Source organism: Anomalospiza imberbis, chromosome 1 (assembly GCF_031753505.1).
Source record: "Anomalospiza imberbis isolate Cuckoo-Finch-1a 21T00152 chromosome 1, ASM3175350v1, whole genome shotgun sequence".
Lineage (NCBI taxonomy): Eukaryota > Metazoa > Chordata > Aves > Passeriformes > Viduidae > Anomalospiza > Anomalospiza imberbis.
The window spans coordinates 108,876,035-109,119,158 of NC_089681.1; the positions used below are offsets into that span (position 1 = coordinate 108,876,035).

Consider the following 243,124-nt stretch of genomic DNA (forward strand, 5'->3'; position numbering starts at 1 on the left):
TGTCCCAGAAGGTTTGTAATTATGTGTGCTGCTTATGGGAGGAGCCCGGATTCATCACTTGCCACCAACCTGGAGCAATTTTTCATCTGACTTCTGGGTTCTATTGGTTTTCCACACAATGGGCAAAATTCATTTTTATTTTAGCTCCAGGGTGTCTGTGAAGGTTTGGTTGGGGTTAATTAGGAACAATATATTAACTTCAGCATTCAGAATTGGAGTACTTTGCTAGGTGTCATGTGCCTGCCAAGGCTCATTCTTTTTCTGTCAGAACAGTGTTTTAGCAAATTGTTTTGTTAAAGGATGAGATTGGAAGGCAGTAGACTGGTTCGAGGTGCAAATGCTCAGTCCTCTAGAAGCCAATCAGCCAATCAGGTCACAAGCAGCTATTTGCTTTCTACAGACCATCACAGTTTAAACAGGGCTTGAACGAGCACTGTTACTCAGAAGGGCTTTTATGTCATGGGCAGATTCTGCTCTTTTCTTTTACTGAAGAAACTGAGAAGTCTTCAGCCTGTGGCAGCTATTTTTCTCACAGATGTTAGCATCCATCTTGTAGTGATATCCTTCTAGGATTTTATTTTATTTTACTAGAAGTTTTTACAATCCTATTGGTTGTTTTTGTTTTGTTTGGGGTTTTGTTTGTTTTATTTTGTTTTGTTTTTTAAATTGCAGAATAATTACATTTGTGTGTGCAAAGGGCAAAGCTGAACTTGACTGTCTATTGCATCTGCTCTTAAACAGCAAAGGCAGTGCTGCCATGAGCACCTTTGGCACAGCATTAGTTGCCAATCCCAAGACCATTGGGTAGAGACACCACACTCCTCCTCTACTTCTGTGTGCCCCTGCAAGTCCTTAATACATGTGTTTTCCTTCTTGGTTTATATTAAGATCTGTAACATGAATCACAACACGGTCCTGGTGCCTGTATTATACTCCTACTGCACACACCTACAGCTATCTCACCACAAACTAGCTCACAAATTACAGCCTCTCTCTGCTACTTTGTGATACTGATCCTGGCATTAGAATGCTGACTTATTAGCAGAATCCTCTTCTCTCTAATCCACTAACAGCAACCACACTAATAAGTGCATTGCCTGAGGTCTGACTGAGCACAGTCAGTTCTTCTACTGAATTCAGGGAGGGCAGGAGAAGGTTTAAGGTTGATAAGAAATTAATTTCCTTGTAAAAAAAAATCAACCATTTTTTGATGGTTGATTTTTTTCTTTTCGATGGTTGAAAGATTTTCTTTCTTTCAATTAAATAATGGGTCTTAGGCAGGGACTGTTAAATTATGCTGTTTGTCTTATGTATTGTCACTTCTCTTGATATTTCCCCAAAGACATGCTATTTGGGGAGAAAAACATGTTCAGTTCACCATCACTGTCTTCCTGTGTGGTAAGGGAAAACAGACATATTGTATCATCAAAAATAGCATTGCCTGACAGCCTTTAAAAATATACATCACACATCACTAGCTATTTTAAATATCTGGCTAAAGGAAGAAAGCCTCTCCAACACATCTCAGTTATGAAGAATTGCCACATTATCATTTTACGTGAAAAAAACAGAGCCTCATTAGCAGAAACTTAAAATGAAGTTACTAAGCATTTTTAGCCATTTTGAACAATAGAATAGGAAGATACATTAGACTACTTAGATACTTTGAGGAGGTAGATTTGGGAAATGCCCACAGAGAAATTATGTGAATCAATACACTAGGTACTCACTCCATCCCCTAGAGAATATTGCCCAGTTATTACATAAGCTCAAAGCTTCCATTAATGACTAGAGATCAGACTGCAGCATTAAGCAAAAAACAGTGCTGAAAGGAAACCATACAAATCATGGGTTACGGTTCTGAGCCCCAGCATCATTCTGAAGTGCTCTCCTCTAGTCCAGGATAGTTATTTAGCATTTGCACAGAAATTAATTGTAAAAATTGTGCCAGCTCTTGAGGGCAGATTTTGCTTTCTTCAAACTTGTCTGGATTACGGAGCTAGTAGAAGTGCAGATCTACAGATGTTTCAGCAGGCAGCATGGCAGTAGGGAACTGAACATTCCTTTTCCTTCCTCTATTCACTCTTCAGAGAAGCTGACCAGGTTGTGAAGTATGAAAATGTGCTGCACCTTTTCATCAACCACACTAATATAATTTCCATCTCAGGCAGTATAGGACTGTCTGCAGGTCACACTACTACTACTGGGGACAGCACCTCAATTACTATCTTTTGCTCAACAAGAAGACCCAAAGTGCACTTTATTCCTGGAAAGGGATCAATTTAAGCACTTCCATGCAAGTAAAAATGTTTCCTTTTGAAAAATCTTAAATTTACTGCATTCATTCTTTGCATATCCTTACTCCTAATTTTTGCTCTGATAGGGTGGTGATGAGGTCACCAGCAGTCTGATATTTGTTACAGGGCAGGGGCATATTCCCTGTGGGCTCTGAGTTTAATTTTACCATCAGTTACAGGGATGCTTAAAATGACTCTCAGCGAGGATCTGACATGAAGGATCCTCTGAGGGTGTCCATCTTACCTTCATTGCTCAGAAGACTGAAACATGTTAACAGAAATGTGCCATGGAGTAAGAAATTTAGAGCTTTCATTCTTCTGAACTTTTATTCTCCTTTAAGATTGGTATTTTATCTGTATATTGCCTACTTTTTCTTCAGTTAAAAAAATATATCTTGTTGACACTATGTTTACCAGCAGACACATAACATAGGCAGAGTGATTTCTGGTCATCTTGCAACTGCATAGTGTGGAATGGTAGAGGGCTTATAACAATGATAGGGCTTATAACAAGAAATTTCTTTTCTGTAGACACTGTAGACTCCAAAACCCAGATAAGCCCTACACTGTGAATTGGGAACTTCTGCTAGTATTCATGATGTTTTTGACTTGCTGTGAGACCTTGAATCCTCTATGTTGCCTAAGTTTACCTTCCCAGACACTTTTTGACTATGTCTCTGAAACCTTTGGAACACAAATTGTCCTTAAAAATAAGAAAATATTTATTAAAAAAGCAAATCTATGTATGTGACAGCTTTGCATTTGCAAGTAATGACATGATGTTGCATTTTTCCTCATCTTTGAAGTTAATCTGTGGAACTGAAATAAATTGAATTTACCCTGTATACATTACAGAATATAGGAAAGCCCTCTGAGTTGCATAGCTCCATCCTGGAATTACAATAAGCATTTGTGATGTTGTCATGCCAGTGAATATTGTCAGAGTTTAACAATCTGGTTGACATCAGATGATTTAAAATTAATGTTCTAAGTAACTTGACTAAACCTCAATAATTTACCAATGAAACAACCAATTTTTCTTTGGGAATGGCTAAGAAAAGGAACTTCCTGTTTCAAAAAATGAAACGCCAAAGTAATTGAAACTTTGCATCATTGTAGAATTAAGAAAAGCATTGTCAATTTGAGAGAAAACATATTCTCTGTGCTTATTCGTCCTCCTCTCTGTTTCTGGGAAGTGAAAATTTGCTGTTGTGTCCTGTTGATTTTTGGAGAGCATGCAGCAGAGGTTTACTGTCAGCATGAAAAGGTTTAATAGTGAATAGTAAAACAGCACAACCTAATCATGCTTTACTACTGCTTTGTGTTTCTAGATTTGTTTTCTGGACAGACTCAAAAAGTGCTTCTTTTGTGCCAGAGAGCTGATGTGAAAGGTTTTCCACTTGCTAACGGTATCTTACATTTCCTTTCTGTTTGCAGAACTGTGTGATGAATTTACAGGAGGGTTAAAACCTCCCCAGCAGAACTGGCATAAATTATTCCTTTATAGTAGTACTGGAACGCTGTTCTATGTGAACCCTCTGGATAAAGGTTGTAGTATCTCAAAACATCTATTTCCCCATAGAAGAAGAAAAATAATGGTTGTGAGAAAGGGGATGTGTACTATGGAGAGTTCTGCAAACAGAGGTCACCATCCTGAGGTAGCTGTGCCACTGCTGCTCACTTTCACCGGTTAAGCATGCCCTGGGACAATAATAATGTGCAATCAGGGCAGAGCTGTGGGTGTGACAATACCAGTGTGTAAGTCCAGCCAGGAAGAGCTAGCAGGTCATTATCTAATGTCATGTGAGCAGATGGGAGATGTTACTTCTTCACCAGAAATTTGTCTCTGACTTGAGTCCTTGTATAGCAACCTTTTCTAGGGTTAAAATGAAGACATGAGGGTTTTCTATTTAGATTTCTGTAGCTCTGAGAATTGAATTGCTTTGTACACTCTGGTCTGAGTGTTATGAATAAGTAAATACTTTGGTTAGTGGTGAAAAAGAAATGTAAAAGTAAGGGTGTTTCAGAGTTACCTTGGGGTCTATATTCCAGCTCCCATCTGCAGAGTGCATCTATGAGAGGGTGGCAGACACCTGTCCATTCTGACAGCTACAGACAGTCCATGGCACATGGTCTCAGCTTTGTTCTTTATACTCTGTTGTGTGTTTTCTTACATTAGTACTTGGCCACATCTTCGTTTCTCAGGGAGTGTTCTTCCAGATTCCATGTTAAAATGTAAGTATCCTTTTTGCTTGCAGATGATGTGCCTACCAATATGGAGAATGAAAAAGACAATAAATGCATTATCTGGGCAACTGGGAGACTGTGAAGACAAAAGTGTGATACATTTTGAGTTCCTGAAGGGTAACAGTGGTTTGGGTGATTTCTCAATGGCAAGTTGTTTTTGTTTTCTTTCCTGTTGTTACCTTTGTTTGAGAAATTGTGAGGCATAAAGTATTACTGCCTAAAGTTTTTTAGAAATGCAGAAAGTTGTCCAAGTGTTCCTTCTAAAAACTCAGACTGAAGGGAGTAAACTCTTCCCTTGCTATGCTGTAACTGGTAAATAAAATAAATACAGACCTGTCACCTTTCCTAGTGCTTGGGTTAAGGGTTAGTCATCCTCTGCCCCCAGATTTACACAGCAATTTCTTGTTGTCATGCTTCAGAAGTGAAGGAATTTCTGAAGCAGTATACCTCAACAGAAAAGAATACTTCAGCTGAAAAAAAAATGTGTTCGGATGGCAGTGCTTTTGGGTTATGAACTATTTGTGGATAATGAATTAGTCTTTCTCTAATAATCAATTTGTGCAACATCCAGGGAAAAAAAAAAAAAGACTGTGGGTAACTTCTAACTATTTTGCCATTTCCCAAGAAATGCTTCTGGCAAGATATCAACAGGAATTAATAAAAATTAATAAAACTTGAAAGCAACAGCTAAAAGTGTTTGATTCAGAGGTGGTAAGTGCTTGCCTGCTGCCACCCTAACTGGGTGCTCTCCAAGCACGGGCAGGCTGTACAGAGCAGAGAGCCCCCTTCGAAGGAAAGCTGTGAGGGACAGCTTTGGCAGGGGTATGGAAGGCTCACCTTTCACAATGTGCTGTGTAACACTGATATAAAATGGCTCCTGTTAGCAGGCCAGCAGGTGGGAAGGAAGATCAAAAAGCACGTCTGGCAATGTGACTGATGGCCAGTACACTGGAGATGAAAGACCCTGCAACTCCAGTCTCTTGGGAAGAGTCACTGAAAAGAAAGCAAAAGATGGATGGCCTGGGGAGGAGAGCTCCAGCAAAGGTAGGAATGTGCTGCCTTCTGATTTCACACAGCTGTGAGCAGAGCCTGGGATCTCCTGCGTAAACAGCTCATGTTAGTTGTTGGTCAAACTGGAATCCGGAGGGTTCTTGGAGCCAGGGTTGGACATGGTCATCCAAAGTGGGGACTGCATCACAGATGTGGCTGGTGTGGTGGATGTGCTCTTTCCCTCTCATGGACAGAGAGCATGTTCCAGCTGAGGGGTAAATCCTGGATGAATCAAGACAGACAGTGGTCTGGGCTGTGGAACAGGTGTAATAAACTGTGTTTGAATATTTGCAATTGTAAAAACACCAAATGGTGGATCGTCGGATTCTGTATGGCCTGTCACAGCTCTTACAGAGACCTCTGTCCTGTTGCCCTTGCAGTGAGGAAGAGTGGACTTTAGAGTGCTGGGAGGGAGGCCAAGGTGGAGTCAAGAATAAAAACTGGCCCAAACAGAAGCAGGAGAAGAGATGATGGCTGCAGTATCTTCATGCTGTTGTTATCCTGGCCCCCTTTTATGTCTTCCTGGTGACCCATATTTATTTCTGTCTGTAGCTTGGGCAAATACTTCACTTACTAACTCCTCCTTGAAGTCCTCTAGTTCTCAACATTCATAAATAGCAGGGTTTTTTTTATTTAGTCCCTCAGTATCAGTGCTATCAACTCTTCCAATGAGTATGACATATAAAGATTTTGTAGTGGTTACTGTCAGCATACAGAAATGCCAGATACTCCCTAAAGGACAAGGACCTAAGGTTACTTCCTTCCTAGGGTAGCAGGACAGGACCTCATGAGTAGGGGTCCATCCTACCATCCCAGAATTGAGGCAGCCCCAGCCCTCGGCATCAGGGATGGGTGTGGGATGGGATGTGGGCCAAGCTCAGTGGGGCTCTTGACCAGCCAGACCTGTGGAATGCCAGATACCAACTCTGCTGCTTCACTTCTGGGGCAAGGTCTGATAGTCCTGGACATGCTGGGCAGTGGTCACAGTGAGATAGAGACAGCCAAGGCTGGTGATGGCCTCAGGGCCTGGCTATTACAGTGGTGGCCTCCAAGAACCCAGAAAAACTTCAGCAGCTGATGTGAGTGTGTCTAGAGAATGGCATACAAGAAATAACAGGCTCATTCCTAGCAAATGATGACCCTTGAGGACAGTGTGTGGATAACAGATGATGCAGGATTCCCTCCAGTAATCAAGCACAAATCTTTGGACAGCAGCTGCTGAACCCACTTATTCATCACTGATGTATTTGCTATGGGAAATAAACACTGTGCCTAGGTAGGAGTCAGTAAATAGAATCAATACTGTTCAGTAGTAAGTTACATTTTAATGGGAACCTTCCTGGAGAACACTTTTTTTGGAGCTAAGCCAATTTTCTGCTCAGGCACAGAAAAGTAATTATTTTTCTAATTGGCTTCAGCAATACAGCAGATGCCTACAAAAGATAGTTAATAAAATGATAAAATATGTCATTAATAATTATTTTGATTATCCTGAATATTGTCTAGATAGGAAAATAAACCCAAGCCAAAGGCTAGTGAAACAGAGCTGGAAGAGTTTATAGCCGAGAGGGTGAGGAAAGAGACAAACAAAAGTGGAAGCCCAGATGACGTGCCAGAGGTAAGATTCATGAAGAGAGGCAGGACACACACAGAGAAGATAAAAAAGAATCCTAGAAAGGACAAACCCACGAATTACTGATTTTTTTCAGGCTTCCTGCATAGAGCATCAGAACTGTTCTGAGGCAGAGATGTGCACAAGCCCTTTCCCTTTGGTCATGAATTAGAACTTCAGCTAACATTTTTGCTTTAAGCAAGGTGTTATATAGAAATTAGAAATTATTTTTTAATGTCTTCCCAGGTAACAGTTCAGGTCAGTCAGGGTAAATTCTTGGAAATATTTTGTTAACTTGAAAAAAAAAATGTTGAGAAGGGACACAACAGGAGATAACTTGTTCTCATTAAAACTCAGGTATAAATCACAGTGCCCTTGAAGTTCTTCTCATTACCTTTAACCTCCATCTTCAGCAAATATGCAGAAAAAATATCAGCTCAGCAGTGTTAGTCACAGTACAAAAGAAAACCTTTCTGTAGGAAATCTAAGGATTCCTCAACCCTTTTATTTATGACGCAAAATGGCTGAAACATTGAAATATCACAGACCTCATTTTTGGAAACCCTGTTATAGGCTGAAAAAAACACATGCATGCACAGCAGCCTGAAGAAAAGAGGATGACTATCTTTTTATTTAATACACTTGTGTGTGAGCTAAAGTCAGTGATGATAAAAGTCAGCACTTTGGGGAAAACCTTAAACACCAGCATGTAAGAACTTTTCATGCTGAATCAGGCCAATGCTTCATCTTGTTCTGACATCTTATCTTTGTGAAGGCTACCAGTGCCTTGGTGGGCAGGTGATTAATGTAGAATAATCTGTGCAAAGGCAGAATTTCTTCCTAATCTTATCAGAGAAGGTTTGGGATTTGCTGAGTTCTATGAAAAGTTGTACTCTTAAACTATTTTAAAATAGTCATAAGTTCTAAAAAATGCAGTTACAAATATAGTGGGTGGGATTTTTTCAAGTCCTTGTCTTGTAATGTGATTTGTTGTGACTGATCCCTATGGAATTCCGTATTGAATTCATCCTTGTGATCTGACAAGGCAGGAATCTCCCTGTAAGGATCACCTTATTCTGGTTTCACTCAGCATATTTTATTTTCTGTTTGAAATTCTGTGGCTCACACTTGTTAAAACACTTATTCTGTGGCTGGGAAAGCAGAAACAAGAGAGAAAATGGTCAGCATCCTGCTTCACAGGTTAGTAGTTAAAATAACTGCAAATAACACATTTCAAGCATCCTTTTGTGTAAAATGGTTTTGGCGTATATTTTCATCACCCCTGAAGGCCTCTTCCACCATTGTCCCTGTGGTAATTATTTGTCTTGGCACTAGCCAGAGCAGCTGGCAGAATGGTTCAGGCCTCTCTGTTAACATCTGACACCTCCTAACCCTGCCCTTGCTACAGTTCTTACTAACCAATTGTGGAAAATACATTGTGTACATGCACATGTTTTTGGTAATTCTCTGCCTCTCTTCTGAAAATCTGGAGCTTATGTCAAGCCAGGTCGCTCATATTGCCTGAAATGTTCACTGTGCGCTTAAAAATGTAAAGTTTATCCTTTTCTTGAATAAGGAACGGCTGCTTACTAGTAAATACTTCCCTAGGCTCAAAACCTCTGGGTGAGTTGAGACCGCTTGGTTGTTCATGGAGTTTTTGTACACCAGGTGCTGATCAGGGAAGGTTATTATCAGAAGTTTTGCGTCTCCTGTTGGCTCTGACACTGCTTTGTTAACAAATTCTTTCACATTTTAATCTGTGCCACTGTTTTCCCTCTCACGTCCACCTTCTCTAGTCATCTTCTTAGACTCAGGCTGCTTATTTTATTCCTGTAAAGCCCCAACAAAGGGGGCTTCAGTTTCAGCTGGGTTCCCTGGCTTCAGCAATTTATGCTTTGCAGAAGTGGAGCTGGTGTCCAGGCCAGCTTCTGCAATAATAAAAAATGAACCTCAAGTTTAGCAGAATTAAATCTGATATTATAAGAGAGGGAAAACTCATTTTTCATTAGTCTTGAATTTCTCATATAATTCCTTCTAAAGCATTTATCTATAAGCTTCTGAAGCTGCCCACTCAGCAGCTTCTTCATTGGAAATCTGCCTTCTCTTACCTGTTACTGGACACCTGCAGTCCCTTTAAAAAGTGAGGAGCAAGGAGCTGAAGCATGTGTAATAATAACACTTCAGATGACCAGACTAATACCACTGCACAATACAGAAATGAAAACCAGACTGTGGCTGCTTCTGGGTCAGCTACTGAAAGAAGCATTGTGACTAGTCTGGGAATGCTCCCTGCCAGCCATCAGTGATTTTAGTTCTGATTTGCTAGTTGCAAGGGTTGAGGTTAAAATTATGTTCTTCTCTACATTTGTCCCCGGCTGCTTTGCAGGGAATCTCAAAGGCTTTCTAAATATGACAATGAAAAAGAGAAAATACTGCAGGATATTTGTCCTTCTCTTCCAGTTGTGAAGCCAAATATTTTCCTGTTCAGAGTCCCATCATTGTGGCCTGTCTTTGTTTGCCCTGGACATCACAACTGGCTTTCCATAGCAAGAAGATGGAAGCAATGGTTTCCATAATCATTACTGCTATAAAGATGGCATTGTTTAATTGCATGACTAGAGGAGAGTTGCGGTAGAGGTCATTTTGGTCTAGAAAAGCTGCTTTTGATGTTTAAAAAATTTAAAAAAAAAAAAAACCTAAGAGCATGTAGGAACAAGTTAGATAAGTTAACATTTTTTTTTCTGTGGTGAAATACTAAAGAATCTTGTAAATAAAACTGAAATTCGTCATTAAGGTGCATTAAGGTCTCCCCTTTTTCTAGTAAAAGCTGTACAGAACAATTAGGAGTCAGTTTTTGCATCAGAAGATACTGAAATTATGTTTTTCCTCTGTTTCTTGCTAAAAGGATACTAAGAGGATATATGAAGAGGAATTTTCCATTGTGATTGTGAAAAGTTGATTTTTACCTTCACAAAGTACTACCTTATTATAGAGAACAGGCTTAATGGTGTCTTTAAATGGTGAAGATAACAAGCTATTTAAGGGCTCTAAATGTACTTCTATTGGTAAATTCCCATTTGGTACAGTACCTCCTTATTCATATTATCATAAAAGCCAATAAAAATCACCATCTGTAGGATACAGGGAATAAGGGATATTAAATATCATCTATGGTATCAGGGCTTTAAGTGTTGCCAGGAAGCATGGTACCTAGCAAAAACCCACCTCTGACCTTGACAGTAGAGACTGTAAAATGGAGATTTTATTACAGAAACACAGATAGTCTCCTGCTGTGTGTGAAACTTCAGCACAAAAGGAGCTGGGTGTTTTTAAGCAAACCATTTGTAACAAAAGATGCTTTTTCTCTCTCAGACAATTGTTGAGAGAAAGCTACAGACTTTTACTGTTCAACAAGCTTTAGAGTTTTTTGTTCCAAGGCAAACAGCATGAGGCTGGCGTAATCAATTGCTATTTGACAGAGTCATAGAAATGCACATGCTACACAGTAACTAAAAGTCTGTCCAGAAACAGCCAGAATGGCAAATGGCCAAGCACATGTGGACAACAGCATGGCCAAAGTGTAATCCTTACCTTTTATTAACTAATGGACCAAAAAAAACCAGATTAAATTGAATCTTTGTTTCTAGGTGAAATTTCATGTTTCATTCAGAAAAAATATTATGATGGACCAATTATTCTCAGCTTGGCTTAGGTTGGAACCTTTTCTCATTCTCATCTCTGCTCTGGGGGCAGTGGAGGGGGCACAGAAAAAATATTGTAGACTGCCAAAAAACAGAAAAGGCTGGTAACAGGAAAATGATATTAACATATGTTTGCAAAATTATCACTAAATAATATTAGTTAAGTCCTACTATAATTTGTCCCATTTTCACCATTGCTATAAGGAAAACTTTATTCAATAATGCAATACCATTTTAAAGCATTATATCTCTAGATGCTGTGATCTGTTTTCATTTTCCCACAATATTTAGTCAGCTATGTTACCTTTTTAACTGTCTTTTAAATTCCCACACATTAAGTTCAGACCTGACCAACAAACAGCAAACAGCTTCCTTCTGCATATCGTGAACTCGTATCCTCCATCCCTTCCCACATTGTGGAAGTTTGGTTGTGGCACCCTGACCAATGCCAGTTTGCAGTGTTGCCAACATCATACTTATGGGATAGGTCTTGCACCACCACACCATTGGCCAGTGAAAGACTATTTTGGCTGCCTGTATTGAGCTTGAAGATCCATGTAGGGGTAAATGGAGCCAAAATCACAATCCCATAATGACAGGAAGGAACAGGGTCCCATAACTACTTGTCTGATGGCATGAAGACTCATGAAACATGGGAGGTGTGGCACTATGGGACTTGCAGTTAGGCAAGTCCTTAACGTTGTCTATCTGCAATATGCAGTAGCTGTTGCTGAATGTGTTTTGACTATCATTACAGAGCCTATAGAGAAGCTATAGGTCCCCTTCTGTAATGGACTCCTTTCTTTCAGGCAGTACTAAGTCTGAACATGGCCACGAATCCTACAAGTTGTGCAAAGTGAATGATTATCTGTTTACTCTGATTTCTGCTGAGCTTCAAAAATTAACCAGCAAGTAAAGCCAGAACCACACAGACAGGTACTGAAATCATAAAGCTCGACATTGCACTTCATTTACAATTGCATTGCATTGCTCCAGGATGTTCTCTGGCATCACTGGTGGCCACTGTCATCAGCCATGAGAAGTGCCCTGTCACTTTTCTGGAGAGCATGAGGGAGGATTCAATTTTCCTTTTTTAAATTTTGGGCAGTGACAAATGTTTTTATTTGGAGGCAGGATTATTTTTACTGTTTTCTCTGTTGATCAATTTGATGTCACTAAGCAGGACTGTGAGACTGCACAAAAGGGATGAATCCACCAGGGAAGGGAAATAGTACCACCCATGGCAAAATGGCATGAGGTTCCCCTAGCAAGCTGGGTAGGTAAAGGTGAGGTGATTCTGTGTGCTTCATAATCTTCAACCTTATCACTTTCTTTGATTATTTTCCTCTTTCAAAAATTTTCTTCAAGAAGGGAATCTTTTAGAGGAACAAAGATATCTTTGTCTTTTTCACATTCTTTCACTTGGTGTCAATTCCCAGAGATGTCAGATAGCTCAGTAGGTGGCACTGGAGATAATATGGACTTGAAAAGTCACTGAAATCAATTTCTGCATCGGTCATTGCTTATCATTGTCTTGCTTGGGGTATCTCTTGTTTCATAGAAGCTGCTGGGCACTACTCAAGCTCCCCATAGTCATGCCATGGCATAAGTGACTGTGACCCAGCAGTGGCAGGCAGCAAGAGATTGTACCACTTAGCTTTCTTTTGCTACAAAGCACAGCCCTGCCTTCAGGCTAATGTGTACTTTGTCTTGTCACACTGCTCAATACCACATCCTAGTGTCAGCAATGGTGCCAGCTTTATTGCTGTTCAGTGCTACAAAGCTGTGCTAAGGGACCACTGGGTGATCATGGATTGAAGCCAAAAGAGTCCAGTGTGAGGGTTCAGATAGTCCCACACAACACACAACTGCCTAAACTATTTCTAAAACCTTTGGGATACGAAGTTATAGCTGTAGCCCAAGCAGATGTTGTTGTTGTGGGTTTGGGTTTTTAATATATAATTCCTGTGTCTTTCTCATTTCATATGTTTAGCAGCTCTGAATCCTCTAAAGGCAACAATGTGCTGGCAGAGGCTCTTGGGAACTGTTGGTTGAAATTCTGCTGCCAACATGGATGAGCGTTTTAGGATAATTTCCTGGACTGGGAGATCAGCCCATCTCTGAATATGATCAAAGCTGCCAATGTGTATCTATTGTGCCTATCTATGACACACATGAGGACCACATACAAAACTAAGAATAGCATCACTGCTGACAAGAAATAAATCACTCATTCTCTGTGATGACTATTGTACACACAGACTCATAACTCTAAATCTCATGAGAACAAATCTTGCTTTTTTTTTCCAATACTAACTTTGTTAAGAATAAATTAATGGAAGGAAATGGTAAACTGGAATTGATTCTCTATCAGTACAAAACAGAGATGAATTTTAGGGCAACATATGGGATTTCTTTTCTTGGAAATACCCAGAAAGAACCCAGTTTTTCAGAAGGCAGATGATTTGAACTTCAGACTTCTTTCTCATACCTAAACTTAATAAACAAAAGGGTTCCACCTCCCTAGTTGTTGTAGAGATCAAGTATTCAGTCTCTAATGAAATTAATCCAGGCCTTCTGCAAACAACAGTGTCAATGAAGTTCCTAAGCAAAATCACATTTTCTGGCAAGAAAGTCCGATGTAAATGTCAGGTGAGCAGATCAATGCTTGCAGCAACAAACACCAACTTAGATCATCTAAAATGTTTTCAAAGCAGAGGAAGGAAAAAAAAAAGAGACAAAAAAGAAAGAAACATTTTTCCTGATGTGTTTTGGAAGGTCATGCTTTCCTTCTTTTACAACTGATGGTGGCTGCTGGGCACAAGTTGACTAAGGTTTGTTGTGATTATGGTCTCGGGCAGTGCAATTTAGTCATATGGGCAACTGAGCAGTACAAGGCATGATCAAATTCTGAAAAGATGTATTCTAAAATGAGCACAAGATACTCTGCATGTAAGGCAGTAATTTCCTCAGTAGTTAGACCCATAGCACTTGAATGCTTCCAAAATGTATATTGGCTTGGGAGTATACACTGACCTGTCTCAGTGTGATAAGGTCTTTCCTGATCCATATAGATACTAGAAACAAGCATGGCAATTGTAACACAACAGTTTAAAAACACTGAACAACCTTGCTCTGGTTGCATCTGTAGCCTTTGTAATCCTGGCTACACTTAACCCTTCTGCGTCCTGTTGGGCAGCTGTGGTGATTCATTTTTATTCATCAATTTGTAAATGACTCCTTGAGGCTTACATGAAAAAGTATGAAAGTACTTTTGGTGGTAATAAAGTTCCCATTTTGCTGAAGATGTAGAAGCTGTGAGTTTAAGCCCTACATGTGCATTTTCCTCTTGTGATAGCTGTAACCTGTACAGAGCTTGGCTGCGAGGTTTGATAAAGATTTCTTGGTCAGAATTAAAAGGGCTGATGGAGTGATGTTAATTCTTACTACTTTAAATCATCCTTTTAATTTAAAGATCTGCTGATTTATGTGAACTTCTTAGGAGCACTCGCACTGTAATCATTCTGGCAGTTGGCAAGCAGGAGTATCATCCCTGTCCTCGGCATGCCTTGGTCCACTAAAGACATTCTGATGCCACCCGCAGGAGGACTCAGGTACTTTCAGCAGTTCTGTCCTAATTTACAGCAGCTCTCTGCCCTTTTAAGGGTGATTTAGCAATACAAGCCGGTAATATTAGCAAGCAGAGGGGACGTCGAGGCATGTAGCTGTGTGGGCACATAACTACAGGGTGATATTCAAAGCCCTTACTTGATCTGTGCCTCAGAATGAGAAGTATTATTTTAGTGCTGGAGTGTAAGATAGAGAACAGAAATCTCCCTCTTCGTGTTCGTCTGGACTCAGACAAACACAGATGGAGGTTAGACCCTGCTCCTTCCTTCTCACAGCCCCCTACCGCAGGTTACCCCAGGGGCAAGCTCCAGCCTACAGCTAGACCACAAATATGTTCTGTGAAAGCCCTGCCAAAGCCACAGATGCATGAGGTCTCCCTTATTCCTGCAGGGCATCCTGTGTTTCTGGCTGTTTTCTAGAGAGCTGAGCACAACATCCAGCATCCTGCTGTGCAAGAGGCTGTGTCCCACTAGCAGGAAGCAGTGCCAGTGTACTGTCCCAGCTCCCAGCCGTGACACAGCACGCAGAGTCTGGGAACCAAGCAGCCTTACCCAGTAGTTATTCTGGGACAGCACAACCTGTCTTTGTATTAATTCACAGATTTTCCCTGGAGGCTTCACCTATGCATATCTGTTCAATATAGTCCTGCTGCTATTAAGCTAAAGACTTGGGAGATCCAAGTAAAATTAAGGGAAATCTTGGCTTCCTGAAGAACTTGAGTACCTTTATGGTTATGCTATTAAGTACTGGTACATAAGGAAAAAAAAAAAAACCACAGCTTTACAAAACAGTAACAGAGAAGAGATAAGCAGAAAAGACAAGGGAAATCATAATGCTTATTATATTTAGATGAGTATAGATGTATAGTTCCCACTGTACCATAAAAATAAGTTGATTTTTGTGAGTGCATAAATAGAATGACTTTTGATCTTAATGCTGTGAACAAATTACTGATCAGCAGGATTTTTTTGCATAATTACCTCAGTAAAATGCTGCTTTTTGTTGCACTTTATCAGCAATGTGAAAAAAAACATCAGGTTTACTGTGTATAGTTTTAACAGGTGCACCAGTATCATGTTGAAGTCTCTAATTAGAGAGTCATGGGGTTCTGACAGAGGACTTCAGCTATACCCCAAGAGGTGTCTCTTAAAATTTTTAATTTGGAAGACTTGTGATGAGTGTTGCTGGTTTGGGCTAGCAAATGTGTTTGCTTGCCTGTTCTGTGTTTCACACCTCACAGTGTCAGGAGCAGTAGTCCAGGGTTTGCCAGCTCAGCAAAACCAGGCATCAAATTCACAGCACACACTGCTTTCTGTCTCTCACTCCTTTCCTTTCCTGAAAAATTTGCATCCCTGGAGATACCTTCTTTTCAAAATATTTTGTGTTTTTATCTTTATGCCTGTTTGAAGGAAAATGGGATGAAACTGCACCATCTTTCTCTTAGTGGATATGCTTTGGGAGTGCTGTCATTTTGAAATCATTGTGCCTCAGATAGGTCTTCATTGGATTCTTGTGAGGTAGGGAGGGGGATTTGATAATAGAGATGGGAAGCTATGGCACAAAGATGCCACATTCTGCAAATATTTGGGCACTTGTTTAACTGACAAGTATGAATCCAATTCCCTGCATAATCTGAGGATTTCTGGGAAGCCAGCCAAACTTTTAACAAGAACTCGCTTCGGCATCACCACAGTTGCTCGGTAGATCAAGAATTGAGTGGCTGCCATGGGTGGGCAAAGTCAGACAGTGAATCCTGATATCCCAAGTCCTTGTGCTGCGTTTTAACTGGAAGAACTCTCTTTTTCCTTAGTTGAGGCCATTCTATCCCTTCTTCCCGTTAGGACATTCAGGGAGGCACTGCAGAGTCAGCAAGAGCCTCGATACCAGGAGAAGCAGTGGTCCCACAGCAGCCTTCCAAGCTTGTTTCACTCTCTCAGCTGGCACTCCTGCTTCTTTATATTGAAGGCCCCGATGCATTTTCAATTCTGCCCGCATGTGGATGTTATAGCCCGAATTTACCGCAATGTTTAACTCACTGGAAACACTGGTTGGACTTACTTACGGGCGGCCCCTCAGCAGTACAAGCAAACTGCATCTCCTGCCCGGATGTGCTGAAGGGGCTCTCGAGAAGAGCTCGGGGTTCCCCGCAGGGAGGGCAGGAGGTGCCCGGGAGCCCCGGAGCGTGCCCAGCGCCGTCGGTGCCCGCCGCTCCCCGCAGGGGGCGCTGCCGGGGCTCGGCGCCTCCGGCGCGACCGGGGCCGGGGCGGCTCCGCGCGGGGGCAGCGCCGGGCGCGTCCCGCCCTCCCGCCTCCTCCCGCGTCCCCTCCCCTCGGCTGCGCTGGTGGAGCCGCCGGGCTCCCTCGCTCCTCTTCACATGGGGCTTGCCCTGCTGGCGGGACAGCGCTCCTGCTCTCCCGCCGACCGCTGATAGGCACCCGGCGCGGGAGAAGGGGGCTCGTCGCTGCTGCCGCCGGCGGGCAGGTAGGGGCGGGCGGCGCACCTGAGGGGACTCGGGGAGCGGGCGGCGGCGGGACGGGCGCGCCGGGCTCTGTCGCTCCGGCCGGCGGTGCGGACGCGGAGGTAGCGCACGTGGAGCGAGCGCCTCGCATCCCGCCCGCCTCCCTCCGACCCTCGGTGCCGCCGCTCCGGCAGGGTCTCCCCTGCGCGGTTTCGGGATGCTCGCGGGACCCCCGCCGGTCACTTGCGGGCTCATCGCGGGGGGATTCTCTTCCCGGCTGCCGCGGGGAGCGGCGCAACTTCAGGGAGGAACCCGGGCGGGGACGCTGGTCTTCCCCGTTTGCCCAGAGGGGATGGTGTTTAATTAAAGAGCCGCGGATCTCCCTCTGTCTATTCCATCTTTCACCTGTCAGGAGAACAGGTCCGTTATTTGTGAAATTGTTCTATATCAGTTCAGGTGTTGTTACTTTTTTCCTGTGCACTACCAAATACAGCTGGTAGATTAAAACACAGGACGAATTCCTTATGCCGGTAAAGTGAGCGCTATGGGTTTGCCGAGTTCATATAATCTGATGTTCTCATAGCTCAAAATAAACCTTTTCATTAAAAAGGAGAAAACCGAAATCAGTTCTCAGAGCTTTTGATTGATTAGAGCTCCCTCGTGGAAATCAGCGGGGAGTTTTGCCTGATTAAGAGCTGTAAAATTGTCCTGAGGTTTGTTACACAACTGGCTGTAGTTGTGCAGTACGGGCTCAGTTAGGTAACTTTGCAACTGGATCTTGTTTTCACTGGTACAGCTGAAGTACTTTCAAGTCAAATTTGTTACATTTCTCTGCTTTAAGCCCTCTCTGCTCGACGTGTACAAGGTAAGGGGAGGACTCTCTTACCTCCCTTAAAGAAGAGTAAGCGTGTTGTGTAAACAGGGAAGCTGGTGACATCCTTTGGAGAGATAGCAATTGCAATTTAGAAATGCTCCATGTGTTTTGCTGGCAGTGCCAGGTTAACTGCTTTCATCCTGGACGTGTTTTATTTCGCTTGTGTTGCAGTTGAGCCTCAGATGCTCTATTTAATAACCAGGGACTCAGCTGTAACAGAAGGTGTACAGACATGTATGTAATCATAGCCTCTCCAGCAAAGAGCATGCTTTATGATGTGATTATGCAGAAATGTTACAGAAAACAGAGCATTGCTCCCAGAATAGCTTGGAGGTTTCAATTTCCTCACATGTGAGCTGACTATTCAGTTACTGCTGTTCTGTTTTTTCTATGCTGCCAAAATACCTGACAGTAAGCAGTCTACAGAATCCAGTCACTTGGTTGTGGAACTTTTCTTCTTGTTGCAAGTGCAAGAGTTTATGTGAATTTTTTTTTTTTTTTTTTTTTTTTTTTTTTTTTTTTTGGCAGGAAAGTAGGTAGAATAAAATGGAAACTTTCTTGCCCTTCAATAGCAGCAACATAGGACCAGACTTGGGGAGGGTGGAACAAACAAAACCCAACATTTTTCTTTGGGGTTTTAACTACTTTCAGATGAGGAAAACTACTTTGGGATGGCACTTCTCAAGTTTGTTCTTGGTTCCTTGAAATTTCAGGTGGTGTAGGTCTGATCGATCTAGCTATTCAAATGAGGAAAAGGTATTGTATTGTGGTCTGTGGAGTTCAAATGCACGTTACTGGAAAGCTTCAAATAGCCTTAAAACAGTCTTTAGTGGAGCAGGTGTATTTGCTATGTTTGGGACAATTGCATTTCCATTTAAAAGAACAGGGAGTGTTTCTGAAACAGGGCATAACTCTGTTAGCTTTGGTATTCAGTACTGGTGTTCCTAAAATGAGACCACAATCCAGTATGAATCCTTTGCATGTAAATTCAATGTCTGCAGATACATGTGTTGGTATTGCTAAGCTGAATTGGAGGTTGGATACCTAATATCTTTAAGGATAAGTTTATGGAAAAAACTCAGGCGTGTGATGAACAGCTTTCCAGAGCTAGGATGATGGAAAACAAATTGTGTATCACTGAAGTTGAAAGTATTCAAGAAAGCTGTTAATAACATTCAAAAGGAGATCCTTAATATGCATGTGAAGAGCATTATCAGTTTGTGTAGCTCAGTAGCCAGCATGCAGCTGAACTATTGTGCTTAACTGTCCATCTCATAATCTTTGGGCAGAGATTTTTCTAAACCAGGGTGTTTAAATATACCCCAGTTTGAAACACTGAAGTAAGGTGAATTATGGTGAACTAATTCTGCTCAAGAGATTGGATATTTGCAACTTGAACAGAAAAACTATCTTCTTAGCAATGTGTCAAAGCCTGGAGCTCTCCATACACAGAGACTCTAATGGGGTGCACATTGTGATGTTCCATGTTCAGTGCTGGTTTAAAGGAGACTTTTCTATGGCAGCTGTCACTTATGTATCACAATTGTTGATTTGCCTTCACAAGATGGGCTAAAAAGTGTTGTGGATATGAAGAGATTAAGTGCCTTGCTGAGTTTGAAAAAGCAAAACATTGAGGCCAGATTGAAAAAGGTCTAGACTGGCAGTTCGATCTGGCTTGTCTGCCTTGTTTGCTATAGATTGTTTGAACTGCTCTTTCTAGGTATTGCATTCAATGGTTGGCTGACAGCATTCTGAAGTGTTTTTCTATTACATTCCTTTCTATCTCTTTGCATGCACATGGTATTTGGTAGGCATTGGTAGTTTATCATGCTGTCATAGCTTCCCTTTTCCTGGGTTTATTTTTTTAATGTTTTAAAATCCTCTATTAGACTCCATGCAAAAATAACACTGTTAATGGATGGTTAGAGTGGTGAAATTTGAATGTGAGATAGCTAGTGGTGAGCATTATAGTTCCTGTTGTGCAACCATTAGTCAGCAACACTTCACATAAATATCCGATCTAAAATTTAATATCATCTGCTGTAGTGAATCTCATTGGAAAGGTGACATTAGGTAAGCGGGAAGTTCTGACTGGAAGATGAAGGATACATGTCTACAAAGAGCTATGCCAAGGCTGATGTGAAAATGGTAACTGGGGGTTTAAGCATTTGTGACTCAAAAGTGTAAGTCCATTTTTGCTCCTAAAAACTGCAGTGTAAAGCTTTAGGGTGGATAAGTATTTTCAGTCTTTTTGCAAGATGCCTGACAGCAAAACCTGCTAAGTAGCTGCTCTGAGGAGTTCTGCTTTTGTCTGCCCTTGGAACTGAAGTGTCCTTTGCTGGTGCAGTTGCCAACGATGCTAGTTGCTGGTAGAGAGAGGTTTTTATTCAGTTTATATTCACATTTGAGTCGCTAAAGACCCTCATTTTGTCTCCCATTAATCAATCAACTGTAGTTGTTGTCTTTAAGCAAATGAAGTTGTGTTAATTTGCTCCCGCTTGCCCTTTTATGCTGCAAATGCTACACAGCTGTGAAGTTGCCCTCTAGCTTTGACTCGGGACACATTCTTTTTCCAAGTGGTGTGCAGTCCTCAAACAACTTGGATTCTCAGAGAAAGGTAGGTCTGAAAGTGGAATTTGTGGCCCAGAAAAACGCTACACAGAGATAAGGGGAGCCACATGCATGCTTAAAAGCTAGCACATGCCCAAGTGTTTTGGTGAATAAGCTAGAATGCTTTGCTGAATCACAGCTGTGAGGGTGCAGAAATACTAAACCTCTAGCGTCTGCTGTGGCTGAGTGCAGTGCTTGGAGTGAATTTCAGGGCAGGTGCTTGGATACCATTCGGACAGCAAAAATTAACCAGGACTGGGACTGTACATTCTACAGACAGGAATGGAAATGTTACATTCTGAGTCGCTTTACTGGGAAATTTTACCACTACTTCTCCCTTTCTCTCTGATACTCAAATGCTGAGTGAAAACTGATGCAGTAAAAACCCAATTCACATTGATTTTTTTTTTAAGAAAATGATTATGTGAAGGGTGTGCCTAAGCAAACTGCCTGGGAAGCTCCACTCTCAGCCTGCGGAAACGGTGGGATTTGCCCAATAATGACGTTTTTGTGTCAGTCCCTGATAGCTCATTCCATACGCGGCACTAGCGCTAAGTATAGAAGTCCTGGTACCGACCCGGTCTTGGTCCCATTAACCCATCCGCGACCTCCGCGGGCGGGGAGCGGGGCCGGGGGTCCGGGAGCGGGTTCGTGCGCTCCCGGCGCTCCCGTCCCGGCGGGCGGGGCGGAGCCGCCGGGGGGCGCCCGAGGACCGGCGGAGCTCGCGGGGATCCCGGCGCATCCCGAGACTCCCGGGATGCCGGAGGGTGTGCGGGGCGGGACGAGCATCCCGAGGCACCCGGGCCGCTCCCCCGGTGAGGAGCATCCTCCCCGCAGGATGCCGGAGGGTGTGCGGGGCGGGACGAGCATCCCGAGGCACCCGGGCCGCTCCCCCGGTGAGGAGCATCCTCACCGCAGGATGCCGGAGGGTGTGTGGGGCGGGACGAGCATCCCGAGGCACCCGGGCCGCTCCCCCGGTGAGGAGCATCCTCCCCGCAGGATGCCGGAGGGTGTGTGGGGCGGGACGAGCATCCCGAGGCACCCGGGCCGCTCCCCCGGTGAGGAGCATCCTCCCCGCAGGATGCCGGAGGGTGTGTGGGGCGGGACGAGCATCCCGAGCCACTTGTTCCTCTCCCCTGCTGAGGCACATCCTGCGCTCCCTCCCGTTCGCAGCGGTCGCAGCTTTACCTGGGTCATACTGTGGTGTCTTGTGACATCAAAGCCCTTTCTTTCATTGTGAGCCTCGTTATGTATAGGAGCTGGTCTGAACAGAAGGAGATTCCTCTCCTAACTTAGCTTGCTCTCCCCACCCCCCCACCCCCCCGCCCTATTTTTTCCACTAACCTTTCCTACTTTGCCAGCCCAGGCTCTCCAAAGCTGGAAATGAAACGTCTGCCAGCTTCTCAGGTAGCCTGACTGAAGGCAGTGCAAGAAGCACCTCGGGATGGGGCACTAAGAGGATTCTTGGCTAGACCAACCTTTTATGGCTAAGCAGTGATCCTCGGCTGCCTGACTTTGATTTCTCATTTCTTTTCAATATTGTATGATTGACACAAGGGGGAATATCCACAGCGTTATTTGCTTGTGACTGCAAAGTGGTTCAGCAAAGTCTGGAAGTAAGTGGCTGTTAACAGAGAATTGGAGTAGTACTGAGTAAGATTCCCTTTAGCTGAACAGGGGACAAATGGAAAGCAGGTGAGCCCTAAGTAAGAAAAGTTTATATAAAAGACTGAGCTGGGGAACTGTTTGGGCAATTAATCCATGATTTTCTAATCTACTGCCTTTTGTAATTTCCCCCTGTGAATTGATCACTAAAAGTTGCTTGGATTGTCAGTCATCAGACAGCAAGGTGTGCATCTGGAGAGTGCAAGGCACCCGTCTCAGAAGGCAAAGGTGGAAAAAGCCAATAATTTGGCTGTCGGTTGCAGCTTGGACAGGGCCAGTCCCAGAATTAATTTCTGACTTTTTTTTGACTGTTTCCTTGAGAAAGTTTCTCCTTTTGCATTATGTTGTCTAGAGCCTTCTGGCAAGACTGTTGTCTTTAGTAGTGCTTGGCACTCTGGCTCAGCATAATGTGAAGGACTAGGATTGCTAATGTTAGTTGCTATCTAGAAGAACTCTGCCAAAATCAACTGAGTGCTGTGAAAAATGCAGAACTGGCTTGTTGAATTAAAAATATCTTGTACAATATCAGCAGTAAGGTAATAAGCATACCATTATGTGAGGGCTGTGACTGGCACTTTGAAGTCATTGCCAGTCAAATCCTCAGAAATGTGGACAAATGAATAACCTGCAGCTAACAGTGTGCTAAGTAATGTAGACAGCTGTTTCTTATTTGGTTTTACACTAATTGCGGCTGCTGTTACCATTGCATTTGTGAGTTGATAGAGTTTCACATCATTTGTATACTCCTGGTGCAAATGGTGCCCTGGTACATCATGTGTTGATAAAAGCAGATGCTTCTACTTGGCTTTTAATTTATGGTGCAAGTTTTATGGGATCATTAGAGTTCACTGAAAAAGATAGAAAATTACTTGGGGATCTTGCCAGACATTTGGCCAGGCAGGCTCATCTTTGTATAGTGATCAAAGAAAGGAGGAAGAAAAGAAAATCTGTAAAAATCCATGAAATTATTTATTTGGAGTGAGTGTGTAGATGAAGGAGGAGAGTGAGGGAAGGGAAAATAGAAAATTGGAGTAGCCTGCCTGTCAGAATGTTTTAAGTAGGGTCCAGTCCTCTGTGAGGGACTGTAGGCAGCTTGTAACTGCTTGGGGATGTTCTCTTTAAACTCACAGAAAGCTTTCAGTTTTAAGCTTGCATTAAAAATCTGGGCTGAGGCTCAGCTTCACTTGTGTGGAAAAGACTGAAAAAAATTGCTGCACTAAAGCTTAATTTAAATTTTTTTGTGTGTGTGTGTGATTTTGGAGATGTATAAAATACAATGTCAGCTCTTTATGTTGGTGATGACAGTATATGCTTGAGGTGGCCACAGTCAAGCAGAGAGAGATCAAGCAGAAACCTTTAATGCACCTGTAATTTTCTCTGAATTTCGGAAGGGTCTGTTTGGCCTTTCATCTAGGTTAAGTGGTGCCCGACTATCTGTAATTTTAATTTTGCTTCTCTTTGTGGCATAAGCAGTTATGCTAACTTTGCTAGTGATTTTATTAGAAATAAATATTTCTGTTAGTTTTGATTTTATATCTTAAAAGATCATGTGCAACTTATAGGAAAAATGACACTATCAATCCTTCTTTTTCCTATCCATCAAAATCTTATCTTCTGTAAGAAAAAATTGGGTTAAGACTGCAGAGTAGTCAGAAAGGAAGAAATTGATGAACTATGTTAGAAAGTCACTTTTTCTTTACACGAGCAGATACTTTGTATCTCTCTCTATCAAGGACAGGGACATGAGGCAGAATAAATGTTCATTATATGCAGGTTGTAACTGCAGTTTGAAATGTCAGAAGCCACTTATAATTAGAAACAGGAGACTAAAACTTCATCTCAGAACATAGATTTGTAATAATGGCTGATTTAAAATAAGATACACACAAAAAGGCATGAAAATATTTAAATATTTTGAGATTATACCTTAGTTTTGAATTAAACGTTGTCTCACTTCTGTAATTATTTTAAGTGCAAATAATGATATGAAAGTGACTGATTATACAAGAAAATATTTTTAGTGTGTTGAATTTGAATAGTCCTATTTATGAGTTATGTTCAATTGTGGACTCAAGGAGGAGATACCTGAAGAAGCTGATGCAGTGCTTACCCATCAACTCAAAACAGTATGTAATAAAAACTGCAACATTAAATAAAATAGATTGCAAGGATAAGTTAATTGGAAAAGTACTCTTCCGGTGATTAATTTGTAAGTGTTTTCCACGGACTAGTAAAGGAAATGATATTTCAGTTTTTGTACTCAAATCTGAAATGTCTGGTTCATGGGGACTTATTATGTATGAACTTTCTGACTTCATCAGTGCATTCATAATGGTAGAGTTTTTTAAACTATTTAGTGAATTTGGTTGGCAGTGTGGATTGTGTTAGCTGGAGCTCCTGTTAACCACCCCTGTGGGAAGAAGCTAAGGCATTTTGCTGTAATGTTCCCTTGGCCACATTGTTCACCCTTTACTGTGCACAAAGAGACTATAAAAACAAGATACACATAATTTTAAAACTGTTATTTAGCGACTGAGAAGTGTGGTAGGTGACTAGCAACCAGGCAAAGTACTGATATACCATTCTAAGACACCTGCTTCACAACCTCACAGGACAGCCAAGGTTGGAAGGCACCTCTGGAAGTCATTTGGTCCAATTCCCCTTTTCAAGCATGGCCACTTAGGGCCAGTCACCCAGAACTGTGTCTAGGTGGTTTCTAAATTTTTCCAGGGAAGGAAACTGCAACTTCCCTGGACAACTTGTGCCAGTGCTTGGTCACCCTCACAGTGTTTCCTGATCCTCAGAAAGAACCACCGTGTTTCATGTTGTGCCCATCACATCTGGTCTAGTCACTGGGCATGACTGGAAAGAGGCCAGCTGCAAGCTCTGTGTGCTCTCTCTTCAAGTATTTGTATATGTTAGTAATTTCCCCCCTGAGCCTTCTGTTCTCGAGGCTGAACAGTCCTAGTTCTCCTTCCTTGTATGTGAGGTGCTCCCATCCCTTCATTATCCTTGTGGCCCTTTGCTGGACTCTCTCTCCAGTATGTCCATATTGTTCTTTCACTGAGAAACCCAGATCTCCAGGTGTAGCCACACTCATCTTGGCACCATTGCTGGCCTGGCAGTCATCAGTATTGGGGAAAGTTCACTTCTATTGTGCCTTGGATGGACTGATTCTCAGTATTGCTGGGTTTTTTCCATAGCTTTTGTGTGTCTTTTTTTTTTTTTTTTTTTTGTTGGGGTTTTTTGAGTCCTTGAACTGTTAACAGCTTAGGATCTTTCAAGGATCTTATGTCTAGCTGCAGATTTACCATTCCTGTCTATCATGGCTCTAGTCTGAGTATTGTTGCACAGCTTTCTTGCAAGCTGGCAGTTTCCTTAGACATGTCATTCAAGGTTACACAGTTCTGCTATGTCAAAACTAGGCCTTGAATCACAGATAGCTGAACCCCTAGGAGGAGGATTCACACAAAACTGATGTGTGAAATCAGTATGAGCTATGCTGTGCCAATTCCCTTAGGAGGACACACATTGAATAGTAGCTGCAAGGTTATTTGAACTACTTTCAAAATTACTGGATGTTGTCAGGAGAAGCCTTGTAACTTAAGCCTTCTCTGTGCTGGATTTTTACCTGTCAGTGTGATTTTGCATGTGTTTTTGACACTAATGTAGTTTGTAATTGGCTCTTTGCCTGATCCTAGACAGAGACAAGTGGTGCTGATGTGGATTACCTATGGTCAGGAAAACTCTTTTTTTTTTTTTTTTTTTTTTTTTTTTGTGCCAGGAAAGGTTTATGTTAAATATTAGGAAAGATTTCTTCACTGAAAATGTTGTCAAACTCTGGAATAGGCTGCCCAGGGAACTGATGGCACTACCACTCCTGGAAGAATTTAAAAGATTCATAGGTGTGTCACTAAAGGGCATGGTTTAGTGGTGGACTTGGTAGTGTTAGACTAACTGTTGGACTCAATGATCTTGAAGGTCTTTTTCAATATAGGTTATTCTATAATTCTAAAAAAAATACCCCACGAAAACTATCAAAAAGAGGAAATAGAGGTGAAGCTCAAGATGTTGACAGGAGTTATAAAGGAGCGATGGACTGAGGGTGAGAATCAAGATATGTGCTTGCTATGTTATATGCAGGAAAGGGTGTTGCAGTAGGTAAAATTAGAAGTTAAAAATAAGAACAAGTTTTATGAAGAGACTAGATGATACTTTTAGTATTTCACAAGGGATAGAAGGATCAAACATTAGAAGTGTGTTTTAATGAAAAAAACAACTAGTAAAGTTCTCACTTTCTTAAAATGCAAAGCAAAACTTATATTACATTCACTGGTGGTAGAATTATTCCTGTCTTGAATGTCAGGAAAGGAAGAGAGTATCAGGAAAGGAACTAAATGTTTTCTTGTATTTGTAAGTTTACAGACTTGGAACTTATGTTATCTACAGTAGAAAATCAGGTCAAACACTGGAAAAAAACTTTCTCATTGGAACAGTAGTGCAACAGAAAAAAATTCTAAAATAATTGAGATTTCATTCAGTTGAAAGTTTGAAGAGCAGAAAGTGTCTACTGTGAAGTTTTCAGATACAATTAATTCAGTTTTGGGGACAACTGATATTTCAGCCACACCCTTTATGATTTTATGAAATCTTCCAGAAAGCAGGCTTTCAGATTTGTTTGATCCTTCCTACACTGGAGACGTAGCTTTCTTAAATTGTTGATATGTATGCAGTACATGAAGGAAGCCAACATGCTTCTGACAGAAAATCATATGAGTTAACAAACTGAAAATAATGGGGCTTGTTTTGTTGTTGTTTTTTTCCTTGAACTAAGAGCTCTGATACTATGCAGATGGTAATGGTCCTATTTTGTAAACTGGCTATTTATTAGTGCTTTTTTGAGCTATTTGCTGTTGCAATTTAGATATTTGATTACTTGAAGTGGCTTCTTGGCTTCTATGACTTGCTAATCAAATGCTGGTTTGACACCTTGGAAAAGTGTCACCTACCCCTCTTGCTGCTGGAGATGTGTAAAGTGTGATGTGAATGACTTCCCACTGCTCTTTGAGGAGGGACAGATGCTGTGGTAGCTTCCTTCAAGAGATGCCACTTAAAGCTTCAGATATGGTGGCATAAGCATTCATCAGGTGTTATCAAAGTGACTGGCACATCAGTCGTCCTCGACTTTCTGCTTTGTTAAGGATTATTTTATGCACTGGAGTGTGGTGGTGGTTGTGTGTGGTGTGGGGGGGATTTTGTGTGATTTGTTGTTTTATTTCGGTTGTGGGTTGGTTGCTTTTTTGTGAAGTGTTTCATTTGAGAGCAATTAAGTTGCAGAAGTTTTTACAGGATGATTTCTGCTAGTTTTGTTTTTCAAACCAATCAACTGATTTGACAAGACTGTAGGCACACTAAAATTATTTTTTTTATTAGGATGTAATTCTGAGGAATGACTTTTCCTCATCCATGATCTTTACTTCCTGCTGTAGCAAAACAAAAATTTGCAAGAATTCTTGTATCCAGTTGAAATTTCTTACAGCATTGTTATTTCCAGGTGTTTCCCTAATTAGGGGTTGAATTTGTCACCTAAGTAAATGGATTTGGTTGGTTTGTTTAAAAATAGTCAAGAATATCAGATACAATTTGTTTTGAAGTTCTCTAAAACCTCTTTTGAAGCAGCATCCTTTAAACTTTTTGGAGTTAACTGCTCAAAGAAGTGTACTTGAAGGCAAGCAGTGACTCGCAGACGGGTTGACTGGAGGAGATTTAAATATTAGCTATTCTAATCTGCAATGGATGTGGATTTACTTTGAACCAATATTTAACTGGTGCTCACAAAAACTAGTTTCACTGTGAAGCTATTTTTTCCTGCCTTAAACAAATCTTTAATTTCTGCACCTTGATACTTATGATGTTAATATATTGATTTGCTTTCCTGTCCTATTAAGCAACAGTGGTCCTTCTTTTACTGGAATAAATCTGTTCCTGACAGTTTTCATTCATAAACATGGCATTAAGAAGGTCCAAACCTGGTTTGTACTGTGTAAGTTTAAGATGCAGCATGACTTTTACAAGTGAAGCCAAATAAAGATATTCTGTAGGAATTTAGGATGATAATGTGCATAAAGCAGAGTTTTGCATTACTTGAATTTTACTACCTTCCTTCCTACAATTCCTTTCACTGTGGGAAGCTAGTCTGTAATAATTCTTTAAAGTGAGTGCCCAGAATTAATTTTCTTATGTGCACTTATGTCTTGGTGGTGTTTTATTATGGAAAAGTTATGCTTAACCACCCAATTAGCAGGTGAATAATTCTTTCATGCTGTTGCATCCATTTCACTGTGACCATACATTGTCTGATGCAATTTTTTTAAAAGAATGCTGTTTCTAAATGTGACTGGAGGCTAAGTTGGGGTTGAATGAAATAGCAAAGAGAGAATGTTGAGGATTTGATCAATTTGAAATGGTCCATTTCTCCTGCAATTCAAAACAATTAGGGAAGATGGATGCAGCAAGTGACTTGTAGTGTAACTGATCTCCTTAAATTCACTGACAAAATATGAGCAGAAATTTTCACAGATTACCAGTGTGTAGGTGTCCAGCAGAACGCAAGAGTTCTGTAGAAGTGGCAGTGACCAGTGACTACTGAAGGATATGGAAAAACAAAGGAGAGAGAAGCCCTAATATTTTTCATGCAGCTGTTGCCAAGAAACTTCAGTTGAACACAACCTGTTATTGATTGTGGTTTCCTTGGCTTAGTGATGATATATACATTAGACCACAAATTTGGTTTCTCTAAAGTTGCTCTCATGTGACCTATCCCTGGTTCTGTTAGTGAAGAATTTTTGCAGTCTGAATTTTGTGTTGAGTTTTTTTTTTTTTTTTTTTTTTTTTTTGGTTGGTTGTTGTTTATTTGTTTTAAATTGATTATGGAAGCTGTAAGCAGATGGCAAACACCCAGTGGACTTGCAGGTGGAAAATAAGGCAGAAGGTCATGTCACTTGTGTTGAAGTGAAGGAAAAATTAGTATGCAGCTAAAAGCTTATGAATGAGCCAGTGATGGGTGTTAAATGCTCTTATTAGCCATGTGTTAGGAGGAAAACACAGAAGATGACCTCTGTGGAAAAAGTAATGCATTAGCTGTCAGTGTAAAATGTCTTGTGAGCCTTGTAAAGAGTGCGACAGTCACATTTGGTTTGCTTTGTTTGTAACCCACCACGGAGAGTGGATTGCCAGGATTCCTCTGCAGAAGAAACAGTGAGTGAGCAGCAGAAACTTTGGAGCAGAGGAACTCAAAGTTGTTGATAACTTTTTTGGTTGATAAGGATGGAGATGGATGGAGCTGCTGAGCACTTTGCAGGAAGTCCTTCTGGAATTGTCTGTTAATCCCTACTTGCCTGTACAGTTGGGTTTATGTAGATAATGAACATCTGAAAGGGCCCCTTGTGACTGCAACCATGGTGAAATCACTTGTGTTACCAGGACATGATTCATGAGAGCTCATGTAATTCCTTTCCTGTTGAATGATCTCTGTTGCTGGGGGTTCTCTTTAAGGGGTGTGGGTCAATTCTTGGAGCTGTGTGAGGATGCTGGTGTGCGGTTCTGGCGAAAAGGAAGGCTGGCCATACCTGTTTTAAATAGTTTGCTAAGTCATACTTGATGCTTGCAAGCATCCATGTATGTTTTCAGAGATGCACTCAGACTTTAAACAGAGAAGATTAAATAAACTTGGAGCCTGATTTAGCAATATAGGTTTCTCCAGTTGTCACTTGGCCCTCTCTCTGTGCTGTGCTAGTTGCCATCCACATTTTAAGGGAGCACAAAGGAAGGCTGTGGGGTCTCAGACCACTGATTTGGTGACTTTTCAGAAAGGAGATGATTGGAACATTTCCCTATTGCAAGTAAGAAGCAAAGATGCTTAAAAATCAAATCAAACAATCTCAAGGAAACAGTTTGAAGCATTAGCCTCACTCCATGTTTTCATGACAGCTCATGAAGTAGAAACATTAGGCAAAAATACTTAGAGCATTTTCTTCATTAATTCTTTCTTGTAGGGTTTAAGGATTTCATGCATCTGGGATACTTTGAAAATGGAAAGTGGGATGGGAAACACTATTTTCTAGTATGTTTTTTCTCTAAGGGTTTGTTATTACAGAATTACAGCATTTGCAGAGCCCAGTTTTGTGACTTTACTGGGGTTTTTCCATTATAAAAAATGCTCGCAAAGCACCAAACAACACTCAGGTAGAAGATGAGAAAAGAAAGCAAACCAAACAAACTACAGTGACACAGTTTAATATTTTACATTGTTTCATTATCTTGTTTTCTTGCTAGTGGTGGAAATGAAAAAGCTGGTTGTGATCAGTGTCTCAAAATCAAATGTAAACATATGAAAATTTTCTTTTTTTTGTATTCTATTTAAACAAATTATGTGTAAAGATTTTTTTACTGAGTTATTTTCATGTTTTATTCAGAGATAAAGAGGATAGACTTTTAGTACTCATTAAGTATCTAGCTCTTGGTTCTACTCAGCTCTTATTGTTAGGCTTTTCTAAAACAGACTTTAAGAAGTTTATGGTTCTCTTTAACCTTATTGTTAAGATAAAAAACTTTTTAAAAAACCCTAACTTGCTTCTAATTACTTCATATTTGTGTAATAACTCTTATTTTTTCTAATTTTAAAATTATCATAGGATCATAAAATAATTTGGGTTGGAAGGGACCTTAGATATAACCTAGTTCCAACCTCTCCATGGGCAGGAACATCATCTGGTAGGTCAGTTTGCTGAGGTCCCCGTCCAGCCTGGCCTTGAACACTTCCAGGGATGGGGCATCCACATCTTCTCTGGATAACCTGTTCCAGTGCCTCACCACCCTCAAAGCAGAGAATTTCTTTCTAATATCTGAAAAAGCAGAGATTTAGGTTAAAAACCTGTCCCCGTGTCCTACCACTATCTGCCCATGTAAAAAAAAAATGCTCTTTTTTTATAAGCCCTCTTTAAGTACTGAAAGGCCACAATTAGGTCTCCACAGATCTTTCTTTTCCCCAGGCTTAACAACTTGGCTTGTTGAACTTCTTCATGAGGTTCTCATGGGCCCACTTCTCAGTCTTGTCCAGGTCTTTCTGGATGGCATCCCATCCTTTTTTTTCTCTGCATCAACTGCACCACTCTGCTTGGTGTCATCTCCAAACATGCTGAGGCTGCTCTCAGTCTTGCTGTTTCTGTCATTGATAAAGATGTGATAGGGCTGAGATCCCAAGACAGAGCCCTAAGGATCACCCCTTGCCACCAGCCTCCACTTGGCTGTAGAGCCTTTGACCACAACTCCAGCTGTATCAGTCCAGCCACTTCTTCATCCAAAAAAGTAGTCCATACTTTAAACCCATGTTTCTCCAGTTTGGAGATAAGGATGTCATTCAGGACTGTGTCAAAAGCTTTAGAGAAGTCCAGGTAGATTACAATGATTGGCCTTCCCTTGTGGACTGTTGCCATCACTTCATCATGGAAGGCCATAAGATTGGTCAGGCATGATTTGACCTCAGAAAAGGTGTGCTGGCTGTCTTGGATCACCTCTTTGTCTTGTATGTGCCCTAACATTTCTTCAAGGGGATCTGCTCCGTGGTCTTCCCAGGCACAGAGATAGGTTCACTGGTAGTTTTCTTTCTTCCCTTTTTAAAAGCAGGAGTAGTTTCCCTTTTTCCAGTCACCGGGAGCTTTACCTGACTGCCATGACTTTTCAAATATGATGGAGAAGGGCTTGACAACAACATCATCTAGTTCCCCCCAGGATTTTGGGATGCATCTCATCAGGCCCTGGGGACTTGTGTCTATTGCTTACAGTGGGAGGAACATCGCTACCCCAAGCCCAGCCTTAAGGTTCAGCGACTAGAGAGGTATGAGAAGCCTGAATTATACTTCTAAACCATTGACCTGGATTGAAGCAGATGTGCTTTCTGGCTTTTGTTTGTCAGGAAACATTTGTATTTTCTTGCAGGGTCAGGTGAATAAAGTATTTGATTTTTAATTGGTCACTGAACCAAGTAATCATAAATGCTTGCTTGCTTTGTTCTGACACAAATCTTCATCTAACTTGTTACTTATTTTGAAAGAACAGTGATTTTTTTTTTTTTAAATTTGGGAGGGTCAAATTAAATATTCCTTTCCTGAAAAAAAAACATTTATTTTCTGAAGTAGCTTTCATGGCAGCAGAACACATAGATGGCCTTAAAAGTCAACAGCAAGGATTGCTGGTCCCCAAGTGCATGGGCCAGTGGTTAGAGGACTTTCTGTGGGTAAATGGAAACTTTTCTTTTTCTGTAAAATGTTTGTACCTGGAGCTGGACCAGAGGACAAGAGAACTGCCTGGATTCCCTGTTCAGCTGGCTGTGGAAGAGAGAGGAGGTGCAGTGCCTCCGCTTCAGCCTGGTTTCATGTGGTGTTGGAGTACATCTCTGGCAGGGGCACACTGACTGAGGCAGCATCAGTTAACTGCATTAATAGCACTTGTGTTTGGAATAGAATTGTTATTCAATTTTTAGTGGAAGGGATTTAGCAAAGTGAGTGGAAATTATTAATAACTTGGTGTAACAGAGGAACTGAAACTCTGGGTTATTGGGTTGTTTATCTGAATAAACATTTTTGGTAGCTCTTACCCCATCCTATCCAACTTGTTTGGGAACCTCTTGCAGGGTATTGCCAGCTGTCAAGGGAAGTGGTGACTCTCAGCTTCTTTTGCTTTTGCTACTGTAGGGAATTCTGGCAAAGCAAGGCACAGGTATGAGGTATATCTGGGCAGCAATGCCAGGTGACAGATCTCCCTGTCATGGTCTTGCTTACCTGAGGTGTGCATTTGGGAGCTGATTTTAACTCCCTGGGAAGGAAGAGCTAATATGAAAGGTTGAAACAGAAAGAAAAGGAAGGGAAGATTAAAAAGAAAAACTGCCTTTGAAGTCACACTTTGAACCAGCCCCTGAATTCTTACAACCATTGCATAAGTGTGGCTCCTCTGTGCTGTGGTGAATGACTCACAAACATCGCTGCTGCGCCTTTTCAAATTTGTGTAAAGAAGGGAAGTAATGCTGCTCCAGCTCTGCTGACTGGGAACTGAGGGGCAGCAGGGTTATGGGATTTGTCTGTAAGCATATAGTAAGGCACTAGAAGAGGGATGTCTGGACTTCAGGTCCAGCACACACGCTGACACAAAATGCTAAAAAAGCATTTTTCAGTGTTTTGTGCATATTGGACAAAAAGAGCAGAAAGCTTGATCTCAAAGTTTTGATTAATTTCTAGTCAAACAAATTAAGTGACAGGCAGAAATAGCTGCTTGTGATATATCAGTAGTGCGGGTATTCTTTTAGCCCATGCAGAGGCCTTTGTGAAAAAGTTATTGTTTATGGAGAGATTTAGAGCTATTTCTCTTCCATGAGATACTTACTACTTCAACTGAACTAACATCTATTAAATATTCATTCTAAGTACAATATCCTCAAGAGTCAATTTAGGTAAACTGCAATACCTCTTTCTAGGCTAAAAATTGCTCTGTATAATGCATGTAGAAAAAAATCCATAAAATTATTTTTCCTGCTCCTCTCAGTCTTTATTATAGTTTGAGGTTTGTTTTTTTTTTTTTTTATGAGGTAGTAGGGAAGGAGGGAAGAAAGCTCCTTTGTCAGCTGCATAAAGGGACAGTCAAATCTTTTATGTGTAAGGGGGTTTTGGAATGATGTCTTCAATTTTCTTCTCTTTTGAGCTTTGGATGCTATTATGACTGCAAACTTTCACACTCCCATTGTCATGAACAATCGTCTTTGGAGCTTTGGCATCTTCCATCCTGGCAGCCAAATGGACGTGTAGAACAGTGCTGAAGACAGCGACTTAAATCATGTTGCAATACACAGCCTGTGTGGTATTTATTTCAAATACTGTATAATATTTTAAAAAGATTGTGCCTGCAGCAGTGGATGATATCTGAAAATTAGCACTGCATTTGATTACTCTTGGAGAAGACAAGCAGCTACCTTGGGTTGAAGGTAAGAAAAGATGCTGCTGAGCTGAAAGCTTGTTGGGGGTAGGAAGGAGGGTGATGCAGGTGAGACCTGCCTGGAGGTGTGGGCCTTGGTGGGAAACAGGAGGGATCTAGCTCATGTTCTGGGTTGGGTGTGGGTGGAGAGCATCTGGGGTCTCCTAACCTCACCCCAGTACCATTGTCCCTCTCTTTTAGAATTGAACTTTACTGTTCCTTTGGTGTTACCAGGTGTCAAGGGATAGGTCATTAAGTGGCACAGAGAACTGGTGCATATCAGACTTGTGGAGATATCAAGGAATGGGACAATAGCCCAGTGAAGTCAGGGAACATTTTTTCCTTAGTCTCTACTGTATTTTTTAAGAGATTATACAAAAATTTTAATGGATTGGGTATTCCCCTGTAGTGTCCTAGCATGTTTTTTTAATGAGGGTGTTTTAAAGAGACCAAACAAAAAATATAATTTTGGGACTTTGTGCAAGGATTCTTTGTTCTTTTTGCTGTAATAGTTGTCCATTAAATATTTACCTGTACTTTATTTACCTTTACCTGTACTTCAGTAAGTCCCCTCCCACCCTCCTCCTAATCAGCTCTTGCCAAGCACAGGAAGGGGATTCAAGTAACCAATACCAGGATCTAAACTTTGGGTTAAGGAGGGCTCACAACTTACTGTGAGTCAGGTGAGCCAAACTAAGTCTCCCTGCTTATGCTCTGAACTTCTAACTTGGCTGACTAAACTAATTCCAACAAAAATCATTGGCTGCAAAAACATTATTAGTTTTTTGCACAATTTGAAGTGGATGTCATCTGCAGGTAGCTACCAGCACCATGTTTCTGCACAGGTCTGCAAGCAGAACAGATGTGTTGGATTATCCTAGTCTGCTTCAGTCTATATCTGTTAGACTCATTTAACCTGGTCTGCATGGGGAAGTGGGTTTGAGTTAGCTCACTGACTTTGCGGGAGGAGATTAGGAAGTATTTTTTATCATCAGAGCCACAGGGAATGGACAATGACAGGAGCACAGCTACCTACAGAATATATCTTGCTAGAGCCTGTGATTTTTTGCCAGTTCATGTATCTTGCATCCATACAGGCTGAAGAGGTTAAAATGTGTAAAAGCTCAAGTTGGTCCAAACTCTGCTAGCAAGTCTGATTTGATTTTTGCCTGTTACAACCGCAAAGGAATTTTTAAATTTGGTGTCCCAGCAAAGTCTTTTCATTGTAGGCAAAGGCACAGTGTTGATTGTTCTACCTCATCTAGCTTCGATTATTTTAGAAAGATCTGCTTAATAAGAATCTCCCCTTATCAAGTAATGTAGCATTAGGTTGCTATTCTGGGTCCAGCTGAACAAGTTTAAAACTGCTTTCAAGCATGCAAATCTTTGTAAGATATTTATTTCTGTAAAAAACATCCTACAAGCCCAGCCAAGCCAGTTTGTATAGTATACTGTCTTTGCTGAATTCTGGCAGTCAAACTGCAGTTCACAGTTCAAAATGCAGATTTTATTTTATTTGCTACCTGTTGTTTCCTCACATGATGCTTTTGCCATCTTTATAAAATACTCAAATTGAACTCTAGGAGCCCTATTTTCCCAGCTTAAAGTAATTTTTTATCTCAATGGGAATCACTGGCACAGCATTTAATGCCACATAGGAGTATAGCTGTAAAAGGTTTTTCGTTCTTTTTTTTTGCTTCTTCATCCTCCCCCTTATAAAGTATAAATGAATACTTTACTACCTTGTAAAACAGCAGCTATTTGGAATGTTTATTTCAAATAATTTCTTAAAATTCCTAGTTGTTTCATAATTTCATTTTTCTATACATGAAATATATTCTAAAAAAGTTAAATTACAGCAAGAAGTGAGAATGATAGATTAATGGAACAGGGCTTGAGAAATTCAAATTTAATCTCCCCAACAAAGCTTCAGCTAATCACCCTATCATATTGGTGGTTTCTGTTTGAGACTTTTTTGTTATGTTTTTTTAATGACCCAGATGATTAAAACTAGTGATGAGGGATAAAACGGGTCCTTCAAGTGACATTTTGAAGAGATGGTTCTTAATTTTGGATCTTCCGTTTTGGAGACCACGTATGTTTACCACTTGACCTCTCAGTCAAGTGGTATTTCCCACCCAGTATTGTATGACAGCAATAACTTTAGTCACAGTGAGCAATTATCCAGTTAGATTTTAGTATGTGTCTATGAAAGGGTGTTAATACAAGTGGTGTCTCAGAGACCTTATAGTGTTTTGCAGTCTTTTGTGTGCATTATATTAATTGATTTTTTTTTTTATCCTAGTGTCCTGGGGTGACATCCATTCTATATCTAATCTAGGAGTTTCAGGATTTTTTTTTTCCATTCTTCACAGTACCAAATAAGATATTCCCCTTCCCCTCCAGAAGGGTGCACAGCCTCTGTATTGCAGAGACTATTGGGCTGAGAGTGCTGTATTATCTAGTACCACAAATAAACTTCCCAGCATGACTTTTGCACAGCACTCTACCCCATTCTACAGAGTAATGCAGAGCTGTAAAATCAGCCATATAAGTCAAATCCCTGAGAGGTGCATTACTTTAATACTTCAATTTGCCATGAAAAATTGCAAATGCATATTTCCAGACCTAGTAATTCCTTTAAAAATTGGTTTCTCATTATCTACTTAGCTAAATAGCAATTTTACCCTTTTCTGAATATACATCATTAAATTAGAATAGGTTTAACATTTACCTCTTCCTGCATCCAAATTCCTTGAGGCTCAGGAGACCAGACCATGCCTGATGGAACGGAGCAATTCAGTAACTTGATTAAAAGGACTGGGCTGCTCAACAAATAGGCCCTGCAAAGGTCCTGTGTTGAGGCTTTCATGCACCAGCCTATTAATTTCAAAATGACATTCACTAAGGGCAATAAATTAACTAATCAAAAGGACTTGCATGAGTGAGTTAGAGGTGCCTGAACTTGAACTGAGAAAGCAAGCACATAGATTGAATAGCAAGGATGATATTCTTGTTCTCCTTTAAAAGGACTATGTGTGCTGGGACGCCCATCATATCAGCACTTCAGAGGCACCTCTTGTGGAGGGAAACAGGGTCAAAACTAGGACTTTTAGGAACTTCCTTCTGCTCTACCATTTTCAAGTATTCACACCAGTATTTCCAGACCCCCATTTTCACATCCCCCCACTTCACATTTCCAGCTTCTTTCTATTCAAGATGCCCTAATAAAAAGGCTGCAAAGTAATCAGTGCATTGCCAGAGCCAAAAAAAAGATCAATTCAAGCATGACCACATTGCCAATCATGTTACTGTGGGAATTAGAAGCAATTCCCCCCATTGTTATTCTAGAGGCAGTGCAATTCCATAGTATTAGGAACTGTGCATTAGTAACAACATTTACTGGACTAGTCGCATAATATTCCATCATCATTATCTAGATATGCCTTAAATGAGAAGAGATGTGGTACCAGCACTTGAGGCATTCAGGAAGTGCCATTCAAATACTGCACAGAGCTCAGGAAGGGGTTTTGGACATGCAGTGGGCATTCATGTTCCATGCTGACAGAGTCATCAGGGGTCAACCATTGTTCTTGTGCACCCACCTCTTCTGCTGAACAAGGGAAATAGCAGACCTCCTGGACCATAGGCCAAACAAGAACCAGGGATAAAGGAGGCAGAAATAATTGTGAGGAAACATGGACATTTTTCAGACTTGGAGGAGTAATTTCTGCCTTTTAATTAGTTGGTTTGGGGTTTTTTTAAATAAATAGCAAACCCCTATACTTAATGAGTTACTGTGTTTTGCTGCAGGATTGCTGAATCGCAGTTGTTTACTGCCCTGCATTGCAGCACCTCCCTGTGTGCTGCTGGCTGTCCCACATAACCCCGGTGAAAAGCCCTGGAGGCAGCTGTGTGCCCAGCTCTGCCTGCTGACAGCCAACACACGTGCTCCCTGCTGCAGCCTCTTGCACAAATGCACAGGGAGCTCCTGGCACCAGCAAATTCCCTCCAGTGCACAACACTGATGAGCCTTCATGTAAGCATCAGTGACCTGAAGCAGAGCTCTGCCTCGACATTAAAAATTCATCTTGCATGTATTCTGTCTTTTAGAATTAGGCCTTTTAACAGCTTTCCCATCTCCATTTCTGATTCATGAACAGCATCTGACAGGTCTAGGATACTCACCAAAATTGGAAAACTATAATCTCGCGAATTAAAAACAGCCCTTCCTAAAATTGCTTTTTCTTTTTAAAACACCCACCAGTCATAACATTAATTCAGCTACTACACTTTGCATACTGTTTGTATTTTACTTACATCCATTAATGTAAAGGAGAATTAAATAATGTACAGGAGAGGCTGGGAAAAACATTCTTTGGACTCCATGCTCTTTTAAACAGCCTTTCCTTACAGATGACAGATTCAGGTCAGGAAAAGTCTAAAATGGGACACTATTGCCACAGATAACACAGTGAACAAGTAGTTAGTGCCCTTCCCTACCCTCACCACAACACACCCTCAAGAAGACCTGATTTAAACACATTTGTTTTCATGATGCTTTGGAAACCTTTGACAGAGATTTCTTTTGCACTTCTATCTTCCCCGTAGTGTGTGGCACAGACCCGTAAACAAAATGCTGACTCTCAGGTAGTTGCTCTTGACTTTCTGTAACCAGCAAAGCGAGAGGAGTTGCAGAAACCCTTCTGAAGTAAAGCACCTAGAAAACGGGGAGGAAATAGGTACATATATTTACATATATCCAAAAATCTCTTGCCACTTTACAAACTAGTAGTATATAGATGTGATCTGTTTTCCCATCATCCTATCCAATTTTCTCTAGACACACTAACTAGAGAGATACAGGCTCTTGGATCTGTTTCTATGGCTGCCAGAGATGAGAAAATTAATCATTGTAGAAGTCTTTCTCTGGTTTCTTATATATCATTGTTACTCTATCATCAGATCTTCCTTCGTCTAATACCTAAGCAGTGCCACATACTGAGCTTCTCATTCAGCTGCTTCATTTGCTCCCAAAAGCTGCAAAAGTCTGGTTTAGCCTGTGAAAAACCAGGAGGCACATTAATTGCACCAAAATCCAGATATTATTCAACTAGGGGAGTACAGTATAACAAATGTAACACTCAACATGCACAGACTACCCTCCCCCTGAAAAAGACAGCAACTTGAAGTGCTGATCCAGCACCCAGCCCTTGCCTTAAGGACAGAGTACGTCACTGTATACAAGAAGTTTGTTACTCTGCATCACAATCACTGAAGTTTAGAAGTGAGTCTATGATTTATCATTGACTCAAAGGACAAACTTTTTTAAAAGACAGAAATTATGATACAATTTAAAATGATGATGAAGTCATTGCATCTATAGGAAGTACCTCTATAGGTTACATGCTCTCCCTATTGAAGCAAACACAGTAAGGTTTGGGCTTTTTGGGTATTCTCAGCTGTTTATAATAATTTTATAACAGTTCAATATTTTCCTTTTTTTGATATACTATGAAGTTAAGATTGTTTTGCCAAGAGATCTACTTAAAAGCTTACAGATTTTTATAATGTATTGCATGGATAGAAAAATGAAATTATGAAAGAATTAGGAATTTTAAGAAATTATTTTAAATTAGCATTCCAAATTGCTGCTGATTGCAGTACTTCTTAAGGGGGAAGAAAAAGAACAGGAAAAAGAAAATGAAAAACCTTTTACAGCTACACTCCTATGTGGCCTTACATACTGTGCATGTATTCCCATTGAGATAAAATCTACTTTTAGCTGGGAAAAATAGGGCTCCTAGAGTTCAGTTTGAGTATTTTTATAAAGAAAGATAGATGACAAAAGTGTCATGTGAAAAAACAACAGGTAGAAACTAAAATAAAGTCTGCAGTTTGACTGCCAGAATCCAACAAGCACAGTATAGTGCACAGAGTAGAGAACCAACAACAAAAAAAAAATCCACCAGCAGTTAGTGAGAAGCTAGGCAACCAGTAGTTTGAGGCTGTCCCTAACTCTTTAGGTAGTCTTGTCCTTAATTAGAGAAATAAAAAAAAAAAAAAAATAGCAGTCACCTGAAGCTGATTGCATCAAACTTCCACCAGCATTGAGGTATTCATCAGTGTACCTTATGCTGTGACCCTAAGAGGAGGACAAAGGCAGGTACAGGAGCAAAGTACCTTAACTGTAATTTTGACATCCTCTAATAGAAGTTATTTCTTGTTTAACTTGGAGGATGAAAGTGAACAATTGCAAGCAACACAGTTTGTCTCCGTGGCTCCTTAGAATTGTCTCATCTTGAAGACTGCCATTCTTTTGGGGCACTGTACCTGTTCTGGAAGGCTTAAAATAGTCCTGAACTTCCAGACATTCCAGATCAGAAAGTGAAAATGAAATTAATTATACCAGGAGATTGTTTTGGGTTGCTGAATACAAAAATCCTTTTAGCAACTCCTTAACAAAAGAACTCATAAAACATGGAGGAGCTCTACTTAAACCTGCTGTGGAGTGTACAGTCATAGCTCTGTGGTCTTGATAGATCAATCAGTTAAAGTAATACCTTTTTAACAATAATTTAATGAATAAAATAGAAATAGAAATATAATATAGAAATATTAATATTTCTATTTAAGCCTGCCTAAGCCCTAGTTCTTGCTCATTCTCAACATGAGCACACAAGTCACGTCCCTCTCTAGGTACCTTAAACAGACCTGGCAGAAATCACCTTCCTGATGCCCATTGTGTGACAAAGGCTTATCGTGATATCTCAGTTTTCACTGTGAGGTCTGGCAGGAGAGAGCTGGCAGGACAGGAAGAGTATTGGGTCCTGAAAATTAATATCATCCTTCCTGAAAACACTTTTATGTGCAAAATTTTGGGGTTTGCTGGTTGTCCAGCAGTCCTTCTTGGATGCAAATACCCAGAGGAACATTATGGCCATCCTAGTTTAATTATTTAACCTAGGACAATAATTAGGCTTTTTGTCCTTTAAAAACTCTCATTTTATACAGATGTATGTGACTGAATAATTGATAAGGAAAGTAAGTAGGAGACCTCTGCAAATGGTTCCACACAGTGCAAAGACAGAAGTATCTCTGCTGTAGAGACTTTGTGTAGGGTCATTGTCATCTCATGACAACCAGTGCAAAGCTGGTAAAACAGGGAAGTACTTGGCTATACTCTATGTATCAACATGCACATTCTCTTTCCAGTGCTTTTTCATGAATGTGTCTAAGCTTGACTACAGTGAAAGCACTTTTCTCAGTAATGTTGTCTTGATGTGATTTTGTAGCAAAGGGCTGAATATTCCAGTTATTGTTATTTGTAGGTCAAATGCATTAAGTATTTTCCAGGACAGTATTAAATTAAATATTTGGTGGTCACAGCCTTTGCTTTACATATGCTTGTATAATTTCCTTATTACCAGAGGTCAGTTGTCAGCTCCTCTTTGGTGGGAGTAAGACACAGTCATAGGAAATTCAAACACCAGAAAAAGAATCAATAAGCTTGTCATATTGTAGTCTGAATTTTTAATAAAAAGCATTGGGTGTACTGTGCAGTGCTATGGAATATATTCTATAGAGCAGCTAGATAAGAAATATTCTTAATTTGAAAGGAACTATTGATTGTTTTGAAGCAGACCCATTTCTTGAATGCTGTTCCTCTGAAGACTCTGAATTTCTTCTTGAAAAACACTTTTGAGGATCATGATATTTGCTTGATTTTGTTTGCTTTGTTGGGGGTTTTGTTGTTTTTTCGAGTTTCTTTAAAATACCTTTCCTACTGTCAAATGCATGAGAGATTGAAATTTATTGTGGAACAAGTTAAGGCTGATAATTAATGAAATAAGGGGATATAAAGCTGATAATGAATTAAGGGGATGTAAGTCTGGGTAGACCCCCATAATCAAGAGATGGTGGGAAATGATGAATAAGGTTGCCAAAGGTTTCCTGAACAGGCCAGGATCAGTTTGAAAGGAGCAATTTTCTAAACATGTTTTTAAACACAAATATTAAAAAAAAAGCATGCAGTCAGTCCCAGACTGTTTCGCATTCAAAATTATTTTGAAATTTTAAAACTAGGCTTTTAAAATATTCCATCCTTTGGGTCTGACTAGATGACCTCTTGATATCCCTTGAAGTTTTAACTGGCTCTTCACCTTTTTTCCCACTGGCCAAAACTATTTGTTAAATTTAATTTCAAATAGTTTTGTTTTCCATGAGATTCTGTTCGTGGGGAACATACTGCTTATTTTGAGCAGGCAGTTGCTTTTTTCTCCCTTGTAATAATAACAACGAGTGTGAATGGAAAGGTACAAGTTGAAGGAGGACTGCTAAAAACAGTGTCAGTACTGTGGGTGTATAGTCAGAAGTTAAGATGAGATAACACTTGCATCAACTATGAACTGTTTTTTGGCACAGCTTTGCTTGAAATCAATGGCAACTACATCAGCATTGTTTTGTCTTTATGTTTTTTCATATTATTTCAATTTATATAACCGACAAATTCACTTAAGTCTAGCAGAAACCGTGTTTTTAGAAAGTACAACTATAGTGCAATCTCCCTAATTTTGTCATTTGTTTTTGTATTAAAAATGTAACCCCACTGTTGATGTGTTATCAAGGTTTCTTCACTCAAAGGTCAGCTCTTCCTGGAGTCTCCTTTTGTCTGGAAGATGGCATATATTAAAATTTTATAACAGTTCCCACTAGTTTCAATCCCACAATCTTGGGATCAATGTGGTTGTTCTTCTTCACAGCATATCAAGTGCAACAAATGCCTTAGGTGAGCAATAAGAAAATTGGAATTAGGCTCTTCTAAGCAAGACTTGTTTGCATAAATGTTTAAACCTGGTCACAGGAGCGCTGGTAAGGCTTCTTTCACTTCAGATGAAAGGAGCTGCCTACGCTTTCACATACAAAACAGCTGATCTTTTGAAATAAGATAGAGCAAGGATGGGTGCACCTGGGTGCAGGGCTATGCTTGTAACCATGATTTTTTTCACTGCTCTTTGCACATAAAGTAAAAAAATAACTAATCTTCTCATCGTGTAAAAGTCACAGGTGTTAGGAAGGGGATAGAGATCATCCAAGAAAATGCTTCCTTTGATTTGTGTGAGAAGACTAGCCTTGGTAGTCTAAGCAAGCTCTGTGGGTTAGCAGTTTGGTAGGAGTGGGCTTGAGAGCAGATGCCAGAATCCCACTTGTCCTTCAGCCACTGTAAAAAGGGTGCAAACAAACACTTGTGGCTGAAAAGCTGGATTACAGGTGTTTCCATCAGAAAACTTTTGATAAGGTCAAGGCAATTATTTTTTTTCTATAGACTTACTCCACTGTGACTAACACAATGGCCTGGTGCCTCTGGAGACTATTATGCCCCTGGACATTATTATGTGGATAATAAGATTAGCTTAAAAGCTTGAAGAGTCACTAAATACATATTTTCAGTGTGGGAAAAATTTTTCTCAAACAGCATGACTTTTCATAATTGATTGCATATTTTAAAATGTCAGGCAGCGTCCTGCTAAGTTTATTGATGAATGCAATGGCTGAAATGTAATATTAAGGGGAAAAAATAACACAGCATCTAACAAACAAATCACGGTTTTCTTTTAAATCTCCTCTTGTCACGGGCTCTTTGAAGGATGCTGCAATACATCTTTGAGAACGAATATTACAGCTCATTGAATATTTGTGAAGGATTAAGATGTCTATCCTCCTGGCCAGCTCTTTAACAAGGAGGATGTTGCCACAGCCAAACTTTCATGATGAAACTATTTGGATGAGCTGCTCCCTTTTACCTTTGTAAAGAAGCCAAACTGTCAAATACCTTACCACTAAAAAGATTTATTGAGATATGCTGTGATTGTGAAGGTTTCAGATAGCTTTTATCACCATAATTTGATCTGATGTGTGCCCCATTGGGATTGATTGATCATTTGCTGCTTATCAGTAAAGAGGAGTGTGAACTGGACTGAGTGGTACTGATTGAGCTGCCAGGTGCCATTACAGAAACTTGGACAATTCCAGCATTAGGTGATCCTGTGCCCTTATACAATGTGATTGCTTGACTGAGTAGGTCAAGTTATTTACCAAGGTATTTTTGGTTGGTTTTTTTTTTTTTTTGGTTTTGTTTGGTTTTTTTTGAATGTGTATGGTTTGACTTTTAGCTAAGGGATGGGAAAAATAGCATATTAACAGCTTTCTCACTTCATGCAAGTGTTAAGTTTTCCCAGCAAAATAAGCAAACATGGGCAAGTGACTTCTTTCCAGTCCTTTGCTTCTATGTTTATACATAACTCTAGACATGCAACCTTCTGTTTTTGTGGATAAATGAGTAATTAAGAAAACCCAGAGAAAGACATGGGCATTGAATTTAGAAGTTAATTTCGTCAGGATATGGAGAACCTTTACAAAGTCCTGTGCAAATTCATGAGTCACATTAAATTATTTCAGTCAGTAATGCCAGCAGAAGTTCATCTTGGTGGACGCTGAAAGCAAGTATAAATGTTATTTTAAAGAATGAAAGCACTGATAAGCTCCGAGAAGTTGGTTTTCTTCTAATGTATTGGGTGGGAGAGAAAAATGCCTTTCTTAATAAAGGCGTAATCTGATGTTAACTTAAAACTTAATTTGTTTTCTTCACAAAATATTTATGCTTTCCCTGCTGCAGGTTTCACAACACTGTCTTCAGTACCTAAGATATTAATGAAGCTGGGACACTGTTTTGCATCATTTTACACTAAAGGTACACTAAAGTTGTTATTAAGTTCTTCTGACACTTCACAGTACGTTGCTCCATTCAGAATTGCCTACTCACTCAAAAAAAATTTCTGTGCTGGAATTTGTATTCCTAACTGCAAAGGAAAGCCCAAACATTGCTGAAGTAAGGTTCCAAGAAAGCAACATTTTTATACTTTTAAAATAAAATACAGTGGTCTTGTCTTTGAACAAGTGTAGGCTCTCTGTGTTGTAGGTGAGGGAATTTCCTCAGCCTTTTTTCACAGGAGAGTTGTTCCATTCTTCTGAATGCCTCTGTCCATGTTGCACCCCCTGAGGGACACTATTTGTCACTCATTTCCATCTGGACATCAAGCTGTGGTCACTAAGGTCTGGATGTGACCATCCGGCCAATTCCTCATCTAAAGAACAATCCATCAATCAAATCTGTATCTCTCCAATTTATTGAGAAGGATGTTTGGGGATCCCTGACAAAAGCCTTGCAGTACTCCAGACAGTTGATGTCTGTAGATATTGTCCTTGTCCACTGCTGTAGTCACTCCATCACAGGAGGCCACTGTCAGGCAGGACTTGCCCTTGGTGAGGCCATGCTGCTGTCCTGAATTCCGGTTCTCCCTGTGCCTTAGCATAGCTCCTAGGACGATCTGTTCCAAGATCTTCCCAGGCAGAAAGGAGAGGCTGACAGGTTGATAGGTCTGAAGGTACTCCTCTCTACCCTTTTTAAAGATGAGTACAATGTTTCCCTTTTTTCAGTCACCTGGGTCTTCACTTGACTGCCATGACTTTTCAAATATGGAGAGTGTCTTGGCAGCTACATCAACCAATTCCCTCAGGACTCTGAGAGTTCAGCTTTCAGCTGAAATTTCAGCTGCCACAGGCATGTTCAGATTCTTCAGGTGGCCACAAACCTGATCTCCTCTAAGAGTGGGAGGGACTTTTCTCCCTCAATCCCTGCAGGCCATCCATGTTAGAGATACAGGAACAGACTGCCAATGAAGACTTGGACAAATAAAAGTTGAGTACCTCAGTTTTCTCCTTTTCTGTTGTTACCAATTAGTTCAAGTTTGTCTTTTTTGGCAAAAAAGAGTGAGAGCTGTGTTTGAGACGAGAAACTAACAGACTAACTTCTGGGAAAAGGGAAGCTGTACACTAGGCAAGGAAGTTGGAAGGGCTAGATAACATTTTGGTTGTATTTGGAAAGAGCTTGGATGTGTAGCTGAGAACAAAGGAGAGACTGGTAATGTGGTAAGGATGAGCTCTGAGCTCAAATTAATGAAATACAGTTCTAAAGGGTTAGATGGGATGATGATAGGGAGCCTCCTGATCAAGATGATTTTGGTGACAGGAGCAAAAGGCAAGGAAGGGTTTCTTTTTGAAACAAATCAACCAGTGTATTATTCTCCTTCCCCCCAAAACTCCACCCCAAAAAAGAAATCAAAATATCCTCAAACCAAAACAAAAGAACTATGGTGGGAGAGAGAGTAGACTGGAAGCTATTTGAAAAAGAAAATTTGGTACAAGATTGGTGATATTAGCTCAAATAAAGAGCAGAAATGGAAACTGATCTATGGGTACAAAGGAGACAGGGTAGGCAGCAAACAGGAAGGATGCATAAATGAGCGGAGTATCTGTGCTGCAGTCTGGAATAGGACCTGAGGTTTCTTCTTTTTTTTTCTTTTTTTTTTTTTTTCTTTGTATTGCTCTACATCTATAATTTATAGCAGAGTTGCCAATGAACAAACCCTTTGCTAATGAAATGCTTGCTTCCTATCACCTCTGCTGCTCTTGCTGTGCTTTCTGGCTGAAGAGCTGTTGCATTAATAGTACTTGCTGCACAGGTCTGAATACTGTATGCCCATGCCAGCAGCCATTGTCTGGGAGTAACTGCTCTCCTGACAGGAACTGAGAGTGGATGGGCAAAGCTCCTTTGTACAGACCCCACTGCCATGGAGTGTGTTTTGGCAGAGCCTTTACTTTGCTATGGCCTATAGCAGACAGGAAAGCCTATTGCTGCTGTGAGGTTCCACTTCACCATGAGCAGGAGGTGTCTGGGTGATAAAAACCACTCTGTCTTGTTGACGCCTATGTTTTGAACCAGGTGTTTGATGGATGGATTGTCTGCTTATGGATGGCTTTCTGAATAACTCTGGGATATTTCATGTGGTAGTTCCGTGCTTTGAAAAGCAAAGCCAAGCCCTCGAGGGTCAGGAAATGCCAGAACAAAATATACTGTATTAATTACTTAATTGAGCCTTCTAGTTTGTGTGTTATGACTCTGGTTTTTATGAAGTGTTCATACGCCTTTCTGTGACAGTACTGCAACAGGAGAGTCTTTGCCATCTTTGGTGGCAATTTTGCCACTCTTTTTGAGAGCGAATGGGTTTGTGGGTGACTCGCTCCTTAAATTGCCTGTAGGAAAGATCAAATGCTGCAAAAGCAAGAGAATACAGGGACTCCTCAGTCTGTGATGTGAATGATATCTTTACGTTGTCTTCAGTAGAGTTTAGAGTGGGCTTCAAATTCAGACAAAATTTGGACTTGAATTTTTTCCTTTTCCAATGACTTCATTGATAGGAAGACACATAAAAAAGGGATTTCAGCACAGCTCCCTTAGTTTCAGAAACTTTTTTTCTTGCATTTTTTTCTGGCACTTGGTAATATAAAGCAAAGTTTCATATTAAAATATATTATTTTAAAATCTCATGTTTTTTTTTTTTTTCTTTTATTAAACATTTGGATGCTTTGTTGTTATTTGATGCAATTATTAGACTTTTCCTTAGGTGAAAAAGGCCCATAAACAGTAAAGATTTATGTTCCAATCTAGTAATGCAATTTAAAATGATGTAAAGGATCTAAAATTAGGTTAAAAAAAATCAATTCCTTTTATAATCAAGGGAATTGCAAGGAACAAAGCATTTGGTTGGTAGTATAAGCTGTGTGTAATTGTGATGGAAGATTCACAATACTTAAGCCTTAGGATTTCACCTGAGAGAATGTTCAGGATCTTGGAAATCTTTGTAGTTTAATTAAAACATTATTGGAGTAAAAAGAAGCATAAAGTTATTCTGAGCTTTTCAAGAGAGTGTTTCCTCTGACTCGTGTTTACTCCTTCCATATGTGTGTTCCAAACTCACTGTAGAAGTCTGATCTGCTTTCTCGGTGTTCAGCAGCTGTCGTGGTTTAACCCCAGCAGGCAGCTAAGCACTACACAGCTGCTCACCCCAGTGGGATGGGAGAGAGAATCGGAAGAGTAGAAGTGACTGAAATTCATGGGTTGAGAAGAAGACAGTTTAATGGATAAAGTGAAAGCTGCACACACAAGCACAGCAAAATAAGGAATCCATTTGCCATGGGCAGGCAGGCGTTCAGCCATCCCCAGGAAAGCAGGGCTCCATCACATGCAATGGTTGCTTGGGAAAATGAACCCCATCACTCCAAATGCCTTCACCTTCCTTCTTCTTGCCCCTGCTTTATATGCTGAGCATGATGCTTATGGCATGGGATATCCCTTTGGTCAGGGGAGGTTAGCTGTCCTGGCTGTGTTCCCTCCCACCTCCATGTGAATCCCAGCCCACTCGCTGGTGGGATGGTGTGAGGAGCAGAAAAGGCCTTGACTCTGTGTTAAGCCCTGCTCAGACCAAAAAAAACCCCAAAAAAAACCCCAAAACAAACAAACAAACAAACAAACAAAAAACTTCCCTGTTATTATCAACACTGTTTTTGCAAAACAAAACATAGCCCCATGTGAGGAAAATTAGCTTAATCCCAGCCCAAAACACCACAGTACGTCTGCTGGGGGTAAGGCTCTCACATAAATCACTGGAACATCATGATATATGAGGAAAAACTCTGTTTTGGAGAGCCACTAGAATCCTGCAGAAACACTGAAGAAATACTCCTCCATAGCCATAAAATGATATTAACTGAGCAAATATTTTTGAATGGATACTTTATGTGATGTCTCTCCCTCTGTTTGCAGAATATCCATAAAGAAAGTGATAATGTGCTCAGTATATTTGCTGTTCAATGAAATTTAAGCAGGAAAAAACATTCTTCCATAAACATTGATTTCCATTTTTCTTGCATACTTGTGACCAGCCAGTGGGTGTTATTTCTTCTTTCTGGTTTGACCTTATATGGCCAAAATTTCATGGAAAGAGAGTTTTCTCTTAGATTGGCATAAAAATACTGTTTTAAAGTTCTGTTACTTGCTGCTGTTAAGGGAAAATATAGAGACATTTCTTCTCTTTTTTGAGTGAAGACAGATGGGCCTGGTATAATTATGGTCACCTGTAGTAATCATCACCCTTTTTGGAGCAGATGCAGACTCTGTCCAGGGAAATTTACAGAATACATTTGACTCAGCAGTCCAGATCTTTCTTATTTGTGTTGGAGAGAGAGAACATTAGGGCCACACTGTGTATGTGTTCTCTTTATTCCACCTCTCTTCTAGTAAATCATTCTAGACCAGCAGACTCCACTGTCCATAGCTGGCAGGAGGAGTGACATTGCAGTGCTGTCAAAAAAGGTTGGGAAGCAGGCCAAGGTGGAACTGGGACAGAAGGAATGTGATAAGTTTGGCAAAGAAAAATAAATAGAAAAGGAAAGTCAGAGACAGACACTTTCTAAAAGGGTTTAATGAGAAACCATTGCTTACTGTGTTTTTTTGAGGGGAACTGTGGTTTCTGGTTTCTCAAGAGCTTCAGTCCTGCATATTACATGTCTGAGCTCCCAGTAGAGAGGTGTTGGGGACAGTAAAACCTTGCTATATTCATAACTAATCTCTAATGGTCTGTGCCCTTTTCTTACCTCTCTCATGGCTTTTGTGGTCCTCTTTGACCATGCTCTTGCCACAGTGTCAATAATCCTACTAAATACTATAGAATAACTGGTCTAGGGGGATTAAAAGGTGCATTTTCTGGCACAATATACCTTTGGAAAAATACTGCCTGTATCAGACCTAAGCTTTTGGCTCTGGAGGTGACAAGGATTTTGACTGTGGATTTGCACAGCCACTCCAACCTTACTTTCACTCCAAAAGGGAAGCAGTTGGTCCCTTTTGATAATTGGCAAGATAAGCTGTTGTGCCAAATACCTCTTTTTTAACCAAAGAGCATGTGGGTATAGCTTCTGTGTTGGCAGTAGAGGATAAAATGAGTATTCCAAATCTTATCCTTGGGAAAGAACATTGACTACTGGAAAAATAATAGTTCCTCTTCAATTTCACAGGAGCTTTTTCAGTCACAGCAACTGTGTATTTAGACTTCATATCCTCTCTGAAGACAAGTGTTAGTGGGGTTTTTGTTTGGATCTTTTGTTTTGAGGTAAAAAGGGGAAACTGTCTTTAGTCTTACCTTTTGTGAGGTTTGTAAAGACTGTCCTGTTTTTGAATAGGCAGGGTCATTGTCTATCTTGTGATTACTTGGAGGTCATCTCTGAGTCCCTCCAGGCAACAGGTTGATAAGTGAGCTTCATTATTTTGTGCGGGGGAGGGGGGGGGGGGGGACTATGTTTTGAATTGGAATTAGTCAAGTAGGATCCAATGCAGTAATTTGTATCTAAAAATTTGCTCATCTAAGGTGGAAGAGTATAGGAAATCCTACAGATTGTTTGGGTAAGCACAAACTGTATGAAGGACAATGTGGAATTGGCCTTCCACCTGATGATATTTTCCCTTATTTTAAAATGTAGGTTGTAGGACAGATGACTGTCTTGACTCCCCTTGATCAGCAGGGAGACAGCTGGCCAGAGGTGCTGCTTGCTCTCTCTGGGTCACTGGTAAATACGGTATTTACAGGCATATTTGTGGTCTACCTGTAATTAGACTGAGGTATGTGAGCATTTGTGAGCTTATCTGAGCACTGGTAGCAATGAACTGGACAGGAACAAGTGAGTGCTAATAGTTTTGTAGTGCAACCTACCACCAGCTAATACGTCTCTCCTATTTTCCACACCCTTTCCACCATAAATTGCATTACCCAAATGTTTGTATTCTGGTAGTCATAATGCTATATGAAGCCGAAACTTAATTATCTGAGGAATTTGCCTGTCTGTGTGGTTTGACCTTGAGTGACAGCTCTGTGGGATATTTGAGATGAGTGGTTAAGGAAAATAAAGTGGAAAGCTTACAACTAGGAGGGCAGAGACTAGAACGATATAACAAAGTATAGCATCCATCAGTGGTTTCCTCAGCCTGGTCTTCCATCACACCAGGATAGAAGCAGGAACACTCCATCCTTATTAACAGATAGGAAAAGTGAGGAACAGTGTGGTCTTTAAGTTATTTGCTGCTTGGAAATGTCAGGTCCTTGGACACAGAGATTGGTGGTTGAGAAACTGAGGTGCAGTTTGGCATTCTGCATTGGGGTAGTTTCAATCAGCTTACTCTTTGGGTAGTCTCTTTCACCCTCTTAGAACAAAACACATTGTATTATTCAAATGCTAAGAAGTGTTCAGTTTCTCTTGATGTTAGGTCCTGATTTTGCTGACACAGCACTGACAAGTACTTGCAAGTTCAGTGCTGGGTAAGACCATGTCAGACAGCTGGCTAAGCCAGGCTAGATTGAAATAGTTTCTTCTTTCCTGTGAAGAGTTGGGTTTGCTCTCATGGAAGCTGGCTGACTGCTGGTTAACAATGCAGGTAAACAATGCAGTTTTACACAGTTGTTTGATATTTTTATGCTCTATTGTGTATTTTACTGTAAGAAGACATTAGAGTGACAGAATAGGGATGAGTTCCTCCCACTTGGGGTCTGTGCTGTGTCAGCTTAGGAGTTTTCAGCCTGTAGATGCTTGAGGGGCAATTTCAAGGGTTTCCTGACTTTAGCTCATTATAAATGAAGGGTGAGCGTTTCCTGAAACACACCACTGCAAATGGCATAGCTTAAATAAAATTATTTTATACGTGGCAAAAATTGAAATGCCTGAATAGTGGGTGAGAAATGGAGTGATATTTGAACAAAATATTTTGAGTTTTCATGCACCCACATTAAAAAGATGATTTTGTGGCCTTTAACCTTTGGTAGACTAAACATAGCATAATCAGAACTTAAAGCTGGTTTTGAGGTATAATTTTCTGGGTTTTTTTTCTTTGACAGAAATCTTTTGTGTGATCCTCTGTCTAATTCTAAGGATAGTATTCTCTGTTTGTAGATGGGGACAACAAAATTAGGTTTTGATGTTTTGGAGCTTTTATCTTAGTGTTAGGGGAGTTTGAGGCTATTGTTTTGAAAAGTGCAAAACATGAAGCAATTTTTAAAGATAAGAAACTGAAGATGAGACTATTGGAAATACGGCAATAGAAAATACAGCTTCTTCTGTGAGCTGTCTCTTTGGTTATCACTTTAAATACTGGGGAAAAGGCAAGGACAGCATCCAACAGAAAACACAAAATCCAGCAAAGTTAAAAACTGCTATATCTGTGGCAATTAAGAAACCCATTATATTGATAAGAGAGTAAGAGGCTTTACCAGAGTCTGTTTCAATAAGTTTATCACCAAGCTACTCTTAATTTTCCTAGACAATTTCATGTAATGGGCAGATATGAAATGTTTTCATTTTGGAGAGAAGGTTGAAGCTAAGACAGAATTTTTTCTAGCAGAGTGCTAAATTTCACATAATAAGAAACACTAATTGTACTGGACAGCAGATAGATAAGCCGAGGAAACAAAAAAGGTTAGTACCCTTAAAATTGCACAGCAATTTTAATTAAAACTTTAATTTGAAAATACGGCAAACAGAAATTAGAATCCATTTTGAACAGTCAGGAAGTAAAAGCAACTTTTAATATTTCATTTTCTCAGTACAATCTTTAATTGAATAAAATTCTGAGGGGGAAAAAATCTGAAAATACCATTTGTCTGAGTTCAAAATGTGTTCACTGACTGAAAGGACTTATTCAGGAATTCAAAATACCAAGGAGTGAAAGATAAGGTTTTAAACAGTCCTCCCTACTTATCACTGTATTCTATTAAGCCACCTTTCTGCTCTGACACATCATTATAACAACCAGACTAAACTTGCAATAATTTGTATAACCTTTCTTGAATGTCCCTTGAAGGAATGCATGGGAAGTACTACACCCCCATTAAAGATGTTTGTCTCTGTATTAATAGTTACTCTGTAGGCAGTGTGTAAGTGAGGTGTTCAAGGGCTTGCATTTTTGTTGGTAGGGTCTGACCAGCCGAAAGTGTCATTGCAAATGGCTTTCTGAAAAGCCAGTTAGGGATGCTGGTCCCAGTTGGAATATGCTGCTTGTTTAATTGCCCATAACATGCAGGAAATTGCAGTGAACTTTTTCCTTTTTAGTCCTAAATTATTTTAACTGAGTTAACCAGACTTTCTGACACACTAGCTAACTCAGTCAGTGAAGGGAGTCCTGGAAGGATCCTGGTTTTGTTCAGTGTTAAAAGGAGAAGGCTAAGGGAATGTGATCTTAATGCTGTCATCTCAGAAGATGCAGCCAGGGTTCTCTTGGAGGAGCAGTGGTAGGATGTTTGGCAGCAGCCATAAGCTGTAACAAGGAAAACTAACAATAAATTGTTGTCAAAGATGGTGGTCAAATGCTGGAAGAGAGGCCCAGAGAGGTAGTGGGATCTTCATTGTTGGAGACTGCCAGAGCTCACCTGAACAAGATCTGCTTTGAGCTAAGGCTGGTAAATAGAAATTTCCAGCAATCCCTCTCAACCTAAATTACTCTTACCAGACAACTGGCCTGTGTTAACTGTACTGAAGACCCAGTGCAATTTGACTGCAGCACTTGTCAGATGTTGAAGTGACTGAGAATTAAAGAGCTCCTTTGTGGTATCACTGGGGAACATGATGTAGGTATATTCAAACTGATCTGAGAATTTTCTTGGGCAACCTATTTCCCTTGAAAGCATAATCTTGGCAGAGGTCTGAAATGGTCATAGGTTACTTACCCTAGATGGAAAATACATGGCCGCTCGGAAGCTGAAAAACAGAAGGAGTGGAAAAAAGCAAGCTCAAACTTCACACATAGAAGTAGCTAAATAAGAAATGCTGCAGTAATCATTTCACTGAAACAGTTTTCTTAGTGTATTGTAAAATGCCCATGTTCTTGTAAAAGGTAAAATTAAAAGCCAGGACAGGTAGGAAATTTAATGCATGTCAGGCTTTCTAGCTAATAGTAAAAATCTCAAGAGAAGAACCGGCATTTTCCTCCAGCAAGTATTAAATATTTTCCTGTGTTATTCCTACCTTCAATTAAGTTAATGTTTAAGATGCCTCTATGTGCTTCATTTAATAACATATTACACAAGTGAATAATTTGAAGAATTCTTCAGTGAAATATGGAAATAATTTTCATGTAACATCAGCAAGTTGACATCTTTTTTTGATGTACTGCTCTACACTTAATATCCCAGCTCAGTCTTTGTTGATGTATTTACTCCAAAGTTGAAGCAATTTAAAACACTAAATGGTGTGACTGTGCATTCAGTCTCATTACAGACTTAATGCAACAGCAGTCAAGCACCTCATTATTGTATAACCCAATTTTTGTAGAGGGCAGAAATTACAGGTAAAATTTGCATGTTGACTTCAGAGCATGAAGAGTGTCATCCATCATTCACTGGGTCAGATCTGAATTGCTGTGATCTTTGTAATTGATAAAGAATGCTTATGATTGGAACAGCAAAATTCTTGTAAAAGTGCATATTTTTTCAAAATGTTTTAGATATTTTTAGTGCATCTTTTCCACGGGTATCCAAGGGTGGATTTGATACAATAAAGAAGTTACAAAGGCATCTGAGATTTTGATGGACATGCATTGGGTGGGCTGATTTGTGAGGACATGCATTTACTATAACCCATGTTCTCTATTATTAATTTGTATGGGTTTTTTGCTTCTTTTCCTCTCCAAGCACCTCTACCTAACAGGGTTGCTGACACTAGAGAAGAAATTAAAAACCAAATCTTTTACTAGTTAAGACGAACAAAAATGAAGATCTTGGAGTCCATATTTATGAAGGCCTTTTAAATTTCTTAATTTTGGAGTTACCCTATACTTGTGTACACTTAAACATGTTCATGCATTAGACCAGTAATTATATGAAATTAATAAATTATAATTCTTTTTAAGTTATGAAAAATATCTGTCTATTGGATCTATTTGCACTGCATCAACACAGATCAAGAGTAAGACATAGCTAAAAGGACATGGGAAATGCCTTGTATCACTGAAGAATTCAAAGATTGATTTGAATACTCTTTGTTGGTACGGTTGCATTTGGATTACTGCCAACATGCATTTTCCTAATTCTAAATATATGCAGGTATAGAGGAGTCCAATAGCTATCCATTTGTAGTTAACAGGGATATAAATATTTGAATATGGAGGACATTGCTTTGTTCTCTGAGCAGCAATCATGTTTTAGCACATTTTAAATTTTGTGGCATCTGTCATGGAATATTTGGGACCCAGTTTAGTTATCAACACTCCTTTTTGGCATGATAGGATATCTACTGAGGCTAGTTCTACTCTTCTGTGCTCTCAGGAAATATCATGGTGACTGCCTTAAGATTCCTGATGTCCCTGATGCTTTGCAACTGTCTTTCAACAAACATTGTATGAGAGTAGATAGGGCAGGTGAGGGAAGGAGTTAAGAGTTTCACAAGTCTGGAGAGAAAGCCTGGAAATGGCTTTCCACTCCCAATTCATACAGAACTATGCCTTAGATAATTTGACCATAGTGATTGCATTTGTAAAGTGGAAACATCTGTCTGGGACTTCAATACCAGCCTCTTGTGTCTCTTCTCCCTTGAGTGCCATCACTGCTGGCTTATAGGCATTCCTTTCTCTCTGTTAGCAGTGGGTGGTTCATGGACTTTATTACACTTTGTATAAATTTGTCCTTTAAAGACAGATGAATGTAGGTGAAGTCCTGTGCAATATGAGCCCAAATCTTAGGGGTATTTCTTGCCTAATGTGAATTTCATAAAATGTTCTCCTCCCAGGCAATGATGTCAAGACCAGCAGGTCTTCCAGTGTTTTTTTGTGGGTGGCAGTAGGATTTCCATCAATACTGATTATGTGAGTTCATTTTTTATGTGCATCATTTTAGGAACTGAGAACCCCTTCCTTCTGCCTCTAACTCTGCAATCGCTATAAGAGATGAATTGTTCATTTTGCCCTTTTTTTGTATGCTATCAAAGACTGGGGGGGACTTGCAGATTTCAAAAGGAAGACAACTCTTGTGTATACTCACAGGTTCCTTTTAGGAGTGCTTAAGGGACAACCTCATGTCAGACAAAGTTTTATAAAAGACATTCCAAGTATCTTGCTTCTTCTCATCTTTATTGCTGGTTGACAACATAGATATTTCTCACACCTCAAGAATTCCTGAGGGAGAGAAACTCTTGAAAATTTTTGGTGGCTTGGATTTCTAGAGCTTGTTTTTGAAAGTGTTATTTAGCCAAAGTCTTGGCACTGTGTCAGAAGGAAGTAGGTCTCCTATAACATTGCTGACAAAGCTCTGTTGCTTCCAGGGCCCAGGTTAGGATCTCTGTGAGGCTGCGCTGTGTCCTGACGCGTTAGGACCCATCTGTGGTAGCTCAGTAGAGCGCAGATCCTGGGAAGCATGGACACGCCAGCAGAGGAATGGCACGGCACTGGCACCAGCAGTACATTTGGCACTGGTAGGACTTTTTGCTGACAGCATGCTGCAATTCTTTTGTGAATCAATTTGATACCAAAAATAGCTACTGGCTTATTCAGAGACTGAGTCTATCATGGTATGGTGGTACTGTGATTACAAAACCCTTGCAATATGGAGTAAGATATCACTTCCTAGAGGAAAATCAGACCAAACTAGTAGACATGAAACTACGAAAGAAATTAACACTCCCCATATAAATATAATTTGGCTGTCATGGCTCTTCTCATGCCTGCAGTTGGAGCTGCAATGTGATCATATCCCTTGCCGATTTATCTGAGGCAGTGGCGATGTGTGCTTGGCCTAAGTCTCGTGGGTGACTCTTCAAATACTTGATCAAGGATTTTGGAAAGAAAATAGAAAGTAAGTAAATGACAAGAAGGCAGGCAAGGCTCAGAGTCTAACTTAACTTGTGGTACAAACCCCTGTGTGCTGTCCCTGAACCTCTGTTGCGAAGGGAATGAACTTGGTACTGGCTCCAGCCATCAGGTAAAGGTGTTCATTACCCAGAATTCCCCTGATGGTGGGCAGGTTGCTCCTTGTCTGTCAGAGTCCTGGGAGGCCATAGGAGTTCTGCTTGTTGCTGAGAAAGGGGTCAAGCATGTTGGGAGAGCAGCTGCTTGCAGCACTATCCATTGCTCCCTTACTTCTTCTCCTGCCCTACCTGACGGAGCAACTTGACTTTAAAACTCTGTCCCAGTTTTGAGCTCAACGTGGCCCCGGTGTAATCAATAAATTCAGTTTTTCTCATACTGCTAGGAAACTCTGAGCCAACTTACAGCAGGTATACCTTCTGGTTGTATTGCAATTGCAATAACTAAACAGTAAATGGGAAGTTTTTCCTCACTGCTCTTCTTGATGTGCCTGTCTTTGGATCAGGAGCAGGAAGCAGCTTCTCTTGTAGAGTCATTTTCATGCTGCAAGGAGAGCCACTATAGCCATCTGTTGAGGAAAATTAGCAGTTTGCAATATGTTACATCTGTACATGTATAAACTCTTCCAGGCATTATGTGTGTTTATACACATACTCTGGTGTAATTGAGTATAGCTGAGGAACACAACTTGCTGCTTCATTCCCAAGTAACGAGCCATACGACGAGAGGAAATGGCCCCAAGTTGTACTAGGAGAGGTTTAGAATGGATATTAGGAGAAAAAATATTCACCAAAAGGGTTGCAAGGCACTGGAACAGGCTGCCCAGGAAAGTGGTTGATTCAGCATCCTTGCAGATACTTAAAAGATGTCTAGATGTGGTGCTTAGGGGCATGGATTAGTGGTGGACTCAGCAGTGCTGGGTTAATGGCTGGACTCGATCTTAGGGGTCTTTTCAATGTAAACAATTCTGTGATTCTCCTCTAGATGATAGAGAGTATGCTTTTGCAGGATGGATAAAGGGTAATTTTAATTTCAAATGTATATTATGCAAGTGCAGATGATAAGGCAAGGATTAATGTAGTAGAGTATGCATCTATCTTGTTGTTCAGAATTGTCTAAGTATTTCAAGAATTATTTTGCCTCAAACGTTCTAAAGGTTCTCAGTTGGATTTATTTGATATCACAATTTTGACTGCTGCACCTTAGAGTGCTGGGATTATTTGATTTTGTTCCAGGCTTATCTTTCTTTGAAGTATAGCAAAATATCCAATTTTTTAAGATTCCTGCATAAATAAATATGTTGTAAAGCTTTGTTTCTTGCTAAGGTGCTTTTATTTTCCCTCTAATACCAATTGGGAGAATGAATTTTTAAAAAGCAGCAAACACATATCTTTGTAGTGCATATACTTTTGTTCCTGTGTTTCATTTGATATATCACTCAGTGCAAGCAGCAAGCTGAAGTGACAAGCCTAAGAAAATTGTAATGGCTTTTGGTGATAAGCAGTCAAATAAGTATAACATGGTAGTAGCTTTGAAATTGTTGATTAGAGAGATGCAATTAAATTTCTCTGATTTTCTAGGCTTACATGTCACTTATACTTGTAAACTTCTCGCATATTGTAGGTTTGGGTATTTGTGTGTGTGTAACTCTACAGTGTGGTGTTTGAAGCGGATTCAATGGTCCTGAGCTTTTCCATGTGTTCATGCTTAATCCCTGCTCTTACACCTGCCTGTGCTTCAGGTATTCTCTCAAGAATTGCACAGAATCAATCCAGACTCTGAGAAACAATACTCAAACCAGCAGGCAAATAATTTACTAGTGGAACCCTGAATTTTGCTGGGGTTTCATATTATTCAGTCTTGCTTATAAATCATCAGCTCTGGCAGTCATGGTATAGAACAGTGTGAATTTTGCTGGCATTTCTTTCTCTTGCTTTTAAATCATATTTTTAGCTTTTATAATGGTGAGAAAGGTCTTCAAAACATCAGTTCTAATTGCTTTGTAAATAGAAATGAAATAAAGAGCAAACCCACTCGTGTTCATGTTTTTAAGGGAAAATATGCCATTTTCATGATTTGGAAGAGGAACATTGGGACTATTTAATGCTTTTGCTTGACAGTATTGAGTTGCAAGTGAAGGCTGTGCATAGGCATATTTAAGGAAACAATAATGGATAAGAGGACAATTGTGTGTGTTACTGTGTCTCAGCATATAGATGAGCCAGTTTGTTTTCTCTCTATCTTCTACACTGTTCCAAATAAAATACATTCTGTTATCCTATTAAACCAACACACTGTCTTAGAAGGTGCCATTTTATAAACAAGACCAAACACACACCCTCTGTAGCCAGCCTGAGAGCCAGCCTTGCTGCAGGAGAGGCACACTCCTTTGTGACTGGTATAAATCCAGTGGATGAACCAGCCTTTGGATTCTGTGGAAAAAAAATCTCTGCTGCTTTTCTAGTAAAAAGCATTGAGACTGCTTTCTAGTAGGGGAGTTGTCTGCATTTATCCCTAGGAAGGTTATTTTGATCTTGTATTTGTTCAGTCTCCTGTTTTTTGTATTAGTGAGTTTTTGATTTCTCTTCCCCTGTGTGTTTTACAGCATTGTAAGAAGGAAGACAGTGGGAACTCTGTGTAGTAAGAGGTGACTGATGGCATTAGCTACATGCTAAAGGAGCCAGAGCAAATCCTAGATTTTCTCTTCCAGTGGAGGATAATAAAACATACTTATTTTAGCACTGACTCCTGCAGGTGCTTTCCAATGCACTGAGTCTGACTTCAGTGGGAGCCACTCAGAGCATCCAGAACCAGGCACATTTGAGGATCTCCCAGTGCTCCAGTTATTGTGGGGATTTTACTTCTCTTAACTGAAATGGGGTTATTTGTATAGGTGCAGCACACTTCTGTACAGTGTTTTGTCATGCATTAGATGTCCCAATTTCTTTCCAGTGTCTTTTCCTTTTCCCCTTATAATTGAAACAGCTGGTTCTATGGTAATGAGTCCCTTTGAAGTGTCAGTGTGTGTATATTTCCATTTACACTGCTGGCACTTTGTTCTGAACCTTCTCCCCTTCTGTCCAAATAGATTACTTGCATTATCAGATCTGTCTCATCGTTCACAATAGCATTGCTGTGGATTCTCCAGATCCCCCTTCTTTACTGAGTTTATTGCTCATTTTTAAAGGCCTCTGTCAAACTCTGGTAGGTGTAACTTTAAATGAATCTCCATTAATATTTGTCAGATAATCAAAGAGGAGGAGGGGAAAAATTGTATTTTAATTGCACAAACTATCCTGTGGAGGGGTCTAGCTAACCTATTGACTTTTCATTACATAATAATTCATATTCAAATTAATTTTGGCAGCTTGCATTTTGTCTGTATTATCTATGATCATTTAAAATTCTGTAGCAATTTATAATACAATTGATGTTGACCAGGATCATTTTTTAATGCAAACAGGAGGAGAGTCTTGTGTAGTGATTTGAGATATGGCTGAAAACCAGAAGTCTAGGAGTGTGGTCCAAGATAAGTAATTGAATAACTGTGTTTTAAGATAGCACTGATTGTTCATGAGCAGTTTCCAGAGATGTACAGAGAAAGGCCAAGGCAATGGCCACAGCAGCAACAAAGATTAGACATAATGAAAAAATCTTAATACATATAATTATAAAGATAGATTTGCTTTCCCTGTGATACTGGGGTCTCTGTTCAGACCTGGGCAAGCCTGGGCAAGGTGTCTTAGTGAGCTCCTGATTAAGCACATGGAATATTAATTTAATGAACTTGCTGAATCAGTAACTCCTGATGAATTGCCACCTTTCCTCATTTGTACAAAAACCTATTTACAGCTGAATGTGAAGGAATGGATTTGCTTTTCACATCCAAGGAAGCCTTGTGCCAACAGCTGATACAGTAATTATTAGAGACTGGGAATTCCCAATTACATAAAATTTCTTAAAGAAAAATAATTACTTATCTCAATTACTGTCATTCCCTGAAGGGATCCATGGCCTACATTCTGCTTGAGCTGAACAAGTTACTAGACAGAGGAACTTTAAAAAACTCTTCTACTTGCACACCCAACATATTTTCAGCCTTTTCTATAAATCTGGTTCTTATTGTATTTTGTTTAACTTGATCTGAGTTTTATTAATTTTAAGCTTCTAATTATACACTTGGTTTTTATACTTCCTTCTATTAGACTTTAAACCCTGGAAGATCCAGAAACTGTAGTTACAAAGCTTTCTGTCTAGAGAGTTAAACTGTTCGTGTGTTTTGAATACTAAATGTGTGTCCCATTTATAAGTGTAAATACGTAGGGAGCAGCTAGTGCCACAACATCCAGTGCCTTTAGGGCTGCTCTCTTTTGGAGGCACTTATTCACAGCTCTTATTTCATGTAACTCTACTATCAGTATTTCCCACCATGTGCACATACTGCAAACATAATTTACCTTTCCAGGAGCAGACTCTTGCTGTTTACTTCTGTAGAAGCAGACAGATGCTATTAGCTCATTTTCATTTCATGACCAAAGTGGCAGTAAAATAATTCAGACACAGCTCTCAACATATGATGATGGGAAGCCTGCAACCCCTAAATTCATTTGTGTGTAGTTTGGTCTGGAGTACAGGTTTCTAAATAACAAGACCTTTCCCTAAATGCAAAGCACATTGGTTACTGCTTTTAATCTCAGTATCTTTCTCATTTGCTGCTCACTTATTACCTGAACTGAAGGTGAGGCTGAGTGTGAATGTTCCCCTGATTCTTCACAAGGGCCTGTAGAGAGCAATCTCTTCATTTTTCACCCAGACCGCTTGCAGAAAAGCTTTTGGGACATTATGTGTGTGTAGGAGGGCAAAATGACACTGTGGGCAAAGGAGTAAACTTGAAATCAGAATTCAGATAGCATCTTAGATTTATTTCATGGTGAATCTAAGGAGCCTTCTTCTGAGTTTGTGGTGAGGTTACGTGGATCACCATTTTGTAATGAGTTGGATCTGGTTGTGTGAGCTGAATCCAAGCTGAATTTAGCTCCTGGAGAGAGGCAGGTACTGGTTGTGTTGTGTGTCACAAAGATCCTTACTTCTGCAAGCGCTAGACAACTGAATTTTAAAGCCATTTAGTCCCCCTGAATAGTGAAAGATGTAGCTGTCAAATGTGTTAATACTGATTTTCATTGTAATCCAGTTATCTAGGAAGGCACAACTTTCTGAACTTGTGTGCTTTTAATGAAATACCTACGTATGGGAGCCTATGTAGCACTACTTTGTACCAGAAATGGGCTTATGTATATATTTTGATTTTCTGCATGGCTTTGGAGCCAAGGGCCTCAAATAATCAATTAGTTCAAAAACATATCACAGAGGCAATCTGTATCCTAAAAAGTTGATAATTTGATTCTTTTCTGCTTAGTCGCAGAGTAGAAGAGGTTGGAAAGGACCTCTGCGGGTCATCTATTCTTAGCCTGTGCTCAAAGTAGGTTGCTGAGGGCCGTGTCCAAGCAAGTTTTGGATATCTCTAAAGATGAAGACTCTACAAGTTCTCTGAGAAGCATGTTGCAGTGTTGAACCAAACTTATAGTAAAAAATTTCCTTTTCTTTAATCAGAATTTCCTGAATTTCAGTTTGTGCCAGTTGCCTCTTGTCCTGTCACTGGGAACTACTGACAAGAATTTGGCTTCATGTTTCCCCCTCTCATCATATGAATCAGTAAGATCACTTTGAGCTGTGAATCTCTTTAAAAAGGTCAAAAGAGCACCTTAATTTCTAGTAAATGAGCTCTAAGTATGCCAGATATAGAACATGTTTGAGAGACTGGAGACAGAGACTTGTCTTCAAGGTTTTCACTTTTTCTTTGTAGCCGACACATTCTTTGGTGGGTTTGGTTTGTTTTAGGGCTTTTTTGTTGTTGTTGTTGTCTTTTGTTTTCCTTTGGTTTTTTTTCTTGTTGTTATTTGTTTTTTGGGTTTTCTTTGTAGCCTAGTATGTTTCAATTTCAGCATAGTGCAGTTTTAATTTTTTTTTCCAGTTGGTACTGTTTTCTTGATGTTTCACCATGGAGAGGTGAAAACATAAGGCCTGTTTTTGCTTCAGTCCAGCACTGGCTAATAAGTTTGTGTGGGAAGCATATGATCCACCACTTTCCTGTTCTCCTGAGGGAATGAGAGAGAATGTATGCAATGATGAAATGAAAACTTTACAAATATGTGACCTACCACTTACTTTTTGTATGTGTTCTATTGCTTTCCTTTACTGGGCACAGCTCTTGTTCAGTGAATATCAAAAGCTGTGTGGAAATTGAATGAATAACAAGGTTCTAATGAACTGAAAAAGGAAGAGTTTGTTGCAAAGAAAAATGAATAATTTTTTCCTCCATCAATAATGTACATAGTTAATTGACAAAAAACTTCTTATGCAATCTAATTTCTCTATGTTTGTGCAAAACAATACCATTTTTAGCCACTTTCAGTGGGCTCAAATCTATTTTCCAGGCCTCCAGCTTCCTGGTGATGTGACATCAGCACAACAGCCCAAGCTGGTGATTATATTAAGAGAAGAATATAATGAGACAAAAGAATAAGGCTGTACCTTGATCTTTTCCATTGATAAATTTAGAACTTGCAAAAGCTGAAATAATAGTTGTAGTGATAAAAAGAAATATAATTTTTATACTTACCTCCTGTTCTGAAAAACCAATGTATAATTATTGTAGGAGGAAGAAAAATACAACTCTCCCCCGCACTCTGCTACTTTTTCCTCTTCTCTTCAGTGTTGAAATCATCCAGTTTAATTAAATCACCAGCCTATTTCTGCACAAAGGATGACATTTTATTAATGATATATGATGTGTATGAGACAGAATTAACCCAATTTTCAAATGGATTTCAATTTGGAAAGGGCAACATGTAAAAATGTCTTGTAAATGTGTGGGATGAGCTTGTTGAGTAGCTTTCTGAAGGATATGGGATTACAAAATGATGAATAATTAGACAACAGACTCTCCAGTCCCTGGCTTTATAACGTAGCCCAATATCATTACTTTTTCCATGTGTTGTTTAGTTTCGCCTATTTTTTCAGTCATGTTTATTTCCTAGCAGTAAATCCAAGGAGCAGTAGTTTAGGTGACAATATTTACAAGTAACGTGTAAATAGGTGGGGCTGAAGGTGACTGTTTTGATCTTAGGATGTCAGGCACTGTGTTTGTGGTGAGGCTCACGTTTCAAATATGCCTGTAGAGCCTGAGGTTCAGAGAATAGTTGGGGTCCACTCGGGCTCGCTTCACTTATATCTGAATGGGGTAGTCACAGCAAAACAAAGTTCATATAGTAAGTTGTTGTATAGATTTGAAGAATTGTAAGTTGTTAACAAGCTTTTATTCCTTCTCCAAAGGGAGCAGATAATCTGCCTCATCAGACTTACATTCCTGAAACTTGATTGAAACTCTATTGCCAAGTCCCCTTACTCTGAATGGAGAAGTACCTTTCTAATTTTACCTTTCTAATTAATAGGAAAACTGTATAGGTGTGATATTGCAGGTTTTGAGTTTATTTTTAACTTAGCAGATTTGGGGAAAAAATCTTCACTTTCATTTCCATATCTCTGAAATGTAATTTTTATCAAAACAGTTCTCAAAAATCATTAACCCCTGAGAACAGGGTGTTGTGGGATAGACAGTGAAAAGGATTGAAACAGACGGCTAAAATGTCCTACTGATAAAATGGCAAGACAAATCTGCCTGCTAGAAGTATGAGATTCATTTTTTTTTGTAGCTCTTATGTATGAGATAAAGTGATGAAGGCACTAATCCATGTATTAGGAAGCAAATTTTTAAAGGGTCAGGCTGTGAAGCTCAGAGCAAGTATGCAAATTACAGTGTTCCCATAGTCTTTATTGATGCAAAAATGGTCATATAGGGATTTTTGGTAAGCTCTCTGTTAAAATATTTTTGTTGCTTCAGTTGAGAGAAATCCTTGAGCTACAAGATTGGTGGTGATGGTCATAATGAAGTAAGGGCTGGAGGTCCCTGTTATTCCAGCTATCTGTGCTCATGTAACTCTGATTCCTGACCCAAAAGAGTCACTCCACAACAACAAGTCGTGGCAGCATAAACATCCTGCCCTTCTGTATAGAACATCAATCTTGGCTACTTGCTTAGGAATGGAGGCAGGGAAACAGTGAAATATATTTTGGAATTTAAGGTTGGTATGAAAGGGGCCTTCTATGGCATTTATGCCAAAAGTTTATATAAGAAGAAGTGCATACTCTTTAGAAGAAATAGAGGGAAATAAAAGCAGATTGCAGGAGTGCTGAACAAATTTAATTTACCCTTGTCAACATGTTATCATAATAAATACAGAATTGCCATCCTGTCTATCTGTCCTTTGGCCTGGGGAAATGTGGCTCTATAAGCAGGAGTAGAGCTGGAAGTCAAGATCACACAGTTCACCCCCAGTGTTCAGAGGCATGGTGGAAAGTTTCATTCTGAACTTGGCTTACTTATAAACATATGAGATCATTATTTCTTTTTCCTATAGGTATTCCTTTGATTTTTATTCTTTCCCCTCATGCTCTGGTTCTCATTCACTGTTACTGTCTAGAATTGGCTTCTGTGTGGAAAGAGAGGCTGTACCTTGTGTGCACCATCCTTAACAGACCTTTTCTCTCTTTCAGAACAAGGAATGAAGAAAATGAGCAACATCTATGAATCAGCAGCCAATACCCTGGGAATTTTTAACAGCCCATGCCTGACTAAAGTGGAGTTGCGAGTTGCATGCAAAGGCATATCAGACAGGGATGCCCTCTCAAAACCAGATCCTTGTGTCATCCTTAAAATGCAGTCGCATGGCCAGTGGTTTGAGGTGAGTATTTAATAAAATAAAATTAATTCTGGCACTTTAGGATAGCATAGACAAACAGAGGCAAAATTGAAATAGCAAGAACGGTAAAGAGAAGAGGCAATTTGAAGCCTGTGGCATAATCTTGCAAGATCGAAGGGAGATTTCCATTAACCCTAACACAGTTTAAATCAGAAACTTTGAACTTCTCTTTGGCATCTAGATTAAAAATCAAGATGAATAAAGAAACAAGCATCATAAAACTTTTCCCTTCAGGCCTTACTTTTTCATAAAAGCTATATAATAGCACAGATAATAATAGTGACCACAAGGCATTACAATATAAAGAGGAATACTGTGGAAGAGAGGAGGATTTGTCATTAGTTGGCAAAGGATTTTTTGGCAGAGCAGCTTGATCTGCAAATTTTGAGCATTACAGTTGGATTCATTGTTGCAATTAGTAAAACTAATGCATTTGCTTTATCAATTTGCCTTGTATTGCAGGTTGCATGTTTGATTAAAATCCTGCTTTGTTTAAAATAATGGAAATAATTTCTTTGATAACTGGAAACATGATGTCTTAAAGAAATTCAAATTGTAACTATAGAACATAGAATGGAATGTAATATTTTTAATGGCATCTTTTTGGTTATTTTACTTAAAATTATAGTTGAGTGTTTGTGGTTAATCATGGTAAAAGGTGTGACTTTAAAAAGAGAATAGAAAGTATGTAAGAGAAAATGAAGAATTTATTAAATCCAGTTAATTTTGAGTGAGTAGTCATCCCTGTCTTTTCAAGAGTTTTAGCATTCAGCATAGGATTGTCTTATCTGTGAAAAGATAAAAAATAATAATGGTGAGCATATGTAGAAAGCAAAATCTTTAATTCAGGCTGAAAATATAGCATTTTCAGCCAAGTTTTTCAGACTTTGAGGAGTTTGTTCCATTTTTTCCAATCGTTTTGACCCATGAAATTTCTCCATTTCGGGCCAGCACCAGCCTAGGAAAGTTAAGGGATTTTTTTGTGGTATTCTTCTTCTTTTCTTAGTTTGCTCTTGTGGAACCACTAGACATATCTCTAGTAGAAAACCAGACTATAAATAGAAATAAAACTCTAACCATTGTTTCAGTGCTACAAGATCAGTGTGTCCATGTAATTGAAATTTTGGGTGATAAAATAGCCTAAAAAAAGGGGTGATTTTAGCTCTCTGTGTAGAAAAAAGCATTTAGCTGCACTGTGTGTAATCACACAAATAGTAGAAATTAACCAAGCAATGGATTAAAGGTCAAAATAAATGAAATGCCCCTGTTTGGAAAGGACCAATGAAAACTTTCATGCTGTCTCAGTTCTCTGAATAACTTTGGGTGCATTTACATTTAGTATGTCTCTGGCAGGGTAAGTCGATTTAAATTATATATTCTAATGTAGTAATGGAGATTCCCTTTATTTGATATGGGTTTTACTTTGGAAAGTGATTGTCTGAATAGAGTAAATCTTGCAGAACAGATCTGCCCACTGATACTATTCTCATCTTACATCAGTTGCTCCTACTGTCTAGTGAGAGTCCAGGCAATTAATTTTATTATGAAAAAAAAAAAAAAAGATTTTATTAGTTCATGTTCCTATCAGTGCTGCAAAGTGAATGCCACTCTGCCATGATGAGTATTTTCAGGCCAGCACCTTCTTAACAGAATTTTTAATTAAGTTCCTATTGCTGAGCTAAATTCAGCAGAGTCACTCAGGTATAGCTGGAGACATAATTTGGCTGGAAGAATCTTCTGCTGATGGCAATGAATGATCCAGCAAGACCTGAAAAAACAGACAAAGTAATAAATAAAAAATAATTATCTTGAATTTTCAGATACTTTCCAGATACCTTGGAGATCCAAACGTGCTGTAGCAAGATGCAGTGTTACTGAAATGTACATACTGGTCGCATACTCTGGTTGTGTGGAGGTTTTGTCAGCACAAAGTAGCTAAATTGAGGGTGTCCAAAATACAGGTTGTGGTCTGTGTAGGTTGTGACTTGCACATAAGTGCTTTTGAAATCCATGGAAAGTACTGAAGGCTGGCTCCATGGCTGCTCATGGGCCAGATGCAGCTGAAGCGTGTGGGCTTAGTCTGATGGGATTGCACTGTGCATGAAGTTTGAGATTCTGGGATATAAGGGAATGGAATGTAATATTTTTAATGACACCTTGTTGGTTATTTTTACTTAAAAGGTATAGTTGAGTGTTTGTTGTTAATCAAGCTGAAAGGTGTGACTTCAAAAAGATAATATAATGTATGTAAGAGAAAATGAAGAATTTATTAAATCCAGTTAATTTTGAGTGCATATTCATCCCTCTCTTTTCAAGAGTTTTAGAATTCAGCATAGGATTGTCTTATCTATGAAAAGATAAAAAATAATAATGGTGAGCATATGCAGAAAGCCACTCTACAGGTGCAGATGATCCCTGAAAGTGAGTGATCTGTGCACATTTATCTCTGGGAGAATTTTGATAAAATATGTCAGCCTGTTGCTGAGGAATTTTTTTTTTTTCAGTTCTGCAGTTCTGTGTGTGCATATGTGTGTGTTTGTGTAAATTATGCCACCCACACATGTAAATATAGAATGAAAATGTGTTGATGCTCTTGTAGAGTGGGTAGGTGCGGTTTCCAGAGATTGGAAATGACGTCTAAGTATTCTTCATTTTTTAAAAACTGTAGTGTTCCTGTTTTGTTTAGGTCTGGGGGGTTTTATTTGTTTGTTTCCCAGACACAGAATTGGTTGGAGGTTGGAAGGGACCTCTAGAGGTCACATGACACCTAGAGCCAGTTGCCCAGGACTGTGTCAGACAGGTTTTGAGTATCTCTAAGGAGGGAGATTCTGCATACTCCCTGGGCAACCTATTGCAGCGCCTGGGCACTCTCAGAAGTGAAAATAATGTTTCCCAATGTTCCTATGTTTCAACTAGTGCACATTACCTCTGGTTCTGTCACTAGCCACCAGTGAAAAGAAGTCCGACTCAGTTGTCTTTGGACCTTCCCTTCAGGTATTACATAGTTAAGATGCTCTCTGAGTGCTCCAGGTGTGTCACCTACAAACTTGCTGTTAGGTATATTCTGCCCCACCATCTAGGTCATTAATGAAGTTATTAAACAGGATCCAGTACTGACCCCTGTGCCCCACTGCTAGTCTCTGGCATCCAACTAGAATTTGTCTCACTGATAACCAGGCTCTGAGCCTGGCCAGCTTTCAATCCACCTCACTGTCTGCTTGTCCATTCCCTGAAGCAGCAGCTCCTCTATGAAGATCTTATGGGAGGCAGTGTCAAAGGCATTACTGCAGTCCTGGTAGAAAGTATCTGCTGCTCTTCCCTCATCTACCAGGCCAGGTAGATCTATTTCATCTTAGAAGTTTGTCCAGTTGTTCAGGTATGACTTTTTCTTGGTTGGCTACTCATGATGATTTTCTTATCCTTAATCTGCCTAGGATTAAGTGCTGTACCAACTTCCCGGGGACTGAGGTGAGGTTGGTGGGCCTGTAATTCCCTAGATGATTTGATGAGGGATACAAAACTCTTTAGAAGTGAAACCATGGGGAACTTGGGCAAATACTCAAAGAATTCTTGGTGCTGTCCCCCATTCTGGGACAGATATGCTTGCTATTTTTTTCTTCTTGTCTGAGGAGATGTTTCTCTGTAAAAAAACTAGCGCACTCACAAGTGTGCAAACCCCCCCCCCCCCAACATTTCCCTGTGTGTGCATGTTGGTGCTGGCTGAAAAGCACTATCTGCACCAAGCTAGAATGTAAATATGTAAATGATATGTTGTGTCTCCAGGAAAATCGGCAGTTTACTCCTTCTCACACATGTAGCCTAACATGATAGCGTGTGATACAGCACAATCTTAAATTCTGCTGTATTTATGTACTAAAAGCCAATTTGCTGATCCAGGACTGAATTTTAGCTCTTCTGGCCATAATTTTAGGCAGGTGCACACTTGCCAGATGCCCAAATGTTATATTTAAACTGTTTGTTTAAGATAATTATTCAATGATTGTTTTTCTGTCTTGATTTGAATGTGTTCAAGGAAGTTTAAATACTGTACTAAGTTTCAGATGGTGATTGACAGAGGTACATGATGATAAATTCCTTTGTTCCAATGATTATTTTACCCACTTAGAGTGTGAATGTCCATGTGTAATAAATGTTAACTGTTAACTAATGTATAGCATTGGAGACTTCAGCTGAGATGTGCTGTCACTGAGATGTGCTCATTAATTCCTTATTCCTAAGAAAGTTGCTTGGCCCTGTTCACAGATGACCTGCATATGGCAAATATCCATAGCACATGTTATTTTGAAAGCTGAGTAAGTTGCAGAGCTGTGTCTGGTCATACAATGTACATGAGATCAGGAGGTGTCACACAGCCTGACTTAGCCAGATGGAATGTGATTTCTGGAGCTATGAAAAGAGAAGAGAAGCTTAGGAAGGCAAGTAGTCATGTTTGGGAATCGGGGAGGGGCTTCCTGTAGTTGTACTCTTCTGGTTTTCAGCAGCAGGACAGAGAGTGTCTGCTGCCTTGTGAATTTGAACAGCCAGCTGGAGGGTTTGTGTTTTATCCAAAGCTTTTATTAAACCTCAGTAAATGAAGCAGTACCCAAAGACAACCTGCACTGGCTAAAATTTATCTTGATAGACTTGGGTGAAATTGCTAGAATAGATAAGTTTGTTTACTAAAATAATTTTTTTTTGTTGAAATATTCTCTGAAGTCACAATTTGTGGAAAACTTGGTGAGCTTTGATAAAGTGTTGATATGCTTAAAATAAAAGTTATTCACTTGTAATTCAGCATGACGTTGCAAGGATGAGCTTGACAGGACTAAACAAACAAGCCTGAGTTTTCTGTGTTTCCTTTTCCTTTCACATCAACCTGCACATTCATCTGTATTTGCTTTTCCTCTTAGTCCTGCTCTCTCTTTTTTTTCATCTCTGAATTCCAGCATCCTTCTCCTTCCTCTGCCTTTTCACCTACCTCAGCTCCCCATTTACGTTCCCAGCACCTGCTGCCACGTTTCCCTCCTCTCTGTATTGGAGACTGGGGGAAATTCCCTGCCCCTTCCTAGCATGGGTGAAGGATCTGAAGAGAAGATCCTGAGGCAGACTTCTGTTATTTGTTTCCATAGATACCCAAAAGTAGCTTTCATGTTATCCATCTGTGGCTGTTACAGCTCACTGCAGAAGCCAACAAGCCATGAAATAGGGGAATCTGTGGGATGATACATTCCATGACTTTACCAAACTGCTCCAAAATAAACACAAAAATACTGTGAAAAGTCAAAAATCCCCACACACAAAAATATGCATAGTTTTTAGTTAATTTTGATGAACAGGTAATAGATGAAGCATTTGGATTGATCTGGAAGCTTCAATGATCAGAAGGAATAACTACCACCAGCAGCCATACAGAATGAGGCTTGAGGCTGCCTGACCCCATCGTGCATCTAGTTGCTAGTTGGTGACAGTGAAGAAATATGGGATCAGAGAAATGTAAAAGTGTCTCTCCAGCTTGTTCTTACAGCTCTCAGTGATCTGCAGCTTAGGGAGTTCCTAAACAGTTTATGCCTTTGTAATTGTAAAAAAAATGTTGGTACAACAACTTCCATAACTTAGTTTGAATAATTTTAAAAGTTTTGTATATAAAATATAAGATTTTAGGATATCCTGGGACATAAGTGTTCAGCAGCTTAAGTGGGGGTTGAATAAAATAATATTACTTGTATTTTTTGAATTTGCCTCTTGCTGATTATTTTAACTTCCTTTTTCCTGTATTAAAGGAGACACTGTTCATTTTCTCAATGCCATTTGAGATTTTATTCTTCTGATTTGTCCATAAAAAGGCATGCTTTATTTTGAAGATTCAGCATACCTAACCTGTCACAAAACATGGATTTGTTTGGGTAGTTATTTAAACTATGTTTATTTCAGATCATTGCAGAGATGCAATGCAGTGTTCCATTTCCACAGTGATTTCTGAGCAGTGACTTGGGATTTATTCTCTGTTTTAAAGAACTGCAAGGCTTCATGATGGGCTTATTGGAAGTTTGATGGGTTTGGGTTGTTTTTTTTTTTTTAATAATTCTCTAGTCAATGCTAGAGCAGATTCTAGATACTATTTTTCTGATTTCACTCTTAAGATTTCAACTTGGTGAAGAAACATCCTGTATGAAATGAATTGTAAGTAATGGGGTTACAGTAAGATGAACATACCATCATAGGAAGATTTTTCTCTGACAAAGAAAGGAACTTACAAAGTTCTGATGAAATGTTTTATATCAGATTGTGCCAAATTTGGTGGCAAGGAGATGCTTTCACTGAATGGAGATTATGGAATTAGCTCTTCTCTTTGTGAAGAAGTTTCTGGTTCATTTGCAGATTTGGGAGTTTTTCTCCTCTGGATGTAGAAGAGGACTGATAATTGGAAATGCTACCTGCAAATTCTCTGGCCAAAGCTTAGATCAAAGTCTTTAATGAAATATGAGATCTATTGTAAAATTGAATTCATGCAGATCATGGTTGATAAAAGCTAACGGGGAAGAATTGAGTCTTTAATTGAAATGATTGAGACTTTCATCAGGAGATAAAGGCAATGGGATTTTTTCTAATTAAGCCACAAGGTGGCCAAGGTCCTACCTTTCCTGACTCAGGGCTGGCAGCCAGGTTGATTGGCCCCTCCTGCCCAGATCATTCAGGCCTTCAGAGCACTTGGTCTTGTATGAGCGCAGGTCTATGCCCTGCACAGCTTGCAGGTGATGATCTGTGAGTGCAGCTTTAGATTAGTGAACTTTGGACGTAGAAAGAAATGAGAGCAGTCCTGCTGCATTCACTTCCCAAGGGATGTTCCGAGAAGATGATGCTTAAGAGTTTTTTAGGTGCCATTGGACTTATCTTGTTTTCACTCATCACACCGAAAGCTGTGATTTTATTTACACCATAGCATTGTGCCTGTGTATATGCCTTTGTGGTTTATTTCATCCTCATAATTCAATATCATACTTTTCTTTCTCCTCTTTCATCAAGTCTCTGTTTATGCTAATTAATGTTTCTTTACTCAAAACTATTTGGTAACCTCTGTTGCTGCCAAGATTTGCTTTTAGCTTCTGCTTTCTGTTCCTGGTACATTTCCTTGAAGTCTTTTTGTATGGTGTGACTGTCAAAGACAGCTCATCTTTTTCAAGCACCACTGGAAGCCTGTGGGGTCAGGCTGGAGGCTAATTGAGTGTTTTATCTTGGTTCATTCTCAGCCTGAATCCATCTAATCAGATATCTTCCTTTCCAAACCTTAATATTTTGGAAGCACACTTACTTCCAAGGGTTTGCCCGCTGAAGACCTTCTGTCATTAACTCTTTCTGGAAAAAGAAAAGTTCTACACGTGGAGGGAATCTGGTATGCAGTTTTTCTCCATATCCAAGAGAGCATCATTCATAATATTCTGTTCTGCCTCTGATGTACTTGGTACATTTTTACAAATATATATCAGTAAGCTCAAGAACTATAATTTATATTACCCTTCTTGTTAAAAAGAAAGAGAACTCTCTCCCAGGTCTTTCTGAACTACTTATGCAAAGTTGGAAGTCTGGAAACCAAAGGCTGTAACTTTCTTGTGTTGGCAAACATTTGATAAGAAGCTGGTATTGGGAATTTTTTTCCTCCTGTGCCTAGTTCAGAAATATGAACATCATTAGGTTTGATGGTATTTTCTTTTTAGATCACAGGTATTAATGTGTCTATTGATTTTAAATCCATTTTATAACAACTCCCTCTTGGTTTTATCTCATCTGTCACTGCTGCTTTTTCTTGAGCCTCCTCTTTGTCTCAGCATTTAAAGACAGCCACAGTGCTTTTTTCCTGTCTTTTTTAATCAGCTAGTCTTTCAGCTTGAACTCATTTGAATCAGAAAGATTATCTCAACTGAAAACAAATACTGTCATGTTGAGTCAATATATTATGAAATATCATATTATTCCACTAGCTCAAACATTGTTTTCTGCCTCTGTAGTGCAGTTTGTGAAATGTAATGCATGTGCAAAGGAGAGAAAGTAGATGTCTTTGTTATTATTGAGAGTGGTCCTATTTGGGCTGGATGATTCTTCTCTACCAGAGCTGGAAGCTGGCTTCTCTGTCCAACTAAACCTCTTCAGGTCCCCTGTCTACAAGCTATGGAGAGTGAAGAGTTATTTTCTCATAGTTTACATAATTGAATAAAACCAAGTGTACTCCTGAGAAGTCAGGAGGGAGTGCTTATGTATGAGAGGTGGTAAAAGCTACATGGTCTCTCCCTGAACCTGTGGCCTGGAGAATCCTTTCCCAGGAAGATCTTCTCTTGGGGCTGATTCCCAGGAGACCTCTGCCCAGAAAATCAGCTCTTAGGAGAGCCATGGAAATGAAACGTGGGATCATGTAGTTATTTGTCTATGTTAGGAAATAGTTACATGCTTCAAAATCAATTCAATACTGCACTAGCTTAGAGGGAAATCTGGATGACCCATACTTGTCCACAACCTATTTCAATGTCCAGAGGATCAGGGATTATGGAAATGTTTGAGGAACTCTGTTCTTTCTTGGTGAACAATTTATTTATAGCCATTCCTGTAGCAGATGTCTTCAGCCAGAGTGTGTCTGTGTTTGCAGGTAGCACTGTGCACTTACCTTGCCTTTTGTACCTATGGAGGAACCAGGCTGGGTGCTCCGGTGTCAGATTTCTCTGTGGCCTTGCAAACATTTGTCTATTGTTGCTGGTAGAAACATTTTGAGTGGTTTTAAGCTACTTGAAAATTTGGCCTTCATCTTACCTTTTGAGTAATTGGATTGCAGACATGAAACACTAAGAAAGAACTGAGAGGAGTTCTCAGCTGTTCTTGTATTTATGACATTTAAAATGTTGAAATACTATGGCCGACAAAATATTTTACTTTACATTAGTAAAAGCACTTTTTCTACCTCATTAACAGGGCAGCTGAATTATTTCCTCTTCCCATGCAGTTGTAGATATTACTTTGCTGTTAATGTACTTTCATCAATGTTTCTAATCATCCTAAGACGTTCTTGTAAATACTGCCTTTACCCATGCTGTCTATTTAATGTTTCTTAATTCATGCTTCATTAACTTTTCACAACTTTTTTTCAGGACAGTTTTCTATAAAAGCTGTGACTCACACAGCATTCTCAGTCATATATATATATATGTGTGTGTGTGTGTGTGTATATATATATATATATACATGCAGTCATATATATATATATATGCCATAAAACAAGATTTTTCTAATATTTACTTTTTTTTTTAACCATGTCAGGCCTTAGAGTTTTGTTGTATGAGTAGGGTAAGGGAAAAAAAAGAAAGAAGAGACCAAGAGACCATTAAAAATGCTTTCAAAATCATCTAGGGAAAATATCAGGAAAAAGAAGGTTTTACAATACTCCCACTCCTTCTTAACCCTGAATAACTGGTTTGGTAGGAATATATACAGGAGAAATTCTATGCTGTCAACAGCTCAACATTAAAAAAAAAATTCTTTTGCTCTCTTCCCCTGAAGTTTAATTATCTATCAGATATGTAGTATTTTAAACTTGGATGGAGTGTCTAAGGCTGCTTTTATCATGGGCAGGCAGGTGAACATTTCAGATTACCTCGGTAATATGCCTTCCTCTCATGAGCTACTTTTTACAGATACACAAACTTCACACATCTCCAGGACAGATTTTAAGCCTGGTTTGACTTCAGTAGTCTGACAGACTGTGATAAAGCTACAGTAAACAGGAATCTTTGGAGCTGCTTTGTAAGTAGATAATTCACTTGATTGATTCAGTACACTGATTCTTAACCTGTAACATCAGAATGGAACTGAGAAATTGTCAGCAGCATGAGCCTCTGCTGTGTTTACTCTGAGGAGTTTTAGGGTCTAACACAAATTGTTTCCTGAAGGAAAAAAGCACTTATGAAACTCTGAGAATAAGTGATTTAGAAAAACAGTCTGAACTACTGCAGTTGTGTTTTGAGAAGACTTCTATTCAAATATTGATTGAGCAGCGATACTAAGTTCATTTAGCTGGTTTGACTTAAAACCATTACATAATAAGGGAATGTGCTGTTGACACAATTTGATGGAATTCAAGTTTATGTAAAGGAAAGTAAAAGCAATTTTTCTGGAACAGCTGTTTTCCATATTCCCTCATGTTTGGTAGTAGCTTAAAAATATATTGTGCAAGTTATGTTGTAACCAGGCCAGAATACAGATTCCCTGAATTGAAATGTCCAAGCTACATTTCTGTATAGATGCACTGACCTCATCTGTTAAAAGATATTCCAGGATTTGCCTGATTTTTTTTTAACTTTTTTTCAAAAATGGGATGGATTGATTTTTTTTCTTTCTCACCTTGAGAACTTCATAATTTTGTATGTAAAAACAGGTAATCAAATAAGAGCCACATTGCATCAACTACCAGAATGGTGATTTCTGGTCTTGCTTCTTTGCCACTCTTAGTGTTCTCCAAAATAAGATCCTAGATGTAAACTAGAAAGACTAGCCTCTGAAGAAGAAGAAGCCACAGGGCTGAAAATATCCCACATTTCTGGTAGAGGGCTTGGAGTGGCTGCTACCACCACCATGCCACTGCTGCTGACAAAGCAAAGCAAAATTCTACCAACCCTGGCTCTACAAAGGTGCTTATTTGTGAAGAAAATTTTAGGGCACTTTGAACAATCCATATGAAGTCCATAATATTTGGGTGTGGATTGTGTAGGTGATCTGTATAAATTTACCTGCCTTTCGTTCAAAATGTCACACTTAAAGACAGCAGAATGAGAATATGTGACAAACCAACTCTTGGGTTGAACAGTCTCCTCTAGAAGAACACCTAAGTCATTGGAACTGGCATCACTGCTATAGCTCCCTATGAATAATTTTTGTGTTCAAAAGGCCTACAGTTCCGCTACTTTTTAGTTTGAAATTAATCATAAAGTGTTAACTGCAACTGTCTGAGGTAAATGTCACAATTTTGTGAGACTCAGTTTTATTCCACACCACCAACCTGCGATGTTGTGCCTTTGAAGCAGAAAGCTGTCCATTGTTGTAATCTGGATTTGTCATGATACACTTAATCAGAAGGATCTGATCTTGTTTTTCAAGTCAATTTCAATTAAAAACGAAGTCAATTAAAAATACTAGGTTTTGAGGCTTTTGTTTTTCAAATATTTGGAAAAACTCATTGCCTAGCTATGGCACCAGCTGGCTTGTGTATGCTATTGGTGTGGAACCAGCTGCTGGTGCAGAACCAAGTGATGCACTACATGTCTTCTATATGCCTCCTCAGAGAAGCATTAGGGTGATCATTGTATCTTGTTGTATTTAACTTTAAATGCTGTTTGAGGGCTGATTAGTCTGCTGTTGCCTTTTAAGTGGAATAAACTTAAAAGCTTATGCTGTGTCACTGCCAAATGAACTGGACTAGCTTCAGCAGCCTTACCTCCCCTGGCTGCCCTTCAGGTTCCACATGGATGCAAGAACTGTTCTCACTGACAGCAGCATTTGCTGTTTTAAAACTGTATTTGCAATTCTCCAGCTTAGATTGGGTTTTTCAGTTGCCATGTATGTGTCTTCCCTGTTCTGCACAGGAATACACAAGATAAATTCCCATGCCTTTGTTTCTCTGTTTGAAGTTATTGGCATTATGTTCCTTGTTATCTGATGTTTCAGTACTCTTTATACAGTCCCATGTGTGCCTAATTTTGTTGAAGGCCCGGTGCTTGCCTCCTTGCTTCCTTGATTCTTCAATTTAAATACCAAAGTAGATCCTTGACCATCTTTGCATTTGTCTTACTCCTTCTCTTACTAAAAATGCTGTCATTGAATATCCTGAGTTGGAAGGAACCCACAAGGATCACCAAGTCCAACTCCTGGCTCTGCACAGAACCACCCCAAAAGTCACACTATGTGCTCAAGAGCACTGTCCAAATGCTTCTTAAACTCAGGCTGGTGCTGAGACCACTTCCCTGGAAGAGCCTGTTCGATGCCCAACCACACCTTGAGGTAAAAAATGCTTTTCCTGATATCCAGCCTAAACCTCCCTAGACACAGCTTCATGCCATTTGGTAAGGAGTGTCTATTCTTTCTTCCTTAGTTTGGTAGGACTTACTTGGTTTTCTGCCATATTTAGCCTTATAGCTCCACAGTGATATAATGACCAAAATATTATAGACAAATTTTCCTTTTTCATATATATAATTTATATTTTTCCCTAGGAATTTATTGAGATTCTCTAATAATATTGGAAAATGCTGATGATAACTAACCATGTGGTGGAGAGTGAGCCTTATCTTTAACAAGTTAAAATTCTACACGCAACTCTGATTCCACCCAAACCTGTTATTTTTGAATTCAACTTGCATGTAATGTTGTTTTGCAACTTCTGGAGATTTTTGCCCAGCTTTTGATTGGTTTTAAATTTGATACAGAACACTGAATGGCTGTTTTGACACAAAAAAATAAAGTGTTCACAGGGCTTGCATGCTTGCTTTTCAATTTATACTCTAGACTTGGCTTTTCAAGTTTGATCTGATGTTGTCTTTATTTTAAGTGGCCATGTCCTGATCTTCAGGTGCCCCTGCCTTTTGTGGGAAAGAAGGTGGTTTCAAGTCCCAGTTTTAATGGAAAACAACACACTTAGTGTAACTTTTACAACTTGGTAATATTTTGGTCTCTGAGCTGTTATGATGGAAACATTTCCAATTCACAGTGTTTGAGTTAAAGAATGAAAGAAAACATTATAACACCTTGAAGAACCAATCAAAATTTTTCTTAATAATTTAGAGGAAGTGTACATATAATCTCCTAAGCTGAGCATTAACAATTTATATTTGTGGTTTTTTTCAGAAGGGTAATACTATGAGGAATACATGCATCTTTAATTTTGAAACCAAGAAAGTCTGTAGTTTTGAATACATTTTAATTGTATCAGCTGGGAATATTTTTAAATAAGATTCTGACATAATGATAAAGTTCACAGAGTTTACATTGTGATGGTATGCATCTTTCCATCTGGATATCCTCTCTCAAAGCAGCCACGTGCTCTTATCCATTTAACTGGTGCACAGCTGATGCAGGCTAATTACTTTTTCCTCCTTTTCATTGTATCACTCTGCTTTTTCTGCTGATTTCAGCTGGAGTTGGAGGTCAGTCTATTTAAAGAGCCCACACTTTTATCTCGATGTCTCTTGTGAAGCGTTGTATAATTTGGCTACTCCTGGGGATGTTTGTGGTGAGAATACATAATTTACTGACCATCTGCCTGCCTTTCCCTTCATTACAGATGTGGAGAGGAAAAGCTGAAAAGAAGGCAGTGATGTAATATGTATGTAGAACTTGGTTGCTGACCAAGTTACATACTGTGATTATCATTCAGAAATCCTCTTTCTGCCAGAAGTTGGTGCTATTATATGAAATTCAAAGGAGGGCTGCTCTGTGTCACACAGTACTGAAGAGAAGTATTTATGAAGGATTTGTTTATTCTGAAAGCAGTTAGTTGAGGTTTTTCATAATATTCTTGTTGATTTCCTTACAACTCCATATTGCCTTCAGATTGTATTCAAAACACCAGGCTGCACCTTACTTTGAGACCAGTATTCTTGTGTGACAGCTCTGGGGGTCCTCGTTCTTCCCCAGCAGGGAGCCACTGAAAGTCCTAGATGACCTGGCTGGAAGGGCTCACGTTAGTTTTCTTTGGGCATGGTATGTATTTTTGAATGTGAGAAAGTGGAGAACAAGACAAGATGGAACAGACAGTAATGTAGAATCAAAATGAGATTGTATATAAAAAGCTATAGCATGTAAACTTTAATACAGCTTGGAGAGCAACAGAACGATGTTCCAAGAGAAGCCTAGAGAATACACTTTTGGATCTGAGATTATTTTAGAGGACATCTATGGCTGTGAGGAAGGAAAATTTTGTTCATTTGACTTTTTTATGAATGCTTCAAAATAGTTGCATTAAAGCTTCCTGACTCTAGAGACTCCTAGAAAGCCACTCTGCTCTAGAGAACAAGTCCTGCGAGGAGGGGCTGAGGGCACTGGATTTGATTAGACTGGAAAGAAGGAGGCTGAGAGGACGCCTTATTGTTCTCTACAGCTACCTGAAAGGAGTTTGTAGAGAGTAGACTGTCAGTCTCTTCTCCCAGATAACCAGAGGAAATAGCCTCAAGTTACACTAGGAGAGGTTTAGGTCAGTTATTAGGAAAAAATTCTTCACCAAAGTGGTCATTGAGCATTGGAATAGGCTGCTCAGGGAAGTGATTGAGTGACCATTCCAAGAGTTATTTAAAATTTCTTTAGATATGATGCTTAAGATTATGGCTTAGTGATAGACTTGGCAGTGCTGGGTTTATGGTTTGACTTGGTGATCTTTAAGGTAATTTCCAAACTAGATGATCCTATGCTTCTATCCTATTTTCATTCTCAGTGGAATAATCTTATAGGACTCAAGTCTTGGCAGGTAGCTCAGTGGGATCATACTTTACTGAGGTTTATACCTGGATGGATGCTGTCGCTGTTGATCCTTTTTGCTAAAGTGGCAATACCTCCAATCAGTCATGGTGTGTCTGCAGAGAGATGTTTCATGTAGCAGATTGCAGTAGGTATAAGTGTGATGGACGTAGTCTTCACCATCCCTTCTAAAAGTAATCTCTTAAACTCTTCAGGGACCTTCTATCTAATTTCACAAATTGTAGTTTTATTCTAAAAAATATATGTATGCAAATTCAGACCTTAAGTAGTCCTTTTGTTGAGGTGATGATTTTGTCCCCAATTTCTTGCCATGCTGTTGTGTGTATTTATAAATACTTAGCTATGAGGTCTTAGGGGCAGGAAATACATCTTCTGTTTTATTTGCAAAGAATAGTAAGAACCTTTCCAAAGTCTCTAGGTGTCATTGCAATAAAATAGTCATAAGAATGGGTCTCTGAGTAGTAGTAAGTCTGATATAGTTGAAATGAACTAGTAACTTACCTTGGAGTGGAAGTATCTTATTTGAAAAAAAAGCAGAACACTCTTGGTCATTTTTTATCTTTTGCTTAGAGAAAATTTTAAACACGGCTTACCACTTAACTTGGCTGGGGCTATCTTCATGCAGCTTTTTTTATATTTTAGAAGCAATTATCCTGCAATATGGAGTGTTTTGATTTAGACACGCTTTTAAAAGATCAGCATTCATGGCACATGCAGTGAAGAGCAATTTAAAATTAAAAGGCTGCTTTAGACTTTTAAGAGCACCTGGATCTTATTTTAGAAGCAATTGGAACTCTGGGCCAGCACCTTTTAGGGCAATTTAAATTCTTCTTTTTTATTATTTTATTTGAGTACTTGGTAAGGAATTGATTTGAACAGCACGATACTGAGCTCTTCAGATTTTGAAGTACTTCCAATTCCTAGTCACATATAGCTGCAGATCATGATCTTCTCTTAGTTCTACAAAGCCAGGCATCTTAAGAATATCACCCAGATGTGAATCTAGACTCTTTTGATTTCTCAAACATTTGATTTAATGTGTTATTTTCTTTTTTGCTTATGCATAGTTCCTTAGGTCAACAGTAAGACACTTATAAATTGCAAAAAAAAAAAATATACAGACATGAAGTAGCAAAATTGTACCATGTCTGTTAAGCATCTGAAGAAAGTCTTTTCATCAGTAAAACATTCATAAGCACTGCAATAAATTCTGTGTATTGGTTTATCCAGGGTAAAGGGACATGGGAGAAAGAAACAATCCTTTAGTTATATTCATTATTCAACGGGTGATCATTATTCAGAGGCAAAAAGAGAAACGCTGGCTGCACAGGTCGTCTTCATTCTGGAAATTACTACTCTGAGCACTTGGCTTTGAACCACAAGTCTACACCCTAATGATATTTTTGGATAGCCCTATACAGATAGAGGGATATAGTGGTGCTTTACTCATACAAAAAGTGACACAAGACAACTGTGTCCTTTCTTATCTTTATTTTCAAAAGTATGAAAACATGGCAAGATCCATTCTCAGCAAGATTTAGTAGTTCTCCTAAATACAGGGATTAGGGATTTTTGTTCCTGCTCTCCGTAGGACACTCAGCCCCTTATAAGCAAACAGAGTTGGGCTTGTGAGTAGGTGGGGCTACAGAATTGAGTAATTCAGCCACTGGAAATGCTCTGAGATGTGAACCATCAGCGAGAACCTTTACAATGCAGTAGCTGCAGTACAAGAAGCTGCCAACAGGCAGCTCATAGTAACAGATTACAACTAATTGTGGTGGTGCTCAGAGACGGTGTGGGGAGGTGTACACCAGTACAGAAAGGTTTTATAAACTAGAGCCGTGAAACAGTGAGAATGGCATTAAACAGCATCACCATCTCCCTGTACAGGGTGGATTTCTTGTTAGAGGCTGGAGGAAGCTGATGATTTTTTCAAAAACTCTCAGTGTATTTTTGCTTTGGGTTGAGATAAAGAAATCATAAGCTACATTAGAGATTTCACTGGAGTGTGGAGGAGGAGAATGTAAAGTCTGAATATTTTGTTTTCTGTCTGAATCACTAATGTGCTACCAGTCAGTTTAATTAGAATAATTAGTCATGAAATATATAATTGGTGTGAATCTTCCTGCAGATTATATAGAGAGCTTTTGAAGAGGAATGTGGTTATTTGATACTGATCCTGCAAACATTTATGCAAGCTCTTAGCTCAGCATGCATGAATCAGTGTCATCCCATTGAGTGGGGAAAGGAAGCTCTCCTTTAGCTAAGGGGCTTTCTGAAATTGAGCCTCAGCAGTGAGCAGCATTTCTCTGTGACCATGCAATTTGTGGAATGTCCAGTGTTTTATGGATGCCTCCTGTGAGGGACTGCTTTCCCTTAAGCAATTGCTTGTTATTGAAAGACAGTAACTATGAATGACCAGGTGGTGGCATGTCTTTTATGGGTCTGTTTGTGTCTTGGTCTCTAAAGGGTTTCTCCTCCTGTGTCCTTTCTGTGAGGTTATTTTGGCACCACTGTGTTGTGTTTATCCTGCTGTGGAGAAACGACCCAGTTGTAGTAACCACGGGGAAGACTGTGTTCTTGCTTTCTTGTGAACTATGCTGGATCATTTCCTGGAGCAAGTTCAGCCTGTGGCTGTGCACACACCTTTTGAAGGTTATGAGAAGTGAGAATGGGAAGCTGGTGGAGCTATGTGGAAGAATGGTCCAGGGATGGGTTAGGCTTGTCTGGGTTTAGGTTGCTTTGGTTTTCCCTGTGAAAAAACTTGAAAATTGAGAAGTTATTGTACATACTGACAAATGCTACCATTTGATCCCCGTTTTCCTCCCCAGAAGAATGGTTTGGTTTTTGCTTGGGTTTTGGGGTTTTTTGTTTTGTTTTTTTTATAATAGGTTTTACTGTGGGTTATTTTGTTGTGGTTTATAATTTAAGTACCTAATGGTACCAGTTTTAGGTTCTTCCAGTTTTTTGAGAAAGTAGCATTGGGAGTCTTGTTCTCCTTTCCTTGTTTGTCTCTTGTGTCAAAATTATTTTTTATCCTGAGATTATATGAAGATAGCAAATTTAATGCTAAAGAAGGTCCTGTCAACATATTTAGGCAGCCCTGCTGCATGTTTAAAATTTTTTGTAGCACATTCTAATGTGTTTTGGTGTAGTTTGATAGTCTAATTGACTGTAACTGTAGATTCTGTACTGTTCAACTGTTTACAGTTTTCATTATTCTTGGCCAGAAATAATTGAAAGCTTTTGGAGTTTTTTATTATTTTTATTGTACTGTGGTTAATTTCAGATCTCTTTTTGGCATGCAGTACAGGGTGTAACATAAAATATGTGATTCACCAAAAGCTATGGAAGGATTTCTGTTATTGTGGTGTACAGAACTGCAGATACTGCAAAAAAGACTGAAATAAAAAGAATGGAATGTGGTATATCTGCAGAGTAGGACTGTGTCACTTCATGGACTTACAGAATTAATTGTGGTGCTCCCATGAGTATTCTATGTGCACTAGAAAATTTAGTGAAGATATATCAGGTACCCTTTCCTATCCAGAAAAGCAGAACCCATCCACTGTTTGATAAAGAAGCCTCTCTCCTTTGCCATTATCAGGAACTCGGTCCCAGATGACCTTATCATTAGTTCAGCTCAGGACCTGTTATTTCCCAAAGGCTGGTCTTGCCTATTTGGTGTTAAATATCTCTTTTTTCTCCAGTGCATCCCCCAGTGCACCCAAACCATCCTTGCCTTTGAGCCTCGGTCCTGCTTCCAGTTGCCAGCGGCACCTCCAGCTCTAGGAGACTGCAACTATGATTTGGATCTTAAATAACGACATGAAGAACTTTGTAGATAGACTGAATTGCCAAGCACAATCTCTCCTTATTCTGTCACAGAAAAAACCAAAATAGATACCATCTTTCATGTCCTTCTACTATGACATTTTTACTATTAACTGTGGATTCATAACTTATGTAGAGAAAATGTTCCTGAATTGTTGTGTTGTCTTCTAGTTTTGTAGTGCTGGCTCTTGTGCCTTTACGTATTTGAAAGTCCCATGGTATCAGCTGCTTTGCAAACTTTTTGTTCTGAATCATGAATTTAGCAAGCAAATATTAGTGAATTTCAGATGAATTAAAACCAGTGTCAGACATGGTTTCAAACTCCTTAAGTGCAACAACAAAAAACACATTAAGTGATACATGAAATCTATGTCATGATACAAATTTTCTGAAGTTCAGCTATTCTCTTAAGGATAGATAGCACTACATTTCTCTTCTGGTGGCCAGAAAGTTTAAGTAGTTCAAATTAGTGCTTTTCTCCCAAGTAACAATTGCTACTTGGACAATTGTACAATAGGACAAGAGGAAATTACCTCAAGTTGCACCCAGGGAGGTTTAGATTGGATATTATTAAAAAGTTATTCATCAAAATACGTATTGAGCATTGGAACAGGGTGTCCAGGGAAGTGGTATAGTCCCTGGAGGTATCAAGGAGACCTGTAGATGTGATGTTTATGGACACGGTTTAGTGGTGGACTCGGCAGTGCTGGGTTAACAGTTGGACTTGATGATCTTGAAGGTCTTTTCTAGCCAAAACAATTCTATGATTCTATAAATTTATCTTCTGTATACTCTTTTTGATCCTGATCAGGCAATAAGCCTATAAGACTTTGCATTTTATAATTCTGTGAATAATATATTGGTTATATGTCAAATAACCATTAGATACTTTCCTATGCAAACCATGTCTTTTCTGTCCTGACCCTTCTCTACATCTCACCAAACAAAACAAAACAGAAAAACCCCACAGAGCAGCAAACCCCTTATAAAATTCTAGTGGATCTGACAAGTTCTCTGGGGTTGTCACATTAAAAATTGCTGCACACTACACAGCCCAGACTGTGCTGTAGTACAGAAGAAGAGCTTCAGTTCCTATATTCTGGTGAATGTTGCAAGTCCCATCGCTCAGAATCGTGCATATTTGACTTTGTTAACTGTTTCTTCCAGACAGCTGCTCAGAAACTATGGACAAAGCAGTAAAAAACCCCACGTAGATGTGCAGAAAGGAGAGGGAGCTCTAAGTTTATATCAATTCAAAGAAAAAGAAAATAGAGGAGTAGAAAACAGAATATTTTTCTCCTGCATTTCACAAAGCGTTAGCAAAAGCTCTGAACAGGGGAAGACAGAGACTTGTGAGGAAACTGCTATCTTAAAATATTTGAAGGGAAAACTCAAGCAGCCATATGTTATAGCATTTTGGCTTGAAGTGTGTTTGACTATTTTTTATAATTTTATATAAATGTTTGAAAAATATAATAAGAAAGTTGTCATCTCCCTTTTACAAAAACAAGGCATGTCCCTTCCTGTCTAAGCTTTGGCCAGCTTGTTCTGAACTGTCTAATTCCTTCAGCCGTTTTAGGGAGGAGGGTAAGCATCACTCCTTTGTACCTGTGGATGAGGAACTGAGAATTAAATAGGATTGAGAATTAAAGCTGGTCGGTGGCAGAGCCTGGACTCTCGAGTTCATTGCCTTGACCAAGAAGGTTTCTCTTTCTGTTTATCTGCCTAGCTTATGTATCTCTTCATATAATATTTTTTTACAGGTTGATTTATACTTGTACCACTTCTGTTAGGTTTAACAGCACTATTGTGTTCCTTATATAGATGTAGAATCTAAAAACAGGTGATCTAAGTCAATGCCCAAGGTTATACAAGTATCTATGGAATAAAAGGGACTGCATAAAACTTACCTAAATCCCAAGTAATAACCTTAACTTTTTAGGCCTTACCCATTTGCTTGAAAGAAAGCCAGAGACAAAAACAGAGGGAAAAGAAAAAAAAAGGAAGCCAGAAGGGAGTTATCTTTTTTTCCTCTGGAAGGCTGGCTTTCTGTTTTGATTTCAGAAGCAAACAGCAGCCTTTTTCAATGCTAATTTCATAAGTGGTACTTTTTTCTAGCAGAGAAATTCTCTAATTTCACAGAGGAGTTACATTGAGAAGAAGGGAAAAAAAAGAGAGAGATAAAAGGGTGAATGCTATGAATTAGATTCTCCCTCTGTTCCCCAAGAATTTCTTGCTTCCACCTGCCAGTGTTGTGACTTCCTTCTCAGTTCATGGCTTTGAAACTGGCTTAGCAGGATCTCTTTCTAGGGATGGGTGTTGTGTATTCAGTCAGAGAACAAACTCCATGCTGGGAGGCATGGTGGAGCACATAGTGGCATTTCTAGCAATAAGCTTGTCAAAATACAGTCTCACTTCTAAAATATGTATCCCGAATGTGTTGCCTCCTAATGCATATTCATGTCTTAAATGCAAAAAACTCCCTTTTCTGCACATATTGTGGATGTTTGCCCTCTCTATTTGGGTTGTATATCATATGGCATATAAATAAGAGATGACAAGTTGTGTAATAAGTGGAGGAGGGGAGGAGGTAAAGGGATTTGATTTATTAAGAAACATGCATAATTTACACACACAGCACTATTCCACTCTGCTTTTGCATATTTTAATAGCAAATCCTGTGGCTTTGTGCCAACCAGTGTCTTAGAAATAATAGTCTTTTACTAGCCTTAAAGGTAAGATTTCTCAGATGAAGTCCACTTGCTAGAATAAGCATCCTGCAGTGGTTTAGCTTTATACTGAAGTTTGTAAGTGCCCTTATTTCTTTGCAAGGTGAAGGCTGTTTGGGTAATTACATCTAATATATACAGTATGAGCAAGATGATGTGTTTCAGGTGCTTTTTTTTTTTCCCACACCCACAAGTTAGAAACACAAAGTATTTTAGGATGGATTTATGTCTCTCTGGCCTGTAAATGATCTAAGCTGAAGGCACAAACTAATATTAATATGCTGTGGTAACCAGATATCCATAGCTGTTTGCCCTTGCAATGGTGGAGGCATAAAACTAGAGGATGTTTTCAGAGTATTTTTTAGTTGTTTTTTTATAGTCACTCAGGAACTGAACTTGTGAAACGGGTTCTTTTTGACACTGTGGTTAGAGTCATGAGTGCAAATGCCAGCTAAACATAGCCTGCTTTGGCCTGAAGGAGCAGGTAACTCTCACTCTGAAAAACTTAGATGTAAATAAACACATGACTATGAAGAAAGCATCTGCCACAAGAAGCCCAAATGTTGAGTTGCTTTCAAGAGTTTTGGTATGGATTCTGTACATGTGCATATCCTTCTCCATATAAGAATCAAAGTGAACGTAAGTCCAGAGTGATACTGTGAAATGTCTGTGAAATGTCATTTTGAAAAGCTTCACAGTCAGTGAAAGGCTTCATGGAATGCCAAATCCAGCCCCACAACACCACAGGGACTTGTCTTATCACCAAGGAGAAGAGAAAGAGACAAAAATGGCAGAGAGGTTCTGAGGAGTGGCATGGGGCTATACACAGGGTAGATGAGGTTTCTTCATGGCAAAGCTTAAGCTACATCTGACTTTTGTGGAGACACCCAGTGCTTGTGAGAGCACCAAACCATGCACTGCTGTGCTGGCTCCCTGGACCTGCCCTCCTCTGTCATATGCTCTGGAATAGCCTGCCTGTGGCTTAACACCGATGTCTGCCTCTGTTTGTGGGCTTTGTAAGCAGACTCAGAATTTGCAGATTGGTTTCCAAAAACTAGAGAAACTGCTCCATGAGCTCATCAAACCTGTCCCAGAATTTCAGGAGCTGCTTCTGACCTGGGTGAAAAATGGATTCTACAGTAATGCAGACCCTAAAGCTTGAATGTGATTTTGGATCCAGATTCTGCAAGAGTTTTTGGATTCATTATCTAATTTTTAACTTTGTCTTTAAACACATATAAACACATACTCAGCTATAATTACTATATTTTTTTTTTTTGTTTCTTAAACCGTATCGTATACATGAGTATTTCAGGCAAGTTGCAGAATTCAGAAATATCATTGGGCCACTGAAATGAACAGCAGTGCCTCAAGTTTGTCATGATATGGTGAGTGATACAGCTGAATAAAAGAGCTTTTTAACTTGAAGATAGCAGTTCAAGGCATGCACTTCAGTGCACCATTCTGCCACTAAATGAAGAACTGTTGGAGGAGTTTCTTTGGCATTGCAGTCCTGACTGGTGCAGGCCTTCATTTTACCTCAGGTGTATGTCAGGTGTCTGGTGCAGTATCCTGAGGCATGTTCCCTGTAGTTGTGTCCCCTCTTTTATAGAGTGTGGGAGGAGGGAGAAAGACAGCTCAATATGTGCTCCCAAACACCTACTTTTATGGGTCCTTGATCCATATATGCTACCTCTGGGTCCTAGGCTGAATCCAAGGGAGATGAAGAAAATCATGTTGGTTTTTAGAGGCAGTTCAGCCACATTTAATCTCAGGGAATATTAGATGGGGAGGTTTATTTTGTTGAGGTTTTCTGCCCATGTTAGTAAAATTTTTCAAAATCCTTCTATCTTGTGTGAATTCCATTAAAAGTTCTAATAAACTATTTTACCGGGGTGGGGAAATCTTTGGAGGTAGTGTTGTTTCTTTCTTCCCACTCCCCAAACTAGATACTTATGAGCAGAAGGAGAACCGGGCATAAGCAATGAGTAAGGTTTGTCGCATTCCCATAAATATGCCTTAGTGATGAAGAAGGACAATTCTTGTCAAAAATAAGTCTCTTAAAATGCCCATAAAAGCTCTTTGCAATGACACAAACCATTTTATGATTTAAATTATTGGGAAAACCAAGATGCCCTTTGCTCCAGATACTTTCATTTCCATGCTGCTTCTGTAAAGACATTCATCCTTCAGAGCAGTAGGTTGTATATGTAATTCTCAGCTGGGAATCACTAAAAAAACTGAAATGGAAATAATTAGTGGTGATTTTGTCCTCCTCATGCTGTATTACCATCTCAAAAGAGACTGAGCAAAACAGGCAGCAAAGAAATACTTCTCTCCAAATATGTAACAAGGAACTGGTCTCCTGAAGGCTGTTAAATAAGTATGGAAAAGAGTAAAATTTACTTTTATGAATGATGGAATGGATTTCTGAGCAATGAAATACTACTTGTCTCTCAAAAACATTTTATTAGTTTTTCTGAAAAAATATAGTATAGCATGAATACTTATTGGAGTTTTATCTTAAAAGTGGAATTAAAATTGGTGTGAATATGAGGGGGTAGTGTTACAAGTGCAAGTAATTGTGTCTTTATCAAGTGTACTGGCTTTCTGTATTTTCTACATTTTAAGGCTTTGTACCCCTTGAGTTTCCTAATCACCCATTTGAATAGATAAAAAAGTATTCTGGTTAGATACAAAAGCTCTGGTTCTCTGGCTACCTTGCTCCCTCAGCTTTAGAGAAAAGTAATCAAACATTAATTTCTGATTCCCAGTGCCAATGGAGCAGAGAGGGACTGGATACTTTGCAAGAAGTCTAGTCAGTTAAAGGGCAGGATCTGAAATTGGTAGGTTTTGCTCTGGAAAAAATTGCAATGCAGAATGGCACTTGTATTAGGAGGAGGGTGTTCTCCTACTGCTCTGCCATTGTCATTTTGGGAAGGTTTTTACTACCTGTAAGTGTGACAGCTCAGAGGTGCTGAAATGCCTCTTGCAGGACAGACAGACATGCAGGAGTGGTCAAGCTCTTCCATTGCTCGGGGTCTTGTGTCTCTGAACAGTAGCGCAAGATGGCTGCAGGTCTTGAGGCCAGGGAGGATCAAGGCCAGCTAACACAGCCAGCAGCTATGAAATGTCACCTGTATTGGATAACAACCTCTCTTCTTGCTGCAAGGGTGTTCCCTATAGAAAAATAATCATCAGGTCCTATGAAAGGTGTATGCTTTGGTACATTGGCACTGTCTGGAGTTAAGCTGATCAACAGGTAAAAATAGTGTGGTGTTCACCTAGTGGCATCCACTCTGCTGAAGCCTCTACACAGCTGGGTGCTAGTAAGTGTACAGATGGAATGACCAAAGCAGCCTGGTGTTTGGAATTGCAAGGGAAGGAAAATCGAGGACTCTAGTCAGTTAAGCAGTTAATTGGAGCAGCTGAATGTGACAAACTTGGCCTTCCTGCCCTTTTATTATACTGTACGTGTGCTGCTGTGGTTTCTTACCTAGCAACTGGAATTCAGATGGTTCTACAGCCTGATAAAATGTCAGGGACTTTTTTGCAAATAAATACCCATTTAAACTAATTTAAGGGAAAATATACAAGTAGTGGGTGAGGTTTTGTGAGGTTCCACAAGGCGAAGTCCACAAGGCATGTGGATTGGGGCAGCTCCCAGTATCAGCACAGGCTGGGGATGAGCTGGTTGAGAGCAGCCCTGCACAGAAGGACTTGGGATGCTGGGGGATGAGAGGCTGGACATGAGCCAGCAGTGTGTGCTCAAGGTGAGGTTCAGCAGGACCAAATGTACTCTGGGATGCACAACAAGAAATGTGGCCAGCAGGGTGAGGGAGGTGACTCTCCCCCTCTGTGACACTCCACCTGGAGTACTGTGTCCAGCTCTGGAGTTCTCAGTACAGGAAGGATATGAACGTGTTTGTGTTTCCCCAGATGCACAGTCTTTTCTTTACCATGTGTGTTATTTAAAAAATTTGGGTTACCACAGCCACTGCTCAGACACTGAGGTGCTGGGAGAAGAGACGGGAAGGGAGAGAGTGGAGCAGCTGCCGGCTTCAGTGCAAATCCAGAGCATTACAGCTGCATCTTTTGTGCTGAAAGAGCTTGAGAAAGCACAGTTTGTCAAAGATGTATAATCTGTGTGGTGTAAGGCAGCTGCTTTTGTTTTACAAGGGTAGAGTGCTTCTCTGGACTCCTAGGCTGAGGCTTGGTTTAACCAAGCAGGTTGCAGTAATGTGGGTAGCAAACTTCTGGGCTTCTGGTCCAGTGCCTCATTGCCATTAGTCACACCATGGGTAGCTCTGGCTGTTTAGAAATCCTAACTACTCTTTGGCACAGTGTCTTACCAAGAGCATGCATAAATCTGATAAACTTTCAGTCCCCTAGGAAATGAGAGTAATGGATACTTTACATTTACGTTGCTATATTGGTATTTGTCAAATTGACTCCTGTTTGGCTTTCAAATCCTTAATTTGGGTTTTATACTTGGTTGCTATTAAATATCCTTTTATCACCCCAGCAACACTGTCAGACTGATTTCTCACTTGTCTTCCTCTTACTGACATGGAAATATAAGTTCACTGATCTATTAATCGTTCCTTCTTGAACAGTTTCCCAGGATATATTCTCTAGAAAACAGCCAATTCATTTTACAATGCTGTAACTACAGGAATCTAAATGAATATGAAACAAAATTCTACCAGATTATCCTTTCTGCTGCAGGAGATTCCTGCTACAGGTAAAGTTTTAATGGTTCACATTCAAAGACACCTGTGTTTCTAGATTACTGCATCCACTTCAGTTTCAGTAGTGCTATGGCTGAACCTCAGTGCCTGTGCCTCTATTCTGAGTTGCTTTGTAACAACTGTGAAGTTCAGAGTTTTATGAAAATGGGCCAGAGGTCAGGAGAAACGGGCTACTAGGTCTTCTTTCAGTGGATTTAACCACCTTATCACTGTCATATCTAACAGTATGGAAAGGCGAAGGCCAACTTAATAACAAAGGGCAGCTAATGAGGAAAAAGGATGTTTTGAGTCCCACAGGAAAAGATTCCATAAAATAAATTGCTTTTCTTAATGTGCAGCTTTCATTTCCTGACACAATGACTGTCTACTTTCAAAATTATTTTCCTTTCTCCACTTTGTGTGGAGAGCAGGAGAGAATATACACATAAGGCCACAAAATAGGGTAAATTTAAAACTGTTGAACAATGTACCTATTCTAAAATAAAAACAAAATCAACAACTCATTATTTTTGAAGCCACCATTACTATTTCAGATTCCAAGGACTGATTTATTCTTTACAGACTACAGCTTAGTAAGGCAAAGGATGGGAAAATTCAGCTCCTACTTGTCTGATGTCCTGGTCAAGCAAGATTTAGCAATCTTTGCCCGGAACTGACTTTAGCTTTGCCTTTTCATTCTCAGTTGACAGAGCATTATGGTTTCCTGTGGGTCGCACTTCCCTTTGCTGTTCTCAGTGGCAGCTATTCAATTTCCAGTTTGACAAGATGAACGGCACTTGAGTTAGACATCACTGCTTCTGTACTGAGAAGGCATCACAGTTCAGTTCACCACAGTGCTTTTCACTGTGCTCAGCTCACTGGGAATGCTAACAGCACACTCCTCTGTTAACAAAATCACCACTGGGACTATAAACACCTTCTCATGCTTCCATGCTAAAAGCTTGTTCTCAGCTGCTTATGATTTTGCCAAACTGCTTATGTTTGTGTTGACATGCTAAAAGATAGGTATAAGCCTGCTGGAGAATTATTTCATGTGAAATTTTGGACAGATCCCAAAACCAACGTTCAGGATCAGACCTGAGCCACACATCATGGAGTTAGCTGCACCAGCCTGAACACAGTGACTTTACCTAGAACTCTGCTCTCATCAAACCTTCTGCTAGGGAGAACCAATTATGCAGTGTGCTGTCCTGCCTGTCTTTGAAGATGCATTTGTTTTTTTGGGTAGGGGCAATGCCTCTCACCAGCAGCTTGGTGAAAGGAATGCTCTTTGCTGTCTCTGGGCAAATGTGCCCTTATAAACTAATAAGCAAAACTTATAAGCATGTTCTAAACAGTAAGCTTATGTTTAGTCAAGATTTATTAGATTTTAGTGGATAATCTTGTCACTGATTATAGAGAACTTAAATATACAGCTTACAAACCCCCAAGAAATTGTTAATGCTGCTTTGAGAACCCAGTTTGAATAATCTACAGTGAATAAGATAAAGGGTAACACGCTGGACAACCAGAAGAAAGGAAGAAGACAGCTGTTCATTAAGTGAGCATCTTCTATTCTGTGTGCTGAATGATGCAAAGGTTAGGATGTGGACATGTAATTGAGGGCTGTATTATAAAGCATGTAGACAAAAGGGCCAAAATTAGGGTTGTACAGGCAACCTTGAGAAGCAGAGAAGTGTTTCATCTAGTAACTTTAATAATGCTTTCCCAATGCAAGGTTTGTGTGTGTCTATTTAAGCTGTGAGACAGTGCTACATAACACTTAATATGCAATAACCTTATTGCACATCATGAAATGCTGAGCATTATATGTGGTGTGCTCCCATTAATGTTTCCTGCTGTGTGAGGGCAAATATTAATTCTGTATCATATCAAATTGAAATACCAACAAAAATAAAATAAATAGTTGCGTCCCTACTACCCTGGACTTTCAGAGAGCTAATTCAAGTCTTTAATTTTCACCAAACTTGTAGGAAGTCACTTGGCTTGAAGACTTCTCTTTCTCTTTCAAGCTTGGATTAAGCTTACCAAAGCCCTTCACAGCTGATCAAGAGGCACTTGCAGAAAGGGAGAAGGCTGTGACAGCAGCCAGTGTTGAGTGGCCTTGGGGCTCCTGTGTAACTGCTGGATGTTCGAGTTTGGCTTTTTTCTGACTGTATTAAACTGCTCCTCCCTTGCCTCTCCAGACCTGGAAGCAAGGAGACACTGATCCATCTCACTCCAAGGGCGAGACACACCAGGTGATGGCTCTCTGGCCTCTCCAGAGGGGATGGTTAGAAATCTATCTCTCACGCAAATATTTAATTGAACTATGTTCAATCTCAGGATGAATCCCACCCTGCAAACACAGGATTCCTTACTTCTGTGGCTTGAGGCATCATCTTTGGAATGAAGAACTGAAAAATTACTTTCCAAATGGGTTTAAATTGTTTTATTTTTCCCCTTATCTGCTGTATTCTCAGTACTTGATTCAGGAAGATATGTTCTCTTTTAAGCAAATGTCACTTATTTCTACACTTTGTAGTGTGGTATTTAAGAACAAAAAAAATAAGAATCTGAAGAATGTGTGATATGATCATGGATGTCTTCTTATTATATACCTCACACCATCAGCAAACAGACTTGAGTGTAAGGGAGAAAATAAACTTAATATAGTTTTATCTTTCTTCTGATAAATATTCTCCAACTTCTGTCTCTTGGTGGGTTTGTTTTTTGTTTTTTTTTTTGGTTTTTTTTTTTTTTTTTTTTTTTTTTACTTTTTACATTCAGAATTGGCTTTATTGCTTTAGACATTTAGACACTTAGAAATTGCTTCAGCACAACTTCCAGGCAGTCATTAAATAGCAATAGAATATCAAATTAACCTTAAAATAGTCCTCAAACTGATTTAGGAAGTCAGAAACTGTTTGAGAGACATGCATTAAAATGCAGTGGCCGTGTGTTTTTGTGGAGAAAAGGAGTATTTCAAGAAATGATATTTTTAGTAAGGTTTTTAAACCTACTTTTTCTGTGTTTTTTATCTGTATCCTTCATATGTACAATTTTTGCAAACTCTTTTATTTCTAATTATTTGGAGTTATGTCTTCAGCATGGTAAGAGAAAGAATGGTATAAACAGAATTAATTTTGTGACTTGAAAGTGAAGGATCTTACCCTTTCAGCTGTACGGTCTGACTACCTTTGTGGTGCATGCAATGGCCTTTCCTTGATTTAAAAACTTGGCTTGTCACACCACATAGCACAGGCTTCCTAAACATCTGAGCTGCTCAGGTGAGTAAAAAATAAGCAGTAAAAACTGAAGCAGCATTTAGGAGAAAGAATTCTTGAGAGCCACAGATGTGACAGGGAAACACTGAGTGTGGTTTTGATTATGTTTTTGAGTTCATGGCATTTTATTGCAGGACATCTTATGGATGCTCTAAGATCTTTTCTTAAAATTAACTAGCTTGAGTCATACCATTTAAATCCTCGTTTCGTAGTAGGTAACTGAAAGCTGGGATCCACTTGTGAAAGCAATGGTTCACAGCAGGAAAGGGGTAGCCTTTCATTGAGTACACTCCTCTTTGATCAGAAATATCACAGCTCAGATACTGAGTGCCACTCTCAAAATGCCTTATTTATTGAATGTGGCAATTATTCCCCAGTTATGTACTTAAGCGTTGCCTCTGCATGCTTTGGGAAACAGAGTTTGGTCACTGTAACTGAGCCAGTCGTAGGTTTGTAAAAATCAGCATCGGAAGCAGTGGTGTTAAAATCTTCACGACGTGTCCACTGGTTTTATCTCACTTCACCTGGTGATGTTCTCACACTGCCGTGTGTATCCCTCCCCAGCACTGCCAGCAGACTGCTGGATCCTGCACTGCAGCGTTTTCTATTTCCTTGTCTTGGTTTTTTGGTGTGATATTTTTTTCCCTGCACTTTGATAACAGTGGTACAATTTGGGTGGTGAATTTTAGTGGTATCTCCTGAATGAACGCAGTGCGTTTCATTTATATGAAAGTATTTTCACTGAGATTAACCATCAGGGCCTTAGCCACTTTGGACGTTGTTACGGTTTGACACTAGCATGATGCCAGCGCCCCCATGAAAATATACTTTTCTAAATAATTGCTGTGAGATGTGATCAGGAACAGAGCAGAGCAGGCCCAAGCTTAATAACAAAGAAAAGAACTTTGTTAAGCTACTACTACTATAAAAACTACAAACACTAAATCTTGGATGAAGACCTTCTAAAACACCCCTCTTCCTCCCACCTAATTTCCAAACAAACTCAACAGTGAGACACCACCCGGGATCCTGATCAAGTTGCCACCCTTCAGGTAATCAAATAATCAATCTTTCAAGGGAGACAGGAGTCTCTCCTGTGCCACAGACCCCCCAGGAAACACAATTGCCACCCTTGTGTTTCCATGTCACACATGGCAACCACCCGGAGAAAATCTGCCATGGTGACACTCTCCTTTCCATGTCACAGTGCTCTCACCACCATGCATGGACAGACTGCTCATAGGGCTCCTTTAAGGATGCTTTGCCATGGACCAAAAGAGACAACAGTTCAGTTTCTCATCTTGGGACTACAGTCCCCCCCATTTTCCCCTGGGGCTGAGGGTCCAAGAACAGAGGTCTTCTTCTCCTCTTCTTCTTCTTCGAAGACAGAGGGCTTCTCCCCACCTTCTTCAACTCTCCTCTGTTCTTTCTACTCCTCTGCTGGTAATCACTGAAACAGGTCTCTTGGCTCACCAATGCACCCCCCTAAGTGCAGCTTCTGTCAGGAGAATTTGGTTCAGTCTATGGCTAACAAAAAAAGTCCAGCCACAAGCCACTCCATCATCTCCTTCCAACTCAAGAATTTCTTCTTCCATCATCTCAGATCCCAGACTGTCTCTCTTCTACTTCAAATCAAAAGAGGAGTAATATTTTACAAAGCCTTCATTTCCCAGGAAAAGGTTAAATGTTCAGACTCCCTGGACGGCTGAAATCTCTGCCCAGCAGCCGATTCCCAAGGCCAAAGCTGGGCACCTTCCCCCCCCACTCCTTCTCCTCCGCGCCGGCAAAGTTACAGTTGCCGTCCGGACTCTCTGTCTCTTCCCTCTGGGGGGGGGGATGACAAAGACATCTCCGCTTCTCTCCACCCTTCCGTCCACAGGAGCTGGCTCGGTTCCAGTCCTTCTACCCCTCAGCTCACCTCGATCAGGCCTCATGGCTTCCCCTCCCCCACCCAGCCCCATGGCTGGGCAGGGGAGATCTGCACAGCACCTTGACCGGAACCAAAGAGAGCGAGCTCTTGGGAGTTCCTGCTTTTAACCCCCTGTGTTCTCAGAGGCGTATCCATACCTTCAGTGGTCACTTCAGGTGCCAATATCCAAACTTGACCACTGATTGGTTTGACCCAACTTCCTGAAAAAATCACTTCCATGTCAAACCACGACAGACGTATTGCCTAAACTCTGTGAGAATATTAGATGAAAAAACATAAAAAATGCTGCTTATGGCACAAATGACATACATGGTTGAATGTTCCATTCACTCCTTTTCAGTAAAATATCAACCACTTCAGTGTCTTGCATATTCAGCAGGTGTGCTCCTTGACTGATTACTCTCATACTTCGGAGATTCCTCAGTAGTCTAATGAAAATGTAAATGCACATCATCAGCAGTTTAAACTCACATAGCTCCCCTGCAGCAAGCAGAGTCAGGCCTTTTTCTATCAGCTGAAGAGCAGCCTTGGAATATCAGCAAGTTACAGAGTGGGATGCTTTGTAGTTTTGCTGGTATATGAAGTGCATCCATAATGTAATTACTTTCAACTCCAGGTTCCCCAAATGGCTTCATCTCAGAAAATGGAGAGGGTGCTGACCATTCTTTTAAACCTCAGCTGGTAAGATTTATTGGTGAAGTCTTGCTTTTGAGCAGAATGCAACTATCTGATTAATTACTGCAACTCTTTATTCATAGATCTGCTCGAGAGAGAAATCAGCAGAAGCTTTGCCTAGCTCCATGATTTCTTTTCTCATCCAGTAGCCTGCTGGGAGAATCTGGGCTCTTGTCCACTTACTGTTAAAAGCCTTTTGTTCTCTGATGAAATGCATCTTGTGACTTGAAAAGGAAAATTGTCTTTTAAACTTTCTTGAGAAATAATTTAGAAAGAACAGAGGCGCAATGAGAACTTGACCAAAGGACTTCTTTTTGAGGCTGGAAGTAGATTGCTAATACATTTAGATCACTGCAGGCAGAAGCTTCTGCACTCTCAGGCAGAGCTGGCTTGCTCAGGAAGCAGAAACAGCAATCCAGCAGATGGTGTGAGCTCCCTGGTAACGGAGTGTTTTATTCATTCGGATACTCGCCTGTTGCCTGTGTCTAATGAAATTTCCCTCTCTGACTGTGTGTGATTCTTAAATGAAACCTAATCTGGCAATCTCTGACACATAAAACGTGCTTTGACTGTAGCAGTAGGAATCACTAAAATACCCAGCACTGCCTGGTTTAGTCTTAGTTGTGTGTTAAAGAAAACACTTTGTAGAGCTGTTGTGCCTATTCCTTCCACATTCTGGTAAGGACAGAGGGATGTCTAATATCCCCTAGACATGAGTTTAGTCATGAAACTGAGTAGTTTCTAAAGGTCATCCAGATTTAGTTCTGTTCTGAATACCTTGTAAAGGATCCTTTTGTCTGTCCTTCTCAGAACTTGAAAGGTACTAAGACCATGTTAATTTTCTGTGCTCTAGAAGCTGATGTATCTCTCACCTATTACTCAAGACCTTCCGTGATGGAAATGCCAGAGCTTCCCCAGGCATCCTATTCTAACACTGTTTCTCTTAAAGTTCATTTTATTCTGCTTTCCATTACATCTAACCTTGAGGTTTTTTGTGCAGTTTCAGCACTTAAGTCCTCTGAGCATGAAGAACAGACTCTTTCCTCTTCTTTTTGAAGTTGTTACTGCTCGTAAATTTTTGTCAATCTTTTCCAGACAGTAAACACAGATTTTTCAGTCTTTCCTTTGTCTTCCTGAGCTGTGATCAATTTTCACTATTCTGCCTGTGAGCTTACTTCAGGTGGTCATCCCTGCTTTGCAATGCAATGCACCAAACTGAGCAGTGGCTCCAGGACCTTTTTGAATTTGAGTGGAAAGATTTACTTTGTGCGTCTCATAAGCTCTTCCTCTCCTCATACACTGGTGTAAAATTGTTTGTCTTCCCAACAGTATGATGAAACAGTGTACATTTCTGATCTACAGATTGTCTTCCCTGTAGCCATGTGTTTCCTCACTTGCAGTGATATACCTAATTATTTCTGCAGAGATATAGAGGTTTATGTTGCTCACAAGCAGCACGTGCAATTCAGCCTACTCTCCAGTTTGCTAAGAAATTTTGAAGTCCTGCTTTCCAATAGACTTAAAGTCCCTCGCAGCTGAGTCCTATGTAAAAAACTTTTTTTGCCATCCTTCAGTTCATTAAGACAAATGTTCAATTTGTCCACACTTGGAACATTTCCCTGTGGAATGTCATTGAATGCATGCATCTCTTTGCTTTTGATGAGCTAAGTATGTTTTCTTAATAGCCTTTTCCAAACATTTATAAAGCATCCTGATATTTCCACATTGTTTTAAAGAATTTCACATGAAATCAAAGTCAAAACTATTAATAAAGTAATGTGACAGCTACTGTTTTTCTCTACTCCCTGAAGACCATTATCTTGTCATAGAAGGAAATTAGATTGGTTTGATGGGTCTTCTTCCTGACAAATTCATACTGTCTGTTATTCATCTTCTTGGGTTCTTTTTTAGGAATTTATAAGTAGTTTGATTATTTATTTTTTTACAATTCATGGAATTGATGCTAAGGTGTTGGATTTACAAGTTTGTGGCTCCTCCTTTAATTGTTTGCCATTTTGCAGTCTTCTGGTCTATCCCAGAGGATTTCCAAGATAAATGCCAGCAGCTCATCCAGCACCTCTTCAAGAAAAGCCAGACCAAACTGAAAATGTCTGATTTGCCAAGGTATTCTTTAAGCCTTTTCTTTCCTGATTTGGGTTTGACATCTCACCATCTATTGCTGATACTGATTATGAGAGCTAATTGATTTTAAATAAAAGGATGATGCAAAAAAGGCATTCCAGTTTTAGCATTCTGACATTGCTAAGTGATATTGCTAAGCAAGGTTCCAGTTCCACTGAGTAGCAGACAGATGCTTTTGTTGGCTTTCTTCTTATATTAAAATACTGACACTTTCTTCACTTTCTTGTTATTCCTGATGCTTTGTTAATTGCATCTATGTCCTTATGTTGCCTGGCTTTGAAAAGTATCAGCTCATACTGTACTTTTTACCTGTCCTCGACAGACTGACCTGGTGCTTTTATAACACCTGAATTAGAAGTACAGCATGTGCTCAATGCACAGTCAAATCTGTCCTCTAGCTATGTATGCTATCTTACCTCCACCAAGAGGATGATTTGTGTTTCTGCCATTACTGTGCTTTCTCTGAGGAAATGCCACTCTTTACTACCCTTTTCCTTTACACCAGCATTCCTAGGGACCTGTAGTCACACCTCCCTGTGTGCTGGAACTTGCCTTTCTGAATGTCAGTGATTTTTAATTTGCTGGTCCCATCTTCCTAAGCCAAAGATTTTGATCTCTGTTGTAGTTCCTTATGGCTTTGTTTGAGTAAAGAAGAAAACAAAAAAGTACAAACATCACCATTTAAGCCAGTCTATTAATATCTTGGAGATATGCTGATTCTCTGTGGCTTTCCTCAGCCTACCTTCATCTTTGTGAGTTCAAGGGTAAAAATCACTGGTTTGAGCATTAAGGTCAGTACCTAAAACCCCAATGAGGGCCTGTTCATTCAGAGCAGTCAGTGACATCAAGGTGTCCCAAACTGTGAAAACCATTGGGATTACATCCCTAGGAATGCTGTGCTTACCACAGAGTAACTGTGGTGAATATTGGCCACTTTCCTTTTCGTTGACATCATGCCATTTTTTAAATAAAAGCAAAAATCATTAGTTGTCACTTGGATCTTTTCTCAATTAGAGAAGTTAACTTGTCTGTATCCAAAAACACCACAAGCTTGCTTTGAAATTTTGGGAAATGTGTAACTGTAATAACTTAAAAATAGGCTTTGAAATTTCATTTTCTCTTGTGGCAATGTTGGTTGCCATGGAGTTCAAGTAATAGGTTGTGATGTTTAACACTGAATTAATTACTACTTCTCACTCACAGAGAACATCTAATTTTGCATATTCATGAAGAATGGTGTTTGGCATTCCTGAGAGAGAAAATATCTTTTTTAATATTGCATATACATACATTTGTAACCAGATGGGGTCTAGTAAAAGCATAATCTTACAGCATTTTTACCAGTGTTTTTAATTGTTTCCTAGTTTACCAAAATTTGTAGTTTTAAATATTGTCTTGAAATAATTCCCTTGTAATATGAATATTTATATGCAATGAGTACAAGCATTTACTTTTAAAGTACCAAAAAGTTTAATTGCGCATATAGATTGAATGAATACATAGGATAACACACACTTTTTTTTCCCAAAGTTGAACCTGTTTTCTCCTTAGCACAGGTAGTTGCATTTATCTTCAAATAAGTCATGTGAATGACAAATGCAAGTGGAAGGAATTATGAGAATCTTTGCTGTCTTTATTTCATCTGATTTAGCCTTTTCATGTTCACCATAGCAAATAATCTGATGATTAAATATAGATTTGTTGCTTTTAGATAGTAGGTCACATTTTAGGATGGATGCTCTAGGTATCTTTGGCTTTGGTGGGCTAAACTGAAAATCATCCTAGACAAATTAAATTGATTATCTGCTTTTGTCTGATAAACATCTGAGAAGGCTTTTGTGAAAACTGAACAAATAACATTAATTAAGTATTACTGATGTTAACAGAACAGAAAGACTAAGGTGTTAAATCACCAGTGTTCTCTCAGCCATCTCTAGTATATTCTGTTTTTTAAGAGTGATCATCTGAGCTGTGCTTTTTTTCAATGCAAAAACTGTGAAAGTGGATGTTGCATGAGTAACAGTCTTTTTCTTTCTACTAAGCCTCAGTCGTTCACATTCTGGCCATTGGTCTGGTTGACATTAATGAGATCTGTGCTGTCTTTTTTTATTCCTCTAGTAGCTTAAGTGGATATTATTATATGGCTTAGTTATATATGGATATACCATAGTATGCTTATGATAGGGTTTTTTGAAGACCAAGTACCTTTACTTTTCCACTGAAAAAACAGTAAGTCAGTTGGCTATATTATCAAATGTTAAGGCAATTGACTATACATTAACTTCAACAGGTGCAAGGGAAAAGTAATGTGCTGTTGGTGGTTTTACATTCTTTGGGCAGTTAGGGTAATTCTGAGTTGATTTTACTTGTGCAGAGAAGGATTAGGTACCACCGAAATGTTTTAATATACCAAAACTTGTTTCCTCTTCCATTTTTCTGGCAGGCAAAAAACATTGTCAATAAAGTGAGTTAAAATATCAAGAATGAAATAGTGATACATGAAAAATTTTGAATGGTGCTTACATTTCCATGAAAACATCTCCAAGAATTATTTCAAGAGAAAAGAAAATAATAAATGTGTAATAAATTAGACAATTAGTACCTTTAAAGTAACTACAATATTTGTGTGTTTGAAACAGCAATTGTCAACAGTTGGCAACCAACCATTTTAGTTTCCCCCATGGTTTCCCATAAAAAACCCTGAAAAAAACCCTCCACAACACAAAAAGATGAGATTGAACTGAGTTTGCTAATCTTATTCTGTTGGCTGCATAAGTTTTATATTGGAATGTCTGGTCCCTTGTGTCATCACTTCATGTGACAGTACTTGGACTTTCAGCTAGCCCGGAGTCTGGATTTGATCACTGTCTTGAAAATCTGACATTCAAAATAGTTTTGAACTATTTTGAACTGTTGCACCTTCAGCAGTTTTCAGTGACAATAATGGGCAGGATTATACTTTCTTTGGTCTTCTTCACATAGACTAGTTTACTGTCTTTGAGTGACAAAGATGAGGCAGAGTCAGAATAATGAGACAGAAACAATGGTTACAACAGAGTAGTCCATTACGAAGGTTCAGAGTATGTTTCATCCTCTTGTTGCAAGGAGTGTAGGACTGGGGAGATGAAAATTCAGTACTGCTATGCATGATAATGAAATTAAGTGTAATGAGAGATTAGTGCAGTTTTAGTTGTAACTCATGAACTCCTGAGAAATATAATCATCTGTTTTGCTCAGGCAAAGAAGCTATATCCATTCTCCAGAAACTGAGGGAAGACTCTACAATCCCCTACAAGTCTGATTATGTATCCAAAGCACAACTTTTATACTGCATTGTAGCACTAAGCAGCACCATCACCTCCAAAGATGGCTTGGATTGGCACAGTATGTGATTAAAATAATAAATATAGAAATGGGTTTTGACTCTGCCAGTCTTAGGATTTCTTATCACTTGCCATTCCCATCCTTCTTGTCTTGCACTGAATGCATTGCACTGTCTGTCGCTATTGCAGTTTTAAGGCTGTACGTCTTTGGTACCCGATGTTCTGGAAAAAGTAAATCTGTCAGCTGTACATTTTTGATCTGGCCATGTTTCTGTGAAAAAAATGTATGCCAAGCTTGCTCTCATGAGTCACACTAGGAATTGTAACATAGGAGGCATTTTTCTTCTCTCAGATTAGAAAACTCAGTTCTTTCTGTGTTGGCACTCTAGGAAAAAAACTGTGTTTCAACTCCTCTTCCCTCCTGGGGTCATGATATGTACATGCTTCCATGGATTTCCCAGACCTTCTGCCCTTTCAGTGTTTCAGTATTGGCATTAGGTGTTAACACACATTATTCTATTAAAGCAAAGCCCATTTTTAACCTTTTCTTTCAGCTGTTCAGAGGAGCTCTGTCCACCCTCTCCTTGCTGCTCCTGCCCACACACTCTGCTTTTGTGTCCTGGCTCCCACTGTTCAAACTAGTATGGCTCTAAAAAGGAGCTTAATATCTTCTCAGACTTAACAGCTATTGTGCTACAACTTTTAACAATTTTTTTCTCGGTTGCTGGTCCACTATTGTCCAAGCCACTGAAGTGAATTTGGATCAAAATGGACTGATTTAAATGGGAGGGTGAGTTGGAAATGTCACTGTTTCCCTAGCAAGAGAGTTGTCAGCAGTTCAAGTGATTATGTACTGCTTCCATAATGATGCCTTGGACAACTCCAGTTTTTGTCAGCAAGGGAGCTGATGTTGAAGGTGTGATGTTGGCAATAGCTATGTGTGGAGCTGCTCCAGAAGTTGGGTGATATGGCTCCCTATGGGAGGACATAACATCCTTCCACTCTCATTGAGACTTCCAGGAACTGCCCCCCTTTGGGTAGCTTTCAAGGAGTTTCTGGCTTCGATAATAATCGGCAACAAAATTTGCACTTTAGCCGCTCAGCTTAATCTGTGTTATTCTTTTGTCTCTATAGATTTAGATTCATCTGCATATTGATACAAAATTTTCACATTTTAAGGTGTGCCTGCACCAACTTTATGAAGCTCATTTCAATCACTGAGATGAATATGCACTGTACAACTACCCTGATCTTATTAATATTTTAAAGTGATGTCAGATTTCAAATTAAGTGTCACTTGGCTGTATTAAAAAGAATGGAATCCAGCCAACCTGAAAGTTGTCATTAGTTTCCAAAATGCTTTTAGGAAGACGAATATATGTTAAAAAATAAAAAGTATAATTAGAAGAGGAGCTCTGAAAAAGAGAGTAGTATTTAATATTTAAACCAATAAGTAGTATAGTAATAACATTTTCTGCCATGGACATACTTTTACTGCATATTTATGAAATTAAAATCACATCACAGTCAAATAATTTCCTTCCACCTTTGTACACTTAAAAACAGGAGCAAATTCTGCTGATTAATGCTGGTAAAGGAAAATCTTTGTGTGAAAAGTATTGCAGTAGGGCAAAGTTATGCAACAATGGTGGGTTGTGTTTACCCTGCACTATTTTGCTTTTTGCATCCTTTTCTCTCCCATCCGAGTATTAACTCAACTGGAAGTCTTACTACTAATTTAAAGAGACACTGCAGATAAAAATATTCTCTTCCTTAAGGGGATCACATACCTTTGTATGGCATTTTTACCATGCAGTGCAATGCCCCCGGCATCATGTAAATTTTGGCACAAAAACAAAGTTTTTGGGGTAACGTAGCCTTTGCATCTGCCTGGAGTTAGGCTTAGAATGACAGTCTTGTTTCAGAGAAGCTTTTTGCTTCTCTCAAAGGGAATGCAGTATGAGTCACATTAAAAAGTTATAATTCAGATTGACATTTTCCTCAGATGGGATTTGCCATAAGCCTTGGGCCTAGGAAATCCCAGGCTTCTTTGGAGCTCTGAGCTTGGGTTATGGGTCTCCACTTGAAGACCTTCAGCTCCAAAGTACTGTGGCTGGCAGTATGCTTAGTTTTTAAGGTAATTTCAGGATAGAAGTTTTTTAGTTTGCTTTGGGCTTTAGTGATATCCAGAGTGAAATGAATATGGCAATCTCTAGCGCCAAAACACCATGCTGGACCTTTCCTCACTCTACTTAGATTATACTGTGAAATGCAGAGATGTCCCTACTTTAACTACCGCAAGGGTATTCCAGCTTTTTGTGAATTGCTTGCCTACTGTTTTCACTGTTCCAAAATATTGCTGTAATCAGCCATTTGTTAAGAGAAACTTTTTTGCCATATCTGAATTCTCCAAATGTCTCTTGATTCTCTCTAACTCCACTTACCACAAGTGTGATAGTATATACTCACCAGTTTGTTGCATTCCTAAAAGCATTTCTTTTTGTAAGAGCCATGCCAGATAGACTTAAAGGTTACCTTAGAGGAAGTACAGTTTGGGGAGTGGCTCTCCAGTGGGCTTCGACTTCTCTCATTTTGCTGCTAGCCAAATGTAAAAGCTGGGATAATTTGCTCCTTTTTCCTGTCTTCTGGTACATATCTGCCAGTTCTGTTCAACTAGCCTGTAATATGGAGACATACAGGTTTAAAACGGATTGAAATGAGAAGCAAGGTAGCCACGCAAGCCAATGAGCTCCACTGCATCAGAACAGCACTACAGATTTCAGATCTGAGCTATCATACCTGTACACATCTCAGATTGGGTATCCAAGAGGTTGGAGGGTGGAGTGTTGGGTCTGTGTACTGCCCTCATTTTCCAGTGTAAATGAGACTTATTTTTCAATCCTACTCTCCCTGTCAGCTTTTCTGGTTTAGCAGCAATAGCTTTAATCTGCAGGGAATGACAGGGACTTCAGCATGCACTAGCAACTCAGACCTGCTCTTGAATCTCTTTTCCATGGTGCTGGTTGTGGCTGCAGGTACAGCTCACTCCATTGCAGTCAGATCTGAGGTCTCATCCTCTCAGAGAGAGAGCTGACCCTCATCCACCTGCCTTGGCTTGTGGAGCTGTATGGCCTGACAGAGAGGGGAAAATGAGCTGGTAGGGTCCTATGATGTGAAAGTTTGTAGAAATTGGTCCCCTGCACAGGCTACTCTTCTCCACAGCTCCTGTGACCCTTTGGACACTTGGAAACTCTTTACTGGTATCAAACCTTAGGTGGTCATTGCAGGCTTGAACACTCGGTGCTGCAGCCAATGCGTTACAGAAGGACTCCTGACCAGGGTTTGGCATGGAATTCTTTTGATCAAAATAATCTTTGAAAGCTGAAGATAAGAGCTTTGGCTCTTGAGGCATGCTGGTTTTGCTCATGTCGGGGCTGTGAACCCTTCCCCATCCTGTGGATATGTTGTCTTAAAACAAAGTCACAACCATTTGGACTTGCCTGCTCTTGAAATCACCAGTGATCTGCAGCATGCTACCATTCGGGAACATTCACTAAATGTGCTAACACAGTATTTAAATTATTGAGTACTAGAAAGTGCCAGGTCAGAGAGCCTCTGTGACATGAGACAGAAGCTACTCTGAACTGGCTTTATTAGACTTTAATGGAACAGCAGGTGCCACACAGAATAATGCTTATGGTCCATTTGCTTGGAAATGTCCAGTTTTAATGTGGCAAGGCTACAATTTCTGCAGCTTCACCTCCCTGCCAGTTTTTGCCTTCACATCTGAGAATACCATATCACCATCCCTTTGAGTCTCAGGTCATCCAGCAGGTATTCAGTGCCATTGACAGCTCTGGGAAAAGATGAAATAAATATTTCATCTTCAATTTATTAAAAAGTAATGTTGTTTGTAACAGAGTTCTGGAAGGTGCTCAGCCGTGCTGGAGTCAAATCTGTGATTCCAAATTAGACTTTTTTTATTGGTTTGATTTGGCTTTGGAGAGGAGAGGAGCTCAGAGAAAACTGTGAGCACCTTTTCTGCACATCTGGCCAAAATTCACATTCCAGAAATATTTTAGCGGTTTTTGTTTGGGATCAGAGATCTTTTTCAGTATATATATTTTTTGATACACCTCTGCTCTTGCTATCTGCAGTGTTTGATTTATGGAATCTCTGCAAAGACAGTTTTATGAGGTTCTTAGATTAGAGGTTGCAGAGCATGCAGAGAACTATAAAATTATGAAACTGATTTAACTTCTATCTGAATGAAAATACCTCATGTTTATATAATACTTATTTTTAATTATTTAGCTCATTGCTATTGATATTAATAAATCTGGAGGTTTTTGTAGCTACTGCTTCTGTAAGCTGCCTCTAAATAACATATATGCCTAATTGTATTCATTTAGAAGAGAAATCTATTTCAGCTAATCATCTATATTTAGTAAAAAGATGCACTAACTTTTAACAGCTGTTTTTTAAGCCACACTGATTTCATTTGCACATAATTGTTTTTTTGTTTGGCCTTATATATATTATTACCAGGACGTAACCATATTACTGAACACATGTCTGACTGCATTGCTGAGGAAAATCACTGAAAGGCAAATCAGGAGACTGGTTTAACTGGGGCTTAAGCAGAAGCTGAAGTATATTTGTATGGGATTTTAGAGTGGTTTCTTTCTTGATTTAAGGCTACAATCTTAACAAAATCCAAGCAACTGAAAGCTGCAGTTACTTGCTCATTTTTACATCATCTTTGATTCAAGTGTTTGAAGGCTAATGGGAAGTGCATGCTGTGAAAACCTAACATAGAGGTTACATGGCATAAATTTAGCAAGTGAATTTGCTTTAAGAAAACTGGAGAAGTAAAAAGATAAGGGAATGAATGCATATGAAATCTTTCAGGCAATATCTTCCCAGACTGCCTCAGAAACAATTATTACTAAAGCCAACCAAATATGATAAATTTAAATTCAAAATGTGACTTGGCTGAACCTTTTATAGTTTTATTTCATTTGTACTCAGTGGTGCTTTGAGAGAGAAGATGCTCAATTTTGTCTTCCTGTATAAGGCACTAATCCAGATTTTCATTATGTAGATTGAATGGGGCTGATTTTTTTCTCTTTGTTCATGTGGATTATTTTGTTTCCAGCTTTGACCAGAATTTCTTTGTGACTTATCAGATGCATCTATCCCTTTTTTTTTTTTTTCACTAAATCCAAGTGAAATTCTGAGCTTTTCCTAATTACTCCTGTGCAGCCCATGTTCTACAATTAAGGCAGTAGAGCTTTAAGAGCACAGCCGCTTAGCAGAGATGCAAAGCAGACCTGCCTAAGGTGTTTTTCTGCTGGAGCATGTACACTTTTTCTTCTGGTATACAAAGATGACAACAGCTCTTCCTTGAATACACCTAGAAGGGGCTTTTTGAAGTTAAAAGCAGTGTGGGTTTTTCCCCATGGAGTTGGCAAATATTGCAATCAAATTCCTGAGAACACAGTCTGAACTGAATAATAATTCATTTTAGAAATAAATAATGCTTTTCCCTTCAAGTTCTTTCATAAAGAATTTAAGTATGTATTTAAACCTCCTGGGTATCTACTGGGCTTGAATATATGCTATACAGAATCAAGACAGACTTAGGGGTGTGCTTGAGCCTGAACTTGCTTGAATAAAGTCCTTGCATGCTGCAATCCTATACCATTTTGTTAATCAGGTTATATACTGTGGTGTGTGCCTAAGTGAGTTTTCTAGTGTATTTGTGGTCTATATCTGTAAATTAAACTGCAATATAATGCAGTATGGAAGGAAGGTGATAGACTTTGCTCATAAAGAAATGGAAATATGCAAATTATGAGATTAGCTGGTGTAAGTGTTCTAAGTATCCTTGTCATTACACTAAAGTTTCTATGAGTAGGGCACATAAGTAAGAAAGCAGGCAGTTTTGAAATGTTTTCATGTTAAACTAGATCATTTACAAAAGAAAGCATTACATTTTACATTTCTCTTTATGACTGACACTATTCTGAAGGGTTTCAGCAAGTATCCCAGTTTGCTGGGAAGCATCTCTTAGGTGCATGCTTTTGCTGTACCAACCTTTTTTTGGTGAGAAGTGGGACTCTGCCTTTTTTAAATGGCATTGTGCAGGTACAGAGGAACTTGATGGAGAAGAATGTGTGAAGAGAGAACTGTGTTTATGTTTGCATCTCAGCCAACTGAGAAATCACTTGAACAGAAGAGGCTGCAAAGCCTCGTTTTGTTTTCTATTATGTTTCTTTTAAATTTTTAATCTTCTCTTTATTCTCCTGAGAGAGACCTAAGAAGTACTGTTGTGAGAACCTGTTTGACTATGGCAAGCATTTTTTTCTTACCTTTTCCACTGTGTTTTACGTGAACCAATTCCCTTTGGCAGTCACATTTACTTCAGCCCAACATCAAGTACCCATGGCTTCCTAGATTTCAAAAGCACAGGCATCCAAAATGTGAAATCTCCATAAGTGTGCACATGCGATTAATGTATGTACATGCACAAATCTGTGGAGAATTCACAATTAATTGCCAAGTGTGCCAGTTCTAATATATACCTGTATATGCACTTTATGCTCATGAAACATCTGTATACATAATTAAAAAAAAAAAAAAAAAAAAAAAAAACAAAAATGAAGAAATACAAGGCAGGTCATTTATTTTTCCTGCAGTTGGATTCTGCAATGGGGAGTGGCGAAAAGCACCTTCTTGAAATTTACAGCCCCAGCTCTCTGTCCCTCTTCCTTCAATTGCTTCCTTGAATTCACATACTATAAATACACTGTTCATGAATTGTCTATTTCATGGCCTTGGATTAAGTAATGTGCTGTTATGTTTGTTTTTTTTTTTTTTAATTGTCTATTCATGTGAGGTTTTGGCTGGCATTGTGCCATTTCACAGCTAGTTTGCCTGCAGTGGATGCCATATGATGATGGATTTAGCCACCTGTGTAGCACTGCAAGTGATATTGCTGTAACATATGTTTGCTCTTCACCCCCAGTGAAACCATTTCAAGGCAAAGCAATGTCAGTAGGGAACAAGCACAGGCCAGATCCATGTAACCTGTGTTTTTCCTGAGTAGCTCTACCATCAAACATCTTCCAGGGGGTACAGCTAACGTTGCCCCTTGGCTGGCAAAGCCTATGTAAACCCAGAAAATATCCAAAATAACTTATTAGCAAAGAATTTTGTTGGTAGAACTTTATTTGGTGGGACTTGGGCTACATCTGTGTTACTTGGAGGTCACGCCTGATAGGGCTAAGTCAGCACAAGGTCAGGGCAAAGACCCATCAACAAAGGATTGGGGGAGGAAGGTCTGAGACAAGAATCAAAATTTCCAGAAAGGTGTATTTAACCTTTTTCCCAGAAAGGTTCGAGCAACTCTGTATGTGTCTCAGTCTATGTACACCAACATCCTTGTTCCCCTGACAAATTAAACAGCTGTATAGGAATCTAGACCAATCTGGAAGCAGCCACCATCAGCATTCTGTGGTTGCACTCTGTTGACAGCATTTTATGTGTGCCTCTGTGGCAAGAAGCAGCGTGCATGGGGAAGGCAGTGATAAACCAAGGGTGGAGATGCTGAGTGGGTAAAAAGATAGCACATGGTAGCTGAGATTGCTTGCAATCATGCATTTATGTGGGACTAAAGATAATAAGGTCCAAATGTGTGTGCAGGCAGTAGATGTGCAAGGGGTGTGTGTATGGGATGGGTCTGTGAGACAGGGGAATCCATTCTTGTTAGCTCTGTTGGTGGCTAACGCCGTAATAGAAACACTGGAACAGAGGTTTCAAAGCCAGGAAAAGATTGGAAAGCTCAGCACCATTTGGTGCCCTGATTTCCTGAGTGACCTGGTCCCACCACACCACTACTGCAGGGGACTGAGAATAGTGTGCTGCAGTTTTAGGAAAAGGTTCAAGCAGTTGAAAATATCTCCCAACAAATCTGAGACCAAGCATATTTGATCTTACATAACCTCATGGACACTGCTCCAGGTCACACAAGTAGAACTGAAAGGTCACACCTGGCTATAAATGCATTTGAACCTAAGCCAGGAACTGCTTTATCTGCCAAGCCCATGGTACCTCTCCTCACTGAGAGAAACATGCACATTATCCTGCCAATAAATTTACCCTGAGAGGAAGAGACCTGTAGGCCACAGCTCTTCCTGGTGACTCCACTGAAGCCTTTTGAGTAAGAGACTCTGTTCATTTGTAAATGCAGTGACATTTTGAGCTTTTGTTCAGCCAAGGGAAGCTCCCTGGGAGGCTTATGGCTGAATGATTTCTTCCTAGAGAGCAGCAAATGAGGTTAAATCAATTTCATCCTGCAATGGGAGGTGAATGGAAGGAGGAGGAATAACATTTTTCCCTTTAGCTCTCACAGAAAAGCAGTTTTATTTACAAAACCTTTTAATTATATTTCCTGTTTTTGTTTTTCTCATTCATTCACATTTGCAGAACTGGGAAATCTTTTGTCTTGAAATTTTTCCTCTTGAAATCTCTAGTAACAAATGTAATGCTGACTTTGATAGAACCTAAATACCAAGGATATTTCTTTCTCATTAAACCCCTGTTACTGTTACTGAAAAGTCAGCAATCAGTACTTAGAAGTTTGGTAACATGGTGATATTTAGTATCTTTTATAACAGTCATATATGTGAGATATATTTGACAGCTGGTGAAAACCCTGTGGGAGTCAGGTAGTACCTTTGCTGGATTGGAAGAGTGAGGACAAATACCTCTCTTCCTCTCCCTGACACCCTGCCTTTGACTCCTTGACACTAAAAAGGTTTATGTATATTTCATTTTACCTTGCTGTTCTTTGTATTCAGCAATGATGGGGTGGGAGGAGAATATTGTGTAGCTGAAATCTCACTTCAGACATGGATGTGCCCACATGGGTGGTCATGGTGAACCTGTGATTTCTGTGTATTTTTCCTCCCTCAGAGTGGGATGAGTAAGATGCGAAAAGCTATGAGAGATGAATAATGGCATGGAAAACAATAAGTGAAAACTTCTGAGCACCCTGAGAATGCCTGGCTCTGTCCCCCTCTGTGTTTTGGTTGCTTCTTAATTGTTGTTTTAGATGAATATTTCTCTGAATGAATTTGAAAATTCCTGGAAATCTTTCATGGTGGGATGGTAGCGCACTTGAACTATGAAGAGCAGTACCTGGAACCCTGTTGGCATCTCATGTCCATTTCTCTGAAATGGACAAATGTGTTGGCTGGTAATCTGCACTCTGTAAAGGCACTGCAGTGAGGTTTGCCCCGGTAAGAAAGAATGTAGTTTTAAATAGAAATGTTAAACAGGATAAAAAAAATTATTAAGTATGGTTTGCTTCAGGGTTACTAGAAGCTTTGTTATCTGATTGAAATGCTCAATTCCTTTGTAAATAGGACTAAAGTATTTCTAAAAGCATATATAGAATATATGGAGATATAATTTTAAGATCTATTAAAAACCCCACCTCTCAGTTATCATTTGATAAGTGCAGACTAGAAAATACCAGTTGCTTTCACTAGCTTCCTAGCCCAATAACCATGTAAACCTGAGTAATACTGAGGCTGTCCTCATTTTTCTTAAAAGAGTCTTGCTTTCCATATTCCATTTTCTCAAAGCTTCCTGAGAAATTCAGGGGTTTTATTTGTATTTCTCCTTGTTCACCAGCAACTGTGCACAGGAAAATTTCTTAGAGGAATAATATTTCAGGTCAGGAGGAGGGGAAAGTATGGACAGATTCCCTCAAAGGATCTCTGCAGTTCTAATGATTCTTGCTTAGTATTTCACAATGTCCTTATGTATGTTTTAAGATTCCAGAGGCAAAATTATCCATGTGCAGCATGATAGCTCTGTTGCAGATGAATCAGAAGCTCACAGAAGCTACACCATAGATTTCCTGGAGTATAGCTTATCCACAAGTGTTTTATAACCCTAGAGCAATTTTGGCTTTTGTTTCAATTACTCCATCCAAAATTAAACACTCTGTTTGATACCGGTGCTATCCCTTGATGCCCATGATGTTCATATCTGTATTTAGGTCCAGTTCTTTCCCTGCTGATGATACGCATCAGAGTAAATCATTGTGGCTAAATGACATCTGTAAATATTTTTTTTATCATCTTCCTTGAAGAATAATGAAAGATATGAGCAATATTTTATAATTTGTGGAAATGGACTTTATTATGTTATGCTTAATATGTGCATGATGGCTTTATTTTCCTCTTTTCCCTATGAGACAAGACATGACAGTTAAAGCAGAAAAGAACTTAAACACAGGATTGAACAGAAAGCTCCCTGTTATTGCAATGTCAACACAGAGACAGACATTTAAAAAGTAAAAAAATTGGATGGTCTTGGGTTTATTGCAAGTGGGCTATGGAGGTAGGTTTATGCTTACTACCACTTCTTTAGGACAATCATCATCTGCTCTTTAATGTTTTACGGGGAAGTGTTGTGGTTTTATTTCAGCATCTTGCAATGCCACTCTTCCCCTTCTGTAGATCCTTCATATTATTTGAACACTTCCTAAAGCACATGAGTATCAAGGCAATAGGATGCTCCAACCATAAATAAAAAACGGGAAGAAAATTTTTGTGTTTAGATGTGATGTTAGTAAACAGTGTGTATAATTAGCAAGTGTTATATTGGATGGCTAATATCACTTCTGTTAGCAGTTGTTCAGGAAAACAGATTTCAGAGCAGATTCACACTCAGGAAAGCAGATTTCAGAGCACATTCTACATATGTGAAAATCTGGAGACACATCTAAATAAGCTTCCATGTTCATATGGATTTACAGCAGCTCTTCTGCCTCTCCTGACTTCTCTTTGCTGTTACTTATTAGAGAGAAGTAGAGCCTGTGGTGTGTGCTCAGCACAGGCTTGCAGCTGAGAACTGTGGTGTGAACAGCCTTGTACACCATTTTGGGTCTGGGCTACCCAAAGTCCCCCAGACCGGTCAGGACATGATAGGATTTGCTCAGATTCTGCATTTCTTTTCCCAAAGAGAGTTAGACACGTTTGGATACCATAGCTTTATGCCAATAACAGATCCTACAAAAAGTGACCAGTGTCTGCCCAAAGATGGGCCTAGTTAACTGTTTTTCTCCTACAGAGGCCTGAACAGGGGACAGGGCAAACATTTAGTGGTCCTTTTTTTGTATGGCTTCTCAGCATCCGTTCCTTAGGAACTTGTAGGCCCCCTAAGGTAGAGGCTGGATTTCTTGAGGAGAACTTGCTTTTGGCTACCCAGCCTCCTCAGATAAAGGAGCCCAGGTCTTTGTGGCGTCTATCACAGGCTGCCCAAGAATCCAGTTCTTTGTTTCACATGAAACTCTTCCATTAGTCGTGTGGGATTGAATTTTGGGGGAGCGGGTGGGGATAGTAGTATTTGCACACAGTTTGGAAGTAGCATGAATTAAAAATGTGTTAAGTTGTAAATAGAGGTGTTGACAATACGTTTGGCAATAACAGATGTACTTGACAGAAGGTGTGGGTAGCTGTTTAGTGCTCAGGAGGAGAGTGTTCAGCCCCCCAGATCTTCAAGAGTTTTATGAAATACTGTCAAAACCAGTCCAGGTTTGAAAAGCAGCTTCCTGACTTCATCCAGGAGGACATACGTGCAGGAGAGTGTTTGCTGGATTGAGTACTCTATCCCTGAGCCACCCCTGTTGTAATGCACATCTGCTGAGAACAGGACAGTGCTGTGTGACAGACGCTGGTGGTTTGGTTTGCTGTTTGTCACAGGATGCACCTAAAGCCATGTTCAACCAGTCTATTCTTGTAACTGATGAATGCAACGTCAGAGACATCATCTTGCTGCTTGTTGGCCACTTCTGCTAGTGCTTCTGAGAGCCTCCCAACCATATGTGCACTCCTGCACACATTGCTTAAATTTTCCATATGCCACCTGACAAGCTATCCAAGGCACTTTATACCACCTTGAAATAACTCCCACTTCTCTTAACGAAATATGTCATCTGGGAATGTTTTGCCCTTCAGCATATTTCACAAAGGCTTCAGACCTTCTCATGAGATCAACAGTGCCTTTCCTGAAAGATCTGGATTTTCAGGCTTCTGTAGTATACAGTGAGTAGTCTGCCACCATCACAAGCCAACAATATCTTCCAGTCTTTTTGGCCCCTTTGATCTTCTGGCACTTTTTCCATGCTATATTTCCAGCATTTTCATAGGTAACTACAAAAGCAAAAAAAATCTCTCAGAAGGGACTATGTGGTGTCTAACTTGGCCACTGTATTAGTTTCTTTTTTCTCTTGTGACTCTAGGAAGTCTGTCTCAGCAGGTAACATCGACATGGTCCTTTCCATCTGATTCTCAAGCCTCTGAATGGTTCATCATAACAGTCACTTATGGGATATTGTAGCCAGAGAAATTGGTATTTAATCACCATTTCAAGTTAATTTTGAAATCTGTGCACAGGACAGACACTGTGCAATTTTCCCTAATGGATCCAGGTCTTCATCCAAACATCACCAGCACAAGTTTAGATCTCAGTTGTTAACCCAGGAACATCTCAGAACTGAGTAGCATGACAAAAACACCCACTTCAGAAACTTGCTGATATTTCTAAATTTATTGGCTCTTTTTCCTTTCTTCTTTCATTCTGTGATTGGTCTTATAGCTGAGGAAAACTGCAATGTACACTTTTATTTGGAGCTCTTTACATAAGTTACCTTCTAAAAAATAACCTGACCCCAACATTTCATTTTCTGATACTAGACATTTACATAGCTGTGCCACACTGATATATTGAGAGTTTGAGTGTACAGTGTTGTAGGTTTGTATTGCAGGGGTGAAAAATTCAAGATCATGTTCTAAAGAATTTGTAATTAAGTGAGGATTTTTGACTTTACCTTACAGTAATTCCATGCCACATTACAATTAAGAAATCAATGCAATTTAAAATACAAGTGTTCCCTACAGAATATAAGCAAATTAAATCAGTGCCCCTTTTCATTAAGGTGATTGTCATGATTAAGACATATGCTGAAAGATCTTCTGCCTGGTGACAATTCCATAGAGGGTATTACAGTGTTTCTAGAATACAGGTGAGTGATTTTTAAAGGTTAAAAATTAGATTTAAATTCCTGTTGCCTCCATATGGCGTAGGAGCAGATGTCAAGAAGTGTAACTTTGTACCGCTGACAAAATCTGTGAATTGTTTTTCTTCTATAAACAAGTTTGTTTATGGAAGTCCTTCAAAAAATGCCAAAAAAAGGCAGACCTCTACCTGCTGAGAGTATCTAGGTCTTTTTGAGTTTCTCAGCTTTACAGACCATGCTAGTTGGAGTGCTGAAGCCAGGGTCCACATACCCTGCCTTGCTGCAGTAGTTTTCAGCCTAAATGATGTGTGAAAATAAGCAAAAGCAAAGCTTTCTTGATAGAATGAGCAGTGCTCAAACATTTAGGAAAATACTTCTGCCATTTTTTGTGGAGCTTTACTAAACGAAGGCCCAATTATAGCTGTAGCAAGCAAAAATAAGCTTGATTTAAACTACTGAAATAATTGTTGGGTTTTTGTCATTTCAGAAAGGTTTTAAAAATTCTACCTAGCAATAGCTAATTAAACAGGACTCATATGCTATTTAAACAGCAGTATTGTAACTGTTAAAAAAGAAGACTTTTAAGAGTTACATTGCTACATAATTAAAGAATTATGAAGTGCTCCAATTCACAAAACGCTTAGGTGCTTCATTACCTTTTTGTAGTCTGCTCATCCATTAAAATAGGAGAACTCTGAGCCTGCATGAAAGGAGGCACATAAATGCATTATTGAATCAGGGTTAAACTAGCAGCATTACCTACTATTCCATGGAAATTTCCTTTCTGACAAGCCTTGCAAAGTCTGGAGGATTTCATATATACACCAATAAACAATTTTCATTGAATAAATAGAGCAGGCTATGAATAAAAATAAAGCACATTTTTGGAAAAAAGGCATGACAAGTCTGCTCTTGTAGTATATGTAGAAGCACTGAAAAGCTTAGCAATGATTGAAGACCATCTTTCTGCATTGTGGATTTACATATGTTCTGAATATTCATGTATCAAGCATGGATTTACTGGCAGGGAAGCAGTATTAAACATGTTTAAACGGCTTAGGCCCCATTATAACTGATGTGTGTGATCTACAGTTCCACATCAGCTGACAAGGGTGCAGCTGCATGGATGTCCTTAAATCTTCCATCCCTGTTATATGAGTGCCTGTGAGGAAATAATCTCCTGCTGAATTAGATTATGGAAACATCCCCACCATATCTTAAAAGAGCCAGTTCTTGCCTTGAAGAGTCTATGGTTAGGAAGACAAAATAAAGGCTGGGATTGTGGGAAGAAATGAAGCAACAGATAGAGTTTCTAATTCATGTGTCTTGTTTTATAGTTTCTGATTCAATGTGGGTTGATTTTTTTCTTTCAATTTCATAAGCAGTGCATATACCAATATTCACTCTGCAGAGTTGTGGATTCAGTGTATCATCAAAGTTGTTTGCACCATAAGGATTGCAGCTTGTTATCCCTAATGGAATCATGGCTGAAATATTCTCTTCTCATCTCTTCTCTGTGTTTTGGTATACCTGTCCCTTAAATATTTTGTGGCAGCAGCTTGTACAGCCATGTTTCCATAATTTTATATTAACACTTAGATTTCTCTGGAACATCATTATGTTAGTTAATGGAAAAACCCCAACTTTTTTTTTTAGTGCTGAGCTGGATTAGCAGAAGATTGTCCTTCCCTGCACCAAGACTGATGCTGAAATTGAGATAAGTGATTTACATTCCAAAAGGTTCATTAACCATCAGACTGCTGTGGATTAGATTACTAATGGCATCCTGATGGTTGCATGCAACTTCCAGCAGATTTTTTGGTAGCTAGCATTAAATCAATTTGAATTATAATGAGGAGTCACCAATACATATGCGCTTTTCAGCAAGACTCTGTAGCTGTAGTGGCTGCCAGCTCTGTTTTTTAATTTTCACTAATGGTTTCATGCTCATCCAAGAAATTGTAACTCACAGGACCAAATAGGATGCTATGCTCTAGCAGTTTATGCCAGAGTTTCAAACCTGAGATACCAAAACCTAAAAACATTAAATCCTTGCCTTATTCCCTACATGTGACCCAATCAAGCATGGCTTTACAGCAGGAATTGCAAAGTTTTATAAAACTGAGTTCACACATTTCAGGGCATTGCATCAACTTTCCCAGCTTATAAGATATTTAAAAGGAAAAGGATTAAGAAAAATCAATGTTACCTCCATTTTAGTTTTTTGTTATCATCCAATTTTCAAATTACTAGATAATTCTCCTTATAGTTCAGAACTTTTCCCAAAATCACAAAGAAAATAGCTTTAATTAAGAAAACAGTTATTTTTGCAGTGGGGATCTTTATGAGAGGTGCCAAAACTCATGATTCTTGCAGTTGGAAACACTGCAGGATGGAGAAAGTTACTGTAAGTTTTCCATGCATTTATCAATTCCCTGACCTGTCTTCCATCACTCTCAGCAGCCTTCCTGCGCAACTTGGTGTAGCTCTCAGGACAAATTTCATGCAATCCTCTTGCTTTTCTATCCCCCGTGCTCCCCCATGGCTCGGAGGAGCTACATTCTCTTGTGGGAAACCTCCAAGCTGGGTTGTGCCTGTCCCACTATTCACCACTTTATATCTGACCTTCAAAAGTGCGGAGTGTTTACAGTCCTTGCTGGAATCAGTTGGAGCACAGCAGCCTTAAAAACCAGACTGTACAGATCTTGATAGGAAGATGCTAAAATGAAGATGCCTGAAGTGAAAGGCCACTGCTAAATACATTTAGCCCTAAAAGATTTGTTTTGTGCAAATGCAGGAAGTGATGTTAGAGACAAAATCAAATCTAATAACTGGTAGAAATTTGAAGTCATTCTTTACCGTTAATAAAATAAAAGCAAAGCTAGAAGTCTGAAGTAGACAAAGAGGGGTAAAGACCACAGGACTCAACCTAAATGAATAATTGATTGGTTGTACTATTTTCCTCCTGTTTTTCTATGTGTCTGGATGAAGAAAGGCATTCTCCTTGAACTACTTTCTTCTGAGTAAACAGGAGGATTCTCCTACCAAAAATTACAGCAGGAATATATTTAAAGGGGTAGTTCTTGATTTAAAACAAGTTGGCCTTCCAGAGATGCATAATGTTTGAAGACCACTTCTGTCTCTACTGTGTCTGAATATTGACATGTTTTGGCATGATTGGTATCTACTGCACTTGTTCCTCTCTATTTGAAACTGAAGAGATCAGCGTGTCTGTAGTAATTCTTCTTTCATACACCATCTTTTTATTCTGCAGGAATGCAATAAGATAGCAGGATGAACAATACTCCATTCCTGGTTACATAATGTGAGTTTTCACTTTTCCCTAGCCTTTTTTTTTTCCTCTAGTCATGGTAGCTATTCACCTGTTCTTCTCCCTTTTGCATGGCACATCACTCTGCTAGATCACTAATGTCACTGCTTCCACCTGGCAGAAACCAAGTCCTGCTTTTGTTTCTCAATGTGCAAGAAGAATGGGCTCCATATTTTAGGCTGAAGTGCTGTGTTGGGATGAGTCATTTAGTGCAGGATGTTTAGGTGTCTTTCAGGGCTGTCACCTGGAGCTCCAAACACATGGCAGATTGATAGGGAATGGATTACAGGCTGGATTTCTTACACATGTAGCTTGCAAGCTCCCTGTGTCCCATCAGTGATCAAATTGCCTAAGGGCTGTCTCAGTGATACTGATGTGCGGACTATACCCTTACAGCAATAGGATCAATGCAAGCTACACCCTGACATGCTACTCTTGGTTTCCACTGCATGGTTCAGCCAAAATCCCTCTTGCACTCAGTTGCTAAAGGGAGAGTTTTCTTTTGACTTCTGCAATCATTATAAGGTGCTGAAGGATTTTCCCCACCATATCAGAGTGAATCTAACACCAGGGTGGTTTGGGTAGGTAGCAGCCTGATGGTGGTTTTCAGAAAAGGTACCCTAGTGATGATACATGCCTGAACCCACCCTTTCCTTAAGTCTAGCCGTAATAAGCCCAGCCTGTGGGCTGCACAAGACTCTGAGCTGAAACTACTACCAAGAGTATCCTCCAGCCCAACCTTTACAGTTTTTGGAGTTGGACTGTTCATACAGAAGAATAATAAGTGCATTGCTCTAGGTCTCATCATTTGGAACAGAATGCAAAAGCATGTTTTTTCCCCAAACATCTACAACAGAAACAATTTTCTACAGTGTTCCAGGTCTAAAGACAAACTTTGTCAAGCTTTATTTACATTTCATAACAGTTTGTTAATAGAAAATCCATGATGTGCAGAGAAGGTATTGAGAAGTATTCTTGTCAAAGGGAATTTTAGAAGAGATATGTGGAGAGCGGGTATTAAAGTCTTTTTTTTTTAATTATGGAAGCATTGGAAAAATTGCCCAAATACACCAATTGAAAAAAGCATGCCTGAAATATATTAGCTATGCTCAAAGGCCAGTTTATAAAACGCCATCTATTATATGCAAAGAAAGTTAACACATTTAACACTACAGATACATAATAGTGCTGCTGATTTCTGTTGCTTTTCATTTCCATTGTTTAGCAAGACATGAAAATGAAAATGTGTGCTTCTCAGTATAATTGGGAGAAGAACAATGCCCTACTCTATTTTCCTGGATTTTGTAGTAGTTCACAGAAAGGCTTCCACTGATCTTCCTGCGTAGTGGATCAAGCAGTTGGGAAGCCATGGCTGCAGCAAATAGTGACCCTTTTGAGAAACTTCAAAAGATCCATGTGTAAAAGAAAGAGTACAATACTTTATGATAGACTTTAGTTACAGCAAATCTGTTATTCTTCTAGGCTGTCATTCAAACACATGGTCCAAATTCCCCAGTTGTCTGCGACAACTCAAAGTGGTTTAAATGGACCTTTTAAATTGTTATTTCTAGTATAGGAATTCAGGAAAAACTGGTAAAGCACCGTGTACTTTGTGTAATAGTACATTACCTTTCTGCTGTAATGACTCCATGATATAATTGATTTAGCGGTTGAAATACAACATTAAAAACCAGTTATTAAATCTTTAATTATGAGCACTTCATTAGAAAATTAATTTTCTAATGCCTGTATCAATTGACATAATTCATTAACCCATCTGAGAATCTATATTAGTTATGCTTAACTTACTTGGGTGTATGAGGCAGGAAATCTTTCTCAAGATAAATAAATTATCAAAATACATTTTATAGTCAGTTAATTAAAGAGCAAATTACTGAAGCAGCATAGACTTCTTATGTAGTATAATGTAGCCCTACTGATACTCAGGAAGCAAAGGTCATCCCATCACCTGATGTTTCTTTGTTCTCAATTATGTGTAAATTCCTGAGAAATTGTATAATGTCAGATTTCTCTCCTGATCAATCCTGTGCCACCATGAACACTTCTTACTTCTGAAGGTCCCTGTGCAGGCTTAACTGCTGTTCAGCAACAGCAAATGTCTGCTCTGCTGTTCCAATGGGCTGACACTACAACGTATTTGTCAATCTGCTAAATCTTTTGTCCTCCAGGACATCAGGAAGAGAAGAAACATGACTGTAAATGCTACAGACGACTGGAGCCCTGGATGTGAGATTATCTGGCTGTATTAAAAATTAATTCTGGAAGTTAGTTTTGGAGTAATGAAAGGTAGAATTAGCAAATAAATATTTTGCATCCTGGTTAGAGTAAGTTTAAATTAATTTCTTTGTAGCCTTACAATGTAGCGGAATCTAATTTGTGAGCACAGTGTTCTGTTCATGAACTGAGGATTCCCAAGCAATAGCATTTGAAAAACTCAACCATCAGGTGCTTAGCAAATTTAAATCATAGTCCATTTTTTGCATTTTTTTTGTTACTGTCATGCAGGCAAGGTCATCTGTTGTATTGTGAATGAAAATAATATTAAAAACAATTTCATTTTACAGTAAAGAACTTAAAAATTAGCTTATCAAGAGAAATTTAAATATCATCTGTGAGGGTAAAAGTAGCCAAGCATTTGACACATAAAAAACTCTCCCTTCTTGGACAGAAATAATCAACAAAACTGTGTTTCTCCATAGAAACAGATTAAAAAATAGTAATCAAATAATAATGAAATTGAAACTACTTCAGTGAAAACCTGTATTCCCAAGGTTCACTTTCTAAACTGTGAGGGAAACTGTGTGGAGAAGATATGGCTGACGAACTTCCAAATGGCTGCATAGTGCTCTGACTTTCAGACAGCTGCCAGACACTAAACTGCTTGCTAGCAATTCGTGGCAAGTTAGGAGTGGAGCTAAATGGTAAAAGATGTGAATATTTTTGTTACCGCTTCGAAGGACCAGTTTTGTCCTCTACAGAAAGCCTGTGTCCTCAGTGACATGTAAATTAAGATTTGATTGAAGCTCTTAATATCAAATGAAGGTTGTGGAATAGTAAATGGCAATCATCATAGTCTTTGAATATCTGGGCTGTATCTGGGATATCAAGTAAAGAAAGATCTAGCACTGAGGCTTCAAGGCTCAGCTTGGAGGCAGCATTCAAGAGTTTTCAGTGAAAAAATTAATTCTCTTCTTTCTTATGCCAGTGTAATCACATCTGAGTGAGTTATAGCACCTTATCCCATGAGTTGATGCAGGTCATTATGCACTTGTGATGTTTGCTGAGCACTTGTTAAATATACAAGGAAGCACAGCACATGGGTATCTCCTGCCACTGTGTGATTTCTATTAGGTCCTTCTGTGTTGCTTATGACCGGGTCAGGATATGTTGAGTACCTCAGAAGATGCGCTCTTTCATCCCAAAAATTCTATAGCTGTCAATTTTATTTGATTGTTAAGGCTCAGAAATCTTACCAGAATAAGATAAAGGGCTTTGGCATAATCACTGCTTGTCTCTATTAAATGACCCTGCAGGAGGTAATCTGGTGCAGGAAGGGTGCAGCACTCTTATTGCTACCTGCAGTAAAACACAACTTGGTGCATGTCCATGGTCACTCTGGAAGGTGTGACCTCCAGAATATCAGCTCCTGTAGATGCTGGCCTTGTGCAGAGGGAGTCAAGGAGTTTGCTGGGCTTCCTCACTAGGAAACTGTATGTGCAGATGCTGAAGCTTTTTATGGATTATAAGAGAAACTAGTTATTTGGAAATGTAAGCCTAAACTTTTCAGTAACCAAGAGGGTATTGTGTTAGGTCACCTCTGAGTGATAACTCATAGCTAATTCTGAAGAAACCTTTGTGGCTTAAGCAGAGATATGGAAAAAAGGGCCCCCTTCTGAGGCATGAGCATTACTCTCTACAGTGATAGTGAGGGCCAAAAGATTGAAACCTCTTAACCCCTGGGGGGAGCCTACCCTGGAGGCTAAATCCTTGTACTGCTTTGCAGGAGCTTCCACTGCTTGCCAAGAAGTTTCCCAAATCTATTATGCATACCTGATTTGACATTCTCTCTTCAAACTTGTCCTTATCTCTAGCTGGACTCAAAATGTTGCACAAAAGAATTCAGAATTACAAGTGCTCCCATGTTAAATGCAAGATAATGTAAAATATCTTATGGAAAAGGCAGTGCTATCTCTCTACCTTCTCATGGTCCTTTCACTTTTCAGTCCAGTTAATCATTGTTCATTGGAAAAACCTTAATTGATGCTACATTAATGATGTGCTCTAAAGAGACACTGTGCTTTTCAGGTTCATTGAAATGTTCTGCAACTGGCTTTTCAAAACTGGCTTGAATATTCACAGTGCAGCAGCTGGTGCATTGTTCTTTATAGTCCAAGGTCATTAGATGGGGAAAAGCTTCATGTTTTACAGTTTTTCCCCATGGAAGTTCTGCAGTTGGTCTCAGAGAAGTGGCAGCATTTATGTTTTTCTTCAGTTGAAATGTCCGGGCTGGAGTTCTTTGTTATTCCAGCCTTTATGTCAAATCTAAATTCAGATGAGGCAAATTAAAATTGGCTCACACATTTTCCTCAGCATCCCTGAACCTGGACTGACCAGGCCATGAGTTCACCCCCCTCTCTGTCCACAGGTGCTTCCCAGTGTAGATCCGGCAGACGGAGCAGAGTCAGAGCAGTGCGGCAGCTGAGCGAGACAGAGCGAGCCCAAGAGGCCAGGCTGGCTCAGGGGTCAGTCCCTGATGTGTGTGTGTTTGCCACTGGGGCTCACTGGTAGCCCAGCCCAGTGTGACCTCGAGGTGCTGCTGTGCCGCTGGCCTGGTGTCCCTTCCTGCCCTCACACGCCCTGTGGTGACACTGGAGCTGTTGGGGCTCGGCCGATATTGCCGTGCCTCCAGTGCCATGGTGCTGCGCTTGTGTGTCAAGAAAACGAAGGCTGTATGTGGCATTTTAAGGCGTTCTTAGCCAGGAAAGTTAAAGTCATGTGGTGGGACATGGTTGCAATGTGTTTCTCTGGGAGACGTAGTATTTTATAATGTATAGAGAACAGAATGCAGCGGGAGCCATGTGAAATAACCAGTGGCCTGATGGCTCAGATGATCCCCAATGGTGTGAGGCATGAAAGTTTGCGTTTCTGGTCTAAATCAGAGCAGACAGAGTCTGGTGTCCAGGAGGAGCCGCTGGCTTATTTTCAAACCTTTCTACGCAAAATTTTTGTCAAACCTCTGTTTAACCTGACTTCTTGTTTAACCCAAGTTCATATTTGCACTCTTTCCCTGTAATATGCCTGATAATCTCTTTTCTTAAGGGACACAACAGCTATGATTCACTCCCTGTGATGCAGCTGGAGTCCCAGTAGCCATGTTACCAGAAAAACAGTCAAAAATCCAAGGGAATTACATTAAAGTCCAACAAGATAACAATTTTATTATGTTTGCTTTCACAGCAGTCCATAAAATGTCTTAAAATTATCACTCTGGCCCAAAGTATTTGGGTTTCATGACATTAAGCTGAGAAGACTTGGTGTTCTCTAACCCCCAGAACTATTTGAACAAAATGAAAGTATTCCTTTCCAAAGGAGAGTAAACTAAAATCAGGTAGCTGGTTCAGTCGGGAACAGCGTGACTGTGCATTAATGCACTAGCAGAGCTCTTGCTTTTTTTCTCTTGTATTTGAGCTTTCCAAAAGGACAGTGAGTGGGAGGGATACCTATGCACTTTTCCAGTATTTTTATGCAGCCTAGAAAGCTTAGGCTTACCAAGAAAATCAGTGATGACAACTGCACATGGTCTGAAAACTAAAGGGGACTGTTGCAGCTTCCTCAGAGATCTCTTTTGTTCCAGAAAACCAGTGATTCCCTTGGCACAAGGGCTCTCAACCAATTTAGGTCCTGCTTTCATCATACTGGAGACTGAGCAGCATTCCTTCCAATCCTGTGAAACTCCCCATTCTCTTCCTTAACAACGTCGCCACAATTTGCCTGGCACTAGAATTAACCTGTAGTGCACCCATGGGTTTTTTTTCATGTTTTCTAGCTGTGAGAGCTTGGAGTTGCTCAGATGAGACTCTGAAACCTGCACAGGCTTCAAGTCTGACAGGGTTCAGTACAGGCCCTCAAGTGCTGGCACTGAGTGACTGGGCAGTGACTGTTAGAGCTATTGTGAATGTTGTTTCGGAGTGAATGAGACAAACCACATGCAAGTACCTATCAACAATTTCATTTCTCTCTTCTTTTAAAAGCTATGAACATGTGAGGCAACTCCATCTGTGAACTTCTGGCAGAATTTTTACATAGTGTATATAATAAATTATCTGCTTCCTGCTTCAGAGCAATGAGAAGTAACTGAGCAAGTAAAAGTAATCAAGCAGAGGGCTGGTCAGTGGCTGTCAGCAGAAAAATGGGCTTTCTTAATGAAGAACTTTTCAACTAAGAAATTATAATCCTGGTTTTCCTGTAATTTTAGTTATCTGGGCTGTTTCTATTTATTAGTTTTCCAGTGCTGGAAAGCAGGTCTTCATGGCTCTGACATAGAGGGTTATAAGCTCTCTAATACTTATATAAATACACAAATAAAATAAATTAATTGCAAATAATTTAAAGGCCATTCACATTAAATGCTTCTCTTCAAGCCAGCCTGTGGTAAAAAGTTTCTGCTGACATTGAGAAGATTTTGCTCAGGCCTAAACTCTACAGCCTGAAAAGAATTAAGGATCTACTAATTTCTTTCCACTGTTTTCAATCATCAATTAAACTGAAAATAAGGGCCATAAATTATGGTGACCTTTGCAATAACTTATCATTTGTAGGATAGAAATGTGAAAGCAGTGCTGTGAAAGCAGTGCTGTGAAAGCAGTGTGAATAATAAAAAATATATTAATAACTTCCTCGGAAACCAGCAAGCAAAGTGTAAATTGCTTTCTGCTTGATATCAAATTTTCATGTAAGGTACTGTATCATGGAAATTTTCAGTCTTGTTAAGATTCAGATGACCTAAAAATAATCCTACCCCTTCACCTCTGTACTTTTTGTCATCTCAGCTGACAAATGTGATTTTACTAGATTTAATCAGCATTTTATAATGACTTCTATAGAAAATAGAGCCTGTTCGTTTTCCCTTGTTGGCCTCTAAAATATATAAGGAACAATGGGTCAATTTGTTGGACTAAGAAATTGCTAAAAATGTAACAACCACAAAAAACACATTCTGGTGGCACACACATTCTCTATTTAATGGAATTTTCATTTTTATGGCTCTTCAACTAGGTTTTTGCAATAAACACCAAAGGAACTGCAGCACCCATATAAATTTTCAGACCATCATTTTATAGACCAAAGATCTTCCTTAGTTCATGAAGCAGCTATACCATTTTGTGAGCCTGATTAAAATTTCCCTCCTAAAATTGTCATTTTGGTGTGAACACAGTGAATTCTTCATGGCCCTTGGCTGCATTTCACCTCAAAGATGCCAAGAAACAACCAGTGAAGATGTGTTTCTTTTGTGCTAGTTGCATGTCTGCTAGAAATACAGTGGAGAGCAGATAGGTACCAATTATCTATGTGGGACATGGAGTTTTCCACATCACTAATCTGTGCTAAATACTCAAGCATGGCCTTGAGGTGCAGAGCTTTGAGTCCTGTAGACAATTTCCCATTTTCCTGATTCCCAAGGATATAGTGAGAAAGTTGTTTTTATGATCACTTTAAAGCTCTAGATACCAGGTGATACTAAGCTTCTATGTAATCTTTGTTCATCCTTGGATATGCAATAGCTTAAATGTCATCTAATTTTGATAGAAGAAGATTTAAAAAATCCCCCTTGGGCTAGATCTTTTCCCTTGGCTTCACTTCTCAACTAATGGTGGAAGATGGAGTGGAGATCCTTAGTCGATACTTCAACCATTGAATTACTTCTTTGTCAGTGATATTTTTTTCCAAGATAAAGAACTGCTTCCTTGGTTTTCAGAAGAGACCATATTTATCGCATTTCCACAAAACTCACTGCTTTTCAGCAGCTCACAGACAAAAGATATAAACAGCATAAGAAAACTGAATTTTAGTATTTGTTCATCTGTCCTTTGTGCCTTCTTTAATTTGGTGCTATCTGACTGCAAAGACAGTGTTGCAGTTCTTCAGCAGTGATGGTGGGCAAACAGGGAAACAGGCAAGCATTTCTGACAGCTGTCCATCCATGTCAACAGTACAGAGGGAAAACAGCTTTCAAACTCAGCATCCAACTCCCTGCGTGTTTGACAAGAGGATTCAGAAGGCCCGTTTTCTTTCCTATATTTTAATTCCTGCTGTTGAGATGGCACTTTGCACTGTGGATGCCAACTTTGGTGTTTGTATGTCATTCATAGTTCCCCAAGGGGAAGCTCACAGGGTGGCTGCATCCAGATGGGCCTGCCAAGTAATCCTGGCTACTCAGCAGGGTGCCACTTTCTGTGAAGTGACAAGGACCTAAAGAGATGAAGAGGAAAGCAGTGTGAGTCCATCCCAGGAGGTGAAGATGCAAGTCCTTTTCTCTGTTTAAATTGTCCTTGAAGGGAAAGTGCAGATGAAGCTGCACCATGAAGCAGATGTTCGGATCGTGGTGTCGGATGAACGCTGCTCTTTTTAAGGTCAGTTTTACCTCTTGACACAGCCCAAAGGTGCATGTAGCTGTCAATTGTTTCTTTTGAAAATTTGTTCTGCTTCAGTGAGTTGGATAAATTCCTTGTTCTAGCAAAGTCCCAAAATAACAGATGGCTCATATGTCAGGCATCAGCAAATCCTGAAGTTGTGGGCATGACCCCTGTCCATGTCCTTTTGAAAAATCTGCATCTTGTCAGAATTAGGGTTTTCTGTAACAAGAACAAAAGTGAAAGTTCCACTCGCTTATAACATACTGTTGTTGAATTTTAAAGCAGTCTTCTCCAAAAGTAATGGAGATTTAGTGTTCTTCATTATGTTTTAGAAAACATTTATGCTGAGAAACTGTAACTTCTTGAGTGCTCAGTTAATGAGGCTGGGCAAAGCTACACTGTGTTTTCTTTAAGCATTTGAGCCTTCATCATCCATTTAAGTGAAAGTGCTGTAAGTGATTTTGGGTGGCAGCAGGACTAAGGGCGTATGGCTTGAGGCTGACATCTGCTATGAACCTGTATTTTGGGTCAGCATGGAGGATGGCACCATATTTTGATTGAAATGAAACAGGTCCTGCAGGTATTAGGGTAGTTTGCAGTCAAAACTGGGTCAGTTTTTTTTTTTTTGTTTTGTTTTGTTTTGTTTTTATAAGTGTCTGCAGCCCCATAGATCATGAACTTTTTGATAGTTATCAGCATGAAAATGCACTTGGCAATAGTATTTTCACCAGTTTTCATTAAGGTTTCACACTCATCCAGCATTTCTAAAGAGGTTTTATGATTGAATATGAGAGCAAGAATACTGAAGAAAGAACAGCCTTTAAAAAGTGACAGGAATAAAGTGGACATTAAACCTTGTGTTTCTGCAGCATCTCCTAACCAGAGTGTTGCGTGACAGTTGGGGAATTTTTTGAGCTGTTCTGTTTGCCACTGCTTCTTCATCATGAGTCACTCCAGCTGGTTCTCAGTGCTCAGGTCTGCTGCACAGTAATCAAAGCCAGGGAATGGGGCTGGACTTCCCATGCTGAGGATGCTTCCCGACTATCTAGCCAAGGAGTAACTGTGAAGTATGCTGACAAAGCAGACTGGAGCCAAGGTGGTCTAAAAGGGGTTAATGCTATAGCTGATGGCTGAGGGAGGCACAAAGAATTTTGTATTGTTTGTGGAGCTGTTGGCATTGCTGCTTTCGATAGAGATTTTTTTCATTGTAATCCCAGGCTCTGACATGCTGGCTTGATGTATCATCTCAATAATGTGGGAAGATGGGGAAATTCAGTACAATGGCTATATTTCAGTACGATATCTGTCAAGGGAAGGATGTCCGTCAATCACAGGCTGAAAAAGCAAACAATGTCTTATCTCTGTGTGATACTGAAAATTTTAATGTCCCTGTGAAGACCTGTGCCTCTATTTTCAGGCACTTTACTCCTTTGAACAGCCACATATTTAACCTGTGTTGACTGCAAGTGTAAATCTTGATGTATTTCTCAGTGGAGAACCCTTTCCAGCAGAAAGGAAGAGATGAAGTGAAACAGTAACAGAAACTTCAGTTACTGCCTGAGATCTGCTGGACCAAGGAAGCAATTAAAATGATGCTATTGAATTGACAGTTTTTACACAAGGAATGAGTTTAGGAGATTGATGTGGCTATGAAAAAGATTTAAAACCATTAATTTAAATATTTTGATTAATGGGTCTGCTGAAGCACTAGTTCATGAGACGACCATTGTTCTGAAGTGAATCAGAACACTTTTCACTTAGAAGAGGTCTCAGGAATGTTTCAGTGAACTTATTAGTCATCATTATCCAACATAAGAAATATTTCTCCTTGTAGCAGTAATAGTGATTTGGAGTCATACTGATTGCTAGTGGAGATAACAAAATTTTTTTTGAGATAGACCAGCATCTGAATGAAGGTGGCTGGTATCCTTTCTCACCTTATATTACTCTTATTATTCTCTGCATGACTGATGTCAAACCAATCATTTTCGGGTAGTCTATGCAAATTTATTAAGAATGAATATGTAAGTAGGGTTGCTTTCTTTCCTCTTTGTGACGGTCTCATCGTGGCATAGTCAGAGCATACTGACACAGCTCTGTGAGAAGGCAGCAGTGGTAACACTGGTTTGCATCTATTCCATGAGTGGTAGCATCTGTTTGATGATTAGCTAAAGGATTTTGGCTGTCAGAGCTGTCAATCTGACACCTTTGATGAGCACTAAAATAATTCTGTTCTACCAGGAACTGTTCATTTTTTAACCTGCTTTTGATTTGCTTTACTCTTTGTGTCCTTGCTGATAACTACTAGAAAGGCTAATGCATTATAAACTCTGAAAAGTGGAGAAAGCGGCTGTCATTTTTTGCACAACAGATGTTCCTGATCAAGAATCAGACAAAAGATCTCATCACTCTTACTCTGAGCAATTTAATTTGTCTGTTCCATGCCACACCAGCCACCTCCTATCTAGTCACTGATGCCCAAGTCCTACTTCATTTCAGGATCAGTTCCTTTAATCTTACAGAATTATTAAGCTTTTTTTCTGTGCCAGGGCAAAGAGAGTAGAAAAAAGGAAATTGCTTCATTGCTTATGTTGTCATCAATGATGCATCATAATGAAAAATAACAAACGCCTATTTCAAAAATAGGAAACCCAAGCACTACATCTTAAGAGAACTAGAAAGTAATCTATAAGCAATTTTTTTTTTAAGAAATAGCAATATAGATTTAATGATGTTTCTTTAGAAGTTTTAAGACTCCAAGGTAGGAATAAACAGTGTAACCCATGAGATTCTTGTGATGCAAATAATCAGGATGGAAAAATGTGTATATTTTTAAGAAAAGCTGTTGCTGTGGATCCAGTTCTCCACTCTTTAATCATGCAAATTGTCTGAAATGAGTAATTACTGACAATGTTGCTCTCTTTTCCATTTACTTTGATGAGACTGTATCACTCTGCTGCTGTTTAGTAGTGATGGATGGGTACTGCTGGAGATGTAAATTCTGTAGTTTATTTCCCAGTTATTCTGCTAAATACTTGCTGGAAGGGAGAGGCAAGGGAAGGTGGTCTTGTGCTTGTGGTCAGCCCAGCACAGAAAGGGCAGCTGCTGCTGACAGTACAAACAGCACTGTCCATGGCCACAGTCCCAGCTGTCAGTCCTGATAAATGAGCAAAGTGTATTTCAGGAGCTCATGGTTGTCCATCACTGGTAGAAAGAGAAGTCACTCATGTGACCTCTTTTTGATTTGACAGGTTGACAGGACAGAAGTGATTCGAACCTGTATAAATCCTGTCTTCTCCAAGCTGTTCACAGTGGACTTCTATTTTGAAGAGGTGCAGCGATTGCGGTTTGAGGTCCATGACATTAGCAGCAATCACAATGGACTGAAGGAAGCAGATTTCCTTGGTGGCATGGAATGCACGCTTGGACAAGTAAGTGTCAGTGCTATTTTCCTCCTTGTTGCTCATTTTTTATATATATACGAAATATGCTCTTTGTTGAGTGAATGATGGGTGAGATTTGTGGCAAAATTCTTAATTGTTGCTTTGAATGGGATAATTGAGAACTTCTGCTGGTTTGTTTTACTGCTGTAGTACAGCTTCAAGTCAGCCAGTGCTTATAGGAAATGGAAGATCAGTGATTGGCTTTGGACACTGAAAGCCCATGCTCATTGGGCATTGGAAAATAGACTGATTTTGAAGAAAGCTATTGTTCCTAACGTTGCATGGGATTTAAAGCAAGTTCCAAGTCCAAGAAATACTTAGAAATACACTTTATTCATATAGGGTAGTGCCTGCTGTTGTGGCAAATAGAGAGATAGGGTTGGATTCATCTCCCTGACTCTAGTCATCCAAAAATTAGGTGTCTAGACGAAGTTACTCTTCTGATTTCCATCTTTAGTTCAATGGAGAGAAACAGACAGTTCCAACTGTTGATTCATTCTGCCTGACACCTATCCTAGATTAGGATAAATTGTCTTTAGGAGATACCTGTCTTTCCTCATCAATTGTCAAGAGAGTCTAGACAGCTGGCTTAGGGGAGATACTTAACTTTTTTGATTACTAAATTTAAGGGTGATGAGTCCTACCCACAAGATCAATATCAAGATATCATCATAGCCAACTCTGTGGTGAATTACCACACTGCTGACTAGTGGCCCACTACAGTGTCACGGGCATAACTGTTTATTTCAGACTGCCAGAGTTTTTATCATGCAAGGTTTCATAGCACAGATTTCTGCTCTGTCCATAATGGCAATGCCAAATTTCACTGAGCTGAGTGTAAATTTGTTCTCCATGCTGCGTGCCAAGAGCAGGAAGTGCTTTTGTTTAGATATTCCTTTGCAGTGCTTCCACATAAGTTTGTATTATGAACAGGACAGGGTGTCATGAAAGATGCTGCAAAGCTTTGGTTCCCTGTTTTCTCACCTTTTGTTGCTCATCACTCAGCCCCAGCACACAGGAATCACTTTGGTTTTCTTCCCACAGCTATTGGGCCAAATATGCTGGATGAGGAAAAGTCCTCTCAGCAAGAGAAATAATATGAATATATGCATTTACTAAATTGAAAGCTCAAAATAAAGATGCTGGTATTTAGGATATTTACAGTGCACTAAAAAGTCAGTTCCTTTTGACAGAATTCTTGTGGTCTTGATCAATGAAAATAAGCTATCCTATAGCACCAAGGGGAATGGGAAACAAAGCAAAATGTTATCATAATGTTCTTCTTGCTTAATTGGCTTGAAAAAGAAGTGGGGGGGGGGGGTGTGGAAATTTCACTGCTGCTGCCTGTAGCATAAATATCTTTATAATGATTTGATCGCTATAAATAGCACACAACTGGGTTGTTTGCAGTGTAATTTTAATGGTAACCAAGAAAAAATAACAGTGTGAATTCTGTTCACAGTAATATAGCTTGGAGGACACTGCTCTCATATTTAGTCTTTTTTTTTTTTGTGATATTCCTTCTTCCCCCTTTTCTAGTTTTTTGCCTTTATGGAATTTTAAAGTGATTTAGGAAATTCCAGAATAGTAGCACTGGAATTGTCATCCAAGTCAAGCCTTTGTGAAGACTCCAAAGTTGACAATCCTACTGCACAGGCTGTACACATTGAAGCTTATACTCTTGCTTAGCTGTATGGTGTAATTACAGCATTCTTTTAAGGATGATAATAGACCCATGGCTTTTCTTGAGACAATTTTGACATGAATTTGTTGTCTACATCATTTTAATGCCTGAATAAAACAGAATTTTTCGTAAGAGTGTGTGTCAACCTCCCAGCTTACTTTCCCAGTGCAAGTAGGTCTTACTGAGACATCCAGTAAAGCTGTGGATTTTTAGGCATAGTCTGAAAGATTGATGCCCTTCCTACCCCCCATAGAAATGCCAACTTCTATTACTGTCTTCTAGATAACAGTTGATGCCTAAGAGATTCAGTGCTACCTGTACCTGTTTGTAGATCATCACTTAGATGTGTGGCAAACCTGCATGTTTACCCAAATCATGTAATTCTTCTATCAAAATCAAAATTAGTATGAATGATAAATGCTGGGAAAGACAATAGCATGGTTATACAGTAAGCTTACGGAGAGGAATGAATTTTATCTTTATTCTGATCTCAGTCTTACATGTAGCCTATCCAATAGGTACAAGTTTGTCAGAAATTTGGGGTCCTGGATGTGAATGATGAAAAAATGCATTCCTTTGGAAGGTTTCAATAATCTCCTTTCAAATACTCTAATGAATTTGTGTTCCATGAGAGTGATGAGGGCAGTGACTTATAGGCTGTTAGATCCTGAGAGCCATATACTGTCTAGAGACATCCCACTGGATTTTCTTATAGATTTATTATTATTTTCTTATAAGATTTATTTATACTGCTCTTGCCAGGACAAGACAATACTCTGCCTCTACTGGTAAAATACTGTAGTTAGCAACATCCTGGCATGCAGTCAGTCATACCTGGATGTGAAGAACTGATTCATCAACAGGAATTTCTTATGCTGAAATATTTAAACATGGTAGAACAAATGGTTGTGGGTAGATACCTGATGAGTGTAATTACATAAATGTCAACGTGCTAAATAGAAACATTTCCTCAGAGCTATTTGTTTTGTCCATCGCACTCAAAAGTTTCCCTTTCAGACAAAACAAGAGCAGATTATCTCTTGAAGGGTTTGACAGGAACAGGTTTAGCATGAGGTGTTTAGGAGGGATTTTTTGTGTGTGTTTTTAAGAACTAAAAATCTGTTCCTTGCACTGAGAAAGGCTCTTTCTACATCACAGTTTCCCAGCTTCTTGAGTTCATGGTAATGTGTAGATTGGCAGAATTTTAACAAATATGTTCTCTACAGTCAGAATGATAACCAGATCAAACAAACCCTAAAATATTAGAGAAGGTAGGGAAGTTGAAAGTACAAACAAACTTTCCCAGTTAGCAGCATAATCTTAAAATATGGTCTGCAATTACATGTAGTTTATAAAACTGAGTTTTTCAAGGAACTTCACATCCAGAGAATGTACCATACTCCAAGCAGTTGTTTGTGTTGTACTGTTTAAATAAAGTGACATTGTTAAATGATAGGTTAAGGTGCATAACTAAAAACTAATTTTTAAAATATGCTATTATTTTAAATTTTTCATTCAATTTCTAATTAAATGCATAAACCTAATATCTAATAATACCCAATTTTACAGTCATATGGTAGCTATTTAATCAAGGAAACGGTACCATGTTTTGCTTGTAACCTCACAAAGATTATTCTTAATTGGGAGCATATTTGTGAAATTAGATTCGTAGAATCCCAGTAGGGTTTGGTTTGAGAGGTCCTTAAAGACCATCTAATTCCAACTCTATGGGCAAGGACACCTTCTACTAGACCAGGTTGTTCCAAGCCTCATCCAGCCTGGCACTGAACACTTCTAGCAATGGGGCATCCAGAATTCCTCTGGGCAATCTGTTTAGTGCTTCACTACCCTCATAGTGAAATTAGTTCCTAATATCTAGTCTAAATCTACCCTCTTTCAGTTTAAAGACATCAGCCCTTGTCCTCTCACTCCATACCCTTGTAAAAAGTCCCTCTGCAGCTCTCTTGTCGCTCCCTTTAGGTACCAGAAGGTGCTGTAGGCTCTCCCCAGAACCTTCTCTTCTCCAGGCTGAACAACCCCAACTGTCTCAGCCTGTCTCCACAAGGAGAGGTGTTTCACCCCTCTGACGCCCTCTTCATGGCCCTCCTCTGGAGACCCAAAACTGGATGCATTGCTCTGGGTAGTGTCTCTGGAGCAAATCCTTAGTGGGCTTTACTTGAAGTATGACACGAGGAAGTGGCATAGACATTTTGGAGTGTGTGCTCTTCCTGTTCATATCATAAAGTAATTTAAGTGAGGAGGGATCACTGGTGTCTCCAGTTCAATCTGCTGCTCAAAACAGCTTAGAGCAGGTTGCTCAGGGACTTCTCCAGTCCAGTCTTGAATGTTTCCAAGGATGGAGTTATCACATAATCTCTGGGCTTTGTCCCAGTGTTTGGCACCCTCACAATAGCGATGGCTTCCTGTGAATAAGCAGAGGCATAGTGAACCCTCACTTTTACATCATGTGGAAACATTTGCAATTATTTTTAGTAGCCTTCAAGTGGCAAAAGAAAGCCTGAATTTGCAAAGTAAAAATACCCAGAGTAGGTATGTCTTAGTTTAAGCTGGTCTTAGGGAGGAAGGCAGTAATATCAGCCTTCTTGAGCTGTTGCTATAAATGACAGCTCTCATTGTTTGGAGTGGGAGTGTTGGGGTAGAGCAGTGGTTTGGCATTGTGCTTTCTGCTTCAGCACAAATGGCTTGGGATGCTCCATCAGGCTGTGCATCTGCCCACTGATCTTCTAACTCTTCTAACACTCTAAATAGTTGCTGTTCTTTGCATAGGCACTGGCAAGCAGGGGCACCCACACACAGCTTTGTAGTCATAAGCAGTGAAATCACAACCAGTAGTATTTTAATTGCCATCTTGGGCTACCATTCTATAAAGGTGACCTCTTGCTTTTTTACAGGTGCTTTAGATGCTGTGAATCAGTTCATGCCACATCATGGTTTTACAGATGTCTGTAACTTTGGAGAGTAGATTCTTCCCTCTTTTCACTTTGTTTTTCTCTTTCCCCTTCCCTGTGCCTAGGTAAAGTGTTGAGGCACTCCACTCACCTAAGCTAATGATTTCCAACTGAATCCTCACCTAGTCACTGAGGGTTTTGTACTTCTGTTGCTTTTTGGTTGCTCACAAAATCTGTAATTGTTTTGAGTGTCAGGAGATAGACTGATTTTTGTTTAATGGGTCAGGGTTTTATGTAAGTGAAAAAAAGCAATGGGAAAAAAATATTAGATGGAAAAGCACAGTCAGAAATTTAACAGTCTGATTTTCATGGTATTCAGCTGGGATAGTGTGGTGGTTTGACCTTGCCTGGGGTGCATGGTATGGAATTTGGTTTTTTTTGGGGTGAGCTGCCCTCCCAGGATCTTGCCCACCCTCAGCTCCTTGATGATGTTGAGAGACAACGCTGATGCTGTGCCTGCCCTGCTCAGCAGTCGCCAGACTCTGGTGTGTTACCCACACCTTTCCAGGTACCAATGCACAGCACAGACCTGCTGTTGAAAATGAACCTAAAACAGACAGCAAAACCCCAAATCCTGGTCCTGTTCTGTTTATATGTTAGTGCCTTCATATGTCATGAGCTTCTAAAGCTCTCTTATTGGAATAATTCAGATTTATATTCCATAAATTTTATAGAACATTGAAATTGCATCATATAGGACAGTAAGGGCTCAAACCTTCTAATAACCAAAGTTAATTTCTTAACCACACAGTAATTATTAGATGGGTGGCTCAGAAAGACTTTTTTCCTCTGAAGTTTCACCCAGAAATTTTAGTCTGTTCTTTAAGAGCTCACAAAATTTATTTCAATGAATAACCATTTTTTAATGAGAACTAAACAAACATTGCCAAGACATTCTTAATTACTGCTCAGCTGCACATGCAACACCATTAAATTATGGAAACTAATAAAGTTTTTATTTCCTAAATGCTGTGAACCACCCCAGGGTTGGGTTATTCTTTGTGACAAATTTTGTGGGAATAGCCTTTGTGGCTTTTCTTCAATTACTTACTGTGGCTGGTCTTTGCTATTTCCAAACTTAGGATTTTATCCCTTCTTTCAATGTATAGAATTATGTTAAAATATTGTTACTCGCTTATTTTCTCAACTAGTAGCAGAAGAAAGCTGCAGAGATGTAAATCTTTTCATGTCAAGAACATTTTCAAGGATTATTCTGAGATTTAATATTACCCATATACATATTTGTGTACAAATTGAATTGAAAAATTTTCCTTCTCAGTAATGAATATAATTGTTTCATGTGTGTTTTTCATAATATATGCCATTAGCAGATTATGCACTTGAAAAAGCTGACTGATTATTAGTTCCATTTCAGCCATTGCAAATCCCCTTGCTCTTGAATTAGAGAAAGGCTAAAAGAGCTATGATTGCACCTGAATTAATTAAACTGAAACAGTTTGCATGTGAATATTTGTTAGATAGACTGTTGACCGCTTCTGTGGTGCAAAATACATATTTTTTCAAGCTTTTTTCAAGGTATTTGAATTCCTAAATCTCATTAGATTTCTGTGTGCCTCCTTAGGTATCTAGGTACCTTTAAATACTTGGCCTTTGATCTCCTCCAAATGAAGTTGCTCAATTCATTAGTGGGATGAATAATGTACTTTATTAGATGTGAATGTCATTTTCTACCAGTGCTGACTCAGAGCAGAAGGAAATAATGAATGCAGCACTCCCCTAACTTTGCCTAACCCTTTCAGAACCTCCATTATCCCCAGGAAATTCTTGGTTTGTCATTGTAGCATGATCTCTGAAGCAGTAAGATTTTCTAGATGAATCTTGCCATAGTTAATAGAATTTCTTATACAGTTTGTACTGCTTTGTTTTCACATGCTTTATCTTTTTGTATAAATAACTGTAGCTGTCTTTAGAAGAGTAATTTAAATTTAGTTTGCTATTATAATGAGATATTATTGTGACTAATTCTAAAAGGGCTGCTACTCTACACAGTAATTAAATTCAAAGACCTTTTAAGCTATTGATAAGATATTTCCTGTAATAACATTATGCCTTTTGTGACAGGCATATCTCTTTTTCTCAGTGTTCTATTTTGATTGACTATTTTCAGGTACAGGTCTTTACCAAAGACAGGGAGGGGTATAATTCAGCTGTAAATAGACTCTGAGCTGAACAATACTATAGCAAAAAAAAGAAATCTGGAAGAGTGATGAGTATGGTACAGAAAGAATCATATGTACAGAAAGAATGCTTATAGCACTAAAACTGGCTCTACGAAGGAGCAAGAATTCTGTGAGCAGTTAGAAAGAATGAAACTTTCTTCACTGTGGACCTATACGTCTGAACTTGATCACTTGAAGGGATTTCTCAGTATCCGTGACCTATTCCCCAAAACTTTTTTTTTCCATGAGAGTGGAATACAGTCCCTGACATTTATATAACATCTGGTCTCTCTTTGTGTTGAAATGTAGCATGCTTGGTGCATCTGCAACTGCGTGCCACCATTCAGGAAAACTATTTGGTGGGTTCGAAAACAGCTGGGGGATAGATAGTAAGATAAACACAAGCACATGAGAGTTGTATAAACCTTGCTTTGTCACAAGCCAGGCTGAACAGGAATGCATAAATAAGGAGAGAGTTTTTACACTGTGAGGCAGAGATTCTTCTGCTGCCTGTGCTTAAAATTGGTCATTCATTATTCACCTACACAAGTGAAATGCCATTAAGGTCTGACATTATATTTCTGAGTGTTTAGAGGCTTACAGTATCTGACTTGAATGGACTAATATTTTAATTTACAAGCTTCAGATTATATTTTACAAGTGTTAAATCTTCAATCATTTGTCTAATCATTCTAGTTGCATCATTCCACTTACAACAATATCATGAAAGTATTGCTGTCCTTCATTTGGAAGACTTTGTAGCAGTGGAAAAGGTGCTTTAAAGGTTGTACTTTTATACTAGAAGGGAAGAGCTTGAGAGAGCATGTAGCATAACTGGCAAATACTTTTGGTCATGTCTCAAGTGTTATGTACCACAGGATCTTTCTTTTTCTGTGAATCAAGGATTAAAAGGATTCTGTGAATACAGTCAAGTTATTTTGACTGTATATGTTGAAATCCCCACTCAAACTTGGCAAGATAGCAGTTGCTAGTTTTAATAGTTACCTATTAAACTGCTATTGTCTCAACCCGTGAGTTTTTAGCACTTTTACTCTTCTGATTCTCTCTTGTATCTCACTGGGGTGGGATAAAGCAGTGACTGTGGGAGGCTTGGCTGCTGGCTGGGGTTAAGCCACAACACAAAGGTTGGTGCAAGATTTGAGACGATTTTTTGAAAGAGCTTCTATATGTACCACTGCTGTTTGGTGGGAAATTGCTTCTCCAGGCTTGAAGTGTGTTTACCACCAAGGGCTCTGCACTTAAATATATTTGATCATGAAGATTCAGTCTGTGAAAAAGGCATTTGGGTAAAGGGAAATTTGCTACTAAACTGTGAATAGGTGCTCTTTTCAGTCCTGAAAAGAGTTAGGTTGACTAGAAGAAAGTTGAGCAACTGTGAAAGTATATATAGCAGGAATAACATATATGGGAGAAGAATTAACACAGAGGTGCTAGGAAATAAAAGTTATTTCTTTGGCTATCCCTGCTAGCAAGGAAGAAATACAAAGACTTCTTCAAGTTACCTTGAAGTTGTGTACTGTTGGGATTGAGGGAAATTTGTGGTTAATGTCTGTCTAAATAACTAAATTTAGGTTTCCTGTAAGAAAGTCCAATGTGCAGAAAAGGACAGTCCAAATAAAGAATTTGAGACACTTGACCTCTGGCTCAGGGTGGCACCTTGCAAAGCTGAATTAATGTTGTTGAAATAACTTGGTTAAAAAGCCATATTGGAAACTTGTTGTTGGCTCGATTTATGAGCATTGGGAATTCTGCATGATATTATTGAAAGTTATCCCTATATTTGGTTAAGAAAGGACCACCTAGAGAAAAACATTTTAAAAGTTTCTTAAACAAGTCATTATATTTCACTGCTCATCTTACACAGTGCTGATTAGTCACGACTCAGGCTCAGGAGATAGGAAACCTTCATCAGAGCCCTTTTCTCTGAGTGATTGCTGAGCAATGCTTGGTACACAGCTGGTGTCAGCGCCTTGGTGCTTTTATCTAGAGTCTTGCATCTGTTCATACTTTTAAAATAATGAAGAAAAAGAAAGTGCAAAGACTCTTTTAGCTATTTGAAATTGGAAATAGGATCAAATGGAGATGTAAGTCCAGATTTCTCTTCAACAATATTGAGCATCTGTCCTTAACCTATAAGGGCTTGTATGTAATAAGGAAAATTAAGATCATCTTCAAGGAAATTTCTAACTCCCATCTTACCACAGGACTGACATCCCTTATCACTTCAGACCAGAAATCTAGCTGAGATGATGTTCTGTTGAGATGATTGCACATCTGATAAATAGGAATAACTTCATGTTCATATGCTCCCTCTCAGAAACATTTCCACCTCGTGCAAACATATTGGTATGACATTTGTACTGGACATGTGGTGCTCTTAGGCCACAACTAGGTAGTAGTTTGTATGTAGCTGAAAATGAACTTGATCTTTTCAAGTCTCACCTTTTATACCTCTGAGGTCTGGCCCTTGTATGAGCCCCCCACACTGAGCACTAAAAAGGATTGTTGTTGTTTAACCCCAGCTGACAACTAATGCACCGTGCAGCTTCTCGCTTACACCCCCTTTGCCCTGTGCCTGCCACAGTGGAGGGGAGAATCGGAAAGAAAAGGTGAATGAAGTTCACGGCTTGAGATAAAAACAGTTTAATAATTAAAACAAAATAAAATTTTGTTATTATTATAACAACAGCTGAAATGAAAAGGATAGAGAAAGAAAAAAAATAAAACCCAAGAGAAAGAAGTGATGCATAGTATAATCTCCACCTGTTGACTGATGCCCAGCCCATCCCTTAGCAGCAATCAGCAGCTCTCAGCCAACTCTCCCCAGTTTATATACTGAGCATGGCAGTCTATGGTATGAAATATATTTTTGGCTAGCTCAGGTCAGCCATCCTGGCTATCTTCCCTCCTGGCTTTTTGTGCACTTCCTCTCTGGCAGAGCATGGGAAATTGAAAATCCTTGATACAGAGTAAGCACTACTTGGCAACAACCACAACATCAGTGTGTTATCAACATTATTCTCATACTAAATCCAAAACACAGCACTGTACCAGCTACTAAAAAGAAAATTAACTCTATTCCAGCGTGAACAAGGACTGTTTTCTACATCCATTTGCTGACTGGTAGGTCATGTTTCTGATAAAATGTTTGTGAAAATACATGTTCTCGAAATGTAATGAGGTTTTCTAGGGCTGAACTGGGTTCTACTATTTGTGTTCTAGAAAGAAGAAAGTCATTTACTTTCTGCACTTCTTCACATGAGTTTTGGAAAAACCCTTTTTTTTTCTCTGAAGCAGAAGTTTTAAATTGCAATGTTTTGAAGTCAGAGTCAAGCCACAGACTCCTGACAAATGAAAGGCCTGTAGTCAATTACCTTCTTGTAAGACATTTTGCCAGCTCAGCTGTCTCTGAACTAAGACTAATGCTTGCTAGTCCCTCAAGTTATCATTGTTTAGGACTTGCTGTCTGAAAATCAGGTCAGCAAATGCTTTCTATAATAATGTTCAGAAGAAGATTTGCATTGAGACGTTAACAAAAATATGATAGGTAATTGATGGCAGGTTCCCTAGAAGTGGTTATTTAAACCAGTGCGACCCCCTACCCACTGTAGGGGGCCCATGCCCCCTACAGTGCATGAACAAAAAAGTCAAACTACTGCTATGGAAAACAGACTCCTTTACGGTTATTGCAATTACAATTACAATTTGAGGCAACGATGTTGGCACATTGTTGCCAGATGGAGGATTGGTTTTAGTGGCCGCTTAATTAGCAGCTGGTAAACACTTGCACCCAAATACACATATTTACATATGCAGAGTGCTTACTGTGTCAGACCGATGCTTCTGGTATAGAGAGTGAGTGTCATTAATGCAGCCTACTAATGAGCACGTCAGAATAAATTATCCTTTCTAGAACTTTGAGCTGTCTATTTGCCACCTGCACAGGAGCTCCCGAGCTGTGCAATGCCTCGTGAAAGCTGTGACCCTTCAGAAAGCAGCAAAGGGAGCTGCAAAAGTTTGGGTAGCTCAGGAGGAGAATTCCTGCTGTCTCTAAAAAGGCTACTCTAGGACAGGTTTCCCCCCCAAGTTCTATCTCATACCATGGCTATGTATATGTAAGAAATCTGAAAAGGTTTCTGGTGGACAATACCCACATCTTTCAGTAGAAAAGCTTAATGTATTTTACAAAGTTGCCTGAGCGTCTTTGGTCATGGAGATAAATGGGCTCTGCTCCTCAGCTGCCATAATTAATTGTCTGGCTGGTACAGATCCCATAGTTTAATTATATATTAAGAATAATCTGTCGTATTTCTGTAGTACCTCCTATCTGAGAATCTCAAACAAGATTTTTTTGAATTGTACCTCACAGTTCACAGGAGTGCAATGATTTGTACTTGAACCTATTTAGCTGGCAAGAAGATAAATGTAGGGATGACTTAAAGGGTCACCGCAAACAGTATTTCCAAGATTCTAGGGAAGAAAAAGAACAGCCTAAATCCTAGCAATGCTCTCATCTTACTTGTAGTCCTGTCTGTTGTTGCCACTGACCAACACTAGAGTTGAAATCCAAAAGTTAGTTTGGAAAATTGAGTGAGATGTTGGCAACAGAACAGGGTTATGGAAGGCAGTCCAAAAAGGAGTTTATTACTTAAATTATTCATTTAAGTAATAGCCAGCTGCAAAAAAAAAAAAAAATGCAGCTGGCAATCTGAAATGGTCCTATTATGAACATTAGCTAACAGAATCATGTTTTTCTTAAAATAAGGCAAATGTAATTCTGGAGTGTATCAGCCTTGCAATGAGAAGCTCTTGCTTCTCATGGGAAGGACCAAGGCTATTATGCCTAATTTTGAGCATTATTCTAAGAGTGTTCAAGAGCCACTCCTTGAAGGCTCATCAGAGAGTAAAGAGAATGGTTTGAAGGCTAGGAAATTTGGTCAAGAAGGAAAAATAGGACAAATTCAGGTTACATAGTAAAGAAGACTGTGGGGAGTTGATAAGTCTTCAGATACAAAGATTGCCTGAAAAAGGGAAAAAGATTGTTTTACCTATTCATGAAGCATTAGATAGAAATAATAGACTTAAACTGCAGAGAAACTGATTAGCTGTTAGGAAAATATATTCACATAAGAATAATGAATACAATAAATTTCCAGAGGAGAGTGTTTCTCTTTAAGTTCTTTAAGAACTAGTTAGACATACCCCTGTCAGGTATAGCTGCAATAGGAACAAGAAGCTGGTCACAGTGATTCCAGATGTGCTGTCCTGTCATTTGCTGGTTCTCCTGTCTCACATTTAATGCCTGTTTAAAACTTGCTTCTGTCTTGCTGCTTCTATCACAACTGTAGCTGAGGATAATCTGAGGTGTAGCTTTGGTTTTCTGTTCAATTCAGCAAACTGATGGGCAGGACAACATGTTTCCCCCCGCTGATGTTAGGCTAAAATGTGCGTCCTATTCGCTCCTGTCTCACAGCACATTTTTTGGCTGGCTGTGGCTTTGCATTACTCAGAGCATTTCAGCTCTGGCCATTACCTACTGTTGAGGTTTATTGCTGAAATTTGTATGATGCCCAGGACTCTCATGCAGGGTATGGAACTCTCCTTTTCACTTGGGGACTTCCTTTCTTTTACAATTAATATTTTGGCATATTTGCCAGAGATGTCTATTTGTGGATCATTTAGATCAGCTGTCTGGAAGAAGTTGTCCAAGTGCTGTTGGATGTGGAAAGGTGGAAAGGACTACTTCTGGTATAAAAGCCACATTCAAGAGGTTACGGTTTTTCTTAGGATACAATCTATTTTTCACTATCTGCCCAGCACAACTGTACTACAGTTTGTCAGATTACAAATAGTACTGTGACTTCTAAGCAGTGTTTTGATTTACCTTTACATTTGTCTACATTTTGAAGTTTTCCAGTTAATAAATAAATTAATATACCATTAGCTTTACTGGTGACTAATGCGAACATCACTGTAGCTTAGCAGTTCAGCATTATTGTAAGGTTTCTTCCTTTTCTAATCTTTTACTAGTCTGGTTTTAAGTGTTTCAAAATCATAATGGGATGCTAGTTATTGTGATATGGCAGATATAATCTTTTTGTCAGTGCCCCTCTGATGCCATTTATTCGAAGTATATTTACAATTTGGTTGATGACCATGTTCATTTATAATGCTGGGTTCTAGGGGAGGTTTGGTATGTGGTAAGCAAAGGAGACAATTTTGGGACTGAAATGTGGGACAGCTTGCTTACTTCTGCCCTGAATTTAGAGTTGCTGATATTTTGAGGTAAAATAAATTCTTTCTCATTGTAAATGGACTTCAGTTTCCAAGAAAAATTAATGAGTTGAGTTTTGGAGGTATCTCTAATAGATTTGCTGTTTCCAGCTCCCTTCTTATTGTCTTTTTAGTCCAGTTAAACCTTACTTCTGTCCTCTGTCACCATCACTGCAATACTTGAGGAAAATCTACGTGTTTCTCACTATTCTGTTCAATGCAGTGAATTGTGTTCTCCCCATTCTGCTTGACCCCAAATGCTTTTTTTGTCCTTCCATTGCATCCTGTGCAGGCTTCCTGGGGGACCTTTCTTGTTGGTTGTGGTCTTACTGTGTTAACTCTAATCATGGATTGAGAAAGTACCTTGACACAAAAGGAAAAAACAAAAAGAAAGCAACATAAAACTGAAATTACAATAAACCATGTATTTACTACAGATTCTAATTATTTTTCCCTTTGTTTTTATTTTTGTGCAGATTGTTTCTCAGAGGAAGCTCTCCAAGTCCTTACTCAAGCATGGCAACACAGCAGGAAAGTCATCTATAACAGTAAGTCAATCTTAACCATGCTTTTGTTTTCCTGTTATTTAGAAATATCTAAAGCAACTAATTCTCCCTAAAAGCATCCTGCTAAGCCACCAGAACAACCCTTGATTGAGAAATGTATTTAGATTGTTTATTTGATGATTTGCACTGACAAATGCTTGTTTTAAGGAAATGGCAAAAAATAATGTATGATTTGTAAAAAAGACACAATACACTATTAACTACTTTTAAGGTACTTGGATGACAGCAAGTAACTTCTGCTGCTTGAATACTTTTAGTTGAATGGATAGAACCTTTAGAAATTAATTTATACCTTCTTTGGCACCTAAAGGAATCTCATCTTTCTTTTCCCTTGAGCTTTTTCCAGTTTCTTAGGGAAAAAAAAAGTTTGATGAGATTAGTTTTAGATGTGTTGTAATGCAAATAAGGACTGCATTGTCATAGCCCCATGTTTATCTTGAAATTTGAAAATCAGTGTATTACCTCTCTTTGATCATGCTCTGTGCTGGCTTGCTTGGGAGATCAATCTTGTCTGCATTGAGCCTGGCATGCTTGTGACTTTTGCAGCTCTGCATTACGATGAAGGCTATAATGAAATACTCTCCTTTGGGGGTATCTGCTCTGTTGCCTCATGAGATTGAGAAGGATTTTTTTTTCCTTAATGTGTGATTTGCCAGATGGTTTTCTTCTGGCTTGATTGTTTGGATTTTTTTTTTTCTGCCTTCAACTGCAAAAAAAGACAGTACACTCTGAGGTACTTTCTGAGAGCCCAGGGAGTTTGATTTCTTAGATGCCTTCCTTTCTGCTTGGCTGGGAATTGATATGCTTAAATGCATACAGTAAACTTGGTTTTGGTCTGGGGTTAGAAAGGAGTTCCCCACTCATCTGGCTGAATAGAACCAGGAGAGAGTTTTGTTCCCTAAATAACTTGGTATGGTTTGCCTGCTGGGATGATCTGGGCATACTTCATCTCACCCATCCCTGTGGTGTTCTGGACCTCCCTTCTGTTCTTCTTTGAGGAGCACAAAGTAGTTTAGTCTTGTGAAAACACAAATGCTCTAGTACAACCAAAATTATTAGGCTTGTTAGAGGAGTGTTCTGGCAAAAATTAAATCACTGTGATAAACAAAAGATGAGAGAAATGGAGTTAATAGTCCCTGCTGGCCTCACACTGGATGATAACCATGAAATATGGACCTTATTTATGTGCTTTGGCTTCTGTCCAGCAGTTCTAAAGAGCAAGTTGACTTGAACAGGAGAAAACTGAACCCAGACAAAAAAATACTGTGTGAAAAGTTTTTTGACTCAACAGAATAATTAAAAACTGATTAATGCTCATTATTTCTGGACCTGGGGACATACCAGGTGTCTGTCAAGTATGGAAGTTAGCAATACTATTTTCCTAACTCAATCAGTGTAGTGAATTATGAGTTTTTCAAAATATTTTGAAAGTTTCTATCTTAGCAAGTTTTGCTGGAATTTTATTCACCTTTTGACTGTGTAATGTCTCATCCACACAATCTTGTAATACGGCTGTGGGAAGCAAACAGAACATTGTTCTGCTTCTCCAGCTGGAAGTCTGTAAACCTTTAAAGAGCAGGTTCATTATTTTCTGTTAAAAATACTTGTGAAATTTGGTGTGCAAATCCCAGAGCACTGTTGGTTATATACAGTTTAGCCAGATCTTCTAAACCATCAGACTGCATGGAAGAGAAATGTGTCAGGCTCCATGGGTCAAATTTCATCAGCAAGCTGATGTTTGCCTGGAAGATGTGACACACCATGTATGTGCCTGTGTGATGGTTCTTCAATGCCCAGCTAAGCATTTGTGCCCCTGTGTGGCTGCATGTGAGTATTTTGTTTGGAGAAACACCACAGCTCGCTGCTGGGAGGTGTTACAGCCAGAATAGTCTCAACTCAGGGAATTTTACTTAATTTAATGAATTGCCAAAGTAAACTTTTAACTACTGAGAAACAAATAGGACCAAAAAAAAAAAACTGCTAGGGAAAATACTTTTCCTGCCCCTCCCCGGTACTCAACTGTGGTAAGCACATTTCTCTCGCTCAGGATTTTTTATGGAGGTATAGAGAGGGAAAGAAAAAGAAGATAATTTCTATTTATGTTCTTTGTTTTTCTCATGTGGAATGTGCTTGGAGAATTGTTTACCTGGGGTGATTGCCTGATTGGATTCTGGTGAGGATTGTTTGAGCCTGATGGCCAATCAGATCTACCTGTGTCTGGGCTCTTGAGAACAGGGTCGCGAGTTGTTAGATATGGTAGTTAGAAAAGTAGGTTTGTAGTTTTAGTATCTTCCTTTATATAGTATATTAATGTATTATAGCATAGTTATAATGAAGAAATCATTCAGCCTTCTGAACTGATGTTAGACATAATCATGTCTTCCCATTGGGTTCGCCTGCATTTTACAATACTCAACTTCTCTTCTGACACCTCTCCTGCCTCCTTCATGGCCTTCACTCCCTTTGCCTTCACTTCATGTTGTGCTCAGTCCCTTTGATGAGGTGCTGTGTGACACAGGTCAGGATCAGAAAATAGTTGGTTTTTTTGCTGCTCTTTGAGGTTTTTTCACTCATTTTCTTAGTTCTGTTCTGAACTTACACACACCCTTCAGGGGCATCTCTGCTCCAGGATGGGTCTCACCTGAGGGTGTAAGGAGACACAGAAGTGCCTCCTCCAGCATGGAGCACCTCCTTCAGAGAGTGAATCTCCAGCTGTGTCCCCACAGCATGGCCTTCTCCATGCCTCCTCCTGGATCTTCTTAGGGTGGCACTGCAGGCCTCCTACCTCTCCTTCCTTTGTGTCTCTTGCATTTGGCAGCTGCTGCCCTTTCTGAAATAGGCTCAGAAGATGTGCCTTATGCACCTTTGATGGGTTGATGTTTTGGGGTGCAGTCAGTAGCTGCTGCCAAAACAGTTTGGCAAATTTTTGGGTTTTCCCAGCAGGTCCTCAAGGACTTGAAGTGGTGGTGACACCAGAGCCTATCTGGGAAGCTGGCATTGCTCCCTTGTGTGTGATCATGAACATGAAGCACCCAGAAAATAGGTTATTTTGGGAGATTTAATCCATGGGGAGAACATTTACAATGGGGAAAAAGTTTTAAAGCTGTCAAATAGAATATAATGTGGTTTATTTCAGAGAATATTTTTCAGTGAAATATCCCAGGTTTGGTTAATTCCTTCTCCCCACTGAGGCATTTTAATGGCTTACTTAGGAAACTAGTTTAGTTGGTTCTGTTGTATTTTTTTATAACATTGCACAGCACAGAGACTGGCATCATTATTGATATAGCTTACATCATCTGAAAGAATCACACTATATTATATTAGGATTACTTTCTTCTGACTGTCTACGGTAAATTGTTTTGCCAATATGGCTATTGCAGAAAAGCTTTATCAGGAGAGGTCTCCTGCTGTAAATGTGCCTTTCATGGCAGCTAATGACAAGTGACTTCACTCTTTTTTTCATTTATCTTGCCAAATGATGCTGAAGTGGCATAAAAATAATTGGGCTTTAGACCCAAGTGATACAACTCTTGTAGAGCGTTTTTGTCCCCTTGGACACGGTGAGATTGTGGAATTGTCTGTTTTCCACCCTGAGGAGGAGTACTTGGTCAGAGGAAAAGGATCCCTGGTGGATGTGGGTGTCTGCCCATTGGCAGGTGATTGACAAGGCATAGTTGCATGACACAAAGTGATTCATGTTTGTGGGCTGACCAAGGTGATGTCCTTCCTGACGGCAAAGAGAAACACATTAACTTGTTCCATAATTCCATTTCCTAAATGGGATCTTCAGTCTTCACACACTGAAAAATGGCATAGTTCTCCCCTTCCGTTACACCATGCGCAACTCAAATGTAGCTTTCCATTTAGGTGATCGCTGAGGAATTGTCTGGCAACGATGACTACGTTGAACTTTCATTCAGTGCACGGAAATTGGATGACAAGGTAAGCTGCTTGATATTAACCTTTCTGAAAGATATAAGAATGCCTGCAAATATAATTTGATGAGATTTTCCATGACAGATATTTTTTACCTTGTATTATTAAACACATCAGAGTTTTCCGATGAGTGTTCACATTGAGGCTTTCCTTGAGTTGAAAGTAATTAAAAAAAAACCTCAAGGGAATCTAATTAAAACCAAGGCAAGTTAATTACACTACAACCAAGACAATTTAATTATGCAAAATGCCACAGATCAGAATTGTTTAGAGAAGTGAACTTTCTGTGAGTAGTCAGTGATGTTATCATTGAAGTTTCCTAAAATACAGCTAGAAAACTTCATAACAGCTCAGTCATGATACACATTTTGCTCAACAAAATACAGCTTGAATGTGGAAAAAAAGACTTGCATATTTGTTAAAAACTTTTTCCCTCTCTAGGAAGAAAACTCTTCACTGACTCAAACACTACTCAACATTATAAGGAATATTTATTTCTGAAAGTATCTGTTATTGTTTAGCAAATTACATATAATAAGCATCTCAACTCACAGCCCAAGAAAACCTGATGTCTGCTTGTACCACTCTCTGTCACTTCAGTGTAATAGCAGGCATAGAATACTTTGAGGTATATAGTCCCTTCTTATATATGAAGGTGCTTCTAATTAGAAACATTGGGCAGAATTATGAAAAGGCTTAGGATGGTGATGCTCCAAGTGTCTTCTTGTAAACATCTGATGTGAGAGTAGCTTAAAATAAAATCAGTGAGACTACCTTTTGATACATATACATCAGGTTTACAAAATTGGGTTGTAACTTATGAAAAATATTTTCACTTGAAACTACCAGAAAATCTCAGGAAAGCAGAAAGTACACTGAAAGATGAATAGTACTGGCATATAACTTCAAAATAATCTTTATAAAATTTATAAAATTTTACTGTGCTCAGGATCATTAGCAATCATAAATGATCAGGACCTGAATTTGCTTCTCATCTGAAAGATAAATTACTTTCCTCTTTCAGAGTTGCTGGAGTCTGAGTGGTTTTGAGTTGCATAATTTATTTAGGTGTCAAAATGTAAATTTTACAACCTTTCTTGAGACAGATATCTTTGGAGGTAATTCCCAAACTTGTACACAAGTTTCTCGTGTTCCACATGCTGTCACATCTAGGAAAAGGGGAAGGACATAAACAACATAATAGGACTCCACTTAGTTATTGCATTCCACAAATGCAAAATGTAATCTGCATTAAATATTATGATTGCTTCTAGCTCTTGTTGGTATAAATTAAAAGAATACTGCCAGAGTGCAATTCTGAGCCAGGTCAGTGTTGTCTGGGCAACAGTTTTAGAGAGTGATTGAGGGATAAGGTGAGAAGGATCAGTCTGAAATACTGCAACAGTGTTGTCATTCTTGCCATTTTAACATGTCCAGTCAGGGTGGGCTTCATCTAATAAAGAATTCTTGGATGATGCAGTGTGCAAGTCAAGCAGTGACTCATGTTTTATCTGAATCCAAACTCCTGTCTTCAACTGATGAAAATCTCTGGAAATCTATTGCATTGAGAAAAGTCTTTCAATTTCCTCTAGCTAAAGATGTAGCTCAATACCTGGCTGAAACTTGATTTACTTCCTCTATAATAAAAGTGTACAGCTTATAATAAACTTTGACATCATTAGGTGCAAGGCACTATTAGTAATTATTTTTATTAAGGTTTGAAATTACTTAAATTTCACAGTTCAGCCATTGGTGAAAAAGAATGAGTGCTCTGATGTCACAGAAAGGAAAATAAACATCAAAGAATTGAGAAGAGCTGATTTTGTAAAATCCTAAGCATGGTATTGCATGCCACTCCCCACTCAGAGAAGTGAGCACCTGAATAGAGATGTAACATCAGAGAAACAAAATGAGGGTTGAAACTGGCCTTGGAATCTCCTGAAAAACAGAGGAAGCCTCTGGAAGCAGTCATTCGTGCTCTGCTATGGGGTCACCTTTGTGAGCCCTGGGGTTCCTGTACTGGTAGCTGTGGAAGCGGCACAAGTAGAATCCTAATGCCTCACAACTTGTGGGTAAAGGAAGGGGTGGGGGATATCATGTATGTGGTCTTTGGATAAAAAGAAAAACAAATCCTTTCCATCCACTACCATCTTGAATGGACAGGAATATTCTTCCTTCATCCCTTAAAGTAGATCTTTGGAAGAGGATCCGGACTGGGGTCCTTAAATATATGTATTTCCTACACTAAGGAAAAACACTCGAACAACACGTTTTTGGAAAATAAACAAAATTTGTTGATAAGATTTAACAGGCTGGATATGTTTGCTGCATGTTTTTTACTCTCTTGACATAAAACTGCAAGAATTTTAGAGAAGCTACAGAACAAAGCTTAATAATTTTTTCCTATTGGACTGGCTGAAACATTTGGTGAAAAATTATAAGAAAATTATGGATATGAAAGTTTCCTTTAGTTAACTGACTTTTGCAGAAATAATGGTTATATTTTTTATTACAGTGCTTATTTGAAAGGTATAACTGCTTTTTCATGTTTTATTGAAGTCCTGTCAGCTCAAATGGCACATCTTTGTTTCAAGAGATCCACTGAGAACACTTCACTGTGGAACAATAACTTTTGGAAAGGTTTTATTGCATTAATAGCTGTGTCACAATTACCATAACAAGCAGCTACATTTTTTATGATAGCTATAATAAATTATGAGCACTGAGGCAGGCAAACGGCTTCTCCTGTTCTGAGAGAAGCAGTTACCATTGTTTGGGAAAGATTATCCAGCAAATATCTGCAAAATACAAGCTAATATTGCTTTTTTATGTAGTTCCCTGGTATTAAACTGCTACCAAAAAAAGCCTCATCAAATTCCCTATTGAATAGTATTCAAAATTTTAGTCTTTTGGCTGCTTCAGCCCTTTTTAAAGGGACCTTTGACTTGATCCCCAATCCTGAATTTTAAAAATTGTTGGGTTCTGAAAATGAATCTGCTAAAAATGTGTCAAACTAGGTGCTTAGAAACAGATACATCTAAATTTTTAAAGTTTAGGCCATGTACTTGTGTTATTGCTGTATAACTGCTGCAAGAACAATGTGCATTATACCACCAACAAATGTATTACATTAATCATTTAAATATTATTAAAATAGCACAATATATTGCAGCTATTCTTCTTTCAGAGGATATTCTTGGGGGATAATACAAAGCTATTAGATTCAGCATAACAACCAAAAACAGTTATTTGTGAAAGCAAATGTTTCTTCAGCTTATCATTTCTACTTATTGCAAAGCACTTCCAATATAGAAGGATTTTTTTGTTCGTACCTCAATTCTGATAGTAATTATGCCTTGTTTTTGCCTTGGAGGGGGACTAATATAAACCACCATCCAGCATTAAAATCTTTCCTTTTATGTGATATTATATTGGTAGTGAAAACCAGAAATTATTTCCTTTGTGCTGATGTGCTGTTGTACCTTTATGATACTCAGCTAGGAACAATATTGTATTTTGAGACTGAAATGAAATCTTGGCTTCCTTTCTGAATTCTTTTGCACACCAGGGTGCATTCTTTGGATGTATCATTTTGAGGTACTTTCAAATAACTTATCAAATTTGTGTTTGATAAAGAAACTCTGAACATTGAGCTTTTACCCAGCTTCAATCAGAATGCTTATGTGTGAGAAGAGGCAGCTCAATCTTTTTTAAGCCTATGCACTCTGGATTTTTGTGTCACCATGATTAAACCAGCACCTCCTCTCTCTGCTTGTTGTCTTTGCTATACATTGGTAATCTGGCAGAATGTGATCACCAAAACCCCCCATATCCTAGAAGTTTCAAATTTTGAGTGGTGTTTAGATACTAAATCTACATCAGGACCTTGAGGCAAAATCTAGTTACTTAGTTGAATTTTGCACTGGTTTTACAGTTTTACAGGGTTTGACATAAAATGTCATGTTTACCATATAGCTGGAACAAATAGCCAAACATACAGCTTTGTTGTTCCATGCTCCTTGTTAAAGGATTTAACTAATAAATATTCACGTGCTTTGCATCAGCTGTCAAATGAGCCACTAAGTTTATTCTAGAAAGTAAAGAAGCAGATCAATGACAAAACAGCACTCTCAACACAACATTATGTCATTTTTAGGGAATGAAAATATTTTAGGTTTCTTGAGCTTGCTTAAGGCTTTGTAGTCCATAGGGACTCATTTTCTTTTTCAGACATTCAAATTCAGGTGTCCCTTTTCAAAGCCCTGAATTCTTTATTTGGAACTTGTGGAATTATAAAAATGCCCTAAAAATAAATTTTACCAAGCCCAGACTTTGGCTAGCATCTTATCCAAAGTTGTTCCCAAACCAATGGTCTTGCAGCTAACCAAAAATAGGTATGGTGTACATTTGGTGAGGAAAAATTAGTAGAATTTTATATATTAGAGTAATTTTTGCACTGTCATAGAAACACTTGGATACTGAAAAGAATTTCTCACTTCCCCAAACTGACATGGGGGTCTGGCTTTGGATATGTCCTATACAGAAGAATAATATTCATATGCACAAAGTTAATCACATGGCTCTTTTGAAGAAGAAAATTTAGAAGGGACTTGAAACTATAGGAAATGGACTTAGTGCTTTTAAACCCTACTCTTTCAGCATAGCACAGTCAGAAATTTGAAGGTTTCTCCCTCCTGGGGTTTAGCAGCCAGTTACTCTTCTCCCCCACAGCCAGCATGTCCAGAATAAATGAGATGTTGAAACAAAAGAGCCTGTGACCAGACTGAAGCAGCACTATAGAAAGCAACTTAATTTAAGTTTGTGTAAGAAAGTTCAGGGTTGTTAGCTGGATACAAGACTAGGAGAAGGTGTTCTGCAGTGTGTGAATATGAACCTTGGTGTCTGTCACAGATTTGCCTAGAGATATCCAGTTATTTCCTGCATTGCACTGCTCTGTTTGTCATCTTACCACGGGCCATGTTACCACACCCTGAAGAGGACTTGCTTCTCTAAGCACCTCTAATCCATTTTGACAGTACTTGTATTAGTTGGTAGCAGCACAATGTCTCGGCCAATTAACTTCTGTTTTGAGAGGGTAGGTGAACAGAGTGAAATTCAATCCCAGTGTGGAATATGCTTCAAAGTGCAATGTGTTAGAAAACTGGCGTCAAAAGACCAAACAGGCATGGAGACAGAAAGAAACAAGCTAGGTGGATGACAGAGCTAATGCTCAGGAAACTGGACTGGGTGTAAGAATGGAAGAGGTTGTAAAATGAACTTCTACAGTTTTGCATGCCATGATTAAATAGTCAAACTGAGAACAACAACAGTACCATGGGAATCCTTGTGAGACTAGGACAAGAATGAAGTACTGCTGAGAAACACCAAGAGGTCTCACTAAAACTACTCTGGCACTTCCTTTTCATTAGCAGTCAGGGAAGAATCCAGTGCATTGTGCCTGAAAAGCTCAAAGAAAAAGAAGTCTCAAGAGTAACGTGTCCTATATTTTATTTTAGGATTTTTTCAGCAAATCTGATCCTTTTCTGGAGATTTTTCGGGTGAATGATGATGCGACCCAACAACTTGTTCACAGGACTGAGGTAAGGAATAGAGCAGAATTAATTTTCCAAGGACACAGATGGGCTGTCAGGAGGCATAGTTGATGCTTCTCATGTCACTAAGGGAAGTGATTTTAAATGTAGGTGTGCAAACACTCACACCTAAAAACACTTTCTAGTGTTACACTCTGGTGTCATTAACTAATGGGTACCAGGTCTTGACTTATGCACCTTACAGTAAAGGAAGATGAAGTCAAAGGTCTAAACCTAATTATACTGGCAGATACTCTGTTGGAAGGTCAGGAGATATAAATACGGGATTTAGCCAAAACCAGGCTACACACTGTATAATGTGGCAAGTACATTTCTGTGCTTACCACAGTATATTTTCCCATTAATACTGTGCTGCTTCTTCCCCACCTCCTCTCAGGGATTGTAATCTGGGTGCTTTACATTTGTTTCCTATCACTCAGTGACATTACTGCTCCATGATAATGACTGGCACTGTCATTAAAAATGACATTTAAGTGTATAGGGTGGAGCTGTGGTAGGTGTTAGGGGTTATAAACCTGTTATGGATTCCACAGAGTTTTCCTAGCAAGGCAAACAGTGTGCCTGTAAATTGATGCTGCCCATCCCCATTGCCCAGTCTTTCATTGCTTCCAGTTCAGTTCTACAACCTTTTCCTCATCAATTATCTCCCACTGAGGCACGGCAGTGCCAGAGCAATATGTGTAGCATCATCTGTGGGTGGGTATGGGTCCATTTGCCACTCCTGCTCCTTCTGGGGGCTTTCCAGAGGGAGAGTGTTAGAAACTGCCAGCTGCTCAAGGGCTCATATCTCATTGGATGTAGTTCTGAAAACTCCAGCTGAGCTCTGCTTTCTTCTCTTGCTGGTGAATGCACTGTATTGAGAATTGTGCCTCTTGTTAGCATTCTGCTGAGAGACGTGGAAATGTTAAGGGTTCTCTTTCTTCTTTTCACTTACAGGTTGTGATGAATAACTTAAATCCAGCATGGAAGACTTTTAAAGTGTCTGTAAATTCTCTGTGCAGTGGAGACCAGGATCGCAGGCTCAAGGTCAGAAGTAATTCCTACTTTTTTAAATAGTTTTACTCATAGAAAACAAAAGTTGGTCTCTCTTTTTCAACTGTGGATTGCTATTCTGCGCTTCCCTCTTCTTTGATGGAAAAGATGATCACACAGCTGCATTATGATTACCATAATCAAATTAAGGATGCAGAGAAGTGGTAATCCACTGTCATCAGTAGATTATGCTCTGTATTTCTTACAGTAACCTCAAAAAATGATGGGGCTGTTTTACCCAATCAGTTGGATAATTTAAATCCAGCATCATTTAACTGGTGAAAGTATACTCAGGGGAAGAGGCAGCCCTACCACAATTTTAACTACTATTTCCTCACTTCTATATCTGGCGGCCCTCTGTAAAAGAAACACTGAAATATGAGATTTTTTATTATACTTGAAGAATAGGATGGCCACAAAAAGACGTGTGTAATAGTAATAGAAGTGTTTCTAGTCAGCAGAAAGACAGATAATTGGGAACCTGGAGCTTTGTGTAGAAAGAATAATCTTCTTCTGGCTAATTTTGCTTAAATCAAATCTTTATCCAATTGTGTTTATCTTCTGACCAGGTTTAAGCCTAATACTAAATTAAAAAACACCAAAGAGCACTGGTCCCGAATGTCTATTCAGACTTTTAGACCTGATGAAAGGATATTGAACCCAAAAAGTATGACTATTTTTTTTCTTACTATACCAAATTACTTAATATAATTTTATTTTGTCCTTGCAAACATTTCTTCTTTCATCATTATAGCTGCAAAACCCTGCAGAAGGGGTCTTGTCATTTTTCACTCCTTACTTACTGCAGGATGTACTGTGCAGATGGAAAAAATAAAATGCTGGTGAGGATATGTTACAGTGCACATCACATCTGAAACTTTTTTACCCTTTCCACAGATATGTTGAAAGGGTAAAAAAGCAGTCTTATGAATGCTTGGGTTCACAAAATTAACCCTGCTATTATGGAACAACATATAAATTTGAGTCAAGAGAAGGATCAGATTTCTGCTACTGAAATGAAAAGCAGAATTAGCACAGCACTGCCTTCATCACAATGTGTACATGTGGTCTTTAAATCACTTAGGTGAGAAAACCTAGGAAGAGAAGCAAACAAAATGAAGTCTAGGTTGTGAGAACAAGTGGCAAGTCCATAAGGGTACAGAAATGAGGTTCCACAGGGAGAAAAATGTGCTTATCTTTGAAATTGAGGTGAGAAGGTATAAGAAAGGCTCAGATTTCAGTGTGGGCAGAAGAAGATGGGTCTGGGAATAAAGGTGGTCTTTTGAGCTATGAGCAGAGACAGTAGTCAAAATTGTTTGTAGACGAGCTGCCAGAAGACAGGCTGAAAAGGGGGAAGTGAAGAGGAACAAGAGTAGTCCCTTAGGACTGCCTGTAGAGAAGATATGGGAAAGTCAGTGAAAGAATGGCTGAAGAAGAAAACCACAGCAAGATGGATCTTATGAACCTACTGAGAATTTTCAAAACAGTCTTTTTTTCCTCTTTTGGGGAGAATTTTTCGTGGTTTTCATTTGTGTATGCAAATGTTTGCAGCCCTGCTTTAGATATCTGGGTATTTGCCTGAGGCTACAGTTCAGCCATTTGCAGAAAAGCAAAAAGTACTAAGATTTGCATCAGATCATTCATGAGTACAGGAATATTTTAAAACTAATAATGGCTGTAAAATAATAAAAAGGCTTGATACTTATTTCAAATTCAGGTCCTTTATAACTTTTGGTGAGTGTAAGATGAGACTGTTATGGTAGAGCAGCCACCCAAATCACTTGTATTTGAGAGACAGCATATAATACTTGTCAGATAATTATTTGCTTCGTTTATAGATGGTCTATAACCTAGGAATTGGATGGCAGCTAGGACAGAAGAGTGAAAATTATAAGAATTAGAGAGATTAAGTGTTTGTGACTGTTATAGCACTGTATGACTGTTTATACTTTACTTTGATTGACTAAGCATTCCATTCTTTGCATTACCATATTTTAGAAAATTTGACTTCAGTTGCTTTGTTTCACTTCATAAAGCACATAGCAATATGTTACTGCTAAGTGTTGGAAGAGTTCCCTGTGCCTTATTTAACGTGAGGGAGATTTGGTGTATTCCAGCTGCCTTGCTGAGCACCAGCTTCTTGCCAAGATTGTTTGATCACTTTGAACAGTAATTGCATAAGGCTGGGTAGTTTTGTGTCTCTTCCTGCTGTTAGTTTTTAACATACTCTGAAAGCATAATCGAAGTTCAGGCTAAAGAGGCACCAGAAGGGCTCAGAGGGAGCTATCAGCTTGTGGAAATTCCCAACTGCAGGCACCTTGCAATCATGCCTACTTTTGGTTTACCTCTGTAGGCTATTTGGAAGCCTGAAGTCCTGGCCCTTCATCTCTGCCACTGAATTCACATGGGTACTGAGCTTACTGGTCAGATTTTTGTAATGGGGAATGAGGATTAAGATGGGAAAAGTGCCCTAAAACAACTCAGAGAAAGTCATTCAACTTAGAGGAAGTTTGCTCTTCATAAGTCTTGCACACAAAGCAGTCTTTACACCGTCTGAGCATTTGAAACTTTCTGGTTTAAAATGTCTATTTTGAAAGATAAGATGAGCAAGGTCACAAATCAAAGCAACCAGTAGTTAGGGTCTGCCAAAAATCTTTTGCTAGCATTCTTTACAAAGTCTGTTAATTTTAATTCCTTATGGGCTTTTAAAGAAAAAACTAATTTTGCTTTATTTAACTGTGATGCAGAGAATAATGAACATTTTTTTCCTCTCAGGACATCTTATAAAACTTTATTACAATTATTGCTGCTCTAGGTTTTATTATGAAAAGGATATATTAGATTTATGAACCTACTGAGATTTTCTTCCCAGACGCTGAAACTATCCAAGAAGTCTGGTCACACTTCAGTGCCAATCATACCTTCTTTTAATGCTAACAGAACAGACAATTAGTGTATGCATTGAAGTGAACAAAATACCTCTTTGATCCAAAAGTATTGCATTACTTTTCTGATACGTAAAGATTTTCAAATCACAACAATAACTACTGACAAATCCGAGTGAGGATTGTACTCCTTCTGAGGACAGGTTTATCCTAGTCTGTTCTGCTGAAAGTCTTGTAAATTGTGAAACTTTGGCATTCAAATCCGGTTTCAGCACGTGCATTATGTTGCCCTCAAAAGGTTTATCTGAAATACAAGATTGTATTGTGCCTACTTTCTGGTAGGGATCATCTACTGCCCACTCATTCTAATAGTTGCAGGGTTCTTCTTTCTCTAGAGAAGTCCTGGGAATGTTTACAGAAAAATAATCTCTTTTTGTTTTGGCATTAGGTGCTATAATACTTGGGAAATAAGCGCCTAACAAGGTACTTGTTAGGCAAAGGCCAAAGAGGGCATATAACATACAATAATTTTATCTCCTGCTGAGGCTGTATGGAGAACCTCCCCAAAAGAAGTTATGTTCACAAGGAAAGTAGGAACTGAGGAAAAAAAAATCTGGAATTAAAATGATGCTGAGGTGAACTGATAAGCTACTAGGAGAGTGGGAAGCACATGTTATATCTGTATAAAAAGCCCTTTCCATCTTCCACTTACATAGGGGGAATTTTCAAAGGAAGCATGTCCGTTAGATATCTTTCTACCTTTCAAAAGTCTGTATGTTGCAATTATATCATTGCTCTCAGCTTGTTTACTGTTTCCTCCCTGTGTGACCCAGATGATGATCACAGTGAAATTGGTGCAGTTGTGAGTGGGACACGCAGCCATGGTTACCAGGGCTGATCCATACACTGAGTTATAATGCCTCTCTCTGTGTGTGTGAATGGCTCTTTGCAGCATGAAGCCCCCAGACAGTACTGTTTCTTTTTTTGGTAACCATGGGAAGGTTGCCTCTTCCTGTGTACTTCTGCACGTCTAATGAGTTTAAAACTTGGTTCTGCCATTCTTCTCCATTTTCTTTCATGTCCAGTTGACTCCTTTGGCTCTGTCCATCTGATCTGTTGGAGCAGCTGTGACTTAGCGCAGGAATTGTTCAGGTTTCTGCTAAGAAGTCTACTTCCATATGCTTGTAAGCCCCAGTGTACCTATGATCCTCTTAGTCCTAGCAAGGTGCACTCAGGACTTTAAAGGTGATTTTCATTTTATTTCCATATTAAGATCTTGATAAATAGGTCCCTTTCCAATGTGAATTTTCACAGACCATGAATTTTCTACATTTTTTGGGTAGGTCATTGTTAACAAGGTCTTCTTGAGAAACCTGCACTTTGCTTAAATTAGTAATCAATGCAGTGCTGTTTCTGCCTTGTTGATACTATTATATAATGTGAACCTCATTACAATATTAATAGAAGAAGCTCCACAGCTTACAAGAAAGATCTTGACATTGTTCTGGATGTAAATAGATAATCACTTAATTTTAATTTTATTAATTAAAATCATTGCACGAGAATTTGTTATTAATATAACAATCTCTTCCCCAGCGTCTGCTGTTGCATTTTTGGGGGTGGAATGTTGAGTCTTCTTCAGACAGTTGTAACCTTCTGTTTCCTTCTGATTTCATAAAAGTGTTGACTCTTTCATGCAAAATGATGGATTATTAGGGAAAGAAATTGCTTCTTATAGATCGTCAGGTCCATTCTGAGTTAAGGAAAAGCAAATAGCAGTGGATATTTTGATATTCTCTGAGTTGTTGCTGCCGTGTTCTCCAGATCAATAAGTTTTCAGTGACCTTTAATACTTGACTACAGCTCTGCTTATACAGGTGTATTATAAACTATAAAATACACCTCAGTATCTCTGAAAGCCACTAGTGAAAGTAACTGAGCAGAACCTGTGAAGGAGACCAAGTAAAGCTTAAAATACAAGGAATAATATAGTCAGACAAATCCATTAGTGCTTTTATTCTTTCACAGTTCAGCTGTCAGAGTGTTTGAAGCTCTAGTGTGGACAGATACAGTTTGTGGTCAGCAACAATAATTTCTGCAGGATTTTAAAAAGCATGTGGCTTAAAAGGCAATTCAAGCAGTGTCAAATGATGATTGGAAAGGCATGAACTGAAGGATTTTATACTGTTCCCTAAGAGAAGGCTCATTTATTGTTGCTGTTTTCTTTGGGCTTTTAATTCCATGTAGAAAGAGACTGGCACCAAGAACAAATTACAGCACAGGCTAGATTTACTGGTTATTTTCTTGATTGGGTGATTTCAGTCATACTTGATTAACTAAGCAGTTCTACATTTTCCCTTCAATTTACTCACCAAATTAATGCCAGTGGAGCCAATCATTCCCTGCTTGCTTACCCTGATGTTGTTGAAGATGTATTTGCAAATTGAGTCTTTTTTGCAGAAAATGTTCAAAAATAAAGAAGGGAGACTCAACCTTTACATGCCTTTAGTATGAATCAAAAGATACTTCCAAATTTCTTTTTCAGTAAGTTGTTTCCTTTTCATTCGGTCAAAGCATTTTCCTGGAATCTGTAGAATAATTGTCTCACTTTTGGAGAATGCCACTCTTTCTTTATAGGCTGAATAATATTTATTTATTTATGTATTAGCTGCTTCAAGGATGTTATTGTGTTGTGAATTTTCAGCAAAGTTCCTCTAGAGCTAACTGGGCAGCTGATAATTTTGAATAATAAAAAGTTCCTTCTTGGTGCTGAAAAGAAAAAATAAATAGGCTTAAATATTAGGATGAGGTGTATATTTAATAAGCTAAGAGAAATATTTGTTTAAGTGCATACAGCTTCATGAGCATAGGAGTTTTAATACAGTCTTCAGAGACAATTATGTATTATTTTGAGGATTATTATAAACTTCAACAAAACACTGTGAAAGGCAATGTCTGATACCTTCTTGCATAAATACCATCAAATCTTCATTTCAAGTAAATGTTTCTTTTCCTTTTTCTTTCATATTCCCCTTGCTTTCTGTACATGAGAGAGAGAAGTGCTACCACAGGCACTACAATGATTATTAAAAACTTTAGGTTTTTAAACAACTCACCCTGTTGTCTGTTTGGGTTAATGTATAATTTAGCAATCAGCTTATGATATGAGTGCCTCCTGAATTCCCTAGTTGTAGCAGTGTGTTTGGAACCCTGATTTGTCTGAGTGTGTCAAGGACTGACCTGATCAATCTTCATAAACTTGATGCAGGTGGAGTGTCAGATTTAAGATGACCCCTAAACCAAAACTGATTAACTCTATGTGTGTGTGATCTCAGTTTACAGATTCCTTTTTTTTATCTCTTGCTGTTCCTTAGCTGTATTCTTGATAAAGCAGCTGAAGATGCTGGGGAAGAAAATATGTTGCAGTCAAGATTTAGGAGAGAGAAACAGACTCAAGAGATGAGCTTGATCCCATATCTGTTGAAGTCAAGTGAACTCATTCCGATGACTTTAATAGCCACTATTTTGTTCTCCATTACAGGAATTGCTGGATACATAGAAAATTAATTTTCAGATTAATTTATCTAGATTTGGGTTAATTGATGTTTGTGAAGTGTTTTGAAGATGAAAGAGCTCTCTAAATAACAAGTGTTGTCACAATAATTAAGTGTCCAAGTGAATTGCACAAAGAGAGATCATCTGATACACTGTGGTTTTAAAGAAAAGAGGTGATATTCACATCTCCAAGGGCCTGGGTGCTGAAAAGGGTGGCAGAAGGTGGTAGAAGGCTGAAGAGCTGGTATATTTAAATAAAATGGGCAGGGTAGCAAGGGACAGGAGTCTTTCTCCCAATCATTGGATGAATCTGACAGACTAATTTCAGAGTTCACCCTGTGAAAAGAGATTTTTACTTCCCATTCCTTACCAGAACCACCAGTTGCATGACCTTTTGGGGAGAAATGAAATTTCCCCTGGCATTACAAGGAGAATTCATATTCTGAAACAAGGGCAGAGAGGACAAAAACAAAAAAAATAGTTTGTGTGACTATGTTTGTCTGGATTAGGCGATCTGAGGAGTGTTTTCTCTGTCTCTCTTTTGCAAATAAGAGGATTGCCTCCAAATAATTTGTACATTGTATTTCTTGTGAGCTTCTTTCAAATTGCCTACTGCCTCCATGGTTCCATCCCAAGACAAATAAATACAGGCTTCTACAGCTTTGCTATGCAAGTCATCAGTATGAGAAATATTTTGAAGGGCTCTTTCTCGTCATCTTTGAAACCGAGTTTTAATCCTCTGAAATGAAGCAGAGGCTCCTGTAAGTGCTGCTAACTGTAATCCAAATCAGAGGTCTGGTTCCCTCACAGGGGAATAGCTGATAGAGCACTAAATCCCATCCCTGGGACCATTTAAAATGAAATAAAGCATAGCCCTGGTAATGAGGACCATTCCATACTGAAGGGTGAGCATATGGGATGCCAATTAATTAAATGACCTCTACATTCTTCCCAATTTTCATATCTCTGTGTTGATTGTGCACTTAACACCCTTATAGACCCCAGAATTAGCTCAGAGCTGTTTACTGTGTAAGTTTAGAAACAAGTGTTACCATTTTGAATTAAAATAATAGAATGAAGCTCTGCTTTCACTAAAACAGATCAGGGTTAGGCATAGCTGTAACCTTGTAAAGCAGCTGAATGCTGTAGTGAGAGAATTTTAAGTCTTGTGTATCTTAAAGAAAATCAATCATTTTCATGCCTTTCTGTCTACAGGACATTTCACTTTGTGGCTTACAGCTTCCCATTATATTAAAAATGGAAGTCTAACCAGTTTTTCATATTCTTTTTTTCATTTCTTTCTGTTGAGATTGGAAAAAATAGGGAAGGCAATTTCTAGACAATCTCATTTCAGTCTCTTATAAAGTAGGAAAGCCTCACATTGGCTGACATATAATCAACTTACAAAGGCCTTTGGTTTTTCTCCAGATGTATTTTTTACTGTGCAAATTGAAAATTAGACACTCTCAGAAATTCTTTCCTTGTTGTTAAATCTTGTAATAAATGTAGTCATTGCAATGAGCTACATACTTAAAACAGAAAGATTACATTAAAATTCTACTTATAAATTGTATTTGATAGTTTATGTGCTAACATAGTGCCATGTGAAAATGGCTACATGGTGCAGATAATAAAATATGTGTAATTTAGGTTGCAGTACTCTCAGAGAACCTAGCAGAGTCAAATTTTAGGCAAAATAATACATTTGCTTAAAAATATTAGAAGGAGTATCTTCAGGGGCCTAATTATAAGTTGTTTGTGATATTCGAGGCATCACCAGGGCAGAAATAAGTATTAAGTTTGTCTAAATGCAAGTATTTTAGAAGATGTCTTGAAAAGTGTGAACTTTGTCTCAAACTGAGGATATGTATTTAGCCCTTCTGTACTCAGGGATCTCATCTAACATGCATTCTGTTAAAATTTAGATCTGCATTTTTAGTTTACCAAAAACATGTTTTCTCCCAGTCAGATTTATACACATTTTGTAATGTGTAAGTATATGTGTATAATGTATATACACTTGACATAATTAGTTATGTTTTGCAATAAAAAATGTTTTATCTGCCCTACCAAATCTAAATTAGTTACCCTAAATTAAGCATGGTTGTCAATTCTGCTGGTACTCCCAGCGATTTTGAAATTGCTCAATGGCAGTGCTCTACAGGATTCCATGAAAAAAAACTGCACTCCTTGTAGTAATACTAGAAGAAACCACAGCTCTTGGGATCAGAGACTTCAGTGTGTTTATGGGTAGCTGTTGTTCTGTTAATGTGTTACAGCTGCTAAAGCACGCCAGGGAAGTTTTGCCACTGTGTTTGCTATCACTAGCTCAGAGCTTTGAGCAGGATTCGATGTTAGCGTAAAGTTCCTTTGGGACACCTACATCCCAGTACCCCTCAGACAGAATGAAATCAAGAGCTGCTTGTTCACTAGGGACAGTGGAGTTACTTTAATGGCCTGCTCACCAGGAGCAATGCCACAGCTGTGTCCTTCAGGAAGTCTGGCAGGATGGTGTTCTCTTGGCCCCTCATCTGCTGAGTTGCCACGGTGTCAGCCCCATCTCTTGTGCTCTTCAGGGCCCCTCACTGACCAGCCAGCTGAGGTGCAGCCATCCTTTCCTCTTTCCATTTAGCTGTTTCCACCATAGTATTCATAGAAGTTTTGCTCAACAGAATTGCTCAAAGCTCAGTGTATTTAGCTCATTGCTGCCACAGAACACCTCAAAGGATTTGCAAGCTGCTTTGAGCATAAGACTACTTTGTGACCGTAGAGGTGTTTCGTGTCCTGAGCATAACAGCCACTGTATCTGCTTTGCCTGAGATTAGCAAAGCGACAGTGTTTCCTTTCACAAACATACTAATCCTTCCTCTCCTGAAAAGCACATCAATTGCCCATATATCCTTGAGTGGAAGAGAAGGTGAATAATGCTAAAAATCATTTCTCAGTAGTACCAGTAAGGCTGTGGAGTCTTCTAGCCTGCTTTCAAAAGAGATGATATAAAAAGCTGTGGCTGGCCTGCCCCATGCACTCCAAATTGCCTTGATCTGAAGTTACAATATAGGAACAGCAACAGCATCAGCAGTTGATCTCTTTAGACATCTCTAGATATCAAATGCCTAAGGTTTGTTTAGATCTACTAATCACCTCTTACCCTGCTAACCATTACTTTACTAGCCTAGAGTTCCTATTGAGTCTCCTTATTGATTTTATTTCTGAGAAATTCCAGGATTTGCTGATAGCAGGGTTTTTTTTCTGTGGTAGGAAAAGTTAAAGAAGTAGCTCTGAAGTCATGAATGACTTGGGAGAAATGATGAGGGAATGGTTTGATTATTTGTCCTCAGGGCACATGAATATGAAAATCACTATGACCAGGCACAAAGGTATTTCTCTTTTTATACATCACAATTCAGTGATGGGACAGAGATATTTTGTCAAAGGATGTTGGGAGGCCAAAATCTGTCAATATGCTAAAAATTGGGCTAGACAAATTCTTGAGTGTTTATTGCATTCTGGCTGGCTTTTAACAGCATCTATTAGACGCCCTTTCCAGCTTCACAAGAGTGCAAACTTGTTCACTGCCAATAACTGTGAAAATGTGGTGGAGTAAAGAGGAATATCCCTTTCTCTAGGTGTTCGCTAGCATCTGACAGAAAGATGATACTGGTACCATGCACTTTTATTATTTTCTTATGATGAATACTTGTAGCTTTCAAAATGAAATTTATGCTTAATTTTTCGCTGATTTTAATTTGAAGAACCTTTAAATGGTTTGGGCTTCACTATCTGAGAAACTGCATATTCATAGCACAGTGATGTGCATACTGCTAGTAGGTCATGCTGCAAGGATTTTTTTACTGCTCCAGTAAAATTTTATGAAAAGGTAAATGGATTATTTAGGGCTGAAGTGTGTCTCATTTGTTTTGTATAACACATAGATAAGCCAGATAAGCTAGTCTAGCTCTTTACTATTTTGTGGCAGCAGCAGTAGAGCATAGGGAATTCTGTGTATGCCTTCAAATACTCATCCTGATTCAAATACTGACCCTGGTTACACATGCACAGCCCTCTGCTGCCTTCCTTTCTTGTACATATCAACTTATACATTTTTCATAAAAATACTGCCCTTCAACAGAATCCCTGTTTGATATCAGCTACTTCTGGTTTTTTAATGAATCCATTTCTAGTTGCAAGCAAAACATCTGAGAGTCTGGTGACTAATGTCTGGAAAGGCAGATTTATTTTTACAGGCTAATTGAGAAGTAGGCTACTCACATTAGGGAGACACAATTGTTCTCTCAGAGAGACAACAGTGTTTCAGACCCTTGCGCTTCAAAATATTTGAAAAAATGCTTTATTAGAGTTGTGCCAGAAATGAGTCCTCAGTTTTTGACTAGGATAAAATATGGGGGTAAAAAATTGCCAATTTTCAGATTTCGAGAGTATTTTTTTCATAATACCACAAGTATTATTCATTAATAAAATGGAACTGGGAAAGGGGGGTTTGTGTGAACATTGCTTCAGATTGATGATAAATGTTATTAGTCAATGAGTTGTGTTGATCTAAGCAGTGCTGGAAGTTATCACCCAAATGTTTCATGATGCTGCCACTAAGAAAGAAAAGTGAAAGGACACAACCAGATTATCTGACAGAGATACCTGTGGGGAAGGTGTGTCCTTCCTTCCTAGGTGTGTGCCCCCACCAGTTTGAGCTGTCTGGAAGAGTCAGGATCTGGCCATTGGGGACTTCACCTTCTGGTTGTCTTGGGCATAGTAACAAAGCCTAAATGCCTTCCAACTTCCTCCTGAGTGTGGGACCCCTGTGCTACAGTTCATACCCCCTCCCTCCCTTGCCCTTCTCCTGGGAGCCTTGGATGCCCCAGCTCTGACATTTGGCAGAGGCTGGCTGAGGTAGGGGAAGCAGGAGCATGTTTTGGCTCCAGCCATTCTCCATGCCATTCTGGGTATGAGGAACTGGGGCAGATGAAAGCTTACCAGCCCTGGGGTGGGCAGAGGTGAAGCAGACTGGGCAGCAGAAGGTGCCACATGTGGTTAGAACTGAGGCTGTGGGAAGGATCAGTCCCCTGTGTCGCTGTGGACATCTGAAACTGTGAGTCTGCTGCAGTGTCATGTCCTGCCCCTGAAACCTTGTCTTGTGCTATGCTGAGACTGTGCTAAGAGCGCGAGATAATGGCATTCTTCATCAGAATGCAGTGTGTGTTTCTCCAAGCACACTTATGAATATGCAAAACTTGCACAAAATAATTAAAAATCACTAACTCATACTCATAATCATCTCATGCACATTTGAAAATTTAGAATTGTGATTTTAGTGGCCTAAATTTGTTTGTTCACAGCTCTTGAACTCTTAATCTCCTTAAGAGCTTTAAATCCTCTGCACTACATAGCTTTAAGGTGACCTGCAAAAGTAAAATACAGGATCCTGGTAATGTGATGTTCCCTGCATGCTGTCCTAGTCTGACTTGCTGCCATTTTCCTGGCTGTTCAGAGCATTAAGCATGTACTTGTAAACTTGTTGACATTTGAGTTCTTTCCTTCGATCTTTAATGATACAGAAATAAGAGCCTGATCTGTCTTCTATACAGCTTCTTGTGCTGATTCCTTTGGCTGTTAATTTCCTTCATTCCTACAGAAGGCAAGCCATCATTCTGATCACCACTTTATCACTGTCACTGCCCTGTGCCCAGGGACAGGCTTGCCACCAAATTTAAGATTAAGATTAGTTGCAGGTTGGATATTCAGGGGAGTTTAGGATGTAAAAGTGAAGTTTGGGGAAAAGAATTAAGCCAAAGAAGGATACTTATTTGTCAGTCTTGTATAGACTAGCATTCCTTCATAGGCAAAAAGCTGAGGATTTTTGTAAAACCAAGAGTTTTCTCTACATGGTATTACATTTAAGCACTCTTTCATCTTAAAAAGCATGCAGAGGTTTGCCTGTGGTTTCTTTTAGGTTTGGTTTGGTTAGGGTAGGGTAGGGGTTTTTTTTGTTTGGGGTTTTTTTGGTTCTTTGTTTGTTTCATTTAATTTTTCAATATTTCTGTTTCAAAGGGTGCAGCATTAGCAGAGGCTGGTGTTGGAGTCAGTTCTTCTTCTGGTATTTTGGATGTAGGATATGTTTCCCCCCAGTTGCAGATGCAGGGATCCTTCACAACACTACAGATTCTAGTGAATTCTGCAAAATGTAGGCATATTTTTCATACTGAGAGCTTCCCTTATTTGTTTGCCAGGACTAAGAAAAATGAAAATATGCACTTTTTGTTAGCACTTTTTGTAAGCACTATAAACTATTGCCAGGAAAGACTTCCTTCCTTCATCTTCCTTATTCATCTGCCCAATAATTTATGCTGCTCTTGGGATATCTGTTGCTCCAATATCTCAATATTGCACAAGTTTTACTTGTCAAAACAAATCAGAATTACTGATAATTTTTTAAAAATACTGCCCTGCATCTTTTAGGAAAGTGTCCACAAAACCTAGTGATACCAGGATCCTTTTGTGACTTTTAGATGTGCGTGTTTCCACTTGTTATCCATGGAGAAAGAGAAGCATCTGTGCAAGTCTGCAGTAAGAGTCCTACAATAGCAATCCCACAAGAGCACTTTGTGAATAGTCTGTTTATGCCAACATAATGCTGTGCTGAAGGAAAACCTCAGATTAATGGCATATTTCTCACCCATCCTTTTTTCAGATCCCTCTTTCACCCATCCCTCCGCTTATATTGTCTTAATGCTGAAGATACCTCTTGCAAAACAAGCATAAATACAAAGGGCTAAAGTTGGTCTGGATTTTTATCTCAACTTTTTTCCCCAAAACATGCTGCTCAGTTCACATAAAACAATTTGAATCTATCCCAGTTATACCAGACTATTAATCAAAAGAAGTGCCCCCAAAACTGAATGTTATTTTTTGCTACTCAAGACAGCATTTCATTGATAAATTTTCTTCTCTTACTTTAAATTTTAAAACTGGAGTTAAAGTCCATTACTACTTCTACTATTATTACTATTATTAATATTATTATATTGTTATTATTATCTTTTTTTATTTATTGTTTTTATCAGTTTTGATCAAACAATGCAATTTGCTGAAATATACTTTGCAGCCTCCAGTCAAAGTAGCACTTTCCACAGCTCTGTTCCAGGAAACTGGGTAGTGGTGAGCTCAGGGTGACGGTCCTGGGGAACAGGCAGTATGAATTCAGCATCTTTGCTATCCAGGTGCTTGATCCAAGCCCCCTCATGGTTTGCTGAAAACCATATTTTGGAAGAATATATTTCATGTGAGTAAGATCTGCACCTCCCGGCTGTCATGTATGAAAAGGGGCTGTTGAGTCGTCATTTTAATTTTCTGCCTTGTATAATTTGCAAATTACGTATCTTGATTATATTCTGGGAATCTTAAATTACCTTGTAAATTTTGAATATTAGTCAAGACGTTACACAGTCATTGGCTTTGTGATAAAATACTGTTTTCATCTAGAGTAGAGTGTTATTAAAACGAATGTTACAGCACTACAAGCAGCAACTTCATGTTCCATTTACCTTCTTTTCTTGCAATGGAGAAATATAACCATATTTAAGCATGAATGATTTTATTCAATGAACATGAACAGACTGGTATTGAAATTAATTGTGCTTGGAGTTTATAAAAATGCTTACTTACAAAAATATATTGCTTCTTTTATACTGTTTTACACTTTGATTTTGTAAAGGCTAAACAAGCTTCCTAAAGCTTCTCCTCCTTGAAAATCAATTTTTCATGTGACATTGCCATGCTAATAATAATTCCTTAGTGCCTTTTCCTGTTCCAGACCTGAGTGATTATAGCTATAAAAAAGATGTAGTAGTTGCTGAAAAAAAAAAAAAAAACAAAACAACAAGCTATCAACTCATTTTCCCTCTTTCCTCTTTGCCCCAAATAAAAAACATGCTTTTAATTAAAATGGCCACTATTTTTCTTTCATAAGCTTTCTTTCTGGCTTATGACCCATGTCCTGTGCATTGCAATTAATGAAAAGTTGTTCTCATTGACCATGCCAATCTTAAGCATCTCAGAGATGGACATTTGTTTCAGAACTCAGGGGTATTTCTGATTAAGCCTTGGTTTTAGTCTTTATACAATGGAAAATGTGCAAGTCCTCCTCTCCCTCTGAACACAGCACTCAAGCAGCAGGCAGTATCCGTGCTCATACTTTCATGTTATTTTCTGCTAAACCAAAGTTATTTTACAGCTTTGTTTTTGATTCTGTAGTGCACTTTAGCCCACCTTTTCCTTTGCTCTCCCGTACTTAACTCACAGAGACAGAAATAGAGACATTTCAGTGAGACTCCCTTTTTCAAGTTGTTTTTTTGTTTTTGTTTTTTTTTTTTTTGTTTGTTTGTTTTTTATGAGAGATGATGTGAATCTCCTTTTGCTTTGGCATTTCCATTGCTTCATAGTGATTTCCAAAAAGGGATTAATTATTTCATACATTTCTCAGTTGTTGAAAATGGTTATCACACTTCAGGTAATGAAAGACAAGTGAAGTTCGATCTGTCAAGAAACACTTGATTCTAATATCTGTATCTCACCTTATTTCTACATTACCTTGAGTTATGTATCAAACCTACTTTAAAGCAAACATATGTCTGAGCATCACTCACTGTTTTATTTCTTTCTCTCCACTGATAACTGAAGAAGGACAATCAGATACTTAAAAAGCATAATATATTGCAATATTCAGGAATAGTACCTTAACTTTTTTTCTATCCATTTCTATACATGTTTCAGTTCTGACATCATGGTTAGCCAGTGTGATATTATCACTCTTAAAGCATATTTTTTCCTCAAGATTTTATTAACATTGCATATACTTCCAAAGGCCCTTCCGAATTCTTTAGATATTTTATCTACTACATTTATAGCATGAATAAAGCATATCAGTGTAGTGACTTAAACCATGGAAAGGCTTTCTGAGTTGGGATGAAATTTCAGGTGTTCTTCAGGCCTGGGTTTGTATTGAGTCTTTGGATAATAGACCTCCCTAAGCCTCAGGAGTATCCGCTGGAAAAATGAGGGTGATTATGTGGTCTTCTGTTACTGTTTTGGATCTAGATGCCCATAGATGAATACAAAACTGAAGGAAAATTTTCCCTGGGAGGGACCTTAATATTTTTAATTCAAAATACCCTTTTAGCAGTATTTCTTTTAGATGAATATGTAGAACAAGAGAATAAACATGAAAGAAGTTTTTATCTTCCAGCCCTGTCCCTAAACTGGAAGTAAACTGAAGCTGTGTGACGTTAAGCCTGATTCAAGTGCTTTTAACTGAAATTCACTGGGGAATTTTGGCTGGGATTTTTAAAATGTACCAATTATTTTTATGTACCTAACCTGAAGCAGTCTAGGAAGATTTGATTTTTCAAAGGGGTTTGTTCTCAGTACTTTTCTTTGAAAAATCTCTTGAAGAGACTTAACTGGAGGAATCAAAATCACAAGTCTGCAATGATTTTTTTTTAAATGAAGTTAGTTCTGTATCTCAACTTTATTATCTTTATTGTCTTGTCCAGATATATATCTAGGCCCCCTCTGTACTCAACTGTCTGTTAAATTGACTGTTAAATTCTACAAAACAGAGGCAGAGATCATGTTTCCTGGTAGGGGCCAGTTGATTGTCATGTTTGATCAATTCCTGTGGTATTTTTCACTTCTTCTGAAAGACAAGATCTTCTAACACAGTGAAGAGCACTTAAAGAGAACTATGCTAACTGAGTTCAGTTTTGTAACTCTTGCTAGTATGTTGTGGTAATAAATAGCCATTTTTCTGTAAGTAAATGGAAGATTATAGTTATTACCACTGAAAGAAGCTATTCCTCTTCTTCCCTGCTTTCTTGTGCATTCATTAAATGTATTTCTTTATTTCACAGTTCCAGTGTGTGGAACTAAAAAATCTTTTCATAATGGGTTTAATATTGAGCATTTATTCAGCATTAAATCTTTGAAAGATTTTGAAACACCCTACAATGAATTATTTTATGTACTTGTGGTGTTGGCGCTGGTTTATAACAATATGACTGCCCTGAGGAGAACTAGAGAAAGCAAAGCCTAAACCCTGCGTTTAACTCAGATAACACTGCAAAGCACCATTGTCCAAAAAAAAAAATATTTAGATCTCAGCAAGTTATAGAATTAAAACAAAAGCATAACATTTTTAAATACTATTGCTCACCATATGATCAGGTTCTGAAATTATTTCATATATACAAAGACTCATTTTCGTGTGTCAGTTGAAATGAAACTCCAGGAGGTCAAGTTTAAAAATGTCACAATACTTGGGACAAGTTGCAGCACTTTTCTGGTTTAATGCAGGGACACTTTCACTCAGGTTACATAGCCAATCAGTTCTGCACCCTAAGTCCACATTTTTCCTAGTTCCAGTGGATGGGAAGAGTGATAATGTGTACAGAAATAGCTTGACTGAGATTTCATAAGTGGTAGAACCAGGGCTCACTGCCACTTGTGCCTAACACTCATGATGGCTGCTAAACATCAATAGATGTTTTCCATAGATGAAGAGAATTTTACCAGAAATTATTGATTTAACTGCATCTGGAAATTCATGGAAAATCTCCTGTTTTGACAAAAAATTTCCTTGAGAAATATTTTAAGCAGGATGGGAAATTCTAGTTGGAATAACAGAGAGAAAGAAAGGGAGGAAGCAATTAGCCCTGCAAGAGTCCCTGGCCCAGAACAGCTGGCTGAGATATGGAGAAGCCATTTGAATACAAGTCATTCTCTTATTGACTAATTGCAAGGTGGCTTTCCCAGTTTTTTCTGTTGAAGCCGATTCACATTGTATAATTAAAATGGAGGGAGTGAACAAGAGAAAGGCTGATGCCATCATATGATATTTAAATACTTCTCTTTGATGTGGGAAACTCAGGTTCAAAACCTTGCCTTAATAAATATTTAAAGATTTATGCAAAACAAAGCAGCTTCAACAGAGAAGAACAAGAGAGAAGCACAGAGCAGAAGCCTGGAATAGTTTCTATAACAGTGGATAAAGCCCATGCCTAAAAAGTGGGGAAAATGATGGAGCAAGAAGTCAAAATGAAAAAGGCCCTTACCCACAGGACAGAAACACTATCTTCTATTCCTTCCCTCCATCCCTAAAAGAAATATTAGCAGTCTTGGGTTTATCATGATACAGGAGGAGGGAGTCTTCTGAAATACTGAAAAACCTCCAGGGAGAGAAAAACTTTAGAAAAGAGTTTCTTATTTCCTAGGACAGGTGTAGCAGGCAGGATCTTAGGATGCAGGATATCCAGGCTGTTGTCTAAGGACAGGAATTAGAATTATGTAGCATTAGAAGCCAAGAAGTCTTAATAAAAATTAATCCCTTTAAGAGGAGCAACAGGTCCTGCTTGGAGCCCTCATTAACATATCTGGAAAAAGTACCTAGCCAGCTTGATCATTGGTACTTTGTTTTAACAGTTAAGTGAAACAAATCCACAGAAGTTAACTCCTGGCCCAAAATTATTCTGGGAGTTCCAGACACTGAGTGTTGTTCTTAGGTACATACAGGTAATTTTCAGAATATGAGACATTTTGTGCATCTATTTCCCAACTAAATGCAGCAGTATAATGACGAGAATTTAATGATGTGTAACAAGTTGACATATTTCTTCAAATGTCAGCGAGGGAAAGCTCACACTTGCATGGTACAATACTAAAATGAAATTATGACTTCAAAAATGAGCAAATCCACTTTCAAGTCCGAGATCTGTTTTCAGTGATTTGAATCTCCATTAAGGACCATGCCAACTCGTTAGACACTATTGGAATTAAGCCTAACACTACTTTGTGAGCAGTCAGAAAGCAAAGTGTATGACAAATATTGAAGAAAATTCTATCCTAAATAATGTTAGATTTTCTGAAATACAGATTTCTCTGAGCCTTGAGTTAGTCTCAGGCATATTCATATGAAAGGTTATTTACCAATTTGTCTCTGTATTTCGTGAGAGATTCTACCCTCGATTTCATCTTTCCACTTGTGAATCCCCACCGACTACTCAGCCTCACCAACAGTATCTTGACTGTTAACTGACTGACTGCTAAGCAAAAATACTTTTTCTGGTATCCAGAGGTCTACCAGGGACAGTTTGTATGGCTTTGGAATAACTGAGCAAACTGGTAGGTGGGGGCTAGTTTACAGGGAGATTGACAGCTGTTACTGCCTTAAAAACTCTTCCCCATGGTACTGCAGAAAGACAGTGCAGTGAATTGCTGACATGCTGGTGCACACCTAGTGGAAGTGAATGCTTTTGTGGGCTGTACACGTTGCATGCTGATCTCCTTGCCAGCCAGAGGTACTTCTTTGAGTGTTCAGCAGAAGTCTTCTGGGAATTAGTGTCTTTGTACACAGCAGAGTCATCAAAAAATGGAAATATTTCTGTGTATGCATGTGAAAGGCAAAGAAAAGTCTTTTCTGAGTGCAAAGCTTCCATGGTTAGAGCACTATACTTAGTGATTTCAATGTAGCCATGGGTATAATGTATTTTTCACATACATTATAGCACAAAATAAGGCAAGTGGTGTTATGAGTTCCTTCTCTTTCCAAATAACTCTGTGAAGCCAATCTCTGGCTTCCTGCTAGATCCACCAGAAGCTTCTTGTTATCTGTTCATAGGAGAGAGTCAGGTTCTAGGAGGATGGGAGTTTTGTACCAGATGAGTTCCTGGTACACTGTTACTCCTTTTGTAATACATGACTATAGAATTAATACAACTTCATCAGGAGCATGTAAACAACCTTTTTCATTCCAGTAACATTCCTGAAAATATCACAGGTTGATTTTTGCATCGTTATATCTGCTCTTCATTTCATCCAATGCATAGCAGAATTAACTGCAGTGTGGCATCTGCTTTACTCCTGAGCAGTTGCTTTAGAGTTCTCACCCTACTATGCTTGCAGTTTGGGTTTTTTTCCTCAGGTGTTCCTTCTGAGGGCCCTATCCAAAGGCCATTGAAGGACAATGGGACATTCTCAGCTGGTGTAAATTATACAGCTCTATTAACTTCAGCTAATGTTGACAGTGTGCATCAGATGATACCTCCTAATCTTTACCTTAGAGAGAATTGTTTTTCCTATATGTATATAGGACTTGCATTAGACTGCATAGTTCATATTCACAGAGTACGTCACTAATTAGGTTAGAGTACTCTGTTCTGCCTGTCTCAGGAATAATGTTGTTTCATTTCATGATGACATAATGGTGCCACCTGCAGTCCACAGCCTTATACAAGGGGTTTGAGATAATGTGGCTCACAATAATAAAGCACTGAAAAACACAGAAATGGGAAGGAAATCAGTTATTTGTAGAAAGCACTGCATTTTAAGAAGAGATGCTTCATTTCAGGTACCATAATAAGACCTTAAACTTCTCACTATTTTCTTTGGAAATGTAGTCTCTGCACCAGTAACAGTTGCACTGGTGACTTGTCAGAGGCATCCAATAAAGGACAGTTCACTGTTCTCTGTAGCTCTTTATGATACCAAGTGCTGTGGAACCTGCTAAGACACTTCACTGCAAATGTGAGTTCCTGTGCATACATCACCAATAAAGAAAGCTTGTACCCTGTAAACTGAGTTTGAGTCTGAGAGATTTTTTTTTTTATTAGCAGTGTAAAATCAGAATGATTAACTGATTAATATAGTTCTCTTGTGTCTTTCTGATCTATTTGGTTTTCTCTTCTCCTGTTTTATAGGAAAACCTATTTCCTAGTACAGAAGGATGCCCAACTACCAAGTATTCTGCTATGAATTCTTTATTACTATTACTTTTAATATGTGGATTTTGACATGGTTTTCAGAAGTTTTTCTTCTACCTCCTTTTAACAGTTGTTAAAAATAGAGTGCATTTGTGCTTTACCTAAATAAATGAAAAAAAGAAGTGGCAACCTGTACAGAGACAATGGGCAAACATACCACACTGTTTGGGAAAAGAGACATGGTGAAATAGAGAAGATATCAGAAAATCCTTTTAGTTCCAGTTGCAGTTATTTCATAGGATGAACTAAGGTATTTATGGCTTGCATCTTTTTTTCAATTACTTTTCCTTGTGGATAATCTTCAGAGATTATCTACAGAGCAGATGGAATAATCACTTCTTTTTGCCTGAATATTCTGCTCTGTGTAGGGTCTCTCTCTCCCTGATATGTGATCGTTGTTTAATAGGGTATTGATACAGGCACATGTTTTATTCTACTTCCTTTAATAGTAGTGAGATAAATTACCCACATTAGTAGGAAATAGGGTTTATAATTACATTGAAGTAAATGTTTGATTCCCCTTCTTCTTCCATTGGTAATTATTTTAATGACAGCTTCGTAATTCACCTAGCAGAGTAATGAGAGGATGTCTGCACCTACATGATTTTCCCAAACGCAAAGGAAATTGCACATTAATCTGACATAATGTTAACATTAAGGAATGAATTGCCAGCTCAGTTTTAAGCAGACCTCTTTTTACTCACCTTCAGTTATTTTTGGTATAATTTTGTAATTTATGCAATCCTGATTGCATATTCAGAGAAGATACTTACATAGCTGAGCACTGTTACTTCCTACCACTTATTTGGAGTACAAACACAGAGATCAGCTATTGAAAGTCTGGGTTTAGAGTGCCAGCTCCACTCTTTATGGAAGTTCTTGTTTTTCCAGAATGCAGCATTTCTTGGCATTCTGAAAACATAGGAGCCCTCTGCTAAACCCAGGAAACAGGAATTGCTGCTTTTTTCCAAAACTGTTTGCTAGGTTTGTATGCTATAAAGTAGTCGAGTATGGTAACCCTACTGTTTTTTTGTTTTCTTCAGTCTGGGGTGTGTTAGTGGGTAGTTGTAACTTGAGAGCAAGCATGCTGAAATGTATGGGGTTTATCTTTACAGGAATTTCTCATGGAATCAGACAGTTTCTTTCATTTATTCTCATTGCTCCTGGACACCCTGAGAACAGATTTGAAACGCAGAGGAGGAAACGTAATATGGGTGGATATGTATAAACGTTTTCATTTTATCCTTCTATGCTGTTATGCCATGGAAGTATATGCTTTTTAAGTTGCTCTTCAATACTTAGTAATTTTCAATAACAAAAATGAGCTGGATTTTCTTCAGCTGCTGAGAGATGATGGTGGAACGAGAAGCAGTGGTGATCTTAGGTGTTTCAACTCAGTAATTGCAAAGTCTTGCACGTGAGCAAGGCTTCACGCGCTGCTGCTGGGCAGCCAATTCTGGAATTGACTCTGGCACCTCCTCACTAGCTGGCATAAATGCACGGCGACACCTCAGGGCAGGAAGCAGCAAATAACTCTGTGCCAGCCTGAACTGCAGGGGTTGTTGAGATGGCAGAAATTTAATTGCTTGTGCTGGAATCAGGCCAGGAAACAGGGTTAGCTCTCTTGTCCTTTGAAAAAAAGTATTCTGGCACATCACAGATGCAGCAGCAGCAGCACTTGGAGTTGCAGCAGAAAATTTTTGCAGCAAGCTTCGATCCCATCATGTACATAGAGGGTTTTTCCTGAACTGAAGAGCCCACCCTCTAACCCTGTTACCAAAGGATTCACCCAAATAAAGTCAGTGTCTGTCTTCACTAATATCTTTTGCCAAAATCCTGTCTATTTGGGCTAGGATAAAGGTATATCTCTGCCACCTCATTCATATGCCACTGATGATAGCCATGTATCACTATCTTTGTTTGCTTATTTTGAAGATGTAAAGGTGGCTGGATATAGGTTTATTTTCAAAACTGCCAAATATCTGTTAGAAATCTGATAATGCAATTGAAAAAGAGAAATCCCAAAAATAAACCTGATAGTAAATAGCATCACTTCTTATTGTCACTGGAAAACATGCCAAGAAACGGAATTTGAATGAGTATTTCCTTGCTGAAAATCTTAATGTTGGGCTTCTTGTCACTGATTCTGGGCATTTTGGGCTCTTCATTTTGCTGTGTTGTGAATATATCAGAACTTTGTTGAGGTTGTTTAGTACCACACTTCAAACCTTCACTTAAGTCACAACATATTGCTCTTGAGTGAGAAACAGGATAAGCACAGAAGCTCTTCAAAATAAAGATATAATTTCACCAAAAATTATTGTCTATTTTTAGACGGTTCAGAAGGGTAAGGGAGACAAAATTAATCAAATTAAACACCGTTTGCACATGCTTTGCTTTGTATATTTGGCAAAAGAAAATCACAATAGTGATTTAAGGCAGCTGCTTTCTGGAGCACTCTGTGTGCAGCAGACTATTTGTGTCTTAGTAATATTGTTACACTCGCACAAAGCTGTCAGATTCCTTCTTTTAGTTCCAATGTATGTAGCTGAATTTCCTTACGAGTCAGTGTTTAAACAACATCATGTTTCCCTGATAAAAAGCAGAGAAGAACTTATACAATGTGAGATTGAAATACTATTTTAATTGTTGATTTGGAATACATATATATTCCATAATGTGTATTATAGAATATATATGCTTTATCTATATATACATGTATATGTACATATACATATATATTCTATGTATACATATAATATGTATAACATTATATATATTCCATATATATAGATACATATAACATATCTGATTAATTACATATTCTTTCATTAAGATAGAATTATATGTTACATTATAATATATATGTATATTTCACAGTGCCTCATCTTCTTCACTGGGGAAGAATCTGGCCTCCCTAGATGCTACAGCAAAGCAGTCAATTACCTCATTAGGCTTAAGCTTTCATCTGATTTCTAGATCATTTCATCCATGTAAAAACCTCAGTGGTTCTATCTTCCACAGTAAATTTTCTGCCACTGTTTTTCTCCTTTCCTTCCATGCCTCTATCCTTATAAAATATTCTTACAGAAGAGACTGCTGTATTCATACATGGCCACGCCCTCAGGTTTGCCAATCATGTAGGGTACCCAGGATGCTGAGCACTTGGGGTTTTCAGCCTGTTTCTTCCTGAGATGTTTGAAACAAATGTGATAGGCAAATGCAAGAGCTCCCTGCTCCTGTGCCAGCTTTCCCAGGATGCTCACCCTCACGTTCCCACCCCACCGTACAACTTGCTTGTTTATACCTAGTGTCATGTCCATTGTTACAGAAAGAGATAAACCTGAAAAATATACAGCAGCTACTAATAATTCATAATTATGGAGAACACCTATTAAACACATAAATGGATGCAAGGGGAATAAAAACAGGAAGGGAAGTCTGCACAGATTTAAATAGATATTCTAATGTACTCTGTTAAAGTAATATTTTCTACTCAGTACAAGAATAAAAATCAGAAACCAGGTTATTAAATTTGAACCTAAATCGCACAAAAAAGTGAGCAGTTACATAAATAATATTTTATTTGTCAAGTGTTGCCAATTCACAGTTTTAGCAGGTTCACAAGCTTCCAAGAAACAGGAAAATATCTGCTCTTTAGCTGATACATGATGTTTTTAGAAGATCCAGACACCATGTCATGATCTTAATTTAACTCTTTACTTGAAATCATTAATAATACATTGCCTTGTGTGCTTGTGGCATTGCAGGGATTTAGATTCTTCATGGAGATGCTTTCAGTGTCCATACAGGAGACAAATTGAACACTGAACACAGCATAGATAATAAAACTCTGGACAGAAAACTAAAACAGTGCTGAAAAAGTCTGGTGGTTTTGTTTCTAATAGTGTGTTCTGTGCACTAATTGTGAGGTGTTATATGAAGGGCTCACCTTGAAGCATCAGTGCATTTGTGTGAAAGGACTAACTGAAGCTCAGAACATGAGAAAAACAAACAAAAAGTAAATAAACCAAACAAAAAACCCACCCCAGAAATGAGGCCCTTTACACTTGGAGATGACCGCTAAAAGAGGTGCAAAGTATTCATTAGAAAATTTCATAAGGATTTAAAAAATCAAATATATGACTATGAGATAAGGAACTGTGACCTTTGTTCTCAGACCTTTACCCTTAAATTAAGCTTAGGTTTAACCTTTAACATTGACCCCTTGGGTTACTTTAGCCATTTCTGTTAAAATGGCCTGTGCTCTGTCTCTACCTATATCTCTTGACTTTCCATAGGAAACATGGTTTAGAATATTATTTTAATGAACATTTAGAATTGCTTCATGTTTCTCAATTGGTTTCTTGTCCACTTTCTACTAAAAACTTTCTATGTTTGAAATCTCTACTGGTTTTCATTTTAGAACTTACCCGTAACTGGGAAGACCTACCTCCACTGTGCTATCGTCCACTGAACAGTGTGGCCAGTTCAGGGCTATTAAACCTGTTTGCCAGGTCATTCTTTGGGAATGATATCCAAGAGATGTGTCATTAACTCCCCCACAGACTGACAACAGAACAAACAGTGTAATCAGTTACATTCTGTAATCATTATTACAATTGGTGTTTGGGGACAGGTTGATGCTGCTCTGGTGTGGAAGAGCATTTTGTACTCTTTCTGACAAGTATCATCATCTTCCTTTCCTGCTCGACGTACAAGGCAATGGCTGATTTTTATCTGCTGTTTTTCAGAGGGCAAGATGAAGCTAACGAGCTTTTTTTAGGAACTGAAAGTAGATAGTTGGAAGTGGATAGAATTTTGTTCTGTCTGAGAGCTTTTAGATATGCAGACATGAATTATGGTGAATTTCACCGCTGTGCTTTCAGCTTCTCCAAAAGGTAACCCAGAGAGGCCTGCCAATGAGTAATGCCCTTTTTTGCTATGTAGGGAATTGTTAGTACTTCGATGAGCAGAAATCTCTGATACATCTAATGGGAGGAGGCACTGCTGGGTCAGTACACTAGTTTATCATCTCTCACAAAAGTTTAGAAATATTCTTTTGCATAAGGACAGAACAGATTGCAAACTAAAAGAAGGGATATTCATGGAGAAAACTACAGGAGGCATATTGATAATCTCACAACAGGAGCCTCAGGGGAGTATTTGTAGAACTTTTTGCTCTTGCTACATTTGCTATTTGTTTATCATAATTGAAAAAAATGTTGCACATTATGTTGTGGACTACAAGGCCAAAGACAGTCTCAAAAACTTAAATCTGGTTGATGACACGGAAAGTCACCATTTTATAGTTACTTTAAAAATGCTCCAGCCTGCTCTCTTAATTGTCGGACAACTAAGTCTTCATGACCACAAGCAGGATACTAAAAGACTTGCCCAATTTATGTGTTACATACTAATTTGCTAGGGGTGTTTTTGGATGGACATACCCAAAAAACTGTTATTAACATGGAAGTCTTTAACATAAAGAAAGTGTAATACAACTACAGAGATCTGTATGTTAGGTCTCATCTGCAGAAATGGAAGCGTGCATGCATTTGTGTCCATACTGAACCTGTTTGGTTACTGTATGATTGCTTGTAAATATACTGAGGATGTTGTTACATAAACCAGCTGTGACTGTTAAGTAGAAGCTTATTTATGTTTTCACCGTGAAAAACCTACAGAGTCATTGAAAATACAGTTATAAGTTCTTCCTCACATAATTTAACTTATTGTAGCATATTTCTCTGTTTCAGAGAAATATCTGTGGGCTCCATTAGTCAGCACTGAAAGATCTGTGTTTGAGGCTCCTAGGCACCCTTGTAATACAAATAAGGGTAATCAGCAAGCTGAGGTTTTAAGTAATTGGTTTTGAAATGACCCTGATGATTCTGCCATGCTGTGAGCTGTCAAGAAAGGGAAATGTCCAACTGTGGGGAGTTAAGTCATTGCTGAGCCACTGCTGAAGTACTTAAACCTCTAGTGCTGGTGTGGAGAGACTGGTTCAGTGAAAGTGGTTCTGTAAATGGTCTCCGTTTTTACTTTTCAAGAACTGAAGTAGACTCAGGGAGGTGTCATATCACAGCTGTCAACAAAAATGACTCACTCACTTTGATTTGGAGTCAGAGTACCTGCCTCGTTTTGTAGAAAAATAAGAATTCTCCTTCCCTTTACTCTCATCTCCAGGCAAATAATTTTAAAATCAAGTTTCCCATGTGTTTATATACACAGGCAGATTATTTTCTTTGTGTCTTTGTGTTTTGGGTCTGTCTAGGCTGCTATAATAACTGCAGTATGTCAAAGGCAATGCAGAATCTCTTGCCATTAACCAAAAAGAAGCTATAAATGAGTTTGTGTCTCAAGTGTCCTTCAACAGGCAAAGGACCTGAGTCCAGTAGAACACTATAAACACTATAAATACCATAAACACTATAAACTTTTACTACCATCTATGTACAGGAGGCACAAAGGTGCTAATGAAATATTGGCACTTGTTGAAGATGATATGAAAAGTCTTATTGCCAGCAATGGAGCCAGTATTAGTGTTTAAGGAGCAAACTCACCTGTGCTGGTGGACTGAACTGGTGTCAGTCCATTCTGGTTCAGAAGAATAGAAGATGTGATTTTTCAAACAAAAAAAAAAGTGGTTCTGTAGGCAAGAAGATGACTTTGAAAGTTGCTTCTACTTCAGCTTAACAGAAACTGCACATATTTTAACAGCATAATATATTAACTCTTTTTCCTCCATTAGTTCAGGGGGTTTTGACTACTTTAGTTTGAAGAATTGAGCTAATCTCTCTGAGAAGAAAAAATTAAAATATTTCACCTACAGTGCTCTGAAGCAGGCTTTACTTCAGCCAGTGAGAGAAGCATTGGTTCATTTCAGCTGCTTCGCTCTATTCTCACTGGAGGCCAGCTTCAGAGGAAATTAGAAATGAGACTTTAAAAGTTTATTTTCACTTTCTGGAGAAGCACAACTGCTGAAAAGATAAAACTGTGATGACCAGCTTGGATGGAAAAAAGAGTGGAGTATTTCATATACATCAGAAAAAAACAAATTTCTGTATTGTGACTTTATAATGTAGAATTTGGCTTTGGAACATCACAGCTAGACAAACAGGATAACTTGAAGTGTTTTCTTTTATACTGAAGGTTTTATGTAGTTTTTCTGATACCCAAGTGGGGAGAATGGGTAAGTAGTGGATAAAGTTCTTCCTACAAAAAAGACATTTTTTGAAGCATTCCAAGGCAGGTATCCATAATGTAGGGAGGTACAGTAGGATATTTGCTTCATTATCAAGTAGTAATAACCCTGATGAGAGATAGGCTGTTCCAGAAAGATAATTTTGATAATCAAGTAAATTTTTTTCTGAGATTTTTTTCACCTGCTGTCTGGTGGGGGATTTAAGGGGAAGAGCGGGGTGTGGGGTGGCAGCTTGGGCATTTTTTGGGGGGATTTTGTGTGCATGTTGGGGTTTTTGCTTCTTTGGTTAGGGTTGTTTTTTTTAAGTTTTCACTGATACTAGAGGATGAACCAAAGAAGCATTTGCTTGTAGCCTTTTGCCACCAGATACCTCCTGCAGTTCGGAGGGCTACAAAAAGTAGAGCAGGTCACTGATGTTGTCTTAAGACCTCATTTCTTTGAAGCATAGTGTCATATAAACTCTACGTATAAAAATTACTATGGTGCTATTTTAGTTTCGAGTTAATTGGTAAAAATTTTATGACGGACTGGGCTGCAATTAATTCCATTCAAATCCAACAGTGAGCATTCTCCTTCTTGCCCAGCCACAAAATATCTTGTTTCACAGAAATGCAAGGAAGAGCCATCCAAGACAGTTTCTGTTCAGAATTTTAGCCACTTTGTTCAGTACTGTTACCCTAACATCTAGCTAGGCACAACAGGCAATTAATGGACAAAGAGAGTTCTCTTTCTTGATAGGTATCCCTTCCACCCCTTATTGAATGTCAAGGGAGACATACTGAAGTAAAGAGACAGAGAAAAGTCTCCTTTTTGAAGCAACAATTGAACTAGAATCTCACCTGGATCAGAGCCAGATCAGGGTAGGGAGCCCCCTATTCAAGGGTCTTGACTGTGACTGTTTGAGTCTGCTCCCTTTCTGTCTGTCTGGCACTTCTGCTGGCATGGAGCAGCTGGAGAATGGGCCAAGGATTTGGTTTTCCCTCCCACTCAAGCCAGTATCTTTTGGTCACAAGTTATTCAAATGTTTAATTTAAGTAAGCTCTTAAGTTGTCAGGAGGGCTGTCTAACACTCTTCCTCTCCAACTAAGTGGCAAGGTAGTACCAGCACGAGCCACACTAACATTTTGTAATTGGATTTTGAACATACACACACAGAGCTGGAGAAACTCAGGCAGGCAAGACCAGGAATTTTCAGGTTTTTTACTGGCTTTGTGCATGCTATAATCTGCAGTGTCTGGCTAGCTGAATAGAATAGCCAGACATTGAATAGATCATTTTCGAGAAGTACATTTCCATGGTCTGGCTGTCAGCTGCGTCCTGATAGGATTTAGTCAGGAAGACACACTGCCAGTCTTTTAGAAACTAACCTTCAGAGCATGTTTTGGGCTTGTTCATAAATTGCACTGTTAAGTTCCACATTTCTCCATTACCCATACCCAAAGGTGCTGTATATAGTAGTACTCTCATTGTGAAAATCTAATGGGGACAAATCACTTTAAGCATTTCTCAGAAGCTGTAGAGGGAAAATAACCTCAGTATCTGCAGACACACAAACACACGCTTACTGTAGCCAGTCTTTCCTCTTACTTAGTTCTTGTAGTTAAAGCCAGTTAGGATGATGACTATGGGAAGAAATATTTTACGACAAATGTACTGGAATTTTGTTGGCTCTAATATTAAGACTTGGAAAAGTCTCAATAACATCAGAAATGATGCAAGTGAGTTCTTGTTCATGCAGAGGTAGCAAGATTAATCTAGCTGTCATCTTCTGGGAAGTGTCTTCTGGAAAATCAGCCAGAGAAGCCTGTGCTGTCTGTAGCTCCAGTCCAATGCAATCTTTCTTTAATGCCCTTTGTAGTGAGAGTATTGGCAAAGTCTAATCTTGGTGAAAAAAATTTGAAATTAAACCAGGGAAAAATTCCATCAGCGTTCACCTGAGATATCTTTTTCATTTTAAAATGGACCTTTCTCCAGTGAAAGGTTCAATTTCAGCCTGGAAAGAAATCTTTCATTTTGCACTATTTACAAGAAAAGCTGAAGGAATGAAGATGTGGATACCCAGTAGTGATCCTTTGATATCATTTTAACTGAGTCTACTGGTTAGCTCTACTAAGGATAGCATAGTGCTCCGTCTCCCTGCACTCACTGGGTATTTTGAGGAGGAAGATAGAATCATGCAGGGTGATGGAATAGCACTGACTGGAAAGATGTTCTTCATCATTCTGGTCAGTGCTATTCCATCACCATGTAGCATTAGCAGAGGTTTTTATTCCCTGTATTTGAGCTTGTAAGCTGTAGGTAGGAGACTGAATTCTTTCACCAGTTAGCTGAACATTAATTTACCAGCATTCAAATTTATTGTATGGAAAGCCTCCTTAAATTAATAAGACTTTTAATAGAGTGTAGGTATACTGTTAATCATCTACTTAAGCAACCTCTGGGAGTAGAGCCCCGAAGAACACATTAAAGTTTGCCTAAAGATAAAATATTATAAACATTGTGGAGGATTTGATTTGAAGAGAGACCAAAAAGCCCTTTAAAGTATTTCACAGGGAAATAATGCTTTGGTTTTCATCTGTGATCTTCACGTGATTATGGATTATGGATTATTTGCAAAGATCCTTCTCTGCTTATTTGGTCTGTCTGAGTGGGTTTTTATAAAAATGTCTGGACCACATTATTTCTGTATTTCAGAAGTGCTTTTCACATACATTTGAAATGCAGGATCATTACTGTGTACAACATGTTTTTCAGACAGTAACAATTCATTTCTATGGCCAGATATGAGACTTGGGGGAAAAAAAAAGAAGCCATAATGGATGTATGTGCAGGAATCCCCTTTCTCCCTTAGCTGTAATTGAACAAATGACAATGAGATAATACTGTAATTGTTTGCCTTTTCCATTAAGCCAATATGAAGATTAAAGTACCATCTGGCTTTCTGAAAACTAAAGTTAGAAAACCTCCAGCTTGAAAGAAAAAGCAGTTGGATCCCTGTTGAGTGGACATTTTATATGTAATCTAACTTTGCTCGTCTCCACTCAAAGTTCTAACCACAAATAAGTACTCAGAGCTTTTCCCTAGTTGTAAGAGTCAGCACCCTAATGGAAGTCTTTCAAAGTACCTTTTCCTGGAGAACTGAAAACCTTGGGTCTGTTCTTGTGTTTATGCTCCAACTGAGTTTAAAGACTGAACCTGAAAAGGAAATCTGGTTGGATAATTTCATAATAAGGGTTCTTTTTTTTCCCTTTTCTTTTTGAAACTGTAACCTTTTCAAAAACATTGTTTTCAAAGTTCTCAGCATTACTAAAACTACACTTTTTGCACATTCATAGCAATTTGCTATGGCATTTTGACAAATCTTTTTATTTAGTATTACTTCTAAGATCTTAAATAGCTTTTGCAATCATTACAGAAAGAACAATTTCAAGTCATGCTTCACCTGTGAAATCCATTTTATTGAATATTTATAAAGTAATCTCAAGGAAAAAAAAGCTTTTTATATTATCAAGAAATTTCACGGAAAAATAAAATGAAATTTTCAAGCTCTATGAAAAAAAACTGGTTTCAGGAATTTTTTTGTGAATTAAATTAGTTTTTCTTGGATTTTTTTTCTTGCTACCAGCTCATCTAAAAATTTCTGTTGATAAGAAACAGAGAGTAATTTTTAGGGAAGATTTAATCCAAAAGAATACTCCAGGACTGTTAGTGTTGAAAATACTGTTTCTAGTTTTTTTTTCCAGGCACTATTACCACTATCAGAATCAGAAACCCACTTTCATTTGATTGTTCTTGTATGAAATTTAGCCTATAAACAAACACATGCAGGAACTTCCCCTCTTTTCTCTCTACCCACCCCCTAAATGTCAAAGCTGCTAAAAAAAGTATCTCCAAGACTTAGAGTAAAATATTTTCACATTTTGATCTTCCTCTAGTCTAGGATTCCTGCATTAAAAAAAAAAAAAAAAAGGGAAAGAAAGAAAAAAAGGAAAAGCAGGTAAAATAGGAAGTGATAGGATGGTCCAAATCTCAAGCTTTCTAGAGTCTTCCCCTCTTCCCTGCACCCTCAGAAGGGAATGTCCACCTACCAGCTTTGACTGGATTTTCTGGGCTGGTTAGAAAGCATAACTGGTGGACAGGGAAGTCTGTTTTAATAAAGTGCTTCTTTGGAAATATTTAAAACTCAAAATCCAGTGGCCATCCAATGATTTCAGATTCCTTCTGAATGAACTCACTGCCCCTTTGGACCAAGCAAACTTCAATAGGCTTTAGGAGTCTTTGAGGAGAAAACCTTGCTCTTCCTCTTGTGTTGTCTGACCACCAGTTCTGGGTCAAAAGTACTGAGCCTCGCTGAGACAAAGAAGGCAGAGAAAACCCACTGTTGTTACCCTCAGAACCATCTGATAGTGATATAACATTGCACTCCTCATGTGACAGGGCAGATAGCTTTGACACATTTCTGCTTTTAAAAAAACCCTAAAAGGTAAGTTTTAGCAGGACATTTTCAGTAAAGGCCTCCTGATTCAGTCAATGTATGTGACCTTTATCTAGAGAGAACATAAGGCTGAATTTGGGATTTTGTACTTTACAGCTGTGAGCGCCTTTGTTGTCCTTGGGGCAGTTTTAAAACTACAATTTAGCAATGAATGTTGTTATTGCTATGTGCTTCTTTCTTGGCTAGCTGAGTTGTATTTAGCAAAATCCGTAAAATAAAATTCTCAAAGCTAAACTCATTGAGATATTCATCTTTATGCATGAATTTAGGCAAGGCTACCAGTGAGGTTTGGTTTGTGTAGTCACTGTTGAGCAACACTGGGAAACAGCCAAGGTATGGGCAGCAAACACTAATGTATAATCTCAAAGCCATTTCAAAAAATGATGTCTGTAACTATTGTCTCACCTTCACTGACTGTAAAAATGAGAAAAGTAATGTTTGCCCAAGGCAAACAGGGTTTTGAATATTAATTTGTATTTGTAAAGTACATCAACAAGGTAAGTTGGAACACCATTTAACCATGAATATGCAAATACACTTAATCCTGTATTTTCACACCTAGCAAAATGATGCAGACAAGAAATCCTTTCCTTCTGAAATACATGCTTCATTAGGCAAACTCCATAACACAGAACTATCAGCAACAAGTTGTGTTGAGATTCCACTTGCCATTTTATTTTGATCAGAACAAGAATAGGGTTTTAATATATCCTGTGATTTTGTTTTAGATAAAACACTCCACCCAGTGTACATCATAATTTCTCCCAAAGTGTTTTTCAATAAAATCTCTTTTTTGTCTGAAGAAAAACGTGCTGGTTTGTTCTTTTCCCCTCTGTCTCCCCAGTGCATAGTTTGGGACTGGGATTCCAACGGAAAGCATGATTTCATTGGAGAATTTAGCTCGACTTTCAAGGAAATGCGAGGAGCTATGGAGGGAAGACAGGTAAGTGGAAACACCTGAGCAATCTCAATATGTAATCTTTGTAGAGCAGTGTTCCCCAGACAATCCTGTCATAAAGCAGGTGGAATTGCCTCATCATTTCCCTGAACTCAGTTGTGTTGATCTCTCCCACAGATTTTACTGTTACCTGGACACAGTAATCTGAAAATGTAAAAGAGCATTTGTTCTTGTACGTTCATGCCTGAAATACTTAAGGTTTTTTCCTAGTTCCCATTCCACAGGCATTTCTTTCTGCTAAGATTTATTTCCTTTGAACCCAAGCACATGGTTTCCATGAGGTGCTGTGCTGCAAAGCAGTTCCCCATTCTGGCTACTCAAAGTATTTCCCTGCTTGCCTAAAGGCCTCTGTCGGGTGAGGGTCATTCTCATCTTTCTCCATTTCTCATGTGCTGCATTCATTGCTGCCAGCTTTAACTAGAACCCATCATGACGAACCTGATTGATTTTCTAAATATTTCATGATTTACAGCCCTCAGGGAAAATGAAATTGTTGGCTTATCAATAATTTCACTCCTTTATGTCATCCTGATCTTTTCAAATTGCTGCTGATAGTAATTACTTAATATGATTAGTGATTTGGCATATCTAATTCAAGAAATTGTCATTTTCTATTATTACTTACTTCTAAATATGTTAGTTTTGATAAATTCTCTGAGGGAGAGTTAAAAACGTTGATCCTGCAGATAATTTGTATTCATTGTTCCACTTTGTGAGTTCTACTTTGAGATTGTTGTTGCAATCTCAACCCCAAACACAAATGCCTAATAAGCTTTATCTGGGCTTTATATATATAATGTGTTAGTAAAAATCTAACACAGAGTCCGAAGGTGTTTGTTAAATGGTAAGAAGTTAGTCTATGCCTTAGGTCAAGAAACATTTATGGCTTTTCTAGATATTTTCTGTTGAAGTTCTTAGAATACGCTAAAGTTTGGCAAATGCTGCTCACGTGTAAAATACTGCTGATATGTATCAGTCATATATTAGTCCATTATAAATAACTTCTGAACACAACCTGAGTGTAAGTGAAACCCTGTTTTCTCTCTCAAATCAAGTCAGAGGATCAAAACTTTTATTAAACAAAATTTGAGTGGAAATAAGGACATAAACAAATCCCAGAATGAATAACATTAACAAGGCCAGTGATGTGACAACACTTCAAACTTGTGTACAAATACCCGTGTCTCAGGAAGGGACTGTGTGAGAGTAAAGGGTATGTATTTTCAATGTAAATATCTTAAAACCACATCATGGTCCTTCCCAGAAGACAGCTTGTTGGCCAAAACAAGAGCTTTGTAGTCCAGAATGCCAGGAATGGGTCCGCAGGATAAAAGATGTATTCTTTATTATGATGGAGAAATAGTATGCTTTTTTTCATCCTCGGCTAGCAAAAAGAATGATTACCCTTTCAGAGGCATGAGAAGTTAATGCAGCCATTTGTCAGTTCTTGTTCTAGGGTGTCACTGCAATATCATCAGAGTGCTGTCCCAAAATGTTTTAATTTTGCCCTATGGTTTAGTGCCTGGATCTTACTCTTGCTATGGGCCTGCCATTTGCCATTCTGCAGGTTGTCTTTCACCTTAACCTTTTACCTGCAATCTTCCTACATCCTAGGAATTGTGCCTTTTTTTCTTCCTTGTTCCTCTCATTCTGTTTTGGCTGTGAAGTTATTCTGTGGGCTTGCATCTGCAAAACCCTGTTGTTGGTATAACTAATTGTCATGGGACACAGTTACCACCAAGGTGGGAATCAGTTTCTTTTCTCCTCTTTTCTAATCCTTGTTTTGTAGTCTATTCTAGAGGAAAACAAGATTGAGTGGACAAGATTGTAAGTGTTAGTCATTTAAGTGGCTGATAAAAAGTGGTCCAAAAATATAAATGCACATGCTAGATGGCTCTTGCCCCTGATGAAATCAGGGTTTGGTGAGCACTAATAGCACAACAGACAAGAACAAGCAGTAGGAGTTTGAGCAGGTCCTGGTGGAGATGATGTACTTATGGAAAACAACACTGTGATCACAGGTTGTTCAGGAGAGGTCAGCTGTGTGGGAAGCCACGTCACTTGGCTGGAGCCAGAATGTGATTTCCCTTTCACTCTCTCCCTGTCCCTCCCTCATCCTCTCTCATTTTTCTCTATTCTGTAGAAAGAACTATTGCTGCTAAAGGCAATATTGCATTGTCTGTGGACCCCATAAAAACATCTTAGTGTATAGTTTATGTCAAGATCCTTTGTGCAACATTAAGTAATGTGATTAGCAGTTGTCAGTTCTTTTCCTTAGTTTGAGCCTCCCTAAAGAAAAAGCATGCACAGTGGAGTGTTTCCTTTCATTAAAGAGGCTACAGTGCACCTTGAGAAAATATAGAGAAGGAAGGTGTTTTGCCTTCAAATAGATGTGTTGCTAGCTATTTCTGATAAGGAAGGCCATATCAGAGAAATGTAATTGCATGTGGGTGGGGAGATGAGTAGGTTAAACATAGTTCTTTGTTCCTAGAAGAGACCCTTCCATAGCCTCAGACCAGAAAATATTGTTTTCCATGTAGTACTCCTTTCAGTCAGAGGAAGAAAACTACATCCTCCAGACCCTGGTGTCAACATTCTTTCACATTACATCACAACAGTGAGTGTCGAGTGTCAAAGATGAGGGCCAAAGCCTGGAACTTCATCTCAGATGCTGTGGAAGCCAGAGTAAAGAGTAGGACTCAGGTCTGGCATCCCTATTTGAGTTGCTAAGGAGATGCAGTGAAGCTTCTTGTTCTAGTTATATTTTCTTTTGTGCAGTAGACTTTGCAGCCAGCTACAGTCCATTGCTATAGTTCCGTCAAAAGATAATCAAGTGATTGTCGGCCAGGGTTTTTCACTTTCCCAGGAAACTGGAGAGAATTGGAAGGAACATTCATCATTGATAGGGGATCCAGGAACTTTGATTAAGTTTCAGCTGCAAATCTGTGTGGTTTTAAAGGAGGCTACACCAGTGGCACAGATCTCCATCTCTGCCCATCAGCCATGTCTGTATTGGCTGGAATCAGCAGCACAAGTTGTCACAGATGCATTAAGCAGTGAGAGTGGGAGTATCACAGTTCGTGCTGGTGAGCAGGATGGACTGTGTGGTATCTGTGAGCTGCTAGTGCTTCTCACCATTTCACCAGCTCACCTCATCTCCGGAGGGGCTGACAGTGATGTTGAAATTGCCTTTTAATTGTACATAGTTCATCCTTCAGAAAGCACAGAGCATTCTGACCAATTCTTCAACCTCCCCCTCTAAAAGTAAAGATATTTTTGTCTTGTAGCCAATCTATCAACTGCTACAGAACTGCTTGAGATAGACAGAATGCATATGTGTCACCTGCTTATTTACAGGAGCCAGTGGTGCTTCTAAGACTGTTCAATCCCTAGGCTGTGTACTGATTATCCCCACTTTTGAATGACAGCCTCATATGAGCTTACTGGCTTGCCTTGGCTGTGAGATTTCTCAGAAATGTGTCTGAGACCAGGCATCATTTAGATAAATGTTGTGAATCTAGCACTTGTGTCTTCTGAGTGGTTGAACCAGTACTGTGTGAAGAGAAAATTTCTTACCTGAATGAGATCACTTGTTTTGATCAGAAGTGGCATAAGTTGTTTATGAATTTCTTTTCTAAATGCGGTATGTCTTGGGTGAGATTTACAAATCTTGAATTACAACTCCTTCAGAGTGTTATGTGTTCTCCATAGCCGAGAGGACTGAATTCTGAGATAACTTGCTGGCCTTCTGTTTTAAGAAGATTTTCTGATCATGAACAACCTCAGGATAATAACTTTACGTGTTTCTGTTCCATAAAAATTACGTTATGGTTACAGACTGTTATGTTCTGACACCTAGCCTGCTTTCATACTGACTACCAATAAAAAATGGCACTAAGACATCCTCTTGTTCAAGTGCACATCTCAAGCAGCCCTCGCATGAACCATGGTTTAATGGTGAAATTGGCAGTGCTGGCTTAACAGTTGGACTCAATGATCTTAGAAGTCTCTTCCAACGTGTAATTCTGTGGTTTCATGATCTTCTATTAACACTTTCCACCATTCCAAACTTTATTATTTACTCTTTCACCATAATCTTGACACAAAAAACCCCACAGTAAGAATAACTCTATCCTTATCTTTTTAAGTGAAATAATAATAAATACTCTGAGTTTATTGTGTCTTAGGATTTCTTTCAAGAATACATATAATATATGTTTTTAATATGTGTGTACAGTGACAGTTTCTCAGGCGTTCTAATATTAATCCATCAAGCATATTTAAAGAGAACAAGAAAAAGCTTGAGATTACATAAATGGAAATGCTATTAAAGCTTATCATAGTTGAAAGGAGAAATCCTCTACTGATGAGAAAAAAAATCACTTTTTTGGGTTTTTTTAATCAAGGCAATAAAGCCAGAGGGATTTGAGGGGGAAAAAAGAGAAATCACCTGGATCCCCTTGCAGCACAGGAGTTACGTAAGGGAAAAATCTGTTCCTGTATTACATAAAAAATGGACACATGTGCATTTGCACACACACAAAAGGAAAGAGGAGAAAAAAACCCTGTTGTACTTCTCATCTCCACTGACATTCCCACAAGTTCAGGGTATTATTAGGGAGGGCTTTTCCATCTAGTAGCTCTTCAGATGACTGCACCATGAGACCTTTAAGCTCTTGGTAATGGGCCAAGGTGTTTTTGACACCTGTGGACAATTCCAGTTTTATCAGGAGACAGCCCAGTTCACCCAGGACTGCCTGCAACATCAGCAGCTGCTGCTGGCCACAGACAGGGCAGCAGAGGGTGCAGCCACACCAGGCACCTGCCAAATCCCTGTGAGGAGGCAACCATTGGTACAGCCTCAGAAGCACAGGGGAGGCTGGAGGCTTAGCAGGGGAAACAAGAAATGCTTTAATTTCCACTTCATTCTTCAGGGGCAAGTTTCCAGAGGAAACCTCTGATAGTGATTAAAGGCAGCTCTTCTCTCTTGGTTGGTTGTATTTCTGGGACAGAAAGAGAAAAAATAATCACAAAACTATCCTGTCCTCTTGCCTAGAGGGATGGCAGGAATAAAGCAGCCTTTCATGTGGGAGGAGACTCAGTTCACATAAAAGTTGTTTGCTTATCTTGAGGCATCAGAAAGAGACGGTGCAGGATATAATGCTGCCTGCTATTGATTGGGGGTTTTGCCCCATCCATTAGACTGCAGTGCCTCCTTTGTCATTCACAAACTGTGCAATTCATTGCAGCAGCTGAACAGGAAGGAAGAAGAGAGAAACCAAAGAAGTGCAGGGGAGGCAAGAGAACACGTTACTGCCAACACAAGCTACGCCACAAACGTACAACAAGCAATGCAAGCTCTCTAGTCCTTTCCTCACAGCCCTACCCAATGTCCTGGTGTGCTAGCACTGTCCCAGAGAAGGCATCTGCTGTCTGCTATTTGTCTTGCCTTGGGGTACATGAAACTCTCCTGACACCTTCAGTCCTTTCTCTGAATAGCTTGTGCCACATACTGTCCAAATTTTGCTTCTACAATGGTTGCCTTCATTTAGTCACCTCCACTTCCCTTTGCTGGTGTATGGCAGAAATTGTTGCATTGTTTGCTTTTCTTTCTCTTCTGAAAGTTTTGTAAGGGAAGGAGTAAGGGTGTTTGGAAAGACAGTATCCTTCAGTGCAGAGTAACATCTCCCACTGAGGGATCTGTGTCTCCTCATCACAGGCACAAGAGGATTGGGACCTTCTAAGTGTCAGTATTAGTTCACTGATTCTCATTGAAGAATAGCTGAATGGAGTTTGCTCAGAAATTCTCCACACAGTGGTTTAAATTTAAGCATATAAAAGAAACACCAGCACAGTATAGTCTTGGGAGTCCATTGCCAACATTTGCAACATTACGTAAATTAACAGTCGATAGTTTAAAACCAGGTTGCTTTCTGTGTAAGATTCTCTGTATTGTTCGATAGGGAAAGAGCTTGCACAGCCCAGAGCTGTAAAGCTTTTGGAGGAAATGCTAAGTGACTTTCAGAATGACGAATCCAAACTTCACAATGTTTACCATTAGTGTCAGATTGCAGACTATTGCATTAGTTTCCTCTCAACTGAAAAGTTAATTTAAGAGCAAAAATGGATCAATAAAAGCAATGTCAGATACCAAATCAATACTGGGAATGTAGGAACAGACTGGAAATTGAGGTTGGCCTCAACAGTGCAAGCAAAACATTTGAGAATTGTTTCTTGTTATTACTTACCTGCTTAGAGCTGTATTCTGAACTCTTTTCTCATTATAAAAGCTGGATAAACAGTAAGACCTGTATAGGGAATTTCCTTCAAATGATGCTTGTTACATCTTTAGCTTCAACTGTGGGAATTGCCAAGGATCCAGAACTGGATCTTGGTGGGTAAGTGAAGACTTAGCTTTGTGTAAAACAGTCTTACTGGCTTTTTTAAGCCTATGAACTGGGAAATGTCTTCTCTCTCCTCTCTTATTCCCTTTAATTTGTTATACTGTCATCAATTTGCACTTCAGTAAGTGCAAAATTGTTCTTTCCTTTTGTTTTCCTACTTTCTGCAAATTTTCTAGTCTGTTCTATCCTTTGCTATATTATCCACATAAGCCAACAATGTTAGTGACTTGTACATAGAATATTTTAATAAGCTTTAGGTAGTTACTGAGAATTGTTATCCATACATCTCAAAATGCTTTGCAAAGTAGGTGAACGTTCATAATTGCATTTTACAGTTAGCAAAGGGAACCTGAAATATTCTTTTCTCTCTTGAAGTTATGTTCTATGCCACTTTGTTCCTTATTTACTATGAACTTCTTCCATAAAAATACCATGGAAATTTCTTTTTTCAGGATTAAATAATCCTTTTCCTAAGAAGAGAAATTATGTGCATAGTATATGGCTTCATATAGGTCAGGCCTTGTTTAAATACCAACATTGAAAAAATATTCATGTTGGAGGATGCTAGCATTAAGCATGTTCACCTTGGATGTTCAGGGGAAAGCTACTGCACCTCTCCAGTGTACTTCACTGTCAAAGGGAGGAATGCAAATCCTGTCTCCTATTTTTTCTTTCTATTTGATATATTATAGTTTATGTATGAAATATAGACAGCATGATTTCTCTGTAGAAATGATTTGACTAAGTGTGGAGACAACTGTGTTTTGAACCATTTTGCCTGACAGCAACCTATCAAGATTAGGCAGTGCTTCTGCCTTGCTTTCAGACACAAATATGAGTTTACCGCACTCCAGTGTTGTGTAACAGAGCACTCTCTTTGCTGGGAGAGAAGGGATTTTATTTCTTGAGCCTGACTGCTTCTCTCGAGTAGAGAAAAAACATTTACGGAGGATTTCCTCTGAACATGAGGGCCTGTATCTGCCTGTCTTCTCAGTTGGAAAATTTGTTTCACAAGACAAATAACTGAGCTGTAGGCTAGCTGGGAGAGCAAGCAGATGTTTTTCCTGCAGTTGGAACAGTTCTTTTGTCTTTTCCTATTCTTCACTCTGTCACCTGTCTCCATTTCACAGTGATGAAGATACCCCTCCTCCCCTGTGCAGAAATGGTCTCATATTGCTCCAAAGCCATATGTTTTGTCTTCCCTTTTTTTGATGTTTGACAAAATCTCTAAATCTGGACTACTTCAGAGCCATCCAAATAATTGCTGTTAGACAGTGGTTTGAAGCTCTATGAAATTTTTTGGGGCTGAGCACAAAGTAAAAATAGTTTTTGGTGCTCTAACACTTTGCTAAGATATATCACATATGTACCTCACTGTATTATAACACTCTAAGTATTATACCTCAAAGTATTATAACACTTAGGCAGGTTTTCATTGTAGGCAAAACACTGTAACACTTAAGACATGTTTAATTTCAAAATGTCATCATAGAGATATTTAGATAATAGATCATTCTTGTTCCTTTTGGAATTGTATTTCTTTCTGTCATCCAGCATCACATGTTTTGTCTCCACACTTGAAAACAGCTCCCTGAAGAGAAATAGTCATGCTATTAACCATATTAACAGCATATTACAGATAAAAATCTGTATACACAAACGCCAATAGACAATTGCATGTACACATGTACATTTTACTCCCGCAGTAAAAGGCATGGATAATACTATAAACATTAGAGGTGAGGGTCTGAAAGCTTGGCCTTATCTGTCTGCCTAAAACTAGAGGAAGGCAGAACATTTCAAGTGGAAATTATTAAGAACCTGGGAGATATGATAAGGACAAGGAGATGTATTTCAGTAACAAGGTAGGACCGTTGTGCTGTAAAATTGACTATTTGTAGATAAAGCTATAAAATAAAATTCAAAAAGGGATCTTATTATATTCTTAGGGTTAAATTTCAAATGTATCATTAGTTAGCTGCATCTTTGTGAACATTTTACTGATCTTCCTAACTTTTTATTTTGCTATCAGACTTAAAGGGAAAGGGAGATGATTGCTGACCAGAATTTTTCTAATCATGAGTTTAATACAAAACTCAGTATTACTGTGATAACAGTTTTGTAGTTAATACAATACATCAGGTTACTCTCTCCAGTATTTTCATTTGTATTAAGTTCCCTCTTTTTTTTGTCCTCTTAAATGATCTCAAAAGATCCTCAATCTTGCTTATGTAACACCTCAAACTACAAGACTGGAAGATGACAACAAATTAATCTGGATGTCTCCCTCAGTGCCACATCCACATTATATGTTCAAAGATTGATGTTTGCCCTGGGCCTTTTTCTATTAACTCTTCTCTGCATAGTTAACAGTTTTCATTTTTTTTCCTCTCTGTGCACCATTATCTGTAATGATTTAGTCAACTGTGGAAATTGGGCAGTGCAGTTTTTGATAATTATTCAATCTGTACATAAAATTTTCCTGCAGAGAATGACTGCTATTTTTTTCACAGGTACAATGGGAATGCATTAACCCCAAGTACAAAGCAAAGAAGAAGAACTACAAGAACTCAGGCATTGTCATCCTTAACCAATGCAAGGTAAATATATGTTTTGCTCTTTGACAATTTCTTCACTAAGCTCTCAGTGATATATTTTAATGGTGCTTGGAACAAAATGGAACTGCCTGTAGAATAGCAAAGGAAACTATTCCCCACAAAAAGTAAAGGCAAGGACTTGAATCTCAAAAGCAAGTTGACTGTTGTCAACTCTTGTTTCATTTCTCTTGCCCTATTCCTGCTCTTGAACAATGGAAAAGACAATACTAAACTCTAACACCTAAATACTCTCCAACTTTGTGTGTATCCCCTGTAATACTTCCATTATATCTACAACATTGCTCTTGTTTCTCTTAAACACCAAAATTTCCTCTGACTTCCTACAGAGATGTTGGTTCTACTTTTTTGTTTTCCTTTCTGTAGGTTTAGAATTTTGATTTTTCTGTTTATAGTTTTGTTTCTGTCTCAAACTGTATTTAATGATTCTTCCTTTACCTTATTTTCAGTTGGTCCCTCTCCTCCTTCCAATTTATCTTTTTTTCAGGCACTTCTCCTATGTTTAATCAGTACATAGCTAAGCTGAATATCTTGCTTTCTTGTCTGCAGATACACAAGATGCATTCTTTCTTAGATTATATCATGGGAGGCTGCCAAATACAGTTTACTGTAAGTGTCTTACTTCTCTAATTTGTTTTGAAGAAAAGGAATCCCCTAAGATACCAATTCATTTCTTTCAGAGAAATTATTCTTACTTGCCATTCCTTGGTAAATTATTAAGTTCTTCTTGCAAAATGTATTAAGGGCCAGCCTTCCTTTCCAGAATGAGTCCTCTGTTAAAGCAAGTTGTTACCCCTGAAACAGTGCTATACTGGAAGTCACACACACAGAGATCCAGCCAGGGACTACTCTCTGTCAGCCTGGAGTAAATGCTGGTGTTTCATATCTCAGCCATAGCTACCAAGTAAGATGGCACTACAGGGGGACACAGTTCTAATTTAGAGTGTACTCAGAAGCCATTCAGTTCAAGGAGCAGGGTGTAAAAGGATTTGCAGGGCTCTTCATATACAGAAATACCGCTTGCTGTATTTCCAGTTAATAAATTTAGAAATGTTTAATGATGTGTGGGTTTGATCTTTTTTTGTATCATGTATCTAAAAATTAATATACTTAATATAATGTAATATGATGTATCAGTTTTTCCCATAGCATAGGAATAGGGATTGTGGCTCAGTTCCAATCTGGTTTATGTGATTTCTAATTTACGCCAACAAAAGGGCTAAAATCTAATGCACAAAGGTAATATTCTTCCTCTGGAGATCTTTTCTTTTCCTATAGCATCCTGCCCTATTTCTGCTCCCACATATAAAGTAGCAGACATTGGATGCTACAGATATGTTCCATTTCACATTTTCCAGACAAGCCTTCATTTTCCAAAAAGATTTGACAAAAAAAGAAAGATTTTTTTAATATTACCAGAAAGTTCTAGCAGCAGCTACAGACAGTTGTGGATTGTCTTCTTGTGTACAGATCAGCTTTTTGAAGTGTTAGACATGGACTTTGCCCATACTCATTACAAACTCATTGGATAACGCCCAGAACTGAGGACTCTGTTTTGGTTTTGAAGGAAATACCTTTTGCAGTGGACAAAAATCTTCATAATTGTCTTCTTTCATGTAAAGCATACCGTGTAATTACTTCTCTGCCTTACCTGGCTACTTCTTTTTTTATCCCCACATACCAGCAATGCGCATTCCTCCTTCAAGTCTGAAACTTGGCAGTCACTGGAAACCCCTTTAATTTATCTTTTCTGACATTTCCTCCCTAAAATATGACTGGAAGAACTCGATTACCAAATGTATTAAAGGTCATTATCAGAAAGACATTAATGCCATCATGTTATATTGAAAGCCTTTTCTAATAAGGGCATGTGGTTAGGCACATGCATAGACCAGTTAATCTGCATTTCCCACAACTCCAGCTCAAGAACAGGAGCACTGCCACCATTAGAAAGTATCTAGGGATTTACATATTAAGTTACAGCTTTTCAAACTCTGATTCTTCATAACTGTTTTCCAATGGAAGAGCAAGTTCTTAGGGCAAGGAAGGGTTATGGCAATTTGCTTGCCTTTTATTTACTTGCCACAGGTTCCCTATCAGTAGGCTGCAAAACACAAGTTTGAAAGTGGTAGGGCAAATGGGTTAAAGTGGATAATGGCTTCTACTGTGTTTTTCTGTATTTCATTTTACTAAAATGAAACAAAAAATTGGTTAGAGAAAGCTTAAGTAAGCTCATTTTCAAGGACGGGCAATGAGGACATGAAGGAAATGGAAGATTCATTATACTGTCAACCACAGCGATCCCTGAATTACTGTTGCCCTTAATGGTGAATCCACAGTATTGTGTAAGCTCATCACTATCAATTTTCAACCTGCAAGGACCCAGGGTAAGCCATTGTGACATCTCTGTACCTATGGCTGTCTGCATGAATAACCCAGTGGTTCTACTCAATATCATCACAAACTGGCTCTCCACATATTTTCCTCCACTCTCCTTCCAGCAGTCCTCAGCACAGACCAGTTGCGAGATGTGTTGTTGTTTTCCAAAATTAAGTCTCCAGTGGTCACTGAAACAAAAAGATGCAGCCTGCTGGGGAGATATTCCATTCTCCCTTGCTTTCTGCATGCATCATATAATCTCCTATTCACATAGTCCTAATCTGATTAATTCAGACTACTGAATCAGAGGAGGCCTATTTCTCAGACTTTCCCAAATTTCCATTTTTTCTAACTGTAGTGTTTTTGGGATTGTTTGAAACTCTCCTGATAGGTGTATTGTTGTCCTAATATTAATGACGTTTCTGTTGAGCTCATGCAGTGTGCAGGCAGCATGATACAACTGTGATTTGAAAGGGCACTTGCTGAGGGAGGGAACCTGGGATGCTAGGAACACACTTGATAACAAAAAGCTGTAGTGTGATGCACCTGCTAATTTAAGGCACCAATGGAAGCCTTGGTAACATCATGCTGTGCATTCTTTGTATCTTGATTGTAGAAACATGGTTTGTAGTTAGAAAGAATATCTTGGAAAAATGAAAGTAAACTTTTCCTTCGCTTAACAACCAGTTATTAAGAAGCTTTCATCTATAGAGATCAATAGTGCTGATTCCAGCCCTCTATTTTTATGCCCAGTTTATTGCCAAACACTGTATCTCTTATCAGACAGTGTACCCTGCTGCAGGAGACGTGTTCAGAGGTTGGCAGTGCAAATGGCTCTGTAGTCAGAAGACATTTTCATCACTTCAGGAAGTACAGCAGAAAGGATGTGTAACATGCATAAAAGGAGTTGTAATAGAAAGATATATTGGACAGATACTCTCGCAGGCAGGTCACGGTGTTGGGCAGCCTGATTTGTTACTGACAGATCTAGCAGGAGGTCCCAGCTATGTAGGATATTTTGAGTGTAGTGAAAACTACCCTTTTACAAGTGTGAGGATAAAAAAAGAAGCTGGTACTGAGTGTAGTTATTGCTCTGTTATGCTCTTATTTAGCTGAGGGAAGATGACTGCTACACTGGAACTGATGCATTTAAAGATAAGCTGATAAAATCAAATGCACGCACAATAAGAAAGATTCCTTCTTTACTGCCCGAAAGATAAGCACAATTGTGATATTAACATAACATTTGTCATATATTAACTTATTTTTACAAATCCTTATCCAATGTATTTGCACAAGACCTTGGTCCTGCTGGGTAATGATAAAGGAGCAGAGCTCTGCATTGTTATTTTGGAATCGTGGCAATTTACAGCGGTCATCTTTTTTATAAATCCTCCCTGTGGGAGTCAAACAGAGATTTGGATCAAATTCAAGAAGCATGCTGCATCCAAGTACAAATATTCATAAATTCTTCATCATAGGAAATTAGGATATTTTTTTACTTTTCAGCAGACCTCTACTGCAAGGACCATTTCCAAAAGGAAGCTTGTTCCAGGAAGTTTGTTTTTTATTTTGCTTTCCCAAACACCAGCCACAGGCTTTTTCCCAAGCTCATGAAACTCACTCCTTATTCCTACTCCATATTCTTGATTTAATTTCCGGAGCAGTTAGCCATAAAAAGAGATTAGTCCAGATCTGTTTGAGGTGTCACCAAAGTATTTTTAATGTGTTTTAGTGTTCTGGGATTGTCAATAGAAACACCTACTTTAAACAATTTTACAGGAATCCCCGTCGCTTCTCTATCATACAGTGGCATTTTTGTGCCTTCTGTAATCAAATTAAGGTTGAATTATTATCAGACAAAATATACTTATTAAGTATATTTAGCATAATATACTTAATATTATGTATTAATATTTAGTATATTAAGCATATTTACTTAAGAAAATATGCATACCTTGAACAAGATTTTTTTACAGATAACTTCCCCAAAACTAAGCTAGTCCATACAAGCATCCATGGATTTCTCCTGGGTATCACAAAGCACTAGTGTTGCTTTCTTTCTCAGTTAAATATGTGTAGTGTTTCCTCAGTTATGTGCCCTCACAAGTGAAGTCATGGGAGGTTCTCTGTTGATTTATTCAAGTTAAATCCAGATATCATTTTTGGAAAAAGATCTGTGTGGAAAACAAACTCAGTGCTTCTGTGCCTGAACAGTGAGTAGGAAGGAGAGGTGAAAGATTACTCTTACTTGCAAGCCAAAAAGCTCATCTCTCTTCTGACTGACTATGGTGAGGTGCCAGAGGTTCATGCATGATCAATGCAAAGAAGGGATTTCCAAGCCTACTAGAGGTTAGTTTCTTCAGCTAAAAGATAGAGATGAAAAATCAGAATCAGTGGAGGAAAGCCATGTCAGGTTGACCTAGTATGATATTTCCCTTTAACTTTTTAGCAACAAAAATAAGTTTCAGAAGAGCTGTGTATTTTTTTATGGAAGCATGAAAATGTCATATTTCATTTTCATTTTGAAGCTTCATAAAGTAGTGCCTGTGCCAAGCAGAGGCTGCAGCTGGGGAAGCTGAACATTTGCAAAAGCAAGTTGTGCCTTCAGAGTTCTTTTTGCAGCCTTTACCAAGACCCTTTCTTACCTTTCAGCTACACTGTAAAACTGAAATCTGAACTTGCTGCATTTGTCTGTCGAATATTCAGGTGTAATGGGTGTTTTAGAGAAATAGGTTATTTGACACATGGACATTTTATAAATGGCTTTGTTCCCTCTGTAAGACCCTTGGGATTCTTGTTGCTCCTCTTAGGAATTCCTATAAAGCAGCATCATGAATTCAGCAGAAGACTTTCTGATCCATAACAAAGGAAGACGCATGCCAGAGCCTACCTTCAATGAGAAATATAAAGAGTATTTTAAAAGGGAGAAATTAATTTTAAGATGATTCATTAATACTTGCTTTTTCATTGACTACTGCCCACAATCTTCTCTAAGGTCTTTCAAAAATGACAACAAAAAATCTTTGCAGGATTCAAGCTTTATTTTTTTACCCTGCAGCTCATGTTTAGGCTTGCTATCAACTGTGAAATTGGGAGGGTTAATTTTTAATGCTTAGATGTTTTGAAGAGAAAAGTTACCAGACAAACAATACCTACTACTACAGCCACAGCAACGATTAAAATAGCTAAGAAATGTCCCTAACTGGAATTCTACTTTATAGTTTTAATAGGACTTGTAACTCTCTACAGACATTTTTGCTGTAAAGCTTTTATGTCCTGAATGCCACCTGAGCTGGAATAATTTAATTAAATATGAGAAGCTAGAGATAGTTAATTTGATTCATTTGTATTAGAACATAATTTTCCCCATAGAATAGCAATGCAGGTAATTTTTTACCTAATTATGCAATTTTAGTTTTATTACCTCTTATTTTATAAACTGTCATTTGCTTCTACATATATTTACCAGTACAATCCTAATTCCAATTTGATTAAGTACACTGTAAAGTGACCTTTATTGTGAGGCTGCTGTCTCTTTGCTGCAGCAGATTACTTCTGGTAAAGATATATAGTTGATGTAGGTGTGTTTATGCTCAGAAGAGCTCTGCAGCACATTGACTTCTCTTCTTTTCCAGGTAGCTATAGATTTCACTGCATCGAACGGCGACCCTAGGAACAGCTGCTCGCTGCACTACATCCACCCCTATCAGCCCAATGAGTACCTGAAAGCTTTGGTGGCTGTTGGGGAGATTTGCCAAGACTATGACAGGTAAATAACCACGTTTGATTACAGAGTTGTCTTTAGAAAGTGTTTTCACAGTGTGAAATTAATGACTGCCTGTGGCTGGCTGCAGAGGCTCCATGTTTAGGCACTTATGAAGAATGACAGAAAGATTAGTCTACCTTAACCTGCTTTTGAGGGTGACACTGGGTTTAGATTAGTTTCATGTAAAGAAAGTCACAATTCTTGGCTGTTTGCCTGATTTGTGTGTTCAGTTTTAGGTTTGTATTCGCATGTTAAAATTACATGTTAGAGTGGATTTTGCATGTGTTCAAGATTAACAACTTGGAGCCAGTTTTGCAGATGCTGACAGCATCCTTTCTGATACACTTGGGAGTCTGTACCCTATTCTACTGAAAAGTGTTCCTGAGACATTGACTTTGAAACTGAATTTGTAGTTGCCTAAACTGCTTATTGATGATGTCTATTTTTAGAAGTAAACCCATGGTCTTTTTCAGTGTTCTCCTGGTCTGTCGAACATTGCACTCTCTTCTAAAATAAATGTTGAAAGGTAGTGTGTGTACACAACATGACTTTAAATAAATAAACATATGCAAGTAATTGGACCAAATATGCTTTGATTACATTATGTACTTCTGTTGCTTTCAAATAGGCTGCCTGCTTCTATCAAATTAATTGCCCATTATTAATTTAATTACCAAGAGCATTTCCTTTAAATGTTCTTTCTTTAGTGGCGAGACACAGTATCTTACACAGCTGCTCTTTCTAATAGTTGCACATATGATAGATATCTACCCACCACTTTGCCATATGTAAATACCATATCTCAAGAAAACAATGGTATTTCTAGTCAAATTTGAGTTAAATTTTCTGTATAAATTGTGGAGTGACTTCAGACTATGGTTTGCATGTTACATGTTGCATATACCAACTAGCCTGCTCAGAGGCACTTCCATTTGCATGATAATGGAATGTCTTCTCAAAGAATGATAAAAATACTGTTCTGATATGAGTTCTGTAAGAATTTGATGGTCAGATTAAGTCAAAGAGTCTGAGAAAATTAATATTTTATTGTAAGTGAGCTGAGAATTCCCCAGTGATTATGCAGTAATTTAATAATTACTAGCAATAACTCAGAACATTAATGAACTTTAAAAAATAGGGAAAGGAGTAAAAAGGGCTGGTTTATGCATACGGAATTTTTGATTTTACCATTTAAGTTGTATTTTTTTTAGAAAATTAAGTAGTTAAGTGGCACAGTCCCTTCTAATATTAACTCCTAAACAGGGTTTTTTTCTCAATAAGTATATTTCAATCAGTACCAAAAAAATAGCCAGTAATTTTGTAAATGAAATCATCAGCATCATTCTGTTCTATTGTGCTGCAGAAAATGCCTATTGATGCTAATCAGCACAACTGAGGGTCTATGAGCTATGAACTAGGGCTGAACACAAGCCAGTTGTTTTCCCATGAAGATGTCACCTTTTGGGCATGAGTTTGACCTGTGCATGTTCTCAAGCTGTAACACTATAAATATATTCCCATGGACAAGTTGATTCAACATGGTCAGTGCCTTCTGATCAAAATGTTAAGTGAGGACCTTTTCCTTATACTTGCACATTTTGAATCCAGTAAATTGGAAAAGAGAATTTAAATTTTTTCAAAAGAAGGAAAGAAATTAGGAGGAGCAAGCCTTCACTCAACATGACCTATAGGTTCTGTATAGACCGTTTTTGTGTTGAGTTACAGCCTTTGTATATCTGAGCAAATGCAACCTACAAAGCAAATCTTCTGTATATACACTTAAAAAAAAATACAAATTCAGTGAAAATGTGAAACGTGGCACACATCCATAACTGCTCCAGTGAGTCCAGCTGTGCTTCAGATAATGGAGCGGGACATCTGTTTCCAGATTAAGACAAGCCAGAGGTATAAAGAAACAGACTTATTCAACCTAAGCAACCTAAGGGCTGTTTAGAGCCAGAGTGTCATCATTTGCTTGGGGGCATGTATTTATTGAGGTTAGAATATGAGATCACACAATAGTAGTGCTCTTATGTGAAGTTTTATAGTTTGTACCCATCAATTATCTCAAATAGGCAGAACGTGCTGATTTCAGTCCAAACCAAGAAAAATAGAGTGATTTTACCTCGGTCTCAGGATTAATTGCATCAAATTAAAGAATAGATGCATTTGCATCTATTTGCATCTAGATTATACTTGCATCAAATGAAATAATAGATTAGTAAGTAAAATCTGTTGTTTGCAATACTTTTTGCATTCCAATAGTAGAGCTGTAGAATTCTAAGTACTTTTGCTACTTATATAAGCAGGCTGTTTTTTTTAATTGTTAAAAAAAAAAAAAACTGTATGGTTATTAATTAAAATACTTCCTTCATTAGAAACATTCAAATTTATTTGTGTTTTGGGAGGAATTGGATTGGCAAGTAATAGAGAGACTACACTCAAAATGCAAAATTTTCTTTTATAAACTCTAGCTAGTTCAATCAATCAAGCCAAATCTTCTCATAATCTAGGTTTCTGTACACATCAGCCTAACATAATGCATCTGTAAGCAATTAATGCTGCAAATTAAGTGTTGCCTCACATCTCTAGGTACAGTGGAATAAACCCTGCTCATCCAAGAGCACTTTTATCCATATGGTTCAGAGATTCCTGAAACAGTTAAATGAGTAGCGCCGTTTTGCATAGTTAAGCGTGAAAGAATAAGATTCGTTCTTTTATCAGCAATATTCAGAGAATGAGAGAGACACTGATTATTATCCTGATTGTAGAATTGCTGCAGTCCTGTAGGAATAGGCCAATCTGATAATGATAAGGGAAATGGAAGAGCTATTCACCTGCACAAAATACTTAATACTTTATCTATATGGTAGCATTGTTTCAGGCTATAAAAATGTTTTTCATAAGACTGAAGATAGAGTATGCAGGTGATATAACCAGTGGCTAAGCAACAGCAGCACTGGATCATAAAGGAAGGAGAAATATTCATTAGTTTAAAGGAATTAGGTTCTAAAATGCAGTTAGAAATACTGGCAAGGGGAAAACACATTAAAAACTTGAAAATAAGCAGACAGCTTCACGAAGAAGAATTTGTTTTAAGATAAATGACTCATGAATATTTAAAAACAACCTCACACAGTAATAAGTGAGAAATATGTTTTCTGTTTAAATATTTTCAGACACTTTCTTTTACATTAAAAGTTACATAACTGGTACAATTTTACCTTGAAATTGTGCAAGTCCAGTCCACCTTTTTTAGCACAGAGAAAAAGGGGAAAATGATGAAAAATCACTGGGCACTAAAGTGCTTAATAATAAAATATCTGCTTTGTATCATTTCATGTTTATTTTTTTTACCTCAGTAATTTCTGTATTGAGTTGTCTGTATCAGAAGTCAAATAAAATGTTTTCTGGTGACCAGCAATACCAGCCTAGCCAGGATCCTGAAATATCAGTTGCTCATTACTGTAAATATGTATATTCCCTGTACATGTTTTGCAGAATGAGTTAGCAAGTTTACTTAAGGCAGATAGGGTAAATCAAACTCTCTGTGCTGACTTAGGTCTTCTAAGCTTCAACAACTCTGATTGAACAATAGTTTTGGCCACCCATTTGTTTTGGAGCCTGGTGGAGACCCCTTCAAGGGAATGCTGTTTTCAAAGGGTAGGTGGCAGGTGTGTCGTTGCTGGTTAAATACCCAGATATGAGGAAAGGCAAACTCATTCAACAATTGAAATAAAGGATCTGTGACTAAAATCTTATAAAAGCCATGAAGCTCTCTTAAGTTATATAATAATTTTGAATGTGTCTTGTTCTGCATGGCAGCTCCTCCCCAAAGCTTTTCAGTTTGTATCAAAAAACTGCACCCTGCTTGGCAGGAGCAACAACACCATTTTGGAAGCCAGAGAAGCTTAAGGCTAAACTGGGGAATCAGGGAACATTTGCTTTCCCCTTTTGTCTCAGCATAATGTCTGGCCATGTCCTGACTGCAAGTCAGGACCTGAACTACCTCTTTGTATATAAAACTAGAGTTCTACTCGTGTGTACATGAATATATAGATATGCATATAACATAGAGCTATTAAATATACTTATGTATGTACAATATTTAGTGTTAATACAGAGCCATTCAGTAAAAAAAAAAAAAAAAATAGATTTCTCTTTTGTGCTGTTTACATCTTCCCTTTGTGCAGAACACAGCCATAAGCCACAATAACAGCGCTCACAGTTTATTAAAATGGCTGGTGCTTTGATCTTAATGATTTGTTTTACCGGTGCTGGAATGCAAGCAAGTGGCCATGAGTGTAGCTCATCTTTCATTCTGCAGTGATTGCTGTATCTATCAAAGGAAAAATGGGCTGGAATGGGACTGCAAATCGCTTGTTTGCAAGGATAAATGTTTTCCTTGTACACAATGCTAAAGGCTGAAATACTTCCTAAATGATCTTACATTATTGCAGGTTTTAATGATGTTATTGTGGCTGAAGCCCATGGCAGGTCTTGCAAATCTGCTCCTCACTTTTAAATCTGATTTCTGCAGTTAGTAGTTTTTCTTTTGCTTGTGCTTATTAAGAATCTCATTAAATTACATTAAATATTTATCTTTGTATTAAAACTTCTGTTCTGAATCAGCAAGACACTAGAGCTTATTATCTAATCCCACTGAATTCAGTCTGACTCAAGCAAATCCTGAGGTATTATGCAAAGTATAGATGGCACTAAATGGAATTAAGAGTTTCACTGAATTTGAACTTTAATTGTTTGCCTCACACACAAATGTCTACTGCCTCTCATTTACCTGGCTGATTTTTGTGCCTTTTCTTTTCTACACCTAGTTTTATGTTTGTGCATACATTCAGATTCTTCATTGGATTAATAAAAAGCATTCACAAACAAGTAGGAGAATTTGGTTTTGTGTGGTCAAATCAATGCTCATTCATTGAAAAAGGCAAGATTAGATTTACTTTATCAATGCTTTTACTGCATTATCAAATGCAAAAGCATTTACTGCATTGGATATTTGTGGAACTTCCTATTCTTGATGGGCCATCCCCATTCTTATCTAGGCACTCAATGCATGATTCTATGTATTTGACCACACAGTTTTGAAAAATCCTGTCAAATTTATCTTCATTTCATTCAAAATTTGTTTCAAAATAGTCTTAGTTCTTAATTATTTTAAATCTCTCTGTTAATTCATTCACTCTTAAAGATACTGCAGATTTTTCTTCACTTTCAAGAACCTTTGAAACATGTGGAAGATAAACTCTCTTGCCTGACACTAATGTTTTCTTTTCATTTAGGCAAATAGTCTCCTTAACTCTAAATCCTCAAGTAGCTCCTTGAAAGTGACATTCACACTGAGATTGTATGTTAACAAATAAACTGCTTGTGTAAAACATGCTTGACTAGCAACCTCCCCAAAGGCCACTAATGAGCAAAGAGCACATTATTCCTGCAAAGGGCAGAAATTATTTATGTGTAGTCCTCTACAAAATACTTAAGAATGAAAATTTAGAAGCCAGACCACATTCCACAAAAGACACAAAACTCCTGAAGTCAGTCTGAGTTGCATCATTGCCTTCTGCAAGCAATGAATTGCAGCAGTTGCTGATTAAATGCAAAAATTTCTCTTTATAATTTCTTTTTTCATATTTTAGGCCTGAGCAAGTATGTTCACTATGACTGAAAACTGTATATAAGCCCTTCCTTCTCAGTAAACTGCACTTCAAATTTTAAAAGGAAAAAAAAGGAAAGGAGAAAATAAAAGGACTGGAGTTCCCAGCCCAGCATGTTGCTTTTGATGTAGATCTAAGAAGTGAAAAAAATATAAGCCTGAGGACCTTCAACTGTCCTAGAAATATTTTTCCTGAGGTACCAGCAGAGGGCAGTTGGGGAGGAGAAAGAGAACAAGGGATTTGTAACACAGTACCTGTTATGGAAATCATATATAAATCAATGCAGTTAGTCCCAAATACAAATATCAGTCCATACTTAAATACTGTGATTTCAATTAAAGCTTTAAATGGAGAGAGATGCCAGAGTTTGCACCTTTCTTTAGTCATCAGAAGCTTATGTCCAAGAATCACTTAACAGGTCACTTCATCCTGAAGCTCTGTCTGGGTTTGTGGATGAAGACTCAGAAAGCTACCTCGACTGGAAGGATCTGTCTGAAATAGCTTGAAGTAATTTTGCCAGACACAAAGAGAAAAACATAAACTTATTTAGTTGTGATAGTAGTACAATAGTAGTTCATTAAAACTGAGGCAAAAGAATGATGCCTAGAATTACTGGCACTATATCTGACATTAAATATTTCATGAACTTCCTACATAGAGCTGTAGATGTTAAAATTTTATCTAGTCATTCAGATCAATAAATAAAAATATGCTTAATTATTAAGCATCTCTCTTTATCACTTTAATTACAGAAACAACCTTTTTGGAGGCTGTTTAGCAAAAAAACTGATTAACATATCTAAACAAGTTTAAAAATCTTCAAGGAAAAGACATACATCTTTTTATTTAGTGCTTTAATAGGACCAAATTTGCATAGACATACAATAAAAGAATAATTGAGAAACAGTAACCTGTACAGAAAAACTTGTAGCTTATGTTTGTCAACAAGCTGAGGTGTGGGTAAACATGTTCTGAAGTGTTTGGATAACCCAGGTCTAGAACTGCGCTGGCAAAAAGGAACCACTAATAGTTTCCATTTTCAAACTGCAGTGAAAATCCTTGGATTTAACAGCTGAGGACCTAGACTGGCACCATTACATAATGAATACAAACATATATTCAGTATTTGACCTTGCAGAACCTGTCATTTGTAGACTGCTGCCACATAAGGGTTCCCACATCACCAAGGGGTTTCCACAATCACCACTTTTTAATCCCAAGAATCAGTACAGGAGAATTACTCTCATACACCAGCTGTGTTGGGAAGATGACTTCATAATGGCTTCTTTTGCAAATGTACATACATACACATGTGTGTGGGTGTGTGCATGTATTTAAACACACACACACGCACACACATTTATACACATCTATGTATATATATATATATATATATATATATATTTATACACATCTATGTATATATGTATATATATATATATATATATATATATATATATATATATATATATATATATATATATATATGTACCTTATCTGGGTAGATCCTATCAATTCATACAGCTCTGCCTTCTGCCTTTTCCATTGCCAAGTGTTCATCTTTGTGTCTTCTTTGTGCCTTTTCTCCCAGGAACTCAGTTCCTATGCCAGTGCAGCAATCACGAGCAGTCCCTTCCAAGTTTCTTTTGTTAAGAAACTGCTTAGCTGCAGCTTTCTCCAAATGCTTTTCTCTGCTGCATTCTGTCAGCTGGTAGAAACCTGAAAATCTGAACCTTCTACATGGCTTTTCTGTGCACTCTGTACTATTTCTCATCTCAGCTTGAAACCTTCTCTGAAGAGCATTGGCCAGTGCAGTACTTGACACTTTTCTGCAACTGTGCAAACTGCTGCTGTAGGGATTTCACTGTCAAAAGTCCTTTCTGAAGAAAACTACATGACACGTAAATCCCTGCAAAAATTGCATTCCGCCTACTGCTGTAGAAACCGCACATCAGTGTAAACAAGAAGTAAATACACATAAGTAAAGGAGCAATTCCCGTTGTCGTTTTCACTGATGCCATTTGATACTTATCTAGTGCACCTTTAGTCAATGCAATCATTTCCACAATTTCAGAAGCATTACTTTCCTCCTTGCATTGCTAAGGATATAACTAGTTTAGTCATCCACTCCATTATAATGGGGTATAGCTGAGAATTATTCACATTTGGAAACCCATCTGTGGGGTAAATGAACACCATGCCTGAGTTGACCTTGACAGCTTTATGTGTCCAATTGCTCTCAGTTAAAGCTAGACAATTCTTGTGAATTAGGTTGCATTTATTATCTTAGTATCATCTCCAAATTACTGTGAAATTGACCTTGGTCAGAGATCCCAAATTATCAGATGAACAGAAGATAGTAGCCCATTTCCTCCTGCATATTCAGTGATGCCTAGCTGAATGTGTGTAGTCACCAATACACTTGAATTATGGTATTGCTTTAACTTATTTTGTTAGTGTTCTTCATTTTGACTTAATTTCATTCCAATTTTGATAAAATTACATCATTTGATCACTTTAAGTCACTGTATCATCTCTATAAATGTTTTATCCTGCTCATCCTAGAAAATTCAGTTGTACCTTGAGAGCATTTGATGAGAATTCCTCTCCCAGCAGCTCTCTGTGTATATATATATATATGTATATGCCAATGCAGTCGTGTTATCCCCTCTTCCCAGCACACCCCTTATGGACAGATACTTTCTGATATAAAATTGTTGGAAGAGCAAGATCTTTTACCAACCCTTTTCAATGTAATTTGTAAAAAAGGACAGAATTATGTGCATATGTGGTGGCAAATCTTTTGTTCTTGTGGTTGCCTAGGGCAGTACACACTGTAAGTCACACCTGTGGTTCAGGAGGGCAGGGCCCCATCACTGTTCAGACAACCTGTACCTTACCTGATGGAATTCAGCCTCCTGCCTGCAGTGTCGCCTTCAAGACATGTTGGATTTTAAACATCTGAGATTACAGTTTGTGTGAGAGTTACCTTTTCATGATGGTACAGTTTTCTATTCATAATCCCACAGATAAGCCAAATCACTATATATAGAGTTAGTGTTTTGGAAGGTTTAGAGACATATGCCAATCCCTTAAAATACAAGACTGTCTGAAAACTGCCAAGTTTGAGAAGTTAAAGACAACTCGTTGTAGCCTCTTGCAGCATCTCCCTTCCTAGTTTATTCCCAGTTGTAGAGTCTCATTTCTTTTTCAAGATGCATTTTACTGAATTGGGTCGTTCATGTAGGCATAAATCAGGTCATTGCAATTTATTTGTTATCTTGCAGGGAAGCTTGACATTTTGTCTCACCTTCCTGAGTATGTCATTTTATTAGGCTATCCTTCTAGCAAGTGATAGATCTCTCTGCCATTTCCTTTTGCTTAACCTACTCCCCCCTAAAGCTCTAGTGACTTTTTCTGTGTGTATTCCCTAGCCTAGGAATTTCTGAGTTTACTCGATACTTTTACCCTGCAGAGCTTCTTTTGCAATTCTTTTAATGTTAACAAGGGGAAGTTTAAATCCATTGTACCTGGATTTGACTTTGTTAGTTATTTCATGAGTTGATGCCTTTTGGTGGTTAGCTTCAGGGAATCTGTATTCCCCTGCTTCATTAACTATTCCTCCCTCAGGTGAGACAGGCTTGCTTCATATTTTTGAAACACAATTTCATGACAGCAAGTATTTCTCAGTATTCAGCAGATTCCAGCTCCCCTAAGGTGCCTGAGACCTGTAATTAAAGATAATGAGTGAATTTTAATGTCAGGATTTTGCACCCAATGACGTAGCATCTCTGTGACAGCCCAGACGATGATGCACTGTTGCAGTGATTTGCCATTTATTTGCATGCTCCCAGACCTCTTTTGTGACCAAGATGTATGATAATCATCCTTGCTATTCCACTGGAAATCACTGTGCATTAGGGACTGAACAGCAAGCTGTGTTAGGCACAGGGCAAGCTTGGTGCAACACACAGTAACCTGGCCAAAACCAGGGATGTGGTTGTATCAAACCAGACATAACCACACAGTGAAAATGTGGTGACAGAGAAGCAATCCCTTAGGGAAAAATCCACGTCAGTGGGTGAAAACACTGCTGCTGCTGAACTCCTGTGGTCTTTCTGAATCTGACTGGGGCAGGCTGAGAGCTGGACCACAGCCTGGCTCTGCATCCTGGAGGAGCACAGGTGCAAGACTGCAAGCAGTGAAATGGATGGGCTCTGGTTCCTTCAACTGAAATGGTTTTATTTAGCCCTATTTGATCACAGAATCATGGAATGGCTTGGGTTGCAAGGATCTTCCCCATGCCAGATCATGTCCTTTATTTGCCCAGGTCTGCTTGCAAAATGGGAGCTGAAAATGTTTAAATATTTCAAATTATTTCTGTATTTTCTTTGAAACTGCTGTTAATCCCTGTAAGCTGTTATGATTCAGAATTTACTGGCATCAAGCCCTTGTCAGATAAATACTAAATAATATACTCAGAACATGATTCATTCATATGCTTTAGAAAAGAAACAATTCAGCTCGTAGTCTTTCAGTTCACTCCCTGAACATGAAAGATTACAATTTTAATTGAGTTTAGAGATAGCTCTATTTTGTTTGTGGTGTTTTCTGTTTTCTCTTCTATCTTTTCCTTTACCTTTTTGGAGCTGTTCTCCTCCTTCCTCTTTCTGTGCCCCTTTCCCCTCCTTCTTTCTCTCCTCACATTCACACCTTTTTCAATTACATGTGTAACACACCTCCCTTTTTAATTTTGTCAATTTGAAATTTCTTATTAACAGAGGAAAATTATCTGATTTCATAATGAAAAAAGTATGTCAAGCAGGGAGGATCCACAGTCTATTCTTTTAAGACTGGGATTGAAAATGAAAGTCATAATAATTGATTTTGCTGCCTCCAGTACTTTTAAAATATCTCCCTGGTAGTTCTGATCTGACCTAAGACCAAAATTACAAGTGACAGCGTAATATCCAGGGATTCTAGTCTGGTATTCTCCTTGCAAGCTGTAAATTTCAGATTCTCAGGTATTTGAGAGATTACATCCCCATATTTAGCAAGGTCGAATAATGAAAAGTTTGGAAAACCTGAAGAGCAAAAATCTAAAATCCCACCATGTTTATACTGCATAGCCAGATTTTGAGAACAGTGAAATTGGAAAGCATCCAGTTTAAGCTTTTATTTTTCTTATTTTTTTCCACTAAAAGTGAGCTCTTACTGTTTCTCACTCCTCACTCCGTGTTTTTTCCTTCCCCCCATTCACTGCATCATTAGTACTGTTTGTGCTAGTGTGTTGCTCTAGCATAAAGTCAGCAGATTTTCATGCTGGTGGTCTCCAAGGTCAGTAAAGTAGCATCCATACAAATGCTGCATTGAATTCAGGAGAATTAACTTAAGGACAGCTATAGCTACATACCAAGGGGCTTTAATGGGAACCAATAAAATCAGTCCCAAACAAGTTGTGTAAGTGGCTAGCTAGGAGTTAATCTTTCAGAATTAATAAATTCAGAATTAATATAGAATGGCTTAAGCCTTTTTTTCTCCATACAATTAAGAACCCAGATTCCAAATTTCAATCTTTAAAAACAACTGATTTTCAGAGAGCATAGTCCTGACAACCTTTTTGAATACAGGTATTGCTGCACTGCTGAATAGCTCAAGCATTGTCTGTCCTGAGGCTTCTGAGGAGGTTGCAAAATGTCTTTAATGTCTGACTAATTAATTTTACCTACCTCCATCTCATTAATAGGAATAGCAAGTCCTTTTCAGAATAAATGTAATAACCTGGTTTCAATGATACTCCATGTCAGAAGGCACCAGTGGTTAATGAGACAGGATTTTGAAATGTTCTTTATTTTGTCGCTTTATAATAGGCATATTTCTTTCCTTCCAGTAGCACTAGGCTTCCTAGTGACATAGAAAACAGGATCATTATCTGCATCACTTCTACCAATTTACAAAACTGTAGTATTACCTCTATTCATCTCTTTTCCTGTACGTGCAGTACAGCTCACAGATATCTCTTTTCTCTCTGCCTCTGTTAGTGTTTTGATTTGTCATTGCTCTTGCTCTGCTTCCAGTATATAGCTTGAAAGATGGGTATTCAAGACTGAGCAATGTCCCAAAAGGACAATATGGAATATTTTCAGATATTATTTTCTGCTGTGTTATAACCTCTGCTATGAGGTTACTCACAAACTTTTTTCTAACTGGTTGTATTTCTGTTCAGAAGACTGCAGTCTTGGAGCCCTGACAATTAATTTCTGTGTGCATTAATTTACATTGATCAATATGAACACTGAACCTGAACCCTCTCCCTGATTTTTCTTTCAGGGTGTAACATAGATCTGCTCAGTCTTGGGTATCTTTCAGTAATATATGCATGTTTGACTGAAAAAGTATCTGAAGTCATATACATCTATGCTTGCATGATGACTCATGGTCCTTAAATAACCGGGTATAAAATTCAGAGTGATGCTTTTCCTTTTTTGATCTTCATGTATAGTACTTCAGCTTTTTAAAAGTTATGCCACATTTAAATTTTCAAGGGAACCTATGTAAAACAAAGAAAATATAAAAGGTGACGTAGACCTGACGGAGTAATTTTATAAACATTCTGCCAAGTCACAGTCCTCTTTTTCTTACTCGATTCTGTAAGTTTCATGTTCTAGAGAACCAGCTTTTTTTTTTTCCAGTTGCATGTTTCTCTGCCATCCTTTCCCTTTATCAATCTACCTTCAGCAGGACAGTGCAGGCAGTTTCCTTTTATGTGCCAAGGGCACTCTGGCCATCTTTAAACAAAACAACTCAAAGATCCTGATGTTACCTGAGGCCAAGGACATGACACTGCCCATGTCCTTGTGTCTCAGCTTTCTTCCTCCAAGCACAAACTGGTGATGCCCAAACTGCATTTGGGAGCAGTGTCAGTCACAGCTGGACCTGATGCCTTGTGAAGGCTGACCTAGAACAGAGGCTGGACAGAGTTAAAGAATAAAGTAGGTATTTGGCAAAAGACCTCAGTGGATACACTTTGGGCAGTACAAGAGCCCAGCCAGGGCTACACCCAAGCTGAACCCAAAATGGTCACAAAATGGACGACAGGTCACGAGGTCTCTCACTTTAATAAGTTCTGGTCCATTTGCATATTGGACTTAATTGTCCAGTTATAGCTTTAGATTATGAAGTCCCATCCTTCTTGTTTTTCTCTCTTCATTCCACCATTGTTTATGCTCTTGGGCCTGAGATTTGGATTAGTTGTTCTTGGTCCCCAGCTAGAGAAGGAACTGCTTTGTCTACGCATTCTGCAAAGAGAGCTTACCATCCCCCCAACATGAAGCTCAGAACTACACACCAAAGCAGCACAGAATCTGAAAAATACAAAAGCCAAAACCCTGAGGTTTGGTCTGAGGCCATCAGACCCAGCACTGTACCTGGGAAGTCCCTAGGGGAGCTGGTTGGCATGAGCCAGTGCTGCACCAGCGAGGGTGCTCACAGATCATGTCTGTGGCTATGTCCCATTGCTTCAGCCAGGGTCACAGGCCTATTTCCTACTATAAATGACACCCAAATATCTGAGCAAGCAATATGAAGATAAAAAAAACTGGTTCTCACTTTTCTTCTTTCAAGTGAGTTTAAATTACAAAGAAAAGTCATTAGAGCAGATTCCTTTCCTACTGAAATGCCAGGCTGGGAAACAGGGATGGAGTCTCTGATGCATGTGATTCACCCCTGAGGCAGGAGAAAACTTTCTTTTCATTTTCTGACTGTAGTTTAAGTCCCTGGATGGCCTAACCCTTGACATAGCTTCCCGAAGCTGGGAAGCTGCTCTGCTTTCTTCTGCATGCTGCCCTGATAGCCCTGGGTCTTTTAGAGCAGCTCTGTCATACCACAAAAGGATTATCCTGGGAGTGAGAGAGTTCTTGTCTGCCCTTCTGGGTCACCTTTTCCCTGCTGTGTCTCAGTAGTGCAGGACGAGCAGAATGAGGGCAGCAGGCTCAGCTGGTGGATTTGTTTCTCATATGATCAAGTGAAGGGTGGAAGGAAAGACTATTGAGGGTTATATTGTAAAAACACCACTGAGCCATTAAACTGCTCACTTACTAAAGAATGAGACCTTTGTATTAGCTAAACACTTTGTTTTGTGTGACAGAAGGAAAAGTATTCCATACATTTAAATTTTATTTTTATTCTGAAAGCTATCAGCTGCAATTTCTGAGGTGTGGTCAGGGAATGACATGATGATCTTTTTTATGCAAGGGATGTCATGAGTGTCAAAAGTTTCCCTTCTTACCTTAAAAATCAAGCTCCAATATCACATGAGAGTTGATTCATTGGTCTTAGCAACTTGAATCAGATTACCAGAGGTATGGACCTAAATTCTGGTTACCTAATGAGAGTGTGGTGCTATTCTGGCTGAGACAACAGAAAGTACTAAGAACAGAAGACCCCAGGACACCCCTCCTCTCTTAGAGTTCATGTATTTCCCTCTAAAAACAGCCATATGGAACCCCATCCTGAGGGGGTACATGATCCTGCTTCACACTTTCACAATGTAATGGTTGCACTTACTCAAAAAGGAGATGTGGGAGATTCTAACATAAAGCATAAAGACAAGTGTCCTGACTGTGGAGGCAAGGTATTCTTGGTGCAGAATAACAGTGGAGGCTGTGCCACTTTGTGACTGGGAATGTGGGAGTCTTGCCACCAGAAGGAGAATCCAGGCTGCTGGAGGAATGACTTATTGCTGTCTCTGAATTGCTGCAGAGCAGAAGATGGAGCTGTAGATACAAGAGTGCCTACAATTGTTTACAGTCCAGAAACACTGCAGTAGAATTCAGGCACTGGGTGGGTTCAGGCATCTCCCAGTTGTATAACTGCTGCCAACATTGAACTTAGACACTTATGTTCTACCTAAGTAAAATTCTAAGTAAAATTCTTTTTTAGTCTTTCTTTGTTTTTGCCCCAAATCAATTAACTGCAGCTCCACAGAGTTTGATTTTCTAATCCGGCTATCAATTAATCATTTATGTAAAACAAGATTTTTTTTTTTCCCCTCAGATTCTTTTCTAATGGTTTCTTATTTCTTGCCCTCAAAGTGTGTGCCTGAATTCCCTGCATCCATTTGTAAGGGCTTTCCCACTTCCAGAAGTGTTTAATTAAAGAGAATGCTATCAGCAGGTGGTTAGCATCAAATGTCAGCAGCTACTTCATTTCTGACATCTCTTGGGAAAAATTGTTTCATTACCATGCAAATGATGTTAGTCTTCCTTTTCAAGATCCATTGTCACATGGCATAACATATGGTACACAGAACCGTACTCCCAAGATTTATGCAGGAGTGGGGACACAGTTCTGCTTTCTTTTAAATGTTTCTTTAGGTTGTATCAGAAATATCATGGTGCCTTTAACAACCTATGTCAGACAAAAGAACCAAGCAGCTTTAATGGGTGCTATTGGCTTTTTTGAGTATATCTGGGATGTGAACTATTCAGTTGATACTTGGAGTGGCCATCTCTTGAACTACACCAAAAATATTGAAGCTGCTGGCCTCTCCTGGGAAATTTTAGAAGTTCCAATCATGGTAGTTGGAACTCAACTTTTCCAAGGGCCATGAAACCCTGTAATTAAACCAGGGTAAACTTAGCCTGATTAATCAGAGGACTGGAGTACAGTTCAGTGACATAAGTGAGACTTCAGGATATGTCTGGAATTAAGCATATGTTTGAGTGAATTGTTAACCTCAAGTGTACGATCAAGTGCTTTGCTGACTCAGGGACAAGACATTCCTTGCAGCTTGTTGTTTTCCACTTTGCCATCTGGGAAGAGGCAGCTTGACAGCATGTGGGCTGTGTGAGACATTATTGCATTTCTGAAAGGGTATTAACACCCTTGAAGTTTCCAGGTTTTCTGAATCAGGTATTTTTTCTCTTGCAGATCTAACTGGGTGGAATAACCTCAGTGTAGTCTCTGAAAGCAAACTGACCATGCCAAGGCATTTTGGCAGGTTATCAGTCAATCTAGGCCTAATTAAAATAATCTCATGTTTTAGCAGAACTGCTAAAGATGCAGGTGGAAAGCTTTACAGAACCTGTAGGTTTGGGAGCATGAAATTGCCCCTTTTGGATATTTTAGGAATTCCCTTTTGAGCAACTGGAAAACTGTAAGAACCCAAATTTGTAAACACTTTTAATCTGAGTCATATCTTCGCTAGACCCATTTTCTGAGCTGGGGGAGCACATCCATATTTATATGAAATAAATGTTGTTACAGGCTGTTCAGTCAACAAGCTCTCTTGCTTCAGCCAGGTAATGCAAAAGAGTGGATTATACAGACTGATTATTGCATTTGTGCAGGAAGTACAAGTTATCCTGATCTCAGTATTCTCCAAGTGATTTTAACTGCCCAAAAATACGAGGAGCTCACCTGAAAAATCTTCCATAACACCCCCCCTGCAATCTGTGTTCAGCACAAAACCCTACTTCTCCAATCCAGTACCCTTCCCATCTGCCATCACTTGACTTAAAAGCCATTTCTGTGCTATTGTGCTGCTTTGCATTTCTCATGAATGCGTACAGAGGAATAAATGTTTATTGTAATGATGTTTCTCTCTGGGTACTCTTACATTTTTTTCATTCTTTTCCAGTGACAAAATGTTTCCAGCCTTTGGATTTGGAGCAAGAATACCCCCAGAATACAAAGTAGGTGCCTAAGTGTAATTTTCTAATTTCCTTGAGTTACAAGGCACAAAATAAGGGAAAAATGGTGAAAGGCAAGGCAGTGGCAAACAGGAACAGTTCCTCTGCTTGTTTTCTTCCATCTGGCTTTCTCACCCAGTGATACCTCACTGAAACCAGAAATCAGGCAGGGCTAGACTTAAAATACTTGTTTGACGACACCCAAAATTTTTTATGGTATTGGCAAAGCTTTGTTAGTGGATGCTAAGAGGAGAAATAATGTTTTGAGCATCCCTTGTTAAACATCTTCCTGAAAATAAAGACTTGAAAAGATTTTTGTTCTGTGGCAAATTTCTGTGTCATGGTGGACACAGTCAATACCAGGAAGAGAAGTACAAGAGCATGTAGCAGTGCTAGAGAGAAGTGATATTTATAAACAAAACAAAACAAAACAAAAAAAAAAAAAATAAAAAATAAAATAAAAAAAAAAAAAAGAGAGTGATGCTACAATTGTGAACATAAATATGCTATCTGGTAGGCTTGGAGTGAAAACAGTGAAGTAAAAGAAGGAGCATCCAACAGAGAAAGGCTCAAGAAGAAATAAGTAGAAATTCAAATCCTTTGTTTTACAGAGGTTGCGTGGGCAGAAGAGTAGTTCTGCATTGATAAGTAACCAAAATCTAGAAGGGCACTCTGCAACTCAGATACTATCTGGAAAGGAGAAGTATTAGTATTATCATGCAGACTTCATCCAGTGTCCCTGTGTGCCCTGCTCTGGGTTGTGTCTCTGGGCTGTAGCTGAGGTAGGGAGGTGAACACAAGCCAGGTAAGAATTTCTGAGAGGGATTGTGTGCATTAGCCTTGTAAGGCATGAATCAGCAGATGAAAAAAAATGGGCTTGGGCTTCTTGGAATCACTTGCATTTCTGAGAACTAGAACAGTGTGTTCCTCACAGCTTGTAGGTTTGATACCTGCAGAAGAATAACAGTAGTGATGTACAGCAAATTTGATACATGTCATGCAAATAGATGTATAAGGTTTTAACAACATTGCTTTCTCAGCTTGCCTGTGCCTGGCAAGGTGTTTTGCCTTGCTTTGTTCCTCAAGGGTAACACCAGTGTTAGTGCTTTCCAAAGTCAGAGATGGCTTCCAGAGCTTTGATATACATTTTAATGTGGTATTATGAGCTCAGAACATCTGTGTCTGTTGTATGTTTGTTTCAACTGCAGCAGCTGACAACCATCACTGTTATTTAAGACGGTGTGTAAGGGCCTGGTTGTTCCATCATCTGTGAGGTGACCACCGGTGCATGGGGGAAAATTTATAACTTTTCCAGTCATAGAGGGCCATCCTTATCTAAGGACTGCTTGAAGGAATGTGTTACTGTGTCAGCTGCAATGGTTTCCTGGTGACAGATAAAGATCCCAGCACAAAGCTGCTCTTCAGCTTTGTGCTCTTCAGCCAAAATAACCAGCTAGTAGCACTGATGCTTCAGGTCACATGAGCCTACTGGCAACATACCAGTTTTGTTAGACTCCAGTATCATCCTTCTCACCTGACTGTGAGACCATATTTCAAGCTGGAAAACAGATGTCTTGCCAGAAAGTAACTTCAGGGGTCTGTGTAACCAATTGTTCCTGCAATCACCAACACCAATTGATTTTCCACTTTGGCAAAATTAGTGTTTGGATAATTTCCTGACAAATGCCCTTGAGAAACTCAGAGACTTGCATTGAATTTAGTAGTCCATACATGAATGAAGAGTCTTATCCTGTAGCATGAGCTCTCCCAAACAGTTTGTCTGTTGCTAACTTCTCAAAGCAAGAAAATGAACGTGACTCAGGACCTTCAGATTTTGCAGAGTTCAGGAAAAGTAAGAGTAAACTTCAGAAGATGGGGCTGCTTGCTTGTGGATTACATATGTGTGACTAAATAAAACAAGTCCCAAAGTAAATGGAGATGCAGGTGAAGGCCAGAACAACATCTTTAATCTCTGCTCTGGAAACTTGTGTCAGAAAGTGACAAAGACAAAATGACATGACATCAGCTCACAAATATAATAAAACTTTGAAGAAGACAAGAACCACATTGCAGGGGACTAACTCTTCTGTGTCACAGATGAGGACAAATAATCAGCTTGGTGTCTGTCATCCAGCTGGAGCTGCATGAGGATATGACAGTCATCTGTGCTATTGTTCAGTCCCTCCCTGTGATACTCTACTCTAGCCCATAAAAGTGTCTGGCTTCTTAAAATAAAGTATATCAATACTTAAGAGTCCCTGCTTGGCTTTGACTGCACTTCTGAATCGAAAGATATGTCCTTCAAGAGTGAAGAGTCACCTTCATCAAGATGCATTATTAAGTAAACCTGTAAACCTGAAAATCCTTCAGTAATTTAGTCTACCCTGGTATAAAGTTAATACAAAGCCAAGAGTGATTAGTTTTGTGATAGCAAAGATGCATAAGATATATTGAAGCAACAGATAAAATTTAAAGTAACAGGGACTGTAGGAAAAAAGTGCTCCCAAGTTTCTTCCTTAACTTCTTATTTCCTGCTGCAAAAATATGGTAACGTGCTAGATAGCAACAGTACAGATCTCATGCTATTCAAATGATCTTTTCATGTTTTCAGTCACAGGTATTACAGGTCATACATACCATACATTTGTTTTACTAAAGGAGAGCAGTGCCACTACTGTAACAATATTACATCTTCAAATTTGGGTTGAATCATTATGAGGACTTCTAAGTTCTGACCCCATCATGTGCATAAATCAGCTTCTCATTAATTTAGAGTGTCTGTTTTCAAGCCTTCAGTCCTAATGAAGTGATCTAACCTCCTCATAGCATGTTGGTCTCTGCACTCCAGCATCTGGTCTTTTATTTCTTTCAGTAGACAGCAAATTGCTTGGGCTATGGAAGAAATTACTCCCACTGCCAAGGGTTCCTAAGTAACCATGGAACACCCATACAACCTAAATAACACATCTTCCATCATCAACTATGTCAGTGTCTATCTCTGCAGGCTCTTCATAAATCTCTTGATGTTCTACCCCTTTAAATCTTGTTTTTATATATGTTTTCTACAGAATTTCCATTTCAAGAGCACACTGCTATGTTGTTTTGACTTTATTTTCCGCAGCTCACCTCCAAATGACACACTTCACCTGTTAGTAGAAAACCAACGGTTTCTTAGTGGCATAAGGAACCTGTGGAAGTGAAGGAAGCAAGACATGCCTTATATGTCATTCTTCATCAGTCTAGAGATCTTTCATCTAATATTCAACAATATGATCTTCTTCCACCAAGACCTCACATCACCCTGCTCCTTGATCTAAGTAAATCTCTGAAAGAAATATTTCTCTTGTGGGTATCTATCATACAAAACTTCCAGAATGGCTTTTTTTGTTGTTTTGGTTTTTGGGTTTTGTCTTTTTTTTTTTTTTTTTTTTTTTTTTTTTTTTTTTTTTGCAATGAAAGGGAGCATCTGAGAAGTCTGATGCAAAGTAAAGAGGTGGTAGATAATATGGACTCAGGCACAGCTGTGAAAGGTCACAGTGAAGAGGAGGAAAGAAAGCAAAGCATATACACTGACTTCTTAGCAGGCAGGACTCAAAGGAGATGACAAACCACACAGCAGCACAAAACTTACTGTTAAAATGAAAAGCAAGTTCAAATTGTGTCAGCCCCATGACAGGTGGATTGCCATTAATGAAGGTCTGTTTCCTAAAGAAGAATTGCAGCTGACACCCAAATAGGTACTAAACAACTTGCAGTTTGTTTTAAGATAGTCCTGGTTATTTCTGTATTTTTAGTGAAAGCTTCTTTCCCTGCTTTTGCCGTGAATGTGTGCTGGAGACAAACTCACTGCAGTTACAGACACAGAGCACCATCTTTACAACCCTAACCTGCACTGGTTTGTTGGACAGATGAGGGACTTGAGAAGTGCTGTGGTCTTTATGATTCCTGCACTTTTCAGGAGATTGATGGCTAAAACATGTTCAAACCTGACAAAAAAAAAAGGATGTGTAGCAGACCAAGGGACAAAACAGAATTAGTCTCCTTATCCATGCAAGTTGAATTTAGACATGGAAACTTGGGCAGCATGTACAAAAATGAAGCATAAAGGGAAATAAATGGCCCAGCTTTGCCAAGCAGAAATATGTGCAATGTATCTTAGCAAGAAATACAAGCTTTCCAACTCCCAAGCTATTTGATTAATGAGCATTCTGAAAATAATAGCTTTGACTAAAAGTACTTGAAATTCATTAGTGTCTTAAGCTTTTGCAAAATATGCAGGTACTTCATATTTAGTTTTCTAAATGACAATAGCTTAATAGCATTCAATTTATTCACAGATAAGTGTCCAACATAGTGCATTTTGGCATTTACACTTGTATGCATCTCTTGTTCATGGATTTTTGACAATCTTTATTTAAATTATTGGGAAAGCATTCCTAAAAATCTGAATTTGTCAGGTTGTTTGTCAAATGGTCCTAGTACTATCACCATAGAAAAAAGCTGGAGTTGTTTGGGACACGAAGGTTAATTTCAATGAATTCAACAATCTGGAGAGAGAGAAAAAAGGATTATTAATTTTCAGAATTCAGGCATCCATATTCAGCATTTGAAAATAAAACCCATAGCTTCTTATTTTAAAAAATGGAAACTCTGTTAAAGGGGTTTAAAAATGTGTAGGTCAAACTAGAATAACAAGTTTCAATGAAACTTAAATAAAAAGCCTTTGCACAGTTCAAAAGCTTTCCAGCAATTTGCTTTATCAGTGTTGGAGAATTTAGTATTTTTCAGATTCCAGTGTAGGATTTTTGTTTGTGATTTGAGTTTTCTATCTGAATTCATAAAATATTTTTTTTTTTAAGAAATCTCAAAAATTCTCATCAACTAGGAAATTCTCCTTTCCTTTCAGCCTAAGGGCCTGTATATAGCAAGGGCCTATAGCAAGGGCCATACTATGAGGATGAATTTCATCGCATCCCAATATGAGGGAAATATGTTACCCGCTATGTAAAATCAATGTGATTTTTCTACAAAAGCATATGGAAGTATCGTTATGATTCTTCCAAGAGTCTTATGGGTGCCATCACATTGATGGAAAACTGCAGGTGTTTGTCACTGTATATGTACAGACAGCAGAGGAGACATTGTACAGTGGTAAAAAAACCCAACATTTCTATAGCCTGTCTTAGCAAAAATATTCTGTACTGTTTATTTAATTGTCATATCCTCAGAAATGCTGTCACTGTAATCTATATCATAATGTATGGTGGAGCTAGTTAATTTGCTTGTTAAAAACCTTGAAGAAATTACCTGTGAAATAGTATATTCCTGGTGTAGGAAGTTCCTGTGGTTTAATAATGCCACATCCATGATGGTATCTGCTAAAGAATGTATCTGGAGCCCTGCAGAGGGAAAAGATTAATACAAGTGCAAGTGAATGTCTTTAGCTACAGGCTTTCAGTGCAGTTCTGTGCAGCAGCCCAAGTAACACCAGGCTGATCCCATGTAATCACCTCAGCATGCCATTTCTCTCTCCTCCTCTTTTATGGATTGATTTTATGGATTGATGTTAAAGAGTAGGGCTGAGCAGAGGGTCAGCTTCATATTTGAAACAGTCCAGGGTTACAAAAACTTAGTCCAGTCACAAAACACTCAGGGTTTTGTGAGGACATTCCTTAATGTGAGGCTGACTTCCACCACAGACTGTGGTCTGCAGTTCTTGGCAAAATTCTCTGTGCCAGGTACTGATGTAAAGCAGCCATTCTGTATTTGTGTGACTTGACACATTCCAGGGTTTCCTGACTGTTAGATCGATCCACAATACAAAGCACCCTAGTAAATTATATAAACATGCCTGCTTCTGCACAGCCCAGTGTCTTCTTGTTCCCCCTGAGAAATTCTCAGTCTTCAGCATCGTAGGTTCAAAATTTTGCCTAATTTTTGTCATTAGTTTATCAATTCTGGGATGATCAGTCATTCAAGGGCTGTGTCATTCAATATCAGAAAGATGCCACTGAGTATACCAGCTTTTGGTTCTCTGTCATCAGCATGGTTTGCCCTTCAGTCACAAGGCCCTTGCAGGTTTAATTAGAAAAAAGAAAAAAAAAAGGAAAAAAAAAAAAAAAAAAGGAGGGAAATTCATCACCTTGCACTGTTTGGAAAGCAAAAGCATTGAATGTCTTATCCAAACCACATTTTGACATGGATGAGCTTTATATGGAGTCCTATTAGGTAGCAGCCCAAGTTTAGTAAAGCCTTCAGTATGTGGTACAAGTCTGAAGTCTCTGCTGGTTTCGACACTTTTGGGTTCTGGCCACTGCAGGAAAGACAGCAAAGGTGGAAGTGCACTTGGCTTTGCTTAACAGAGTGGGAGATGAGTTCTGAGCATTTGGAGAAGCTCTGCTTAAAAAATATCTGCTGTTGCCTTGCCTTGAGTGATGATTTCCTGTTAGTGAACCATCACTGTGCTGCTCAAAGAATTTCTCTCCTTCACGTTATACTTAAATCTTGTTTAAATTGTGATATATTACTCAAAGAGCATAGGAAACAGGCCAATGCTTCTGCACATTCATTGTGTTTCCTGTGCTGCCTTCAGGGTACATTTTAACTCTGCTCTGTGAATCAGGATGACAATGTATGAGGGCCATTTGCTTTAGGAGGATAGCAGCCAATGCTCAGACAGTATTATTTTTTGGATCATTGTGCACACTGACTAGACTTGGGCTTTCCTTATTCGCCTGAATCGTTGTCTATTAAATAATAGCCTGGGTGCCACAGCTCTGAACCAGAAAAATTGTTTGCATTATGTGATTCTGGAAGAGGTATGGCAACAAAAGCATCCAAATCATGCTTGCATGTGAAATTAAAATACTGTATTCATAGCTTTTGAAAATATTTGTGGTTTCCTTTAGGTATAATTTCAAATGCATTTGGAATGAAGAAATAAAATCACTGAAGAGGTATAGTGCTGGCAGAATCAGTGCAATACATAAACATGCATTGCCATCCTTCTTGCTTTTCTAACACAGTTAATGCAAAATACAAAAACCCTAAAGGAAAGAGAAAGGCTAATGAACAACAACAAAAAATATCAATGAGTGAAAACTCCCACAACAGTTCTTGACAGATGCAATTACCTTTGGCCTGCAGCTGGTCATGAGACTGGCAGATACCAGCTGGGCAAAGTGCACTGAGGAACACCCAGAGAAGCCAAGCAGAAGGGCTCTGGAGCACCAAGTGTATCTGGAAGTCCTGATCTTCTGCGCTGCTCAGTGAGGAACAGAAGTAGTGGCTTCCTGCATTATCTTCCATGGCCAAGTAGGATAGACTGAATGGACCATGTATAACCCTCTCTTAGACAGATGCTTGGTGTAAGCATGCTGAATGCCTGGCTGGGCTGAGGCAACTGCAGACTTCTCAGTGAGGTTTTGCTTCAGTCCTTTCCCGTAATGGTAGAAGTACTGCTTTATTTAACCTCAATAATGGCAGGCATCACTGTGGTAAGCAAGACTAGCACATGATGGGGAAATTCCATTGCTCTATGAAGAGCTCTCTTTGGCAGTAATTAGACAACTTACACCACTTCACTTTCACAGAAGCTTCTCTGCAGTCACATATTTCATCTATGGGACCCTTAGTCATAGATCAATTTCCATACATTGCTGTGGAAACATCTAAACTAGCAAATGAAATAGCAACATCCAACAAATAAAGCTCTTCCTGCAAATAATCCTGGTTCCATTGTACAGGAGGTGTTTTTCCATATCACCAGGACTGTTGGCACTTCTGAAGATCCTACAGAGACCTATAAAGCTTTAAAGTGTATAATTGCAGTAATATAAATGCCTTCTTAAATCTGGGATGATACACCTAAATTCAACTTTAAATTATACAAATTACCTGCTAAACTCTCAGCCACTTTTTGCAAGTCAAATATACATATACATATACATATAAATATACATATATGTATATAAACATATATGTATATTCACACATTATGCATTGTGAGACAAAATCCGAGCTTTTTCATTCAAGAAAAATTAAGACAAACAGAATTAAGAGACTGGACTTCAGACCCAAAGAGATTAAAAGGAATCAAGACTTTTCAGTGATCAAAGAAAGAAGTAAAAAGGAACCTGAAAAAAAATTGCAGGCAAGAATAAACCTTAAAGAGGAATTCTGGAACTGGAGACTTACAGTGCCTAGCATTATTTAAGCATATAAAAGTCTTGTATTATTTTCCTAGGGCACCAAAGACAAAATACTTTGTTTCATTAGAAAATCAGCTACTTTGTTGTATTCATGGTGAGTTCTTTTAAAAAACAGCTCTGTAGGATTTAATAATAGACAGATTGAGAGACAGAGAGAGAGAGAGATTGGAATATTCACCACATGCAAGGAAAACCAAGAGTCTTCAGGATTTTTTTTTTTTATTATTTATTACCCTCCAGAATGCTCTAACATTTTAACCAACTTAAACTCCAACACTTCTTACACTACTTTTGCACAGTGGATCCTTGATTTCTCTGTAGAATTACTTTCCCAGTACTCCTTGGCATTAGATGAGGAACTGTTCACTCAGAGAGGTCAGGACGCATAAGTGAGCTGAGTTTCTGCAGTCACTGCTGTATCACAACCTGCTTTCTCACTCCTGCAGTCTGAGATGCTGAGCTAGGGAGAGCTGGCGTTTAAATGGCCTCAGCAATAGATTCCTCTTCTGTGCCCAGCATTGATAGCCCAATCCTGACACCATGTTTATATGACTTTTTAATGTATTTGGGTGGGTTTTCTTCGTGCCGTTTTGTTTTGTTGTTGTTATTGACAAGTTTGATTCCAGTTTTGCTACTTTGGTTCTACAGGGAGCTCCAGCTGGGACTGTATTTCACACTTAATGGCTGAAAGCTTGAAAGGTGTCCAGTTTACCACAGAAGAAATGTCAAGAGTCTTTAACCGCAAGTCTTCTTGGAATAATTTTTCTGACAACAGTCTTCTTTTCTTTCCATTTATCTGTAGGTCTCTCATGACTTTGCAATCAATTTCAATGAAGACAACCCAGAATGTGCAGGTAACGCTCACAGCAGGACAGACTGAATATGCATTTTTTATTGCATCACCTGAGTATTATTCAAAATGATTTTATTAAAGAGGGCAGCTAGGATCTGGGGACCTGACAGGCTCCAAACCACTGAGCTTAACTTTAGAAATCTTAGAAAGTACCATACAATAATTTCCTGAAAAGTAGGTGGACATTCAGCACTTGGGCTTCTTGGAATCACTTGCGTTTCTGAGAACTAGATTAATTTAAAATCTGCAGCTACCTCAACACCATAGGTTGTGTTGCTAAGAAGGACAAGATATAAAAAAAGCGGGCTGTGAACCTCTGTGATCAAAAATTCCCTCAGTTTAGAGTCAGTTCTTTGACCAGACCTATAGCCTGCTGCAAGTCAAGGGCAGGGAAGCAGCTGATGACTATTGTGGTAGAAAGAAACCTGCTTTGCTGAGAGCAAATACAGCAGGATTGTGTAAGATATTGGTGTGTTCTATCAACAATCATTAATCCTTGGTAATCAGAGGCCAGATTTATGTAGCAGATGTTGCTCTGTGTCTTGTATTTGCAAGTGAGATCTGCAGTGATTGATGCTGTCTTTTTAAAATCTCCTGCCACAATTCACACATTTTGTAAAAGACAATAACATAAAAATGACCTCTAAACCCAGTAACAGTTAAGAGTCTTGCTCAGGTGATCATTGCTGTCTAAAATCCATAGGTTGTTATTCTCCCTTATCCTTCTGCTTCCATCCAAATACTGAACTGGATATTTCAAAATGCTCTTCCTGTTCAAATTTTCTAGCTGCTCCTTTTAGCCCTTCTCAGGCTTATTAGTGGCTTTCTTTTGGGCATGGGCAGCAAACATGTTCAGGATGAGAACTAAGATGCAGAGAAATGAAGTGAGGAAAAGAAGACAGAACAAGCAATTCAAGGGAAAGAGACATTAAAAGAATTTGGAGTTCATGCTTCTTAAATGCAAGACCTGTTTTTGGTTCAGTGGGCATTCCTGCTTTGTTGTTGCACTTGAATTGTTGGACTGCCCCAGCCTTTGCAGGTCATATACTTGAAATGCAATTGGGCATAAGTCCTACAGCTGCCTGATGTGCTCACACAGCTTTTTACATTGCTTTTAAGGAGTTGAAAGAAGCCTAAGTTACATGTATGCATCTAGAAGTGCCTGTAAGCTTGTAAGCCAGTTTGATATTGAGACTTCAGTGTGGGGATGGGGTGGGGAAGCAAAAGAGACCTCAGAATTCCATCTGGACCATCATATTTAATAACATGTCATTAAAACAGTTATCAGCGGTTAGCATTAGGTGATAATATATTAATGCATGTAGTGTTCAAACAGAGCTTTGTTTCTCAATCTAACTGCAGGATATTCGTGACCCTCTGCAAACTACAGAGAAAATCTCTATCAGTCCATGCAAAGAACACTTATTTTTATCCCCCTCCTTGCTGCTTCTTTTGAGTTCAAGGCTGATTCTTTTATCACACTGGCATTGTTATATAATGATTTTTATTGATTGAATAGGCTGCCACATCTAGTTGGTGCCAGCAGCAGAGTTTGGACAGACAAACCCTCTGTAAGCAAGGGATTTACTATCCAAACCACACTCTGTGTGCAAAACTAAATGTAACAATGGAAATGAAAGGGGGTAAAAAAAACAGGAAGGAGCTGCTCTATGAAGCTTGGCTTATGTCACTTAATAATTTAAACTTTATTTGTATCTTGGAATAAGACTCAGTTATCTGATAAGTTAGCCCATCACCTGAAAGGAGTTCTAGGCCTAAGAAAACATTAAAAAAATCATTGCAGCATGAAAGAATGCCAGGGAAGAAATTTTGCAGCGTTTGCACCTGTATCTGCAAGATATTAAAAGCACTTGTTTGTCTTAAAGGATACCTTCTAAAATAATATCCACTTGGGAGAAAGCAAGAAGAGGAGACAAACCAGAAAATGTGTTGTTTAATCCTCTGCTGCAGCTTGCTCATCTGGTGATGGGTGTCTCATGCCTGTCATGGGTGCTTGTTTGTTCTATGATGTTTTCTAGATGCTTTCACTGTATTAGGTGTCACAGGGAGCAGTAACATCAGCAAGTCATGTGGAGAAAGGATGCAAGAGTGAGAAGGAGATAAAGTGCTTAGTGATTACACTATTTTACCTTGTAATATCTAGCATACTTGCCAGAAAATAAAGTAAAATTGCTTAAGAGTATCTTGTTTTAAACAAAGAAGCAGCGGTTGGATGTGATATAAAAAGTATGTGTCTATTTTTCCTTTGAGGAATGAAATCCTTCTCTCTGTGGAAGCAGAGCTTTTGCTGGCACAAGGTAGTGTGAAGCATCACTCTACATACAGGGACTGTATATTGAGATGAAGAGCACTGGAATTCATAAAATATGGATATCCTCACCTGTTACCATTTCCATTCTTGAAAATTTTAGTAATTATAGTATATTTTTAGTATATTATTCTTATAGTCTTATAATTAATACTTAGTTTATTATCTGAGTAAGAAAGTAGGGAAAAACCTCTAGTCTGAATGAGTGTATCTACACATCTGTCTTAAACTCAGATATGTATGTATCCACTGTATTTCATTGGAGATGCTGAAAGTGGATTCCAAATAAAGAGTTCAATTGTTAAAAAAACCTGCAAACGTGCCTAAGATAAAGGAGTACAAGAACATCAAGCTACAAAGTAATCCACTCACATATCCTGTTGAGCTGGGATTGGATGTACAGTATATATTTCTAAAATATATTAATCTGAGAAAGCAAATTAGAAATTATGTTTCTAGAATGTGTCTGTTTCTAAGATGAGAGCAACTTTCTGATATGAGCAATACTAAATCTCTGTGGAATGCAGGGAGTAAGGTTTATCTTACATTATTTTACTGCATAAGAAGAAAAGTACAGTGTATCTTGTCATCATCTTAGGGAAGATTTATGAGGCCTTCATGCAACATCATTAAGTATATGTGTAACGAAATCCTTAGCAAGTTTAAAACTGGGAGTTTAAAAAAGGTCAATTTTGCAATATGTAATTTAGTCACTGGAATTACCAAGGGACATTTTGTAACATTACTTTACATTTCAGTCAATCACAGGCATAATTGGAGCAAGTTCTTTTGTTTGTTGGCACTGCAATGGAAAAATATATCTGTGGCTGTCTCTAAAGAGAGAAAACTGTGTTCTGCAACACTTTTTCATAGGAGTGTATGTGTGTCATTGTAAAACAATTACAACTCCCTGTCATTTGCTAGTAGTAAGTCTGCACCCATCTATCTTGTAAATATGGTTGGGTAAAAAATCTGATGAGTGAGCGAGCCTCCTTGCAAATTAAAACTGGCTTAGGATCTTACCAAGGCCATTTCATTCTTCAGCATCCTTTGCAGAGCTTTTCAGTCTATCACCTTCTTTCCAACATTAGACCTCTAATCCTTAAGGTCTGGTAAGCTGGGAGTTCTGAATGGGGAGGTTAATGTGCATCACTTCAAGAAATCCTTCTTCTCAGTGATTGAAAATACCAATTTCCATTCTGTGATCTGTCAAGTGTGTGAGCAAAGAAGTCTTTGCTCCCTGGTCTGACTATATATCCTGAAATGAAAAAGCCAAAAATAGCTAGTTCTCCATCAAATTTTCTCAGCTAAAGCCCATTTTTCTGTAGGCTGTAAAGCATCCTGCTGTTTCTTCCAAGGTTTCACAGCTTTTGGTCATAGTCAAATTCAACCAATAAGTGATTATGCAAATTAACCCTGAAAAATTATTTTCTTAGCACAGGAGAGTGAAAAGATGGTTTGAATTCCTTAACAGCTTTAGGGCATTAAGTACAAAGGACAAATTTTTTGGCAAATGCCATGATAAACAAAAATATTTATCTGAAAAGGATAAAGGATTGTTGAAGTGTTTCCTAATGTGTGTCTAGCCTTTCACCAGGAATCTTAGTTGTTAATCAGGAAGCTATCATATCTTAAACTGAGAAGAATGGAAGCCATGGCATTGCAAGCTCATAGCTGAAAATTAGACATTAAAAGCTGCTGGGAAGGAGAAGCATGGTAGAATGAATTATATATTACAAACTAGGTTCAAGGCAGCTAGAGACAGATTCCTGGAAATTATCTGAAGTTGCTAGTCCTTGCTTATCGTGTAGTATTTTTGATTTTTTCATTAAGAACTCACCATTAATTTACATTTTGAAGAAGCTTGATATTGGCAATGTGCTTCACATTTATTTTTCTTTATTTTTGGTTTTTCATGCCAGGAATACAAGGTGTTGTGGAAGCTTATCAGAGTTGCCTTCCCAAGCTGCAGCTGTACGGACCAACAAACATTGCTCCCATCATCCAGAAAGTGGCAAAATCTGCATCAGAGGAGACCAACACCAAGGAGGCCTCGGTAAGGGGAAAAAAAAGCTGTGTTTGCATTTTTTTTCTTGCCTTATGATGGATCTCTTGTAGGCCATCCAAACAAGGTCTTTTAATGCAGATTGTGCCTTCACAGTTTTTATTAACTGCCTTCACAGAAGGCAGCTTAAACCTGTGTCAGCTGGAACAGAGTATCCAGTCTTTCTAGATTTGATTGTCATGGCTTTAAACTCCTTTCCACTGATCTATTTCCTGCTTTTAGGGCCGTTTCATTGTAGCATACCCAGTTCTTCACTGTGGAAACAGAAACGGCACTACTAAAGTTACAAAAATTGAGCATTGAAGTCCTAAAAGTCTTGGTTGTACCAGGAGATTAATTCAAATGATTCCTTACTCAGACTACCCAATTTCATGTCTCGGGCACAGGCTGTACTAAAATTTTTCTAGTTCACCTAGGAAACTTTTCCAACTCTTCATTTGAAAACTGTAAGGATACAGTTTTCAGCTTGTTATTAATGATGAAGTAATTTGTGCCTTTCAGAAATTGGAAGACAAATATGTTAGCCTGCACCTGATAAAAACCCCAGGACAGATTTCTTGGGCTAAAAGACTTACATATAAATAATGTTTTAAATGTACACCCTTGAGATGCATTAAGTTTATTTTGATCCTACCTTGAAGACAGAATGGGAGAAAGGGAGAGCAAGAGAAATGGAGGGAATATGTGAGCGAGTAGATCTGAGCCATTTACAAGAGCACTGCTGTAAAGGAATAAAGGATGTAAGAGAGACACTGGGTACTGCAGCATGAAAAGTGCCTAAGCACAGAACAGAATAGAGCTGTGCATTGGCATGTGCCTCATCACCTGGCCTAGAGCCTTCTCTATGCTTTCTTCATGTGCTGGGCTTTTTAAAGTCCTATTAGGGCAGCAGTTATGAAATATTTCTGTTCATGAGTCTGGGCTTGTGACTGATATTTACAAGAGCATGCAGTGACAGAACGAAGGGTAATGGCTTCAAACTGAAAGGGGACAACTTTATATTAGGTATTAAGAAAAAACTCTTTACTGTGAGAGTGGTGAGACACTGGAACAGGTTGCCTAGAAAAGCTAAGATTACCCCATCCCTGGAAGCGTTCAAGGACAGGCTAGATGGAGCTCTGAGCAACCTGGTATCTGAAAAACAATTTATAGTATGAATGTTCAAGATGTTTTCTCCCTGCATGTTTTGTTTTATTTGTGGCAGGACAAGAGGATAGGAACACTTTTAAGTTTATACCGCTGTATATACATAATATTATTAATGTATACTGCGTTGGTATTGCTCATGCAAAATGACCAAATCCTATGATTTGTTCATTTTTCCTATTAATGCACTATAAATTTCTTATAAATGACTCCAGCTGCCCAACAATTAATAAAGGGTCCAAGTAAGGGCCACTCTTCACTATTACCAAGTGAAGATATGTCATAGCTCATGATCCCAGTTCAGTGGGCTTTGGAGATTTAGGAGAGAAACGACAAGCTCACCAAGTTGCTTGCTGTCCACTAGAGAATGAGAAAACCTCTCTTTGGGGCTCTGTATGAAGAATATGAAGATGGATGTATTCCTGCCTTGCTCTCCTCAGGGATCCCATTACCCTGCAGAAGAGAAATTAGTAGCTGAGGAACTTGCAATGGGAAATTCTGTATAGACAGTATAAAGGTTCTTTTCTCTTTAAAAAGGTCCATGAGTGAGTTACCAGAAACACTTTTATATTTTTTAACTTAATAGGTTAAGCAGCTTTGGACTATTAACAAATGACATAATTTTTCACTTCTTGTCCAACTTCAGCAATACTTCATCCTGCTGATCCTGACGGATGGCGTCATCACAGACATGGCTGACACCAGAGAGGCCATCGTCCACGCCTCCCACCTCCCCATGTCAGTCATCATCGTCGGGGTGGGCAACGCTGATTTTAGTGACATGCAGATGCTGGACGGTGATGACGGCATCCTGAGGTCTCCCAAGGGCGAGCCTGTGCTTCGAGACATTGTCCAGTTTGTGCCATTTAGGAACTTCAAACATGTAAGCTGGCTTTTCCATCCTTGCCACAGAAGGGTGAATGGGTACAGTGAATTATTCATGAGTCTGGGCTTAACTTTGCATATGCATGAAGTGTTGAGTAAGTCCGTGGCATTATTGTGTCAGAAATAGTGAAAAAAAAGGAATCAGAATGTGCTCCATTAGTGAGTTGGTGAGGGTGGGAAAGGAAGAGATGAGACACAATCGCTGTGTTTTTTGTAGTGCCAGTCCTTGCTTCCACTTTCTGCCTGATTTAATTTGGTGACTTTCCCTGCCTTATATTTCATAGTGTCTGTTTTCCAGTCTCTTTTGCATCTGTTCTATTACGACTACTGCATTCTGCTTTCCAGTCCTTCATTTCCACAGGCAGATGAAATGGCTTTGAATTTGTCTTCACAGTGTTCCCCAGAAGGCTGTTTCTTTATTGAGATTTGGTCCCTGAGCTCTCAAATGCAGGATAATCCACCCACAGCATCCTGGTTGCCTCGAAACCCTTTCCCAATTCTGTACAAGAACACAGGCATGAAAGTGGCATTATTGAGAGCTTGCCTCTGCCCTCAGCCAGCTGTTCCTGACTGAGGCCAGTGTGGTGTAGAAGACACTCTGTAGGAAAGAAAGGAACAGCATTAAGTTGCCAAATCTAAAGTAAAGCTTTGGTCATGAACTTTTCTTCTCAGTCACCTGTCCTACACTGTACCATCTGTTCCAGGGACTTTTCAGCAGCAGGGTAGGCACAGCATTCACCAGCAGAAGGGGCTTTCCACACCCAGAGGGGTTTTTCAGAGCTCTTTTACTCCATATGGAGACATTCATTGTGTTCCTCTGCAATGCTGATCCCATCCCTTTTCTTCCCTTTTTCCATCTTTCTCTCCCTTCTTTCCTCTCACTTCTATTACATTTATTTGGTTCTCAAGGCTGTTTTTTTGCTCTGTCTAGGAAGGATAGCCTCCGTATTTGATTTGAGAATTTCTTTACCTCAGAGCACAACTGACTCATTCTCCACATGAGATTGCTCTTTTCAATCTGCTCCCATAACCTAGAGATCCTTAGATTTGGCCATGTCACAGCCAAGTTCTCAACTCTGGGCTGGTTTTGATCTGCATATGGGTTCGCACTGCTTACCTTTCTTTTTTAATTTAGCTTCTCTTTTAGTTTTTCTGGGATTTTTGTCACCACATGAGCTTTTTTTTCTGTTTGCTACTTCCAAAATACCTTAATTTTACTCTTTACAAGGGTTGTTCTTTTTTTTCTCATTTCAAAATGCAACTTTGCAATATTTGCCTTAGATCTAGACACACTCCTTACTTTCACAAACTCTGCTGAGGAGCAAGAGGAACAAACTTTTTCCTCTTTTCCTTCTAGCTTTATGTAAGCCATGAATACACACAGGAGGGAAAACTCACCGTATGCTATTAGTTTGGTGCCACCATGCCAAATAGCTGCAGATTGTCTGAGTTGCAGACAAACACATTTCTGTACTGACAGGGGCACACAGCCACCTACCTGCTGAATCAAAGTATGAGTACAACCACCTCAGAGCTCGTGATTCCTTCAACACATAATCACAAGTGTGTAGTGCTGCACTGTAGTCATTGGAAAAGTGTCCAGAGTTGAGTTATTTATGGGCTAGTGGGAGAGATACTTTTAATTAGGTGAAAACATGTTTCTGCAAGGAACTGGCAAAGCCAGCTACATTTGTTATTTTTAGTTTCACTCTGGTTTTTATAATGAAGCAAAAATCATCCTGGATTTAGTAGATTAATGCTGACAGTTGCAGTTCTGGGCTCTAAATATATTGTTCCCCTGGCGTTAACTTGTGACTGGATCTGTGGCATTGTTATTGCCAGCACTGGTCAAATGACAAGAATATATTCTTTTTAGCTGATTTAGATTAACTTCCCCAGTATCGGGAGAGGAATGCAATCTTTATGTATTCTTTTTGTTAAATAGTGATATTTTTCTCCCTCTTTCAGTAGCAAAGATAATACAGGTATAGAGATAGATTTGTATTTGCTTTATCAGAAAAGTTAATATATCTCATGCAACCTGATATTTAGTCTGTTTATTGTGATCTTTCAGCTTTTCAACAAATGTCAGTGTAATGGATGAGTGCTTATAAAAATAGTCACTTCTGGTTGAATTTCTTTAATGTCATATCCCAAATAATCTCTCTTTCTCAACAAAGTGACATTCACATCTGCCTTGCTTATTTAGCCCTAACAAAAGACCATATATCAGCTAGTGCAATAATTTTTCATGGGAGAAATGAGTGTGATATTTTGATTCAAATTTATTTTTCCTGACAGAGGAAATGCACATTTAACACATTCGGGAGATTTTCGTCAGATCAGTTCTGACCGAACACAAGAATTTACATACATCGGCATACTACTTTTGACAATTTTAAGCAAAATACATGTTTAGGTAAAAATCCCATTCCTTTTGTCAATGTAGCTTGTGTTAATTTATTAAATAGGAAAAAAAGTTGAAAGATCTCTCTAGAAAGATTAAAAATCAAGTTTTGGAATGTTTATAGGTTTTTCTGATACATAAGTATTTATTTATTCCTAAATCCATATTATATCTATTAATGACAGAAGAAGAGAAGAAAATGTTATGCGTAAGCATTTATTTTTTTGTTTTGCTGGAAGAGTAAACCAAAATTCCCTTGGAGTCAACCCAAGCAATATTTTTTTTTCATTACTTGTATTCTCAGGTCAGCTTGGAGCTCAAAATCTCATATCTATCCAAAGAGATCAAAAATAATCTGTGCAAAACCTTCCCCTTTGAGAAAATGGAAGGGGGGAGAAGGAAGTTGTAAAAATAACCCATAGAACAAATCCCTTTTATTTTATAAGTTTGACTTCAGAGAAGATTCTGAGCCTGCACAGCACTCACACAGGCATTTAACACCTTTCAAACAGTTATTCACATACCTAAAATCTTATACCCACATCAATGTTTTACTGGCTTAAGAGTCAGTGTAGACAGCAGGCTCTATTATAGGGGTTTAATCTCCTACGCAATACAGTGCAGCAGAAGTACTTCAGTAAAACATCTAAGCTCTCTCTTTCTCCTTAAGGAATATCTTTGAAGCCATCAAAATAATAATAGCAACTGTAATGACTATTGGCAAATCCTGTAGTTGTAGAGGCTTGATAAAATCAAGGTAACCATTAACACTTAAAACATGTCCCATTTTATATTGGGTGACATATGTCATTTGCTAAAGGGGAACATAACAAACAAAGGAAACATATTTTTCCTGAATCCACATGACATTTTTTCTCTCTATAATCATCACCACCCCAGTAATGTGAGTGTCCTTCACCTGAAACTGTACAACAGTGATGCTCCCTCACTGAAACGCAGTTGAAGAAAATCACCTGCCTTAATGCATTCATAGATATATTTTAAGAAATGAAATTTTCTGCCTTTGGGATGTATGATATATTTACTGGGCACAAATCTGATGCCACAGGTAGATTGTATTCCATTCTGCACTGTATTTAATCACAAAGGTTAACAGCTGTGACTTAATAACACATCATAGAGTATGGAAAGCACAGCTCATAACCACTGCAAGCAGCAATGTTTTGCACTATGCATTGTAGTTAAAGGTTAAGCATTGTGAAGCTGTAGAACTGAATCAACAGTCATTGGTAATACACAACAATTATGGAATCACAGGGGATTATTTTCCTCCTGCTGACTGATCTGACTGTTGTGTATCAGCTATCAAATGATAACTATTCATCTTGAGGTGCTTATTGCTAGACTGCTCTTCAAGCAGTCAAGAAAATGTTACAGTAAAACATTAATTTAATGTCCCATCTGTGGTAAAGACCCAGCAAAGGCAATCTTTACACAACACGGATGAACTGGGTCTGTGTTTTAGCTTAGAAGTTACTGAGTATAATTCTCACTAATGAAAATGCTGCTTTGCACCATCTGATCTGGAAATTAGAGTGCTTTACCATCACAAAAAATTATGTAAGGTACAGGTGGTCCAAATCATCAGAGAGGAAACCAACCCCAAGCCTGTTTTTGGGACGTTCCCTGCTAGAAAGAGCCCCAGGACCAAGAGACATCATTGGCATGATGAATCTCAGTAAAGCAACAGCTGCCCATGCTCAGACTGAAGTACTGGTCAAGCCAGCTATCCCAGGACAACCCTGCATGGAGCACATGTTGCCTGTGAGCTTGTGGGCACAGTAAATGTTTTTGCCTAAACCTCAATGAAAGGTTTTTCAGTTGAGGACTCCTGAAGTGGCAGTGATTCAGCTGCATCTGAGCCCTGCCAGAGCCTGTCCTGAAGGGCTGACCCTTCGTTCAGGAGGAATGGATGTGGCTTCAGAAGAGAGAAGTGGCAGAGGGAGGATGATGCACAGCAGTGAGTGCTGTTGGCCCAAAGTTCAGAACATGTGAACTACACAGATCCAGAGAAGCTGATGCCAATGCTCCTGCCCAGCATTTTTAAAGACAGAGCAGACTAAAGTCTCCAGATTGCTACAGCTTATGTGTGTAGTGCTGGCTCAGGGCTCTTCCCCCACTCCCTGTTTTTACCTCTGCACAGGGTTGTATTTTTGGTAAGACAGCACAGAGGTAGGCTAAGGTATGTACAAGCTTTTACACACTGGGAAGGATTGATGCAGTAATATTCAATAGTATTGTAGAAATCAGCCATTTGTGTGATTCCAAATGGCTGATTATTTTAGCTGGAACTAGACGAACTTTAAGGTCCCTTCAAACCCAAATCATTTCATGATTCTATAAAACAGGTTTAGGCAAGAATAGGGCAATTCTGGAAAACCATGCATTTCCATTTTCAGGATTAAAGTGAATGGGTTCTGTTACTGTGTAACACCTTAGAACGCTTGCTGCACTGTCACATAAAGTATGCTCTATGCTTTGCCAGTTTGTTCATACAGAAATGTTCCAAGCTTTTTTGGGTGCACAAATATTTTGGTATAAATGTCACAGTAGGGAAATACCAGTTAATTTAATTTCTTACTGATCCTATACGTGAATCAAAATACAAAAACACAGGGAAGAAAAACCCAACTGTTTCTGACTTTGCCAGCATTATCCTTGTATTTGCAGTATTATAATATTTGATACTAGAATTCCTAATAGCCTGGAGTTTTCTTCAGTCTTAGATTAGCATGCCTACAAATAGATTACCATTTACAATTTATGTAAACCAAATTTTAAGACTCTGTGAGGATAAGGATGCCACTCCATGAAAAAGAGTAGGTTAAAAAATAGCCAATATAACTACTTTGTGACCTGGTAGTTTTGCAACTTGGCTGATAACACTACAGACAGGGAGGAGGAAAGTGTTCATTAATTTGGGAAAAAGTACTTGGTGTGCAGAAGAAATATGATCCAGCCACCGGTTGAGTTCCCATGCATCGTCTGAGATGCAGTCTGCACTCTCTGGAGATAAATACATCAATTTAAACCTCACAAAATGACATTTAAGTGTTTGCATTTTTACTGCATTTTTGTGGTGCGCTCAAAGGGAACATGGCCAAGAAGGCTGGCTCTGGAAGACTTGGAACCAGCTCTACCCAAACACTTAGAAACAAGAAAATCCAAAACATGGGGCAAGAGAGTGCATGGGAGAATGAGTCTAGCTTTGTCACTGCTGACTTCAAAGGCTGAGGAATATCCATGCAGCACACACAGTTAATGGTTGCTCTCAAAACATCCACAGGCCTCTCTGCTTAAAATGAAGCATTATCAGGGTGTGAGGCAGCAATTCTGTGTGGTTGATGGAGGGCAGGGTTTCTCACTGCACTGAAGGGGAGCCTTCCTCCCTGCCTGGGGAAAGCCAGTGGCCATCTCTGTATCTGTCCCTACCTTTCAGGATCATCAGTTCTTAGTCTGGTGGATACTTGCCATTTTTACATTGCAGGAAGAGCTTTAAAGCCTCCACCAAGCCTAGGATCGAAGCTTTCTTGTAACCATGGTTTAATTCCAATAGACACAAAGTATTTTTTACTGACTTAAAAACTTTCCCAGCCATTTAAACACCATGCCAGATTCTGAGGAGCAGAATGGGGATGAAGGCCTCCCTTTCACAGTGTTGTCCATTCATGTTCACCTTGGAGCTCAGAACACTGATGAATGAAGTCTTTGCAGCTTTTTATTGTGATATGGGGCTCTCCCAGAGTGCAGGGAAGTTCAGTTACCCTGAACTTAAAATAGTCCAAATGGACCTGAAGTCACACAGAGCATTTTTGGCTTTAGTATACTTTGAGGCAGCTACAGCTCCATACCTAAACTGCCTCATAAAATGAGTTTCCAGCAATAGTGTGATTCACTTTAAGTCTTTTTTGCCTTCCATCTCTGTACCATACTTCCTCCCTTGATCTCATGGCACCAATGCCTCTAAAACCCATGGCACTTCTAGCAGAGAGCCAGGTTAATGCTTGTGTTTTCTACCATTTTCTGCAGGCATCCCCAGCTGCTCTAGCAAAAAGCGTTTTGGCTGAAGTTCCAAACCAAGTCGTGGACTATTACAATGGCAAAGGGATAAAACCAAAATGTATGTCAGAGTACGAGTCTTCCAGGACACTAGCTCCATGAACCTGCCTGCACTCTTTTGCAAAATTTAAAAAGAGAAATGCTACTGTCTACAACTACTGTATTTAAAAAATGAAACAAAAAAAATAGCACGTTTTGGTGATTTTTAACTAAAATACTTTTTTTTTTTTTTTTTTGCATGTGTAGCCTAAAGGCTTAAATCTGTTAAGCGGTTGTATTGTTGAAAACTTTTTATGAGAAAAAAAATCCAGAAAAAAAGTGAACTCTTTACATTACAGCATGTTGCCTTGAAATAAAAAGTTATCTGTATCTGGTTTTTATACAGGTTTGTTGAAATTTTGCTAAATTTCTTATATTTACACTGTAAAGCATTTTGAAATATTTATTGAGAGTCGATAGCCAAAATGTCTTTGGTTTAATCTGCTATGAACTAAGAGATTTTTCAAAATGGCAGATGCATGAACTGTATTTTGCATGTTTAAAATAAAAACAACACAGTTTTGCAGTTGTCTTTATTTCTCTCTCTGCCACAAAGCTGCCTGCTTTCAATTTCCATATTCCAAGGGAAGGGTAATAAAGTGTTTCAAGAGATACCCGACCTGAAGCATGGGCATTTCTAATGTTAGCACCTCATAACATGGACACCCAAACAACCCCACTCAATCTGCGTAGTAGTAACTTTTCAAAAGCCTGAAAAATCCAGCTGTTACAAAGTGTTCAGACCATAGCTGTAAAGAGATCTGGCTTGGAGAGCATGATCCATCAGGACTGCATGTCTTAAAACATGCCAACTTAATCCAAACAGTCTGGCTGGCTTTCAAACAGGATGCATTTTGGCT

The 243,124-nt window shown here is 38.8% G+C and overlaps 1 protein-coding gene across 2 annotated transcripts; it reads left to right on the forward strand.

Annotated features, from left to right (window-relative positions):
* Positions 1 to 16,826: 16,826 nt before the first annotated feature.
* Positions 16,827 to 242,800, forward strand: CPNE4 (copine 4). 2 transcript variants are annotated; one of them, XM_068205258.1, is made up of 17 exons: positions 16,827 to 17,018; positions 56,417 to 56,566; positions 65,631 to 65,818; positions 131,321 to 131,500; positions 145,116 to 145,187; positions 149,076 to 149,150; positions 154,661 to 154,744; positions 155,693 to 155,782; positions 188,601 to 188,699; positions 197,632 to 197,718; positions 198,283 to 198,342; positions 203,751 to 203,884; positions 220,199 to 220,253; positions 229,263 to 229,314; positions 233,565 to 233,698; positions 235,500 to 235,736; positions 242,196 to 242,800. In XM_068205258.1, exons 2-17 carry the CDS (start codon positions 56,509 to 56,511, stop codon positions 242,325 to 242,327), a joined length of 1,737 nt encoding a protein of 578 aa, XP_068061359.1. In that variant the 5' UTR covers positions 16,827 to 17,018; positions 56,417 to 56,508; the 3' UTR covers positions 242,328 to 242,800. The 2 variants fall into 2 exon arrangements, with proteins under 2 accessions (XP_068061359.1, XP_068061369.1); XM_068205268.1 differs by lacking the exon at positions 56,417 to 56,566 and having other exon boundaries at positions 16,828 to 17,018.
* Positions 242,801 to 243,124: the final 324 nt, after the last annotated feature.

Coding starts and splice junctions, on each gene's coding strand:
- CPNE4 (XM_068205258.1), top strand. CDS start 56,509: ATGGACACGCCAGCAGAGGAATGGCACGGCACTGGCACCAGCAGTACA. Junction 198,343..203,750: donor GCTGCCAAATACAGTTTACT/GTAAGTGTCTTA, acceptor CTTCTTTTCCAG/GTAGCTATAGATTTCACTGC. Junction 220,254..229,262: donor GAATACCCCCAGAATACAAA/GTAGGTGCCTAA, acceptor ATTTATCTGTAG/GTCTCTCATGACTTTGCAAT.